Genomic DNA, 288,358 nt, shown 5'->3' on the forward strand with positions numbered 1-288,358 from the left:
CTGCCTAATTCCCCTGTAGCCACCAGCTTTCCACCTGATCGAGGTTAGGTGGACAGTCTCTCACATAACAGTCTCCTTCCAGGACCTATGATGTTTTGGTTGGTTCTATGTTCATAGCAACCGCCTTACTGACGGTCCGGACCAGAAGGGGGCGCCCCGCAGCGGGACTCCAGTACAGGAGGGTGAAGACGAGCTCCCACATACTGTGGTTGCCAGGTAGTAGGCCTCACCAGGCCTCCCTGGAGACTTAGCTCCCACATACTATGCGTTTCCACGGAATAACATATTGTGGTTTTTTTCAGATAGTAGGCTTCATCAGGTCTCTCTGAAGGCGAGCTCCCACATACTGTGGTTGCCAGGTAGTAGGCCTCACCAGGCCTCCCTGGAGATTTAGCTCCCACATTTTGTGCGGTCCACTAAATAGCACATTGTGGTTTTCAGATAGAAGGCTTCATCAGGTCTCTCTGAAGACGAGCTCCCACATACTGTGGTCGCCAGGTAGTAGGCCTCACCAGGCCTCCCTGGAGATTTAGCTCCCACATACTGTGCGTTTCCTAAAAAGCGAGCTCCCGCGATTTGTGGTTGTCAGGTAGTAGGCCTCACCAGGCCTCCCTGGAGTCGAGTGCTTTCAGTTTCCACTGAGGTGGTTATCTGGTAACAGATAGTAGGCCTGTCTAGGCCTCTCTGTAGGTGAACTCCCACATATTGTGGTTATCAGGTAGCAGGCTTCACAGGCCTCTCTGAATGTGAGCTCCCACATACTGTGGTTGTCAGGTAACCTTTCAGTACACACGCTAAGCCTGTGTACTTTCTCAAATCCACATGGTGGTCAGTGTGCACGTTAACGCTTTGCGCACTGTCTGAAATCCACGTAAAGTGGTAAGTGTGCACGCAAGACTCTGCGCACTTTCTGAAATCCACGTAAAGTGGTAAGTGTGCACGCAAGACTCTGTGCACTTTCTAAAATCCTGTATGGTAACGGTTACGCGCTCCGCTTCGTTCCCTTTCTTGGGATGATTCGCCCCGGTGTTCCTTGGGCTTCATCCAACCGGTGTGTACTTATTGTACACCCCAAGCCCCCTCAACTTGGGGGGGCTGTGTGGGCAATTCTCGGGTAGTTCAGCAGCGCTCCCCTTTTCTGAAAGGGTCACCTATGAGCATGCTGCTCAGAGCTCGGAGTCTTCCTCTCTTGGGAGACTGATTCCCGGTTCTTCAGAGCGCTCCAGTACCACATACTGTTTGAGACGCTCTGTGAGAGCAGGCATCCTGCTGAGGCAGGGGCTGAGGCCTCCAATTGCTCTGCTCCCGGGCCATTCTTCTACGAGCTGCTCTGACAGAGTTCCACGAGAGCCCCTCCTTAGAACAGTATTTGTAAATCCATGTTATGGTAAGTGTGCACGTGAAGTCTTTGCACACTTTCTGAAATCCACATTGTGGTAAGTTCGCACGCTAGTCTCTGCGTTCTTTCTAAAAACCCTAGATGGTAAGGGCTTCGCGCTGCTGCTTCGTGCCCTTTCTTGAGTTGGTTTAAGTCCCGTTCATCTTGGGCACCACTTCCCCATAGGTATCCTCGGATACCTATCTAGAACAGGGCGCCGCTACTAGAGTGCTGTGGGGACAGCCCTTTCGGCAAGTTTTGCGAAAGCTAGCAGTAGCCCCTGTGTGACAGGCAAAGACTTGGTAGAGGAAAGTGCCAGGCTCTTAGCCGTATCCCTTTAAAGGAATCTCTGTGATTCCAAGCCTTTAGCTCTACCCTGGGCCAGGGCCCTACAGGATAAGTTGGGTATGTAGCTTAGGCCTTTGGCCATAAGGGATAATGTCATAAGGCAGCCGTCAGACCATCCCAGGGGCGACTCCCGGTGAAGAGAAAAGCGGTAGAGTTGGTACTTAGTGTTTGCCATGATTCTGGTCTGCACTCCCCTCAGCATGGCGGCATGGGTATACTGTTCCCCATAGTGTCCCCTCAGAGGACGCAGTTCGAAGTTCCCTTGAAAGGGAACGTCTTAGGTTACGAATGTAACCATGGTTCCCTGAGAGGGAACGAGACACTGCGTCCTCTAGCTCCCTGCCATGCTTCGGACGCAAGCTTCACGAAGAAGATAAGTGACGGGTCCTACGGGCGCGTATTTATAGTCACGCTGGTAGTGACGTCAGAGGCTGTCGCCGGCCAACACGTTGGCGTTTTTCAAAGTATGCTTCAGACACGGGTCATGACGAGGTGTTCCCCATAGTGTCCCCTCAGAGGACGCAGTGTCTCGTTCCCTCTCAGGGAACCATGGTTACATTCGTAACCTGAGACGTTCTCTATAGGGCTTATGTTTTTTGGAACAAAGCAGGAATTACAGTCTGTCTGAAATGGGCTCGTGAAGGAATATTGTAACGGGGCTCAATTACATTAAGCATGTTCTTAAAACCTACGTTTTCCACTACAGAGTAAGGCGTTCGCTCACTCAGTATGCGCTGAAGGCTCGTTGCAAAATGGCTAATGCGTTTAACAGACCAGAAATAGAAGATCCTCCAATAACCAACAGGTCTGGTATTTCGGTGCACTTTGGATTCCCTGTAAGCTATAATGGTGATGATAGAATGAATGGTAAATAGTAAGGTCTCTTATCCGCGGCTATAACGTAAATGTAGCCTACCAAACGCCGTGGTGATGTCTTTTGCCCTGTTTGAATCCGTTGGAAATGTCTGTCTAAATGCTGTGGGGATAGTTTTCATGCGTGTGTTTCCCAGATACTGACACGCTAAGGTGATGTCGGCGTAAATGAGTTGACATGTTTCAAGTATTCCCGCTGGTGTTTTTATTTTTTTTTGTATTCCCGCTGGTGTAGGCTACCCTAGATGCAACATATCCTTGTTTTTTTATCCACCACTCTCTTGCCATCACCATTATAGCTTACAGGGAATCCAAAGTGCACCTAAAACACCAGACCTGTTGGTTATTGGAGGATCTTCTATTTCTGGTCTGTTAAACGCATTGGACATTTTGCAACGAGCCTTCAGCGTGTATTACTGAGTGAGCGAGCGCCTGACTGAGTAGCCTAACATAAACATATAGGTTGGTGTTTTTTTCTTCTTCGGGGGTGTCAGGGGCGTTGCCTGTTACGTCGTTTGGTTTATTGGGCTACCTTGTTGAACGCATATCATTATATTTCACAATTTTTTTATTTTCCAAATATAATTAATTAGTCCAACGAACCGTTCGGTCCATAATGCGTACCGCGTACCGAAACGAAAGCCTCGTACCGAACGGTTCAATACGAATACGCGTATCGTTACACCCCTAATACATATATATATGTGTGTGTGTGTGTGTGTGTGTGTGTAAGGGAAACAGGTCAATTTAGCTCAAAGAGAATCATTTAAGATTTTAAAGGGAATTTGAACAGAATCACTGTTTCACGGCTGATCACTGAGACGCCCTGCGATTCACTGAACGAGCCGTTTAACATCAAATCTGCGCTGGATATTAATATCCAAAGTATAGTGAAAACACTATCAATTAGCACAGTTACAAGATCGGCAGTTTAAGGCATTAACTTGTAAGCACAAAACACAAGATACTTCTCTTTTCAATATGAATATGGCTTTATTAGATAAATCTAAGACATATAAACTAATCTAACACATAAACGCACGCACTCACACATTCACACAAGTTGCAGGAAGATCAAAAGTTAGGGAAAGATGAGTTTAAGAGAATGGAAATGTGGAATCCCAAGTTTACAGCAATACATTAAATTGCATATACATGAACAACCATCAATCACTTAATTAGCCCTCGCATTGAGTTCCTCAATGAGGTTAAAATTATATCAGATACACCAGTAAAGGTCAGAGTCTGGAGGTAAAGTTACTTGCGTCTCCTGTGTAAAGGGAGTCCCCTTTGTTGTCGTTGAAAGGGGGTTTCCCGATGTCGCTGATTGGCTGGAAGTTCAGTAGTCGCTGAAGTGACGTCTTGGGCGCCCGTGGTTGGGCGTTGGCTGAAGACGCGGAGTTTTGTGGGCTGGTTGAAGTTGAATGGGCACTCGAGGTCAGACATCGGAGACTCGACGTCACAAAACTTAACTCAGAACACGAAACTCTCAATAGGAAAAGAAAAGAAGTAAAGTTTGGCTAGACTAGGTGGTGTTTCTTCTCATCGTGGCTAAGTAGCAGCAGGCGTGCAGGCCAACGCACGCTGGAACCGCGCTCAAAGAACATTGATGACTAAAAGCAAAGCTAGAAGCTAAAAGCTAAAAACAGGCATGACTAATAGCAGAAGCATAGCTAAAAACTAAAAGCAGACATGACTAATAGCAAAAGCTTAACGCAAGCTAAAAGCTAAAAGCCAAATTTTATAGTGTCCTGAGTATTTAAACTGGCCTGTTGGCCACACCTCAAATGTTGTCTTGGCCAATCAGATATTGTCTTGGCTCGGGGGTATCATAAATCATATGTTATCTTATCAAGCATGTGGTCCGAATTTTCCCGCTATTGAAGGGTATAATTTTGGACATGATTCCTAGAACAAGAATATGATACATTTGACAAATAACTGAAGGTCAGGACTTTTTCAAGATAACAGGTTCGAACACATACATACTAGACATGAATATGTATCCTTAAGCTATCCAATAGTTATTAAAATACATACACAATAAGTGATTATAACATGATAGTCAAATGTGTGGGTTACATATAAATGAATATGGAGTGAAGCGATGGACTGATATTCATTTATAAGTCTTTTTGAGTTCATTTTGGTCCATATATATGTAGAAAAGACAGTTTCTGTGCCATTCTCTTACATAGGGATGTTCTGTAGAGACCAGAGGTTCAAAGGCCCCCCTTAGGAATTTCAGTCTGGTTCTGCTAGGTGGGGGAAGTGTTTAAGGATATTGTGTATAACTCTCATGGGTTTACATGTGATGTCCGGCGTTGCATCTCTATTACTTGCCCCAAATTTGACAATCTCTTCTCCGAATTGAAATTGTAAATAATTGTTCTAGTGGTGTTAATGTTGAAAGCTGTTCCGTGAAAGAGTTAGTTGGTTATCTTGCTTGGGACTTGTGGCACAGAATGTTTTATGACTTCCTTTTGCCTTTCTGAGGAATTCGGCTCATGTTTCATCCACAGTCTTGATTGACTCTTTAATTTGTCTGGTTCGAGTCAGATCCGTTACATATATATATATATATATATATATATATATATATATATATATAGACTTGTTGGCCTTATTTAATGGAGGTGATCAGTTCGTGTCACTGCAGAGGTCGTATGGAAGCCCAGGTTTCTTTGATGGTGCCCTTAAGCTCATCTGCATTTTTATTTTTATTTTTTTACATTTTCTTGCTTCTCATTTTCCTCTTGACATTACACCATAGATTCTCTATGGGGTTCAGGTCTGGTGAGTTTGCTGGCCAGTCAAGTACACCAACACCATGGTCATGTAACCAACTTTTGGTGCTTTTGGCAGTGTGGGTTGGTGCCAAATCCTGCTGGAAAATGAAATCAGCTTCTTCAAAAAGCTGGTCAGCAGAAGGAAGCATGAAGTGCTCCAAACTTTATTGGTAAACGGGTGCAGTGACTTTGTTTTCAAAAAACACAATGTACTAACACCAGCAGATGAAATTGCACCCCAAATAGTCACAGACTGTGGAAACTCAACACCGGACTTCAAGCAACTTCTCCACCCTTCCTCCAGACTCCAGGACCTTGGTTTCCAAATGAAATACAAAACTTGAAGAGGACTTTGGACCACTGGACAACAGTCCAGTTTTTCTTCTCCTTCTCCTTTGTTTTGAGTTGATTAGCTGATTGCCATGTCACCATATTCTAATTTGTTGAGGATGTTATATGTGTTGTGAAGAGTATTTCCATATTGGTAAGGTTCCCGGATGTCATGTAGGCAGCAAGACAACAGACCTAATATTTCTGTTTTCTATGGCTGATGATTGTGGGTATTTTTCTCAGAAAACAACCCCTTCATCACATTCATATTTGCATGTTCTTTCACAGTCTCCTTTAAAAAAGGTGCATGGAAATAAATAAACTAAAAAATCCATAAGGATGAAGGCAACGCTAGACTGGAGGATCCTTAAGCTTCTCTCTTTCATGGCCGCTGATTGAAGACTGAAGAGAGGCTATTCTTGAAATCTCTAACCAGCCAATGACTTGCTGCTGAGATCTGAAGCAACGTCACAGTGATGTAAATGAATCCTGAAGTGCTTCATCCCATTTACCAGCCCAGCAGACTCTTGATAGCGCTCTGGTGCTCCTATTGTTGCTTTCCTAGCATTTATTTCTTCTCCTCCTTCCATTCTAGTAACTGTTGCTTTGGGACAATAATATGGAGGTATTTGTTTTTCAACTGCATCATCAAGCCTTTTTGTATCATCAAATTTGTTAAAATTAATACAACAAAGTGTTTATGACATGGAATATTTAAGCAATATCAGACAAGTAAGATGCTTGTGATTTGGCACAAACAGCAAAAGTGTGATACTGTTTTTTACCCAACTGTTTACTAAACATAAAATCAAGCAATTTTTGTTTCACACAAAAAAGTGAACATGTTTTATTTATTTATTTTTTTTTTTTTTACCAACTAAATTAACTCCAAACAAAATCAATCATTGTGATTAATGTGTTACCAAGCAACTTATTTTTAGGTACAGTGCAATAAGGCCTAAAATTTCCTGGAGAATTTCATCCATTAGCATTCACATTTACGACATCATGATGATTCTGGTTGGCTGATAGCACCAAAAGAATGAAGTTGAATACTTTGCTAGTAACATTCCTTAGCTGTGATGTCCAAGGCAGCAAATAGAAAAAAAGTTTACATTCAAGTTCATTTGATACTTTTAACTATTAATCAGGCACTAATAATACATCTCATTATGCAGTGAAATATTAACCATAAATATGTGATTGTAATTGATCTGCTTGTACAATCTTGATTTGGTTACAACTTCATTCACTCCAGCAGGAAACTGGACTATTTCATTGAGGAAGGAAGAACTGTCATTCTTCTGGTCACATTTCTTAACAGAAGTTTCAGTGATTACTCATTGCATTGCTTTAGCTATAGTTTAAATTATGTTTATTAAAGTATTCCGCATATGATTTTTGGATATGTTTTTGTTATTTGATTCCACCACTATATGTTATTTGATACACACCATTTATTTGATACAATATTTGACACAGTTAGCATTTTTGAACTTCTGGTTCCATTCACCCCTCCTTGAACTGCCACCTTAACGTGGTGGAGAGGTTTGAGTACCCGAATGACCCTAGGAGCTATGTTGTCCGGGGCTATATGCCCCTGGTAGGGTCTCCCAAGGCAAACAGGTCCTAGGCGACGGGTCAGACTAAGAGCGGTTCAGAAACCCCTTATGAGAAGACCAAATCAAAGGACCGTGACGTCGCCCGGTATGGCGCCTTGTGGCCGGGCCTCCCCCCACGGGGTCCGGCCGGGCTCAGCCCGAAGGAGTGACGTGGGGCCACCTTCCCGTGGGCTCACCACCTACAGGAGGGACTGTAAGGTGCCGGTGCTTAGAGAATCGGGCGGCAGTCGAAGGCGGGGGCCTCGACAGCCCGATCCCTGGACACGGAAACTAGCTCTAGGGACGTGGAACGTCACCTCACTGGCGGGGAAGAGATTGTGCGTAAGGTTGAGAGGTTCCGACTAGCGATAGTCGGGCTCACCTCTACGCACAGCTTGGGCTCTGGAACCACACTCCTCGAGAGAGGATGGACTCTTCACCACTCTGGAGTTGCCCATGGTGAGAGGCGGCGGGCTGGTGTGGGTTTGCTTATAGCCCCCCAGCTCAGCTGCCATGTGTTGGAGTTTACCCCGGTGAACGAGAGGGTCGCTTCCCTGTGCCTTCGGGTCGGAGATAGGTCTCTCACTGTCGTTTGTGCCTACGGGCCGAACGGCAGTGCAGAGTACCCAGCCTTCTTGGAGTCTCTGGGAGGGGTGCTGGAAAGTGCTCTGACTGGGGACTCCGTCGTTTTACTGGGGGACTTCAACGCCCACGTGGACAACGACAGTGACACCTGGAGGGGCGTGATTGGGAGGAACGGCCCCCCTGATCTGAACCCGAGCGGTGTTCAGTTATTGGACTTCTGTGCTAGTTACAGCTTGTCCATAACGAACACCATGTTCAAACATAAGGGTGTCCATCAGTACACGTGGCACCAGGACACCCTAGGCCGTAGGTCGATGATCGACTTTGGGGTCGTTTCATCTGACCTCCCGCCGTATGTCTTGGACACTCGGGTGAAGAGAGGGGCGGAGCTGTCAACCGATCACCACCTGGTGGTGAGCTGGATCCGATGGCGGGGGAGGAAGCTGGACAGACTCGGCAGACCCAAACGTACTGTGAGGGTCTGCTGGGAACGTTTGGCCGAGTCTCCTGTCAGAGAGATCTTCAACTCCCACCTCCGGCAGAGCTTCGACCGGATCCCGAGGGAGGCTGGAGATATTGAGTCCGAGTGGACCATGTTCTCCACCTCCATTGTCGAAGCGGCCGCTCGGAGCTGTGGCCGTAAGGTTTCCGGTGCCTGTCGAGGCGGCAATCCCCGAACCCGGTGGTGGACACTGGAAGTAAGGGATGCCGTCAAGCTGAAGATGGAGTCCTATCGGGCCTGGTTGGCTTGTGGGACTCCTGAGGCAGCTGACAGGTACCGGCAGGCCAAGCGGACTGCAGCCCGGGTGGTTGTGGAGGCAAAAACTCAGGCCTGGGAGGAGTTCGGTGAGGCCATGGAGAAGGACTATCGGTCGGCCTCAAAGAGATTCTGGCAAACCGTCCGGCGCCTCAGGAGAGGGAAGCAGTGCCCTACCAATGCTGTTTACAGTAGAGGTGGGGAGCTGTTGACCTCAACTGGGGATGTCGTTGGACGGTGGAAGGAATACTTCGAGGATCTCCTCAATCCCGCTGTCACGTCTTCCATTGAGGAAGCAGAGGCTGAGGGCTGAGATGTGGACTCGTCCATCACCCAAGCTGAAGTCACCGAGGTAGTCAAGAAACTCCTTGGTGGCAAGGCACCGGGGGTGGATGTGATCCGCCCTGAGTACCTCAAGTCTCTTGATGTTGTGGGGCTGTCTTGGCTGACACGCCTCTGCAGCATCGCGTGGCAGTCAGGGATGGTGCCTCTGGGATGGCAGACCGGGGTGGTGGTCCCTCTTTTTAAGAAGGGGGACCGGAGGGTGTGTTCCAACTACAGGGGGATCACACTTCTCGCCTCCCTGGGAAAGTCTATGCCAGGGTACTGGAGAGGAGAATCCGGCCGATAGTAGAACCTCGGATTCAGGAGGAACAGTGTGGTTTTCGTCCAGGCCGTGGAACACTGGACCAACTCTATACCCTCTACAGGGTGCTGGAGGGTTCATGGGAGTTTGCCCAACCAGTCCACATGTGCTTTGTGGATTTGGAGAAGGCATTCGACTGTGTCCCTCGCGGCGGCCTGTGGAGGGTGCTCCGGGAGTATGGGGTCCGGGGCCCTTTGCTAAGGGCTATCTGATCCCTGTACGACCGGAGCAGGAGCTTGGTTCGTATTGCCAGCAGTAAGTCAGACTTGTTCCCGGTGCGTGTTGGACTCTGGCAGGGCTGCCCTTTGTCGCCGGTTCTGTTCATGATTTTTATGGACAGAATTTCTAGTCCCGGCCCCGGATAAGCGGAAGAAGATGGATGGATGGATGGATGGTTCCATTCATTCAAGTCAGCCTAGCCTCATTGTGTTTATGCTCACACTATTCCAAACTATTATTTTTCAAACATTCCAACGTGTAGATTAAAAAAAAATGAATGAGTTGTTGGAAGGTTAGTGGTGGTATTAGTTTGTCTTTTATTTGTAAAGATTATCTTCGTGAACAAAATGTAAGAATCATAAACTTTTGTTGGTCACAGAGCTTATCTCTGAAATAATCCAGCCAATGGCAAAATCTTATTGGCTTTTTATGTAGGGAACCAGTGTAATGCTAACTTATGGGGCTAGCCGACAAAATTACATAATCACTGATGCTGCAAAAAAATCTGATCTATCTTTGAAATTTTTTGATCAAAATTTGTACAAACTGAAATATGTGAATATGGTAATCATAGGCTACATAGTGCAATAAAGCTGTTACTGCCTAATTCCTTTTTAAGTGTATAATTTATCAACATGTGTTTTATCATGTTTTTAAAATGGGGGAATAAGTGTTTGCTGATTTGAACTGCTTGTGCCCTAAGTGCATCACTTGGCTAGCTTATATTGTGTGCAAGTGCGTGTTTGTAGTGTGGGACTGGTCTGACCTGTCTGGAATGCTACCTTATGAGATCAAACCAGTGTGAAGCAGATTAATAACTGGCCGTTCTGTGGAGCTCTAAGTAACGTAGTAATCGGCAGGTGCTGACATCTTAAAAGCTCCTCTCCATTTTCAAATTGAAAAAGGAACATTTCATCTGCACAGGGATTTACCAGAATGTGAAACAAATTTATGCCATTATTTATATAACAATGGCCATTAAGCAAAGGTTCAACTAGCAGTAGAAACTCCTAGTAAAAACTAACAATATTTTGTTCCTGAAGTATTGCAACTTTAAATAAATACATATTTTGGAAATGGTGGAAAAGGTACAACAAATCAGTGGGAAATAGCATCGCTAAGAGTGTTGTAAGACACCACAACACCCTAAAAACCCAGAGCCAAAGATGTAGCTTAATAACTGACATTAAGAAATAGTACCAATACCTAACTTCTAAAGGTCTACTGTCCATCTGCCTTGTAGATGTGAACACTGAGCACATATTAGCTGTTTTCTGTTTACACATGACAATACAAGATCTTTAAAAGGATCACAACATGGAAAAGTTAATAATTCATTATTTAAAAGAAAGTTTTATTAAACATTTACTGGAACTTGAGCTTGTTTTGAAAGGGTTTAGCACTTTTTCACTGAAATCCTAAGAAGGAAACAGATTATTACACTTTACATTAGACTCAACAGCAAATTCGCAGCCTGCGTCTGAGAATAATAAAATCCAAAAATGGTCAGGGAAAACTAAATTATGGCTATGTTTGTAAAAGAAACCTCTGAGGGAAAAATGAATGAGCTAATAAAATATGACCTCTTTAAACTGAAGCAGACCCTCTGACATGAGATTTATGAAATACTTAAAACCCTTCTCGGGTGTTAAAGGAAGACAATTTAGCCTGCGATTCTGTTCTAAGAAAACAACAGTGTACAATCTTTCTAAAAATCTAACTGGGGGCTTTTTATATCAACGATTTCATAATTCACACCAAAAACAATGTTGTGATCTTTGGGCTTGGACCATAAAGCAGGGGCAGATACAAGCTTAACCTGAAGACAAGTCGTCTGCAGCAGCGTGAGTGACAAACCATTCCATGATAAAGCCCTTTCCATTTCGGCACTGGATGAGCTGTCAGGGCCTCTAGAAATATTCCATTCTGGATGAGGGTATCAGCGTGAGCAATACTCCTCTTTTAACGCTGATACCTGCCGGAGCCCTGCCCTTCTATCTGTGAACACACACTCTCTCCCGCCACCTCATACACACTCACACATACATAACCGCAAACACGTGAGATGTTTTATTTATGGCTTATAGCTAGGCCTCACTGTGATTCTTATCATTTAAATGAAGCAAAAAGGTTTTCCTATTTGTAATTTGTTACATTATCACGTGTTTCATAATGCAATCAGAGGCCAGTGTGGTGATGTGAAATATAACCATCACAGACACGAAGTTTGCAGTGCTGCTATTGACACCAGGGCCTCCCTTCACTGTCCACCATTACAGTGCAAAGAAAACTGATGAAAAGCCAATTTCCCCTTTATCACATTAACGCAGCCATGAGAGAGAAACATTTGTTCTACTCAAGTACACTAAAGATACAATTACCAGTCTCACATATACATGTTTTATATCAGCCTTCTTCCTCCTGTTGTGAGGATGGCAACAATATATTAAGACTAGCATGACAGTTTATTTAAGAAAAGAAAATTGTCTCTGTGGAGCTGGAGAAGTCAGAAATATATAAGACAATGTGTCAGTGCTTTTAATAAAGGTAATAACTCTCAAGGCTGTGCTTTACACAGAAAGCATATCTTGAGTTTTTTTCCCCAATGTTTACTGTGTCTGAACAGAACTGGATGTATTTTTACTAACTAGGTTCTCAATACAATGTAGTATCACTATAGTTTCTACAGTTATGGTGATGTGTCAGTAAAAAACGAGCATCCTTGCATAATGCTGAAGACCCTGTGACATCCAGGCAGACGATAAGGGGTGTTTTTGTACCTTAATAATCAAATACTATCTGGCTAGACATTTCTAAATAAATATTTATGTTCAAGCAGTGACTGTGCACTACAGAACAGGAAGCGCAATGGGTATGATTGTAAATTTGACATTTTAAACTGGGAAGTTAGCAAATGTTCATAAACCCCAGTGTCTGTAAGCATATGGAATAATTGTTTTACTGGAAGCTGTTTTTTTACAGTATCATTAATGGTTTTTATGCTGGGGTAATTGCTGATGCAGGGATATCTAGATATATGGTGAATTACAATCTTTTTACATCAAGATAATGATTTCATGTGGACTGTTTCTTGAAAACATGACATTTACAAGCAATTTACAAGTGCAAATGTTCCTAATTGATCCGGTTGTCATTAAGGATATTAATCAAGCATGCTCTCTCACCAGTGAGCGAGGAAGGTGCATTCAGTGCCGCTTCAATGCAAGAATGGAATGATTTTCCTGTTATTTCACTTTTTTCTCACTTGTTTCTGATTTTTAAAGTGCTGCAAACACAAGGAGAGCTACATCTATGGCTCATCTATGGATTAAAATGCTTAAACCCTTTGTGGAGCCTTAAAAAATGGTGAGGGTTAAGACAACCCACCACCATACATACACACAAAGGTAACTAAAGTATTCACTCAAAAAGTTTGCTAATACTAACTTTATAGAATAATTTATTTTTATATTATATAATTATTAAAAAAATATTCATAAAAATATAATAAAATAAAAAAATAAAGGTAATATCAGCATTCACTCCAAAAGGTTAATAATTCTAGAATTTGTTAAAAGAAGAAATAAAAATTTCTTATATAATGTAAAAATCATTAAGCATTTTAGTTATTCAAAATCATGAGATGTTTAAGCAGTTAAAATGTTGATATAACCTTTATGGAATTGAAAATCAGACCAAGTAAGTGAGCACATATATCATGCACTTGCAAGATTACAAGTCTCGAACAACCATCAAAGTGAAATAACCTATCCCACATTTCATGTAGGCTCTCATTATTTATTACCACCAAAGATGAAATATATAATTGAGCCAATATAGTGCACATGCAATGTTTTCTGTTTGATGAATTGCCGTTTATTTAGAAATGCCAGAAATGTTTTACATACCGGCACGTTTTAGCACCTGACTTATTGCCGTCGGGCTTTATTTATGTAGTGCGCTGAGTGCTGGTGTGTTCATATGACTTTGCTGTACACTTTTACAGATTGTTGATGCGGGGGCAGCGTGCCATGAGCTACCCATCCATCTCCTGACAGGCCTCAGATCCAGGACTGTACACTTCATTTTTTCCTCTACCCATCCTGCGCCTTTCACTAGCAATAAACACATGCTAACTAGGCAGAAGGGCAGCGGCAGCTAAACAAAGGAGACATAATCAGCTCCTCCACATCTGCAAAGAGCTGCGACCCCGCAGCTATGACAGATTACAGGACTCCGTTGCAGCCACACAATGCATTTGATCTGTCTGATCAGCGCGGACGATTTCCGGGATGGTTCTCGCCCCGTGGCCGTATGCCCGTCTGTCATTGTTACTCACGCCCGGTCTGAGAGACATAATATACAGTGAAATTGCTCATATTGACTTATGGCCATTACCAGTTTCGCAAGAAGCTCTGCCACTCAGCATTGCCCCTTTTGATTTATATCCATCTGCCGCTGATCTTCTCTGACTTTAATCTGAATAAAGACTCCAGAGAAAACTTGCCAAGGAAAGCCCATCTCTGGGCAAACGTTTAATTCTGTCTGACATTGATGTGCTGAAACACATATAAACGACTCGATGGACCAGATTAAACAATGCTCTGCACGTCATAGCTGAGGGTTCTCAAAAGGTTGATACAACACGTAATTTAAAACCAGTATATTCACAAGTACTGCAAGACGTGCCGCCCATGTCCTGTGGAAGTCAACTCCAAGAGCTTAAAGCTGCAAAGACTCTAATTTCCTGTCAACACTTTGGGGTGATTTATTCGCCACTCATGGCCTCCGGTGCCCGTGGACAGTGAGCTGGGGAAAGGTGGAAGCTCTCCTTGCCTCCATCCACCTTGTTTCACCTTCACTTGCGCTGCCAATCAGTCTCCATCACTCTGGGTGGCATGAGAAGCTCTGAAAGGTCAGCTGACCCACTGCCAGCTCCCCTGCCTGAGCCAGAGGGCAGCCTGATAGCAGCGCTGATGTCTCCTCTGCTAGAGATTTTTACTCCTGTGCTTCGGCAAAGCTTATTCACAGCACACCTTTATCTACAAAGATTAACATCTATTTGACATTCTTGATATTTGAAATTAGAATTTGAAATGTATACTGTTTATGTGAAAAGCAATGAACAATAGACGTGATTCTATTTGCAATTGCAGCTTAAAACAACTAGAAGTGCGGACTTGCAGTCTATTTGTGTTAAAAACTCTATTACTAAACATATACTGTGAAAGCGAGCTGCCTACAGGCTTTTATTATCCTGCATGATCTTTTTTTTTCTCACACAAATAGTTTGACTCCAGGCAGCCAGCTACCCTTCGCCAACCCCACCAACCCACCCCAGTTTTAGTGGTCCTTTGGCTCAAGGGGCCCTGGGCCACGGGCTGGCTGGCCTACTTATCTTTGGGTGGGGTGAAGATCACGCAGGGTGATGAGGCATGTGCACATTCAGGGTTAAGAGCTTGAGACTCGGCAGCTCTTGGCCAAAACAAATGTCCCTGGAGAACGAGCGTCTGCCACAGTGCAAGCCTCTGCGATCGAAATGGCACGGCCAAGGCCTAGACCCTTGTGGAAGCTCTAATTGTGCGTGAAAATTTTCATTAACTTGCGGGATTCTCACGAACTCTGAAGAGCCAAAGACAACATATAAACAGCCACAAGAGCAGAGTTTCAGATCGCTTCCCACAGGAGTTGCAGTGTTATAAACAATGCCGTTTAATAAATAAGAGGATAATGCTGAGTAAATGAAAGTAATTTTAGATATGATTTTGCTACTTTTTGCTTATTTCTGTTCTTTCAATTAAAATTGTGCCAAATTATATTAAGCAGTATTAAGGAGTGCATGTCTCAGAGCAACTTTGAAATGAATCAGCTGAGCCATCGATTCAAAGGATACACTTATGATTCACCTGTGATGTGTTTGTCTTTGGCTAGAATCAGTGTTTTTTACGTCTGAAATGCACTTCACAACTTTTTGTTTGGTTTTACCCCAATTCAGTTTGGAGCCAGTCTCCAGATTTGAGCTGGCAGACTTCATAGAAAATTGTGTAATGTATTATGGTCACAGACTATCAAACATATTTGATATTTTCAGGCAAATTAAGAACACATTGTCTTCATTTGTCAAGCGTCTCCTGGCATCAAGGCTCACATTTCTGCATGAGTTTGTTGAGGTCACAACAACTTTAAAGTATGGTAGTGTTAGATTCTCAGCCATTTAGTGATTGTTTCTAACGATGGCCAGTTTTCCTCTGTGACTATTTTCAAAGTCGGTAAGTGTATGATGCCTAACGTTTTAAGATCTGTTCAGATTTTAAAAGTCATGTAATGTAGTGAAGTGAATCCATCGATGAAATGATTCAGTGAATCACTCATAAGTCACTTGGTCGGCTTGTGAATGAATCAATGTTCGTTTTCAAAATAATGATTTCATTTAACAAGCACCCTCAGCCAAACAAATTCATGGATCAGAACTAACTATTGTATAAATACATGTTCAAGATTTTAGATTTTAGATTTTTTCATTAGTTTGAACTGCATGAAAACACATTGTCATTTCAGAAAATCTCAATATCACAGCAGCTTTTTAAACCCTGCTGTGTCTGTGACATGGACTCCACAAAAGGGAAAAGCTGTAGATGTGATAATGTCCACTTCACTAGCGAAGAACTGCATCAAAAGACTCCCAACCTTTATATGCGAGAACAAGAAGTTTTAAACATTCATAAGAGCGTGTTTTGTCACGACAGGCACCTGACACCCATTGATATGATAATTCAAATTTACGATGAGGAGCGGCTGTAATCACTGTTCCTCCTTGGCATTTCCATTTTCAACTTTCCCTCTTCGACGACCCTTTTTATGTGTCAAGACCTGTCGAGGCTCGTCAGCTACGCTGTGTTATGTTCACGGTTTTGAACTGGCATGCAAAGAGAGACAAAAAGAACACTGTTGTACTTTTCCTCCCTGCCAAGTTTTATGCCACTCAATAATAGCTTGATCTCAATTACAGCCCACAACTTCAGAGATACAAATTACCCACAATAAGCAGCGCAACAAACAACTGACAGGAGCCCACTGTCGCTCCTCATCGTCATCCGAGCGGGCAGCATAAAAGGCATTTCACTCTTCTCTAGCTTCTCCTCCTCTGTTGCTCTCACTCTCCTTTTAAAGTAATGACTACGGACAAGAACCTACAGATCAACTCCTCTTTTCTTTTTCCCTGAAGCCTTTCTAAATGCTGTAATGTTGTATTCCGTTTGAGTGTTGCTTTTTTCCTCTGCTCTCTTTATCTTAGAGTTTCTTTTGACTGTAGAGGTTTCCTCAACAGGCAACAGGAAGACAGCTACCTGACAGGGTGCTTAATTATTTGGCGGCCTGCATTTGACAAAACTATACTGGCAATCAGTGGAGGAGTTAAAGACAACATAAAATCCCAAACTGACCCAAAGGAAATGGAAAAGTAATGTGATAATGATTATAGTAAAATTCAAAGTGCACAGTCTTATTAGGCTTATATTTGCAAGAAAAAGGAAGGAGCAATGACACATGAGAGACATACAAAATGCAAAACTAATGTTAACAGTATGGGTCTGGATGATCAACTAGTCTAGTGCATTTCAACCAGGTGTAAGCTGCTTTATGGGAGAATTCAGAAAGATTGATTTTGCTTTTTACCCATTTAGATATTTATAAGAAACTGAAAAAAAGCACAAATGTCAAGGCATGACAAAACTTCTCCAGGCCCCAAAAATACCCTTAGACTCCAGAGGGTTAAACCTATGAAACAGAACAACATTTAAGGAGTATCAATATAATAAAATTAATTAATCCTATTTTAAATGATCACATGTATTTTATAGTTTATAGTTAAAAGTGTACAGCTTAACTTGTTCAATTAATTAATAAAAATTACAATTAATAAAGTTAGAATTTTTTATTTTGGGAGCACCTTCACATCTTCACTAGGCTGCAATAAGTGTTGAAAGAAATACATTTTATTTTGGTGTTGATAATTCAAGTTGGCCAAATAAGACAAAAAGGTTTGGGAAACACAAGACTATCACTGAGGTTGACAAGTTTATGCTGATTTTTTAGTACATTGTAATGAATTTACAGACTTCTCAGAAATGGATTTCTTAGCATATAACCCTTAAATAGGATTACCAGATGTAAATATAAGCATAAACAGGCTAGACAATCTTTTATTGCATAAACTATCATAATCTGTAAATCTCTATTTTTTTAGGGAGTATAATATAAATATTATCAGAATCAGAGTTATTTATACTCTGTGTTTAATTTCTGTCATTTAACTTATTAAAACATGTATACATCCCTAAAAAATGCATTTGGTGTCTGATCGTAATTCACCCAAAAGAATAACTACCTCACTAATTGTTCAAGTAACTAGTCTATTTAGAAAATATGTAATTTTACACTCAAAAGGTCTATCTGTCACTTTTATAAAGGGCAGATGCATAATGTATTAACATCACTGTTCCATAGTTACACACAATAAGTATTTTATGTTTAAACTTGTAATGTTTTTCATTATCATATTCAAGGGATAGTTCCGTACCTGTGAAAAAAGCTAGCCAGAAACCAGATACTTAGAGACTGTGTCCGTTATAGTCCTCAGCAAGTAGACCACCATGAAGAGTTAAGGCTGAAAATAGGCTAATTTTGTCCCAAGAATACAGTGGCCGGCCTGCAGTTTAAATTCCTAATGGGCACAGAAAATATATCTTATATAGTCCAAGTCAAGGCTGTCACAGGAAGGGAACATATTACCTCTGAATTTGTGGGAAGGATCTTATTATCATAATAATGTTTTCTGTCCCAGAAGTCAACCTGCTATTCATAATCTGACCGATTGCAATTTTAAAAGCCATAATAATCACTACTATTGTAAGGTAATACTCTCCACAGACAGAGCACTCTGTTTCCAGATGATGGCCAAGTTTATCCTCTGCTCCTTCTCCTTTCACTTCAGACACAGAGATACAGGCAACCATTTCCAAAGCTGAACAATGCCAGAGAGCCAGTCCTAATGGGACTGACTGGTACTTTGTCTTTGCAAAGGGCTCTGAAAGCCGAGAATGAAACATGACCCAGCAATTCCACAGTTTTGTGCTCTTCATATTTGCATTTGTGCACTGGATGCGGATCATTCTTTGAAAACCATGCAGAGGCACAAGCAGAATGCTTCTGACAGGAATGAAGCAAAAGCAACTGTCCTGGTGTGTTTGTGTGTGTGTTGATATGTATTCAGAGCAGGGTGTGTGAGGGGTTGACCTGCTCTCTACCCCCTTCCTGCCCTCACAGCTGCAGGAAAGCAGATGTTTACCACTGTAATTAATGCCTTCTATTCATGCATCTTGTCCAAAGTGGAAATCTGTTGTGACATGGGTTCAGCGAGAACCTGCTGTGGGTTCTCCAGACACAATATTAATATCAATATTTCCCAGCGCTTAATTACCTCAAATATGAATGGATGGTGATTTAGTGTTGCCAGGGCAACACTACATGACACCTGATCAAGCTTATTATATTATATGATTTCTTCCTTAGTGCTAGAAAAACTATTCATCCCTACTGGCACCTAAGTAGCCTATACTTTATTGTACAATATATATTCAAAAAAATTTTATCATATCAAACTGATTTACATTTGAAAAATCTCAAAAGTCATTTTAAAGAGAAGAAATTAAAATTGACCATTTACATCATGAGGCATTTTCTATTGCAACAGGAAGTTGAGTTGTAACATATACACAAGAGTTTGACCTTTTTTAAAAAAGTTTTTAAAAGAACATTTTTGTTCTCTATTTTAATCAAATTTTCTACTTTTAGTTTTTTATTAATAAATAGTCTTATTGAAGATAAACAAACTAAAATTTTCCACCATTTACTTTTCTTGTCTGTTAACATAACCAAACATTAAACGGTACCTGATGGATAAAATCAAGCCACTAAATATTCAGTTTGACTTTAGTTGGATTTTACATTATAAAGTTATGCTGTTTCATGTTGTGGTGAATAGTATGTGACACTTTTAAATGACCAGGGAAAGAATGAGAGAAATTAGAGAATAGAAACATGCTGCCTACCTGTAGAGCCATGAGTGTCCAGTGGCCCATACTAATGTGACATGCAGTCTTGATGCTTACGGAGAAGTTTTGATTGCTGTGAATGCCATAGTGGATCTGAATGTCATCCTTGGAGACTTTCACCAGCAGCACTAGTCGGCCCAAAGCGCTCTTTTCCATTAAAGTTCTGCACATTTATGACACTGCACCACAAACCAGTCTTAAGTTTCTGGGGTATATTTTAGGAATAGCCAAAAAGAAAAAAAGAAAAAAAAAGAAAAGAAAAAATACACATTGTATGGGTCAAAATTATAGATTTTTCTTTAATGCCGAAAATCATTAGGATATTAAGTGAAGATCATGTTCCATGAAGATATTTTGTAAATTTACTGTATATTATAACAAAACTTAATTTTGTATTAATAATATGCATTTCTAATAATTTGTTTGGACAACTTCAAAGGCGATTTTCTCAGTATTTAAATTTTTTTTGCATTTAGTTGTCTCTTAGCCAAATATTGTCCGATCCTAATAAACCATACATCAACGGAAAGCTTATTTATTCAGCTTCCAGATGATGTATAAATCTCAATTTCGAAAATTTGACACTTAAGACTAGTTTTGTGGTCCAAGGTCACATTTGAAAAATAAACATTAATGTTTTGTTGAGAGCAATTCAGGCACTCAAAACAAGCAACATAAAAGAATACCCAAAACTAAATTTTCAAAAAAATATAATTTGGAATTGCATAATGCATCTTTGTATAAAGCGCCTCATATTATTTCACATAGGAACAGTTAAAGACATTAGTAAGCAATCAATACACCTTCAAAATATCGGCTATGAAAATCCAACAACCTTCTTTTACTGGGAAATTTCTTTGTCATCTAAAATGAACATCACTCTGACATTTATGCATGTTGTATCAATATTTTCCATTTGGATTTTCTTGTTACTCGAAAAGACCCTCATACACTGTCATATGAAATACCATTACAGACGTTTTACAGGAAACGGCAACATTTACGAACACAGGCCACCGCATCCAATAAATCATAAAGCATTTGTACTCAGGTTGCGGCTGGCCCCGGAGTCAGAAACATCTCACCTACAGCCAAGCTTTTGCTGCCTGCTCCACTTGCAATTAGGCCAGGCTTCTCCAGGGAAGGCAACGTTTTAGTATTCAATAAGTCGACTAAGGCAAGTGTTCCAAAAAAGTATGTCTGAGCGTTGTATATTTTTATGTCATATTACCAAGGGGATTTTAGGCAGGTATTAAACACAGGCCAATTAATTCACTAAGAACAGAATAAACACGCAAGCCTGTTGCCTCTGCCTCGTGCCGCTTCAAGGAGAGAACGCGACGGATGAACCGCCTTGTCTGCACAGACTTGCTTATTTATTTTTCAACACTACACGCTTGTGGCTTTGGCTCTCTTTTCATACTCTGCACTTGATATAAAATGCTGAAACAGTTGTTCTTCTTCTACAGCCTCTCTGACTCCATCCTTTCATCCCATCACCCACTTTCAACTATATCATTTTCTGTGCTGTGGAAAAACAAAGTGGCCTTTGAGTTGATGTTTTTTTTGCCAGAGCTCAGGAAACACTGTGGCAATTTCATTTCATTGATCTAAAACTGGCCACAGCTGGTCTTACTGGAGCAAAGCAAACAGGGCTCAGAGCTTTTTCAACTTGGCAAGACTCCTCACAGAATGTGTTCCATGTACCAACACACTTTCAAAGTGGAGATACAACAGAGGAAATGTCGGAAAATGAGGTGAGGACAACCAACAACTGAGTGGGAATCAACTACACTTTAAAAGCTAGTTTGAATATAACCAGCTCTGGCATGGTGAGTGGCCGAGTTAATCCATATCGGGTTTAGATCATACAGCGGTGTTCTAACAAGTCAATCTTTTACTGGAACGAAGCAGGTATTGAAACTGATCTGGCTGATTGAGTAAAATATTCACTCTCTAAGTGACAGAAACACTTACACTGCCTCTCTGATCTTCTTAAGGGAAAATTCTGGATGTGTGTCTACTTACATTACAGTGTCTTGCTCGAGTTTCAGTCACACAGTTAGAGTAAATGAGCTCGCTGGGCCAAAACTTAGAGTCGACGGGGAAGCCGGACAACCTCTCGAGGTCGGAAAGAATAAGCTGGTGGAATCCACTTCTGTGCCTGGATGGTGGTCCTGTGCATTTACCCTTCCAGCACATGCCCACTCTTGTGGCGAGGACGTCTGTTTAGTCTGGCATAGAGGAGCTATACGAACAGATTTATATGCCCCAATGTTCTCAAGCCTGGGGAAGTTCCCTGAGGGGCAACCAGGCCGAGGGAGGCATAAAAGCCCAGGGTGTACAGTAATAACATAGCACCTTTGTGCCCAAGGAGCCAATTCGTTGTTGGTGGCGAGGTTGCCTCCTGATGTAGTGATCTTAAATAAGTAATGATGGTCATGCCGGTGGTGACATTTTTACAGTCCAGTGCCTTGGGTAAGGCAGCGCAGCTTAATGGCACAATGTCAAAGAGGAGGCCAAAGCCTTCACATGATAGCTAGGATTTGGGCCCGTCAAAAGTCCTGTAGAAAACGAAAGGGAGAAAGGAAGAGCAAAATCATATGTGAAAACATATTTATGAAAAATATTATACCCTGACACCCTTCCTAAGGGCTCTTAGGATTTCACTTGATGCAAGAAAAGCTTGACAATTACGTTTGCCAGTGCATCTGAATTGCACTGAGCATGGTTTTATGTCAGTAACATCCACCCTGAATTCAAGTGGCATTGCAAAAAGGAGAATTATAATAACCTCTCTAAAACGGTGAGCAGTGAAGACATAAAATGTATGCACTAGAGAGGTAAAAAAACAAACAGATCAGGTTTTTAAATCTAGAGTAACAGAGCTAAATTTTCGTCAACCTCGTTCATGTTAAAATAGCAGCGGGCTATTTGCCAACGTACATTCAACAGGTTACTGGATCCAAACTTATTGACTTATTGAAAAAGAGCAAGAAAAAGAAAACCTGTGGGAAATTTTGTCCTCTTCAATCATCTGCCAATTATACAAACACTTCCCCTTATGAAAATTAACCATGGTTTTACTACAAAAAAAAAAAAAATACATTTTTACTATACAGTATAAACTATGGTAAACACAAATTAACCATGGATTTGCTACGCTACCAATAGTTTTACCATGGTATTTGTAGTAAAACTGTGGTTATATAAATGTTAATCAATAAGCCAAAAAACATAGTTACTACACTTTTACTATAGTAACGTTTAAAACCATGGTTAATTTTCGAAAGGGTGAAGAAGTCAACGTTTTAAAGGAATTTCTGTGATAACTTTTTCCTTTAGTGAGAAGTGTCGTCTTTTTGTGCCACTATCTACCTACCTACCCATCAAATATATTTAAGACCTTATTGATTATAACTTATAAGTTGTAATATGTAAATATGTAATTCAGTGACAGTAGCTTTTTGTCATTTTCCCGTCAGACACTTAACGGAATGCTTTTGAGCGGCGGATTGTAAGTATGGTTTCCACCTCAGTACGCGACTTCTGTTCTGCGTTTATTTAGCGTAGCTGACAAACTTTTGTTGAAATGTTTTTTGAAAATGCTGTTGAAATAAATGCTACATACTTATATGTAGGAGAGCACATACTTTTAAGCAACATTTTATTCTGACTTTTTTTTTTAATTAGGTTGAATAAATTAAAAATGTATTCCATGAATAAAAGCACAGAGTGTTTTGATTTTGAACATCTTAATTAGTCTTCAGTAAATAAAGAAATATGCCACATTCAACTCATTTAATACAGACAAATATATAAATGAAATAGAAGCACATCAAAGATACATACGTAATACTGAAATCAATCTATATTCTTACCTCTGCGCATGATGCAGTCATGAGTGCCTGGCCACTCTGAGCAAAGAAGATTATGAGAGTTTGCCAACTGCTCCTCTCCAGAACTTGAGAGCATCTACTGAAATGCTGATAAATAGCATACATTCATATATCCACCACCAATAAAGCCAAAACACCTGTTGGCATCATTGATCGGTCGCTGGAGGAAGTTGTCAGTGTTACATTACGTCTCGATTTAACAAGTGGATCTCTTGGCTCAGGAACACCACTTGATGTAGCTAAGCAACCCAGCACAGAGTTGCACATTTAGGTGCTGGACTCCGGGAGGGGAATGCAGGACAAAGGATTAAAGAGAGGGGGGCTGAATGAATGCACTATCTAGGGATGTCTGAGTATTATTATGGTCCATGACGCAATGGCTCATACTGATGCCTGGGATGACATTACTTTGCCAAATGTCGCCTCCTACTTTCTGCATCTTAAAGGGATACTCCACCCCAAAATGAAAATGTTGTCATTAATCACTTACCCCCATGTGATCCAAACCTGTAAAAGCTTTGTTCGTCTTCGGAACACAATTTAAAATATTTTGAATGGAAGGCTTGTGACTGTCCTATAGACTGCCTACACTGTCAAAATCCAGAGAAGTATGAAAGACGTCGTCAGAATAATCCATCTGCCATCATTAGATTACGTTTCATACACGTTATGAAGCGACGAGAATACTGTTTGGAAGCAAATGTGAGGAGTGGGGTGGGGCTGAGAGGGATGTTAATGGGTATGGAGCGAGGCCGGTGGAGTGATTTGGAAATGAGCGACACCTGCTCCACTCACCGGTCTCGCATCCAACGGAGGACTGTGTAGGCAGTTTGAGTGATGTGGAGAGACCATGGACGTAGTGTCCATGACGTCACCCATAGGTTTGCGAAGAGTGTTTCTGAAGCCAAAAGTAGGTGGAGCCTGTTGTCGCCATCTTGGCAGCGGGTCACTGTGCGTCACTCCCGGATAATCGAAAATGGGCAAAAAGGTGGGAGCTGGTTGCTGAAACCACGCCCACCTAGCGAGACAGCGGTGATAGCAAGATGAACGAAGCATTTATGGGTTTGGAACGACATTTTGTTGGGGTGGAGTATCCCTTTAGGTCTACTTGATATGGGCCTAAATGAAACAACCCTTGCAAACGATTGCCCTGCATCTGCTTAAACTCTCAGACTGTAGCTATGTTTCCATCACCCTGTTTTTATGCGCATTTTGAAGTATCGCATCAGAAACGATCGGAAACAGCAAATTTCAAATAAAAATGTCTTAATTCGCAAAAAAAGTTTTTACGCTCACTTGAGGTGGTTTTTGACTTGAGAGAAAAAGGGCTAATGCGAATAAAGAGAGATGGAAACGAATTTGCCGAGTAAATTTCTCCATGCGAATCAAAAAAGCCATGTGACTGTGCTATGAGACAGCAAAACCTAACCAGTGGACCAGTCTCGTTCCTCAGCATCTGAAATGACATGTCATGATCATTTTAAAATGTCCAAGCAAAGTCTGTCATCGTATTTCTGTTTAATTGCCTCCTAGATTTGTTACTGCGTTCCCCAAACAGCAGCATCCACCTATGAAAGCAATGACTGCATTTATTTTGTTTCGTCTGCTCGCTCTGAGGCGCAAGTCATTTATCAAAGAGGCCTATGGAAATGATTATATTCAGGGGTTTCTACTACTTTTCTTAGTGATATAGGCTATATAACACGTCACGCTAGGTTCAAATAAAAAGTGCGTTGATTGCGCTGATATATATATATCAGTCAGCATGCCTATATGTATGTAGTGTTTTTACGTGGTGATGTATTATTGTTAAGTAATAGTAATAGGCTACTATTAAAAACAATGCCGTGAATTTGTTGACTGAATGAAAATCATAACACCTTGCGAGCTCAACCACTGTTCCCAAAAAGGATAAAAGTCCTTCCTTAACCACAAACATTTTTTTGCTGCTTGTAAACACGTCCTCATTTGTCAACAGTTCACATTGGTGAGAAAAATATATTATTGCAAAATATATTATGCAATAATTTAATTTGTATTTGTGCATCTGTGTTTTTTTTATGTCCATGTTTGTGTTCTTTTGTAGGACACAAAAATGGTGCAATGAAAAATGACGCAGACCTTATTTATTTGCATATTAAACATATTTAAAAAGTAAAAAGACACAATTTTAATGCAAGTAAAATTTAAGAACATAAAATTTTTCTTGTCATTGTAGGCTATTGTGCAAAATACAGTGCAAAAAACTCTGTCGCTGCACACACACATGCCACCTTACTAGTGACACAAATGCTAATTAAAAAGACAATTAAAACTTATAATGACATCCCAATGAACAAAACATCTAAATTATACAGTTAAGCAGTTTAATTGACCAGATGGCGAAGTAGAGCACTGTGTCAAAAGTTTCGAAGCATCAACGCAGTTTGTAGTGAAAGCCTCACTGCTTCAAAAGCCTGCCCGGCCTTCAGGGCCATGAATGCTCACATCTTAATATTCTGTCATGTTTATCGAAATAAAACTAATTAAAAAAATTCGACCTCACTTTATGATATTTACTGGTATTTAAATAGCATGTGTAGCCTAGTACATACTGAATGATAAGCGATCTTGCCACAGTTTCATCCAGATGCAGGTCGAAAACATCTATTGAATGCATTGGACCTACTAGTGTAAACAAATGTTGGGCTAGAGTCATTTGACATCCATTATAGCCTATGGACATTTTGATAAATTTAATAGATCACAAACCATACAAAAGAATAAAATATGATTCAAACAAAAGTCTCATGTTATTTGAAACTATTTATTATCTATACAAAATATATAAACAATTGCAATTACATTTGTAAACACAGACAGTCCTACCACTTTTAAATGAAGTGCTTCTAATGACCTTAAGCGGCTTAGCTCACTTTCCTAATAATCAATAAGCCCCATTAGCTGTGTCCAGCTGTAGAAAGACTTTCTCTTTAATGTGTTCGTCTGAGGAACAAAAGCTGATTTCTGCTGCTATTAAAACACATGCTGGACCTGTCTACTGTTTAAGAAATAGTCAACACAAATGTTTTTTAATTCTGTCATCATCTACTCACCCTCATGTCATTCCAAGCATGTATGAATTTCTTCTGCTGATAGATACTTTGAAGAATGTTGATAACCAAACCGTTTTGGTTTGCTTTATTGACTTCTGCTTTTTATTTTATTTTATTTTATTTTATTTTATTTTATTTTATTTTATTTTATTTTATTTTATTTTATTTTATTTTATTTTATTTTATTTTATTTTATTTTATTTTATTTTATTTTATTTTATTTTATTTTATTTGTGTAGATGTGTGTAGATGAACCCTTTAACACTCAATCCTAATGATTTTACATCCACTATGAGAAGTGTGGTAAAAAAATAAAATAAGGGTACTTTTAAAAAGAAAACACAAAAATATGCATTGCAATATCCTAAAAGCATATTTTGCAAATCTTGTTTATTCTCATGAGATTAAAATTTAGGATCAAAGCCAATTAAAGTATTTCCCAACACTGACTACTGTTTCATCATGTTTTCCACTTCCTCTGGACTGAAGTAGACATCAGGTTTGGATTTTAATCAAATTGATTTTCTTAAGCCTCCTGTCTTGCAGCCTCTGCTGCACACAAATGCTGAGAATGTTGAAATGAAGAGTGGTATTAGAATTAGCCTTAGCATTATCTTAGCTTTTGTTCACAGAGATAGCATGCAAATGAGGCTAACACTGCTATCCTCTGCATTCCAGTTTCTCAGGAGACGAAACCGGGCAGTTTAACCCAGCTGTGTGCCAGGACCCTTCCACTAATTAATGAAGCTCAACAACTACAAACACAACACATTGTAGTGTTTCTATTAGACTTGTCCTGTCTTTTTTCCCCCTCCACTTACATATATGATGCAAAATTAAAAATCCACACTGGACTGCATAATTCCACTGTTTCCCATATTGCCAAATTAACATAAACCAACATACAAATTATTACCATCCTCCATGGCTTACTAAAAGGAATCCACTGGCATGCACCTTTTGACTGTTAAACTGGCATATGGTTTGTTTTACAATAAAATATGGGACATGTTAATGCCATAAATTGTAATAAAGGCTGAAAGTCATATCTTGAGCTTTATGCTGCTGATATGCAGTTCTGTGGTATTTTCCCCCAGGGTTCCATAGTGAAATCCCTGTCCTGCTGAGATACATATGATTATATTAGCCTCTTACTCCCAGTGCAGGAAGAAAAACCTGCCACAGTTTGGCAAAGGGGTACAGATATCATTCCGGTTGTATTTTTCAGCACACCTAAGCAATTTGCTTGCTAAATCTGTGTTAAAAGTTGTTTTTGTGTAGCATTATTCTTTTATTACAGTGTTTTTATAGTTGTGTGGTACTCCACAGCTCTCTATTTTACTATATTTAAAGCCTTTGACACTGTTCTAGGTTTGAAGACATTCCAATTAAAATTATTAAATGTATTTATTTTAGCATGCCCTCAGCAAAAAAAAAAAAAAAAAACCTTTAAAGGTGCCATCTGTCATATCTGGCAAAAAAATCAAGTCATACTCCACATTCCATACCAGATGGGGGCAGTATGCCTCAATAAAGTGAATTGGTCTACTCTAGAGTAACAAACGAGAAACGGCAGTCTCTTTGCTCCGCCCCTACCTTCACAACAACCCTAGAGCATAGCTGAAGCCTATAAGACAGCGGTTCTCAATTGCAGTCCTCGCGCCCCACTGCTCTGCACATTTTGAACGTTTCTCTTAGCGCTTCAGACATTTGTTCTATTCGAACATAAATGCACTGCGAAGTGGACATCACAGGATATTCAGCCATGATTCCAGTTCGAAGTGAACGTAGCTATATGTTCCAATCAAAGTGCATTGAAGTGTGCAAGATGTGAATTTAAATTGTATTGATTACAGAGGTATATGATGTCACAGTTGTCCATGTTTAAAGACGCTGCACAGCACAAATCAGTGAATGAATGTTTCGATGTGAGGTAAACTTCAACAGATTTCCCCTGCTCAGAGAGTAGGGAGCAATGAACATTTGAAAAACAGTTCATGCACGGAGTTCATTTCTAACGAGCTGATTATCTGAATCAGGTGTGTTAACAGAGAAACGTGCAAAATATGCAGAGCAGTGGGGCGCGAGGACTGGAATTGAGAACCGCTGCTATAAGAGGACGTTTTGCCTCCAGAGGAACGTTGGGTGATGTCAAGTGATTTTGAAACATGACATCTTCAAGCTACTCCCCTTCACCTTTACCAGTGAATATCTTCATATTCGTTTTGTTCATATTACATTGAGTTGTATATACACATTATTTGAATTAAATTAATTTGACAGACATCATTCTGTCAACATCATTGGTCAACATCAGACAGCTGCCAACCAACGTAACCAGAGCTGCCAACTCTCAAGCATTCACCGTGAGACACACGCAGTTGACTCTTTTCACACGCTTTCATGCAACACATCAATTTTCTCACGTACAGAAAAACCACGAAGCAAAGAGGACACGGAGACCAACAGACTAGACAGAGCAGGTTACTTATGATATAAAAAATGGGTAAGTTATAGCTAGCTAATTATCAAACGCAGCTACGGTTAGCCATCGCTAACATTAGCACGTTTATAGAACAGCCTTCGATACATTTCTATGTTATAACTTCCCGAAAAAATTACACAAACATATAAAACAAACTTCTAGCGAAATACTAACAGCATCTAACTTACCAATCCAAAAGAAATGTTGCAAGTTCGGTGTCGAACCTCATTTCTTTCAGGTCCATCAGTTGTCTTCAGCGATTGAAAGCAGTGCCAATGTTTACTCTGGTTCGGCTCCTTTTCTTATCGGATTTGATTTGTGTTTCCGAGCGCGGTTGTTTCCCTGTAGCGGGTAGTGGTCTCTTGCCAAGGGCTTAAGTCATCCTTCCGCTCTCTTCCCTGAACTGAAATGAAGTAGTGGGCTGTACTTTCCACATGATTGACATCAGGTTCAGGTACGCCCACAAGCCGTGCGAGTTATTCGTGTATTGCAGGTTGGCTGGTGGTTATGTTGCCCGCATACCGCCTCCCATGGCCGAAACTGGTATTACGACACCTGTCGGGCCGGGGCTAGTAATGCTACTGCTAATTAAGGTTGATATCTCTGCAGCACTATAACTTGACATTTTTTTAATGACATCATCGCCCTTATTTCTTCTCATACTTTTGATGCGTGTAGGTCATTTTTTAAATATTTTTACCTAAATTTTTGCACATGGCACCTTTAAATATTAGAATAGCATTTCTTTTGTTCAGTTCAAAGTTACTTATGGTCAACAATTATTTATGGTTCAAAAGCAGTGAAAAAATGCACCCCCTTGTTTTGTTACATTGAGCTTTGTTAGGTTGACCCCATTTTGTTTTGTTTTGTTTTTTGTTTTTGTTTTGTTTTGTTTGCTATGACTGGAGTTTCAAAAACTTTCTCAAATACTTTTTTCATACTATATTGTCACATCTAAATCTAAATCGAAATACTATAATAATTGAGGACGTGTACCGAGATTGTAAACAAGTTGCAGAGTGAAGTAGGGGGAGCAGAAAATGTGGACGAAGTGCATTTCAAGACCGCTGTCGTGCTTGGAATCCCTGTTGCTGTCAGTGAAAAAGATGGACATAGAGGGACTGTTCCAGTGTATCATCTCTCAGATTGCTCCTCTCCTGTGTAGCGACATGGCTGTATATTGAGTTGTCAGATGTGACACTCCAGACACCCCATGCTGGCTCGGAGTAGGAACTGGAGATCACTGAGAAGTCAAGTCACAATGGGCTCTGGAGTGTTCGGGTGCCACACACACACATACACAGTCAGTCACTCAGCTCACTGCGCCACAGGGGGGTGAGATTTCAGCAGACACAAACCGAATGACAAGGAAATAAGGTAAAGTAGAGAAAATACAGAAGAAAATAAGAAATCTGTCAGAATTTAAGTTTATTATAAAAGTAAAAACAATAACAAAAATAATAATTTTACATTTTAAGTACAATATCTATATCTATATCTATTTTGCTTCCTCTAGGATTCACACCTTGAAATAGCTATTTAAATTCACACATTAGTTATTTATTGTGTTTTATGCTATTTTACGAAGGCCTCCCCTAAAGAGTTCTCAAGTGCTACTAATTCAAACCCAGATGACACCCCAAACTATTTATAAAAGTGCACTAACCGAATTAATGGTTCATCGAATGTAGAGTAAAACATTTAAGTGCAAATAAACGTGCAAGTGTGACCCGCTAATGCTCTCAATGAGCCCGATGCCATCTGATCCATTTTATCCCATGTATTAAGGAGATGGCGAACTTGCCTTTTACAGGGATGACAATTAATTGCTTTTGAGCAATCTACCAGTTACATTTAGTGTTGAGTAGTTCTAAAATTGAAAAAGGCTATTCTGCTGGAGATGAGTCATTATCTGCCTCAGTAGAATGGTGGAGACGTGGTGCGTGAAGAAACGAGTAAAAGAAGGGTTTAGATGGGAACTAACCCATTTTGCTAATAAGAGAAAGATGACTAATGAGATACTCATACTTCTTATAGTTTTACATAATGTCTTATAAGAATGTTTTTGTTTGTTTGTTTGTTTGTTTACATTGTTTATACACTGATTGTTTTTATAGTTGTGCTAATATACCTACATTACTGTGGTGAAAGGCAAACATTAAAAACATTGGCTGTGAAAGATGGGATCTAAAACAGTAAAGGGATAGTTCATCCAAAAATGAAAGTTATTTCAATATTTACACTCATGACTTTCATCTGTGGAACACAAAAGAAGATATTTTGTCAAATGTTTCAGGTACATATATGGACTAATGTCCATTCATTTGATTTATCAGTACAGTTATAGCATTTTTAAATATTAAAATCTTATAATTTAAAAAAAGAAAAAAGCATTAAAGCAAGGACGTCAAAAATCATACTTGAAATTATCTGGAAGTTAACTTTAAAACATTTGGTTAACCATTCCTTGAACTCTTTCTAAAGACCCAGGACTTCAGAGATCATCTGGTAGCTCCTTGCATCCAGGGTAAACAGGGTCTCAAGAGGGACAAGGCCAAAGCTGTCTTCTTTGCACATTGTCAGGAATCGGATCTACACACTTCCTTCTCTCTTTCTACACACACATATCAGGCCCAGTGATGTCTCTTGCAGAGACATAACCGGTGTCGAGGGAGCAGGAGACCCGTGAAAGGCCATTACCACAGTGTGGCCCAGGCCATCAGCAGACTAAGACCCAGGAGAGTGACCCTGCTCTCACACTGAGAAATAAATTGGGTGGACTCACTGACAAAAAGCCATCAGGGCCCAACTGCACACATTAGCACTTCACAGATGACGCTAAGCACACCCATGCCACCAGTCGAACTTTGTTCCCATGGCACGTCGGGGACACCACAAAACATACAGTAGTGCTCAAGAGAAGTTGGTCTTTATTGCATTTAACTCTTCAGAACCTGCAGCTAAAGCCAAACAAAAATGCGTTTGGTTAGACCGAGAGACTCCGTTGACAATCAACATCCTTATCGACTGGTTAAATGAGTTGTTAAAATGAGCTTAAGCAACCCAATTCTTAAACATTGTTACAACGTAATTTCATTTTGACCAAAGTATATGTTGCTTCACTCAACGAGCTATAAATGTGCTCATGCAAGTTCTGTGATCAGTCATGCATTATTTGTTCATCATATGTTACAAATAATTATAGTAATAACTGTAATTGTTTTTAGCATGCTAACATGTACTAGTTATTATCTAACACAGGAACTTACATCCTTCATACTGGTTCAACAAATCATTCATTGTATATGAAATAGATTTTATCTTGTCGTACAGACCTAAACTAAAGTTTTGAAAGTTAAAAAAGGTGTTATTTAAAATGAAGTGACAGGAATCACATTTAAATTTGATCAGTACACTCAAGGTGTTCCGCAAATCATTTACTTTGAATGGACTTTCTGTCATCAGTCAAACAGCCTTTATTTTTATTCATTTATTTTGCTTTGATCACATCTTATATGCAGCACCGATGGCCCATTAAAAATGCATGAACCCCTGACAATATACCTTGGCCACTCCTTTTTTTTAATGTCAGTTCATACGGTTACCAGCATTAAATGGATGTGAGCAGGACAGAGGTCATTTCAAACAGACTTATCAAGATCAGCAGTTTAACTAATATGTCTAGAATAGATCAATTAATCTAAAATGAGCTTAACTTTGAACTAAAGCTTTATGGGGAACATCAAAATTCCCAATTGGACTATAAGACACTTTCCCGCTCCGGTTCCAAATTGCACCGACGGGATGATCCATAAATTGACATAATGGAGAAATACAAATAGTCCGGCATATCCATGCATATACCTCGGTGACGCTTATACCGGGGCCCCCTCTGAGGGTCCAACCTCAGTGAAAACCCAATTACAGCAGCTCCACATTGCAGCCGCCTAACATGGAAGAGTGGAAGGAGTTAAAAGAGCCATTACAAATGCCATGGAGCACTTTTAGCGTCTCGCAAGGTTAATGATAACGGTACTTGGCAGCTGAAATGCTCAAGTAGCTTTTATTGTATCATAATAATGAATCAATGGCGTAAAGATAAAATAAAATAAATGAACTCCGAAGTCGATGAGTAAAATGTATGTGCCACAGCTCAAAAAATAAAATAAAAAAATAGTGTGTGTCGGGAGCGGGGGGTTTTGAGGGGGGCGGGGGGTTATCCTCCGCCAACGGGGCCCTCTTTAAGTAATATCTTATGATGTCATCTTGAAAAATATTTGCCTGCAGGTCACTGCTCTCTGTTTTAAAGCCTTAAAGCCTTAAACGCTTTTGCTACAGAACATTAAATGTCTCCACATATTGTATGATACATATTAGCAGCAGATGATTTTACAGACAATGCTATCTTACTTTATAGTGCTATATTTTCTTTCTTTTCAAGCCTATATACAGGAAAAGGCACAAAATATCCTTTGTATTTGTCTTCTTTGTCAAATGTATTATGCAGCATGGTGTAAAAACTGAGGTTTGCTATTGAGATATCCTAAGTACTTTCCTCTTGTTGGCGTTTGTATTTCCTGCTCCTCATTTGGCCCGCCGAGTCTTACAGAAGAGATGGACTGGACGTGGGCAGACCATGATGCTGTGCTGATGTTAGGAACATTGTCTTACATCAACGTGTCTGCTGTAAAGCCTCAGGGCATAGCGGCTGATTACCCTCTGAGTGGACATGCCTCAAACGCTGCATCAAGTTGTCAAGAACTTTCTGCTCATCCACCATTTTTCTTTCCCTTTCCGACGCAATAATATTGTAACCGCGACAGAATGAAGAGTGGCTGCGCGAAGATACCAGTGGAGGGGGCGGGGGGGGACAGAAAAAAAAGTCAAGTAGCCAAGCAGACCGCTCTATTGCCTGGATACCAGCATACTACTCATCAGCTATCATATTCTATAAGTGTTTTTTTTTCCTATAGGAAAAGCAGGATATGTATAAACACTACTTCCTCATACTGATTTGTATCCAAATGTTACTTATGTGCCTAGCATAAACAAATATATATATATATATATATATAGCCTATATATATATAGCCTATATATATATATATGTATATACAGTACAGACCAAAAGTTTGGACACACCTTCTCATTCAAAGAGTTTTCTTTATTTTCATGACTATGAAAATTGTAGATCCACACTGAAGGCATCAAAACTATGAATTAACACATGTGGAATTATATATGGAATTATATACATAACAAAAAAGTGTGAAACAACTGAAAATATGTCATATTCTAGGTTCTTCAAAGTAGCCACCTTTTGCTTTGATTACTGCTTTGCACACTCTTGGCATTCTCTTGATGAGCTTCAAGAGGTAGTCACCTGAAATGGTCTTCACACAGTCTTGGAGTTCCCAGAGGTGCTTAGCACTTGTTGGCCCTTTTGCCTTCAGTCTGCGGTCCAGCTCACCCCTAAACCATCTCGATTGGGTTCAGGTCCGGTGACTGTGGAGGCCAGGTCATCTGGCGCAGCACCCCATCACTCTCCTTCTTGGTCAAATAGCCCTTTGATGCCTTCAGTGTGACTCTACAATTTTCATAGTCATGAAAATAAAGAAAACTCTTTAAATGAAAAGGTGTGTCCAAACTTTTGGTCTGTACTGTATATTAATCTATTAATTTAAACTGAAAAAAATCATAAGTGCAATGTCTTGACAAGAGTGTGATTGAGAGTTTCTGATTTGTAAAAAGAGTTCATAAGTCATAATAACCAAAATGACACTAAAAGTACCCCCCCCCCTCTCTCTCTATTTCTGTTTGATTTCTATTGATGTATTTGAATACCTCATGCTCACCAAGGTTGGAATTATAGGATTTAAAAATACAGTAAAAGCAGTAATATTTAACCTATTAATATTTTAAAAGTTTGTTTTTTCCCATGTCTCTACATCGTTAAGAGCATTCAAAATAATAATAAAAAAAAAACTCAATTTCTTAAAAAAAAAAGAAAAAAAGACATGAATCATCATGCATAGGCAAAAACAATTGATTTTTAAAATCACCAATACATTTTTAGGTTTCAAGGTTTTTAGTTTTTTTTTTAAGCAAACTTTGTATAAAGATGATTCTCAACTATGTTTTTAACAGAATGATTCAATATACATTTTTTTTCTTTCTGCAAAATGTGTGTAAAATGTCCATAAAAAGGTTTTCTCATTATTTACAATGTATCTATAAACCAAATCTAATTTGCATATTAATATGTTTTTGGGGCAACATGTAATGAAAAAAAAGTGTAATAATGGGAGTAATTATTGACAAGATTTTCATAATAATATATAATATTTCATAGAATATTGAAATATATATTTTTTCCGTTCATTTGTTATGTATCTCTTAAAATATGTTAATAAATATGCATTTAGTGTATGAAATCAACATCCTGTTTCATAACATAGTCATATTTTGATTTGAAACCCCATAACACTTTCCTGAGATGTTGATTTATGACACACAATTAAAAAATTAGACAGACTGAAATGTTAATTACAAAATATTATACTTCCATAAGAGTGTCACTAAATTAATTTCAGACATTTCTAAAGACCAAGGAGAGGGAGTGGTCATGGTGAAACATCCAGTCATTTGGTATCTCTGAAAAGCTCCCTGAATGTGCTCTGTACAAGACATCCAGACTTGAAACTGTTGCATCTACAGTCTTAGAAAAATTCACAAAACTATAATGTCTCAATGTCTATTCACATATTCTTATTCTGTGACAACTTTATGTGATAGATGTTTTAATGTTGTGTACATTTTGGGACTTTTTAATAAAAAAAAACAAAAAGGTTCTATCTAGACAGTCGAATGGAATGCAACAACTTTGAAGCTTAATATCTCAAAGCTATTCGGAAAGCAGATAGAAGCTTATAATTCCAAGGGGATGAAATATTACTACAAGTTATTTCTATTGTGATACATTTTTAAATGTAGATTATTTCTGTGATGGCAAAAATGTACTTTCCGCAGTCATTACTCGAGTCTTCAATGTGAAATTATCCTTCAGAAATGTTTTGAAAACAATTCTTATTAATGTTGAAAATGGCTTAATCAGTTTAATATTTATATGAAAACTGTAAAAAAAAAGAAGTTTCATGATTATTGGATGAACCGCATTTAATTGAAATCTTTGTAAAATTATAAATGTCTTTACTGTACTTTTGATCAATTTAATACATCCTTACTAAATCAAATTATACATTTTAATATTAATTTAGTCTCGATTCTCATAATGTTTAACCCACAGCAAGCAGTCTACAGAGCACAAAAAATTATAATTAAACAGATGAATGAATGAATTAATAAATAAATCCACAATGTGTTAAGACTGAAAACATGTTCTCACACAGTAAAACAGCCCGAGTCAAAACTGGAAGCATGTTTAATATTGCTCTACTATTATCCTGAAAGGCATAATTGGAGTTACACATCTGAACTGATCGTAGTTACAGAATCATAGGTCTCTCTTTTTGCATTGAACAATATATACAAGGTAAAATAAATACATTTACACAAATGGACATATTGTTTGGAGCACACTGTAATGATGCACATCACAAAAATATACAGTTAATAGTTTTACTGATGTGGAGCACATCTAAAAACTACAGACATGATTCTCACTACAGGTTGTTTCAGCAACTCCTGGGTTGAAATATATCATTATCATACTGATCATAGAAGCTTCTCAAATGCTATTTTATTCTTTCCCCTTCCTCCTTCTGGATCTCGTCCTTTCCCACACCGGTTTCTGCACGAGACTGCCAGGAAGCCTAGATGCGTTTGGCAGACGCATCGATGCATGAATAAATACAACCAACACCTAGAACCTCTTAAACATTTAAAAATAGCAGTTGTTTTATATATCTGATCATCCTTAATCCTATTATCCTAGAATTTGCAAAATAGTCCAATAGATACAGCATTTGATCACTAATCGAATCACATTGTACAACAAATGTACGTCGTACCATCATATTGCTTTAAATAAGAAAATATCTCTAAAAAAAAGGTTGTAGTGGGTACGGATAAATTATACACTTTGATTTCAATGCTGAATAGATGAGTGTTAAAAGACACAGTAAAATTGTCTTTAAATGGTTCGAGAGATCTGGGTACCGTTTTGTCCAAAATTACACAGTACATGTCAAAAAAGTTTTATTTTTTTTATATTATTATTTTACTTTTTTATTTTGTGCACTAAAAGCAACTTTTAAACAAAATGCATATCTGAAAGACTGAGTGTAGATCAGAACCACTCGCTCTCGTTTTTTCGTGAAATCTTACAAAACTGAACAGAATTGGAAAGCTTGTCTAGTTTCATATCGCTTCGTTTCCATCGTGATCACCTCAGAGTAAAGACAACACGAAAAAGAAAACAAAAGCACAGAGAGAAAGCAGCACCTCTTCTGCCAGGAGTTCATCACGTGAAAATTGAAAGTGCCAACATCTTCTTAACAGCAAGACCCCCAAACCCCCCCTCCCCCCAAACCCATGTTTTGACCATATGATGAGTTGCCATGAGCGATAAGATCTAGAGTCACGTTACACTAACCTTTCCAAAGCACAATCTATTAAAAATTTTGAATAGCTAATGATAGATACAGTGTATTTATAGAACAAGGCTGAGAAAAAGCAACTAAAAACCCTCATTCCCAGTTTGCCTTAAAAAATGATCTGTTTTTTTCGTCTTTTTTCGTCATTTTTATTAAGCACACAAAGTCAAAGTGATAGTTTTGAAAACCGATCTTACACCAAAACAAACCAAAATGTTTCTTCCCTTTGCAACCTTAAAGAGTCAAGATATATACCAATGGAGTTCAGCATGAAGGCTTTATGTACAGCATTTTGTTAAAAGAGAAGGAAAATCAGAAAAAGAGGGGAAAGAAAGAAAGAAAGAAAGAAAGAAAGAAAGAAAGAAAGAAAGGTACTATTGCAAAGCATTTGTCATCGTAACCTATGATATACAGTGTTAGTCTACAAGATAGGAGTTACACAGATGGTCTCTTGTACATATAATGCACCTCCTTTTAAATATTCACTTATATATCAGCATAGATTATATTGATCGTTGATCGGCTGATCTAGTGGTAACTAGGAAGAGTCTTTTTTCAAAAGGTTATTTGAGAACCCATCATCTTGCTCCTGAGGATTCATACATCCAGTATTGTCTCTAATTTTATCCCGTCTCTAAAAAAAAATGAAACAAAACTAGAAAAGAAAAACCAGAGGAAACAGCGAGACCTGCGATCACCACGAGTAGTACACTACATCTTTTGCGTGTAACAGAGGAAAGGGGGAAAAAACAGAGATGTTTCAGAAAAAACACAGCAGACATGAAACACCAAGAAGCTGAACTACATTTTTTTGTTCGTTTTTCTTTTTTTTTCTTCTTCTTCTTTGATCTGTTCCAATAAAATGTCTTAGGTTAGATTTATAATCTGTTCATTTACAATATACAATGCTTAAGAATATTCAGAAAATACCCCATACTAATACTGACATATTTCTGATGAAGGCTGTGGATCGCTTGCTTTGATACTTGAGCCTCTCTGCTAAAAATGACGTCATGTGTACGTTATCTCTGCCGCTATTCCGCGTAAAAATCAGGACCGTTGTGAAACTAAACCTGCGATGCTTCTCCGTCTTCCCTAAGTGCTATTTTGCTTAACAAAGTTCAAATACTGCTTTAGAATGTATGAAAGAATGTCAATAGAATTTCGAGGCTGAAGTTAATATATATATATATATATATATGCATATATAATTGTCTTGAGATAATGGTTATGGTCCTTCTGGCCATATCATGTATGCAATCTATCATTTTATGACAAGCACAGACAGAAAAGCGAAAGCTTCTGGAAATTCATTTTCCCAAGTAAGTGTGGCACTAAGAAAAAAACAAACAAATTTGCATACATTTACACCTCCACTTTTTAAACATCTATTGCTTAGAGAAGATAGCAGGTTTTCGTCTTCATTGCGTAACACGGTGGTCGGTAGAAAAACATAACGTTCAATTATTAACATTATATGAAGAAACATTGTGTTTGATGACCATACCATATATATATACATCCTTCAGTACAGTAAAAATACACTCGAATAAAACATAATAAAATAAAAGTCTATAAATAAATGAGTCTGTTCCTTGACTTCTGCGATTCCTCTTTGCTCGGTATTGAATGAGAATAAAGCTTCGGCTATTCCCTGAAAAGATCGAAATGAAATCGGTAAAAGAGGCTAAACGTGTTTGGAAGACTTGAAAGAAAACGACGAGGGAGTGACACACGCATGATCAATCCGCATGGCTACGTAATGGTGAGGAGCAGCTTCTTCAAAGATGTGAAAATCTCCGTTTGGCTATCGCGTTGTTAAACTGCTCCGAGGACCTCTAATGTAATACTGCACATAGTCACTACGTCTCGCTCTTTTGGTAAAGAGGGTCGATCCCTAGATTCCTTCAGCGACATGAGACAGTTCGGGGAAAGTTTCACTTGCTGGTGTCCACCGGGTGGACCTCCATCCTTTGGCAGGGCTGGTCTTTTTCGGCTCCAGAATTTCTCTTTTGAAAATCAATCGAATGTCTCAATAGCACAAAAAAACTCAGCATCAGATTTTCGAGAAGAACAAGTCGACGGCTGGTTTCAAGTCCCACTGCTGAATAATGAAAGCAGTCGTATTTTTCTCAATAATCACATTTTAAATCATTCTTATATTTACGTATCACTGTCAGTAATTAGAAGTACCAGTACGGTTATGTTTTAGTTATTATTTGTTAAAGTTTATTGACAAAGGTTTCACAAACAGCGGCAGAGAGTTAGTAAGTGTCTGCCCGGTGAAGAGGGCGCAGTCATTGACGTACCCCTTCCAGCTCTCTGTCGGTATAACGGGGGGCCGGGGACGGAGTTACACCTTGGCCTCCAGCAGCTCCAGAAACAGTTTGTGCATGGGCACTTTGCCGTCCTGTTTGATGCTGTAGAAGTGCTGCACTGCCTTGGTGGACGTTTGCCGGAGCAGCGGTAGGGTCATGAGCAGCTTGCCGGCCCGGCGCGGGTCCTCCGCGTGCTGGCCCGCCTCGTAGTCCTGCAGGGCCTCATGCAACACGTCCTGGAGCTTCTGCACGGCTTCCACGTCCTCTATATGCATGGAATCTGGAAAAAAATACAGAACAATAATGAGTGGCTTAAGAAATAAACACAAATTCGGTACAATAAAACATGTGTATTGACATGACCCAAGGGAAAATCAGTTATGTTTTACAACTACTAAAATGTTAGCAATATATAACGATAAAAGACGCAAAATTACACATCTTTGCTGTTACTTCTGATCAGTTCAATGCATTTAAAAATAATAAATAAACATTTTAAACTGCAATTTTATAGAAATGGATCAATATATAACACATTTAATACAATATATATATATATATATATATATATATATATATATATATATATATATATATATATATATATATATATATATATATATATATATATATATATATATATATTAATAAATAATTATGTACAAATAAAATAGTATAGGACTGCAACAAGACAAAATGACACACATATATTATAGGTACAGAAGTTGCATTTAAATCAGAGGGAGCCCCCTTCAGTTTAAAATGGCATGACACTCCCAGATGCTAGGTCTGTACAGGACTTTTTTTTTTAATCCATTTGAGCCTGACGGAAACCTGAGGATGAAGTCCTGGCAAAAGGAAAGGGATTAAAAGAATGTGACTCATCCTTTTTTGCCAGCCCTAAGCTCATTCTCCAGTGATTAAAAGCACACTTGAGTGTTAAACGCTAACGCTGTCCTCGCCACGTGTTTACAAGCCTCTCTATGGGACTGATGAATGGCACGAGCGACAGAAACAGTGTTTGGAGGAGAGCTGATATGGCACTCGTCTAAGCGAGAGAAACAGAGGCTCGAGTCAGGAAACAATACCTCAGCCTGACTGGCATTGTCTGCCAGAAATGTCAAACAGGCCGCATTTGCATTCGCAACTTGTTAGTACAGCATTCACGCCTGTTCACCGCGACAGACATGCCTCTGAGAGCGCAATTAGTTTCAGGCAGCTACTATCTTTGCTGTTTACTGCTCCAGTGGCTAATATAGTTGCACTTTTCTAGCTAATCCAAGCCTCTTGCAAGTGCTCTGATGGTTTTATCACATCGCAGTGGTAAAGAAAGTGCTTTTTCTGACTTGCTCTTTATAGACTGTCTCTACCAACAGCATCGACCCGGTTTTCTACTGTGGCGTGTCAATTCGATCCCGTTCCCTCCGGATAAAATGTCCAAATGCACGCTGGCTTTTGGCAAAGATGTCACAATCAATGCATTGCCTCGAATCAATTGATACATACATGTAAAATAATAATTGTATGGTCAAGTATTGATAAAAGCAAGACCCTGTGAGGTTCCTCTATTAGTAGAGAGCACCGTCTGTCCTTTGGGTTGGCTAGCGGGGCAAACGTCAGGCCACTTTAGGCTACGCTTCGATATCCTAACCCTTCGGTGTCTAGAGCCCATCTAGAATTCAGACAGCAAGGTCTCGTCCATCAGTCACATGGGCTTTGGCTATCTGAAAAGTGACCTGTGATCCGACAGAAATCCCTGGCAGGAAAGTGCTTACCTGCACCTTTCACCACAAGCTGCTCTATCAATCTCAGCATCGCTGCTGGAGGCGTTCAGGAAAACACACACTTTTTGCACGCTATTTGTGGCTTAAAAGTGTGTCGCAACATTTACTATCAAAAAGACTCTTCGCTAGACTTAAATTTGTTATGATTTTCTAGAACGACCCTGGAATTGTGTCAATAAATGGCTGAATTCAAACTGTGGAGAAGATTCGAGAGGTCACTTGACTGACTTTTCTTTTTCTTTTTTACGTCCTTTAAAAAGAAACGCGCACCATGATGAGATCAACTGCAATGTACAGCTTTCAAATAAATAGGATAAAAATGTCACTCTGACAACAATTGCTTAAGCAATACTGTGTCTATTGAAGGACTGTGAAATATATCGGCTCTGAGCAGAAATACCCAGCAGCTCGGGGCTTTAGAAAATGGTGGAGTGTATCATTTTTTCAGCAGCTGTCTGAAACACTCTGCTCTCCTCCAAAAAAAGAAGTGACAAAATGGCTCACCTTTGAAATCGGACATGATGCATGTCTCTCCTGAGAGAAGAGTGCGGAGAGAAGCCGCAGAGAGAAAGTCTTGATAAATACGGAGAATGACACCCGAGAAGGTGAGAAAAAGCCAGGACTAAAGATAAGTTTATGCATCAGGCTACACTGTATTTATTTATTTTTTTAATTATTTAAATATGCTTGACAAGAAAATGCCTACTTCAAAAATTCACATGTAAGTCAGTGTGTTTCTTGTCGATTCTTTGTAATTGTGTGATTCAGAGTACTGGAAGTCTCATTGCGTATACTTCAGTAAAAACGGCATAAATGTTAACTGAAAACGACATGGGTATGAATAAATCCACCACTCATTGATCACTTTTACCTACTTTTGGCATGCTGATGTGGATGTCAACAAACCGAGATGAACCACTAATCGTCGAATCAATTAAAAAAGAATTTCTCAAAAGAGTCACGCACTCATTCGCTCTCTCAGGGGTGCACTTTGGGCAGAACGGCCCCCGGTGGCTGCGGGCCGGGGCCAAACTAGCGAGCCGTCATCCGCAAGCGAGCAAGAGCAATCTGCTTTTTCATTTTTCAGCATGGCCAGGCCCAGCCGGAGATTGATCGTCACATATGGCCCCAGAAAACAAACTGTCAATACCTTGAGCGCTGGAGAATTTGAACAAATAGCCGCCCTCCCATTCAAGCTGCTCATTGCGTCCCATTTAACAGATTTTATTGACAGTTTCCTTCTTGTAATTAAAAGGAAAACTACTGGCCAGCAACCAAGATAAAGTTCAAAGATGGGGTCAACACAAAGGGAGCCAGAGGGCCATGGTGCGACTGTCGATGGCGGACAACATCAGAGCCTGTTATTGACATGCAGGTGCATAGTGATGGGCTCCTTACTTAAGAGGCATCTGAGCAGAGACTTATGCTAATTCGGACAGGGGCCGCAGGCGTGCTTTTGAAGGATTTCAAAAGGGGTGGGGAGGGGTGGGAACATTGTTTAGTGTTTTGTTGTGTGTGCGCATGAATAGAGGAAGATAAAACATGCGTGATATTGAGATATCACTCCAACTGTAACTGAATAACTCTACCACTACATCTGTTGTTAAGATTCCCATAGGAGGAGATGAAATCAAAAGCAGGAGTTTAACTCTTTCCATGCTCATACATTATCAACAGCCCATTATATTAGGAGGGGTGATGAATAAACAAACACTGCTTTAATTGAGCTGATGACAGTCAATTCAAGAGGCTTCAAGTGCACTTGCTGTGAAGAAGAATTTCCCTAAAGGGACAATGAAAGTCTAAAATATAGTATTTAGTAAATCCATAAGGTAGTTTGTGATTTGCCTTAATTTGTGATTTTTTTCATTGTAAATTTGTTAAAAATGTGTTTTTAATGTTTTGTTGCCTTAACAACCCATAAGTTTCATAATTTGAATACATCTAATCAAATGTGACGTCTGTTCTGACTGGAATCTATAGCGTCTGTTCATTTTACCTGAGTTAGCCAGGGCTATAGCTTTCAGAGTGACGAACTCCTCCTTCTCCAGCTTCATGCTCTTGTACTTCTTCACCAGCTGAAGAATAGCGTTATTCAGGTCTAGCAGGCCAGCCAGCTTGGATTGGTCCTCATCCATGATGTAGTCTTCAGCGTAGACCAACTTGTCCTCAAAAGACAGCGAGCGGTAGACTACACGCAGGATCAGAATCTCCATCCATGCGCTCTGCAGAAGACTCATCTGGTCTGCCAGCGAGAGTGTGGAAAACCCTGAGAAAAAGTCAGAGAAAGAGCTCTATTCAACTCAACAACCAATGTTCAGCCTCAAATCAACATTCAACGGTGGTATATGATATAAAAGCTCAGTTGATTGTCAGAAGTTTCTGGTTGTGTTAGTGGGAAGAATTGACATTCTGGAGGTGTAATGCAGATGAAAACTCCAGTGGGAGCGAACTGAGGCACCTAGCACGAGCCTTGGCTCTCATCTCCTGCTGCGCTGCAGGCCAGGGGGCATCCTGAGGGAGGGTACTCCTTATCTTCCCCAACATGCAGCATGGATCAATTCTTCCCATCACACCAACTGAAAGACTAATTGCTTGCCTCAAACTCCTTCTCCTTCCTCCTCCCCCCACTCTGCACACACACATATTCCCCTCATTTTCCTGTCTTTTTTTGCTGAAAGTTAAGGAAATTGTAAAGTTCATGTTCATGAATGCCTTTCGAAACTGACTAACACGTGACTTTTGTCTGTCTGTAACAAAAGGAAGTCAACCCTCACGCTCAGTTTGGGGTGTGGGAAATATACTTAATATTGAGGTACCAGGATATACTTGGTACTTCAAGATGTTTCCTAATACTATAAGACTATATAAGTATAAAAGATTAATAAATGCAATGATTTTTTCCCCCTTGATTAATGCACACAATGTTTAGGGATCTTAAATTGAGGGTTAAAGCAATAATTTCTATGTACTGGCTTTGGACTGGGACAGATGACTACTACTGAAATAATAGTAACATCATCAATAAATAAATAAATAAGATAGATGATAATAATACTACTACTACTACTACGACTAATAATAATAATAATAATAATAATTATTATTATTATTATTATTATCAATCTCATTTAATTATTTTAAGAGTGAATCATTTTGGGGTATTGTCATAAGAATAATAAAACTGATTCCATAAATAATTTATTTATTTATATGTTTATTATTATTATTATTATTAAAATAACTCCTAAATAAACAAATGAACAAATAAAACAAAAGGCAGTTCAAATAAAGGCAAAAATTGCAAGCAACCAAAAGCTGATCTAACATAGCCTGCAAAGAGAAAACAATAACACAAAATCTAAATAAACTGCATAAGTGCTTGGGAGCCGTCCATCAGCTCTGAAGGTGAGGGACAGGCACAACAGCACCTGTTGGTGTTGGACCTTTTCGTCTCATCTCACTCGCTCTGCTGTTCCAAGAACAGATGAAGCGTCTCTCTTTGCGACAGCAAGGGGGCTAATCTGGGTGGCGGGGGAACATGAGGAAAGAGATGCTCACCAACATCTGTTGTGGAGAGATGCCTTCAGAGGAAGCAAGCAATTTCACTCATTTTTTATTTTCTTTTTAGAAATCTCTTTCTGTGAGTTAATCACTAATGGCAAGGAGCTCATTAGGTATAGGTTTCGGGCTATTGTTTATACCAACCGCTAATTTATTATCCCAAACTGTTAACATCTCTGATCTCATTAGAGGCAGACTAAGAGCTGGTGAGCAGTTGGTGCCTCTCCTGTCCTGCTGGTGCTAAAGTGCTCAATGCCAGTTGGCAGGGCCATCTTCTACTACTTAATAAAATCATCAAAAGGGATTAAGCCAAGAATTTCTTAAGGGGGTCCAATGTAAGTCCCCTGCATTCTTATAAAGACAGTGGCCTCAATGAAAGGTGGCATGGACTAAAAATAAGATCACACTCTGACTGGCCTACTGAGAGGTATGTGTAATCCTTTAATATTGCTGAGAATTTGGAAAAAATCCACTGACATAATTTAAAATATATATGTGAATCAGATTTTAGATGGTAAAACTCATTATAAATAAAAATAAGAAATCATATGCATACTTTCATCTATAAATAATGTGGTATTGAGTGTCTGATTGAATATCAAAAATCTTTTTCATGTTTAAATACACAGTAATATAAGCACAAGTTAGCCATTGGTAGATTCACTTTACGAAAAACAATAAATGCTGTGACGCTTTTGCTCTGATTCATCAACACAGACTCAACCAATGGTGTAAGTTTGGAGTCTGTTTGTCCAACCAATGGAGACAATATAATAATATAATAATTGTTGCACTTCCGGTTAGTAACACTAGTGGCACAGAAACATTTAAAAGATTATCATCATCATCAGTAGAGTTTATCATGAAAAGAAACAAATCACACTGAATAATGGATGACTGAAGACATGTATCAAGACAGATCGAGAGACACACAGAGAGAGACAGAGGGACAAAGAGAATGAGAGCACGAGGGACAAACAGAGAGACAAAATAAAGGCAGGGGGCGGGTGGGGAGGGGGTTCTGGAGCAGAGCGGCAGATGGACGGAGCCCATCGCCTAGAGCTCCCCCTGTGCCACTCCCAGCCCTCCCTCTCAGCCACTGCTGTTAGTAAATAATTAGATTTACACATTCCCCAATCTCCACACATCTCTCCGCAGAATAATTAAAAGCCGGATGATTAGTTTATTGAGTGGAAGGAAGAACTTTTTTTCCCTCTTTATTGAGGTCCATCAATGATTTTATCAGGGGCTCGTGCTTTTACGGTTGTCATGCCAGTGCAGGCATCCAATTTTTCTTATCTCCCTGATTAATACAAATGCTGTTTCAGGACGCATTAATTAACAGATACAAATCTACGTTCTCATGGCCGGATCGATAGAGAGAAGAAAAGAGCCATCAATGTGAATTTACTGCTGATGACGGAAAAGGTTCTGTATTGACATTTAAAGATGCATTTTTCCCCTTCTTTTCATCTGTTATTTCATTTCACAAAAGAGCTTGGTGGAGACAGTTCACCTTTGGATGCTTTGCTGCATGAGAAAAAAATCCAAAGAGCCGAATTAAAGTGTGTCACTGTCATTTCAGCTGTGGCAAATGTCTACAACCCTTTTCCCAAAGGACTTCCTGTAACAAGAGGAAGTTTATTGACTCAGTACAGACATGACACTAAACAAGGCACAACAAACTAATGTATATATATATATATATATATATATATATATATATATATATATATATATATATATATATATATATATATATTAGTTTGTTGTGCCTTGTTTAGTGTCATGTCTGTACTGTTTTAAATACAACTGTGAATGTGATTTCTTCAATATTTATAATAAATAATCCTTTTTAAACAGCTTGCTTTTTTATGTAAATGCTTAATCTTATTTTATTTACTTGTTTGTTTATTTCTCAATCAAATGCATTTATTTATTTACAAGCCATGTAACTCTGGATAAGAGGCTCTTTTATTTGACAGACACAAAGCAGACTGCCCCATCCTGATGACACACGAGCATTATCTGATCCAGCATTCAATCTCCAGTAACGTCCTCTCAATTTAACTCTCTTAGCCCGGAAACCAGCTTCAGAGCTCAGACTCCCTCTCTCTCTCCAGCAGCACTGAAGGGGTTTTGCCACTGGCACAATCTCTCTTCTTCTCTTTATCGCTCTCTTTTCTCTCAGTAAACTGATGTACTTTGTGCTAGACGGGGGAGGAAAGGCTAAGTATGTGGATCTGTGAAGGTTACACCAGAAGAAGGTATCTGATGGCTGAGGCCTTGTGAAACCTGCAGTGGCTTTTCAGAAGACATAAGCATTGGAGCAGTGCATAGCACAGGCTGACAGAAAGAGGCTGCGGTGCAGCCATGCGAAGTTAACCCCTGCCGGGCAGGACTGCTCACCACCAGGCCTCACAGCAACCACCGGCCGTCCGTCTGCCAAATCTATTCTGACTGCACGTTTACATACTGAGAGAGCCCACCGAGACAAACACACACACACACATATGCGGTCGTTCCTCCTCCTCGTCTTCCTCAAGGCAGACTTCACCTCAGCATCGCTGCATAGCCGTCATATAAACACAGGAGTGCTCAGCTCCTCTGTCTCACTCTAAGCAACACCCCTGCTTATTTTCTCATGGTTGCAGGGTAAATGAACACGCTTGAGCAATGAGAATCAGCGCTATTCTGCGTGCCGACCATGCTGGATGTTTATTTGATGCATCCTTGCTCCCTCCTGAGCTCCTGTGTGAGTATACACTCTATTTGCTTTCACACTTTGTCAAGACGATGATGACACAGTGACTAATCTACTTGCAAAAATAGTGCTGTGGAGAGCGAAGGTGAGACTTAGTAATATTAGAAGTCCAAGTTGTCATATCGCCTTAATGGAACTACATTTGATAATAAAACAACAACAAACTACAACAGATTTCAACGTATTAACATCTCACAGAATCAAGAAAAACAGCACGGTTGTGAGAGCGATATTGCTTTTATACTGTTCAGTTCAGTAAACTAAAATGTATATTGATTAACTTCCATTTTAAACTTAGAATATGAGCATTTACATTGTGTCGCTCTGGTCGGAAATGGAATCAAACTGTGTCTCAGAATAAAACATAGTATTGACTGGCATTTCTATCAGTGTTTTTGAATCATATTATTTTGTTGATAAAGACTTATTTAATTCCTGATATATTAACTATGAAACTGCTTAATTTCTTCTTTATGATTTGCCTTTTATAATATATTGGCCCGTTTTCAACAATGTTTTGATGTAAATGTATATTTCCATATTCAATTTAGTAATAATGTAGTTTTCATCCCTAGTTGTTTCATCTCTGTACTACGATATGTTGTACCAATAAACAGAGAAAAATAATTATTACATACATGCATAAATACATAAAGCAAACATATTTAGTATATTTGATTCACTAAAACGGACCCTTTGTAGCATTAATATCTAAATTAGCCATAAAAATGATATGTTTTTGGAATAAGTTCAGCTGATTGGTGATTACTGTAAGCTTACAGATAAGCCTGTGGTGAGGCTAATTATGCCAAAGGCCATGGTGAGACAGGAACAACCACCATGCCAGTCTCTGTCTGTCCATTTACTGCCCCATTGAGGCGCTGAGACGCTTCCCCCTTACCAGCTAAACCGTTCTTCTGCAAAACTCCTCCACCCAAACAAATATTAGCCTACAGAAGTATTGCACAAATCAAAAACAACATGAAAAGGCAAACAAGAGTGTTTTGTGTGTGTGTAAACAGTCGGGTCTTTAGTCTCCCTTCCCCCCTCAGAGAGGGGGGACACAGGGGAAGTGATGACAGGAGCCGCATACACACAAACTGCCGCAGCGCTCCTCTTTGCTTTTATCACCGGCCGCCTTTCATCTCCACAAAACAACACCATTCAGAGAGAGAAAGAGAGAGAAATCACACTTTTTAGGAGGGAAAACACATTAACACCGCCATAGCTGTCCACATCCATTTAGCGGCTAAGCAAATATTCACCTGTCAGTGTGAGGCACGCTGCCGTACAGCGTTTACCGTGATCACATGCGCACCGCTACGGTGTTAAACAGCTGCTGGCTTCTGCTCTACCATTCAATAGAGTTAAACAGAATTGAGTGATTTTCCCTCAGGCTATTCTTTGGGGGGAAAAAAATGAATGGTATTTTTTTTTTTGCCATTTATTATTTTGTTTCCGTACTGTGAGGAATTTAAGAAACTGAAAGCTATCAGCTGAAGGCTAATGGTGAAGAAAAGTGCAGCAAAGGTTATCAACTTTGCCATTAGACTATTAAAACCTACAAATCCTAACTAAATATAACCATGGTTTTATTTTAGTGAAAGTGTAGTAAATTACACTTTTTTCATAAAAAAATGTCTTAATACAAATCAACGGTTTTATTGTATGTAATATATTGCTACATATTACTCCCAAAGCTATATTTTAAAAAATCTTTCACTAAAATGTTTCAACTAGCCTGGCTTTCCTTTTCACTCTTATTTTTAAGCCCTTTTTGTTATATAATGTCACTTTTTACATTCCAATCAATTACCAAAACAAATCCTTCCTACATTTTTTTTCTTGTTAAATCTTCTGTTTCACTGTTGAACTCGTGTTAATTAAACTGCATTTTAAAAAGTGCAATACCACACAACTAAACAAAAATAGAATTTTATTTAAGTTGTCACATCTTCCTGCATACAATTTGGACATATCTGAATTGTTTGCTGTTGTTTTGCAGGATTTGCTTCACCCAACACAGAGGAGAGGCTGCATCGTCACGTTAGCACGACTTCTTGATTCTAATGCACTTAATTAGCAATCGGCAGACTCTTAATTGCATACATTAAGGCCGATTGGTGGAGGAGATTAATTCTAAATATACCCAGACAGCTGGTTAAGATAGCATGGATTACTGTTCAGACTATACTTTTCCACTTAATTGCGTATTGAAACGAGGCAGCAACAGGCACATGTGCCCTGGTGGCGGCCACGCAGAAGGGCGGCAGTTCCCCGGACTGTAATAAAGCGTCCATGGCTCCACAGATGGAGTGACATTAAGCACAGCGCCGAAAAGCCATTTCCAACAATGAAATATCAATATTTACATTTTAATTACACCTTTTTCTTATTTCTCCCCAGAGTCTCTTAAGGTTGGCGAATGTGGAGGTGCCTCTTAATGGTTTCGGGTGGAGATTGGTATTAATCTCGGGTCTGACGTGGATTAGGAGATTTTATTATTTTGAGAAAAGTTATGTTGAACTAATGAGATTATTAATGTGGTTAAAAGACTAAATAAACGTGTCTCCTTTTTCCTCTTTCTCATACACTGTAAAAAAAAACTATTGTGATTTTAATAGTAAAAGACTGTAAAAATGCTACAGTAAAAACCTTATAATTGTTTAACAGTAAGTTTCCATACTATACACGATGAATAAATTTAATTACATTTAATGTAATTTTATAGTAAAATACTGTTATTTTGTTTTTTGGTAGTGAAAAAGAAAAAAGTCATTGTATAATTTACAGTGAAATACCGTAAATTGACACTCCCAGAATTCCCTGCATGGCACTTCATTGAAATAACTATGTTTCTTCTCAGTCTTTTCTTATCAGTTGTGTACATTTGGGTTTTATCTTATATCTAATGTTGTTAAATTAATGTTTATTGCATTATTTCAGTATCATGTGTGTCACCATGATGGGGTTTAGTATTTGTGTGAATGACACTGTGCACTTTCTATATATATATATCAGTATATCTCCTCTCAGCTTATGGAAGAGCTGTTTGTGATGAGCTTTGATCCATCATGTGACTTTCTCATCCTGTTTTTGGTGGTTATCATTATTACGATGGTTCAAAACAGATATTAGAACTTCAGTATGCTGGTTTATTAACATTACATCAGTTAATGAAATACGGTATTTTATTGTGAATTTAAGTTAAATCTGTAAAACCTAAAATGTTGCTACCATGTTCCAGATTTTTTTTACTCATCCTGTAGTTCTTGTTTTTTATGCTGATGTTTGCAGAAACCACAGCAGGTTTGTCCTATTGCTATTAGAAGGTATTATTGTAGTTTGCACAGAGTTCTCCCCCTCACTCCTATGCCAGTCGGACGCCTTTGATGTGCACCTCCCCCCACGGGGGTCAGAGCGGCTCCCGCTGGCAGGGACCAACAAACGCAACCGTCATCATTCCATTAGGCCCAAAAGGATGTGTTAGGAAAGGCCATGAGATGCACGAGGCGAGGGCTTAAGTCTGAGCCTCAGACGCCCCCTTAGTTTGCCATAGCATATAGTCAGGAGCGTGAGAGAGAGTGTGTGTGTGAGTGTGTGTCTATGTGCGCACATGGGAGGGGTGCGGGGCAAATACTTATACGGATTCATTTGTTTTCCCATGCTGATCGATAAAACCCCTTACGAGGCTGTATTGACAAATCCTATCTCATCTGGATGTCGTGGAAAAAATAACACTAGAAAAAAATCTTTGATGATGCATTCTTCTCTAAAACATGGAATAACTGCGATTGCCGCAGCATATTATTTATATGCTTATCATTGGAGATTAAATTTTGGGTAAAAAATGTCCAGATCTTTCCGATAGAGGCCTGACTGCATGGATTAATTTCATATTGGAGGATTAGCGTCTCTCTCAAACATGATCCGGCCAGACAAACAGAAGCAGAGGAATGCCCTGCTTTTCCACAAACAGTCAATGATACACACAGACAGACAGGGAGTCTCGCGCTTAAAGCGCACCTTAATGCTTCCGAGACAAGACATTACCCCATTCCACGGCAATGAGCACCTTTTAATTTCTGCAAAAGCCACGGCTGAAAATCTTAATTAATTGTTCCATACTGCTTCAGGGTCATTATGCAATGTAATAAAGGCCGTGTAATTATGAAATTTTACAGCCATTACTGAGGCTGATAGCTCGTATTTCATCATCAGGCGGGCCGATGGCTTTCCAGGCACACGGCTCCAAGTGATGGACTGCACACAGATCTATCAGGCCCAAACAATAAGCTGGCCAGGCTGGCGTAATAGCTACCCACAGATGAAGCAACAGATAAAGATAAACTATAAATCCGTAGCACAAACCCAAATTCTGTTTAGCAGCCGGCGTGAGTGAGCGTTGAAGCCACGGTTTGATTATGCAATTGGAAATAAGGCAGTGATGCGTGTGAAGGAAGTAGCCGGGTGCTGGGAATCCGTAAATGTGCATTTGATTGGTGAGGGAGTGAGGTAGGATGGCGGTGTGTGCATTTTTTATTTTTATTTTACCCCATTGATTCTCATTGTGAATAAATTAATTCATATGGGTTTGGAACTGCAAGATTATGAACAAATGCAAGAATTTCTGTGTAAATTGTCCCTTTAACACACATGCACACACATGCACACACACACAAATTAAAATAGAGCGAAGGACGTGAGAGAACCTGCACTTTAAAGGATAGCTATTTTAGAACAGAGAGAATAATATATAGAGTAATGCATGAAAGCATCGATCATGATAAACACAAGGGCTTATTTGAGAAGGACATTTTATGTGCAAAATATGCAGGGAGGAAAGAATGAGGCGAAAAAGAATATGCTGATGCCAGTTTGCAAGACACAATGGCTCTTTGGCTTTGGAAGTACAGAAGAGGTTCTGTGGAGGGAAACTCTCTATACCTGAGGGACTGCAACAAAAGCAGCAGGGAAGGAAATTCAGAGAAGGGGAGAAAAAGGAAGGGAGAACATTTTGGACACACTGAAGGTAGCAGCAGACATTTAAATGTGAATTTTCATTCAAATATGAAATATGGTGATGAGGAGGACACTCAGATGTTGAGACATCCAAGAGAGTACTGTATTTGAAGCAGTACTGCTTTTTAATCTCTTAGAATATGGACTAGCTAAAAACTCATTCAGGATCAACACATGAGTCAATGACAAATAAGTGATCACAATAAAGAATAGGGAAAAGCTTATATAAATGATTAAAAACACATACAATTTCAAATAAATAATAAAACAATAAAATGTTGTATCATATATATTATCTTTTTATTATTAATTTTCTTATAATGTTTTATTCTTTTTAATAATGTTGAACTTCATACTAAAATTTCATATCATATTAAAAAGATGTCTACATTAAAAGAGTTAGGCTCAAATGATTGTGTTTATGTTCATACATTTGGACAAATAACTACAAAAGTAATTCAATTAGTGTCATGTTATTGACCCACTTGTACACTTGAGTTTCCTTCAGGTTTTCAGTAAATCTGCATTATGTGAAGCTCTGCTGATCTGTTCTGCTTTGCACTGTGTGAAGAAGACACTTTCTCTGTTTCAAACATACCCAATCACTTTATTCATAAGCAACACACTGGGCACGACCATATACTGGCCACGTTGCCTTGCCACCACATTAATAATAATTTACATCATGATTAGGCTGGTGTACAGGACCGAGGCAATATGTTGCACATCTTCAAAAGCCTCAGTTTAACTCCCAGCCTCGTTCCGATGTGTAGATTTGAGGTTATAATTCCTCAGAGCCAACCGACAGCTCAAATCCAATCCCATTTTCCTGCCTGCTTACTCTCTGATAGAGATGAGGCCCCCCTGAACTGATCGTTTCGGGTGGGTTTTCAGGGGAGTGCTGTTTCGAGCCTGTCTGAACTTTGCATGAACCTCTAGACTAAAAAACTAAATACAAAAAAAAATCATAATATGATGACAGGCCTGTTCTACCTACCAGCATATATGCTACTGGAGATGGGAGGATTGAAATAGAGTTTGATTTGTATAATTACGTCCATCTATCTTTATATTCCACTAGCATATCACAAATTGAAAATACTAAAAATTGACTGTTCATTCTGATGGTTAATGATTGGCGTAGACACAGCGATGATTTATTGGTTACTTACTGATGTGACACATTTGCATCTTATTAGATGGAGATTACTAGGAGGCCCTTTCAGATTGCAGGACGCAGCCCTTCACAAACCGCCTGATGGATTGATTTGATTTGCAAATGTAATCAAACTAATAAGAGGGAAAAATGAGCAATAATGCCTTGTTTTTTCAACGGGCAATCACACAGGGCCGCCCCCCGCTGGCTGTGGGGCAGACACAGGGCCTGATGGGTTGGTAAGAATGCAGTGCTGGTGAGAGGCCAGAAGGTTACTGTCACACCTATTCAGCTCTCTTACAGCCTTTATAAAGCAAATGTGTCCATTATAAAGACTGACACACAAGAGCACAGATAAACAAGGGCATAATGCAGAGCTTTGCATTTGTTTTCACATGACAAAGCATGATGCAAATCTGGCTTCTGTCAGGTGCATTTCCAACAGGCTGAGACAGGCGTGTTTACATGTGAGGTGTGGTGGAGGCTGGGTATTGTGTGTGACGGATGATTGCTCTATGATTCTATGATGCACAGTCAATTCGCAAAAAGGAGGAAATCAATGCTTAAATATGCTGAGCAATAATCACATGAATACATCCATCATGTGTTCCTAACATAATCAATTCCTGAATTTAAAATATATAATATCAAAATTATTAAAAAAAACTGGTTTAACTTGAAACCATGACAGAAATATTACTTAATGTAATGATACTACTACTACTAAAATTACTTTTATAACATTATTTTTAAAGGAATATTTACTTGAATAATTATTTAACAGATTTATTTAGTAGAAAAATGTAAATACACAACACAGTATTTATGGAAAAAAGAAAGAAAAATTATAATAAATGTTTTTTTTTTCTCAAATCAGTTAACTATAGATGCTTTTGATTATTAATATTTATTGAAACCATTAAAATGGAACCCAGAAAAATAGCAATGTTTTAAAGTTTTTCATTTTTGCTAAACTTTAAAACAGAAGAATTTGGGAAATAATTAAATAAATACAATTAAATGTGGGACTAAATAAAACAGATTTTAGAGGGCCCTATGTTGTATTTACCAAGATCTTTTCACAATCAAACACTGTCCTCAGACTAATGAGATTTTGGTTAATAAATATCCTCAGACATAGGTTAAGATGACAAAAACACACACCAAAAAGCTGGAGTGAGAGACCAGTGTACAGAAAAAGAAACACAATCCACATACTGACATGCACAAAAAGAACAAATCCGTGTGTAATGGGGTAAAAGTAGAGTCAGGCATCATTCAGACACCCGAGTCAATAATGTCAGAATGTAAAACAGACTGTAGGCAGCACATCAGTATGAAGTTATTACTTTTCTGTGGTTAATTTCAAAGTAGACTGTGAGCTGACACGGCCTTCCCCTTAACAGTACACCACAAACAAAACCTTGAGAAGAAAACGGCTCATTTCCACCAACTACCATCCTGTTTTGTCTATAATACCCAACTTACAGATTTATATCACTTGAAAATAATAATAAGAGACGCAGTTGAAGAGAGGTTATGTGATCATGACCTTTGAACTACGCTAAAACAGCAATATAAAACGCACAATCTCTCTGACACACATTTCTCCAAGCTTTGCTCTGTCTGTACAGCCCTTTTCTCTGAGTGTCAGACTTAATTTAGTGTGTCTCACTTTGCTGAATGTATCAGGAGTGAAACCCCTGCTAAAAGTGAAAATTTGATTTGCTAAAAGGAGCTTAGGGCATCTATTAATCAATATTTGCAGTGTGTCAGTCTGAGGGCGGTGACAGACAAGGCCTCATTTAGAGATTGGATGTAGTGGGGATATCGGGTGGGGGTTGGGGTGTCACAAATGGGTTTTCTCCTCTCATCCAGTGCAGGGAAGAGGAGGAGGGTCCCAAAAATCACATCTGGGAAAGCACTGGCAGGCACGCACATCAGCGAGGATGAATAAGCGGGCTTACTCCAGTTTGCAGATAATTATGTTTACATATGATTAGCTCTTCCTTCAGTGGGTTCACGAGCTTAATGAGACTAAACTAGCAAGCATGTTCAGTCAAAATGAGACTGGAATGAGAAAGAGGGACGGACTAAACTGAGAAAAAAAGGCAGAAATTGACACGACTGTGCATTTTAGTGAAACATCAAGTGACTTTTGAATATATAGTGCTACAGCAGAAGTTGTGAGCTAGCAGTATGAATTGAATGTGGTGATATAGATCATGACCACATACTGTGGAATGATGTCAAATCAGAGTGTCTTTCTATTATTTTACTGGTTGCACTCAAAAAAAAAAAAAGACAAAAGAAGAGAGAGCATGACTAGTGTAGTGTGATACATGAACAAATGACTCAGTTCTTTTAATGATTCAAACACACATACACACACACACACAAACTTGGATTTAAGCTATTAGATAAAAACAGATTTCTGTTTGTTTTAAATAATAAAAAAATAAAACGTTATCTTTGACTTTGTGGTATCTGACTGGCTCTCATAAAGTAAAATTTGTGTGCCAAAAAACAAGTTGATGTAATGTAATTTTTAAAATGCACCTTTAAACATTTGTGAAACTTAAATCACTATACTTATAGGTTCTGCATATAACAATATGTAGTTAATACAAATTTACATTTAAAAAAAAAAAAAAAATTATATTTTAATAATATATAAAAGCATTAAACCCTGAATTTAAAGATTTATAATATTAATATACAAATATAAATTCTATTTGAAAAATGTTTAAAAAGCATTAAACCATGAAATTAAATATTTAAAATATTAACAATACACAATAAATGTATACAATATACTATATAGAGTATACAATATATATTTCTCTATTTGGTACCATTTTATTGTTATTATCATTCATACTTATTTTAAAATAATTTAATAATTTATTGCTTTATTATTATCATTATTATCATTATTATTATTATTATTATACACATTATAATATATATATATATATATATATATATATATATATATATATATATATATATATATATATATATATATATATATATATATATATTATTATATATTATACACATGGTCATATATACACATAGGCCTAAGGAAACATATAAAACATAATAGGCCTACATAAAAAAGGAAACACTGGTGTGAAATGTGCATTATTCCAGCACTGTATTACAAAGCCAAGAGTGACCGTAAGACCTTTATCTCCATTGTGTTTTCCCATCCTGAAGATTAGGGGCTGGGAAAGGGCTCATGGAGAAAGCAAACCTATGCTTTAGATAAATCCCTCGCTCAGCTCCTGATTAAGACATCTCACCAGCTGCCCGACGCCTGAGACAGGGCGCGAGTTAAATAAAAAAGCATAAAAACTACAAAACACACATGTTGCATTGACGATGCAGCCTACAGGCAGTTGTGCACGCTTTGCCAGGGTAACTTTAATTGCTATTGTTCGTTTCCAGAAAAAGGCCACTAAGCCTGTACACACAGGTCAGCCAATAATGATGCCACCTCAATCACGTCTGCAGATTGCACTGAGTAAGCGCATCCTGCTTTCTTTTTTCCTAACAAGGTTTCTGGGCGAATATGCTAATCCCACTGTGTGTCTGTCCGACGAGCACGTAATCGTCTTATTATGCCCCGAGAAACCTCGCTGCGATATTTGAGTAGGAGTCGGGCTTCCACGACTCTCTCCTTCTCTTGAACCTATTACGAATGCACTGGCCCTGACAATTGAAGGAGCGAGTGAGAGGCCTGGTAGAGGGAGAGAGGGACAGGAAGGTGTGAGAGCGAGAGCGGGAAAAAAAGATGGAGCTGGGGGGAGGCAGAGGAATGAAGTGGAGTGTGGCAGTACCTCAGTATCTACATAAAAGAGATTAGAGTCGACAAGGTTCCATTTTACTGCTCAATCATATTGTGTTAGCACGCGCTTATCCGCGTGCCAGTGAAAATTGAAAGGGAAATAAAGAAAGAGAGAAAGTCCCTGAGATAGGACCAAGAATGGGAGAAGCCCGAGCAATTTCAGCCTGCATAAAGGGCCTGTAATAGTGATGGTCCTGTCATGTTAAAAAGCCAGTGCCGGTCCATGTGCTGGCCATTCTTGAAGCCCGCTCGTCAAGTCAAGTGCGACCGGCCACCATTGTGCACCACTTTGTTGCGATAAGGCATGTCACAACCGTATGACAGCACGTTTTCATTTATTTTTATAGCTCCTAGCTGGCGTGAGGTAACTAATTCTATTTACAGATTTTTTTTTTTAGACTTTACTGTTTTTTGCTCCCACTCTTTTCCACTACAAACATTTCTCTTTCAAATGCAAGAATAAAACTATTGCCCTAATACAGCAAGATTTTTTTTTATTGCTCCTCTAAATTCTATATATTTTTTTTTTTAGATTTTTACTTTTATTTAATTTGATCTATTTTTTCTTTCCATCTTTTTTCTTTTCCACTCTTACTGCACAGCTTAAATCCTAAAATGAATAATTGCGTCAATACAGCACTTTATTTTTTATTTTGACTAATTCTATTTCCTTTTTTTTTTCTCTGATGATTCTTCAGATTTTTTCTTTGCTGCTTCAAAGATTCTCTTTCCTCACACCCACACAGCTTAAATGTTAAAATAATTACAGCCTTAATACAGGACATTTTGTGGTTTTTCAGTCTTTCACTAATTCTATTTCCAGGTTTTTTTTTTTTTTTTGATTTTGCTTTTCTCGTCTTTCTCTCTAACAAAAATTGTCTTTCCTCTCCCCTGCACAGCTTTTAGTAAGCTTTCCTCAATACAGGATATTGTGTGTGTTTTTATGCTTTCTCTAATTTTATTAACACAGCTTTTTTTTGCCTTTATTTAAAAAAAGTCTTTCATTTCTGTCTTTTTCCACTACAAACATTCAATATAATGTCATATTTCCAATACAAATGCTAAAAAAGAATTACAGCCTCAATACACCTTTAATTCTAATTTACATTTTTTTTTTTTCTTCAGATCTTTTTTCAGCTATTGCGTTTATTTACAGAGCTATTTTGTTCCTGCCTACAAACATTAAATGTAATTTAATATTTCAAAATTACAAGCTAAATACATCACATTTTCACTTGTTTTTAGTCCTCCTGGCTGGCATGAAGGGACTCCAATTCTATTTACAGATAAAAGTACAGTTTTTTTTATTCTACTACAGACGTTTGCTCTTTCCTCTCCTCCCCTGCAGCTTAAATGCTCAAATAAAATTACAGCCGGAATACTTTAATCCCACAAATGAGATTCCTCACCCTAATCCACATTATGCCATTTTTTCTTCTCTACCCTCGTATTGAGTTAATATCACTTTCCAGATCCTTGCATCTCCCATAATGCCAGGCTTACAGGAATGGGCGACTCCAGGGTTTTGTTCAGGCACCCTTTCTCACAGTGTGTTTGTAAACCATATCAAATGTTTTCACGGCCTATACGAGCATGTAAATGATCAGAGGAGGGAGAAGGTGCGAAGCCTCTGCGCATTAAAAAAGCAATCAGAAAGGAGCAGCCGTGTCTGCGCCGCCGGCGGAGGGAGCTACCGCCGAGGCGTCTTTAACTCCATTCCGCAAAACACAGACTGCTTCATTATCCGCCAGCTCTCTGCAGCGGCAGCTCCAGTAATACTGAGTGATGTTTAAATTAGTTTACAATTTGCCTGCTCCTCGCCTAGGACAGATCGTAAGCGAAGGCGCTCAGAAATGTCAGTGGCGCTCCTAACCACTGTAACAAATTGTTGCCCATACGCTGCACACCTAATGACTTCAAATTAGCTTCTGTGCGAGAGGCTGACAGTTTGTTACGTCTGTTAGCAACATAGCCGCCGTATCATGAGCCATAAATTGGTTTGGACTCTCGGGGAGAATGGAGGCCTTCATCAATTTGATTAAAAAAAATTACTGTACCATAGAAACCGCAGAGACAAACCGGTTGAGAAAGAGAGAAATGCGCACATGGAGCTGTGGCGGAGTGGTTAGGGGAGGTTAACAGGAGGCCATTTACAGAGCCCTTTGTCATTGTGTGTCTTTCTGATTGTGTGAGGTTAAGGGGAAAAAATATCACTTTCAGGGGCAAAAAATGTCTGGAGTTAGAAGAGAACTTTATACTGAATCTCACACTTTTCTTTGGAAATTTTCATCGGGATACAGTGGCAATTGGAGCGCGAGGTGCAGGAGGAGATGAGAGCCGCAGGAATACCTGCTCCGGAGATGAGGGGGCTCCTTCCTCTTCAAACAGACACAGAATTGCCTGCTGAGGTCTAATCATACAATCATCTCTCTTCTGCTGAACAATCATTCATAGAATGTGAACTCTGACGCCAATCGAGAGACTCCTCAGTTTGCTTTCTGAGCAGACATGAACTAACATATGAACACTGTACAGAATTACAAAGCTATGAATGTGCAAATGTATACAAGAAGAGAAGCAGAAGTTTGTATACAGCCTGAGACATAAAAGATACTTCTTAGCTTTGAAAAATAAATGACTGGAAAATAATTCTGTTACTGTGCTATGAAACACTGAAGGCCTAAAATTATTACTATTTTTTTTTTCTAGTAATGCTGGCCAATAATAAGTGAATTGTGAAACTGAATTAATATTTTTCACCACAACTTGGATATTACTTTTTTTTTATTATTATAAACGTGTCAAGACAAATGGATTATTTCAACACTGATAACTTAGCATAAACTTTTTTTTAATAAAACTTTTTAGTTCTGAATAATGGCCAGTATATTCCACCATACTATACTAACTATAGTATATTATAAAATACCATAAATATAGTACATAAAATATATACTTCCCTTCAAGAGTTTGAGATTGAACTTTTTTATGTTTTTAAAAATAAGTAGTTTATGATTACCAATGGTGCATTTATTTAAGTAAAAACAGTAATATTTTAAAATATATATTTTTCTACAGTAACCCATCATTTATTTTAATATGGTTTACAATGTAATTCATACTTGTGATGTAAATTATCAAAAGCCACTTTTCCAGTTTTTAATGTTACAAGATTGTTCGTAAATCTTTTCAAATACGCTGATTTATTATTATCAGTGCTGAAAACAGCCTCCTAATATTATCGTGGAAATCTTTATGGATCACATTTTTCAGGAATTCTTAATAAATAGAATGTTAAGAATAACAGTATTTGTTTGAAATTGCTTTTTTTTTGTAACATTATAAATGGTTTACCATCAAATTTGATCTATTCAGTGCATCTTTACTGTAGTATTGATTTCTTAAAAAATATATATATTATACATTTAAAAAACGTATTGATCCAAACTATTAAAGAATAATATAATATAAGCATCATACAATGCTACACTACAGTATGCAGTCTGCTATACTATACTATGTACACAAATGTGCCACATTCCAGAAGCTCCAGCGGTGTGGCTTCCTGCACACAGGGAAAATCCCATTAAATCCACAGGGCAAGTCTGGGTCAATCTGGCATGGAGCAGCAGAAATAACCTCTTAATCCTGCATCTCGTGCCTGGCAGGAAATTGGCACTCTGATGAGCTTTAAGCCCATTTTATGGCTTGTGTGGCACTATTGCTCGGGGCCAGTATTAGCACAGTCATATCTACAGCACAAGGCCAACTACTACACAATTTCCTGTGCAGCAAATAAAGGTGTCAACATGTTTTGGTTAAAAGAGTGGTTTCTTCTCTTTAGTGAAAGTGGATGAATGAATCTCATAAAAGAACCTGCACATGTTCACATGTTGTGAAACTACTACTATGTCTCCTCCGTTAAGTAATCACTCTTACTATTGTCTGATTTGAGAGCTTTCTTTCTCTTTACCTCATTTTGCTCTCCCTCCATAGTCAGTCACCTATGGGAAGCTCTTTTCAAACACTGAGGGCTGAAGTGGGCAGCCACTGTCTGTGACCAGGGCAGTCTCAGATTAAATGCAAAAGAAGGGCTTTGTTAAGAAGATTACTGGAAACTCCTCATTCTGTCTTGTGGAGATGGGCAATAAGCAGCATTAGAGAGAGAGGAGGGGGGACACTTGTCTCAATCATGGTCAGTCATGCCATTATCGTTCATGGCTAATGTCAGGAATCCTTTCAACAAGGCTGCTGGCAGGAGAAAATGTCCCCCCTTCCACTCCTGCAGTCATTGCGCTAAACTAAAGAAGGATTTGAGCTAAAACTAAACAAATTGATCCTTGTCTGCTGTCACAGAGGGAGGAAAAATGCTGACCTAAGGAACGTGTCACTGGTGGACTGGGTGATGGCAAATACCCTTGATTGACAAGGCACAGCTTTGTTTAGAGTTCAGGAGAGTGTTTTGCACTTGCTGAGAACAGCAATTACTCAAACACTCTTTACAGTTTTTGTTCAGAATTCGCACATACAGTGAAGCACAGACGTCTGAGACTATGCTGAAATTATAGAATTAAAAATGTCATTTAAACCTGAAAATAAATAAAACGCTTTAGGATACTTTAACATGTAAAACAATCAAACATTATGATAAAATATTATATATAAAATAGAAAAAATATTATATAATAAATACTTTATGTATTTTATATTTCTATAAATACATAAAGAAAAATAAATAAGAACAATAAAATAAAATAAAAACATTTATGATACCGATCATTAGATTTTCTTAAAAAAAAAAAAGAAGCACAAAATCATGCTGGATAAAATGAATGGCAAACAAATTATAAAAAAGTTAACAATTTTCAATTTATTTTCATATTTTATTTAAACTGTAACATGCTATAATTATAATTTGTAATAAAAATATATTTTTATTATTACTTTTTTTTTTTTTTTTAATTAGAAATGAATAGTAGCATTCTCAGACTTGTGGGCACCACTGTCTATAAGGCTGCTTTTTTATTTTTTATAAATGTTCCATCATTTAAAAATATCCTTCAGATATTTAATATCCAATTTGACTTTTTAAACCTGTATAAAACATCTGGTTTGTGATTTTTCATCTAGACTGAATGTGTTACCCCCAGACCATTCAATCCATGGTTCCCACTGTGAGTTTGCCTGTAGTTGTGTGTAATTTCTACCTCTGGTCATGTCCTACCTGGGATATGCTTGGCCCAGCCAATGTTGACCACCAGTTCCCTGTCTGCCAGGTCGCAGAGCGTGGTCAGGGCTTTGATGTCGCTGTCGGGCACGGTGGGGTCAGGCATGGCGTAGATCTTCTCAGGCTCCGCCACCAGCAAGTGAGACACAATCTTGTTATCTGCAAGGCAGCCAAAGGGGACTGTATTTGAACACCGAGGGAAGAACAAAGAAACAGATTGGGATTATACCAGCAAGGTCATATAGTGTTTGGTTCAGTAGCAAAGAAAGCAATCAGATAACATGAAATATTGGCAGAGTTGTTTTCTCTGGGCGGAAAGATGGTGTTTGTGGTACTGAAAATGCTGTTTTTGGTGTAGGAATGAATGCCCGGTGCTTTTTATAATCTAAAATAAAAGTGTTTTTGGTTACTTGTTTATTGGTTAAGAGACAGTTTGATGGTGCAGAGCAGTGGTTCTTCACAAGTTTTGCTTTAAGAAAAAATAAAATAAATAAATAAAAATGACATATTATTTGTAATAATGGAATTTTATGCTGGCCAGATAAAATTAATCCAAAATAATGGAGTTTGAATGCTTGGTGAAAATAAAATAAAATAAAATAAAATAAAATAAAATAAAATAAAATAAAATAAAATAAAATAAAATAAAATAAAATAAAAAATAGTTGAGAACCACTGCTGCTTTTTTAATTTACATGCTTCTGATGATTTTCTCATTGTGGATTATGCTGTGAATTGCGCATATAAAGATTTTTGTTCGGGGTATTCTGTCAATCTAATGAGAGAAAGGACACACATTTCAGATTGGATTGCGTTAGTGAGGGAGATTGGAATAGGTAATTAGCGACACCCTTACAGTTAAATGAATTCATTTGTGGTTTAATCATCTATGTCAATGCAATATGATAGACAGACAGAACCCAAATACAGCACTGCAATTTCTGTGTGCTTGTCTGTGTGTTTGCAAGGCCCAGACTAATCACTTTGAGCCCAGTGCATCTGTGTTTGAGGTCTGGGGACAAAACGGATCACTAAATTAAAAAGCATTAACTTCTGGTGTGTGTGTGTGTGTTGGAGGAGGGTAAGAAATGGATCAATCAGCCCAGCCCTGCTACTCCAGGGAGTGGGGGAGCCTGTAAGTGCTATCTCTAGGTAAATCTTATTTAATGTTTCCCTAATTAGAATCAATGCAACCCAATTTCCAAACCCCATGCCTTTGTTATGTGCAAATAATCAATCAGGTAGGCTGGGACCATGTTTACTTCTCACTGTTTGTGAAAATAGAGAAAGAGATAGAAAGGAATGAGAGAAAAGATACGGAGAGCTCAGATAAAAGGCTCTATTAATGGGACACTGGACTAAAATACGAAAACCCTTTACAAAACTTAAACATTTGTCTGTACGCCCATGCAAGGGTGGACATATTCTAGATTACTGACTGATAAAAAGACATCAGTGCGGATTTATGTTGGATAAAAGATATTTAAATCCAAAACGGAATTCCGACCAAAGCATATTCCCTATAAGAAAAGTCTCAATCAGCTATTTCATATGTCAATATATATCAAATCAGCATAACAATGGTGGTATAAATGCAGATTCTTTAGCTCACAAAATGTGCACATAAAAAAATGCAATGCAAATTCTAGAGTTAACAAACTCAAATAAAAAATCTGACTGGCTCTTTTAACTGAAAAGTGAGAAGGGTGCCATATTGAGTGCTTTGTCCGGTTCATTTTCCAATGAGTGGTCCACTGCCTCCCCCTTATACTGTCTCCCAAAGTCCCCATCTTGCTAGCATACAATAGCAGAGAAAAAACGAAGTAATGAGAGTGGATGGGAGCTGGACATAGAGAATAAGCTTTAAAATAAGTTGCTTTGGGTGGCTGGAAATAAGCCTGAACCTGGAAGGAGGGATCAGTAGGATTAGGCAGAAGGTTATTCAGAGCACTGTATTCCTAAAATGATTTCTACCACTGTAATAATTAAGATTATTTCCACTCCTATAATGCATAAAAGCATATTGTATTCCAGGAGAATATGCTACCATTAAGTAAAAAGGCTTTAGGGACAAATCTGTTAAGCGCTGCCGTGCTGTCTCTTTGCAGAGCAGTCTGACAGCGCGGAAGCTCCGGTATTGTGGGTTTGATGTCTTTGCCAGATTGGATTTAATCCGGATTAGACCCCTCTCTCCCTCTCGCGCTCGTCGCTCTCCCCTAACACACACACATGCACAAACATCTTTGTCGATTGGCTCTGTCATATACTACATCTCTGTCTTTCTTGTCTTGTGTCCAATTTCCTGGTGCATTGGAAAGAAGGCAGGTCACTGTGAGGTGACATTGAGAAATCAGTGAAAGATTCTGTGTTTTATCTTTTTGTGGTTTGACAGATGCAAAAACCGCAAACTTGAAGGGATATTTCTACCAAAACAGAAAACTGTAATCAATTACTCAACCTTGTGTCGTTCTGAACCCGTATGACTTTTTAACAAATGGTTTAACTGATTCTCAAACGACTTTCTTTCTTATGCAGAGCACAAAATTGAAGAATTTCTTTCAATATATTTTTTAACCAATTTGGACCCTATTAACTTTTGAATTATGAAGGGGAAAGTAAGTCATGTTTGGAATGACGTAAGGATGAGGAAAATATAACAGAATTATTTTTTTTTTTGTATGAAACCTAAAATTGAATTTTTTTTTAAAGCAACCTTTGTACCAGTTTTATTTTTACATTTACGTGTTGTTTAAAAAAGTGCACATATTTGTATGAGAAAAACATTCTTGAGGATGAGAAAATCTAAGAAAAAAGACATTAAATGAATGCAATGTTCTTACATGGCTTTTTGGGTGGCAGAGCCAGTTGAGGGTTCAAATATGGGCTGTTTTCTGCATCTATCCGGCGTTTGTACTTCTGTCTTCCACCACGCACGCGATCCAGTCGAACGCCTGATAAAAAAGCAGAGATAAGAAAAAACAAAAACAGCATTTACTTTCTGCACATCATTCTAGCCTCTTCAATAAAGCAGTCAGATAACCTGCGCTGTCACTTTAAAAGCACTGCGAGGGGAGTGGGCCGCTGTGAGCCCGCCATAAACTGCACAGCAGCTGTCAGTGGCCATTTCAGGGATGTGGACAGGAGATGACCAGCTGCTGACAGACAGGGGCACACTCGCTCTCTCCATGTGACATCCGGACACGCACCTGCCCATCTCCCACTTGTGCTGCGTGTGCATCTTTGAGCACTCAGTTCACGGAAAAATAACAGGTAAACACCAGACAGCCATTTGTGTTTGCGTTAACACACATCCTCAAAAGTGTTGGTGAGAACAATTACAGCAAATAGCAAAGAGGTGTTCAAGTACTAAAGTACTCGCGTAAAGCACCTCATGGTGTCTTTAAAGGCGTCCCATTCTCCTTCATCATTCAAAGCTCCCATCGATATCACCCCCCAAAGAGTGCAAATAAAGTGTGGTGGTTGGCTAATTTATTGAGGCGCGACGGTTGTGAAAACATTCTGAATCCATCCATCGCGACCTGCGATTCTGATGAGTGCAAAGCCTTAAAGACCTGTCCCTGCTTTTAATTAATTGACATACAAAAGAGCCTTAATTTAATTATGCAAACCTCTCCAGGGGATGGGCGGTTTCCGTGGAAACCACTTAAAGGTGGCCCAGGAGCCGTTTCATGTTGCATGCTGGAGAGGAACGGAATGGACATGAAGGCCCAGTGGGCCAGCCCTCGTTTCACAATTAAAACACTGGAATTCTCGTTTATTTGAATGGCGCTCAATCGCCACCTCCGCTGGGCTTTCAGGGCCTGACACTATCTGAATAATTTAACAATGAGATGCACCTTTCTCATATTGAACAGCGCTGACTGAAATTTTGAAGTGCTGCTTATGGGTTTTACCTGATTACATTTTAACTCAATGTCAATGGAGATGCTGACATACAAAAACACAAGGGATTTCTCCCTAATATTTTGATCACTAGTTAGTTAAAATGGGTTTTTTTAATGGGCAAATAAAATGTACCTTTGGTCCACCAAACCCAACTATGGTCTACATATAATATAATATAATATAATATAATATAATATAATATAATATAATATAATATAATATAATATAATATAATATAATATAATATAATATAATATAATATAATATAATATAATATAATATAATATAATAATACAGCCTTTATGTAAAATAATCTAAAATATAATTAATTAATTAATTAATTAAACTAAATGGAATAATCTAATATAACATAATATTTTTAAATAAAATAAAATTAAAATAATAGAAGAAATTTATGTATAATCATATATATCTTGCCTATATCTTTATTTATTTATTTTTACTATCAATCTTGACTTGTATAGATCTGGGATGTGTACAATAAATGGAGATGCAACATAACCATGACATGAACTTGAAATCACACTGTGCAGACTCATAATTTCCACACTACAAGTTCATAATATTCAGTCATATTATATTATGTATTATGCTCATTATATAAATGCTTTTCCTTTATTATTATTATTGATTCCTTTCTAAATAAACAATTAATTCCTATTAAATAGCAACCACAGCTGTAATGTTTCCTCTTATAGATCAGTGTTTCACTATGACTGCACTACATGCAGGCGTATTTTGGGACGGAGTGATAATGAGTGTTAATTAACTTTGACCCTGGCTGGTTGTTGATTATGTGACATTGTACTCTGGGACAAAAGCAGATCTGTGACCCTATTTGCTCACATTTCCACGAAGGAACACACGTCCCACAGGCTTCGTTTTACATGAGAACAGCGGTCTTAAAAAGATGTCACATTGCTAGCATAGCCTCCTTGATGCCAGCGCCAGAAATATGCAACAACACACGACACTCACATGTTGACAGCCTCTCATCTTAACAAGATCAAGCCCCCCCTCCAGAAACTGGATCCTGCGCCAGCCCGGCTGCCTGGACTGCAGGGTTTATTCTGCTAATTCACTGCTACAGACACGCTTGTAATAGCATCACCTGCAGTCCGTGTGGCATCTTACATCTTTGTACTACTTCACAAAACCTGCATCTGCCATCCAAGTTAATGCAGGTCAGATACATAGCTCTTTTATTTGCCTGATTGGTTGACTTCTTCTACTGCAACTGATGTGCAAACATCTATTAAGTTTTGAGTCAGAGCTGCATCTTCATAGGCCTGCATTGTGCTGGAAATAGATGAGGAATTAATGCAGCACAACCCTGAAAGACGCCCTCTACGGTGGGATATTATTAGGAAAGCCTCCCTCGCTGCTGAAGGAGGATCGTTCAAGGATTTACACGCTCCGAAACAAACAACATTGGAATAAGTTACCCTTTGTTACTGATTTGCAGCCAGCTTTGTGGCTTCTCTTATATGGTTAAGATTAAGACGCGGCTATGGGATGCCGACCCAGGGGCGATCGTTACCCTCCACAAACGGCAAATGTGGCTTCACACCATTGGGATACATCTGTCTGCTGATAGACCTTCTATCGCCACATGACTGTAAAGCAAGCAGGCGCCTGGCTGCACATGGTGTGCCGCTGGGTCGGGTTTCACACAGATACAGATACAAAGAGCTGCCGATTGTTTGTTTGATGGTGTATCTATGGGCCCATGCAGAATGATCTTGATGTATAACATTGCTTCATGAGATGCACACCGCAAAAACCACTCTGAAGTTACAGTCTCAGAAAAGAGCAAATACACCTTACCACACAGTTAATGTGAATGTTATGGGTTTCCTTAAAAAAAAAAAAAGACAAGACGGGTTCATTTAAAGAGACAATTCACGCAAAATTTTTCATTTACATAATTTCACCCTCATGCCTTTCAGAATCGGTATCTGACTTTTTTTTTTCTTCAGTGGAAGACAAATGGAGATATTTATAGCAGACTGTCCAAGCTGCTCTTTTCCATACAATGAAAGTGATTGGTGATTTCATTTTCAGTCATTTCCAAACATAAAGCTGTAATATATCAAATTAATATTACATTTATGAAGCTTTATTTATTCTTTTTGCCCGTTGACTGCCCAGTCCCCACTTTCATTGTAATAAGAAGATAAGCGTGGACTTTCTTAAAATGTTTTATTTTGTGTTACACTATAAAAAATATACGGATGGCATGAGAGAAAGTGATGACAGAGCATTAACTCTAATTTTTAGGTAATATGTCCCTTTAAATAATAGGTTCCTTTAAATGATGGAAAATAATGCACTTGGCTAAATATTTTCACTACACTTTTCTCTTTCTCTCTCTCTTGTTAAATAATCTTTGCTATTGACAGCTCAATGCTTACTAATATTATTATTTATATGTTCTGAAACCTGATTAGCCTCATACATTAGCACTGAGCAGGACATGAAATGCAGAAATTTCACAGCAAATGCCTCAGATTTCATGCAGGCAGACAAAACAAGAGGAAATCGGGGAAAAAGAAGAATTAATTTCACACTGTTGTAAATCCCCAGTAGATTACAAGATTTTACTGTTTTAATTAAGATGACAAATAGACTAGTTGCTTCATGGTGGAATCCCTTTTTCCTCGTTTTAAATGATCCTACTATCCTCTCCGCACCTTCCCCCACGTTTTTATTAGGACCCACAGATGACCATAAACTTCTTACAAGGCTTGTTTTGAATTTCATAGGTGGCGTGGAATCCTGCAAGGCGTCTGCAGAAATTTACGGGGAAGTGTGAGAGAAACAATCAACCTGGCAGCAACGTGTGCCACTTTAAAAAAAGACTAATTAATCAAACGTGGCCAGAGAATTCTGATGTCTCGTACTTACATCATTATATTACACCTATTCTTGTTTAGCAGTCAACAGCATGCGTGCAGACACACTAAAGAGGCGAGGAGACTGTTGTTTTGGCCAAGGCTGATGGGGCAATGGAGAGTTAATACAGCGGCCAAATTTCACGCAGCTGACATGCATAAACACTACACCACTTCCACTTAACAAAGGCTCAAGTGTTCACAGGAACGTCAAACGTGTGCTGATAGCTCAGTTCTTTTTACAGGTGCTATGCATCACAAGAGTATAGCTTTCTCTCAGATGAATATATATATAAGGATCAAGCACTTAACTAGCTAACTCTGGCTACCAGAATAGATCTTCAATCAACAGTATGTCTAGAAGGAAAAAAACAAACCAAACCAAACCATTTGATTGATTTACTACTGCATTGCCGTGTAGTACAATGTCTCAGTTAGAAAACCCTGAATAGCTCACTTCCTGTTGCGAAAGTTGTTCAGCTCAGTGTACCCAGTTTCAGGCATGTTTCAGTCAATCTTGTACTCAAAATTTGTACTCACATTTGGCTCTTGATGGGTGTTAATTTTGGACCCTAGCGCTCTTCCTCTTCAAGAAAGCACATTTAATAGTCATTAGGCATTGACAGAAATGAACACCGGGTAAGAGTACCCGTCTACTAAGCTGCCAAACTCCATTAAATGCTAGAAGCACGGCCTAAGAATATCACAACCCTCCTTCATTCACATATTCTTGCAGGTTCACTTTAGTTAAATCCAGGGGGGACCAAGTTGTTTTTGTCAACGTGAGCCTTCAGTCAGCTTTCCTATTTCACTGAAGCTCACATCCTCCAGTCTTTTCTATTAATGCTTTGAGCTTTTATGTGGAAATAACTGTGACCTATGGCAAAGGGCAAAACCAAGTGTGTCCCATGTGCTTAGGCCACCCCAGCAAGCGGGACACCCCATTCTGAGAAAAAGAGCAAATCCCAATTGCAATCAGCCGAGTTTACACACAAAATGCAAATGGGCCTCGGACAAATAAACATGGGCGAGCAACAGGAGCGCTGGTTGCCAGATCCCCTGAGATCTACAGGAATGAATTATTAAATCTTCACCGGGACGATGCCAGAGAGAGCGCAAGAAGAGGAGAGAGGGGGTAGACACACACTGTTAACTGAATCTTCCTCTTAATCCAATGAGAATTTATTTTCTTTGCCGCTGTAAATGTTGGTTGCTAAGCTGTGGGACAAGTGCACTCTGTGGTGCCATTCATGCATAAAATGTGGATTTCTATTTGATTTTCTGATGTTTAAGCCTGTTAAATTCCCCCCCGCTCCTCTGGCACAATCGCCTCCCCTTGAGTTCCTCCATAACGTAATTACACTGAAGAGCAAATATTGACAGCATTTGTCTTGAGCTTTGAAATGTTCAAATTCCCAAACAGAAAAACCAAAAAACAAACAAACTCAGAATAACGTCTAGGTTCTGCATTTTGATTGGCCGGCTACTGAAATTAAACATAGAAGGTGGTACTTTGAATTCTGGAATATCAGAAGCGATGCTTTGAATTTTTGATGGAGAAAGATTTCCGCTCATGCTCGGCTTAGCCCTTGACAAGGATTTGCATCCTTTGAAAATGTGCTGACCACCAGCAAGTAAACAGACGTGACCACCTTGACAAACAAGTCAGGTTTGGTGTGAGTGAGAGCGTGTGTCTTTGTCTGTTCTGAAAAAGGGTTATGAGCAGTTTGTTTCGATTAGACAGAGGGCACAAATAAACACATTCTAAAAAGAAAAAAGTCACCGATCCTTCCAAAACCTATACTTACAACAAGTCAAACCAACAGAAATATTATGAAAGAACTGAATCTTAAATGCATTTCCACTATTTTTATTTGTTAAAACAATTCTTGTTTCTCCATTTTTGTTTGCCTTTGAACAGCTAAATGATAATCTTTTTAATAGATGCCAAAATGTATATAAATGCATAAATAATAATAATTATAACAATTTATAGAATAGTATTATATAATAGTTAATTGTGTATATAAATATAATATATATTTATAAATAATAATATATTGCACCAACTAGGTTAAGATCAACTTAAAATTTTAACCTAAGTTTACTAATATATTTGCTCCTGAAAAAGTTGAAAACTCTAATAAATATTTTTTTTCGGAATTATTATATATTTATAATTAGATAAAACATATTATATACATATTACTATAATATAACCTCCTATTATGGTTAGTCTTTATTTTCATGTAATTTCATTTCAGCTGCCTTTTTTGTTTATGGTCCTGAAATCAAATATTTTATACAATATTATTTAAATTAATGTGTTTTTTTTTCAGTTTTAATATGAATATCCCTAAGACCTTTACATAACTTAACCGAATGACACAAGTGTACACATGTAATTGTTAATGCACAATTAAAACAAGATATTCTATTTGAGACAGTTTAATATAATTTTATGGAAATGTAGATATCTAGATGCACAAAATCACAGGATAAGGCCACCAATGCGCCGCATCTCTCTCACTCGTTCATTTTGGGCCAATATTCGATCCTATAGTACCTGAAAGAGACCCTCCTCCATTACCGCCCACCCCTCTGCACACACCTCTCACTTAATAAAGAGCTATCCGAACAAGCTCATTTATTTTCCAGAAAATTAACTCACTTTCAGTCCTGATTAATGATTTTAATCTAAATGAATCAAATTAAAAATTTAAAATTATATTTCCAAAGCCCACAAAAAGCGGGGAAAAAAAGACAAGGAGAAAAGACCATTCCCACTTAACAAATGAGCCTTCAAATATTAAAAGAGGAGCAGGAGTGGGTGATCCTAATGAAATGTGTCCGGTGCTTGGCTGCCTCTCCCTTCACACAGGCACATCCAGAGCCAGAGAAAAAGAAGATGCACAGAGAAAATAAAGAGATAGGAGAGAGGGAGCCCCACTCATTATCCGCACAAAATCCGGAGAGAATTACTGAGCTATCTACTTACTTTAATTATTGTGTCATGCCCTGTACATTCTCAACACTGCTTAAAACGAGAATGAGAGAGAAGCAAACTGCAGGTGCCCTGGTCATGCGACTGCAGTGGGCCGAAGCTAGTGAGTGGGCATTGACTGATGCAGACAAATTTAGTGTGATATTTCGGCACAGAAACTCCAGTTGTGGCTGGCTGCGTCTCTTTCTGGCCTTTGTTACTAACCTGCCAAATGCATGGCTGACTTAATAGACAAAGTGATGAAGGGCGATCATTTTGGGGCGGAGGAATATTGCTGACTGCCAATATTGGAATCACTTCTGATTGGATCACCATCGGATTTCCCACTTCAAAACAGCCACGTACATTGGAGAGAGAGAAGGGGGATTGGCGTCTAGGTCAAATTGACATGTTTGTGCTTGCTTTGCGAGGGGAAAAAAACACAACCAGAGCGATGGGAAAGGTGTCTGTGAGTGGAACGGTGTCACTTGTGTAAAGCGATTATTGGTTATCGAGTCATGGCTGTTCAGAGGCGAACACAATTTTTTTATGACCCATCTTTCATCCAGGATCCACAGTATAAAGGACACTGAAATTTTAGGGGGGTGCTGAGCGCTGATGGAATGTCATCCAAATGATTGAAATGTTGAAATTCATAATTGGAAACACAGTGCTATCTTATGGCCCTCTACCTCCACACACACACACACACACACACACACACACACGTATGGCAGGCTCCTTCACAGCAGCAGAGGCATGTGTGAGGTTGGGCACGGCAGTGGTTTTTATGGTAATTGAGGCAGTTATATGAGGTAGATGTGGACAGAGCCTTTCTTCGGCTGAGACTTAAAGAGAAATAAGCGTGTGTTATCTTCCTGCCGGCAGAGCCGCCCTATTGTTGATTCAATAATACAAGACGGCTCTTATCAGGGCTTGGGGTGACTGATTGGCAGGCCGATATGTTTAGACAATGTGCCGTGTTCAAACTGAATTTACCCAGGCCTCTGGTCTGCCCAGGAGCAAGCAGAGCAGAGCGAATTAACACCACACAATGGACTGAGACTCTTTCAACATCTCTACATGCCCCCCTTGGCCTAGGTCTTTTTCTGGACTAAAACCCATGACGTCTACCGCCATGTATGATGATTTATATAACATTAATGGTAATAATAAGAATAAATTACTATAGTTATAACAACACAATAGTAATAATAATAATAATGTATCATATAAATTGTATGAAAGCAATAAAAAAAATATGTGAATGAATACACAGAACTAAATATTAATAATCAGTAAAATTAAATAAATAATCAATTGCTTTGAAAATGTTTAAAGAGTAAAATAAAAAGTATTTAATAAAAATCTACTAAATAAATCTACTAAAATATAAATGATTTAAATTAGAAAATTAAGCCCTAATATCATCTGTTTCTTCTATCTGCCAATACCAATAAAACCAATAATAATAATTATAATAATAATAATAATGAAGGAATATGTGAAAATCAGAGGAAAAAATTAAAGCACATAAAGGTAAATAAATAAATGCACAAGGCACTGCAATGATAAATTTAACTTTAGTTACACAAAATAAAGTTAGCTTCAGAGTTAGCTGAAAAACTGTTGTTAATTTGTTTCATTATTTTATGCAAGTTAATCATAGATATGTTTAATTCAAATAGGATTTTAAATTTAAATTTAAATAGGATTTAAATGATAAAGTATGCCTGTGAAACACAAATTTGCCTGAGACAACTATTTCCATCTGAACAGGGCTTTGGAGAAAAATGCATCATTTTAAAACCAAGGAGCAAAATTGTGTTTACATCTGAGGTCTCCATTTAATCCAAAGAGACACCCAATGGTGGGCAGAAGCCAAGGCAGAATGATGTGTTAACAGCACACTGGTGTGTAGGGGTGAGATATCGGCCAGGGGAGGTGGTAACCAGCATTGAGGGATCAAAAGGAGCGATTTTTGCCTTCATCTGGCCTGATGGTGGAGTAAATGGGAACAGATCAGCGCTGCGGTCTGTGGGCAGGTGGCTGTCGGCCGTCGTTCGTCTCCCAGCCATTAAATTGCTGGCAAGATGGAGGGCCTTCCTTTCCTGTAGCCACACTTACAGATCAAACAGTGACAAATGAGATGTAACTGCACTTGTAAAGCAAGGCTACAATCTGTCAAAGTACAATATCAGTTGTGATCTGACGTGGCAACCACGTTGTCTATTCCTGACGTTGCATCTTGCTTGGATTCACCTACAAAATATCAAATTTTCTTTCTTTCCCTCTCTTTTATTCCACAATCTTTTATAGATAATCAGTGATGCTGATAGTTGCTAACATACTACTTAGCTTTTTGTGTTAATAAAAGCATTTAAACATAAAATCTTAAAACTATTTAAATTGGGAAAAAATAAACCTTGATATCATGTACTTTCTATATCTATCTATAATATCTATAATACTATCTACTATCTATAATAACAATAATAATAATGATGATATACTTTATATAAATATTATAAATATTGTACAAAAAGTCCTGAAATTACCTGCTTCTACTATCATACTTATAATAATAGAATACAATTGTTAATAATAATAATAATAATAATAATAATAATAATAATAATAAACAAAAATAAAATTTTGATTAAAATATTATAAATATTTAAGATATTTAAATGGGGCAAAAATCTTAAATGATCTGCTTTTACTATCAGACTAATATTAAAATATTATAACTGTATTTAATAATAATAATAATAATAATAATAATAATAATAATAATAATAATAATAATAATAATAATGAAATGTATATCTACACATTTTTCAAAAATAAAATAAAATAAAATAAAATAAATTTCAATCCGTCAGCCAAATATGACAGACTGATACACAAATGGAAAGATGGATGGATGGATGGATGGATGGACAGCTGGATAGACTCTGTTCTAAAGCTCCATTGTCTGTATTTGTGTGGGATAGGCTTGGTTATTACCTGAGGAAAATCATTGCTGAGGAAAAAACTACTTAGTGAGCTGTATGACTGCATTAACAAGGCCTCTCTCTGCCTGAACAATTCCTCGCCTCTAAATGATCTAATTAAAGTCTCATCAGTCGTGTGTCTCGGGCCGAGCCCTCCGCTGCTGCATTCAGACACTTTCACAAGGAACGGCGTTCCCTGCTGTGCTAGCGCTCCCCTCGGCCTTACTGATCACATGGAGGGCTTCTGATACATCATGATAACAGACAGTGGGTGGAAGACTTGTAGAGGTTTGGATGTTGAGCAGGGGTATACGATGGGGGAAGAGGTTAAAAAATTAACCCTTAGGGGTTGAACAGTAATAGATATGAAAATGAGTTAACTGTTGGGACCACAAACCACGCAGGTACACTTTCAACACATTCCTTATACACATACGCAATGAATCATCCAAAAAAGGAGGCTGTCTCTTTCAAAAATGTGTAAACATTTATAAGCTTTCAACATGACCGGAACAGACAAATTTTCATGGCAGGTTATCGTCTATCAGGAGCTGTGAGATAGATACGCTATGTGTCACTATGGAAGGGCGTGAGTGCTGTAAGGCAGTGGGTGATGGTGGCCGTCTGATGGCAGAGATTGCATTAGAGCAGAGCACAGGATGGTGCTGGGGGCTGGGCCATGCTGGTTAATATGGGGCAGTGGGGAAACTGATGGTGTTGTAGGAAGGCCTGCAGGTTGCTTCAGGTCGGTCGGTGGGAGATGAGTGGGTAATTGCCACTTCACCATGCACAGTGTGTTCATTCAACCCTTCAAACGACAGTAAAAGCATCTCAGCCTATTCCGCTTTATTTTTTCCCACAATACATAATTGGGACTCAAAATGATAATGTAGTATATGTCATATTATCAAAACCTAAATATGACATAATACATTAACAGACAAGAAACACACACACACACACACACACACATATATATATATATATATATATATATATATATATATATATATATATATATATATATATATATATATATATATATATGTATAAATTATAATTTATTTTTTAAATGTACACTTAAGATGAACTCTCTTATTATTTGACCATGCAAATAATAATAATAATAATTATTATTATTATAATAAATCATAACAATACAAATAATAAATTAAAAAAAGCATGCAATGGTCTCAGACATTGGGTCCCCACTATATGCACTGCATATTTAGGTTTTGAAAAACATGATAAAATAAAAAATAAATAAATAGTGTGTTATCTCTCTCCTTCCACCTCACCACTCTGAAGATATTGTTCTACATGCGTCAAATTCACCTCATCAGCACTTATTAAAAAATCCGTACAATTAGGCCTTGTGCCATCTAATTAGCCCAAAGCAATTTAAAGACAATGAGTAAATGAAATGCTTTGCAATCAGCTCACATCAATTTTCCATTGCACATAGTGAGGGGCTGCATTAACTTATCACACATGATCATGGCAGTGTCTTTTAAACGAAGACATGAATACTCACAATAAACACACAAAGAAAAAATCCTTTGTTGACTGTCTGTGTGCTATTTGTGTGTGTGTGTGTTTTAGGTGAAGTAGACACAGGGACTGTAAGTGTGGTGTGGGTTTACGGCTGAGTGATGGGGGTATGACCCACTGAAATACACTCTTCTAAAGAAACTTCATCTGTCAGTCATATCAGTGCTTTAACAGCTCAGTGCCGGACAGCCTGGTGTACCAGGAGAGGATAATACTCCGTTTGTAATCGTGTTTGTAAGTGTGTTTGTGTGCACAGCAGAGAATCGTGAGACCAGTGCTTTTCCTGATTCAAGACATGTATGTTGTGTAGAGACCTTTACCACTAGAAGCTAAAAAAACACAATCTTTCTTGCGTGTTGGTAGCATAATAGCTAAATATGTGGTCTGCTATCACATAATCTGCAGGTTCAGTTCTTCACTTTGAAGAAAACGACCTGTTAAATGGAAACCACACAGACAACAGAAAATAAAAGCATCATAAAAAACATGCCTAACAACGGCCAGATCTGTGGGGATATCGCTGATAGATTAACACCCTGCATCAAACTAAGCAGGTCATTTCTACACTATTTTTGGATGAGAAATTAACAGATGCGTACTGATGTGCCTGGTGGTAACAAACTTCTGGAAAGAAATGCATTTATAATACTTTGTTTCAATGCCTGTGACCTATTTTACAGCAAATTACACAATTGCTTTTGTACATACTGACACTCATGCTAATTAGACTTGCGCTGTTGTTGTCTTTCGCTTATAAAGAAACAGATGTGGCGGCAAAAGTGTCATCCTGAATTTGTTGCCATTTGAATTGCTGCTGCCATTCATATATTCCTATTATCAAGCCTCTAAAAGCCCCTCAGGGCTCATACCATACCAGGTCTGTCGCTAAACCATCTTCCCTGCCCTTCACCTCTATGTTCTCCTGCTCAACCGCTCCAATCCACAAGGACTAACAGAATATGGCGAAATGGATAACACATGCCTCGAGTATGTGTGTGTGTGTGAGGTGTCAGTTCCCAATAAGTGAAGATAATCAGGACAGAGAAGATGATGCTCTCCGCCTTGCGAGGGTAAACGGGTGAGATTGGGCCATAGCGATGCTACTGGCCTGCTTCCTGACATAAAGAAATAAGGACGTTCTCGCCACACCAGCTGTGCGGGCATCAGGACCCTGCCAAATTACAGACCCTGCCCTGCAACCAAATCAGCCTGGCCGGCTGGAAAAGCACAGTCTGTGGGCTCAGCATGGTCTGTCTATGCAAAAAAAAAAAAAAAAAAAAACTGCCGTCTGCAAGCAGTGGCGCAGGACCAGAGAAGCCAAGAGCCCAGTCTGACTTGTGCCTTCATGCACAAGTGAAGCCCAGTAAGGAAATTGGTCACAAATTGTGCAGCCCAGTAAGGAAATTGGTCACAAATTACCAAAACAAAGCAGTCGGAGAGAGCCAGCGCAGGCAAATTTCGGCCTGCGGCCATGGCCTACTGCACTGTACAGAGTGCTGATTGAGCCACATCATTCAAAACAACATGTTACTGTTGCATTGTTATGACAGTCAGGCAGCTGCATGATTGGTGCGGTTGCAAGAGCCCATATAGAGCCATTAAAAGGTCAGAAGGTGCTGGACAAGGCATCTGCATGAGCGGCCCAACAATGGCGTTCTCTTGGATTTTGGGAGGTGGGCTGCAATCGCTTGTGATGAGGCACACGCTGAATTCTGGAAGCGCTCCAGTACATGGACACTTAAGTAACACCTAATGTATGAACTTAATTGCACTAGAAACAAAATAGAGAGGCATCTGAAAGCACATTACACCAGAGATTTTTGTAGAAATAACTATTTATTCTAGTGATGTCAAACGATTAATCGCTATTTGATCACATCCAAAGTAAAACTTTTTGTTTACATAATATATGTGTGTGTACTATGTTTATTTATTATGTGTATATAAATACATACACATACACATACAGAATATATATATATATTCTGTATATTCAGTACAGAACAAAATTTGGACACATCTTCTCATTCAAAGAGTTTTCTTTATTTTCATGACTATGAAAATTGTAGAGTCACACTGAAGGCATCAAAGGGCTATTTGACCAAGAAGGAGAGTGATGGGGTGCTGCGCCAGATGACCTGGCCTCCACAGTCACTGGACCTGAACCCAATCGAGATGGTTTAGGGGTGAGCTGGACTGCAGACTGAAGGCAAAAGGGCCAACAAGTGCTAAGCATCTCTCGGGGAACTCCTTCAAGACTGTTGGAAGACCATTTCAGGTGACTACCTCTTGAAGCTCATCAAGAGAATGCCAAGAGTGTGCAAAGCAGTAATCAAAGCAAAAGGTGGCTACTTTGAAGAACCTAGAATATGACATATTTTCAGTTGTTTCACACTTTTTTGTTATGTATATAATTCCTATATAATATGTGTTATACACGTGTTAATTCATAGTTTTGATGCCTTCAGTGTGAATCTACAATTTTCATAATCATGAAAATAAAGAAAACTCTTTGAATGAGAAGGTGTGTCCAAACTTTTGGTCTGTACTATATATATATATATATATATATTTTTTTTTTTATATATTTACATATATATAATTTATTTATTTATTTATATTATTAAATATTACGGAGGTTAAAGCAAAAAGAAAAATCCTGAGGCTGAACTTTTTTTCTGGGGACAGGGCAGGCAGCACATACAATGACTGTGGCAACTTTAACATTTGAAAGGATACTATGGCAAAGTTATTGCTTTCTTTATTCAAACTGATTTTATTTTTCATGAATATATGGTTGACCTGAAGAATGAAAGCTGTATCATAAACTTGGAAAATTATGAGGTATATCACCGCTTATCGACACTAGGGGTGTGACAATACACTTAGCTCACCAGAGCTCACAAGACAAAATACATATATTTGGTTCACTACAACAAGACAATATTTTAATACTATTTTTAAGAATTTTTTAAATGACAAAATATTTGTCTTTTAATTACAAAAAGTTAAATGCAGTTGTATTTAGAACTTATCAAGGGAAAGTAATCTACTGATTATTTTGACAACTGAGTAATCTGATATTTTTTTTAGTAAAAAAAAAGACCTAAGTAAAAACAAGGCTTTAGTATGACTATTTATATATAAACTAACAATGAGGCAATAATTGGCTCAAATAAAATGACACTGTTAAAATACATAATGCCTATTATGACCATAACCAACTTAAGTACATTATGTATTACAAATACCTGCAGAGAGCATTTCACTTTACAGTGTGATTAAACAACGTTTAAATCCATTTAATTTTAATATTTGGCCACATACCGAAACATTTATTTTGAAATTGTGATGCACAATACATGGCATATTTAGTCAAAGGTTTTATAAATGATTTACATAAAAAATCTAGTGGGATAATGCACACTGATTTTCCAGAAGAATGTTAAGCAATTCAAATTCAAATCATATACAGAGGAAGAGTTTAGCCCCTTTCACACAGTAAATTACTGGTAAGTTACCATTAATAGATCATGTGTGAACAGGACCTTTCCAAAAATCCTGGTAAATGTGTTCTGGCAATCATATAGTTTTATGGAGATGACATAATTACTCAGCTGTTTACAAGCTCTGCTGCTTTTTAAGCAGTTTTTCTATGTAAATATGTGCTGGATGGACATCTTTAACCATTTTTATTCGACTTCTACATTCATCAGGGCTGAGACTCCTCAACTGGATACTATTATGCGCGTCTCATGTTTATAAGAGTAAACCATTCTGATTGGCTAGTAATGTTAGTTTGGTTGAGAGTGAAAGGTGTGCTCCTCTCATACCACTGGTAGGTGAACTCATGGACACGAAAGTGATACAATCAATAAGATTTTTTATTAATGTAGGACTAGTTTTTTCTTTTTCGGATCACAGGAGATCCGACACAGTGCCGGAGAACTTTAAGGCCTGATATGATATGATATGATATGATATGATATGATATTATATTATATTATATTATATTATATTATATTATATTATATTATATTATATTATATTAATTATATTATATTATATTATATTAACATAAACAAAAACTTTTATTTTGGATGCGATTAATCGCGATTAATCGTTTGAAATCACTAATTTATTTATTCTAGGGATGCACTGAAATTCAAATTCTAAGGATTATTATAATAATTTCAATATTATGGATCATAACTGATAAATGGACAATACAGTTTTTTCCCTTAACTAAATTAAAATAAAAAATCTAAATACATTAAAACAAAAAATTATAAAAAATAAAACACAAATAAAACATAAAAAATTGTCTCAATTTTAAATAAATATTGCATAATCTGATAACACCTGACGTGTTTTTGAAAATTTCGTTTTGAAAATTTCTTGAAAAATATACTATATTTATTTTTTTCAATAAATGACACTAAGCTTGATATTTCATCTAATGCTAAAGTATTCACACCTTAAGTGTGGCTACATTGTCCAAGTCCTTTTTGTGGCCACTGTATGTATTCATCACCTAATTATAATGAATATGTGCCGTGGATGTGCCAAGCAGCTGCCTTCTGGGAAAAATCATTATTTATTAAAGTGTCAGCAAAGTGTCCCTGGTGCTCTGTATGGAAAACAAAAGAGCACAGACCTCCAGCTGTCCTTCTGCCCACAAGTGGTTGTGGCAGACTGGGTAATGCACGAGTGGAGGAGGATGGGAAGAGTCCTCCAAAGTCAGCAGCATGTAAAATCTTCCCCCTCCTGGCTGGGGTCCAAACACACAACACTCATTCTGCCTCCGATTCAGCGCAGGGACTTCCACCAATCCTCTGTGGGTTACTCGAATGCCTAAAGATGTCATTTAGTTGAGGATGGCGAGCAACCAGGGAGTGCAAGAACAGAGGGATTGGAGGGGAGGGAAGAGCAGTGGCAGGGGAGAACCGAGGAAGGAGCCGAGGAGGGATTTGCGCTACTGTGCCTTCTGTTGCTGCTGGAGAGGAGGTGGAAAAGGCACAACGATGACCTTTCTGTCGCTGCACGAAAAAAAAAGAGAAACCTCTCAGCAATTAAGAGGAGTTAATGCCCTAATTATGTGTGTCGTTTTAGGCAGCGCCAGAGGGGATCTCCTAAATAGTAAGAGAGGGTCGGGGGAAGGAGAGGAGGGCAAGATGAGGGGGATGGAGGGTAACTAACCCAGCTGTTTCATTCCCAGACCCAACCTGGAAGGGTGTGCTATAGCCAGTAGTTTAGGTTTTTAAGCAGGTGTGGCAGATAGGACAGTCACTCGGCTCCTTGATGACCCACAAGGGTATGTTTCAGGTGAAGCAACATGCTTTCAACCCCTGAAGGAAGGTGTGTGCTGTGATACACATCACTAGCACTATCAAGCAAGACCTGCCAGTCAGTTATAACACTATAATGAGGCTGTCATGATATTCAAATGGCTCCGTTCTGAAGAGCGTGACTGTCTGCGGAGCACACTTTCTACTTCACAATAGAGAGGCAAAAGTCTTCTTTTGAGTGACATTTCATACTTAGAAGTTAGACCAAAACCGGATGTGTTTTAGTATAACAGTGTAAGTTATATAAATATTTTATATAATTAAATTACGTAGGCATTTGGGAAACCCAAAATGGCATTGCTGAGAAAACCTAATTTTGGAAGTTTTATTATTTAAGAGTTCAATGGTATATCATCAGTGCTGTTCACAATGATTTTTCTGTCTGGTTGGTTTGCCACATATCTAGCAGTATATTGGTGGCTTGCGATAAGATGGACAACAGTTTGTTCTTTAATGAGGAGAAGGGTCGGACCTCGAACTGAAGGTGTAGCACAATCGCACACTGGAAGAAAAACAAACCAGCTGTGAGAAAGAGTTGCCATGCTGACATTTAAAAGCACGCACAGAGACACTATCTAGGAATAAAGTAGGGCAAACTACAGTGAGAGAGAGAGAGACTGCATAATGATATCACCCCCCTGAGAGCTCTCTTTAAGATGCTGGCTCTCTATTTTGGGGAGGCAAGAGTGGGGGAACGTGGTGGGTGGAGGGTGGTCTCAGACGGGTCCTCTCCTCAGGCTCTAAATGAATGGCGGCGTTGCATAATCCAACGAGCCTCGCCCGCTGACAGCACAATGATTTATGCCCCCCGTCAGAGGAAGAGAGGGGCGAGAGAGCGAAAGGCAGCCGAGGAAGGGACAGAGTTTGAGAGAATGAATGAGAGAGAGAGAAAGAAAAAAGGAACTAAGGAAAGCAAAAAAGACAAAACAGAAATGAATGGATAAAACTGAAATGCGGTGGAAGGTAGAAAAATAGAAATGAGGAAGAAGGAGGTGAGACAGATGCACTCGACAAGACTCCTGTCAAGCCAATAGTCCTTTCTCCGTCTCATTCACTCTCTCCATCTTTTTCACTTTGGGCGACTTAAGTCAGACAGCTTAACATTTCTTAAGTTAACATTTCTAGCAATAAACGAATTGTTAAAGATTTTATTATTTAGTTATAGTTTTCCATTTAACTTGGAGGGGATGAACTGGTTTTGCATCAAAACCTAGATTTTAAATCAAAGAGATGACCAAACACAGTAACAAAATTGTTTACCTCACAAAAACTATTTTAAAACATCGCTAAAATCAATAATTTAAAAGCATAATTAATAATAATCACAACAATAATTATATAATAAAAAAGAAAAATCTATATCAGCAGAAAATAACTGGCCACTCAAAACAGGATGAATGAATGACATGCAAACTATCCGATTTGGCACACAAACAAATCTGCATCAAAATACTCCTTTGACATCAACAAGAAAGAAGAACCAATATTTGGGTCACAATCTACCAGTTAAAAACTTACAGAATAAATAATGTGCGAAAATAAGATTTTTTTTTTTTGCAGAGGTGTTATCTAACCAATGTGATCATTGGCTTTGGCATGTTCTGTGTCAGTCATGATAATGGTGACAGTGGCCAGCAAGTTACTGTATATATTTCACTGAAGGGTTTGCAGCACAGAAGCAGAGGAATTTTAAGCGGGATTTGATGCGATGAGGCAGGCTTTTGAGTTTTAAATTGCTCTCTTGCTCTGACTAAAAGCAGAACGCACTCTATATGTATGAGTATGTATGTCAGTGTGTATGTGTGTGAGACAGAAAGAAAGAGAGAGAGACGTTTAGCCTACTCATATCTACAGGCAGGTCTGGCTATTTTGCTTCCATGGCTGCTCATGTCCCCAGAGAGATGCGGTGGGGAGAGCCACTGCTGTCAGAATCCAAACTCCAGCATTCGTTAGGACAGCCGCTATCTATAACACAGCACAATAATTGGGCGAGCTCTAATTGCCTTCTTCAGGAATTAGATGTTACATATTCAGAAGGTGCATCCCATCACTGCTAACCTGTGTCTGCAGTCTTCTTATTTTCTCTCTCTCTTATCCGCTTTCTGGGTTTAAGATGAAAGCAAATAAAATGTACCACATTTAAAACAGATTCTATGACAGAAGACAGAAGTATCACGCCAAAAATCCAGGAGAAAGAGAGGTATGAGGTAGATTAAGTACCTCTCCATGTGGAGAAGGTCATCAATCTGTGTGTTCAGACATGAGGCTGAGAATTTAGCCTCATCATAATCATCACACATATGCACATTTTCCCTTAGCTTGAGAACGCAAGGTTTAGCTGAGTGAAGACCATGTAGATATTTATGGGTGTGTGTACATACATTAGCGTCCTAGTGTATATGTTCTTGTGAATAAGTGCTTTTTCTGAGTGTAAGTGTGTGTGATCAGCGCTGCATCCATCAGTGAGTGTTTCTGTGAGTGTGTGAACTGCATCTCTCTAAGTGTTGTGTAATAAGCACTCTCCAGTCCTGATGTACGGCTCTCGTTCCCCTCACGCTGCGTACCGCTGTGTGCTTTAGCTCGAGCATGTTAGGGCTGATTCCCGGCCGCGGTCTCAGGCCAGTGCTCCATAAGGCCCCGTCGCTGTCTCTCTGACTGTCTGTGGATATAATTTTACAGTTGGGTGGCTGGAGGTAGCGACGCGGCAGGCGGATGGCCCCCAGGGTCAAACAGAGACGTAGCTGGAGGCAGCAATTTCCTTGCAGCTACAACACGCATGTGCCTGCAAGGTGAGCACCTGAGTGTGAGTGTGTGCTTTTATTGAGAGGCTTTGCTTGTGCTTGTGCATATGCATGACCGGAGTATGTGAGTACAATGTGGGGGTGTTAAGCTGCAGGTGAGAGTTGCGGTGTGAGAGGTGGACAGATATCTAGGTGGTTGGTTCGACTAGCCCTGCAGGGGTTTGGCTCTGTATGCCGAAGGATTTTATAACTTTGGATGCCTGGTGTACAGAACTCTAAGTGTATGTTGTGGATGTGTGTGTGTGTGGATCCTTTCTTTATCAGGATAACTTATCCCATCCCCACCTCCATGTCTCCCAGGGGTGACAGGGCTAATTTCAGACAGATCTTCCCCTTAAGCAAGCTGTTGGCTATGGGTAACATCGCATACCCCTCCCCCAAAACCCTCCAACACCAAACAGTGCCTCTGCACGGACGCTGACACATCGGCTTAACCCGTACCTCACCAAAGTTAGCCAGCCACGGTTAACGCTTGCTGACAGCTAACACACACACACACACACACATAGATGACTGATCTGGATTTAATCTGATCCCAGAGTTTTGCTCTAAATAAATGAAAACAACAAAACCTAAGAAAAAAGTTACATATTTTATATGAATAGCCATGACAGTAAATTGTATTTGTAAGCATGTCTAAAGCAAACCTAAAAATATGCTAAAGTAATGTTCAAAAGCTAATAAAGCTAGTAAAATCAACAACAAAAAAAGATAGTTTACAGAACATTGAGAGACCTTAGGCATTCAACAAAACCAATAGTAAAAATTTCATATGAATACTAAGGTTACATTTTTGTGTATTTGTATTTATTTTGCTTTTGTATTTGTAATTTGTACTTTAGCTAGTGTAATGCTTAAAATAAGCTAATAAAGTGATGTAACAAAGTAAATAAAAAAATAAAAAAAGAATATATATATATATATATATATATATATATATTTTTTTTTTTTTTTTTTTTTTACACAGAATATATATGCATGGTCATAAGGTTGAAGTGTCATTGTATGCATGTCTAAAAAAAAAAAGCTGAGAAAATGACAAACTGGAAATAATTCAAAAGTAGGGACTGTCATCTAACCGACTAAAAAAAAAGCTACTTTACAAAAAAAGAGTAAAAAGCAAAAACAAAAACAATGATTATACATTGCTGAACTGATTTGCATGTTTTTTCCATTCTTTGTGTGTAAAGTGAACATGTTGTTGAAAAATAAGAAAATTGATGCATCAATTTTTCAAATGACCCTTATTCATATGTAGAGGGGGACCTCTGTATTAAATTCAAGCACTTTACAACAAATGGTTGTGCCATTGGGTGCCATTTTGATATATGTGTGTTTGGGTGGCTAGCAGCAAGAACAAAAGGCTGCTATTTGTCTGGGTGCTCATGGGAGAAGATGCCATATCAAACATGCAACTGCATCCCTCAGACCTTTCTGAAAACAGGCCTCTACTTATCAATTACCTACCTGTCAGCGACACCGGCCGTGTAGGCAAATGTCCCTGCACAGGGCAACAATAGCGTTGAATGAGATTGCCATTTATGTGTGTGTGTGTGTGTGCGAGAAAAAGATGGATAACATGAAAAATAAACATTTCACACAGGCAAAATACGCACACTCTTACACTCAACACAAACAAATGTGGACCTGTGGGGCATTTGTGCCTGCTGTTGCTCTCCAGCTGCGTTGTTTTGGTATAATGTGAGCTGACCACTCAGGTCCGCAGAAGGAAGGCTGGCCGCAGGGTTTGTGTGTGTGTGTCTGGTCTCGTGTCTCAGTGAATAAGGTGCAGTCTACCTGATCTTGACTTAAAGGGGCATAGCGTTGTGTACACACACATCTGTGAGCCTATAAGTGCCGTCACCTGCGCCTCTAAGAGGTCCAGTTCTGTGAGTGACAGAAGCATAGCCTACCTCTCATCCTCCCTCAAGTCTTCCCTCTCCCACCTATGATGGCTATTCTTTCAGAGGCAGACAAAACACTTCCTGTCCACCTGAATGAAAAGTGAGGAAATAAGCTGCCGTGCCGCATTTCTGCTGCTGAAGATATCAGAAAAGACTTTTTTCCTGTGTGAAGGTTAAAGGCTAGTTCAGGCAGCTCCTCTGTAAACTTTTAACATCAAAGGCGGGAAAGCCTGGAGAGCCAGAGCCTGTGTTTCCACAGGAGAGCGGTGGTTTGAAAATAAATGCTTATCCATTTGGCAGACCTCTGAGAAAATGCCTCACAGGCCAGCTCTCTAAATAATAACCAGTCTTGTTAGTTAGAACTGGGCCTGGAGGCCAAGGCAAAAGATGGTGTTTGGCTGACCGTGAGTGGCCTTCGGGGCATGAGGCCAACCGGCCCTTCAGTTTCAACCTTGACTTCATTCTAGACCTGTTCTACTTTATTTTCCCCCTTATGGAAACCTCTGCATTTCCTCAGAATGGTAGACAGAGTAAGAAATACAGTTGGACAATGGATAAAATGTTCATTATCTCCCCTCGCCAAGCATTTTTTTATTACTCTCACCTTCTCGCATCATGCCGACGGTCAGACACTTCATGAAGCGGCAGGCTTGGCAGGACTTCCTTCTACGTTTGGTGATCTCACATTCATTGGTGGCGGGACAGCTGTACTCAATGTTTCCTGTGGCAAGGCATGTAGAGAGAAGGAACAGAGAGTGTTTAATGATTGCCAACAAAACCTTATTCCTATAGCAATTCAGCAAAAAAAAGCATACAATATAATATTTCATCTTATATTTATACACATTTAAAAGTTTGAGGTTGGTAACACACAAGCAAATATATTGTTAAATGTTAAAATATTCTTTATATTACCATTATAAATGGCTTCACTGTGTATTTCAACAAATACAATACTGTAAGTGCAAGTCCAACCTCAATTTGTCAGTTCAAAATAGAGACTGAAATACAGCAATCACTTCTCATCAAGTCTACATATGTGTTGTATGAATGAGAGTGCAAAAGGTCATGCGGGAGAGCACCACTGGCTCTCCTCAGAGGTCATGTGTCACAGAGCTGTGTGAAGCTGCATAGGCAGGCAGACAGGCAGGCCAGATTTTACTAAACCTAAACAAAGACCTGCAGGTCACAATTCACCTCTGTGTGAACTTCCAATCACCTGGTGACCACTAACATGGCTCCTCATCCTACCAATCCCCCACATCAACACACACATAGAGCCACAAGTTTGCTACTACGATTCCTGGAGACTATTACAATGTGTTATTTGAGCATTATGATGCTATGAGAGTGGAAAACGCAATGATATATGCTTGTTATTGCAACAGCATGCAAATAGAAGCCTGATGAGTTATCTGGCACACAATAAAAATATTTAAATAGGTTTTTTTTGGCTGTAATATAAGAATTACTTGCCAGATATAGTCATTTAATTTGTTGTAACTATCAATGTATGGAGATAATTTGTGCAATAGAATAACCGTTAGAACAGAAATTGGTCGACTCACAGTTCTTGGGCTGAAACAGACTCTCTCACATGCACTCATGCAATTAAAATAGGGCCCGTCTGGGACCTCCACACTGATGAAATATTTCAGAGTTAATCAGACTTTGTAAACACTGATTTGTATTGACTTCTCTTCTGTGAACTGATGTTTCCTCATTAAAAAGCAGATTAGCAGCCCGAGCAGGGGGGCTAAATGCTCAAGACTGCTAATTCAACAGGAAACAGTATTTAAAGTATGCATGTCCATTAAACTGAGCTCCAATATTCATTAGTCAGGTAATCTCCACAATCCATCAGGGTCTTCGGATTGGGAGGAATGCAATGTGGATGTGTGTGAAGATGCAAGTTGATTATCATGAGGGCTAAGGCCGGTTGAGTGGTCTTAACCAGCTGGGAATGTTTCGAGGGGGGAAAAATCCTTGCCAATCTAATATAGGTGCTTTCCTACCAGTAGTTGAATGCCAATGGCTTGAGCGCTGTGTCCAGGTTATCAACACAGTGGAAAGGAGGCTGTATGTGTGTGTGTTCGCTGACAGGATAGAGTGATGTGATTTGAGTTAGGTGGCAGTCGATTAGTGCAATGTCCATTGTCTATCACTCAAGCGGCTGCCGAGAGGTTTCAAACAAGATATAAAATGTGCCTAGCGCTTCCTTCCACTGCCTGTCTTCATACTAAACACTACACTTCCATCATTCATCAGTTGCAGTCAATTGCCAATTAAGCTCAATACAAGAACATGGCAACAACGTGACCTTGGGCTGACCTTATGCTACGGCTATGAAGTAGGAAATGGATTTGGGAATGTTCTGGGTTTCCTGAGGTTGCATTCTTGGTGTTCCCCTCCCATACTTTGCATGCCGCCTGGCTACGAGTGGCTCAATTGGGAGGTGATAGATGCAGGTTGTCAGGTGGCATTGGAGGAGTGCCACCGGAATGCCAGCTGCCAGTGATTTGAGTGGCCATGGCGCCCATGCTGCCGCCTGTCCCTATGCCCCCAGCCGAACCATGGTCCTGACACCTATGCATCCCTTAACTCCCCAAACCTGCTCCTTCCCTCAAAAATCAGCCAGTATGGAAGTCAATAAATGTCCAGCTGGATGGGATGTTTTTGGAAATCACCAAGAGTTTTATTGTCTAATGGGATGAAACATACCGATATGTCAAATTCCCATCTTCTGGAATGTTTTCAGGCCGAGCATAATATTTGACCCATTTATTCAGCACCTACTTTGTTCCTCAGAGCTTCACTGCCACTACTAAAAAACTAGCAGATGGGTAACTTCCCAGTATATTCAATTACCTCTAAGCTCTTCTTTGAAATAACTGTTCAAGCTTGTTATTCTAAGGAAATAAGACAGGAAATGTTTATCTCTTTGCAGCAAATACCATAATAAGCCAGAGCATTACCACCCTCTGGCTTTACACGTCTACTGGAAGGAAAGCTGCTTAGGTGGAGTAAAGCCAGCAGATGTTGGATATATGGGATTGCTTTGTGCTGATTCTAGGTATTTCACTCTCTAACCCCTTGGCCTGCCACCTGAACCTAGCTGAAGTTCTAGCTGAGAGAGGGTAAAAGCCAACCTTGAATGGTCCTCTTGAAAAAGGCCTTGCAGGCCTCGCAGGAGGCGACACCGTAATGGTAGCCGGAGGCGATGTCCCCGCACACCAGACACAGGCGCTTGGGCATGGAGTTCAGCATGTACTCGCATTTAATCTGTGAGTCCTCTGTGATGGTGCTGGAGCAGTCCTCGTAACGCTTTGCTCCGGCTCCGCTGGGACCCAGAGCACCGGTTGGGCCATAAAGAGTGGGTGAGTCCAGACCGTTCTGATGGCCGTTCATGGTGGAGCTGTAGCTACCGCTGGCGTCTGAGGAACCGCCGGGGCTGTGGTGATTTACGCTGTCCGTCAGTGAGGCAGGGCTGGAAGGTTCCGTCTTTATGTAGGAGGGGCAACTCGACTCAATGTGGCGGTCCTTGCTGGACATTCTGCAGAGCAGCCTACATGGACCAAACATAATGAGACAAACACCAAAGTGTTAGTGAACATGACGACAGTAGTGTGGAAACCAAGAAAATGACTGTCTGAGAACTTATATGCTCCTATTCTGGTAAATTCAGGCTATTTTTTTTTAGCAGGGGATACTTGTATCACCAATACCAAGCCATTGAGAAAAAAAGAAAAAAAAAGAAACATACAACCCCCAACAACTCTCCATTTTGCACATGGATCCGCCTGCGCCTTAGCCTGAGAGAACAGAAGATTCAGCAGCTAAAAAAAACCCTGATTGTGAATTCAGAATTCTAGTTTCTTAGCATGTTAATGACTTCTCTGAGAGGAAACATAAGAGGAGAGGCATATGAGAGCCAGTGTGCCACGGTCCCTTGGGTCTCACTAAAGTGTCTGAGTGGTTGTATATCTACAAGGCTGTAAAGAGGAGAGCTAACATCGCTACTCTAGCATAGCGTGCAGCCAATTGAGTTCTAAAGAAATGTGCCACAACCAACTCAGACATGTCCTAATAGTTTTAAATATATAAATAATTTCTGACAGTTTATATGCACATTTATATGCACGCTTTTTTATGCATTTGCCATTATTAAATTTTTGTTTATGAACTTATTGGAGTCAGGTTCTACTTAATTATAATGTTCAGAATTATCTTTTGCATATATGCACTAATATTTTTTGCATTTCATATTGGTCTGAGTTAAAATTTATATTGAAGAATATATATATATATATATATATATATATATATATATATTCTTCAATATAAATTTTAACTCAGACCATTCAGATTCATTTGATTTCATTGACAGAGCAAATAATTTATTTACTGTCAAGTTACAAAGCATGAGTCAAATCCTGTCTTTTCTCCTGGACCAAAATTGTCTATCACCACTGAAAAGTGCTAAAGGCCTTTTTTTGTGAATGTGGATCAAGAGGTGGGATCCGGTGATCAAATGCACCATGACAGATGAACGTCTGCAGGGCGGAAGAGAGAGGGACAGTAGGGAAAGCTCAGCGCCATCACTCACTTTCCAGTCAATATCAACTTGTTCTACATGACTCTAATCAGTGCGGAGGCGCAAAGCAGTTCCATCATCCTCGCCCATGGCCAGTCACCATCTCACACACACACACACACACACACACACACACACGCTCACACGCATCGACTGACAGAAAACAAAAAAATCAGCTAGACAGACACAAACATTCAGTATCAATCCAGTAACACAAACAGACACCCACATAGTCAAAAGCAGAGACTCTTCAAAGCCAAACAAAAGAGCAGGCTGACCAATCCAACACCCCCACCCAGCCCATATCGCTCGATACCGCCAACACATTTAGTTGAGCCACCCCTCCACCCATATAGCCCTGGGAGAGAGGCCTATTAATGAGTGCTGTAATTAATAGATATCTCTGCTCTGTCTTACAGGAGGCTTCAAGGCCTGCAAGAGTGGATTAACCGTTTCCCCTGTCAACACTCCAGAAGACCCTGAGCTGGGTCCTGCAGGGTGTAGTGGGGGTGGAGAGCGGCACTTCACCAAACTGTGTCAATTAGCTGCACATCAGTATCTACATTTAGCAAAATGTGATTGTTCAGGGACTGTTTGTTTCTCTGAAATTCTCAAAGGTTTTGGGGGTTGTGATTTCACATAGACTGAGTGTGAGGTCACGCTCAAACAAGCTCTCTATTTTCCCTTAACTGCATTAGCGTTAAGGTGTGTGAAAAGTGAGAAGATGGCAGAGGAACAAAGTCTTAATAAAGACAGAAAGAAAATCACAGAGGATTTATACAGACAGCACATCAGGACCATTTTAACATGGAGATGGAGGGGGACAAATAAAAGAGGCAGTCTGGAAGACCACACAAAGGTCTTTTTAATTAAGGAAGCCCGCTTCTAAATGAGGGCTCTAAAATCTGGTCAGCTTGTAAAAGATGACTTCTTCTTAGGCCCATAAAGCAAGAGAGCAAGAGAGAGTGTGAGAGTGAATGAGGGAAATCTTTAAAGAAACCAGACCACTTTAATATTCAAAGGAATTTTACAGAAACAGATCAAACCACATATATTGAAAAAATATATATATTTTGGATTCTAGGAATGTAACACATGAGAAAACATTTTAAGCACAGCCAGTATTTAGCTGGCTAACACGTGAGGATTTTGCAAGGATGATTAATAATTAAGTATATAAAATTAAAATAAATAAAATAAAACACAAATGTTTTTATTATGTTTAAATAAAATGTATGCATTTTTACAAAAAAACAAAACAAACAAATAAAAACTTTTACTAAAGACCAGTGAAAATATTGGCAGGCCAATAACAAATGAGAACTAGCCCAGTTAATTTTTTTTGTAATATGAACCAATTGTAAATACAGTGAATTAATGGATCATTAAATAAGTATAATAATAATAATAATAATAATAATAATAATAATAATAATAATAATAATAATAATAATAATAATAAATGTTTTATAGTACTAAAATTATTAACTGAGGTAACTCAATGAAAAAAATAAAATAAAGACAAAAAGTTGCACTACTGAAATCTTAAGAATAGGTGAACATATAGCTATTAATACATTTTGGTGTAAAAGCTCAAAATGAGCTGAGTCACAGCACCTGTTTCCTTGTATTGCAGTGAGAGGCAATCAATTATGAAAAAGCTCCTGTTACACTTCTACTGATCCACCACCGACACACACGCACACACTCATACTCGCAGACAGGTGTCCTGGGGTGTGCGGAGGGCCACAAAGGTATTCTAGAACATTCCAGTAATGTCAAGGATGCATGTTGTGTATTTATACACAGTGTAAAGCCGGTTAAAATCAGTGAAAACACAAGCACTGACTGTTTACACTCGCAACATATCCACTCATTCTATTTTGGGTAACAGAGACAAACTGTTTTTTGTGGGGCAGCTGAGAAACCCGCCTCCTGTCCTGAGAGACACAGAGAGTGTGAAGTCAAAACGACGGGTAACAAAAGAGGAAAGGGCCAGCATTGTAAGAGCCCCTCGTGCTTTACAGCGCCGCTCTTAAGGCTCTCAACAGGAGACACCATGCTCTATAACTTTGACTGAAAGTTATTAGCGTTCTCTTTCTCTTGCTCTCTTTCTCCTGCTCTTTGAAATTCTATGACTCTATTAATCCAAACCTGCAATATTCACAACTCTCTATAAATTCAATTGTCAGATGGGGTATTTTTATTCTAGGCTGCACTTGAATCCAAAATTAGAGGCAGTAAAATTCACATTAACTCTAAGAGAAATGGAATTCTAAAGCCTATATTTTAGAAGAAAAGAAAGCCCTTTCCGACAGAGAAGAGACTATTTGAGAGGTAATGATTTTATCTGTTTTCACCATTGCCTGGCGCCAAGCTTCAATCCCACAGTGTGCCATTAACAAAAGGAGTTCTTATGCTGAAAAGCAGTGGAATTTAGTCTTAGGCTTATGAATGGAAATAATAATGGTCAAGTGGAAGGGTAGAAAAAAGACAGGCGATAGTCAGGCGAGAGACAAGATGAAGAAAAGAAAAAAAAAAGCACAATACATAATCGGTTGTTCTTTATTGTTAGGGACATTATTGTGATTCAATATTATAAATAGTGCCTGAAATTGCTAATATTTCGTAAATTATACTTAACGCTGTCATTATGATAAGGTTCTAGTTATAAGCGTATTGGGATCTTTTAAACAAACAAACAGCATTTGTTTTTTTTTATTTTTTACTGAATTGGTTTGCTGTGAATTCTGCTGGTTTATATAAGCTGGCTAAATGGAAACTGGATTGAAATCATTAAGAAAAATATTTCATATTTTTTTCAGAAATGTATACCTCTTATGCAGTTGCATTATAGCTACTATCTATTATTGCAAATTAAAAACTAATCAATATGCAAATAATGAAAAAAAAATAAACATAATAAAAATTACATTAGAAGAATGTTTCTGATGTTGAAAATTAAATACATTTTAAATAGCTGGTCAAATCAGGCCAGCAGAATAGCTGTTCAGGCCTGGTTTCTATCGTGATTACCAACGACTTAACTTTCTCTAATCACGAGCAATAATCATTCCGTTTTAGTAATGAGAAAAACTTGAAAGAAAAGTCACATCCAGTCATTTCTGAGAGAGTAGCACAAAACGTCTGAGTTGTGCAGTCAATGTACAAAGTACAGAAGTGTATTCCTGATCTTATCCGGACTTCAAATATTTAAGCCGTTTATTTGTTGAAAGTTAAAATTCAGAGTGGATCTGCAACCAAAGAGATTATTGTTTTCTTTTTGTTTTCCTCTAGCTGTCGACTCTCTTATTTTATGTGCTCAGGCAAGGTGTCACAAATCAGCAGGAAAACAATTTTGGAAAACACAGCCACTTGGCAATGACAAGGTGTCATTAGGCTGTTTGATCCAGTGCTCTGACAACTATAGAGGCAAACATATAATCATTGCATTAAGGTGCAGCCACTCAAGAGTCTTTCTCTCTCTCTCTCTCTCTCTCTCTCTCTCTCTCTCTCTCTTTGCCGGAAGCAGTAAGTCTGTGTGATCATGGATAGCTGGAGGCAGCACAGTCTGCTAAATGCTGAAACAAAACTGCCCATGAGAGTTATTGACTGTTTAGATGCATATAGCACTGGATGTGTAAAAAAAAAAAAAAAAAAAATTCTGGGAATGCATTTGTAAATCTTTATTTTTTTTTTATTTATTTAAACCTATTTGTTTTAAGATTTTCTATAAAGAAAAAAATTAAGACAAAATGCAAAAGAAAAACATACTATAATTAAGTAAGAACGTAAAAGTGTGACATACCAAATAAAAATTCTGAAATGTATTAAAAATATTTAAATTCTACATTTTATGCTGATTATATATATATATATATATATATACACTAAAAATAATAATTAGAAAAAATAAATAAATGCATTTTTTTCTTCTGTTTTTGTACCCCAAAGTATTCCATTCTTTTAAATAACTACTTATACAAAATATTTAAAAATGCATTGCTAAACATTTGTTTCATTCTTAGAGTGAGTTAAAGATGCATTTGCCCTAGAAAGCTGTAGGATATTCAATTAAACCTTATTAAACAGGAATTGAACTGCCTTGTACTGATGGGATACTGATTACACTTGTTCCGGCATGAAAAATACAGACATGCCAAACAGGTTGCCTTTTCCGGCTGTATGGCCAGATCAATTGTTATAACATTACTGGGTTGGAAAGTAGTAATTCACTTCATTGTCGATGGACGCCTGCAAAATAACACCTCTGATTACATACAATCAATGTGATAATGGCAAAAACACATTTATACAATGGAGCGAGCTGCCGTAAAAATGCCAGCGGCAGGCCAGTGGAGACGAGGAGCTAATGCTCGGCTGTGTCATAAATACTACAGGACAACCAATAGCCCTTAGCAAAGCTCCTAATACAATATACTAAATGCAAAGAGATAAGAATGTGTATTTGCAAATTAAAAACTTTAAATAATTTGTTGGCTATATATATATATATATATATATATATATATATATATATATATATATACATATATGCGTTTAAGATGTCCAAACTTGATAAGTTTTGTGTGTGTGTGTGTGTGTGTGTGTGTGTGTGTGTGTGTGTGTGTGTGTGTGTGTGTGCGCGCGCACATGTGTGTGTGTGTGTGTGTGACAGACCCTTGCAAACTCGTAGATGAAAATCTTGATGATTTAGGTCATTTTCTTGTGCGGGCAGATAAGTGTTCTGCTTTATCAGGTAAGATGTCCCTCTCAACAGCACAAACAACACACACACACACACACACACGTTTGTTTCTGTGAATTGTGGGGACTTTCCATAGACTTCTATTACTTTTATACTGACCAAACAATATTTTTTATCCCCTAACCCTAAACCTACCTCTTACAGAAAACCTGTTTTTGCATTGTTACACTTTCAGAGAAACATAATTTACTATTTTTCATTATTTTTATATATACCGCAGGGTGGTCCCAGCAATGTCAAAAATATCAGGTTTTACTATCCTTGTGGGGACATTTGGTCCCCACAATATAACATAAACAAGTATACACACACATACACTTACACACACAAATACACTTACATGCATATAAATGTAAAAAATAAATTAGGTATAAATATAAAAGTTTAGCAAAAACTGTCAGTCTAGCCGAATCGCTGTCAATGTAAGAGGTCAAACTAGTGTTTAAAAAAAAAAAGGGATTTGTGAAGTTTGACGTGATCATTATTTTATTATCTGACGTTATTGTGGGTAGGAGCGAACGTCTGCTTCTTTGGCAGTGACAGGCCCTAAAGAACAGGGCACAGCAAACAAGCTTTGGCATTTTTCAATAAGCAATATGCCTAAAATCACTGCTTTACCGCAGTTGGTGCGCAGCACCCATCTATTCAACCCCAACAGGACATGAGAGCAGATAAGCGAGGATGAGCCGCAGTCTCAAAGAAATGAAATTGCACGTAAATATAATAAAAAATAACTGGAGTTAAAAAAATGGAGATTAAAAACACATTCTATTAAACAGATGGTTAAAGAGGATTTTATTCTGGGAAATATGACAAGCGTGTAAGAGATGTGCTGAGAGTGAGAAAAAGAGGGAGGGAGAGAGAGAAATGGTGGTTGTTTTTTGGTGAGTGAACCGGTGAAAGCCATGTCCTTAACCAGATCAGATTCTTGAAATTGGCTGTCAAGGCAGGATTGTCCTGAGTTATAGCTGTCTATCACCCCCGCTCGCATGGAGACGCGGCGAGCTGCTGTTACCTTCCCCTGCCGCAAAGCATCTTAAATTTTCAACACCACCATCTGTTACAAAATCTAATTCACATTCCACCCATAATCGGGTTTACCTCTGTAATACCCGTTCTGCCACTCTCTCTCTCTCTCTCTCTCTCTCTCTCTCTCTGCACGGAGCCTGTCCCCAACCCTGAACGAAACACCATCCACACTTTCATTAAGGTGAAAGAAGAGGCACAAATAGTCAAATCATTTTTCAGCATTTTTGATGCTTTGATGGCAAAGATGTTAACATCATTCTACCTTCAATGACAGAACTAGCACAGCTATGCTGTTTCTTTCATTATAGTTGACTAAGTCAATAGTAATTTACTATATATTTACTATTTTACTATATATAAACACACACACCAAGTAATATACATAATAAACCCCAAAATAATACATTTTAGAATTTATGTAATATACGTCATATATTAATACATATATTAATATATATGAATTAATAAACTTTTAAAATAAAATAGGAGCAATGATAAATGCACTATATTTATATTAAGAACTGCTAACATGAACATTTAAATTCAAGAATATCATAAATAGTGTGATGTATCATCAGGAATATAATAAATAACTAAAACTAAATCTGAATTAAAAAAATTTAACCATAAAAAATGGTTTTACTTGAAATAAACTAAAATGTTAACATAAAATGTTAACTAATATATATATATATAGTTGCCAAAGCAACATTTCTCATTATTTTAACTAATTTAATTTAACTTTATGCAATAAAATAACTAGAACTAAAACTGAAATATAAAAAAGATTAAAAATAAATAAAACTGCAACAATATCTTAATTCTACTATAATAACACTGATATGAATATTTTGCCGTCATTAATCAAATTCAAAGATAATAATAATAGAAAATGTGATAAAATCTGATTAAAAAAAAGATGTTTAAGATACTTTTTTTCAGTTTATATGACTTTTATTCACTTGTGAAACATAATTTCAGTAAACTCAACATCTATCTACTTCTAACAAGTAGCCCCAGCCCATCACATTCGGCCCTGAGACTCCTGAAAGATTTTAAGACTAATAATCCTCCAATTATAAACCTGCGATTCAATCCAATCTCCACCCCGCACTGCACCCAAAAGCCCTTTGTTTCCCATCTGCGTTTAAAGCAATCTAGTTTATTACACAACCCGCTAAATTTACAGTAAGAAGCCGCTCCCTCGACAAATGAATAATTTTCCGAATATTTGATTATATAAATAAAACAGTGCCTCTAGAGGCCGAGGAGCTAAATCAGTTGATTCTGTTTATCTGGGAAATGGCTTGCATCTGGTTAACAGCTCACCAGCAGATGGAGAGGTTTTTCCCCTGACCCCAGGACCAGGCTTCTGTCTCTCTCACTCCGCTCTGAAATGAGACTTATCAGAGGAAGGTGTGTGCATGTGTGCGAGGAAGTGTTGAAGGTGGGTGTTCGTCTGTTTCAGTAAAGGGATTTATTTATCCGAGCAGACTTCCACGAGCGTTCAAAGTTCTCCTGGTTCCCAAAGATCCCCTGCACTAGTCTATTAATACATGATTTCCCACAAATCTGTGTGAATCTTATGCTGGCACTGATTGAACTGTAAACAGTGCGTGTAAGATGTGCGCTCGCAAGCATTCATGTGTGTATATCTTTGTGTGACTAACCTCAAATCTTTTGGTGTGTGTGTGAATGTGTTTGACATGTATGTTAGCATTAGCTTCAATCCTGAATTTACACCACTGATGCACATCTAGCCCTTCAAAACGAATAAACACAAGAGTTCAAACTGTTCTGCGACCAATGTGGATGTTCAGGGTGAGAGCCATGACCTCCAGCTCCCAGCATGCTTTGTATTAGGCCCATGGCGTGACACTGTATTGCCTGGCAGGGCCTGTCTATCGAGAGCCACAAGCTCCGACTACGCCAGTAACGTGATCCTGATTGGCTTAGAGTGGAGAAGACTTCTTGCATGCGAATGGAGCCTAATTGGTTTGACCCAGACTAACCTGTCCCAAATCCAATTCATGTAATACATTTGAGGGCCCCCATCAAAGCACATTCACCTTCATTAAAACGTTTGGCAACATCTCCAAAAAATCCTGCCCTAGGACACACACCTAACTTAACTCCAAAAACAAGAAAGTTGAGTGTTCAAAGCAACATAAAACCATTTGTACAATGCTTTTAATACTATTTCTAATTAAGTACGTTTAAACACATCAGAAATAATTCACTCATTTACAGTGTTAACTTACATTCCATATTTTATTTTCTTGCAAAAAAAAAAAAATAACTAAACAAAAATAACAATAATAAATACATAAATAAATAAAAAATACAAATGTTACTGAAAATTTATATAACCAAGAAAATAAAATGTACCATTTGAAAATAAATCAAAGATGTGAAGGCACTTTTCTCTCTGACCCTTCCATAACCTCTAAAGTAATAACCATAAATGACCTGAAATTACAACAGTCAAACAAAGACATTTTACAGAAGATGGTCTGAGAGAGAGAGAGAGAGAGAGAGAGAGAGAGAGAGAGAGAGAAGGGCCTGGTGAGGACTCTTAACTGGTCACATCTGGCTGTATTTTATACGCAAATCAGCCCCCACTAAATCTAGATAAAACTCACTGACTCGTGATCGGAGCAATGATCTTCATACATCTAAATTTATATGCTAATCGGAATCCTTGAAGCATTTAACACATTCCTCTGCATCTGGAGGGGGCGACAACCGGCAACCTCTCTAACCTATACCCATAAACTCAACATAAACTTTCCCTATCCACATCTATACTCTATCTATCTATCTATCTATCTATCTATCTATCTATCTATCTATCTATCTATCTATCTATCTATCTATCTATCTATCTATCTATCTATCTATCTATCTATCTATCTACAGTATCTATCGCTTGAGGCAGAAACAGACATACAAATGTCCCTCCACCAACACACAACATGTAATGATCTAGTTACTTTTTTGTACATTTATAAGCCCAGGGAACAGCTTAGGACCAGGTTTACAGCACACAATGGGTACAGCATGCAAAAGTTACGTCCTGCAAGTTGACGACACACACAAACACTGGATGAACTAGACTAAGACCAGACTTGAATGAAGCAAGCATGGATAAATAATAGCTGGGCAGGCAAAACACAAGCAAACATTCAAACAAATAATAAAATAATAATCACCAGAACTGATTTTGGCTTTTGATGACACTATTTTTGGTCCTTTCCTTACCTTTGGTTATATAGAGCATGTGCATCACGCATGTGACTGGCCTCGATGTCGTATTGCTGTTGTGTTCTCCAAGCGCCGCATTTGGCGTACTTATCTTCGCTATTAACTTGGGCCTTTGATAAATTCATTCTACAACAAAAGGGAGAGCAAGAAAAGGAATAAAAACGAGGGTCAGTGAGATGGACTGAGGAATTCTGATAAAGAACCATTGAGCCATTAACTGCTGACAGACAGTGACGCAGCTCGGCACTCTTTGAGAGAAAATATTCCTTCTTTCCTGTAACTGTGCATCTCCGCTGAGGATCGGAAGAGGGTAAAGACGGGCTCTTTTGTTCATGCCAGGCATTTACTGAAACAGGCCTTGGCGTTTTTAATGCACAGACTCATCATTCTACCGGCCGCAGATTTAACAAGTCTGAGGTGTCGGCAGATAAAAGAAAGAATCAGGGAGATCAACACATGCCCGTGGCCCCTGTACACATAAGGGCAGGAGAGCCCGTGGCTTTACGGGACCCTCTGATTCAGAGGGGGCAGAACTGGTTGAGAAATGATCATATAAACGAACAAGGAATGTTTTGCCGTATGCCAGTTTATTTGCTTGTCATCGGGCATTTCAAGGACCAAGATAGAAGTCCTTATTAATCAAATCTTGCTTTTAACAAACTCACAGCTGCAGGTAATCACATAAAGAAATTCACATAGAAAACATTCAAAGACACCTCAGACGAAAACAAAATACTGATTCAGGAGTGTCTGTTTGCGGACTTACTGGATGTAAATAACCCTCGGCTGTGTGTTAGTCTTTATACAAACTTATGGAAATTAATTGAGGCCACAAAAAGCATCTAAGAAAAACACCTGCACACTTTAACACACACTTAAAGTTCTCGGCTTAAACAACGAGCCCTCCATCAGAGATGAAATGATCATTTTATGATGATTCCAAACTGTGGATTTTGTACAATTAAAGTAAAGCACTGGAGAGCAAAGGAAGTGAAGTGGTACGAGCCACAGGCAGTGCGGCTGAGTGTGTGAGTCTGCCACACTCTCTAATTAACAGAGGAGGCCCCTAATTCTCCTTCTCCGTTCCAACTCAGCAAACACGTTCAATGTCATTAGAGCCGCACAACCCCCAACTGTCCCCACACTCGGACTGATGAAACTAATCACTCAACTAATGCTGTGCTTCAGCGGCTGTCTGAGAGAACGCAGCCATGAAGATCTGTCTTCCCGTCTTTCTCTTTCTCAGGCTCTTGTTTTCGTTTCTGTCGATCCGCCTCTTCTATCTATCTGCGATCAAGTTTAGGCATTTCTCTTTGAATGTCCAATTGAATTTATTTTGCGTTTCTAAATTATTTTGTGCTTTCAGCTTCAAGTGTAAGGTTTCAAAATGTTACTTTGCATTGTAGTTTTATCATTTTTTTTATTTAGAGGCCTAATCAATTTCTCAAAATCGAGGACATGAAATCCATATAAAAATTTAGGGAGCATTAGTGTGTTTTGAATAAAATTAGATATTGTCAGATCATTTTGTTGCAATCATTGCTAATTTGAGAGTTAATTCTAGAGTGTGTGTTTACCTCACAAACAGTGGGCAGAACAGCATGTGCTGTGCGAGTGTGTGTGAGGCTGGTGAGCCAGTCAGAGCTTAGTGGAAAAAAGCAACACACACACACGTAATGTGTTGGCTTTAGTTCTGGGCGAGTGAGCAGTGGAATCGATAAGCTCCAGCATCACACACGCCACACGGCCTGATACACTCCTGTTTCTCTCAACTCTCTTTAACCTGACTTTACACACAAACACACTACTGCACTCCCAGTGCTAGCAGCATTAAATATCTGTCATTAACCACTGGGATGCTTTCTAAAGCAGTGTGCAGTATATATATATATATTTTTTTTTTTCATTCCTGTCTGATATGTAGACAGGCCATGCTGTATATAACAGGATGCATCATTAACAAGAAAAGAGGATGAAAATTACATCAAAAGCCAATAAACTCTTTGACTTTAGTGGCACAATATTAAACATCTGGAAAAGAAATCAGAAAGGAAGGTTTGCATGTAAACAAGGACATTAACACAGCAGTAAATACATTTTCTAAGCATGTTTATATGCATTTCAAGCATATAAAATCTCTTTATTTAAGATCACCTTAAATGCTTGAATCAAAATAAACAACACAACACATAAAAAACATGCACAGTAAGACATGCACGTGCACACGGACATATACAAACACACGTTTATCTCAGTCATTCACTAAACACTTCCAGAAAACAGAAGATCTATTTCATCTTGAATGCTAAAGTACGGCTGATATTTCAGAGCAGCATTTGTGACAGAGCTATGCAAATAACATGGTAATTGTGGCCTGAGTATGTACAGTAAAATAGTTTATGCAAATATAGGGAAATTAATTAGGGCAGGATTGCTGGATTGTTGAGCACAGTCAAAATGTTTCCTTTAATTTGTACATTTTTACAGCACATCACATTAATCATTTACTCACTTCTTTATTTCATTTAAGGCTACATAATTTTATGAAATAACGAAAGAAATGAAAGAAAAGAAATGAGAAAAAACCTATATAATTTTATAAGAAAGACTGAAAAGAAATTAGGAAAAAACATACAAATAAATAATAATAATATAAATAATATAAAAACACACTCAAATAAATAAATAAATACACAACAAAATCATGTGGTGGTGCCTAAATGACAAAGTCTGATCATCCCCATAAAGCCACAATGAAAATAAATAAATATTATACTAACACTGAATACTATGATATGATTTAATTTAATTGATATATTACAATTGCCTTTTAATTTTTACTACTCTAATAATAATAATAATAACAATTATTCTCATTAATTAAATGTATTACTATTATTATTACTATTATTTGTATTATTATCATTATTATAAAAACAATAAAAACAAAAAGGTCTTAATAAAAAAAAATGTAAAAATAAAAAAGTTGGTCAAACAATAAAACAAAAGTAACAGTTAAAACTAAGTGTCACTTCAGATCAGTGGGAGAAACAGGCGCTTCTAGAGGAGAGAATGAATCTATAGGGATCTACCTGAGCCCATTTCACGCTACTGTCAAAACGCCTAAGTACTGCATCCATGCGGACAAGGATTAACACGCAGGACAATGAGCTGAATTAAGCCAAGTGTGTGTGTGTGTGTGTGTGTGTGTGTGTCTGTGTTGCGGCCATGCTCTGCGACTCACTCATGTGTTTCTATTCCATCTGTGAATAGTGGGGGTCTGATTGATTAGACAGGTGCCATTCTTCCTTATGCAGGAACGGCCGCCCCATGCACGGTAAATGCCATGCCTATATCTCTCTGTCTCTCTTTCTCTCACTCCTTCCTGACAGCTCACACGACTGGTTACTCATACCCTGTTAATTACCCAGTCCTCCAACCAGCTAAAACATTCATAGATGATAAACATACACACCTTTACACATGCAGAGACGCTTATAAACACAAAACACAAAAATAGACTTGCATCTAACTCCTTAATAATAGGTTTAGCTGTTAGTGCTATCATGTCACAGACACCACCGGTGGCGGCTTAAAACCCTGTCAGGGTTTCTTGTTATTGTACGTTGACGAGCACGTGATTTAACCTTTGGGGGTTGAAGGCTGAAGAACAGGACAGGTGGAATTAAACGCAGGCCTCGCACGCAGGGGCAGCACAGGCAGCGTGGCCGGCCACGCGGCAGATGGACTGTCAGCTTTAATATGACGGAGCGCGTGCGGCCGCTCCAGCCTGGAAGCACGCGGATCTCTACGGGAATTCAGCCGTTCGCCCACACAACAGGGGCTGGGAGCAGACGAGAGCGGAGCTATGAAGTGCAAATACACCCGTCTGACACATCACACAGATATGCACAGGTCTACTCTTACATGCCGCAAAGCACGCCAAAAAAATAGTTTTGCTATCTGCAGATACATGTGATGCAACCCCGAGTTCAAACAGTGCTATAGGCTGCAGTCAGGTACATCTGTACCCTGTCTGGAAAAATTACCGCACATAAGCAGATTTGTTCAAAGCCTCCCATCAGGATCGCTTTGATAATCTACAGCAGAGCAGAAATAACACTCGTTTGAATTAACTCAAAGTCAAGAAATTTTGCATTCTACATGAAAAAGAAACAATAGCTTCTGTTTGCCTAAGCGTTTCCACGGGGAAGTGTTTAAACAGGTTTTAAAACGTCATGTTAAGGAAACACAGCGAGATAATGTACATAAAAGTGCTGAAGAGAATGACATACACAGGCTTGATTTAGCGGCATTTGAATTTTAAATGCTGTACGTTTCTGCAAGGATTTCATCATTCTGGTTTATTTGAGGGAGAAAACTGTCCTGAAGGTGTGCGGACTGATATTAATACATATGTCTGTGACCCTATAGAAGCTCAAAGGTGTTTTACAAAGAATCGGGTGAATAAAATAGATTTTCATCTAAATGTTTTGAATAACTAACTTTGTTGAAATATTTTGACTGACTTAATTTAATTTGATGTAAAACAATAGAAATATTAAATTATTCAAGTATCCGAACAGTGCGGAAATTCAACGGTTTAAAAAGTCCAGAACAGCCTCCAGAAACGTTCCACAGCTGACTGCAAGGAGTCAGGCCTTACATGGTAAGTATCATACTGATCTCAACACACACACACACACACACACACACGTGATGTATGACAGGAGAAATATTTCACTGTCATCCGTCACCCAGCTGGGCGATTCATTTCCCTTTCTCTGTTACGAGACCACCACAATTTCACAATTTCATTGAAGACCAATGAAGCTAAAAGAGATTCAAAAATCAGTACGGATTCACACCAGTAGAACTGGAATAACTTTACCACCTCAAAGCTCTAACATCCTGTACTCTCGCACTTGTTCAAATGTTCTTGTGAATACACACATAACCACAAACAAATGTAAATGCCAGTTATATAATTTTTATAAAACAAAAAGGTAATCCCGATTTTCATTTTATATTCTAATTATTTACTTCACAGTGCTAATCTGCTTCTAAAACTATTTAACATTAATATATTTTTAAAGTACAAAACCAGCACACAAAAGACACATTCATTTGTTGTAATGCATCTTATAATGCATGTAATGCATGAGAAATAACTAAACAGGAAGGGAAAACAGATTCAGAAAAGCTATATCCGCATGCCGAGAGACAAACGGTGAGTCTGCTGGGAGCCGTGGCTAAAAGCACTATTTTTACACCCTTATCTAGTCCTCGTGGACCCTCCTGCTTCTGGAGTGACCACACTCCCTTATTGACCTGCTGTAACTGTATCCTACAGGCTCTCAGCCGGCCCGCGCCTGCTCTGCCTCTCTCTAGCTGGCCGAATCATCCGCAAAATAAGGACAGAAGCAAACGGGAAACCATGGTCTAAAAATTGCTGAGAATAAAGCACATTCTGGTGTAATCGCTAATGCTGGTGGGTCATTTTTTTTTTTTTTTTTTACGCAATCGAGTGAGTCTCAGCTGGCGTGGGCCCTGTTAAAACCCTTATTCAACTTCTCGTAAAAATCGCCGCAGTGCGTTCAGAAAATCCTGATGGATTGATGCATAAATCACACAAATTGACAACTGCATCATCAACCTCTCGCGCTCACGGCCGGCCGTGTGTTTTCATGTGCGCGGCACCTGCGTGCGACCGTTTCACACGAGTGTGTGCGTCCGTCCAACGGGCCACTTATTGCGCTTTTTAACAAAAGAGCAAAAATATAGCTTCCCTTTTTTTCTTACGGCCCCCCCTCCGGCCTCTCTTTTCTCCTGAATGACAGGCCGCTGGAGGGGCTGGGAGGGAGGGGGCTCTCTTTTAACTGGAGTTAATTACCCTTGGAATGCCTCAGACCCCTTCAAATAAGGGGAAGTGGCAATGCTCTGTCTCCAATAAGCAGGACAGCGTAAAGACAAAGAGTGTCCAGACAGTAATCGACAAGGGGCCACGGAAAGAGAAAGACATGCAGGACGAACCAAGACACCTCTCACACAGGGGAATGGGATGGAGCCAAATCAAGACTGAACGGCAACAAAGGCCTCCTAGCACACACACACACACACACTGCACACATGGAAGAATAAATAAATCTGCACTGTGCATATTGACATCATTTGACAGATGAATTAAGTAAATGATTTTATAAGGAGATTAAATGGAATTTAATTTACACAATCTCTCTTTATTCCTGCTGATCCCAGCCTCTGGGGTTTCATTCGCCTCTCGCAAAAGAGAGAGAGAGAGAGAGAGAGAGAGAGAGAAGGGAGTACGAATGGGTGTAGAGAAAACGCAAAATCAAGTTTTCTTCAAGGGCTACAGGGGGGTTTGGGTGTTTTAAAATCATCTGCAAAAGCGACAAAAGGTTGACCATGCATGAGTGAACGCTCAGGCACCTTCTGCACGATTCTGCGCTGAACTATTCAGCCCACTGCAGAGTCCAGCAGTGATTTTACACATGACACCCGCGCTTCCAGTGGACATTCACACTCCATTGCCTTTAAAAAGCTGACTGCTTGCTTCTGGTCAAATAAAAAAATGTCAAGCATTAAGCTTTGATGTCATTTTCTTCCTATCCCTTTTGCTTAAATATAGTTTTTTTTTATTATACACATTCATTCTAGAAATTTTGAGGAAAAATGTAAATCAGTAAAAGAAAAATGCATGTAATTTTAAGATCTTTTGGGAAGCTGCATGAATTTCGTCACGTAAATATGGAAGTATTTTAAAATGTCCTCATTCATTCGTTCAACAAAACTGAAAACACGCTGAACAATCAAAGTTGTACACCACATATGTAAAAAAAAAAAAAAAAGTAATAAATTTTTTTTTTTTATAAATATGTATAATTATAAAACAAATTTTAAATTCATTTAAAAAAATCTGTTTTTGTTTGTTTTTTAAATAAACTGCTTTTAAATCTTTTGTTTTATATATAGAACAAACATTTAGATATCCTAAATAACTTGACAACTAAAATCTAGATAATAAGGATATGAATAATAATAATAATAATAAAAACATTCCCATCATAATTAAAATAATCCAAAAAGACATACAGACAGCGTGTCCTCCAACCGTGAATGTAAATATTAAAATGAGCGTGCAGATGCAAATGTACATGCAGACGGTGAAAGTCTCTAATTATGATAATAACTAAACCAGCACTTGTTGTTATTATCATCATTAATATACTAATTAGAATCTCAGTAGTCAATTTGTGTTAAAATAAAGATCAAACAGCGAGCAAGCGCCAAATGGCTAAAAGACTGTGAGGAACCGACACTCTTATCTCCAAATTTCCTTTCATGAGTCTGAATAATCCAGTCAGTCTTATGATCCTGTGCAGGGTGTGTGCCAACACATCCACGCCACTGCCGTCATTCCATCAGAATAAAATATTTTAAACCTCCATCACTAAATGATTTCACTTTCACAACTATGTTATCATGGATTCTTCAGGTGTGTTTATAAATGGCTTTCAGGCTGAAGTTGAGCTGCTCGTGTGTTGTATTTTGCAGGACGGTGACTAAAGGTTTAGGAGACCAGGATGGTTACCTGTTTGTGATCTTTCTGACCCTTCTCAGTCTCTTTTTTTTTCTTTTCTCTATAATGTAGGTGTTGTCAGTTCACAACCCGTTTTTCTTTTCAGTATTCATATGCAGCAGAAAGCAGAGATTAATAGTTGGGTTGTTTCTTTAATCAAACTTGTATGTGCACTTGTTCTACTACATCACTCTTTTGAGAGACTCAAAAAGCATCTTGCTACATAATGCATAATGTTTTACAAATAGACATAATCGGTTTTTAATTTGTTTTATTAAATTATTTTTTCAAGAACCCCTGTGTTATTTTAATTATATTTCTCATTATTATCTCAATATTACATTTTTAGCTGTTTTCTCACATGATTTTATAATTAAACAAAATAGCAGGTATTTAGAACAGAATGAAAGTCTGCCAGTGCAGAATCTGACATCTAAATCAGTGTATTCATGTTTCCTCGATCTGCACCGACAGAAGTGAACGGGACAGAGATAAATATGAAGCTAAAGAGCTGTTCTCTCTGCCGGCTCCTGGACGGTCCTCTCGTGCCCTGCACACTCAATCCCTCCCTCTCTCTCTCTCTCTCTCTCTGAGCCAGCACACCGTCTTTAATACATTTAGCGGGCCACATGCTGTGCGACCGGTCTGCGATTCAAGCCACCTAAGACCGTTTTCTCCTGTCTATCCCCTGGCTTTCGTCTTTCTCTCCTCCCTCAGCACTCTCTCTCTCATGTTGTGTTCTGCCATACACTCCTAATGATTTACACAAAACACACTCTGTCCTGTCAAAGCGGACACAGATTGCTGTAATAGTGGATAAGCCGTCAGCTACCGGCACAACGTACGTCCACACACACACTCGGCTCCAGACGCTACCTGACAGCTAAAAACAACCTTGACAAGGAGGACCACGGTGACCACATGCACACATAAACACACGAACACACCAGGACAGGAACTACATGGACAAAACAAACAGTCTAGCCGGACACACAATTAGAAGTAGAAGAAATGAAATTGTACCTACTGTTGTTCGGAGTGCAGGGAAAAACACTCAGGGAGCGAAAGTTCTACCGAATCCATGTGAGCTCTGCGATCATCATTTGAGCAAACCTCTTCTATAAATTAAAGTTTTCTCTCTCTCTCTCTCTCTCTCTCTCTCTTTCTATCTGGCTTCTCTGTTTCCGCTCCTCTCTCTCTCTCTTTGTGTACCTCCTCCTCCTCTCTCTCCCTTCCGTGACTGAGCAGTGCAATTAACAGGACCGTTCTCCCGGTGACAGCCTATAGGCACAGCCAGTTGGGACCAAAAGCTCTTGCACTCTTCTAATCAAGGACTTAAAGCCACGATTGCTGCTCATTAATATGAAGCAGGGCTTTGCATATGAAGTCCCCCCGGCCCTCCCGGATGCCAGATTGGTGGCTTCCCAGCCAATTGGAGTGAGACTGGGCAGTGTCTGCGCCCACAGAGAGACGGAGCGGGGAGAGATGGGAGGGAAGACAAAGAGTGAGTGAGCGAGTGAGAGAGAGAGAGAAAGGGAGAGAAGGAGGGAGGGGGAGTGGTGTAATGAGCGGGAAAGTGGGGGTGAGAGAGGGTTTAAAGAAGCAGCCCGCGTCTCTCCCTCAGCAATGCTTATCGGCTCTCGCTGTCAAGTGCTCAGATAAAACCGCTCACTTTGTTGATACAAAACATTATGAATGAAGGCGCTTGCTGTTCGCTTTGCATCCGCCTCTGTTTGCACGCTCATTCGTTTCCTTTGTCCACCTGCACGGGGAACATTAAAAAAAATATGTTTTAAACAAATATTGTTTGCTTTGCAATGCTTGCGAATGTTGTCGTGCACTTTAGGTGAGTGGAAATAGTGGTGAAACAGAGCTGAAAAACTGTTGCAATCCACAACATCATAACAGCAGCCCATCACAGCAAATGTGGAAGTGAGGGAGTGGACACATGCTACCGTGACCACATCACTGACAGATACAGCGAGAAAAGGCTGAGGAAAGATCAAAGGCACCCCTTTGTTCTAGAATGATTGAGCCACATTTGTGGGGCATCCAGGCTGGCGGCGTGCACCGTTCGCAAGTACGTGTGTATGTTTACGCGCATGTCACAGGCTCGCTGCATTTCCAGCAGCAGCAGGGAAGATATTGCTGGCATCTCAGCACACCGCAATTCCCCACTGATAAGAAAATTCAGGAGCCGCACCGGCCTACAAACCATTGTGCTTGCCGCACCACGCCGCCACGGAAATTGCATCTGACCGTCTTTCATATTCCAAACTTGCAGGGATTTTGGAGGCAGACGTCTCTTTAAAATGCCGGTCTTGGGTCTCTGAAACTGAACTAAACCTGTTCACCGGATCTCACATACGAACCCAGGTTTCTTTGATTGATTTTTACTTAAATGTTTTAATAGTGTTAATAAACATGAAGCCATATAACCATTTTGTTTTAACAGTCCTTAAAAAAATTACAATGCAGCCAAACATTTTTTTTTTTTTTACATAACAATAGCACTACTCCTACTTCTAAATTAATGAATTTAAAAATATATTAGTTCGGTCTTTGTCATAACTTAAAACCACATTTAGGAAAACATTTAAAAAAAGAAAACCCTCCATATTTGTATATATATGTACATATATGTTTATATTAAATCTAGAAAAAAATAATGTTTTATAAATCTAAAATAAATAAATTAATTAATGAATGAATGAACAAATAATGATAATAATAATAATAATAATAATAATAATAATAATTGACGAAGTGGTCAAACTGACCTTAATTGATAAATAAATAATACTAATAATACTACTAATAATATAGTATGATTATATAAAATTTCAGACCTGTCATCGTATTTTAATAACTTATTTAAAAATTTCACAAAATATCTTTTTTTTTTTTTTTTAAATAACAAATTTGTACGAACAGCTATTAATGCTCAGGTAGGCAGCAGGTACGTTGTGTAGAGTAAGATATATTGAATGAGAGATGCACATCAACAATAAAGAGGCGCAGATCAATGCAACGCACACATCACTGAAAACTAATATCTTTCGGGGAAATTAGATCTACTTCTAAACTGCACAAAGAAAGAAAAAGCTTGATATGGCACATATAGAAACGACTGAGTGAAATTCAGGCTTTTCCTTTTGAATAACAGATGGGCAGAAAAAAGAAAAGCAAATGCCTTTGAACGATCAGAATCGTGCAACTTTCTTTCCAAATAAGTGTAAAAGACTGCCAGAAGATTATCTTTATTACATGGGAGTGTGTTGCCATTGCTGAAGGACACTCTGGGTCTAACAAAGGAGTTTTGAAATAACACTCTACTGTTTCCGACCAACCAACACACACACACATGCTCACACTTGGAAAGTTACATTTGCTTAATTTATTCATCTGTCTGCTTTTAAACAATGTACAGTCTCTGCAATCTTTGCAACACAAAAAACAAGGCCCATGATTAAAAAATACTAAAGCAGGGGTTTCAAAGCACCGCCTGGAAACGACAGGCAGACGACTGCCATTTGAAACTGTTTTAATTGCATTATGACAAACGGAAATGAAGAGGATGAGGGGAACGGGAACCGCCATAATGTTTGAACGCAGATAGGAGGGATACCTGTGTTCACTCAGGTCCCATGAGACCAACAAACATACCTCATATTAAGATCCACGCAGATCAAATGCAGAGTGTGGAGCTAACAGACTGCACTAATACTTGAGGAACTAAGATGCACACTGAGACTGTTCAAATGAAAAAGAGAAAATGAGTTAGATGGACACATTGACATGTATGGTCTTGCATGAAAAGCATCTAAAGAAAGAGGTTAAAGTGAATCAAACACGAAAGCTCAAAATTAAAGTTTTTTTTTTTTTTTTTTTTTTTTTTTTTTTTTACTGACGACATGCTTTTTTTTCATTTAGGTTTCACAGCAGGGGTGTTGTGTCCGGATGTATTGATTCAATTACAGTGGCCTGCCCGCCTTTGACAGACCCCCCTTTAGGTCACATTTCCATATCTGTGCTGAATGGGTGGCTGTGACCCCCAAACACTGGCCACGTGGGGCTGGAAAGACCCAAAACATCACTCCAAACTTCTGTCAGTCAGTAAATCTGACTGCGATAGCAACATGCTAACAACATTAAGTTTAAGCATAACAACAATGCATTCTTAGCAGCTCAAAGTTATTCAGAATCGAGCCTGGCTTCGCTACTACAAGCTGTCATTAACAACCTTTAATCCCTGCTGCACCGCTGAATACATTTGAACTTAAGTATGCACGACTAGTCTGTGCTGATTGCAGCGGCTGTCGATACATGTCAATAGCTGCCCATCTTTTTCATTAGCAGTTTTAGCACAGCGCTTCTGCCTCTACTGTTCAGACGGTTTGTGTTTTACAACGAGCTGCGTCTCGTTTTCAAACCGAATCCCGTTCTGCCACAAGAGACGGACGAGCATTCAATTCACAAGCCGGCAGATTGAAAGACGAGCTCTGAGATGTAAAAACAAAACGCATTAGGCGCTAGCAAGGACGGGTATGCAAAGTCTTAAAATGGATTTGAAAAGACTCCAGTCAGGCTTTTGTAAGCGTTTGTGTGTGAGTACGTGGGCGTGAGAGCGTGCATGTGTTTTTTATTTGTGTGTGTGAAATGTTAAAGACAGGGATGACCCTTTTGGTCACTGGCTGTTGACATGTGGCTAAGAATTATCAGGGCTAGCTTGGCTGAGCATCAATCACGCCAGTCAATAGGGGAGGGCAAGTTCACTTAGGTCACATGTCAGCCGACCAGCCGCCGAGCATACAGTCAATGCGGCTGCCACTGGAGTTGTTTAAAATCAACTTGTCAAAAATTGGGCTGTAATAAATTCAAGAGGCAGGATGCTTATTTGTAGCCACTCGGGTCAGCACGGGGCATCTCAGAGTGAAAGCTCTCAGGCTGAGCAGAGAAGCGTATTACAAACAATAACGCTGCATAAATGTGGTGCTGTTGTTTCTATATTCATAATGTCATTTAAAAATAGAGCAATTTAATAGGTAATTGAATAAAATAATTAAAGAGTTCTACTAAAAATGCTGTGTGTATGTGTGTACACACACACACACACATATTTTTATAAATATGTGTGTGTGTGTGTGTGTGTGTGTAAATTTACATATTAAAATAAGTAATTATTTTTAATACTATATTACAATGTATGTGTGTAAATAAGTAAGTATAAGTAAATTATATAATGAAAGATATTACATATAAGTTTGGGAAAACATTTTTTTTGTGATTTATTCTGCCTGACTGATAGTGTATTTTGTGCATTAGACAATCTAAAATGCAAAGCAACTTAAGGACAACTTACACACGTGTACACTTGCATTCATTCCTAAATATATACTGTTATCAAGCAAAGCTTCAAAGTGAACAAATCATTTTCTTACATCTGCTTCTCCTTCCTCAAATTCCTAAATGCAAAGGCCATCGCAAGAGAAAGTAGACTGAAAAGTGTGTGTGTGTGTTTGTGCCTGTCATATGAGAGTGCTGCAGTGCTCTTGTATTGCGTCTTGATGGGGACACAAAGGCAGGTTGGTAGCCGTGTGCCGGGACAGCCCTTCAGTCTGCAGTTCAGCAGTGGTCAACAGAGGGAGCTACTGGCTGTGCGGTGGTCAGTGTGAGTGTGTGAGAGTGTGTGCGGTCTGTCTGATGAGCAGAAAGCTCATCTTTGTGTACGTGTGTTTGTCCTCTGCTGTTTTACCCCATCGCTGTCACAGAATGGATATATTTATGCCTGCCACTGTGGTCTGAGTTGCCTTGTCATACATGAAGGAATATTTAAGAACTCTTATGATGGGAAAATAGGAATTTGAATACATAATGACACTATGGAATATTACTTTCTTAGGATTCTATTAATTGTACTAATATTAAATTCAAACAATAAATAAAAATGTTACATTTTACATTTATACAGATTTTGTAAGTGAAACACAAAATAATCTCACGTTAAATGTGTAATAATCTGTATTAAATTAAAACAGATGGCAAAATTTTTAGATACCGTGTTTACAGATAAACCGGTTTCATTCCTGTTGAGACCATAAATAAACATATTAATAGATAGAGTATAAGAATTTATTTTAGCTATTTGCTATCAAGTATTTCTTCATATATTTTAAGAAATGAAATACCAAGAAATCTAATTAATGCATATTTATGCAACTGAAATGACAGATTTCACTAACCTGTAAGTCTTTTATTTCTTATTATTTACATACCATCCACTGTTTTTTTTTCAGTATGAATTTAATTTCAACAAATTAACTAAAAAAGTTATATGCCGTTTAATGTGAGACTAGATAGTCAAAACCTTTTCACTCCATCCATACTTAAACACACATACAAATATATATGCAATTGAAAATTCCAGGGTGCCAAAAGGACGTTTTAAACAACTGCTATGGTACCACTTTCAAAAGACTTGGGTGGGTGAGTAAAACCGCTCTATGAAACCACTGTTATGAAGGGGAAAACGACACAAGGTTACTATGGTAGCGAATGAATGAATAGCTAAGTAATCTAATGGTCTATCAGCAGGTACAATTGTCACATGAAGGAAAGTGCCAATTTCAAAGCCCCCCTGCTTGGCAGGGTGATAACAGGCTAGCGGGGGCTCCAGGGACAGCGCGAGCCCGGTGTGCAGCATTTGCTAACCTCTCTTTGATACGGCCACGTTTTCCACCCTCTTCTCCCTCGTCTTGAATCTCTTTAGCAGTCCGACACCCTGAATAAACCGCCAAGGGTCTCCTATCTTCAAGAAAACCAGAGCTGTAGTGAAGAATAGAAAATTATTGGTGTTAGAATGAGAGCTTATCTATCTTTAAACACAGTTTATTCTTTTTTTATCGAAATATCCACTTATTTTGATTATTTATAAACCATATATACTAAAAATAAGTCCACAAATTACATTAAATAAATCAATCCCATATCCAGAACACAGATACCCAGACCTCTGATATGCGATACACATTAGCACATTAAAGTACCTTTTAAGTGCAGGTATTTGCAGTTCAGCGTGTCTGAAAAGGATCAAGACCCGTCTTATCCTTATCTGTGGTTACAATTAATACACCTTCATTTATTTCCCAGGCCTACTGGGAACAAGTTTACTTTCAAACACATGACCAGCCTTTAACTGATATACTCTGAGCAGATGTAGAGACAAAACTGCACATGAAACGCTTGTCATTCCTGCACACAATTTTTTTCACTGTAAGATAAGCTTGAGTAAACATGAGCACAAAATACTGCTGTCTCAGAGCTTTACGTGGGTATCGTGCACCTGCATGAACCTCGCTGTTTTCCTGCCACTGATTGTCTATATAAAGCTGTTTTAAATATCTTTAATTTAAAGTAAAAAATAAATAAATAAAAAATAGAAATACATATTTATTGATACACACACATATATATAAAGTTAGTGCTAAATAAAAAATAAATAAATAAATGATTAAAATGATGGTTAGACTCATTAAATATTGAAAGTGTCCCTGCTCTGCCAGGATGTGGCCTTGGCCTCTCAGGCCCTGTTCTGAATGGAGAGCTGCCATCACTTCAGCATGGCCTGTTTAACCACATCACTCTCATCTTGTACCACTCATGCTCTTCATGTCACACTGCAGCCCGGTTTTATTGTCCAAAATATTTCAAATGTATTGACAGGTAATGCGTTGATTGAGTTTGTCATTGCTATGCAGTGTTATTCTGAAGCGACAATATGAATAGAATATAAAGTGCCAATGTTACACATCATCTGGGTTTAAAATAAATAAAAAATTCATTTCTGCACCACTACTGAGAGCAAAGATAATAGGTAAAACACTGATTGTATAGACCTAACTGCTGAAATACCTTGTTCTCTATATAGCAATTCCTATGTCATGCTATAGAGGCAGAGAAATTACATATTTTCTTTCATATCTACCAATGGTTGGTGATATAAAACAAATTTGTCTCACAGGTCAAAATTCTATATTTCATATTATTTTATCAAAAACAGTCTATTAATTTCACCCTTTTCAAATTTTGTGCCAAACATTTTATTTGGAGCACAAAACATTACCGTTGTCCATATGGCTTGTGCACTTCATTCAAAGTCATACAACAGCTTAGTGTGAAGAACAGACTGAAATTGAAAATCACATTTTATTAATGTGTGTACGCATTAAAACATTGTGCCTTAAGACATGTCTTGCCAGGTTTGATGTCAAATAGGGGTGTCACGATATCAGATATTTTACTACATGATTATCGTGGCCTATATTGTGATACAGATAAGTTTTCTATAGAAAACTTGAAATAAAAAAACAAATAAAAACATAAAATAAATATTGACCAGGGAATCACACCATTGAATTAAATAAAGTTTACCATCTCTCAGAGAATGGCTCATCTCCTCACGAAAGAGAGAAACATGCACTAAAACGGGTTGCTGAAAACAGAGCTGATTTTGACAAGGTAAAAAGGGTGTTGTTTTACACTACCATTGAGAAATTTTAACCAAAGTTTTGCCGCGTTTCCACTGCTTTACCCAGGAACTAGGGACTTTGGCCTGGTACTCGGTGTGTTTCCACTGCAGGAACAAGGAACTAAATAAAGTTCTGGGTAAAAAAATGCCCCTCAGAAAGTCCCTGCTGGCGAGGTGTTACTTTTTCAAAGTTCCAGAACTTTCGGGGGCGAGAATCGGGAGTTCACGCAGCATTGGTTGGGTTCAACCACCATTTATTCGGATCATTTTCAAAATATTACTGTTATTGTGTCATGAAATGTAATTTTACAAGTATTTCAGGCAAGAATATAGTTGTTTAAAACTCAAATCTGTGGTTTATTTATAAAGACAGCGCCTATTTAAAAATGTGTTTCGCCGATCTCAGAGACGGTCAGCTCCACGCAATCAGCAAGAGCTCAGTCCTCATGTATGCACCTAGAGCACTCTCAACTCGGCTAGACCTTCTGATATGTGCCGCTGGCTCTGATGTCTCTTTAGTGGTTAAACATAACATATAATTCATTTTGGGTAAATCTAACAGGTTATCTTTGGTCTGTATTCAATTTATCTATATGTTAAAATGAAAATAAAAAAGGCAAATTTATATAATATCTAGTTTCATTGTAATGACTGTATATACACATTTCCCTGAACTAAGTACATTTCTGCAGCTGTTATTATGCTTAAATGAAAACGAAAGGAGGCAGTGATATTTAATATCCCATTTCGTTTTATTGTAAATATACAGAGGGGAAAATTTCAAAGCGCGCTGACTAAAGTTATCCAGTACGCTGCTGTTTGCAGATTTACCGGATTTGCGTCGTCGCGGACATCACACTCCTGAGACGAATGCACAAAGTCCGCACTACCGAGGATGCACGTCCAAAATCAGCGTACTTTGTATTGAGAAACGCGCGCAGACCTACGTCACCAGTCTATTTGCCTAATTTTCCCGGTACTTTACACCATGGTGGAAACGCAGAAAGCAACAGGTCTGGGGGGAAAAAATTTCCTGGGAAAAAAAGTTCCTGGTACAAATGTTCCGGGTATTTCAGTGGAAACGCGGCATATGTTATAGACTTTTTATTACGACCGCAAAGAAACAAGAATCTGATGACCCCTTCAATGCTCCCTAATGGCACTGGATTACGTCATAATAGCGCATGTGTACTATTCATTTTTAAATATCGCCAATACCATTATATTGTGACACCCCTAATTAACACGATAATGGTATGTGACCCCTAGACAACAAAACCAGTCATAAGGGTCTTTATATATATATATATATATATATATATATATATATATATATATATATATATATATATATATATATATATATATATATGTGTGTGTATATATACACATGCATATGGCAGCTGAATAAATAAGCTTCCCATTGATGTATATGGTTTGTTAGAATAGGACAATATTTGGCTAAGATACAACTATTTGAAAATCTGGAATCTGAGGGCACAATCAATCAAAAAATCTAAATATTGAGAAAATCACATTTAAAGTCATCCAAATGAAGTCCTTAGCAATTAAATTTTACATTTATGCATTTAGCAGACGCTTTTATCCAAAGCGACTTAACAGTGCATTCAGGCTATCAATTTTTACCTATCATGTGTTCCCGGAGAATCGAACCACAACCTTGCGCTTGACAGCGCAGTGCTCTACCAATTGAGCTTCAGGAACACTGAGCAATGCATATTACTATACAAAAATGTTGTTTAAATATATTTTTACGGTAGGAAATTAAAAAAAAATATCTTCATGAAACATGATCTTTACTCAATATCCTAATGATTTTTGGCATTAAAAAAAAAAAAAAGTTCTGACCCATACAATGTATTGTTGGATACTGCTTCAAATATACCCATGCTACTTATGACTTTGGTTTTGTGGTCCAGGGTCACATATTTCATTATTTAAACATCACGATTACTGTCAATACCTGTATATCGCGATACCCCTAAACATAACTGGTCCTCGCTCATCTCCTGACCATATACACATTTGACTGTTTTGAAATGGACACATGCATTTTACTTACATTTTTGTCTGTTTATCACACAAAACTTTCATAATATGATTACTGTACTTTTTTCTTTCTGGAGCTTGACAATAAAAAATCACTGTGCTGGCATTCTGCTAAACTTCTCCTTGTATGTTATACAAAAATGCCATACAGGTTTGGAACGACATGAGGATGATTAGTAAATGATGACAGAATGTTCATGTTCAGATAAACAAACCCTCTAATTCAAACTCATTTGCAACTTCTCCATCCTAATTCATGTTTGCGTAATCTTAACGTCCAAGATAGCATTTAATCACACAAGAAACACCCGTCACTCTTCCTGTCATTACAAAGCATGTGACTGCCCAATTTTCCAGCCCTGTCTGCTCCTCTCAGTCCTTTCTCAGCTCAAGACAGCATTCCCCCTCAGTCCATACAGAGCCTGTGCTTCTGCCCGCAGCTGTTCCTCAAAGCTACAGGGCTTTAGAGAAGATCTCACTCTCCGTTAACACAAGGATCTGCCCTTTGGAGGAAAGGCAGCCACACTTGCTGGCCTTTGCACATTGGCCCGCAGGGCGTCCTTCTCCATTAGGGTAGGTCACAGGGATTCACACAGAGAGAGGGAAAGTAGAGACAGGTGTGGATACACTGACCAGGGATTAATAGCTAATTAACACCACTAAATATGGTTTACATTTGCAGCATGCTACAGTTGATGATGCAGTAGATTGCTTCCATCAGCACCCCAAAGCTTGCACAGTTCTTTGTTCAGTATGGAAACAAACTTATTTATTAGTTTAATTAGTTTGCATTACAACTGTTGATTTTATCTGAGAAATACTTCTATAATCATAAAATTAATCACAGCTAATTATTTTGTACTACTGATTGCAGAAGTAACCAAATATTGGATTTTGGATGGTAAGTAAAGGTATATGAAAGAGGAATATGTGCTAAAATACAACATACATAAATGGAAATGCAGTCTAAACTGCTCAAATAAAAGTTATTTTTACAAATATTTAAAAAATCTCAATAATAAAAAAATGGAAATAATACAGTATATCAACACCCTAATGAGCAACTTTAAAGGATAAGAATCTATACAATATATAAAAAGTTACAAGTTAAATTAGCAACAGACACATTTTAAGTATGGCCTACTTCAGATATCACACTTGGCCAGTTACTCTCTGCTTATCTCTCAAAACCCATGTAAATGACTCCAACCTCAGAGTCACTGGCTGCTGATTCAGCTGAGCTTCATTATTATCACAGTACATATCATTAAGAGTCATGAGCTAATGGCAATATCGGTTTCACCACAAATAATCCCATTAATTATGACGGAATTGAAATTTTCCTTTGCTAAACCTCATGCCCACTCAAAATTTAGTCTTTTTCAAATACAAATATAGAACACTTTTTGTTATTTTGGAGATTGCTAGCCATTCCTTATTCATTTTCATTATTTTAAAAAGAGTGGCTGGGATATTTGTCCTTTCAGATCATACAGGTTTGGTATGACAGGGTGAGTAAATTATAACAATTTGAATGTTTATGTGAACTCATCTCCTAATCAAACAGAAATGAACTTGATAGCAATCAAGTCTGGAAGACCATTACTTTATTTATATTATAATCCACAACATACAATATTAAGCATCACTATTAATCACTATTAATGCTAAATTCAAACAAAATAACTAGGGGGAAAGTGCAAGAAGCATCACACACACACACACACACACACACACCCTCATAAAAGTCCCTCCTGTATGGCAGTAGTAATTGACTTCTCAGAGAGAGCTAGTGGGCGGATTCAATCCAGACTATAGCCACATCTTCATACTGCTTCACCAGGACCAGACTGCATGGGAGAGAATTCTTAATGAGGGCCCCCAACGCCCTGCGGGAACCCCATCTCTGTCTCTCTCGCTCTCACACACACACAGTCTCACTCCATAACAGGGTCCTGTTTCTACACCGACCTGCACTAAACACTCTGACAAAAGGGCTTGGATGTGCTATTGCTCTGGAGTACTGGGACCCCCCACGTACTGAACCGCCAGCTCTTTTGGTGGGATTCTACAGCATGAACACACTTTGTCAAAAACACAGAAATATATATAAATAAATCAAACACCTGGAGAGCAGGGAAGCACAAAGCTTGAAAACAGAGAGACGACTGAGGCTAGACAAAGGGGAAGAGAGAGAAACGCATGAGGGAGTGCGTGGGACTGTATTTGTTAAGTTTTTTTTTCTTCAAAGCATTGCTCATTTTAATAAAGGAGACACCCCAGTCTCTCCAAGTGCCGCAGATAAAAGAAATCATTTAGTGGCTTAAAAGACTATTAATGTGAAGAGCCACACTTGTCTCTTTCTCTCTCTCCTCTCCTCGGAGGAAATGTCATTGAGCCTGTTGCATCACAATAGCATGGAGTGAAAAATCTTGCATGATGGAATCTGAGACATGTTGTTTCTTTGCGTACATATTTACACTGACAGATGTCACAAAGTATAAATATTACCTTACATGTATGCAGTTACATGGTCAAGGCAGGAATAGTTTGTTGGACAGTCCAAGTAATGCCATGTTATGAAAAAATAAAAATAAATAAGTGAAAGTCGTGACATTTGCCAAGTATGGTAGACCATACTCAGAATTGGTGCTCTGCATTTAACCCATCCAAGTGCACACACACACACACACACACAGCAGTGAGAAGTGAACACACCGTGAACACACACCTGGAGCAGTGGGCAGCTATATATCCAGCGCCCGGGGAGCATCTGGGGGTTCAGTGCCTTGCTCAAGGGCACTTCAGCCATGGGTATTGAGGGTGGAAGAGAGCACTGTTCATTCATCCCCCCCAACTCCTGTCAGCACCGAGACTCGAACCGGCAACCTTCTGGTAACTAGTCCAGTGCTCTAACTATTAGGCCACAGCTGCCCAAAAAAAAAATAGTAAGAAGTAGAATTTTTTTTTACGTTTTTTAAAGTAAAATGCAACAAGTAATGAAGGGATCTATGACACTAAAATGAAAATTCTGGCATCGTTTACTCACCCTCAAGTGGTTTCAAATCTATCCCAAAATCTTTCCTCTGTGGAACACAAAAAGAGTGTTTCAACATTTGAAGCACCGAGACATTCTTCAAAATATCTTCTTTTGTGTCTCACAGAAAAAATACAGTCATGCAGGATTAGAATGAGGATGAGCAAATGATAACGTAACATTTATTTGTATTTTTTGAGAGAGAGCTGTCCCTTTAAATATGTACAAAAGGACTGTGCACTGTTTGCATGCTTGATTTTGGGCTTACAGTTGAAAACTGCAGCAGAAGACTCATCTTCATTGCAGTAAACACACAATCCTGGCCTCTCTGGGTTGTGTTTCTGTGTATGTGTCTCAGAGAGTCCACCCATCACCCCTTTGGTGCAGGCGATGGAGTGTGACGGCTCGTTAAAGAAAAACAAAGCCCCTCACCTTCCTTTATCACTAATATGCACCTGGAGAGCTGCCGTGCTTTATGATAAACTCGCACGGCCAAACACACACTCACACAAACACAACTGTGTTTACACACCTACCCAGAATGCACTGGGAGTGCAGCCTTGTTCCAGGGGCCACTGTAAACAACTAAAGTCAATCTGTTTGTGCTAGTTTACTGCCACAGCTCAACTCCTCTGCTCACAAACAGTTTTCCGCCAGCGATGCCGGTGACTTATGGGTGCGATGAGTTTTCTTCCATTTCTCTCTTTAGAATAGTAAATCAAGACCGCATAGTATTGTGGAAAACCTGTTATGTCGCATTGAAACTGAACGAAAATTTGAATGTTTTAAAAGATAAATTCATGATTTATTTGTGACTACTTACAGCAATGCTCTGAGTCACCTGGGTACACATATCGACATAAACCCTGACCTCACAGGAAAGTGTTCTTCTGCCACACCTCCATAAAGTGCTCCACAGATCCAGTTATGTCCTCTCAATCGAAACTAATACCATTTCCTCCCCCCTCATCCACTCCTTTACCACAAACCCCCCTTCACCAGGTTTGATAACAAATATTCCCTCACCTAAATTAGAAATGTGAAGTAATTATACCGGCGGCCCTCCTACGGGTTATTCATAAGAGTCGACGGTCGTAAGAGAGCTTTCTTTATATAAATAGGTTACTTCAGAGGGTGACTTTAATTATGTTGGTTTCAAACAGAACATGAGTGCGGTATTCCGGCGGGATTAAGCGTCTCTGGCTCTTTGTTAACTGAGCACAAATGTATGCCAGCAAGGAGCATCTGCACAAGATCTCCGCTAAATTTATTCAGCGCACCTACGCTGGTGAATAATTCCACTAATAATAAAGATTGTGAGAAACAAGAGGGGGAAAAGGAAATCTACATTCAAGAGAAAAAAAAGAAGAAAGTGTGTGTAGTTTTCAAGGACAACTTAAAAAAAAAAACAAGTTTAATCTGTTTTGCATGGGAAATAGGTATTCTTGTGTTTTGTTCTGTGTGTGTAAGTGTGTGTGCTGCACAGTGTTTGTTCCACTGGTGTTCAAAGAACCAATGGTCTATTACTAGGCTGTAGTGGTCCTTTTTTTACCAGTCTAAATGCTTATAAGGGAGTACTAGGAGATCTGCAAAACATATGAGGAAAAGCATATTTGTTAAATGTAAAATTTTTAGGGTTGTCAAAGTTAACACACTGAGCTGACCGCATTTTTATTTTCTAAATGTAACACATTGAATAATTGACAAAAAATAAATAGAAATCAAGAGACCATGAGATTAATTATTAAATCAGTTAAGAGACTTAATTTTTAAAAGTAAGAAAAAAGACAGACAAACACACCTATATGTGTTTGAATGATGAATTTGAATCAAAAAGTTCAACTACACAAAATTGTAAAAAAAAAAAAAAAAAAAGTGAACCTTCAAAAGTGTGAACACCCATAAACAATAACTTGTGGCAGCAGAACCAATAAATTTTTAGTGTTTTAATATCCAGCAATATATAAATAATAAGAAACAGCATTATGAGACTTTGCATTTATCATATCACACTTCAATTTAAAATATTTGTTCAAATAAATGACAAAATTACACAAATCTATTTATCTATCCATCTATCTATGAAAATACACACACAGTGTTGGTCATCTTACTTGAAAAAAGTAATTAGTTACAGTTACAAATTACTTCTCCCAAAATGTAATTGAGTTAGTAACTCAGTTACCACATTGTAAAAGTAATAAGTTACTCAGCAAAGTAACTGGGACGTTATTTTTTTATGTTCTATAATGCTATTACGTCCTATAACATCTTTAATATATAAGATGTTTATATTAACTGATTGAAGAATAAAAACACTAAGTATTTTAGAAGATGTTGTATTTATTTGAACTCAATAGATTGCAGCCTGCCATATGATATGCATGGAAATAATAACATATAAAAAATAAATATTGAAAATAAAATTCTAGTAAAAAATTAAGACAAACAAATTTAAACTTGGGTAAAAAGAAACAAAGGGAAACCTGGCCATTAGTGCAAATCTCTGTAACTGTATATTAGGCCTAAAGTTACTGCACAATAGACAGAACAGTATCCAATTCTTATGGTGCGTGTATATGTATATGTATATATTGCATGTATATATATATACACACACAGTATATATAGACATAGAGAGACAGAGAGAGAGAGAGACAGACAGAGAGAGAGAGAGTAAGAGTGATCTGAAAATCTGATTAGTAGTAACCGTTTTCTAAGAGGCTAAGAGCAACAAAACCATCTACATTTCTCAAGCAGTAATATCACAATATCAGTGAGGCAGCGCTTCAGCATGGCTCTAATGTTTCACAATCATACACAAACAATATCCGTCTGTTTGACTGCGGCAGAATTTATAGCCACCCCATTGATTGCTTTTGCCGGACATGATGGCTGTAAATTTCAGACCGTTTGGTAAATGCGGGCAGTTAGAAGTCTACAAGTAATTATTTCATGGTTGCTGATTGAAACATAATTTCAATATGGCCTTCTGAAAATGACAGCATTCCCAAAGTCCTCCGTTTTAATTTGGAGGTGATACTAATTAGGGGGAGCATTATAGGGCTTTTTATGTGATCTCTCCAACTAGCCCCAAATAATTAAAATGTCAGCGGAAATAAATATGCATAAACAGCTCGTAATTTCAGAAATATTGTCCCACGTCGTTCATGGCTTGTGGGAAAAGAAGCACTCTCAAATTATTTATGCTTTTCAGGGAAGTTTATATAACAGTTCACAGAAGTTAACTATCTAAAACGGTTAAAATAAACTGAACCGCTAAGCATGAATAGTGATCCTCATTATTGAAATCTGAAAGATGGAGGTTATTGAAAGTTTATTTTAAGTTTTAAAATTTAAGCTGATTTTTTTTTTAATTTTACAATAAAATACTATCAAAATACATTCAAATTTAACGTTTAATTCAACATATCACTGACAATTTCTTTCAAATTGTTTATGAAATTTACTTGCAGTGAAGTGAAAATAGTTTCTACACCAATTTAGTTTTTTTCCCTATGCACTATTCTAATTATATTATTCTTATGTAAAACTCTTGATATATATCACTCAGATATTGATAGTAAATAGAAAAAAAATATGACAAAGAAATGGCAAGTAACATTACATTAAATGTGAAATTTTTGAAGTAGAACAACTAAAATAATGTTTTCTCATAAAACACACAGTCATGTTTGTCTTATTTACAACTTGAAAAAACATTCCTTTTTTTACAGTGATAATATAATAATAAAAAAATAGAGTGTGTGGGTGTGTGTGTGTATATTTGTGTTATCTGTATTAAATTTAAAATAGGTTCAGTCTAAAAAAGTATATATAAAAGGCACAACGTAAAGCTACACTAAAGGGACACATGGGACAGCTTAATCAAGGCAAGTCACAGAAGCTATTGATGAATGATTTCAATTAAAAGGCTATGTGCTCATATGCCATAAATACACTATTGTAATCAGAGCCTGTACAAAAGATAGACACATCTTTAATCTCAGACAATTCCACCAAGGGAGCACAGGCATCACACACAATGCTTGTGCTGATATGAAGCCTAAGTTGTGTACCACTGAGAAAAATGCAAAACAACAACAACAAATGTGCAGCTCTGGTATAAGATTTTATATTGTCACGATTGCACTACCTTTTTGTTAAGAGAGGTATTTGGGGCGGCTTGGGCTTCGTACGCTAGACCTGTAAAAGGCCTTTGGGGTTCTGTGTTAATTGTTTCATGTAAACCACATTTTGTACTACAAGCAACACAGGCTGACATGCTGGTGCTCAGGTCAACCCTGCACACAGATATGAACGATTGCAATAAAATATTAATGGAATATGCAAAGCAGCCAGGGAAATCACCACCAGTTTGGCTGAGGGAGCAAGACAGGTCTGTGAAATAAAAGGCATAGAAGATAAGAGTGATGTTACTTACATGAAACACTAAATAATGACTCTACAACTGGCTTCTATATCAGTCCAGTGCTCACAAATGAGACAAAATGTACACAACCTGTGAAAAAAAACAGACTGGCCCACATAAAGAAAGAGTAAGAGATGAGTCCTGACCTTGTCAACTAATGTCTAGCATAGATCCGGTTACCAGCCATGCAACTCTCAGCTCTTTCCCAGTACAGGAGTAAAAAGGTATAGAGAAAGGTACAGAGATGAAAAATAAGTGTGTTATTGCCAGCAATATTTTCTAAATCACAGTGAAATGGGTCAATCACAAAAAAAAAATGTTTATGCTAGATGGGATGAAAATTATTCAAACTGAAGTTTGAAGTACTTAGAAATGTAGCCTACTCTTTGTTCTCATGCTGGTTTCATAACGTTTTGAAAGGTAAGTTTCACGAAAAGTCAAATTTCAAGTCAAAAATAAATAAATAAAATAAAATGTTGTCATGTAACATCAAGTTAAAATTATTGACATATTTATTTTACAACTTAAATGCATCTAAGTGTACACATTCATTATTTTCCAGAAAGTTAAAATATATTTTTTCAAGATTTTTATTTTTTTATTTTTTTTAATATCATGAATAATTAATTCATAAATATCGTTACATTTTAGGGAGTAACCTCAAATGAAATTTTACAACCTTTGCTAACCTTGTCTTGTTATAAAAATATCAAACTATGTGATATTTTAAGGACTTAAACTACATTTTTATGAACTTTATTTTCATCCTTTTAATGAGCATTTTTCATTGCGATATCACAAGTTATATGTACACAGCAGCATCTTTTGTAACACCATAACACCAATAAAAGGTACTAGAAGCTTTAAACTGTCACAAATTGTGATTCTAAGATCATTAAGAACATTCACTTAAATGTGCAAATTCAGCATTATATCCATGACATGTAGATCAAATAGATGAAAAGTGTCTCTATTCTTAGCAGTTATCTTCCTCCGTCCTCTTAGTTCAGAGGGAAAGTCTATGCATATATAGGCACGGGGCCCAACTCCACTTTCATCTCCAGGCACAGGACTGGAGACGGGCATATCTGCTGTTGCCAGGAGCAACATTTGGTTCACTTAGAGAGCCCGGTGCCTCCTGCTTTCTCTCCATTTCAGATAAAGCCACTCAGCTAGATTTCCCCTCAGAGATATGGGCAGCCACAACTTGGCCTTCAGAGAAGCAATGCATCAGCCAACAATGAGCAGCTACAGATATGACCAAACAACAGACGTCACGATTTAGACACAATGGAAAATTGGCTGAGACACATTAGAATTCAGGTTAAAGCACAGTGTGCAATATGTGCATGTATGCAGAAAGGTCCTCCATGTCAAGATGGCGATCGTGTTTAGGTTTGGGTTCATTTTCTTTAAATACTCAAATCAAATTATTATTTATTACATTCAGTGTGTTCAGCATTTGTTAAACATCAGCGTTCTGCTTAACTATTGAATGGCAATGAATCTACAGCATCATAATAAAAAATAAACTATATTTTATTAAGTTATTTAATGTGATGAAAAAGACAGAAATCTTTTTATAGAAACAAATGGTATTTTAAATGAATCTGTGGATGAAAATAATTAAACAGATAAGTCAAATGTGTGGTTCTTGACATGAATTAATCTCTATAACAAATGACTGAATCAGTGAAAGCTCCTCTTGACTTGCTCATTGTATCTTAATGATTCACTGAATCAGTCAGAAAAGTTCTGGTCATAGCCTACCTACTGAATCAGACTAATATTTCAATGAACAAATCAACTCACTGAATCTGTCATAGCAGTCTTGACTTATTCATTCAATCATTTGTGTCACCATTTAAATATTATGCAATTTTAAGTTAATATTTACTAAGCATGCAGTTTGAATTTGTATGGGGCCATCTCAAACACAACCCAATTATAAATCAGACAGAGAACAAAAATGAGCATAACAGTCCCTCTTCAACAGTTGACTTAAATCTTTCTGTCTCTATTCGAGCCTGATTCTATGTAGGGCAGCTAAGAAATGCTCCCTGTGATACTGAGTGTAAAATTATACCTAAGTGTTCAGAGTGAAGGCTTTTTTCTCTCTTTCTGCTAACATGATGTGTTAAGCATGGTAGTGTGAGGAGAGATAAAGCACTTCCTTGTTCGTTTTCATGCGCTGCCTTAAGTAGATCTCTGGGGAAGCTTCAGGCCTCAGAGGAGGCAGCAGGTATGAGACTCCTCTGCTTCACACACATCCAAACGTGCCTCAGTTCTTTACATCTCACATAACATGCATATCCCCTCTCAAGAATAGACAAATATATAGCACTGGGAACACAGAGTGAAGTGTTTTTTTTTTTTCTTCAAGAATATTCCCTGTCATTACCATCAACTGTTGTGGACAAAAGGTAAGAAAAAAATACAACACTAAAATATTTTTTATATATTATATTATACTTTATCCTAATAATGTTGGGGTGTAACTGCTACTATCTTAACTAGTAGCACCACTGCAAAGCTGATTGTATAATATTTAAATGCACTTGCCACTTTACAGCTTGCATATGAGGCATTGAGAATATTTTTTTATTTTTTTTATTTTAATGAATCAGTTCTTTGAGATGGTTTATTTAAACTAATAGTTTTGGGGAGATGAACTAAAAATGTCTAGTCCCTGCATAGATGTCTGTACAAAGTTTTGCCATTTTATTGGGTTTTTGTATTATTATTAATATTATTATTATTATTATTATTGCAATAAATTTATAGTATATACAATTCAGTAAATGACATGGTGATTTTAGTTTTATGAAAAAAAAATCAGCTTCAAGTTATTTAATTAGTTACTTCACAAACAATGTATGTAGCCAATAATATTACATGTATTTTTACTACATTTACTGGAAAGATTTTTAGTAATAGTTCACTCAAAACCATGAGTGGAACATGCAACTTTTTAAAAAAATAATAATTTGATAGCTTTGTGTGAAGTAGGGGTGCCGCGATATACCGGTACTGACGATAACTGTCTTGATATTCAATTCATGAAATATTGACATTGCGTTAATTTAGGGTGTGACGATATATAGGTATTGGTAATAACCATGATATTTAAAATAAACAGGACACTTATCCTAACATGACACGCAAATAACCTACTCCATCGCAAGTACCTGGTTGACCTCCCAGGTGGCAGTATTGTGCCTTAACTATTAACGTTCATTATCAGCTTGGATTTGCGCAGCTTGTCAGCTTGTACCAGAGATGCACATTAATCATAGGCCGATATATATCGTGCACCCCTACATTGAATTGGAGATTTTACATTAACCTGTTAACAGCAGTTTCCTGTTCATATATTTAAATAAAAGGGTGATACTGCATTTTCCTTACTCATCTAATTTTTGAATTTGTATTTGCAATCAAGTCATGCCCAATACTGCCTTTAAGTAGTAATTGATTTCTTTGTTCAAATCTATTATACGATTAAAACTGATCTAGAAAAACTGAGCGACCACATTAAACTCTGTAAAAATGTAAAAATGTAAAAATGGTCGCAGTGCCATTCACTTAATGCTTCATCTGTGTCATTCTAGGTACACTAGGCACATTAATACTGAATTAGAAGCGCGTTAACTGCTTGACTTCATTTGGCACCTGCGCAACTATAGGTTAAAGAGATTAAAATACAGGTATGTAAATTAACTAGGTTAAAGTATCAGTTTTGTGGTTAATATTTATTCATTATACTATTGAACTTAACTGTATTTTCTCTCTTGTTATTTCATAGGGAGCTTCAAAGAAGACAGAGAAAGCCAGAGTCTCAGGTCAACTGTGACCTGAAGAAGAAGTAAAAATGCATGTTCCCTGTGTTTATCAGTATCCTTATATTCACTGGGTAAAAATACAAACTAAATAAAAGAAAAAATTAATTTGGCTAATTATCTAAGGTTTCTATAGGTATTGCGATATATCGATATTGTGAATTCTTTTGGACACAATAACCGTGGGGTGAAAATTCTAGTATTGCTCTACTGTGAAGAATAAAATGAAATTTAAGCTGTTATTGACTGAACACCACAGCCATAGTCACCATTTGCATTCACTGTATGGAACAGATCAGCTGTGGCATTCTGTTATAAACAATTATTTTTGCATTCTAAAAAAGAAATGAAAGTGTGACGAGTGGGGCGGGGCCGAGAGACGTGGGAACAGAAGCGAGGCCTGTGGAGTGATTGGGAATGAGCGACACCTGCTCGACCCACCGGTCTCGAGTCCCACGGAGGAGATGGAGGGACATAAAACCGGAGCGACGAAAGTGACGGACGAGAGAGGACCAGGCCTGGGTTTTAGTTTGTGTTTGCTTTTCATTTGTGCGCGTCAGTCGTCCGTGAGGGGCTGACGCGCTGTTTTGTCTTTATTTTGATTATTAAAATACCATTTGATTGTCCGCCGGTTCCCGCCTTCTTCTTCCCGATGATTATGGAGATTTTATTTTTACAGAAAGTAATGTAAATAAATATAGGTATAAGTGCATTGTAAAAAAATAAAAATAAAAACACAAAAATAAAAACACACTTACAATCAGGAATTTAAGACCATTACACAGGCTAAACCTTAGCAAATACATGAATGTACTTTATATAGAAGGCTTACAATCAGTAACCCTTCTGACACGCATGTACTCATGAGGCAAAATCAATGATGTGTCCAAAACTATAACTGAAACTCCCAAACTGCTTCAGTAGCAATACGCTGTTGACGAAACCTGCAGCACAGCAAAAACCTCCCCTGCTGTCCACAGCCTTTTTGCATCTTTTATATGAGGAAACTACAGTATGTGTAATTCCAATGCAGGGAGAGATTTGTGAATATGCAGCGGTTCCTAGATAAGATGGACCGTCCTTTGGAAGAGTCGTGATGTTCGGCGCCTCCTCACATCTTTAGTCTTATATCAGGTGCATCCCCACATCCCAGGCTAAATACGCCATTAGCGCTGATCAGTGGGTAAGATAATCCAGGTTATAAATATGAGGCTAGGTGAGAGTGCCTTTGGGCTAATGCTATATGAATAAGACATGGCCTATATTTTTGTCCTAGGCATAGACATGGTTTATGGGACATAGCCCACATTGTGAAATCCAATCAAAGGCACAGTCACAGAACCCTGCGTTCATTGGAGCTCCAACCTGCGCTGACTTACAGCCACGGCGCTATGCGGAGACTCCAGCAGCGCGCGGGGGAAAGAAAGAAAGAAAAATGACACCATATGTACGAAGAAACAGCATTTTAAAAGACCACCCTCATGCTGCACAACAAAGACTAACACTCTGCAATTAGTCTAATTAATGTAAAACAATGGGCCGCATGGCCACTTATCAAATTGATTGTTCTCCCTATCGAAGGGGGAGTGCAGTAGGCCTGGCCTTGTAAAGGGCGACTAATTTCGGGAGATGATTGGAGTTGTCACGTTGCTGCGGGCCAATTACCTCCTGACTCCGGTCACGGACGGCAGACGAGGTAATTAGCATGCGTTTAAGAGGCGCACTTACCGCCCATATTCTAATTAGCTGCGTGTTGCCATTATATGGAAAGTGAGGGTGGACATCTCCAGAACTTTAGAGATTCGGAGTGGGGTTTGAGGGACAACAGTCCGTCCCCTCTGATCATAATGAGGGTTTTTTTTTCTCAGCCCATCTCAAGCAGCTTAAAGGAGCCACTTTTCTCAGAGCCTTATAAACTGTCTTCCTCTCATCTGTAGCCGCCGCAAATCCATCATTAATCCTTTCAATTAATTTATTCTGGCGGGCTTCTCTCAAGCTTTAGCCCTCGTGATTTCACATTATTACAGAAACCACAAGCCGCTGTAGAGAACGGTGAAGCACTTCTCAGTGATGCTCATATAGTCACCAAATATGTACAGTAATGGGATGCAATTTTAAAATATAAATAAATAAAGCGAGGGTGGCATTTGCTGGAATGATAGTGCGTGTCCTGCGGGATGTGAAGAAGTCACATTGTTTCTTGTGCGGCTGACCCTTGAGAGAGGATTCGCCTGCTGCCTTTATCCTCCACATTCTCTTAATGGCCGTTTTACACTTTTAATTAATTCCATTTGACACCATTAAGACTCCTCATATACATGTTAATTGCAATAGGGGGGATGGCGGGAGGAGGAGGGGTAGAGTAGTTTTTGGTAGAGCACTGCTCTCTTCCTCTCATCTAAGCCTAAAATACATTTTGAGTAGGAATTAAATGATTGACTAAAGTATTTAGCTCAAAACTAGAAGAGGATACAAATCTAAAGGTTATTTGCTGTTGCTACAGTGCTACTGTGTCATCTTATTCTCACTTTAAGATATGTTCTTCATTAGGGTAACATATGTTCTGTCCATCAAACTGACAAGAGCAAGAGCGCCGGGCTGAATTAAACACCTTTTACATTGTCGGTAAACACTGTTTAGAGAGCGAATGACTAATGAAGATTGTATTTTATCGTCTTTTGAAAGCAAGTTTAACTAACTAACTAACTAACCCCAACTAACACCAACATTTCAGTTGGCTGATGGATTTAAAATGCTACAAAATACAAACAGTACTTTCATTATGGCAAAAAATCATCTACAGGGTGAAATCATTGATCCAACAAAAACTAATAACTAACTGCTGGAAGTTGGTGTTGTTGGACATGCGTAAACTAACCTTTCAGTGGATTTGCTCTACAATTGTAACTAAACATAAATTATTTTATTTCAATTTTGATTTAAATTTATTATTTATTTTATGCAAAGTATGCCATTATTCTGAACACTGTCCTCTTTTTATGTCTGTGGTGGCTACAGTCCTGCAGAAAATGTTATATATTTTTTTATTTTTATTTTACATTATTATTTTTTTCTTCAAAAGGTTCTAAAACTTTTACATTTGGTCACCCCTAATCTTGAATATTTAGTTACTTATTTATTATTATTATTAAAACAATGTCAGTACTGTTTTTTTTTCTTTAAAAAAATGAGATTTAAAACATGCTATATTCTCTCTTTTGTATTCTATTCAATTCTATTCTGTTCTACTCTTCTCTGTTGTATTATATGCTACTCTATTCCAATTTTATTTATTTGATTTCTTTATTGAGATCTATTGCTATCTATTCCAATCTACACTCTGCTACTCAATTCTTGCATTGAGATTCAAAAATAGATAGCCTATGAAGTTGTCTAGCTACTCTGTTCTATTTTTTCTCTATTCTGTTCTATTCTAATCCATTCTGTTTTACTCCATGCTATTATGTTATTATTATTATTATTATTATTATTATTATTATTATGATGATGATGATATATTAGGATGCAACAATTATTTTCATAAAAATTATTTCATTTTCAGCCTTATCCACTCTGAAAATGGAAATTAAGTTTATTAAATAATGTGCAGCTCTAATTAATTGCCTCTACATGTAATTCAGTATAATGGTTTTTATGTGGATTGTAGTATGTGCCTGTATATGTATTTGGTTTTCGCTGGTGTGGTCAAAGACAAATTTCAACCATGGTTAACAATAAAGATGTATTATTGTATTGTATATGATGGCAGCCTCATTATCAGTTTTATTATCAGTTATTGCACTGACTACACTGATGAAAGGGTCTTAGATGAAGAATACTGTTAAACGGTATCACACACAGTGCACACCTACATCCTGATCTTTCTGTAAACACTGCATTATTTCCCACTCTACACTTCTTTTTAACGTGAACACGCTGTGCTCTTCTACGCAATGCTTTCACTGACAACTCCTCATTCAGTGCTGCTGTAATACAGCGGTTCCAAGCGACAGGCCGACATGTCTCAGCAGAAGTGAGATTTAAAAAGGGAACGACTGAGAGACACCGAGATGGAGGAGATGGCGAGTGGAGGCTGACAGGAGAGGCAGGAGCCAGTGCACTTGGAGGAGCTGTCTAACAAGGTGCTGAGCACAGAAACCCAAGGGAGTCTCTGCTCTCTTACCCCTCAAGATTAGACACCGGCAGTCAAGCAGGACATGGGAACAATGCAAAGGGTCGCTGGGGAGATGGAGGTCCCCGAAAACAAGTCAGTCCGCATGTCACTCTCTCTCTCGTTCTCTCAGTAGTAGCACATCTCTAAACATCCCCTTATGTCAGGACAAATTGCTCAAGCTTCAAATCTTATTCTTTGGATCCTGAAAAGGCAATAGAGAATTAATATATGGCAGGGGGATGGATGGAGGGAGGGAGAGAGAGAGAGGGAAATAAAGACACATAATAACAGAACCAGAGTAGGACAGCAAAAAATATATAAATGAAGACCAAATACAATGTTGAGAAAAGGGTGACTAGTAATAAGCAAAAACACTGCACCAAGTTAACAATAAATTTTATATTATGTATACAGCAATTATACTTTTTCAAAATCACATTCAAACCTTTTTTCACCAAATGCACTAATTTAGATTTATTTTGTTTTAATAATAAATTATGCATATTTACGTTTTACTTTTTTATGCAGAAATGTGCTTGTATATAATCGGGCATCTGCCACTTTGCTCTCATATTGGTCAACCACTACTAAACTCCTCTGAACACCCTAGCAACCACATAGCAACATGCTAAAAACCATTCAGAACACTTCAAACACCCTGGCAGCTCACTCACAACAGTGCAACATTGCTGCGATTGTATTTTAGATGGGCAAGCACCACGCACATTCTCAGAATTACATCTCCATTACACACCTCCATGTTACCCCAAAATAGAAAAAGAAAATGGTTCATTCCTAATGCATGACTCAACCAAAGGCTTTATAATGTGGCTCAACCAAAGACATTACAATCCTTTCCCACTGACACCAGTTGAGGAAATTCAGATGGCTACTTTTGCCTGACCACTCAGCCATCACTGGTATTTGCACCACTGGCCACACAGCACACGCTCCAGCTGCCATAGTTCATCTTCTATGGGTGGAAAAAAATGTCTTGTGGTCACCTATATGCCACTGTTGACAACTGTAAGACATTGTACTTTTGGGGTTTTGCAAGTGAATCATTGCCCTTTAGTTATAGGAGCTTGTGTTAACTGACTGTTCAGTTTGAGAGTGCTGTTTTGACAGAGGTGGGACTTAATATCTGTCTTACTCTTTCTGTCTGACCTTACTTTCCCCATGATCACTCTTTCCTTCAAAGCCATTAGGGTCCGATTTCGCTCACCTTATATAGGAAGACGCTGCCCTTGAAAAATACATGGAGTCCTTAAGCCAATGTAGACTCACCACCTAGAGTGCTTTAAAAGGATGTACACACACACACACACACACACACACACACACGCACGTGCACACAGACACACACAATGCATTTGCAAATATTCAAGACTAAGGCTACATCTTTGAAGAAGAAAATAATGCCAGTTGTTTATCACATAAATATATCTTATGCAGTCTTATACAGGGGCTTACATATTCTTATATTCAGGAGTATGGTACACAAGTCATTTGTACCCTAAGTGTCATTTTTAAAGATATTTTAATTAAATTTAACACAAAAAAAAAAAAAAAAAAAAAAAAAAAAAAATATATATATATATATATATATATATATATATATATATATATATATATATATATATATATATATATATATATATATATATATATATATATATATATGTATTAAAACAAAGTACAAATGTAAAGTAAAATATACAATAATAAACAGACAGTATAAGTTAAAATTTTATATACTTATTTTAAAAATAAAAAAGACAAATTCATGTATTAATACTTTTAAAGGAAAAAAAATAATTTCTGGTTGAACTATTCCTTTAAAAATATCATGAAGTATTTCCGACCCTTACTGACTGTTCTAACCACAATATTTGCTAAAAGCAAGTGAGGGAAAAGTAAATTTTTTCCATTTGTATTTTACAGAACAAAGTCATACACAAAGACACAAATTGTATTTCATTGAATTCAACTTAATTTAATAATAATTTTATTATTATTTTTAAATTATATTATTATATTATTTTGATTAAGAGTAGTGTTAGTATATAAAATGTAAATATTTATATTTACTTTCACCTCACAGACCTTTACCCTATCTGACCTTTGAGCAGCCAAATCTTCTTTGTAAGTTGGCCTCACACAACATGCTAAAGCTCTATGTACTGTACATCCACTTTTAAAAAGGATTATCACAAACACACTTGCCATGCCAGTTCCTGTAGGGTTAACTTGTATATTTCTACACAACACTACCCTGATCCATATCTGAACTCACTCCTCGTCTCCGTTTTTGAGACATTCAGTATGCTTCAGAAGTATGTGCAGATGCATCCCGGACCCCAGGGATCATTCTAGGCTCTTCCACAGGGGGTAAGAGACTTCCCTAATCATCTCAGAGATTACAAACATAGACAAAGGCCGAGGCAGATCTCCTGTCTCGCAGCACGGATGCACCAGCAACATGGATTTAAGGTGCTGCACACACGCAAGGCTATAGGAAAACTAGCTCATCGGCATTCATTACTCTAAACTAGATCTGTGCACCCGGAAAACTGGTTGTAAATTGGCTTCAGGTCTGAGGGAGGCAGACGAATACCGTGCCGTACCCATAATCCATGGCTCAAGTGGCACACCCACACATCTCCCCCAGACTACATGGGCCACAGAAACCGATCTCTCTGCCACATCAATATATTTCAACTCAAGCACCGAGGAGCAACAGGGAGATCAGCAGAATGGGGCGAAATAATAGAATATTCATCCCTCTAATCCATATTCAATTCTTCTGTCTCTCCTCTTTCCGTCTCTCATTTTCCCCCCTCTCTCCTCGGCCATGCATATGAGGTTTGGGTGTATATCTCATTTAAATGAGTCTTCTGTCACTCCTTTCCTCCCTCTTCCTACGTTAAACATGCACGTTCTCTTTCTCTCCCGCTACACCACCCTGACAGGACGAGGGCTTTCTCCTACTTCAGTAAAAGAGAGACGGAGAACCGTGTGGGTCAAAACCAGGCAATAAATAGACAGACATTTAAGAAATGCAAAATGTTACCCCAAAACAAGACTGCAGATGAGGCAGTGATGGTGAAGCGAACAACGGGCATCTTCATCTGAAAAGATCCCATGGATGAATGAGGTCTGCTCAGCTGTACATTTGATAAAACTTGGAGGAAAGGAGACACCTCACAGCTCTCCTCTGAAATTAGGAATATCAGGTTCTGGGCTTCTTAATGCTCTATTGTGTACTAAAGCAAGATAGTGTGGATATGTGATATTACCTACTGTTCAAACAGTGCAGAAGGAGAGAAAAGAACTTCAGTCAGTGTGGGAAATTGGCAAGTACAGTCATCATCACAAAATGACAAGGTGATCAGGGCCCCAAAACAGAGCTGGGGAATTATTTTGTGATGATGACCTGTTGACTGTGCACTCTTATAAAAGTGACCGAAAATAAAAGTGCATGAAATGTTAATGAGATTCAGTTGTTTTATAATTTTACCTGTATATTATCTTAAAACTTCAGCTTATAACATGTACAAAACATTCGGGTCAGCAATAAGACAAACACTGCAAAAATATTACCGTAATATACTGAAGGCCAGCTGAGGTCATTTCCACTACAGTGGATACTGGCCACAGTTGAGCTTCAGTGAAACAAGAGAGTTAGTCCTTGGTGTGATATGAGAGTCAAGAAAGTAGCACCAGTTTCAGATACCCAGATGAGCGGTCAGAGAGTTGCCATAGACAATGGTGAACATTAGGAAATATTGAACCGCTGAATTTGCTTTGATTGACCAATCAAAATTAAGTATTCCAGAGAGCTGTGTATTAGATAACACTTTACAATTAAAGGTCAATTTGTTAATGTTAATGTTGGTAATATTTGTTAATAAAAAATACAGTAAAAACTGTAATATTATGAAATATTATTACAAATTAAAATAACTTTTTTATTTTAATAATTATTCAAATGTAATTTATTTTGTGATGGCAAAACTGAATTTTCAGCAGCCAGTATTTCAGTCTTCAGTGTCACATGAACCTTCAAAAATCACTCTAATATGCATAATTACAATAACTTTTTTATTAATATCAATGCTGAAAATAGTTGTGCTGCTGACGTTCAATAGAACTGCATTTATTTGAAATAAAATTTTGGGTTATATTATAAATCACTTTAGTTACTTTTGATCAAATTAATGTATCCCTTTCTTAATGAAAGTATACATTTCTTAAAAAAAACGTAATTTACCGCACTGTAAATTAGTACATTTGGATAAAAATGTTGTTCACTGTGAGTTTGTCATACCTGATGTATTGATAAAACTTATTGTAAAGTGTTATTTTATTTCTACAGAATGACTTTTGAGTAATCAGTTTAATCACACAAAGAATTTTATTGGCGAAATGCTTCATTGTGTACAGAGAGTGGACTTGTACTCTGGCCCTTCTCCATGTCCATGTTGTCCTGTAAACACCAAGAATGAGACAGCAACTAATCAACATGCCCCCCTCCTCTACTTTCTCATTCTCAGTAGGTAACATCCCCCCACCACTCCTGGTCTCCATCTATCTATCCGACTAACTATTCCTCTATCATCCTCAGATTACAGGATAAATGAACGGAGCCATTACTGCTGTGCGCTAACAGGCCCTTCAAGTGCACGGTGACAAATATGGATACATTTCAGGACCACTGAAGCCACGGAGGAATAATTTTGTAGATTTCATCAAGAGTTCTAATTATGTTCCTGTCAAGTCCAGAACGCAGCAATCCATAACTGAGGAAAGCACTCATAGACGATCCGCCACACGGGCGTAATTTATGCCCCGCAGAAAAAGATGTGGAGCCTTTTGTGTATCAGCATGCACAACACCTCCTGACTAACAAGAGAAGATGGAGGAAAAGAGGAGGAAGTTGAGTGAGTGATTGGAGGAATGGGGGGCCACTTTGTGGCCACATTAAAGGGGTCTCATCTATTACACTGATTTTTTTCCCCTCAAATATTTCCTGTAACAAAGGATTTGTTTTTCAGTGTGGGACTTTGAGAAGTCTTCATCTCTTCAGTCGAGAAGATAACAGCAGAAGGATTGATCTGACAGGCCAGTGGAGCTTAAGCTATTACTGAAGCAGCCACCATCTGCTTTTGTCAGTGCAAAGAAACTGAAGAAACCAAAGCAAGCACAAAGGTTGACAAAAATCGACAAAGGGAAGGAAAATGTAGAGGAAAAAGGGTTGAGGGGGCACTGAGGAGAGAGGGAGGTCACGGGACTGCTCAAGGTCTCTCCAGTTGCCCAACTACACCCTAAGGTCTGCCTTGATTAATGGTGTCAATTCTGCAGAAAAGAATAAAGAGGGAGTGGGCATTGTTGTGTGTTTAATGCAAGCAATGATAGTTATTCTACAAAGAGCTACCATAATGGCAATAACTGTTGAGAGAAATCAAGTTTGGACAGGTAAAGCAGTCAGTCTCCAGGTAAAGTTCAGTCTTAAAGTTCAAACAAAGGTAAACGGATGCACTCTTGAATGTTACAGACAAAAATAGGGTCACAATTTAATATATATATTTTTTTAACGATTCATAATTATTTCCAAAATTGTGTTGAGGTCATAAATGTATATAATAAAAAGGTAACTAATTTGGACTTTTGACTTGGGCTAGTAGCAACCAGAATACAACCAGCTAGCAATCACCCAGAAAACCAGCATAGACAAGCAACATTCATATTTACTCAATAAAATGTAAAACTGATCCTGAAACACAAGTATTTTGCAAAGTTGCAATTCTGTACAAATAAGTATTATGTTATTTATAAGGAAAAAGCATGATTTGTTAAAAATAAAATAAAAAGGAACCTTGAACTTGCACCCCTAAAGCCAATCGTTTGTGGTGCATGAGCAGGTAATATGGCCAACTGAGATTATATGAAAACATACAAATTAGATTATACAAGTTCTCATGAATTTGTCACCAGTTTGTCAAATAAAATCAAATTATTATAGTATATGTTTGTATCTGAACGTTGTGTGTATGCTGGTCCTCTAGTCCACAGTGGTGGTTAGGGTCTATCTATTTATAAGCTGATGACATGTCCTGTATCAGGGGACCCCATTAGATGATAGAGGGAAAAGGCCCTCCACTTCACCCCGCCACTTCACCCCCAAAAGGAAGAGTGGGGTTGTTTACACCTCCAACTCAGGATGGATGAGTCTCAATTGAGTCTCTGTTTCCTAGTATAAATCTGAGAGAATCTTTATGCATACAACAAAGATGGCAGATTTGGCTGTTTAGTTGAATGTTCTTTGTCCTCATCTCTTCTTGTCCACCTACCTACACAATGTGATGACTTTCTTTTTACATTTGGCATATTTGACAAGCATATCATCAGTAGATCAAGCCTTTCCATTTCAAGAAAAGTTGTTCATAACCAGTTTTTTTTTTTTTTTTTTGCATCACAATCAAAATATAACTGATTACATATTGACCCATGTACATGATGTGACATCTGCCTTATTTGCTTGTGGGTTCCATAGAAGTTTTTGAGTCAATCACCTGAGCCATAAATGCCATGTGACTAAATCTGAACAACATGAAACCTTAAATCATATAAGTGCACTTCAGGTAAAATAAAAAAAGGTAAAAATTAAGGATGCACCGGTTGACCAGCCATAAATCGGAACCGGCCGGTTTTTGCTTAAAATTTTTGGTCTTTTTTCGGCCGATTTTTCCGGAAGTGGGCCCGCGTGCACAGAATACATTGCAATCGTTCGCTATGTCATTTGTGTGGAAGTATTTCGAAACCTGTGCGCAGGACACGGGCAGCTGTTCAGCACTGGAAATGCAGAGCTACATGTCTGAGGCACAGAATAGCAGGAAGCGATCAGCCGTTGGTGTATTGGCGCACAAATAAGAGTCCCTTTCCTGCGTGCACTAAAGCTGCGCGAGCGTATACTGTACCGGTCCGCGCCCTGAACACGAGTAGACCATGAAGAGATGTTCAGCTCAACTTCTCACGTGTTGGATGAGAAACGAAACGGACTAAACTGTGACAAAACTGAATTTTTTTTTCGTAAATTAGAACTTCAGTTCTGCATTAGGATGATTATTTTTATTTTACCTTAAAATTACATCGACTTAATTTGATTTAGAAATCACCTGCTGTAGCACACTGAAAAAGTGTTTCATTCATCCAATAAAAACATTTTAGGGTAATGATTCATATCTATATTTTTTTACTTGAGACAATAAGTTTTTTATTTATTTATTTAATTTATTTTTTATTGGCTCAAATAAAAAAATATAGATGTGAATCATTACCCTAATGTTTTTTTTTTAATTGGATGAATGGAACATTTTGTATCTTTGTTTTATTTGCATCAACATTATTTGATTTTAACATTTTGGAATAATGTATTTATATAGCATACTTTTATTTAGTCTCACTGGTAAAGACCTTTTTTTTTATTTAAAACCAAATTTAAAAACTAAAACAAATACTGAATGCTGATTATTGAATGTGTGTTGATTGTGTTGTTTGGATTGTAGAACTATGCAGTTGTTGACTTTAATTTCACATGGTTACAGTTCATCTTTTCATTTAAGGCCAGTTCTCTGTAGTTTCAACCCAATTCCAAAACAAAAGCTAAATGCTGATGTCTGTACCATCTATGTTTGTATTGAATGTAGTCTACTTACTGTGCAGTTACTGCCATTAATTTCAGATGGTTACGGTTATTTTTTTCAATAGCCAAAAGCCAGTTTGGCCTATTAAATACCAAATAAACATCTTGTTCATGCACACTTTCCTTCTTTCTTGTTTGTTGCTTAAAGATTTTTAAAAAATCGGAAATCGGAATCGGTCAGTTCGCTTGTAAAAAAATCAGTATCCGAATCGGCCATGAAAAATCATGATCGTGCATCCCTAGTAAACATGTTATAAAACTGTGTAATATGCCCTTTAAATACAACGTTGTTTATTAGGATAGTGGGTGTTTTGCATTATGGTATACATGCTAGGAGCACTTTGAGTATTTTAGATCTTAGTTTAACCTCCATGACATTGCTGGAGTCTTTCTCCTCCCACTAACAGCCCATTCAGATGGGTGGAGAAGAGAGGCTTGTTTTGATATTCCAAATTGAACCTCGGACTAAATTTATGGTTCCAACATTTCTTGAGACAATTGTGAGATTTAATAAAGGGAGGTAAATATGCTTTCTCTCTCTCTTTTCTCTCTCAATGTCCTCATAAACACACACACACATACTCTCACAAATACCCACACAGAGCAAACTGGGTGCTCTGATTGAATTGGATCATTTATCAGAGCACAAATATTGTAGGCAGGCTGATGATGACAGAAGCAATCGCAGACTGCTCTCTGTGAGTTCAGCTGTTTTGTTGCTGGTTTCATTGGCTAGCGGGCAGCCCTCTTCCAGCACAATGAACCTCTCCATGTTTGGTTAACAGGAGAAATTGGATTTGATTTTAGAAGGAGCTGTTACAATGTCAGTCAAACAGAAACAGCGAGTCCATGTTCGTAAGTAAAGGCGATCAACATTAAGTGATTGTAATATTATAAATGTAAATACAACTTCACAACTGTGTATGTTTGCATGTATAGATATATATAAATAGTTTTGGTCCATATTGAAATGATAGCATCACGCAGTTGCTGCAGATTTGTTGGCTGCATATTCATGATGCAAATCTCCCTTTCTACCACATCCCAAAGCTGCTCTACTGGATTGAGATCTGGTGACTGTGGAGGCCATTTAAGTAAAGTGAATTCATTGTCATGTTCAAGAAACCAGTCTGAGATGATTTGAGCTTTGTGACATGGTGCATTATCCTGTTCGAGCTAGCCATCAGAAGATGGGTACACTGTAGTCATAAAGGGATGGACATGGTCAGCAACAATACTCAGGTAAGCTGTGGCGTTTAAACTATGTTCATTTGGTACTAAGGGGCCCATAGTGTGTAAAAAAAAAAAATATCCCCCACACCATTACACCACTACCACCAGCCTGAACCGTTGAGACAACGCAGGATGGATCCATGCTTTCATGTTCTTTACATCAAATTCTGACCCTACCATCTGAATATCATAGCAGAAACTGAGACTCATCAGACCAGGCAACTTTTCCCAATCTTCTATTGTCCAATTTTGTTGAGCCTGTGCGAATTGTAGCCTCCATTTCCTGTTCTTAGCTGACATGAGCGGCACCCTGTGTGGTCTTCTGCTGATGTGCACAACACATCAGGGTTCGATGTGTTGTGCATTCAGAGATGGAATACTCCATATGGTTGTAACAAGAGGTTATTTGAGTTACTGTTCCCTTTCTATAATCTGTAACCAGTCTGCTCATTCTCCTCTGACCTCTGACATAAACAAGGCATTTTTGCTGGACATAACTGGGTATTTTCTCTTTTTCGGACCATTCTCTGTAAACTCTAGAGAAGGTTGTGCGTGAAAATTCCAGTAGCTCACCAGTTTTTGACATACTCAGACCAGCCCGTCTGGAACCAACAACTAGTCCACATTCAAAGTCACTTAAAGTCACCTTTCTAAGTCACCTTTCTTCCCCTTTCTTCCCTTTCTTATATATATAAATATACAGATTAAAATCTATTTTTAACATGAAATTTTGATGACAAAATTGAGTTATTTATCTGAAAATTTAATTGCCATTTAGTGATGCAACACGGCAAAATTAAAATGGTTGCGTGCATTGTTTTGACAATAATGAATTAGAAAAATAGGTTAAATCAGTCAAGAAGAAAAATATAATATAAATAATTTTAAGAAACTGGCAATGCTAGACAAACCAAGTTGTGTGACTGTTCAATTTATTTGAATTGCAATTCATATTATTCCTCTTCCTTTTATTTTGCCTAACCTGCATGTTGTGGTCAATTCAAATTCACACTCACAAAATAAATGGGAATCACTTCTTAAATTCAGAATTTTGCACAACAATGGTGTTTGCACAAACTCTTGTGTAAACCAGAGCCAGACAGTGAGGCGTTGCATTGCTGTCAACCTCTTTCTCTCATCTTCAGTGACAAGACCTCTCCATCTACTTTTCCCCCTCCTTTCTTCCGCACCAACCTCCTTCTTCGGTCTCGGCTCAGTCAAGCACAACTAAGCCAGCGTGGAGGCACAATGAGGCCATTTACAGTAATCATTTCTTTTCACACTTGCTGATGCTCTTAAAAGGTGCAAGGGATCGTGAACTACCTCTACCCGACTCCACATGACAATATCCTGTCCAATTAGAGGCGACGACCACAGAGGCAAACACAAGGCCAGAGTCTGGTTGGTTGGGATAAACTAACCAATCACTGTGCATATCCTTATCTATCTGAGAATTTATGGTCCATCTGTGACTTAATATTGTGAGGCAGCTTAAACTGTGTATATTTAGTTAATTCCTACATGTCTATTTTTTGCATTTTTTTAATTTTCTTTTTCTTTTTCTTTTAATTTACTGTAATACAGTATATGCAGGAGGGCTAAAGATGTAAGGTGACTTCAAAATAAATTAAATAATAAATAAAAACGTAAGATTCCTACATCTATTTATACATATATTTCATTATGCCATCCAGCTGTTTTTTAACTAAACAACTTCCCTTTGCATTAATAAACCTATGTTTTCAGCGAGGATGAGAGTTCACACTGCACAGTGCACAAACCATTATGTCATGGCTTTGACAAACTGTGCATATTTTAATATAATAAATCTTTTAATCAGTCAGCAATGTACTTACAAAAACATCCTATTGAGCTGAAGCAAAAACAACCTCCTCATCCTCCTCCTCCCTTCCTCACAAAAGATTTCACCTCTCCAATTGATCAATTTTAGCTCTCTAAGAGGGAACTATCACTCAAATAGACAACCTGGGGATACTACATATAAATATACATAAGAAATTAATAAAGCACCAGGGATTGTTTTGATACAGTGGCCAAAGACCCTAATGAGAAGAACCACTTAGGCACATTGAGGTCAGCACAGGTAGCGAGTGCAGAGCCCTGCTCAGGTTAGCTGACTCAAAGTCAGGCTTACATAATCTGAGCTCCAAAACTCCGATCACACTCTGATGATCCAATTAAAGGGAGGAGACTATGCAATCAGGCCGGCCGCAGGCTAGCTAACAGACGCAGAGGCGCTAACATCAATTTCTTAAGTGCTTCTAAAGGATTACGAATGCGAGGCTCTGCCTTAGGGTGGAAACATCTAACCCGTTCCTCCATGCCACATTACTGTAATTGGGTAGTGAAATTACTGCAGGAGGGGCCTCAAAGGGAGGTTTCCACTGAGGGGAGAATGTGTGAGGTTTTGAGCACATGCCAGAGAGTCGGAGAGTGTTCTGAAGTGAACATGTTGAGTAGATACTAGAAGTCCATGATTAACTTAAGATAAATTGACAGTAGTTGTGGCATAAAGTTGATTACCACAAACATTAATTTCCACTTGTTCGTCCTTGGTTACATTACAGTGAGGTACTTACACTGGAAATGAATGGGGCTGATTTGTAAACATCATTTTTAAATGTCACCTGAATGGGGCCAATTTCCAAATGTAAATTTTCTGTGTAAATACTGGCTTATATCCAATTTTACTTTGCCACCAGGACAAAGACATGCCATAAACCCTGAAACATCTGTAAAAATGGTTATTGAAACAATTTTACATATCAAGTGCACAATCAGTAACTTATCAATCAATAATGTAAGTGCTTTAAAAATAACAATAATAATTAAGTTTCAAATTTCTGCTTTTAAATCCTCCAAAAATTGTCACTATTCATATCCATTGTAAGCACCTCAGTGTAGCCTTGATTTGTTTTCCCTTTAAATTATCTTGCAGCATAATTAGAATGCTCTAGACTGAGCTTAACTTGTACTGAATCCGAAATTTTCTCTTAATAAAGCTTAAGGGCCAGTTTTACGTAACAGGGCAAATTAGTGCAAAAGAACAATTACAAAAGAGCGCTGGTGGGTGTGGAAATTTCTGCAGGTGATTTACCAACAACGCGCAAATTAAAGAACATGGAAGCGTTATTTACATAACGACCAACGCAATATACCAAGCGCAGCACAAATTAGAGCAGTCACAAATAAAGAATAAAGAAATAGTATGTTGAAAAGAACTGGAGGTCAGAAAATACTAGAAGTTGCAAGAAGTTTGATAGTGTCATGATCTGGTCATTGAAGCTCATCATCCACAACACAGACTCTCACACGACAAAGTACACCCTTGACTACATTTCCCATGCTCCATTGCACCAATCACATTCACCTGAAAACAGTCACACCATGCACCTGAGACCAACCACACACACACAGCACAATCATCAGACAAGCTTTATAAGCATTGGACTTCCCTTCACACACTGCCGAGTACTGTTCTGCACATATCCCTCTCCTAGTGATAGCTGCGATTCAGTGTTAGTTTTCATAGTATTGTTTCAGTTTCTAGTTTTCATTGTTTAGTCTTTCTCTTGCCTTGCCCTATTACTCGTGTTTTGACCCTTTTGCTCGGGATACTGGATTACCCCTCTTGCTTAGCCCTCTGGATATTGTTTGCTCATCGAAGACCCACACTTGCCCTAGGATTATTCTTGTGTCTTGCCCTCTATATACCTGCTTGCCAATGTTTGACCCATGCCTGTTATGACCATGTCTCTGTCCAATAAAAGCTTGCGTATGGATCCTTACCTCTCATCGGCTGCCCCGTTACAGATAGACCTGGTATTGCGTGACTCCTAGTTAAGGGTTCCAAGTCGTCTTTCATTTCCTGAAGAAAATTAAAAATAACATGGCTTGGCAAACGATATTGTTGTGTTCTTCTTGCATTCCAAATAAATTACGTGTGGGAAAAAAATCCTCTCACTTCTACCATGCACTCTCTCATCTATACGGTGCCTCCAATAGCAACAAACTGCAGCCATTTCAAGCACAAAATAGTTTAAGACATGTTTTTTGGGGGGCGTTAAATAATTGCAATAATGCGCAAACATTAGCAAAACTCTTTGTGTTATTCATTTGAATACTTTCCTCCCATAAATTTTGCATCTGAAAGGAAAACTCCTAGAAATGCATATTAAATAAGGTCAGGTGAAAAAATAACTGTGTCCACACCTTTTCAGAGCTAATTATTCACTGAGCATTTTTTGTAAAACCTAAGAGTACTATTTTAACGCCAAAAGACAGTTTGCGCTGGTGCAAGTTATTAGTAAAACTGGCCCTGTGTAAATTATTGACTGCTAGCATCAACAACAACAAAAAAAAAATATTGAAAAGTTACAAATGTTTTTTTTTTTTTTTAAACACTTCGACTGCTGAGCAGTGACAAGTTTTCTCTTAACCAGGTTGTGCACTTGCTAACTGTTTTATATTCACTTTGAATAATAAGATGTGCCAGTTGGTGACGCATTCACAAAGCCAAAAATGCTGCGTAATATGTGCTTCATAACGCATATTCACAGAAAAAGTATTAGCATACACTCTGCATGATAATACAATTAAATTGAACCAACTTCTCAATAATACAATTGCTTGTTCAGGCTATTACAGTGAATACTGAACTGGTGCCGTTAGGTTTTATTCAACCACTACAATAGCTCTCAAACAGAGCATAATTATAAAATTGTCAATTTGACATATTCTTCCAAAAAGCCAATAAAGCTTATCTAAACAGTGAAATTGCCACTTCAGATGTAGTCAATTTGTGCAACCAAAGAACAGCACTGGAGAGTTGTTCTCCATATTCAGACAAGCCAAAACTGTGCGTTTTTCCTCTATTTCCCTAATCTCACTCTAATCTGCTGAACTGATAAAGGCCAGACACCTGACTCCATCAAGAGTGTGTTATCAGGGGTGTGAAAGGGCACACAAACACTCACATGCCACAAAAAAGCTTGTTTGAATATTACAAAGGGCAGAAAACCCCCGCTTTATCAACATGCATCTACATTAATAATACTGATTAAGGAGTAACTGAAAGGATAGACCCCACATTCTGGCCGCAAGCACCCTTTTTATTGAGTCTGCTAATACAGGAAGTGTTTGTTTAAAGAGCATATTATCTTCAATAAAGCATTAGGAAGGAACTAATATTTATTCCTTATCAAAGAGAATTTCCAGGGCTTTTAGCTTTAATTATCGGCAGATCTCTTACGCACAAAGGGCCGATAACAAAGGCGTTTCTTTGCCACTTTGTTGTGGAGTGGCAATTAGAATGGAAAGCCTCAGGCCACTCTTACTGCGAGAGAGTGTGTGTGTGTGTGTGTACATGTGTGTCTAGGTGGGACGTCAGATTCGCACAGGCTAACCCATGACAAGTGGAGCTGTTTTATAATTGAGGTCCCTTTGCCTTGAGCACAGTGTTTGTTAGGACCGTATCTGATACTGGGCTTTGAATTAGGCTGACGGTGGGGATGATGAGCTGCAGAAAAGGATGGAGCGCAAGCTGAGGACGTTTAAAAAAAAGCATTCAGTGTTACACTGACTGAACAGAACATTATATTCCAGCTTTAGTGCTGTACCATGTTCTTTGCATTTCTATATCCAGGACAGAAAGTGGTTCACAAAATGTCACATCACTTTAAAAGCAGAGCAACTGAATGAATGGCCTCCAAGATAGATTTCAGTCAAGATGCACAATATTTTTTTTCTTCATATGATATGTTCTACTTTTATATAGTTGACTTTTTTTTGTGTCTTCTTTATTTTTATTTTTCATTTATTTTTTATGAACGGCAATCAGCAAAGAACTAACAATTATTGCTACATGTGTGACTGCATCATATAATTACTATTAATTAATAATATTGATAGTTCATCATCTAGCTGACTACGTCTTGTATTATTATTATTATTTTTATTTTTCTAAAATCCTGTCAAACGTGCACAAACTACTAGCTACTACTAAATATTGTAGAAACATAATTTTCTGTAAAGTTGCTTTGTAACGATTTGTATTGTAAAAAGCGCTATACAAATAAACTTGAATTGAATTGAATTGAAATGTGATTGCTATGAAAATATTTATATAAAAATTAAAAACATATTTTTTGCCCTCATTTCCAGTCTTATGGTGCAACAAATTATTAAAAGCACATATATTCTATGCAGTCTCAATTATCATGAAATTGTAAAAGCTGAATGAATAAATAAGTAATAAACAAACAAACAAATGAATGAATGTTGTTGAAAATAGTTTTAGTTTGAGCATGTCACATCACAAAACATGTCAATTTTTACTAGACCCAAAACAATGACAACTATATGTAGTCTTAATTATAAGAAATCATGAAAACTACAACAATAATAATAATTTAATTTATAATAATAATAACAATAATAATAATAATAATAATAATAATGTGATTAATTGAAATGTTCTAACAAGGACACATATTATTAAAATAATAATAATAGTAGTAGTTGTAGTAGTAATAATAAATTATTAATGCCCATTTTATATTTAAATTAATAAATATTAAATGGTCTAACAATAACAAACTGTTAAAATGATAACAACAACAACAACGACGATGACAATAATAATAATAAAATGATGAAGCAAACATGCAATACACCAACTTATAAATCTAACAATGACACAAATCCTTAAAATAATAAATAAATTAATTAATTAATTAATAGGAAATAATGAAAGCTGCAGCAACAATAATAATAATATAAACAAAGTAATAATAATAATAATAATAATAATAATAATAGTAATAATAATGAACCGATATTTAATACATTAATAAATATTAAATTATCTTACAATATTATTATTATTATTATTATTATTATTATTATTATTATTATTAATATTAATAATAATAATAATAATAATAATAATAATAATAAATGCAGTTAACAAATAGTTTTGGTAACAGCATGTCACATTGCAAGACAACTAAAACAAGGTCTGTCCAAAAATGATATCATGCCAACTACCAATTTGTTTTCTGTAATGAAGGTGCTTTTAACATATTTAACATATATGTTGACTAGATTTTCCTGGAGGAAGGTATTAAACCCTAAACATCTTCCCTAAGTAAGAGGTGGCCATCTTTATAGCACAGAGACCCATGATGTCATACTGTATTCACCGCCAATAAAACCAAACAGAAAAGGCTGTAGAGAGTATTTCTACAATAAAGTGCCTGCAAATATATGTGAACCATCCTGCGGGTGCTTTAGTAAAATCTACTAAAGCACCACTGGCTATAAATTGCTGAGGTAAGCTTTAACCTGGCCAACCACCTAGATGAACTTTAAGTGTCCATTATTTGCGACTATGGTAACTTCAAAATGACTAAACCAAGATAAATCACTTTGGTGAAAACAAACTATTTTTCTCGACTCCAGCCCTAAGGCATAAAAGTGAAACTAAATGAACCTTTGAAACTGCATCTCAGGGGATAGTCACTATAAGAAAAAAAAAATCCCTCTATAAGATTTTTTAAGTGCTGCAATTATTGACAAGGACTATATCGCCTACACTTCTTTTTCTTTTTTCACCCCTTTCCTCCTCTGATCAGGACGGGAAAAAAAGCACGAAACCCCATGAGACATCAGCAGCTGTCAGGTCCTTTAACAGCTGCTATGAAGTAGTTTACAGCAGAGCATTTGCCACTATCCCCAGACCCAGTTAAGAGGCCTTCTTAAAATCGGCTCAACAAAAAACAGCACACACATACACACACGGACACACACTCATACATTAATCAAGAAGGCCCGCGCTCGCATTCGCCGCAATACATCAATTACCATGCTTTTTAAACAAATTCCGCCTCTACGACAGACACCTTATTAGGACTCGGACTGGAAGTGCAGGAGAAAGAGTAAAAGTCTATTAACGCGGACTATGCCGCCGCTATTGTCGGCAGGTCCACAAACAAATTCAAACTCTGCATTACAATGAACAAGAATAGAGGGAAGGGATTGAGGGGGGAAGGGAGAGAGATGGCGGGCGGTTGAAAATCCTTGTAACGACTTCCAGCTTGCTAATTTCACAAGCTAATAATAAAAAAGGACATTGCTATGCACGGGCCGCCCTCCATCTACCCTGCTCGCCGTGTCTCACCAGAGAGCTGCTGCCATTGTTCACATGAAAGACAATTAGACCCAGGAACATCAAACCTAAAAATGACAATCTGCTAACCAGCCCTGGGTATTGAAGGCATTCTCCTCTCCATTTTCTGGACTGATAGACAACAATCCTCTGAAGGCCTCTTTTTAGTGAGGAGGAAGAAAAGCAAAAGCTGGGAGGAAAAAAGCGGGCTCTTCTCACTGATTTATGCATCTCTATTCAGAATTTATTAACCTGACTGCTGCCAATTGAAGCTCTGCCACTCTTATAGCCCCGAGCCTCGAATTCCTGACACGTCTAAAGAAATACACCAATAATAGCAGGCACGTATTTCCATACAGAAAAAAAGGAAAGGAAGAAGAAAGAAAGAAGGTGGGCATGACAGAAGGAGTGTGTTCGTGTGTGTATGCGCGTGCAGTTGGGAATAGGGTTGCGCGATTGCAACAAGTCCCCTGATCATCCCTCCTCCTGTTCCGGTTGGACGGTGAGGGTCGGGTTACCAGAGCTCTCAGCAAAGAACCCAAACCACACTGTTGGCTTTTTCCTCCCCTTCCTCTAGAGCATCAGTCATAATAGCTCTTCTACTCATGTCACTAGGGATGCCAAAATATTGAACCAGCGACTTCTGCAAAACAAAGAACGCTCTTAATAGACAGCCCTGAGACTGATCAGGGAGCTCATACTTAAAATTTTGCGTCATTATAAAGGGGGAGACAACGAGAGACCCTCATTTGCAAAGATGCCACAGGGCCATCCTGAGCCATCAGAGTTAAGGTTCGCAGAGGAACCAAACTGGGGCTGGGACGGGCTCACTGGAGGTCCAGGAATAGAGTCGATCGATAGGTTTGACTGAAAGAATGCACATTCTCCAGGGTAAAGATTGAGTGGGGTTGAGATCTGATCCCCGGCTGCCGTGAATGGGGCTGGAAACTGGATTCCAACGTGGGGAGATGCTCGAGCTATGCTAAGATGGTGAGGTAATGTGGCAAAGAATAGACACACGGTGGGAAAAAAACACAATCGTGGGACTGAAAATATAAACTCTTACCAGTTTCACCATGGCATCAGTCATTGTGCCATTCACATTGTTTTAGAGATGCCCTACTGTATACAACTATTGACAAAGTGAAGGTACAAAAACAAAGAGAAAACGACAACAAAATGAAATTAGAGAATGACTGATACTGGTCTCTGATACTAAATCGATAAGTTAGGCAACAAATAAACATCCTCAGATCACTGATGAAATGAAACTCTGACTGTCAATAGATTCAGTAAATTTTTGTAAATAAATTAAACTTAATTTTGTAATTTATTTTGCCAATGTGTTGTTGCATTCAGTTTATTTTTAAGAAAAAAATTCATTATTATTAATTAGTGCTGTGAAACGATTAATCACATCCAAATTAAAAAAAAATGTATGTAATATATGAGTGTCTACTGTGTATATTTATTATGTTTATTTAAATACGCACACGTATATATTTTTTGAAAAATATATATTTTGGAAAATATATACATGTATTTACAAGAATATACTTACATTTGTATAATTTAATATACCTATAAAACATATTTTTCTTAAATATATACATGCATGTGAGTGTATTTATACATACATTATAAATATACACAGTACACACATATATTATGTAAACGAAAACTTTTATTTTGGATGCTTTGTATTTTGAATGATTAATTATATTGAATTGTGTTTTAGGGATGAAGGAAATGCCCATAACCTTAATGAAAAAGTAGCAATATGAATCAATGTGCCAGTCTTTATTTCAGTTTTGGGTTTGCTATCAACTCAAAGCTGTCACATGCAGTTGCAAAGGTTATTACTTCACCTAAATCAGCCTAGAACATGGAGGAGGGATAGCCCAAAACACAACAAACACCCTGAGTGCGACCACCATTTGATAATACATTTACTTTCAGGGTTCGCTCATGCCGTTTGGCCTGCTTATTGGTTTTTGAGCATCCCGCTCAGATTCTGGATGGAAACCCATATTGATCAGGCCTACAGTCGATGCCCATCAGAAGGAAACAGACTAGGCCATTAGAGTAGCAGTCAATGGCCAGGGCCTGCAAGGGGTAACTTTAGCACAGCCTCAGAGGCACATTGACGAGAATCTAATCCCCCTCTAAGTGCCGCTATGATACTGCCATGCACTTTCTCAAACGCTTCCCATAGCATCGTGTCAGGGATTTTTTGTTTTTGGCCGGGCACTGATAACAGGCATGAAGAGAGTCAAATAAAGCCATCACGCAGCACTATAGGGCCTTTAGGTTGCTATTGCCATTAATCACTAGCGTAGTGGCTAACTACATCATGTTGTTCCATGTAAGTGTGATACAATACTATAGCGGTGTATTACATATGTCGAGTGGCTTGAATCAATCGCAGTGAATAGTAAAGGAAGTACAGGGATTGTTTCATTAGGTCAAAAAGACATGGAGAGCTACTTTCAGTTACTTTCGATTCTTCTTTCAATAACAAACTCTGACAATAATGCTATCATAAATTAATTCGATTTAGCTCAAATCATTCTTATAAAAATGCTCATGAAAAAAGAGATCAGCTGGGTTGCACACAACTTATGTGAGTTTTGTTTTGTTGACCTTAACTTTTGGCACTGGTGGTTAATAAACAGAACTGCATGTGCCTTGTGAAAGAAAATCACATTCCTACCTGAAACAGAAACTGAAAAAGTCTGAATATAAAAACTTATAAATGTATCATAGTGATTCAGAATACGCCAAAACTTATATAAATGTTGTAAATTTTGAATACAAAAAAAAGTTACGGACTGCAGCTTTAAGACACACTTTGTTTTCTCGCTTATGTTAAATAATGAGTGCTTCTTACTTTTTGGACAGACATACACTACAACAATTTACACAAGCCATATGGAAATTATTGTTCAAAAGTTTGTATTAATAAGGCAGTATTTATAAGGTTGTATCAAAATTACAGTAAAAAAAATAATTTGGTGAAATATTCTGTCAATTTATCATACCTATTTTCTATTTTACTATATTTTAAAATGTAATTTATTCCTTTGATGTCAAAAGTTGGATTTTTCAGCAGGCTCCAATCTTCAGTACCATTAGATTCATGATTAATTATGATTTTCAAATAAAATTAAGGTTTATGATAACTTCCAAAACCTGCAATAGAGCCATCAAATGTCCTTTTATTTTCTTTCTCCATGTCATTAACACTAAAATCTATGATTAGCACAAAATTAAAGCGAATTAACAGACAAAAAGAACAAAAGCATCTAGTCAAGCAAGAGCTGGGCTAAGCGAGGCTGGTGGTACTCAGAGTCACAGTGGCGGCGGGAAGCCTGCGGGGAAGCTGCTGGTCAACTGGTCTGAAGCTGAGCTGAGCATGCTAATTAGTGCTGAGCAGAGGAATGAGCGTGCATTAGCTATGCGACTAATCAATGGGAAAAATCACTGAGCAAACTATACAGCCATTTATTTTTAGTCCCTCGTAACCTCCATTCGCTGCTCTCATTAGCGACTTGGTCTTAGAGGAGTGTGTGTCCAAAAGAAAAAAAAGAATAATTCTCTCTCTCAACAACATGCTAGTCCTGAATTGCCAACTACGGAGTATATTAGATATATAATAATGATGCGGCTCAACATATGAATCAATTAGGTGATGCTTGGTGAAAGGGCATGATCTTATGCTGATTCATTGACCTTTCACAGCTTGAAAACTCTCCCAAAAGAATGTATGGGTTGAATCAACAGCTCAGTAGTCCACCAGCTCATTTAATCTCCCAGAAGTCCCAGTATTGACAAAAAAATGCAAGATTGTTCAATTTATTCAGTTTATTCAAGTCTTCAATTTAATGATGTAATTCTCAAATCCCCAATTGCTGCCTTTTAGGTTAAATAGGGTGAATGATATCAGCAGAACTGAAGTCTCGCTTGCCTGTTTTTCCTTACAAGATGTTTCTGTGGCATGTTTGCCATTACAGGACCCCATGAAATTTGAATAAAACCAATGATCAGTGAAAAACAGTAGTGGACTTTTAACAGTCAGTAAACAAATTTCCTTTGTGTGATTTGTTTGTGGCCTCTCTCTCTCTAACTCTCTTTCTCTCTCTCCTTTCCTCCCTTATCTGCTGCACTTTTGGGAATAGCAGAAATTAAGCAAAGAAAACTTGGCTTTACTTATCATATTGTGCTCAGGAATTCCTATAAGGAATAGGGGATAAAATAATTTGAATGCAAATGCTGAACTTTGAGCCACGAACATTGTTTGGCACCATCAAGCCACTGTCAGCAAAGGGGATATGATATTTGTTGGGATTTTCACAGCACAAACAGGGCAACACGTTTCTCTATCCAACTAGCACCACCGTTTAACTAGCTCAGCCTGAAAGAGAGATCACATGTCGCCCTGTGGGATTTTGTTTACAATGCAATTCTCCTATTCCTTCCTGAATTCACAGACTGCAGAAACGGAGCAGTGACTATGGCAAACAGGCATAAGCCTATGGAGGCCACAACCACAGCTAAATGCTGTAATACGCTATTAAATGTTTAATCTCAACTGGGGCTGAGGAGACACTCTCTGCGGAAGATACAGTGAGACATCAATGGCTTCCCACACAAACACAAACACACACATACTTAAACTCCTACTGCAAGCAGCAGTGACTGATTTCCACAAAAAGAAATGGGACTGTCGGGTCACAACAGACCCTGTGATTTCAGTAAACTGGCAGGCACGGAAATTAAGAGATTGTGTACAATTTGTATGATGAGTACTGTACAATATTTTTATATAAATTTCAAGAATTTTATATTCATTTTGTATAAAGTTAAATATATTTGTATTAGTGCTGTCGAACAATAAATCGCAACCAAATAAAAGTCTTTGGTTCACAAAATATATCTGTGTGTACTGTGTATATTTATTATATATATATATATATATATATATATATATATGTATATACATAGTGTATATACATAGTGTATATTTAAAAAATATATAAATGTATCATCATGTCTATATTTATATTCATATAATTTATATTATATATAAATATATTTAATATATTAACATAACATATTTGTGTATACATGCATGCGTGTGTATTTATATATACATAATAAATATACATAGTACACACATATTATGTAAACAAAAACTATTATTGTGGATCATATTCACGATTAATCGCTTGACAGCACTAATTTTTATATGTATCTATATGTATATATGTTTTTTTTATACTTCAGTGACACATGATCCTTCAGAAATCAATCAAATCGTATTAAGAGCAAACTTTTGAACAGTAGTTTATAAACAATTTTTAGTCAACCAAATATTTTAGAGGAAAAAGTATATTAACTGTCATGTTCAGCAGGCCACAGTGCTAGCAACATAAGCATCATGGGTTAAATCCTTTGATAAGGCATAAACTGACTGTATACATTCCTTTGGATGCAAAAGTCTGCCAAAAAAAAGTAATAATAATAATAATAACAATAATAATAATAAATGCAGATTTCCAAAATAAATAATCTTTATTTATTCATTTATTTACTTACTTTTATAGGACATTATAATCATGTTTAATATATATATATATATATATATATATATATATATATATATAAACTGTTATAGTGAGAAACCTTAATACAACACATCTTAGTGAAAACAGCAACATATTTTCAATGAACTAAGGCGCCAGAGAGACAACGAGAAAGTATCAAATCAAAGACATTGTTGATCGTCTGCCATGATATCAATACTGAAACCTTGAAAACCTCTGCACCGAAGTGGAGGAGACAAAAGCGTCTCTGTGCGAGTAGCTGGGGGAGGCAGGAAAGGAGGGAGGAAGGTGGAAGGTAAAGTAACTCAGAAAGGAAAATAAAGCCCCCCCTCCAGCACACAGCCCCCTCACTGGTGATTAATCAACCGACACACAGCCTGATGCACATTAACCAGATAATTAATAATTTCTTAGGGGATGCCAGCTTGGCAAGTGTTTTATCAACCTGCTGAAGGAGGGAGGGGGTGGAGAAAGAGGCCTACAGAACCCTGGGATCATCATTATCATCTGGCATGAATATTCATTAGGATTTGAACCCACAACCCACTGGTAATGAGTCCAGAGCTGCACACGCTAATCCTCACTTATAGGCGCCGCAGCATCATCACCTGTGCAGAGATGTCAGAGGAAGGGGAAAGAGCAGGTGACACACACACACACACATACAACTTGTGCTATTGCTCCATACAGTATATATATTTTTTTCCATCTTAAATGCTATACAATTAAATGTGTACTTACATAAAGTGACTTCATAAAATCCAAAATTCTCCCAAAGCAAAGTTATACTTGTGCTCATCCACTTTCGTCGTTGCACATTTGCTGCTAGATGTGTGAAAATTTTATGCAAACCTCAAAAGCGAACACTGCAGAATTCCCCACAATGCACCCACTCAGCTCCAGCTGAAATGTAAGTGCGAGACCAAACATGTGCCCCGTTCGTCTCTATTCTGTTGTGTATCAGGCTTCACACCCTCTCTAAAGCTGCATCAAGTGGTCCATGTGATGCCATTCCCCTGGTACTGTGGGCCAAAACTAACTCACCTCGCTAAACTCTCTTCCTAACATAATTTTATTTGAAAAAGTCAGTTTTTAACTTTCTTTACAAGTTTCATTTTGCTGGAGTGTAAGCTGATTACGGTTGCAGTTTAATTCTTAAACCTAGTTTTAAAAAACAGCACACACAGAGCGAGAGCTTTAAACAAGGGAATAACCTCTGTGGAGCTGATTTTCATGTGAATATATTCCAAGCAATCCACAGGAGTGGAGCAGGCAGCCCTAGACACATTTGGGTACCTGTTTCCCCTCACATTCATCCTTAGAAGAAAACATCAAAAGGCTTTCAGGAAAATTGAGAGTGACAGCTCCTTCATTTGTATTCTCCATGACATTACAGATCTAAACTGTAGTCTTAAGGCTTTTTTAACTGTTTGTCAGGGGAGGCCCATTGTTCTCTCTCTCTTAGATCTCGGCTTCTGAGGCTCCTGACTTTCTGCATACTTGCCGTTAACTTTGATGGATCGTTTTGCTTCATGTCGCATTGCAAACACTGGCAGGGCCCACTGTCAAAATTTTCCAAATCTGGGAAAACAGAAATAGGACTTGCTTTCCCATCGAACTGATGCATATTTAGAGATAAGTGGAGAACAGGCAGCTTTAGCATGAACTGAAACTTGCAGTTGGCACAAACATTTTATTGGATAAACAAAAATACTACCCAGAAATCACAAAACATGTAGGAAATAAATACATGTGTGTATATGTATGATTATTGTGATTTTTCAAACAAATTGAATTTATTTCTATATATATATATATATATTAATCTTTGTTTATCTTAGTTTATAAAAACACAGCTGTTCATTGTTTGGCAATGTTACTTTACAGTGCATTAGCTATGTCATAACATTTTGATCTGTACAAAAAAATTACATCTGCTTAATATCAATGAAAAATAAAGTGCTTGCAGGATTTCTAAAGAAAACAAAACAATTTTAAAACAATTAAATGAATCCAGATGTTGAACATTCTCAGAACTTTTTCTACTTGGATTGAACAAGTTTTTCAGTTTGTATTTATGTTCCACGTGGAATCAGCGAGACCGCGACGCGAGCATCGCCACAACCGCACAGAAAAAATCCACCACGAAAGAAAGCTGCATCCGTCCCCTGCGCAAAGGCTCTTCTGGGACGTGGCAAGCAGTAGAAATTATATTTTCACTACTTTAATTGTCTTAATTATAATGGTCTTACAATGTGGTTTGCACCGCGCTCTTTCGCTACTTGATCTTTTTACTTTGGTGCATAAATCTGTTAAAAGTGCCGTATGTAAGTTTTTGACTCTACTAAAGCATAAAAATACCATAATATGTTTGCAGATATTTTAGAAACATGCTAAGTTAACATACTTGTTTAGCTGAAAAACAATACTACAATCAGTTATTCTCCTTAGAAAATGTGAGTTCTGGGCTGGAATGTTGGTCTCTGTTTTGGTTTCTGAAACCCGCCCACTGCCAGTTGTGTACCCAGTCGTATTCCAGCACCCCTGGTAGCCAGTTGGCGGAAAACACAGCATATTTAATTTAATTCATCATCAAGTGCACTAGTTCCTGTTGGTGTCGTTAATCTGGCAACCTGCGTGTACATCAAGTCTGAGGATGAAGGGCGGGGTGAAAAAAACCCTCTCCAATATTTAGAATTTGGACTGCAATACCTAGTTAAACCACTCGGTGTCAATCCAACATACAGCACCTTAAAATTACTTAGTATAAAAAATGTCATGATCCACACTCACGAGAACAGTCTTACATTTTTATTTTATTTTGCATACATTACTGATGGGAAAAGAAAATCATTGAAAATTTTAAAATAAAACTAAAAAAGAAGACTGTTCTTGTGAGTGCGGATCATGATCTTTTATACTGGATTATAAAGGTCACATCAATGTGAGCAGCGGATAAATGCCAATATAAGTGGTCAGCATGTTTTACAAGCTTTGACAAACAGGACTCAGTAATTAAGCGCTAAAATAATTCAATCTGATTTTGTACCAAAAAACTGCTTTGAAACACCTCCCCCCACAAAAAAAATGGCAAACATATCTAATTACCTCACAATAATAAGATCCTCTGGCTATCGCAATCTCTAAAACATGACAGAGGAGAGCAGGCATGCGGCTCAGCTAACAGGGTTACGGCTGCTCTGCTTATAAACCCGGCTGCTTTGAAGTCCAACCCAACATTATATAGGGTGTCACTGTTTATTATAGATAACTAATGCTCTAAGTCTTTATTTGCTGCTATTTATTGGCGTTTTATAGAGGGGGGTCACTGGAGAGATGCTGGCTGGCTTGTCTGCCCGGTTCTTTAATCACCGTCAGTAGGTAAAATCGTCTGTGACAACTAATCCAAAAAGCAGATTATATTTATTTTGGCTACAGTGGCTAGTAATTCGTTAAAATCAACAAAGCCTTTCCATTAGCCCCCCGCTGTTGTCCTCAAAACAGACATTCTGTTAGTCCCAAAAGCACAGAGCAACACACACACACACACACAACTCGCATGCCTCAGATAGACAAGAGGATGAGAAAAAAGAGAAATATTGTGGGAAAAAAGGGGGAGGGGTGTGTAAGGGTAAAACTGCAGAAAGACATCTATACCAATGGAGACAGGAAGCTCAGATAGAGAGAGGATGGGTAAAACAGGCGGAGAGAAAGAGAGTGTTGCAGCCCAGACCCTGCACTGCCCTTTCTGTTTATTCCTCTGTGTATCACGCTAAACTCCCCAGACAGCACACATACAACTCAAACTGCCTCTGCATTTGGCTTCCCTCTTCTATTTCTCATTCCTCTATGGAAAGATAACAAGAAATAGTGTAAAATAAAAATAAAAAAAAACATCTGAGATTTTAAGATTCCTGCTAAACGCATACCCTGAAACCTAGCAGACAAATCAAACAAATCCTGCTTTCCAATTTTTGGGGGGCAGATCAGTGTTTCCCACAATCCTGAAATTACATTTTTGTGTTAGCCAGTGGCAAAAGGATTTCTTGAATATTTCTATTAATGAATTTAAGTAAATTATTACATGAAATAATTGATCAGTCGGTTTCTATTCATACTACTAATGATGTCTCTATGAAATAGTTTTTTGCCCTAATATTTAACAGTTATACAGCCAATAATTACAGTATAATTTAGAGCCATCAATTTTAACATTTATTAGACTAAAAAAAATATCAACTTGTAATTTAAGTTTACTTAAAACAATAAAATAATAAAATAAACAGAAATTGAATAAAGTTATCAAACACTAATTTTTTTATTAAATTAATCCTTAAAGCTACAAAAGTTATTGATGTCCCCTTTTCTATTGTTCTTTGATTAACAGTCATCACAGCGGCTGGTTATTAGGTTATTTGGCTGCTATGACTTTAAGAGATGCCACTGCTGAACTGATGTGGATCTAACACACATGCGCGTAGTTTCATTTGCGCTTTAATATGAAAAGATTCAGGCTACAGCACCCACCGCCATATTTGTGCATGCAATTGAAGAGTACGAACTACGAATAATGGCTGACAGGAAAGGAAAACTTGTTTTTTACTCACATATGGCCAAAATCTCATCTGACCACAGCTCACTGATGTTCTACTGAAGCTCTCTCATCACCTTGGCCGCTGGTTTGATTATGACATTGGATCTGTGCAGTGTGCGTCTGAAAGTTTTCCATTTGGTGTGGTCATAAAGACGTTCTGCTTATAAATAAACACAATTCTTGTTAGTAAGGCCGGTTATGTATTTAGCATTAAATCTCCATCACGTGCGTGCTTTCACGTAGACCAGAATTTACTAAACAGAGCCATTGCTCACTGACAAGCTGCGCAAAACCACTGCTGCTCCATGTGAAAGCACGCACGTGATGGAGATTTACTGCTGATTACAGAACCGGCTTGTGGCGAGTGGGGCGGGGCCGAGGGACGTGGGAACAAGGAGGGAGGCCGGCAATGATTGGGAAATCAGTGGCACCTGCGACCCACTGCCGGTCTCGAGTCCCACGTAGGAGATGGAAGGATATAAAACTGGAGCGACGACAGTGAAGGACGAGAGAGGACCAGGCCTGGGCTTTTAGTTGTGTTTTTATTTTGTGCGCGTCAGTCGCCGTGAGGGGCTGATGCGCTGTTTTGTGTTTATTTTTGTAATTAAAATGTTTTTGATTGTCCGCCGGTTCCCGCCTCCTTCTTCCGGATGAATAGGAAGTTTTAATCCCTTACAGTGGTGCCGAAGCCCGGGAGAAGGAGGGACGTGCTGCTGAAGATCCCTCGCCGCTGTGGGGAATCCGCGGTGCCATAGAGCTGGCGAGGAGGATGCCGCCATGGACGCTCGAGGCGGTGGACTGGAGCGAGTTGCCAGGGACGGGCGAGCTCGCTGCCGACCGCCCGCTATCTGGGGGGGCGGCTGCCGTCCGTGAGGGAGCGGAGGAGTCGGCGCTGTTCGCCAGAGAGCCGGAGCCTGCTGCCGTCTGCCTGAACGGGGAGGAGCAGGGAACGGGGGACTCCTGCCGGCTGCCCAAAACCGGAGGAGCCGTCGCCGTCCACCGGGCGGCGGAGGAGTGTCATGCCGTCCGCCGAGGGCCGTCCAGTGCCACCGCCAGGCACCGCGGAGGAGATCGCCCAGCCGGTGGAGGGCCGAGCAGCAGTGCGTCTGGGAACCGGAATTTTTTATTTTTATTTTTTTCCTCTCTCTCGTCTCTGTCGCTCCTCCTTCCGTCTCCTTTTCTCTCGCCTCGTCTGTCCTACCCCCAGGTTCCCGCAAGTCCCCGTGAGCGGTCCCCCCCGGAGGGAGTGCGCAGTCTCGAGGGTACCCCCCCGGCCTGCGAGGGGCGATGGGGGTATGTGGCGAGTGGGGCGGGGCCGAGGGACGTGGGAACAAGGAGGGAGGCCGGCAATGATTGGGAAATCAGTGGCACCTGCGACCCACTGCCGGTCTCGAGTCCCACGTAGGAGATGGAAGGATATAAAACTGGAGCGACGACAGTGAAGGACGAGAGAGGACCAGGCCTGGGCTTTTAGTTGTGTTTTTATTTTGTGCGCGTCAGTCGCCGTGAGGGGCTGATGCGCTGTTTTGTGTTTATTTTTGTAATTAAAATGTTTTTGATTGTCCGCCGATTCCCGCCTCCTTCTTCCGGATGAATAAGAAGTTTTTATCCATTACACGGCTTTACTGACAAGATGCGAATAAAATATCGCATTCGATTTATCATTCAGCCCTAATGTTAAAACACTTGGGATATAATACATTATAAGGGTATTCTTAAGGCATCATAAAAAAAAGTATAAAATGTTGCATCGTCTCATGAATATTCATAAGAACGGTTTTAATATATTATAATATTTACATATTTGTGGTTATAGCTTTTAAGAGTATGATGATTCATAACACAATGAACAAATTACATCCACTTTTACAATGGATTATATTTCTCATAGTTATAATGTATTATAAGTCTCATATCTTGCCATTTTTCTTATTCTACTTTACTTAAAGTGGCTTAAAGTTTTTATTGTAATATCAGTTTGATTATTTTGATGGTACCCTTTAGTCTCCTGTTGATAAGTAACTCTGCAACTACGTGTCAACTAGCGGCCATTTGAGTATTAGTATGTCTGCTACTGTAAACATATGCTAACACTTTATTTTGATGGTCAACCAACAGCTAAACTGATATAAGTGCCTTTGCAAGTACATCATCTTACTCTACCATACTAGATTCTACCATTCTTGAGCTTACTAATACTCTAATGAGAGTTAGTTGGCATGTAGTTGATTGATTAAGGGTACCATCAAAATAAAATGTAACTGTGACGAGTGGGGCGGGGCCGAGGGACATGGGAGCGAGGCCGGGGGAGTGATTGGAGATGAACTACACCTGTTCGACCCACCGGTCTCGAGGCCCATGGAGGAGATGGAAGGATATAAAACTGGAGCGACGACAGTGAAGGACGAGAGAGGACCAGGCCTGGGCTTTTAGTTGTGTTTTGGGTTTTATTTGCGCGCACCAGTCGTCCGTGAGGGGCTGATGCGCTGTTTTGTGTTTATTTTGCTTTATTAAAATGTATTTTGATTATCCGCCGGTTCCCGCCTCCTTCTTGCCGAAGATTAGCAAGGTTTAAATCATTACAGTGGTGCCGAAGCCCGGGAGAAGGAGGGACGCGCTCCTGAAGATCCCTCGCCGCTGTGGTGAATCCGCGGTGCCATCGAGCTGGCGAGGAGTGTGCCGCCATGGACGCTCGAGGCGGTGGGCTGGAGCGAGTTGCTGGGGACGGGCGAGCTCGCTACCGGCCGCCCACGATGTGGAGAGACGGCTGCCGTCCGTGAGGGAGCGGAGGAGTCGGCGCCGTTCGCCAAGTGGCCGGAGCCTGCTGCCATCCGCCGGAACGGGGAGGAGCAGGGAACGGGGGACTCCTGCCGGCTGCCCAAAACCGGAGGAGCCGTCGCCGTCCACCGGGCGGCGGAGGAGTGTCGTGCCGTCCGCCGAGGGCCGTCCAGTGCCACCGCCAGGCACCGCGGAGGAGATCGCCCAGCTGGTGGAGGGACGAGCAGCGGTGCGTCTGGGAACCGGAATTTTTTTTTTTTTTTCTCTCTCCCCTCTCTCGTCTCTGTCGCTCCTCCTTCCATCTCCTTTTCTCTCGCCTCGTCTGTCCTACCCCCAGGTTCCCGCAGGTCCCCGTGAGCGGCCCCCACGGAGGGAGGGGGGGGGGAGTAGAGCGCAGTCTCGGGAGTACCCCCCGGCCTGCGAGGGGCGATGGGGGTATGTGACGAGTGGGGCGGGGCCGAGGGACATGGGAGCGAGGCCGGGGGAGTGATTGGAGATGAACTACACCTGTTCGACCCACCGGTCTCGAGGCCCATGGAGGAGATGGAAGGATATAAAACTGGAGCGACGACAGTGAAGGACGAGAGAGGACTAGGCCTGGGCTTTTAGTTGTGTTTTGGGTTTTATTTGCGCGCACCAGTCGTCCGTGAGGGGCTGGTGCGCTGTTTTTGTGTTTATTTTGTTATTAAAATGTTTTTGATTGTCCGCCGGTTCCCGCCTCCTTCTTCCGGATGAATATGAAGGTTAAATCATTACAGTAACCATATAAAACATTGTATTTTTTAAGTTGGAGTATTAAGCACACATCAATTAATTAACATTAGGTCCACAGGAATCACTCAATGTGTGGACCTTATGTCATCCTTTCCGACAGTGAATCTAAAAGTTAATCTGATATTAATCTGAACCACTAGGAAAATTAGTAACTATATTCACTTTTATTTATTATAATTGATTATATTTTTCCCTATGCTGGCATACATTATTTCCTGTTTACCCAAGTATTAATTAACTAATTAATTATTCAGTTGATTTTAACTTTTTTTTTTACAAAGACACTGATCATATTTTCCCCTCCACTGGCATTTACTCATGTAAGTAAATGATTGATAAAAGACAGATTTAATGAATGAATGATTAATCCATTGATAAAGAAATAAACGTTTATACAGGGAAATATATATATATGTATTTATTTTATTTTTATTTTTTTATTTTTCTCCATTGTGTGAAAAACACTTATAGCTGTTAAATATTTATTTTGATCTGTTAAATTATTAGGAATACATAAGTAAACAGCTGTCATGTAAGTTAACAGACATGCATTAAACAAACATCTTTATTAGACATTTAACCCCTTACCAGTCACCCCCCATTTTTGGCATGGAGACAGAAATGACGTACCCAAAATAAAAAAGTTTCTGCTCATGATTCCAGATCAAGTAAGAGAGTGATGTTTAACGTGCTGTGAAAGTGAAACAATAATAAACTGGGACCGTTGGCGATGTTTGCAAGTAAAGGGGTTAAGGTTAAACAACACCAGTGCTTCTCAAAGACGCCCAAAACATTAACCATAATTATTTTAGTCCACGCATAAACCATCTGAAGATTTAAGTGTTCTAGACACTAAAAACTAAAATAATACCCGCCTATGCTTTTTTTTTTATTGGTGGTTTTGTTTATGTCCCCCATTTCTACCATCCCCTTGTTGTCATAAAAAAGCCATGAATGCTGGACATGACAGCTGAACATGTGAGTGTGTGTGGGAGCAGGATGAGGCCCCGGGGCTTTGGGGGTAGAACAGGGCGAGTAGGGGAACTGGTGAGGCGTGATCAAACAGGGCCAGCAAGTTAATTCCCCACCATGACTGCTGTGGAGACAGAGCGTGTGTGTGTGTGTGTGTGTGTGTGTGTGTGTGAGTGTGTGTGTGTGTGTGTGTGTGTGTGTGTGTGTGTGTGTGTGTGTGTGTGTGTGTGTGTGTGTGTGTGTGTGTGTGTGTGTGTTGAAGCAAATTGTATACTCGTACAGTGATGCAGCACACACACGCAGAAAATCAAGTGCAAGTGCCAGACACAAACTATAGTGTTAGTGTCAAAGACTCTATCACGCTCTCTCTGAACCAAATCCAAACGTTGGCTGCGCAGTGTGTCAATCAATATGTATATTTTCAGAGGCCCTGCAATGGATTACAGAACTGCATTTGGTACAGTGACACAGTGTGTACGTAGTCACATCAAGCATAAAAAAAATCTTTGGAATATATTAGAATTAATGTCAAAAACAGAACTTAAAATAAATGCTCAAACACAACACTCCAATTTTGAACACAGAAGAGCACATGCAGTTTGCATTCAGCAGATATTCTCCAAAATGCTGCTACAGTGATGCGGAGAGACACAGAGGAGACAAATTGTTGGATAAAATTGTTATTTTTGTTTTCTTCTTAATACAAAAAGTATTCTCGTTGCTTCATTACGTTAGAGTTGAACCACTGAAGGCAGATGGACTATTCCGACAATGTCTTTCATTCTTTACTGGACCTTGAGAGTGTAATTTATTTGACAGTCAATGGGACAGTCACAAGGCTCTGAGTTTTCAACCAAAATATCTTGAATTGTGTTCCGAAGACGAACAAAGCATTAATTACTTACCACGGGGGTAAGTAATTAATGACAAAACTATCATTTTGGGGTGGAGTATCCTATTAAATTATGGCAAATAAAGGGCCCTATGAAATCTGTTTTTCCATATTCCATTTTTTTTTTCATTTAAATTTTTCTGTATTCCTTTTAAATTTTTCTAGACTCTGTTTTAATGATAAAATTATATTTTTATGAATCAAAAAGAGTTTCTAATTAATTGAAATCATGAAACGTACAATATCAAAAAGCAATTAAAAAAAAATTATGGCCATATGAAATGTTTCTTTTTTTCTCAAATTCAGTTTTATTTTTACTAAATTCTGTTTTCCATTAATTTTCTGGATTCCATTTTAAAGGGGTCATGACAAGGATTTAATTTTTTTTTTTTTTTAAGTTTACTTATAACGTTAATTTTTTTTTGCACAAAAATAAACAAATACATGTGTGGAACAATGATTATTTTCAACCCTCATTCTGAACCTCCTTCTGAAACAGGCTGTTTTTAAGAGGTGGGTCCTTAAAGGCTTCTCAGTAATCGGCCACTTTTATGATTGGCTAACATCATTGCATAGTAACAGTATCAACTATCATCTATTTCATGTGAGTTTTGAACACATGATCAAAATAAAATTGTCATTTCCAAATAAAGCATTATTGTATCATTTACGTTTGATGCAGCTGCAGTCATCTAGTAAGGCTTCATCTTTCCACAAATGTGACCCTGGGCAACAAAACCATTCATAAGGGTAAATTTCTCGAAATTGAGATGTATACATCACATGAAAGCTGAAAAAGTTGTCCAAATGAAGTTCTCAGCAATGCATATTACTAATAAAAAATTAGGTTTTGATATATTTATGGTAGAAAATTTACAAAATATCTTCATGGAACATGATCTTTACTTAAAATCCTAATGATTTTTGGCATAAAAGAAAAAAAAAACGATAATTGTGACCCATATAGTGTTAATTTCGTCAGACGAGACGAGACGAAATATGTTCGTCAACAACCTTTTTTTTCATGACTAAGACGAGACGATGACAAGACTGCACCACTGTCCAAAAACACTGACTAAGACTAAATTAACATGCATTATTGTTGACGAAAAAAGACGAGACGAAAATGTTTTGCATAAAATAAAAACTAAGATAAAATCTCTCTTCATTTTCGTCTACATTCGTCTCTGCTTTTTCATCAACTGTTACGCCTTTAAAAATTCAGAATGAGTTTGCGGCTTCGCGCTGTTGCTCAAGTTACAGGTCTCATACTCCTGTTGCTGCCAGCCTGTGGCTGCAACACGAAACTGCTGAACACACAACACCTGAAGCGAACAAGAGTGACGAGCGCCGACGACATGCTATGTCGAAGGAAGAGGCTCGATATTTGTGTGTTATAGTTAGCAGCGGTCTGTTATCAAGAAATAAAATAGTGTGTGCGTAAAAAGAATTTGTCCACACGCCGCTCAAAAAATACAAAATAAAAAAAAATTCCTGAGCGCAAGTCCACCGTCTAGGCAGGCTTTTTGTGTAAAATTATATTTCCTGTTGCTGCGCAAGCTCTTTTATTGTATATGACAGCTTATGTCCCGATGACCGGTCTTTGCATTAAGATTAAAAGCAGTATCAATAAAGTAAAAAATTGTGATCAGGTTAATCATTTGTGAACGTGTCTCCTAAATCAGAATTTGAAAACCAGACACATTTAACATTTGCATCCAACAAAAATCATTCAACAAGTGTATTTTGTCAGGTAATTATGACATTTAACCAATGTTTGAGATATGTGAAACACTTTTTTTTACTGAAATGTTTATCAGTAATAATGTGTTATTTAAAAAAAAACACTAAAAATTTTTGACTAAAACTAGACTAAAATTAAAAGACTTTTAGTCGACTAAGATACCTTGAGTTTTCTTTTGACTAAAACTAGACTAAAATGACGAGACTTTTAGTCGACTAAAACTTGACTGACAAAAAAAGATATGTGAATGACTAAATATGACTAAAACTAACAAGGACATTTGGCACAAGACTAAGACTAAGACTAAATTAAAAATAGGTGACAAAATTAACACTAGACCCATACAATGTTTTTTGTTTTTTTTGGCTATTGCTAAAAATATACCCCAGCGACTTAACTCTCTGAGGTCTTAAGGGGGTTTTGGGGGCCTGGAGAAGTTTTGACATGCCTTGACTTTTGTGCTTTTTCAGTTGCTTATAAACATATACATGGCTAAAGTCTGAACACACTGTATTCAGTACAAACTGGGCTACAATAATATATAAATAGCATGTATGTACATGATTATGTTTTTGAGAAAACAACATTTATGCGTGGTCAGGGAAAAACAAAAATTTTGAAGTCACTTAAAAATAAGGTCAAAAAACACATACAGAACATTTGTTCACAAGACTGGCATTTGTTCCTGAAGCATGCAGCCTACAATTTTTACTTCAAAATGATGTGAAAATCATCTTGTTTACTCATTCACAGAAAAGATTGATTTAAATTTTCTAAGACACTTTTTGTTTCGAAAGGGCATATGCGAGTACGCATCAACTATCATAAATATTGTTGTGATTTACACCTGAGAAAACAAAGACCCACATAATGAGCTGCATAATGAGCCTAACAGTCAGGTGTGTGACTGAGAGGGAAGATTTACAAGAAAGAATGTGAGGACAAAATAAATGTATATATTTTTATGTTTGTAGTTTATTTACAATATATTTAATTATCCCACAAAATAATTTGAGATTCACTTGCAAGCACAGTTAAACAGTTTATTAGGAACAATCAAAGCTGACTTTCAAAGCTGAATTATTAGCATCATTACTCCAGTCACACAATCCTTCAGAAATCCTTCTAATATTCAGATTTTCTAATTAAAAAAACATTTATGGTTAATATTATTATTATTATTATTAATGTTGAAAAGAGCTGAGAATATTTTTTTAGGATGTTTTTTTTTTTGATGAATTGAAAAAACTGCATTGTTTGTAACATTTATCGTATTAATTATTTTTATTTATCATCATGTGTGTGCTAAATAAAAGTTTTAATTTCTGTATATACTGACTCCAAGCTTTTGAATGGTTTTGTGGTCCAGGGTCACAAATGTTTCTTTGTTAACTCTCCATGACACTGTGCCTCGTTTACAAAAAAATGCTCCGATCGCCCCTCTGACACGATCCGTGAAGCCATTAAAAATAAACTATCCACTTGTTCTTTATGATGCGATCCTCCTGATATCTATACAAAGATGCAACCGAGCTGTTTAAACCAAAAGCATCAAAGCAAACTTTCTTTTATTCCATTTGGCCTATGGATGACAGTCACAAGCATGTGGGTAACTGTAATTTCTGTTAGCTTTTGAAGTGGCGCGACACTCGCATTCAGCATAATTTAATGTCAAGCCGTTAGTGGCTGAACGCCAGTGGGCAGTTTCTCATGTCATGACCCCTTTAATGGTTTCATTAAATATTAATATTCAAAAGCATCTCTAATTAACCGATTCTAGAAAAAAAAACCTAATTTATTATTATTTAATTTTATTTCTTGTCTTCCAAAAATACGGTGTTGTGTGTTTACATTTTTCTGCTGAATAGATTCTGGTAAACAATTTTTGTGGTAAATATTAATTTAATAATATGTTTTAATAATAATTTTACACGCATCACAGTATTGCAGGGGGCGTAACATTTCTCTCACATGCTTGAAGCATTCGGCCAATCACAAAGCATTGGATAAATAGCCTATAAATAGCCCTATAAATAGCTGCACTAATGGGACACTAATTTGTGCTGAAATATTTGCATAAATAGTCACTTTGTCACATTTTAGGAGTACAGCTAGCCTCAATGTTAACAAACGTTGACTAACACCACGAATCTCCCAATTAGATGTCATGGGGTCTTAAAGGAGAGCTGTAACAGTCAAACCAGTTTCTACTGGCTGAAGAGGAGCATACCTCTCTAAAGGTGGTCTAACTTTTAGGCAATCAGCAAAGGGACTCACACTGACGACATTTGCCAGCGTTCAGAAGATTCCCAGCTAACCGGTTAGCCAATCAGCTGGGTACTGGAGGCCAGGTTGGTGTTGGTGAGACGGGTGCAAGAGGACGCTAATTGGTAGCCAGGGTCAGCGGGGTTGAGACCCAGAGAGAGAAAAAGGGACAACACTGGGGCTGACAGGTCTCTTTAACAGCTAATCTGCTGGGATTGCTTGGATGAGTGTGCGTACGCATCCATAAGAAGGGCTTAAATGGGCTCACACCCTGAGGGAGGGTATAAAATAAATAAAAAGTATGTGAAGAGGTGCAGAACAGTCACCTAAGACAGTGCTCTTTGACACTGCCTGTCTTCCTCCTCCATTAGGCTGCAACCGAGGCCCCTGTGGTAAAAGTACTCCCACACCACAATACTTTTATCTTCCGAAACGTTATCCCTGCATGTTAATCGTTTAATATTGTATTTTCATGCAGCCATAAACTGCAGACGCCGTTCCTTTAGGAAGTTGTGCAAAGGATCTCGGTTTTCCTGTCCTGAGAATTTAGTACAAGAGCCGAGGTGAGTGGGTCCTATATATTACACACAGTCCAGAGAGAAGAACCCAACAACAGTTCACATCAGGCCTCTCTGTTTACAGCATGACAAAATGAAATGGAAGAGATTTTACATCAGTTTTGGTAAAGAATGCTTGATGTCAGACAGAAATCTAGTGGAATTAAAGATTAGGCTTTAGTTGAGTGAATGTCGTATCAAATTAGACAAATGAAACTTAGGCAATGAGTGATGGGAGTACAGTCTGTTCAATGGGCCTCAGTCATGAAACACAAAAAGAAATGTGATTTGCTTTAACTGTTCTCCGTCAATCTTTTGCAAATTGTTGATAAATATATCTTATGTAAATGTCACCTTGATGCAAAAATGTGTTCGTAAAAATATCCTTTCGGAAAATTGCTGCACGGTCTGCTTTTTTTTTTGGGGGGGGGGGGGGGGGGGTAAATTTATAGTGCAACTATAAATAGGGGTAAATTTATAGTGCAACTATAGATAGCTGCACTGATTCTTGCATCAACTGGTGCATTTGTGTGAAAATTAGTTTGTAAAGCCTATGTAAATTGCGTGACAATTTCAAAATGTCACAATTTCTTCAAAAGACATTAGCTTTTTTGCGTCAATCTTGCTGATTACATTCTTTTGATCCAACAATTTATGTTAGAATACTTTACAAACAATTTACCACACAAATGGCCATACTGTCAAATCACACAACATGATCAGAATGATCCACATAGAAATGCATTTTTATTCAGACATTCTAGTTCTTGTACTTTCATGAATTAGATTTTTCTTCAGCTGAATAAGGTCTTAACCCCTTACCAGTCACCCCCATTTTCGACATGACGTACCCAAAATAAAAAGGTTTCTGCTTATGAGTCTTTCTGACTAGATACATAATCAACATATGATCACAAAGCTGACACTTCAAAGTTTACTGTTTAAGAATCAGAATTACTCAGACTGTTATTATAATAGAGATATATAAACTCAAACATGAAAACAAAAATAAAAATATTAAAAACATATTTTTTAAATGTATTAAAAAAAATTATGTAGGATATGAGTTTAGAAACATGGTGTCGCTAAAGCCACAAGTCTACTAATGCTTCATTTGAAATTTATTAATATAATCGGTAAAACTGTGAATTTTATGAAATATTTTTTAAGGCCATGTCATTTGTGTTTTTAGAGAAGGCTAATCAAATTGATTTATGGCACTTGTCATCTTCTGTAAGCTCTCATGTAAAGCTGTCCTGTGTGCTATTATCCCATGTCTGGACTGGCAGACTCCCAAATTCATGATTCTATTGTTCTCGCGAAACACTTCGTACAGTTGTACGAACAACCCAATGAAACCTAAAAACAATTATTTAACAAAATTGGCAATTTAACAAAATTTGAAAAACTAAAAACTAAATCGAAAATCATTTTTTTTTCAATGTGATTTGCACATAAATGTCCCTCAGTCAGGTGTGAGCAGAACATGCAAAAATATAGAGATAGAATGAATTTACCAGTTTAGTTAAGAATTGCCATGAGACTGTGCTAGTGATTTTAGTGATTTTATTTCAGAATATTAATGTTCTTGGCATCATCAGATTGCTTTTTAATTCTAATTTCTGAACTTTTCCAAACAGAGAAACACAAAAATAATAGTAATAATCAAAATAGAAATAAATGATGAATAGGTGTGGAGATAAGCGATGCAGAATGTGAGCATCAACAATGGACTAGCATGACATTACACACCATTAAAGCTAAAATACACCGAAATGAAGAGCACAGAGTAATTAAGTTTGCTTGACCACAGACACCCTCATCATTTATGCTTTTTTGCATTTGAGCCTTTTTCCCACCATTTTCCAAGCAGCTATGTGGAGGGCCATAAGCTCGAATAGGCGAGGTGTAACGTGTGCCTGTCTCCCGTGGTGTTTGGCATGAGTTCATGTATGTGTGAGTGGCATTAATACCATAAAGACGCACAGCACTTAACCCCTGAACAGCCCGGGTGCACCTCTAACGTGGCGGAGAAAAGCGCCATCACTTACACACGCAAATGACATCGTCAAAGCCAGAGCTCAAGCCAGCTCACCCTTTACTCGCATACACACACACTCTCTCTCTCAATCTTCATATTTAGTCAAGCCAGTGAATATTTTGAGATTTCGGCCATGTCTGGGAGAGAAGCAAGAAACATCAATTATTTAGAGGAGGTAACCCGATGCTTCCTCTGTTGAGGCAAATCTGCAGGCCGGTCCCCTGAGACAATAAAAAATGAATTAGGGAGAATTTATTAGTGTGTGTCTGAGTAAAACACTGGGCCTCAATGCTACAGTCTACTGCCTGCCTGCATTGGCAGATATCAGTCAACACAAGCCACGTAGCTTGAAAATGAAAAAACAGAATCACAGTCTTTGGGGGTGCCTTAAAAAAGGCTCATCAATAAAACAGGCCTTTTTATATGTGCATTTTTGAAGGCTGTTTCATGGCATGTTTGTTCACACTCCGGCTGGGATTTGTAGGGAGCACAGCTGTGCATTCATCCTAAAAACAATATCCCTCCTCAAAAGAGTTTATGCAGCATGGAGGAGAGAATGGGGGGGGGGGGGGGGTTAAAACCAGAAAAACAAATGAAAGCAGGCTGGCAGTCTTGCCCAGCTGTAAGATGACCCAAACGGCTGAGGGAAATAGAGTGAGGCTTCTTTGAAATCTGCGGATAGACAAACTATATAGAGAAAAGCATATTCAAAAATAAACCAAAGCCTATTAGCTCTGAAACATCTAAAATACAATGAGCAAAGTGGATGAAAAAACTACACTTTGTGGCAGTTTACAAAAATATAGGTATGAATTAGAGTTGTCCATTTTGCCACACCCTCTTCTGAATCCTATATCAGACGAAAATTTTCACCAGGTTTGACGCGTGTGCAAAGTTTCATGACTTTTTGAGCATGAGCCCTCAAAAATGCGATTCATTTTGGAGAAGCGGAAGAATAATAAGAAACAGAGCAGATACAATAGGGTCCTCACACCATCGGTGCTCGGGTTCTAAAAAAGCAGATACAAGAGGGTCCTCGCACCATCGGTGCTCGGGCCCTAATTAAAGCTGCAAGCAGCGATGAACGGGAAAAGTCTGGAGTGAACCATCATATGAACAATACTCAAAAGTTGCCTGTAAATTTCACATTTAATTAATAAAAAAAAAAAAAAAAAAAAAAATGTAAAAATTTTTGAAGCAGAAAGTCTTTAAAACAAAGATTGGAGTTCTGTTTTACTTTAAAACTTATTCTATTATTTTATATTATGATATATATATATATATATATATATATATATATATATATATATATATATATATATATATATATACACTAAATAATATATTATAATATGATAATAATAATGCACGGTAGACTGATATTAGAATAAATCAGTCAATAAAATTAATCAATCAGTACAAATCCAGCGTGTTTTTCTTCAAAGTGGGGTAAACTGTATTAAGGATTACAGCAATACAAACAAGCAAAGAAGAAAATAAACCTTCAAATGCTTAATATTTTCAATCCCACCGCAATCTATCCTTGATGAATATTAAAGAGCACAGTGTTCAGACAAAGCCCAGAGACTTGAGAAAAGACTTTTCACTCATCTAACAAGTAAAACTCATCCCATTCTGGAGATAAATGAATAAATATATAAATAAATAAAAAAGGGATATTAAAAATGGCTGGTTGCTGACCCTCCACCTGGCAATTGTATTCCAACTGCTGTAATCTAGAATGGGAAACAGGAGACATGTCTGGGATTGCAGCAGATATGCATATTTAACAGGGCAAGGCTTGATAAATAACCCACTTAGAAAACTCCTGACAGCCCGACTGAGACATTAGCAATGACCAGAGGAGACACGGTGCACAGGGACAGCGCTCTCGCATGTATTCGTGCATGCGTGCGTTTTTGGTGAGGGGAGGGGGGTTCCCCTTTTAGCTCTGTGACGAGGAGGGCAAAGCATTCGATGCACGTACCAATTACTCTTCCATCTCACCCTCGCTAAAGGCAAGGCAATGCAATCTTCACATTATAATCAAAACCATATGACAAAGCTGGGGCCATTAGAGAACAATTTCAAGTGTTTCGCAGCAAGACAGTGATTTTAGAATTGCACTTACATATGCTGAGTGCTTACCTCTGCGTGAATGCACCTGCTAGACGGCTCAAGCTTCCCTTCCCTACCAAGCGAAGAAGTGAGCAAGAAAAAAAAAGATGAAGAGAGGGAGAGGGCTGCGACAAAGAAAACAACTTAACAGCCAAGGATAGAGGTGTAATTTGAGTTTATCTGTGTGGACAGATAATGACAGTTTGAACTCCATTTAGAGGTAGCGAGGCTCCAAACCTGTACTTTAGTCTGCTTCAAACACAGTTCCCTTCACACCTCTTCTGCTGACGGCGGAAAAAAGAACCAAACATGAAAGTCTAATGTTTACAGATTATATTCTGACCACTGGTGCGTGTAGTGATTCTGACCTGGTCCTTCTTAAAAAAGGAGGAATTTTGTGACAGATTGTTGGTAAGTGGCTGTATTTTGCCCAAGTATGTTCCAATAGCAATTTGAATACTTTTATTCCGGCCAAAACCTAAAATAAGGATTACGATGTAAAGAAAAACTACCAGTTTAAACAAAGTCCAATCTTTCAACAATAAATAGAATACTTCAAATATAATATCCAACACTACACTCCAAAAAATAAATAAAAAAAGTGTGGAAACAGTTTTGTTTAAACATAAATGTGTGTTGGAAGTGTATGTAAACATCCATCCGATAATGATACATTAAATGAGAATGTTCTGAGATTCCTGTCAGAATGACGTAGTTCTGCACAAGCCCCTCCCAGGATAGTTGATTGACAAGGCTGTCTTACCTTAAGATCCGCCCTGTGTGAACTGCCATCAGTCCACCATTGTGTCGACTCCGGTGCAGGCGAAGACAAGAATGTCTCCGATTAAGGAATTGATATGGTGGCCAAGAGAGCTCAACACGTTGCAACTTCAGAAAATACATGCAAATAGAAAAAGCACCAGCAAATCAAGAAAACATCTTCATCAGTTTGACAATAGGTGCTGCAAATACTCACAATGCAAACAAATAAAGAAACGCCTAATTTTCTTTTTATTTTCAGCACGTCTTTTTTAGTTAGGTTGTGTTGTGAGTACTGTATTTGCAGTGTGTTTCTTTATTTGGTTTTGTTGTGAGTATTTGCAGCATGCTTGTTGTCAAATTTATGAAGTTGTTATCTTAGTTTGCAGGTGCTTTTTTTCTATCTGCAGCATGTTGAGCTCTCTTAGCCGCCGTAGATTGAGGTGTTTTGTTGTTGGATGTAATAATGAACATAGCAGTCGTCATTTACTCCCTACATCTGAGCCACTGAAGATGCAGAGGATTAACATTACTTTCGTTTTGAAGGGAATGTGCCGATCCCTGATCTACCTAAATGCATCTATGTTCATGTGAATCATTCATGATCGAGCTTTATCTACAGAAGTGAGTAAAAGGATTTTTATGAATCTTTGCAAATCACCTTTCCTAATATGTGCAAGTAATAGTAAGAAAGTTTCCCGGCTAAAGTAAACAGTACTGCTCGTCACCCCACAGGAGAGAGGGGCGGGGTCAACAGAGCTTATTAGCATTTAAAGCAAAAAGGACTAGAATGGCTTGCTAAAAACAGAGCTCATATTGACAGTGTAAAAAAAAGGTGTTTTTTAAGCTACCATTGAGAAATCTTATATCAAATATGCATCCAATGACCCCCTTAAAGTAGAAAGAATGGAACAAAAGGCAGAACTAGAATTTTCTTGTCAAGTGCACTCATTTAATCTTTATTTTATTTACAAATTTACAGCATTTGTAGGGTGAATTTTTTATATATAATAAAAATAAAGATAAATTAAAGACAATTTATAAATTAAAAATGTAATTAAATTAAAGTAATACTTTAATTATTCTTTTTTTTATTTAATAAAATATAAATAATTAATTAATATTAATGAGACAAGTAGGCTTTGTGCAAAATGGAATATAATATAATATAATATAATATAATATAATATAATATAATATAATATAATATAATATAATATAATATAATATAATATAATATAATATAATCAAAACTTACTTTATCCTACTCATTGCTTAATAGATGCAAACCAAAAGAAAAGATTATCTATAGATTGCAGGTCTGGGATCAAATTTGTAGCCGCACTACAAATATGTATTAAAAAAATTAATTTATTGTTTATCAATAAAATTTTATAGTAGTATTTCAGTTTTGCTTGGCAACTGTAAACTGCACAATGACAGAAATGAATGTGTGTGGAACATTGAATCCGTTTATTTATAACATTAATGAAGCTGTCTTTTGAAATACCTAGTTGTGACAGAGCAGTCTATAGATTTCTGCTAAACAGAGCAGAATTTTTTCAGGGTTGACATATCTAATGACACATTACTGTACATATCTCAATGATGAAATCACTGCATGGGCAACAAAATGTTTTGAGGAGCACTGATCTGTGCCATGTGAATTTCTACACTTGTATATAGTGAATGACAGAGGTTTATTTGTTTCCTTTCTGTTCTATTTTCCATCTTTCCCCCTCCTTGGCAGTTTCGGAGCTCCAAGTCATTTTTCCACTTGAATGAGCTGGCTCATGACATTGTTTTATAAAACATGTCAGATCACTCCTCCAGTGGCCTTTTCTCATCTCTGAGAGGGGCCTTCCTCTGTAAGTGATTTCAACAAGAAATACTGACCCCTGCCCATAACACCTTCCATTAAAATAAGAGCAAAGGAAACCCTTTAATATCCGTGTGCCTCTAGTGCAGCTCTCCACAAAGAAAGTGAGATAGGTGAGTTGTGTGACCTCACTATCTGATCCAGAGAGGATTCGCTCTCTTTCTCTCAATCAGTCAGGGGTTACATCACAGTAAGAGGCTCTTTAACAGTAGAAAGCAGCTGTGGCTGGTCTCTGTGCCTTTCTTTTGCAGTGAGCTCCATTTCACTTAACAGGTTACACAATATACTCATTTTACAGGCACATCATTTGCACCCTGATGAGTGCAAAACCATGACCGAGGGTGGGGTCTTTGTGGCGACATAGTCACCTCTTTAACAGGAAGCCATGCTTAACAGCTTTCTTTTGGAGAGAAAGATCTCTGCCAATAGAGAACTGCCACATCCTTTGAGTCTAGCAAAATAGGCATAATATTATGACAAATGAACTCTTAATTGTAAACTAATGTGTTGTGCTCAATGGAACTACTATACCTAGTACTAATTAACTAATTTTGGCATCCGAAAACAAATTTTCGGTTTCAGATAAAAAAAATTCGGAGGGCCTGAACATTGATGTTTAAGTATAATTTTTCCAATGGTGCATTTTGATGGTCAGTGTCCATTTTATGTACTGATTTCTCATTTTAATCAATCTTCATTTTGATAAACCAAGATTTTTTAGTCAATGATATTTTCAGTTGATGCATGAACCAAACTGTCCTGTCAAAGCAATTCTGCTATTTTTCAACAGGAAACAAGAAGTTTGATGGAAATGGGATCTAAGATACTCATAAAAATGAAAGACAAAAAATGATGTATATAAAACATAATGTATATAAAAAAGTGAAATCCTTAGAGACAAGGATAAAGGTATCTGAGGTTAGCACATAGGGACAGCAACCTCCACAATATGTGCCTCATTGGATCCCTAATGTCTTTGCTTTTTGAAAACATTTAAATTATACGTTTAAACACCTCAGGCTAGGTTAAAAAAAAATCTAATTGTTTGGATGGTTATGTAAGTGTCTTGAATAACAATAGCTGTATTCCTGTAGGAGTTCTGCAGTCTCGTTTTCTACTTTCCTTCCATATTATTGTGTAACTTTGCATTTTGTTAGCCTAAGTTTAGAAACGGGTCCAAAATGCTGACTCTGGCTTCCGCAAGAAAAGCACCTTATCAGGGAGTGCTCTAACGTGAAGTTGCTATCTAGAATAGGAATCTTACAGCTTAAACACTGGAGTGGAAAAATTTTTTCATGAACAAGAATATCTCTATTGTAAAATATACATTTTTTAGGCCTATAAGCAAAAATTCTAAGTGGGAAGACAGCATGGCAAACTCAAGGATAGCACTGACTTGTCAAGCTTGTTTCAAAGAATCTCAAATAATATTTGCTACTGTCTTAAGTGTTTTAGACATTCTTTAGCACTTGACCTCATTCTTTGATACAGTAGATACAGCAGCTTTGGTGTCACTGTCAAACCTGCAGCTCTAAATACCAGTGAGTCCTCCACTCCTCCATCTACTAATTTTCCTCTCTCTCTCTCTCGCTCAACAGAGCTCTACAAATGGACCCTCGTGACCCTGAATTAATCCCAAAGTAATTGAACTTACTCAAATTCCCACAGGCATGCGGCCGCCGTGTGAAAGCACTTGATGTTTCTTTGTGGAGTGGCTTAATTGGGTTTTCATGACTCCGTCAGAAACTGAAACCTTTCTCTTCTTCGTCTTTACTTTCAATCTCTACACACAGACTGGTTTCTTGTCCCCCATTTGCATTCAGGATGAAGAACAAGGGCTAAAACAGAAGACAAAGTGGCAACAAACAAAGGTAGACAGGTTTTCGGAAGGATCTCACATATGAAAAGACACATTGAGCGTGTTTCTCCGTGATCATTACCCATGAGCTTATACAGCAGGGTTGCTGCGATTTTGCCAAGTAGGACTTTGCCAGGTAATGTAGGACAAATTCCAATTTGGATCTTTGGATGGTCCTGGAACAATATTCATGTAAAACAAACAAAACCTTAACCCTAACCATGAACTTCAGAGGGCAGGTTATAGGTTGATAAGATTTGTCCATGCCCCTAACCCCAGTCTTATTCATTAGTCTTAGTCCATTAGGCTTTTTAACTAGCTTCACCGGCAAAATTCCCTTAGTCAAACAGATTCAAAAAGGCCATGCTGGTTGGCAAGATTCACCAACTAAGGTGATGCTGATTCACCAGCAAGACCACCACCAGTCCAGCTTAAACCAGGAAATTCATGCTGGTCTAAGCTGGGTTGTTCCGGGATTGGCATCTATAACAGATCACAGACAGGCAGACCTGCTTAACCCTTTCACGTACAAATTTGCACTCGACAACTCAGCAGGCGTAATGACAGACCGGACTCCTCGTGCACTCCGTATGTGCCGTCAAGTCCAAGACACCTCCATGTGCTTTTGAATGAACCTCTACAGAAGGCGAAACAAGACTCTGCGTCTGTGTCAATGATGGTCCATCTCTGACTCCGAGACTGCCACCAGGTAGAAAGTGCAACAATACTGTGCTGATCCCAAGCCGAACCCTTACCTTATTCTAGAGTTCAGTGGCTACAAGAGAAACTGTAAAACTGTTTTCGGATCAGTGGTACGAGGCAACACCCAGTCCCAATAGGGAGCTCATTTCACACACCAGACGGACTCTCAACAGGTGAAGCCTGTGCTCTCCGTGGCTAATTTACAAGTGTGCAGCAGGGCTGAAAGTGATGCGCCTTCACAGAGGAGGAAAACTTTGTTCATTAACTCAGCGTATGTAAATATTCAAAGAGTTATGTAGAGTGCGCTATGGCAAACTCTCGAGAAGGAATTTCCTCAGGCTTAATGTTCTCTCAACTGAGCACCTAACAAATTACATTGTGTTTCCTAATTTTGTAATTAGTATTCATATTTTCATGTTGCCTATGTTTAAGAAATCATTACGTTCGAGCAAAAAAAAAGCATGTTGTTCTTTGTGCTGTGCCCTGTAGAGATAAACGGGGTACAGAATGCTGTTGAAGAAGGCATTTGTAATTACACAAGGATACCAAATTTTGCTATCCTATATTTGCTATATTTAAAAGTGTCCTTGTTACAGTGTAATTATACAATTAAGTACGGAGTAATATTAGTTAACTACATGAACTTACTCTATGGTAAAGGTTAGGATTATGGTTTGGCTTAGGGTTACTTGCATGTAATTTTGCATATTTAAGTGTTATTATAATAGTAAATACATGTAACATATGTAACAAGCACACTTTAAAATAAAGTGTTACCTTACATGTTATTAGGAATTAAGATTTAACTTAAATTTAAGTGGATTTCTTTTACATCAAATAATAAAGAAATTAAAAAATTTGTAAAAGTTGGTTGTATGAAAGCTTTCAGGCTCTCCAAAAACACCAGAAGCCATGGCGAATGGTTGACAGAGAGGCAGACAACGGAGTATGGCCTGGTTCCCCATGCTGATCTGAGCGTCGTGGTGAGGTGTGAATGGGGTGCTCCCCTGTCTGTGCTGCTCTGCTGCTGCAGGCGGCTCTCAGCGGCCCCATCTGTCCCCCATTGCAGCACTAAATCAGGGACACAGTAAGACACGCTGCCATGGGCCTCCACGTGACCCACTAGACATACAGAAATATACACACCATGTGTCTGGTGATCCACAGAACTGTATTTTGTGTATAAACAGTATTTCAACAATGCTCATGAAGTGATTATGCTGAATATAGTAATGTATTTAAAGCAATAATTCACCAAAAAACTATTTACAGACTTAAATTCTTATGTTATTCCAAATTATGATTTACTTTATCTTGTGAATCACAAAATGAGAATTTTTAAAATATACATGTATATTCACTCTCATGAAATGTATATGACTTTCTTTTTTCAAAAGAACACAACACTGCGAGTTCAATGAAAGTATATGGGACATTTAAAGTTGATGCTTCAAAAACCACACAAAGTGAACATGACAGTTATCGATCCAACCTGAAGTAAAACGATTGTGTATTAAAAAAACAACAACAACACATTTTTTTACTATAAACAATCACTTTTCAGCCAACTGTGATACCGAACCAAATCAGCCCATTTAACATATGAATCATTCACACATTTTTTTTTTTACAAAACAAGTTACATTCCAGTCTGTTTCTCACATACAACTACTGGTTGACTAAAGAAAAATTATAATGTAGCACATTGATCATAAAGATCACTTTGGTTGGTGCTCTTGCATGTTTTTGATTGTAACTCAATGGAAAAGAACATGTAAAACATTGCTAATCATCTTTTGCACTTCACAAACGCAAGAAAGTAATTTGGTGGACTACTGCTTTAAAGACAACTCACAAGAATTACTTTTTCCAAGCAGCACCAAACTGCTGCTAACATCACTCAATCAACAGATGCCATTAAAATCAATAGATTTAAACTGTCTACGTGAACTTATAGGTGTTCTCTGTAGTTATGGAAAACATGTAATCAAAGTATACTAATGAAGACAGCAACTCTGCAGAAAACATACAATTATCCCCTACCCGACCAGCAGATCTGTAAACGTGATTAAAATTGTCCAAAATTAGTCAAATCAGAAATGTGGGTCGGCACTATAATTTTGGAAAATGTTATAAGGAAATAATTCAAATGGAAAAAAGAGGACCAGGGAAGTAAGCATATAAAAATGAACACATTTAGAATGTGTGCCAGAATTTGTGTATGAAAGCTGTATGTCCTCATCAGCAGGAACAAAATTCACAGATTTTATGCTAAAGTAGGTTTTGCTTACATTTTCTTTACTGCTAACGCTGAATGAAAGCCAACTGCTTTCTTGAAACTTCAAACATGGAAGCTACCCCAAAAGACCAATATGATGCATTAGAATAAAAAGTGTGTAGTTCTCTCTCACTCTTTCCATTCATGTCTCTCTCTACTTTAGAGAGAACACTGAATATTCATGACTGCAACTCAAAACACAGGTGACATGCTTGACTTCTGTTATACGGCTAACCTAAACAAAAGAGAGCCTGCTGCGTTTTCTTTTGAAGGAGGTGGGTTTGAATGCATGTGAATGCTCCCGAGAGACCGCTTTGCTTTTTGTAAGGAGCGTTAAACCAACATGCTAATGATCCGAGAGGTGGGAAAAGCAAGAAAGATGGCCATTCCCTCACTTCTCCCAGCGAGAGCTTGCAGTTTTTTCTTTAAACTCTGGATTTAGCCTGGATTTGTCTAGATTTTTGCATCAACACAAGCAAGCAGATGAACCATTAGAATATCAAATGAAAAAGGACTTAGAATTAGATTACATAAACTGCAAAATATAAGAAAAGAGTGCCATTCCTTTGCAGCACCTAAAGAGTGTCTGAAAATTATTATAGGCAGGATTTTGTTGCTGTGAGAAACACAGAAGTGTTTCCAAGACAACAAAACGATGGGGTCTGGTCTCTTGGGCTGTAGGTGGATGGAAAAGTGCACCTTACTGTATTTATTTGCAGGTGAAGAGGATCCCAGCGTTTACCAAAGGGCCAGTGGGTCATGGAGCAGGTCATGAGGGTGTGCAACCCTGGGAACGCTGCTGGAGACCCGGGTCAGGCACTAAGAAGATGAGGGGTGATTAATGCAGAAAGACCAGACCTGAACGTGACCCCAAGAGTGGATCCCCGACCTTAAAACTGCAGCTTTGTTCCCCATATAGAAGAATATAAAGATTCGCAGACATACCTAAACTCAACACAAATCTGTGTCTTTCATTGAAACACACGTTGACCTGCAATTGTTTTCATAAAGTATTTCTGTAGCTCGGGAGCTAAAGGATCTAAAGATAAAGAAGCTAAAGGTTGAATGCCGATTCACAATTTTTGTTAACTATATACTCATAATTTGTTGGTCATTTAATAGAATAGTATATCAGTATTCTTATAGATGTGTTTTGATGCATTCAGACTACATTCAGTAAATGTAGCATCTAGCTAATGCCTAAAGCATAGTATAATAATAGTAATAATACAAATAATAATAGTAAACAATAGCATGAGCATAATTTTGGCTGGTAGTATCAGTTTTGTCCAACCAATAGTAGACAGTAGACAGAAAAAAATGTTTTGGAAAATCTGTTTGAAAAATTACCTTTAAAATTGTAATTTTAACTACCTTTCTGTTTACCTTGACAAGTTTTTCTAATAAGTTTAAAATAACAATAATACTACATTCTTTTGTACATACATTACTTTGCAATACATTCTGATTTATGCCAAGTAAGCCTGCAAGGAAGTATAAGCTTGCTCTGATGAGACTTTTGATGACACTTCCACCTTTCTGCTCAGTGAGGAGGAAAGATAGGTATGACTACACTTCCTAAAGAAAGAGAGAGAGGGCCAGGGGAAGCTTGCTGACCCAGAGGAGAGATTTACGGCAGTAATCCTGTAGATACCGACGTCCCTTGGGCTCTCGGACCTTAGCCTTGTGAATAACGCTGGCTCTGTGGACATCTTCATTACTGAGTGCAGTGCAGGTTAAAATCCTGTTACACAGTACTCCCAAAAACAACTTCTCACTCTCACTAAGAAAGTGACTACAGCAAAGAGCTGGCGGGAACTGTATGTCTGCGAAGAACTGGCTACAGAAAAATACAGCATAAATGAGATACAAAGACATACAAAGTCTTCAACAAAGCATGACTTCTTCATTTACAATTATGCATTTAGCAGACACTTTTATCCAAAAGCAGTGCATTCAGGCTATAAATTTTTTTTTACAATATGTGTGTTCCTTGGGAATTGAACCCACAACCTTTTGCACTGCTGACAAAATGTTCTAGCACTTAGCCACAGGAGCCCTTCACAATCTCAGATTACTTATACTAAAGAAACATTTCAGTTCAGCTATCTCATTTGTGGTTTCCTCATCCTAAAAATTCAAATTTAATCACTTAAATTGAGTGTAGTTAAAACGGAGAGGAAAAAAAAAATATTCTTATCCATTAATCTATGTGAAATGTACGACTTGTCTCTGTGGAGATGTCAAGCATCGTCGATACAGCAGAAAAATGAAATGAGCGATCTTACACTGACGTGGTCTCATGGGTGCTGTTTACACGTTCCACTGCTCTCCAATATTCATATCTTTCCTTTTACAGTTTAACAAGAAGCCATTAACTAACACTTATTAAAATAAAACAGTAAATAGTGTTACATTACCAAAACACCGTTGTTTGTTGTCACTGCTGTTGGTTACTTTTTTATTACTTTTATGTCTATTCTACCAATACACTGAAGCACTAATTAATTTCCTCTGACAGACACAGAAACAAAACCTAGCTAAATAAATAGACTGATTAAATAGAGCATAAATGACAGGTATGCACAAAGACAATAGAAATGGGATTCTTTCTTAGACTGCAGATGTTTACACAAGGTTATAATTTGTAATGGAATTTAGGTTACTTTATTTTACTGTAATTGCTACTGATATGTTACATAACTCCAAAGTGTCTCTACATAATCTCTACACAGACCTAATGATAAATTTCAATTGGGAAGTTCAAAAAAGCTGATTTATATTTGCTCATTAGTTTAACAAAAACTACAAATATATTGGCATCAAATTATTATCTGACCATATTGAATACAAACTACTAAAATAGGGCAAAAGAGCATGAACATGTAGATTACCTTTGCCAACATAATCTAATGCTCATTTGCTATTACATTGTTTACTCTTAAATCATTTAACTCTCAAGTAATTACAAACCTGTATCAGTTTCTTTCTAATGTTGAAGAATGTTGGTAACCACTAGTGGCAGCCATTGACTTCCATAAAAATACCATGGACGTCAATGGCTACTAACAACAGTTTGGTTACCAAGACTATTCAAAATATATTAATTTGTGTTCAACATAAGAAAGAAAATCATACAGGTTTGGAATTACCTGAGGATGCGTAAATAGCTATGTTTCCATCCAAAGATTTGAATTAAGCTTATGCGCAAAACTGGAATATCAAATTAAACATGTGAATAAAGCACCGTTTCCATCCAATAAGTCAAAGAGAACAAAATCGTGACTTTCTGGTAAACTGTGGCACTAAATATCACTAAGAATATAGGAGAAGCCACTGAATATAATCATTTTCATATATGATGTAAATTACTTGCACATCAGAGAGCGCAGAAGTAACACAATAAATGCTGTCAGTGCTTTCGGAGGTGGATGCCAGCTATTTGGGGACTTTCCTCAGGCATTTCAGATTGACCAAAACAACATATAGATGCTGTGAACAAGATTGATCCGCTGGTTAGTCAAGTTATCCTGTCACATGACTTTTTCAATGCACAGGGTGGAATTTATTCGGTAAATGTTTTTCCATCATCGTTTATTTTTTCTTATCGAATAAAAAGTTTATCCTACTCAGTTGTGAACATATGTTCCCTTTCGAGGGAACTTCGAACTGCGTCCTCTAGGGGCTGCTTTGGGGAACACCTCGTCGTGACTCGTGTCTGAAGCATACATTGAAAAAACACCAACTTGTTGGCCGGCGACAGCCTCCGACGTCACTACTGGCGTGACTATAAATAAGCACCGGGAGAGCACGTCACTATCTTCTTCATCTTCACTGACTATTTTGTTTGAAGCGTGCATCTGAAAGAACCGGTAAGGGCGATCTTTCTCTATTTATCATGGCGACAACTAGCAAGCGTTTAGACAATGTGTGCAGCCGTGTCGGCGTTATTTGACACCCGATGACACACGCGATCTTTGCGTCATTTGTTTGGGTGAAGAGCACACACGCAATGTCTTTGAGGAGGCAATCTGCGTGCATTGTGAGCGTTTTTTCAATGGAAAAAGCTCCGCTCTCGTTCGTCTCTCTTCTGAAAGAAAAGGGGAAAAAAGGCAGCCATCTGCTTCCCGCGGTTCAGGATGTGTCCACGCCGAGGCGTGGAAGAGAATGAGCTCGTGAGAATACAGGTGGATCTGTCTGAATGGTTTAAAGAGGGACTTTCCCTTTCGCGTTCGTAAAAAAAAAAAAAAAAAAGAAAGAAGGGTGGCGGACGAGCGAGAGCCTCGGGAAGATGATGTTATATCTTTAACACTTTCTGATACTGAGGTTAGTGCTCTGCTGGGTTTTTACCCAGGAAAAGCAGGAGATATTTGAGGATGGTGAAAAAGCTGAGCCTTCTCAATGCTCCTGCCCTGCGTATGTAGAGCTGTTGGAGGTTATTGAGCGAAAAGTACCTTGTGACCATAACCCTCCAGCTCAGGTGAGCCTTTTATTTCTGCATGATCTCCATACAGAGATTAAAAAGAAATGAAAGATGCCATTTTCTTCTCACATCCATCAGTTTCAGCATGAAAGTAATCTGCTGACATCGAGGTGATGCGCGAAAGCGGCTATGAGGGAATGCCTCCTGTAGAAAGAGCAAAAATTTTTATAAATAATTTTTATCTATGAAAAAAAATTTCTTTCTGCAGGGGAAACATCCTCTCTTAATCTCCCTCCTTGCCATTTAAGCCCCTTCAGAAAATCATCTCGCTTAAATGGCAAGGCATACGCAGTAGCAGGTCAGGCTGTGGCTTTATTACACACAATGCTGGTGCTTCAAGCATCAGACTGATCTGCTAAGAGACCTGGATAGAGGCAGGGGCCTTTTTCTGATCAGGTAGCCGAGCTGTGCCGCACCATGCATCTCTCTCCGTGCTACCAAGCAGGCCGCCTCTGCCATGGGCAGGACTATGGCGGCCATGGTGGCAGCGGAGAGACATCTGTGGATGAACCTGGCAGACATCGGGAGGAAAGAAAATGCTTTCTTCTCGATGCTCAGGTTTAGCCTTCTGAGCTTTTCGTTATTTCCGTTGAGACGGCGAGAAGTTCAGGGAGACGAAGGCGCACTCTGCTGCTTTCAGATCCTTCGTTCCACGAAGGTCCAGGTCTGAGCCTGAACAACATAGGGGTCCTGGCCTGTCCCGATCTGAGGATCAAAGACAGGCACAGAAGGCTAGTGTTGCAACTCGCGCTCCTCCCCCACCTGCGGGCAGGGGTTAGAGGAATCGTGGGTCAAGAGGAGGTAAGCAGAACCTTAGGGGTATGATCTAGACGAGGCAACGTTCTCGTCCGAATCAGAGTGATACCGAGGTATCTACTCGTTCCCTTTGGGGATTTTTAACCCTCTGGAGTCTAAGAGGTTATCAGGAAAAAATAGCCTCATAACGCGTATATGCGTTAATCGACTTCAGAGGGTTAACTTCTGCTTTTATCCTCCCCTTCCTAATTCCCCTGTAACCACCAGCTCTCCACCTGATCGAGGTTAGCTGGAAACCTCTCACATAACAGTCTCCTATGCTGGACCTATAATGTTTTTATTGTTCTATGTTCATAGCAACCACCTGACTGATGGTCCAGACTAAAAGGAGGCCACCCTTGAGCGGGGCTCCAGCGCAGGAGGGTGGGTGAGTAAATGTAACCCTCTCTGTATATACTTATGTGTATTTAATTGCTGGTGGTTACGTGTCTACTAATAACTCTGTGAGTTTCCTTTTGCAGTGCTCAGTTACAGTGTTTACTAAACACTCGCCAGCACCAGCCATCCGGCTTCATGTTCCGGTATTAGGCGGCTAAGATCACAGGTTTCTGAGGGAGCCTCCTTGATCATCAGGCCTGGCACAGCAAGTTTGCACGCAAGCATTCTGCGTTCTTTCTAAAATCCTATACGGTGAGGGCTTCGCGCGGTTGCTTCGTGCCCTTTCTTGAGTTGGTAAAAGTCCCATTCATCTTGGGCACCACTCCACCTATGTATCCTTGGATACCTATCTAAACAGGGTGTTGCTACTAGAGAACTGTCGAGACAGCTCTTTCAGCAAGCTTATGCATAAGCTAGCGGTAGCCCCTGTGTGACAGGCAAGACTTGGTAGAAATACTAGGTTCTTAGCCGTATCCCTTTAAAGGAATCTTTCCTGATTCCAAGCCTTCAGCTCTACCCTTGGCCGAGGCCCTAACAATTAAGTTGGGTATGTAGCTTAGGCCTTTTGGCCGTAAGGGGTACTGTCACAGACAGCCGTCTAACGTCCCAGGGGCAACTCCCATGGAAATGGTAGAGTTGGTACTTAGTGCTTGCCATGATTCTGGCCTGCACTCCCCTCAGCATGGCGGCGTGGGTATACTGTTCCCCAAAGCGGCCCCTAGAGGACGCAGTTCGAAGTTCCCTCGAAAGGGAATTGTCTCAGGTTACGTATTTAACCATAGTTCCCTGAGTAGGGAACGAGACACTGCGTCCTCTAGCTCCCTGCCATGCTTCGGACGCAAGCTTCAGATGAAGAAGATAGTGACGTGCTCTCCCGGTGCTTATTTATAGTCGCGTAATTACGTACCACGTCAGAGTTCCTCCTGCCTGCTTTACCATCTATCTCTCAGATCATCTCAGGTGGAGACATTTACCGGCCCTATTGTGTAGGGAAATGGCAAAAGGGAGGGAGTCAGAGAAAGCTGGATGTAAGCACTTCTGCTTTCCCCTGCACTACTGCTGATGTGAGAAAGATATCAGCGGGCAAGAGACAGAGAGAAAGTGGGAAAGAGAGCTGGAGCATCTCTTTTCAAGACAGTGGTGGCAGAAAATGACAGTGCTCCTCCGGGGCTCTTGGGTAATCTTTGCCTTATGTATCATCATGTTCCATCGCAAGAGACATCTGCCAAATGGCTCACCGTTTGCAAAACTTACAACGTGTGCAAAAATACCCAAATCGTCTGCATTAGAGCTGTGCGGTATAAAAAGTAACATTCCCCCAAGAGATGCAGAGAACTAAATCCTGTCGATGGCAGCCGGCTATCACACAGAAAGCAAAGCAGAGGCATGAGAAACTCTCCAGCCATCACATGAAATCAACAGAGTCATCACAACTATGAGATAAACATCTTCACTACCGCACATTACTGAAACCCTCATGCTGGCAGCTCCATCGTGGGAATTTAAAGATAATTCACACACATTTGTTACCCATCCAACAATAAAATGTGATGTTGTTATTTCATATACTGTATCAGGAGAAATACTGGTTGATTTCATTTAAAGGGACAGTTCACCCAAAAGAGAACATTATGTCATCATTTACTCACCCTCATGCCGTTCCAAACCTGTTTGACTTTGCTGGGACATAATAAGAAATCTCAAAGGGGTCTAATTTAGTGTGTATGAATGAAAAGAGTTTTAAAAAATAACTTTTTGTGTCCGACGAAAGTATAAGTCATACAGGTTTGGAATGGCATGAAGATGAGTAAAAGATTTTTGCAAATATTTTTGGATGAACTTTGTTGACTGCATACAAAAGTGGCATTTCAACTTATTAGTGGGTTTTTATTTTATTCAATTTTAATTTTAATGCAATTTTATTTTTAGTTGTTTGATAATAAAGTTGCACGATCATTGGATAGCACTTATGAGGTGGAAATGGGGTTACATTCCCCACACTCTGTCCTTAACCTCAGAGAGAGAGTGCGAAAGCAAGGGATGGAGAGAGCGAAAACAAAGGAATGAAAAGTCAAAGAGCAAGGGAAAAAGGGAGACTCATACATCTCGGTAAAACAACATGATTCATGAAAATGTCATGCTGACAGGGCTCAAACTGAGAGCCAACAGTTTGCACTCCCAAAATACCTCTTCTGACTAATGCCACTGCAGGATACACACACACACATAAATGCATATACTGTATATAATGCAGGTGTACTTCCAACACACATATTTGCTGTGAGGATTAGAAAATAGCGACCTTCAAACCTTTAAACAGAACAGACTCATTCTGAGCAACACTGGACAACTCATGCTGGAGAAGACCAGACGATAGTAGCGACATTTATCATTAACAACAGTGTGATGCACTGCTATTCCGGTTCATATTGATCTCACAGTGTAAAGAAAACTGGAGGATTGTAAGATGCAAATGACAGCATATTTAAAGATTCATCTTGTTCTTCTACATGTAACCCTTTCTGAGCATGTCTTGATGCTCTTTTTCCATGACCCCTATTTATTAATAACGATACATTTAACAATTTGTATTAAGGATCAAGCCATTCAATTTGATCAATTATATAATCATAGTGAAATTTCAATTAAGGACACTGCAAAATCTAGACTAGTCCATGTTTAGCTAAGTAACACAAATTAAAAAAATCAAATAACAAAACAAAACAATAAAACATTTCATTCATGGGGATGAAACTAGCACAGAAACTAGCCTCTTTGTGAAGCCTCTTATTAAATGGATGACAACTTTTCTATAGTCTCTTAAGGCTGGAATACATGATTTTTGCCCCAATTTTTCACCGATTTACAGTCTGGCGAAGTTGATGCTAGTTGCCAAAGGTCAAAGCCAGTCTGTAGATTTGAGTAGACTGATTCCACAGAAAATCACGTAGAGTATGATGATCACAGACTCGGAGGAGATCAAACATGTTTGATATTTTCTGCCGATTTTAGAACACACATTGTTTACTTTTTTCACTATGATCATAATGAATTTAAAGTCTGCTAGTGTGTGATCCTCAGTCGTTTAATGTATGATGTCCAGTTCTCCTTTGTGACTATTTACAAAGTCTATAAGTGTATAATGCCTTGTGTTTTAAAAATCTGTTCACATTTAAGAAAAGCCCATAGTAAAATCCGTACAGGTTTATGTCAAAATAACACTTTAACTAATGTAGGTAAGAGTAAATTACATAAATGGCCATTGCATTCATAAGATCAACAGGATCAAGTGTGATTTGTTATAAGGCAGCAGCGCTGTATAAATGCGTCTGTCTCTGGCTCAGCGCCAGCCAAAGCATGAACGGAGATTTGAATTTAGGAGCCGATGCTGTGCCGTACTGAGCGATCTAATCACACCGGGGTGATCGTTTCAAACATAGAAAATATTATTCGGCTATTTTTGTCTTTTGGAAGCTGCATTTAAAATCCACTTGGCTCAGAAATCTTTTTTCACTCACTTTGAACGGACATGAATTTAGTGATAATGTCAGTTCAGAAAGAAAACATTATAGAGCCTAATTATAAATTTATAATGTTTTTATTGAATTGTAATCATGTTCAATACAAATTCCGTCCCATTAAACATATTTTATTAGCCTACATAACACCCATGTCTGGCTGTTGCCTAAAAATATGGTTTTATGATTTTTGTTAATACCTTTGGCTGCTTTAGCCTTACCCTGGAGTTGGTTCACCCTCCGCCAATGACCTCGCTTTAGTTTCATATGGATTACATAATCAGATAATATTGGTTTTCGAAAGTTTTAATATTAGTTTTCGAAAGTTTTAAATTCATAAAAAGCAGGCACAGGCTTTCTATAGACATATTTCTCATGTCTTTGTGTCAAATTTCACTGAGTTTGTGACGTGTAGAAAGTTGCTCACGGTGACCTAGACAGCAGAAAGTGTACCCTGTTTGTTTTTTTATTTTTATTTTGCAAAAGCACAATTTTTTGTTGTTATTGTCAGTGTACACAAATAAAAGTAGGGCCTTTTTAGATTCGATTGATTTTAGTTTTATCTGTATCCTAGTATTTAAGGTTTTTCTGTGAATCAGGAAAAAATGAAAGTGATCGAGCTGGCACGCAGAGGGTTAAAGCAAACCAAGAACACTTAGAAAAGATGTTTACTACAAAGCTGTCATTAATAATGAAACAATTAGGCCTTTAACTTGTATTTAATTCAACAAAAAATATTATGTCTGCAGACATACAATTTTAAAAATAATTGCAGTCACAGAAAACATGTGAAACTCTATTTAATTTGACTTCATAACTGAGAGAACAGGTAAAACTACATCAGAGGGTGAATAAACAAGGCTCATATGCATATCACTGCCAGAGCTCGTTGTGCATTTGTGAGACGAGTGATTCAGTTTGCTATAAATATGTCTGCCCTTTCCACTCGGCCAGCACGATGGATTAGCAGCTTTCCATCTCCAACACCACGTGCACACACAAAAAGTTTGGTCCCTAGCTTTCCTCTGTATTTTTCCCCCATTATATACCCTTGCTGTGAACTGCTGTATATGTGAAAGATGGATAGTGAGAGAGATGCAGTTAGGGACAGCCTGAAGCACACAGAGCTCCAGTATCACTCTGATTCACTCGTTTCCCTCACTCTTTTTCTGCCTGATGGAACGAGAGAGTGAGCGCTCCGGAGTTGGGGTGCACCAAGAGGCTTTTTAATCTGTTACCGAATGAAAGTGTGCCAGATCACAGAGTGGCTGATGTCACTCGGGATGCTGTGGTGCTCGCGCTGCACTCTGCTGTCTTATCTATGGCACTGGGGCCACAGAAGCCTGTTTGGAGACTGCTGCACATGTGCTCTACTTCTGTTTCAATGTCTTAAATCATTGCATTTCCCTGTTGCATATTTTATTTCGGCATATTTGCTAAATAGATATAATCTGAAGTGTTGCGAGGATTAGAAACTAGTAAAGCGTCATATATAGTAAACTGTAGCCATGCAGCATACACAAATTTGGTATGGCAACCACAGTTTCACCATAATACCATAATAATTACTCTACAGTTATTGTTGATAAATGCAGTTATTTTTAAATACATATCACAAAGGTGTACTATGAACATTTTTGGTGTAAAAATTAACAATTGATCAAACAAGCAAGCAAGCAAACTAATGAATATTACGTATTTTTCGGACTATAAGTCGCACCTGAGTATAAGTCGCATCAGTCCAAAAAGACATCATGATGAGGAAAAAAAACATATATAAGTCGCACTGGACTATAAGTCGCATTCATTTAGAACCAAGAACCAAGAGAAAAAAATTACCGTCTACAGCCGCGAGAGGGCGCTCTATGCTGCTCAGTGTAGACTACAGGAGCACTGAGCAGTATAGAGCGCCCTCTCGCGGCTGTAGACGGTAATGTTTTCTGTTGGTTCATTTCTCTCGGTTCATGTCAAATTAATTTTGATAAATAAGTCGCACCTGACTATAAGTCGCAGGACCAGCCAAACTATGAAAAAAGTGCGACTTATAGTCCGGAAAATACGGTATATTGTAATACTTTATGTCTTACAAATAAACAAATATCTAATGCTCCTCAAGATTGTTTTTATTTGCTCAAAAATACAATAATTTGTATACTTTTTTTCAGGATTGTTTGATGAATACAAAATGAACAGTTTTTTTCTCTTTTTAAACAGAAAACTCTTAAAACAAAAAATATATATTTTACCGTCACCTTTGATAAATTTAATCTGTACTTCCTGAATAAAATCTATCTATCTCTCCCGAGACTATGTGTTTATATAATAAGTGTGTGTACTGTGTATATTTATATGTATAAATACTTACACTTACAAGTATATATTTAAGAAATAATATATATATATATATATATATATATAATATAAATCATCTTTAAATATCAGCATACATAGATATGAACAGGCCAAAGAAATAAATAGTACCTTTGAAAAATATGCTTATTATATACAGTACACACAAAATGAAGAAAACAGGTTAATTTCACCATGATGACATCACATGGCCCTCCGAATTCCCTACTACCTGACTGCATAAATCCAATTTGTCAGTGCCTTAATATGACTAAACTATGGTACAACACTTAACAACAAATGGAATTAGCAGTATACGAAAAATTAGCCTCTAGAAGCTAAGCGTCTTCTGAGTTTCTGCACACATACAATTTCATGAAACATCTTGTCACTCAACTTCATCAATCTACACACAACGCATGGTGAAGTCACTGCCATCCCTTGGCTTCAAATTCACCCCATGCCTATAGCCTTATTCATATTTCAGCATGAATCATGCTGGGATGTTGTGCTAGCATGAAAGGGTCATCAGACCCAGGGCTGTTATGAGCAAAAGAATTCAGGTCAGCTAGATGTTAACCATTCTGGCAGGAGCCATCCACGGTGTACAACATCATAAAATAAAGAAGTCTTTTATTAATATTTTATTTCCATTTTTTCAGTAGCGTTAGCAGCTACTGGCATTCATATATGAAGAGCGAATTTCCTCCTCTAGTTTGGGACAAACTAATCGAAATCTTTGGCACAAGTCACTGAAACGCTGACTTTCCATTGCAAAGCGCGAAGAGCATCGCAGGCATGTTGCAGCTCCCAAATGCAATAAGATGAGTGTATTAGCTATTATTGGATGTAAACATTAGTAACCTCAGAACGGACTGGAAAAAGGCATGACTCCCCCACACAGCGGCCTGTTTTTAGCCATCTGTCCATGCACTGCAAGTGTATATTTATATGTAAATACATGTGATGAGGATGCTCTTGTTTCAATGAAAATACTCAAGTTGTGATGTGATTCGAAGACTTGTGGGCAGGAACGAATCAACAGCATGGAGCTGAGCACTGTGCTCGGCAGCACATAGCAAGAGGGCCAAAGGAAAATATGACACAGCATGGCACAGCTGGGTCATTTAATGAATTAATGGAGGAATGTCTTTGCACTGCACCCGCGATTAAAAATAAGCCTTCAACATGAAATCAGATGCTGAAGGATCAGAGTAAGAAGGTGGCATTGGTCATATTTTTAGGAGGACAGATGATGAGGAAAGCCAGATTGAGGGACCTCTTGAGAACATTTCTTAAGCAGCTGATGGGCTCCTCAAGCCAGATTTCTTATATCTGCACTGGGTCAGAAGCGAAGTGCCGTGGTCCACTTCTCTGATGAGGAACTAGGGGGCTGCTCTAACCTCAAAGCAATCTGCTTCTCTTAAGAAGCTCGATGGTGTAGTTACAGATGTGGAAATGGTGATCTAAAGTTGCGTAGGCCAGATGTACCCAGTCCTGCTCCTGGTGGACTAACATTCTTTATAGTTTAGCTCCAATCTGTTCCAAATGCACCTGTCTGGAAGATTCAAAGCTGTGTGTTTGAAATAGCACACAGCCTAGGCAGCTACTGTATTTGATTAGAAATGAAAACTCTGTGATTAAAAAAAAAGTACATTCTGTGAACATAGTATGAAAGTGTGTAGTGTAAAATATATCATGTGACCTACAGAGTCAGCTGTATCTCTTTATAGCAATTCACAACTGCTATCCAGTGGCCTAATTGGATAGTAAAGCAACCAGATGCGCACTTCATATTCAGGTACAGGGCTAGTAATCCTCAAGACCTTAATATTATTGTACTGTATGTTTATGTGTGATTATGTTTCAGATTTGTAGGTTGCCTTTTTAAAATAAAAATAAAAATCAACAGATGAATATTAGCCAATGGGGCTGACTCTGGCTAATTTACATTATTCTACTGTTGATTATTTAGTAATGTTCCAAGTTGGTAAGTAAATATATAAACATTATCTGGTAGTGCTGGGCGGTATACCGGTTCATACCGAAAATCGGTGTATATTTTCGTTACGACATTAATTTTTAATATACCTCCATACCGATGTATTTAATTACTCAACGTTCGGATAGAACGTTTCGCTGCACACGGCCACGCGACACTGTTTCAGACTGACCCTTTACAATGTTTCACTTATAAGCAGCGACTGCGAGGAGTGGTGAGGGTAAACACAGCATGGCTCTGGTGTTACGTTACAGGAAAGATGGATGCTGCAGAACTAGTAGAACATGACACAGAAGAACTTGTGCCAAAAAGAGGAGCCGGGTCTGTTGTTTGGATGTTTTTTGGTTTCCAAAAATCAGACGTCGACCAAACAACCATTTTATGCAAGTGTTGTCGGACTAAAATTGTCGCCAAAGGCGGCAATACGAGAAATTTGCTCCAGCACCTTAGCCGCAAGCACGTCTTGGAATATCAAGAATGTATGAAATTAAAGTCGGCGGACTCAGCGCCCTCCACATCAGCAGGTAACATGGGGAAAGCAAAAGAAAAGTCGAGTCACTTGTGGCCAACACCCAACAAGGTCAACAAAACCTAAAAGAAGCATACCTCAGTCCGGAACATCTGTGAAACGGATCGGTTTCGCCTCATCCCCTATAAGGCTCAAATGAAGCCCCCCGGACTCCAACTACCTTCGTCATACAGATGACACACTGTCACTCTGGGATTACATGGAGATAAAACACAGCTCCCTCAAATCTCTGGGGCTCTCCCACAATTTTCACAAGTACTCTTTTTAGGAAGAGCAAAATAGTGAATCACTTCAATGCAGCTACAGAAAAAAAAACATGTGATTAAAGCGCAAAAACAACCTGGACGAAGGTGCAGAGGCAGATAGGACAGGCACTGGGTAGGAAACAGGCTTCCAAGATTTGAGCTCATGGCTTCAAAGGACACGCAGTGCAGCACAGAAAGAACACAGCAGGACCAATCTTAGGCTAGAACAAAAAGAGCCACACTCCTACAGTGCCAATTCATTTCTCCTTATGAAACTGTTTAAGTTGGAGGGCTTTTCTTCTGGGAGGCTCTCAGCCAGAAGAGCCTGGCGCTATATTAATTTCATTCCTTTACCTTTTGCAACCCGGAGACCTCTGACCTGCCTTACCTGTATAAATAGAAAGAACTAATTTACTAGCGAGAAAGCGCTAAGGGGCAAACATGTCCTGGGTAATGAAGTGTTCAGCTTGTGCATGATTAACCAGCTGGTGGGGGTGGGGCAGAAACCACAGGCCATGAAATAAGGGGTAAAATTGATTAGCAATTTTCATTTACACAGCTAAACAAAAGCTGCTTTGCATATCAGCCTGGTTAGTTTATGCTGAAAATACTGTGAGTGAAGCTAAGCTAACAGATCTAACTTTTTAGGGTTATGCTCCTGAACGTAGCGAAAAAATAAAAAATACAGGAGCTATTTTAAAAGAGGTGGTCATGCAGGCACACTGTACCAGGTGCAATGCTTTCTGTTAGTGGTCCAGTTCTAAATCTAGACCGGTGAACAACATGCCCAGAATGTTAAAGACACAATATCATTTGATCCTCCTATTGTTGCACAGCAATTGTGCACCACTTTCAAAGGCTATTTCAGTAATCATTGAGATGTTTTATGATTATGCAAATCTCTCTAGGTCAATGCATTAAGAGCTGTACCAGGTAATATTAACGACAACATGTACTTTAATTAAATGTTGATTTTGATACACATAGAATTAACCCATTACAGCCACAACTAACTGTCAGGATTAAACTGGGAGTTCTGAAATCTAAAACTTTAAAACAATGTTATGGGTTGGGTATCATTTAAGGTAAATGAGACTATTTAAAATAAAATAAAATAACATATTCTGATGTTTTTTTCTTCTTCTTCTTTTCATTTACAAAATTTTGAGTTTTACAAATTGTATCCAAAATATTTCTAAAATAACTTTTAAAAAGTATATTCACTATCCAATGGAAATGACCATTTTAAAATTCCCTGGTACATTATTTCCATGATTCTATGACTGTGGGACCCCTGCAGCTCAACATGTTTCTGTGTGTAAAAGAACTTTATAAGTGCTTTTTTTTTAGTGAAAGCAAGCTTTACATTTATGTTAAATGGTTTGTGTTAAATTCCCTAGAATGACCATATGCTTCCATTTTAAATACATAAGTACACAGTTCGATTTTACAGATGCTGCTGTTAATAGACAAGCATCAACAAAACATTTAACAAAACACTTCTTTAGAAACATTTTCAATGACTTTGCCATCTACAAGTACTGTATACATACACAGTTACCTGAAAGCCACAAAACTAACGAGTAAAATTAAAGCACCACATTAGCAGTTTAAGTTTTACTCCTTTTTTGTGGCAACTGTGTGTTTGCCTGTGGCCTGGTCATCTTCTCATAGAGAATGAACTATGATAGCTTCATTCAGACATTCATTTTACCGCCTTCCTCTTATACTGAATCTCTCACTGAATATATTAATGTTATGAGTACTGCAACTGCATTATGATATATGATACTTTTAAGTAAGATTTTACATAACCAGTCCATCATAATATCGTAATCGTGTATCATACACACCAAAATACAATGAATATACATATTGGTTGCATACGGTAGTATTAAACTACAGTTCAAGTTTGGGTAATTACTTTTTTTTTTTTTTAAGAAATTAATACTTTTATTCAGCAAGGATGCATTTAAATGTATCAAAAATGACAGCAAAGACATGTATGTAGAAAAAAAAGATTCCTTTTTCAAATGCTGTGAGGAACATTCCATTTGCATTTTGATTCTCAAAAGAATACAGATCCACTACCTCATTCTTTCATAAATCCTAGTCCAGAAACAGCTTACACTTATTCAGCTTTTCCCTATAAATGCAGTGTATAATGATAAAAAACTAAAGTTGGCTCTGCACATGAAAAAGTAGGGCCTCGCAGCACCTGACAAATAGTAAATGCAGCAGAAAAAAAAACTTCTATCCAATACACTGTACACAATTCCAAATTTAATTTTCTGCAAGATTACACACAATAATTACTAGCTTTATAAACCCCATAACTAATGGCTTCCAATTAGAGGATCTATAGGTATCGATCTGTCAAGAATTTGAGAGTAGCTTTAACACAAAGCTCTTAGTCTTAAAGAAAACACTGGAGCCATCCACCAAGAATGAGGTGAGAGAATATGGAAAGGAATGACCGGTCTGATGGGTCTTTTTATTTTTTTCTTACAAGTAACATTAAGACTGCAGATGCCGAAAGCAACAACACAATAAATTCATCTCATTTCACCGTTGTCTAGATCGCTTGAGACTCTTTATGAATGCTAGACCAGGAGTATTTCTCCACGGCCTTCAGATTTATGGCATCTATCTACCACATTGTTTCACTTGCTTGTTAATTATTCAAAAGGTGAAGGATACTTTAGAGTGTGGCCTCCACTAATAAACCATAGAAGATTAATTTCCTGCAGGAAGCCACATTTCAAACTGGCCTCACACAAGGCTGAAAGTTACAAACACCATCACACCTTAACAGCACAACATACTCTGGACTAAAAATGCCTTCCCTGATTATCTAGAGTCAAAAATGACTTGAAAACATCAAACTAAAAGATAAAAGACATAATAATTTGGGTTTAAAAGGTCAATACAAAATATGTGCACATCTCACATATTAAATAAATAAATAAATGCCTCATACCTCATAACTTATTTGGACAGGATTATCTTGGCCATGGTGTTCATGGCAGTGTGTGTGAGGTAATACACAATTCTTAATTCAGACTGTTAATCCTCAGGATTTACAATCTAAATACCTCTTTTCAAGATAATGAATTGACGCATATGCGAACGAGTAACCGCATGTTATGTGGATCCCCAACTTCATAAGGAATCAGAAGACCTCAGTGTTCAGAAATTAATGCACAGGCTACTCTGGCAACTCCAGAGTCAAATCCTGCTGAACTAAAAGTGACATGCTGTGTACCATGCCCCAGAATACATTGGGAAGAGGGTGAGCTTGTAAACTTGACGGATACATTATGACAGTGGAATACTAATCAGAAGATCATCTTTTCTCAAAGTCTACAGGATTTCGGAGGCCTTTTGCACTGCAAAGCAAACCAAGGATTAGCATTCAATAGATATTTTACAGGAACAGTATGTAAACTCAAGAATTTAACCATATTAAACATTTTATATGCATCTTTTCATATATAATATACAGTATACATATAGTATAGTTCAAAAGTTTGAAAAAAGTCTCTTATGCTTACTAAGGCTGCATTTGTTTGAACAAAAATACAATAAAAACATTACTATTGTGAAACATTTTATTTCTACTTTAATATATTTCAAAATAAAATTTCTTCCTGTGATGGCAAAGCTGAATTTTCAACAGCCATTGGAAATAATATTATTTCAGAAATAAAAAGTGTACAAAACTACACAATACTGCCATTTCTAACACTACTGGAAAGGCAAAAATGTTACGGCTTATATAATACCTAATATTTAAATTCTATATATTTTGCCTAAAAATAAAAAATTTAAATTTAAAAAAGTGAATTTATGCATCACAACATTATAATCAACCCAATGAAACAGTGATATTCAATTAGCATTTGTAAAAAAAAATTGTAAGTTTGCCCACTTACAAAGAAATAAAGGGTCTGTCATTTTTATGATAGGTTTAATTTAATGGATAGAGACAGAATACCAAACAAAAAAATCACATTATATAAAGGTTTGAGACTGATTTGCATTTCAGTGAGTGGAATAAGTATTTGATCCCCTACCAACCAGCAAGAATTCTGGCTCCCAAAGATTGGTTATGTGCCCATGTGGAACACAGATTAGTCCTGTATCTTTAAGAAGTTACTCCTAATGTCAGTTTGTTAGGTGTAAGACACCTGTCCACACAATCTGTATCTTCCATTCCAACTTCTCTCCATTGTCAAAGGATGTCAGAGACAAGATTGTAGATCTGCACGAGGCTAGAATGAGCTACAACACCATCAGCAAGAAGCTTGGTGTGAAGGAAATAACTGTTGGTGCATTGGGTCTAGAGCTCCGTGCAAGATCTCGCCTCATGGGGTAAGGATGATCATGAGAAAGGTGAGGGATCAGCCCTGAACTACAAGGAAGGAACTTGTTAATGATCTTAAGGCAGTTGGGACCACAGTCACCTAGTAAAACATTGGTAACACACTACGCCACAATGGACTGAAATCCTGCAGTGCCCGCAAGGTCCCCCTGCTCAAGAAGCCACATGTACAAGCCTGTTTAAAGTTTGCCAGTGAACATCTAAATGATTCAGAGAAGGCATGGGAGAACATGCTGTGGTCAGATGAGACCAAATTTGAGCTCTTTGGCATTAACTCAACTAGCCATGTTTGGAGGGAGAGAAATGCTGACAATGACCCTAAGAACACCATCCCTACAGTCAAGCACGGAGGAGACAACATTATGCTTTGGGGATGTTTTTCTGCTAAAGGGACAAGACAACTTCACCGCATTGAGGGGAAAGTGGACGGGGCCATGTACTGTAAAACCTTAGATGAGAAACCTCCTTTCCTTAGCCAGAACACTGAAGATGGTCATTGCTAAGTCTTCAATGATTACAATGACCCAAAACATACCACCAAAGTAACAAAGGAGTGGCTCAAGAAGTAGCCCATTAAGTTTATGGAGTGGCCTAGCCAGTCTCCAGACCTCAATCCTATAGAAAATCTGTGGAGGGAGCTGAAACTTTGAGTTGCCAAACAACAGCCAAGAAACCTTAAGGAATTAGAGAGAATATGTAATAATAATAATAATAATAATAATTCATTACATTTATATAGCGCTTTTCTAGGCACTCAAAGCATTTTACATAGTAAGGGGGTATCTCCTCATCCACCACCAGTGTGCAGCATCCACCTGGATGATGCGACGGCAGCCATATTGCACCAGAACGCCCACCACACACCAGCTTATTGGTGGAGAGGAGAGAGAGTGATGAAGCCAATCAGCAGATATGGGGATTGTTAGGAGGCCATGATGGTCAGAGGCCAATGGGCGAATTTAGCCAGGATGCCGAGGTCACACCTCCTGGGATTTTTAATGACCACAGAGAGTCAGGACCTCGGTTTAACGTCTCATCCGAAGGACGGTGCTCGTTGACAATATAGTGTCCCCATCACTACACTGGGGCGATAGGACCCACAGAGACCTCAGGGTGAGCACCCCCTGCTGGTTCCAGCAGCAACCTAGTTTTCACAGGAGGTCTCCCATCCAGGTACTGACCAGGCTCAGCCCTGCTTAGCTTCAGTGGGAAACCGGTCTTGGGCTCCAGGGTGATATGGCTGCCGGCCATATCAACAGGAGTGGATCAAAATTGCTCCTAAGATGTGTGCAAACCTGGTGACCAACTACAAAAAACAACTTACCTCTGTGCTTGCAAACAAGGGTTTATGCACCAATGCTAAGTCAAGGCTTGAGGATCAAACTGATATGGTACCGATATATTGTGCATCTCAAGCAAATACCTGTACATCTGCACAACAATGACCTTTTTTTCACTGTTTTCTATTTCTGACGTTCACAACCATGACTGCTAGATAATACAAAAAAAATGTCCAGTATACAGACAGTACATCTGTAGTTTTCATTGCAAACATTCAGCAATGCTGTGTCAGTCATCACTGGTGTGGGTATTAATAGACGATCCACATTCAGAAAGCTCCGGGTATCAATTAGGGAGTGATGCATACACAGCAAACAGGGTGCAAGTGATCAGAAAAGCCTCTTTAGCTGGTGTCAAACTTTCCATATTGGTAAGTATGTGGGAATTATTGACTGGCTGACCTGGATTGGCTAGCAAAGCAGTCACAGAGTTACAACAAGATCCCTCATGCTCTACATAAATACAGTGGGATTGAAACAAACGCTCATTTGCATTTCTGTATTGTGTCTTCAAACTCACAGCCATGATTTCCAAGACACATAATTTTAAGCGATACTTCCAGTGTTTACAAATGAAATCATGGCCTACAAGCAGGTAGTCCTTGTACGAACGTAACCCAGTGTTGTTTGTCCTATTATAACACCGCTTAAAACAACTGAATCATGACAGGCTACAATATTATGATAAGTGCTTCAGTTCGCAGTGAAACAGAGATTACCCGGCTTTGTACTACAACGTAGCGTAAGCTTCACAGAACAAGTTTGGCAGGCTTTTTCAGAGACATAAGGCATTTTATGTTTCCCCTAATCCCCTGTCAAAAGCATTAAGCATTTAAAGAACCAAGCGCCACATATCCAGAACCACCGTGGCTCAGTCCAGCTTGGCGGGTCAACACAGAGCAGCAGGTCTCCCATGCACCCCGCTGTCCCTCCCCATCAGAGGTGTGCCTTACTTACGCTGGATCCTGGCTTCCCTCAAAGAGTTCTCTGGTGCAGTTTTTCAAGGACAAGGACGTCTGCCCGCCGGCTGCCTCTCGCTTTTCCTCCCCTTTCCCAGTGCAGCGACCACAAACACACACAAAAAAGCCTGCTTGCTTTCCCTCAGCTAGCCTGAATCAGGGGCTGTGTGTTTCTCTCAAAATCATTAAGCAGGACCCTAGCTTGGCAAGTGAGGGTTAGAAAGAGGAGGGAGGAAAGAGAGAGAGCAAGAGAAGGAGAGAGAGAGAAAAGAGGCTGCTGGGCAAGCTGACCGGCTCGTTCTCTCTCGCTTGTGTACTAGTACACAGCGCCGGCTGATCTCCTATTGCAAGCCGGCAGAAAAGAGCTGCTTTACTGAAAAGCAGAAGCATCACATTTCAAGGAAGTGGGAGCCTGGATCTCCGGACTAGGGAGCTAACTGTCACCAGCCAGGAGCCTCTGGGATCTGTGGTCCCTGATGTATGCCTGTCTCACGTGAAAAATGTTGATTGTTAAACCTCCCCAAAACCAGACTTCTATAAACAAACAAACAGCTATTTCAAGAGGGTTCACATTTCTGGAAATACACTCAAGCACTTTCTGCTCACTTCTCAATACGATATGAGCCGAGATCATTGGAACTCTCGAATTAAACAGCAGCATACTGTAGGATGACACCTGGCTGTGTTTGAGTAATATCTGCATCTACTGCTACATAATGCATTTAAGCTTGCAACGCATTTAAAACCTGGGCTGTTGGAGAAAAACAGTGCATATACTTTGACATTTAAAAGCTAATTCTGTCATCATTTATTCATCCCTGTGGTAGAAAACCTGTATGACTATCTTGCTACTGTAGAACATAAAAGGAGATGTTCTGAAGCATGTTCACGCTGTTCTTTCCATTCAGCAAAAACTTACAGTTAGCATAGGCTGCAAAGGCTGTGCATCACAACACATAAAGTTTTAATATGTGCAAACATTAAATTGATTTGAGAGCTAATGCAGAATATCACAGCTGATGTTTCTCAGAAGTCTGCATGGCATCAATATATTTTATATTTGCAGGAGTCAAATTGACAACTATATATATATATATATATATATATATATATATATATATATATATATATATATATGAAGAGTTCAGATGCAAAAGCCTCTAAGTACGTCTGACGTTTTTCTTTAAAATAAGCATTTCTTTCTAGCTACTATGTATAGGTTTCTATGCAAGTACCAAGTACTGAACGGGTTGATGCTGGGATTTAGCGCATTTGAAGTGAAAGTAGGCCTACTTGATGAACATATTCTATGTGTGGAGAGCATTCACTCATTTATCTCATTATCATTATCAAATTTTTTGCCAAGATGGCTTTTAGAGGCTTTTGTATTGGAATTTTATTTTGTATTGTATCTTATAAATGTATTGTATCTAATGGTTAGAGAGTCGGACTCACAATCGAAAGGTTGTGAGTTCGAGTCTCGGGCTGGCAGGATTTGCAGGTGGGGGGAGTGCATGTACAGTTCTCTCTCCACCTTCGAAACCATGACTCAGGTGCCCTTGAGCAAGGCACTGAACCCCCAACTGCTCCCCGGGCGCCGCAGCATAAATGGCTGCCCACTGCTCTGGGTGTGTGTTCACAGTGTGTGTGTTCACTGCTCTGTGTGTGTGCACTATGGAGGGGTTAAAAGAAGAGCACGAATTCCGAGTATGGGTCACCATACTTGGCTGAATGTCACGTCACTTTCAAAATCTCTGAGGAATGTTTCCAGCACCTTGTTGAATCTATGCCACGAAGAATTAAAGGCAGTTCTGAAGGCAAAAGGGGGTCCAACCCAGTACTAGCAAGGTGTACCTAATAAAGTGGCCTGTGTGTGTTTAAATATATATATATATAAATTTATTATTAAAGGTCGATATATATATATATATATATATATATATATATATATATATATATATATATATATATATATATATATATATATATATATATATATTTATATATATATATATATATATTTTTTTTTTATTAAAGGTCGACCGATATTGGATTTTGCCAATACCGATAGCAAGGTTGGACTACACTGGCACGTGACTCCTCACTCTCAATAGCTCTATAAATGAAGCATACAGACTTTATTAGAGCCACATCAAAGGTTTCGATGAAAATGCTCAATATACAATTAATTATGTACATTAACAATGATTCGAGGCGAATATAATGGTGCTCTAAGGCACGTCAGTATTTTCTATCTGAAGTGTCTCGCTCTGTTCAGCGTGCAGTGTCACGTGTCTAAACACACAGCACGTGCTGTCAGTGATTTCAGCCTCTAGAGGCCGCTCTCGCACTGTATAATGAAAACAGAGCCTTCTCAGCCGCTCCAGCAACAGACCCAACCCGGGAAGCTATCAGCCGCTCCAGCAAGGGACGAAACGCGGAAAACTATCGGTATGGATTTTTGGCTGATAACCGATTGTTACAGCAATCAACTAACGGTGCCGATTAATCGGCAAAACCGATAAATCGGTCAACCTCTAATTTATATATATATATATATATATATATATATATATATACAGACACACACAAAAATAAGTGTGACCCAAAACAGATGTGGTAGCTTAAGCTGGTTAAAAAAACAACTCAATCTCAGGAGAAAACATATTTATTTTACAAATTGTCAGTTACATATGAATTCGTAGGTGGTGGTAGAGATTTTGCACTATCGTCTCTTTCACGGATTCACTCACTGTGCTGTTATTACATCTTGTCATTTCAAAGCTTTTATAAGTACTGTGGTTTAAAAACAAGTTACTGTAAACTATTTGAAAAAAATACACAAAAAGCAACAAAAATTGGTATATGTACGTACTGTCTGTGAGACGGTTTGAGTACAAAGTGCAAGATTAATGAATTTCCTTTCTGGCGGTTTATATGTCTTGTACGTTCAAATACTCACACTTTTGTGTCTAAATGCCCATCTTTGTGAGTATGCTAATTAGGCCTCACCCTAATAGTCGACCAGAGGAGGCTTGATTGACCAAATATTTTATTAGTCGCTTAGTCTCAGAAAAAAAAAACTTGAACTTGAATGTGAAACTCAGTGTATATCTTTGCCTTACAGACATTAAAAATATATCTATAGAGAGTGAAATGTCTATTTTCAAATGAACCAATTCAAATGGAAAACAAATTCTCAGATTATGCCGAAAACAAAGAAAGCTATAGTTTATCAAATTATTAAAATGTTAATGGAGTCTCCTTACTGTTTTTCCTGACCCATTCATAATCATTACTTCTGCCAGTGCACTGTGGCCAGCTTTATGTGTGTGCTTGAGCACTTATTAGGCTATGTAGGCAATTAAAAGCTCATTATCATGATTTAAATTGTTTGTTAATAAACATGCGATTAGTCAACTTACACTTAAAATGAACGACTACTAGTCGACCATAAAAATACTTAGTCGAGTGCACCCTTAATGCCAATCATTTAGGGCTGCTCCGATCACGATCGGCCGATCGTTAATGCGCATCTCGTCAGTAAAGGTGGGCGTACGCGGTGCGAATTCGGATGGTCGGAAGATCGTATGTCCACGCACACGGCACGAGTGAGTTTATCTGAAAATCGTACGGACGAGATGATATACGACACGATTTTACAACCTGCGAATTCCAGAAGCAATTGCACGAATTTGATAGACGCGTTCGACTTGAAGCACCGCTGCATGCACAGAAGGATCACTGTATGACATTAAAGTACCGCGAGAGCGATAAGAGAGCACACATATCCAATGCATTCGAATCGCTCTCGCGGTACTTTGATGTCATACAGGTAATCATTCTGTGCAGCGCTGCTTCAAGTCGAACGCGCCTAATATAACTGCTCTCCCTCTCTCATAACTGCATATAAAATACTGATACGAGCCGTGACTGTTTAATACACGTAACTTACAGGTTATTTTTCAGCGATAAGAAACCGGGACGTTTGGTCACCCTATGTGTGTGTGTTCTTGTATATGGTTTATAAATATCTGAAATAGGTATTACAATGTAAACATGGTTTGTGAGGACAATTCCTGTGCCCTCGTAAACCAAATGGCTTTAAAAAAATACCATACTGCGTTTAATAGAAATTTTAAACATGCATTTTCCATGATGGGTAGAGGTAGTGTATGGGGATATACAGTATAGAATACCGTTACGTCTATGGAGAGTCCCTGTAAACTACATATGCGTGTGTGTGAGAGAGAGAGCGAGCGAGAGAGAGAGAGAAAGAGAGAGAGAGAGAGAGAGAGAACTAAAAAGGCATTGGAACACGTTGCTAGAAACATCACACAGCGCTCACTGTTCATGTCAGACTTCAACGAGTTTATCCTCCTGGTCAATAGACCACAATCGTGGCGCTGCCGTCTTCGCCTTTCTTCTTCTGTGGTTTTCCTAGTTCGTGATTGGTCAACTTCAAATAAATCAACAAATCGGCTCGTTCAACCGCACACATGTCACGAATTCAAACCGATAGCTCACAAACTTTTAAGACATGTTTAAAAATGACCAGGAGGTCGGGAAGTGCTCGTAAGCCACTCTGCTCGGCTCGTAATTCATCGCAAATTTAACCAAAAATATTAAAAATTGAGGGATAATCTATTGCTGCTCTTAACTGAACACACCTATATTTAACTTTCACAGGGAAGACTATGCATTTTATAGACCTACATAAAATACAATTTAAGTAGTATTTCTTATTTCCAGTGCTTAAAGTTTTTCATGTAGGTCTATTTTATTTGAGTTTTTGTTCTATTGTAGTCAGTCCCATTGCTTGTAATTAGTTTCTTTGTTCTTATTTTAACACTGACTGGCAAAACATATTTTAATAGATATTGTTACTGTGAAAAAAAATTACTCAAATCAACATATAAGAATCTGGTCAAATCGCCTACCCCTATGAATTTGCATAACTTGATCTGTGTAAAAATAACACAGTGAGGTGTTAACAGATTAAACAAAGATGTCCAAGTGAGTTTGTTCAAATTCACCACCAGTTTGCCAGAGCATAAAGTAACAGTGTTGTGTCAAGCACCATCACACGATGGAATGACAGCAAAATAACAACAGAATAATTTAACTGTACATAAACAAAATAATGTCAGTTGTCTAAGTATTATCTTAATAAAAAAAAAATTTAATTATAAAAGTTTATTAACAATCAATCATCGCACACCTGCAGGCTATAGATAGGTGTGTAGGAGAAAAAGACTATAAAAGACCAAACACCAAAATACAAAAGTATCAAAAACAGTTTACTATTGACAATGGTTCAGGCTCATGTATATTCAAACATACAGTTGCAAGCTCAATCAAATTAAAACTTCAATAATAAACTGGTTTTTATACTTTTGCAAGTATTGGTAGTTCTCCTAAGCACCTATCTATTGCCTGCAGTGGTGCAATGATTGATTGTTAATGGACTTCCTTAATTTATAAAAGTTTAAAATATTTATATATATTTAATATATTAATATTAATATATATTATTATTAATATTATAAATATTTAATAGTTACACTTTATGAGGCATAAGTGGTGTGCACATATTTGTAAACTATCGGTATGGTCTACAAATCTCTAGGTGCAATAGAAATTTGTGGAATACAAAGGGCAAAATTGAGGCTAGTTACAAATATGCGAGTACATTTTACAAGCTGAGTGCTGATTGCCAATTGTTGGCACAGCTTATCATATCTCAAAAAATACACAACTATTCCTACAAGGCGCTATGGGGGCTCTGCAAAATACAGTACCTTAGAGGTACAGTGATAGCCCACATATTGAGTGTTGGTGAAGTGGGATCAGGCCCCTTTGTAAATAAACAAATATCAACAGGGACATATGAGGCATCAGAGCAGCTCGAGATGTGTTACTGATTTATATTGGCTGAAACTGCAGCTCTCGGCTCATGTTATATCCTGGTGGGTGTCCCATCAAAAACAATAACACATCCAGCGTGCTTTTCGCCTGACACACTACCATGTGCTCGCTAGAAAAAGTCGCTCTGCCACAGAATTTAGCAATTTCTCAAGCTTACGGAATGAATCGATCTCATGGCGGCCGCGTCGCTGTGTCTCCATCTCAATGTTAGCCTACTAATCATTTCAAGGACAAAGCGCTCCACGCGCTCCAATGCGCAGTATTCCTATCGACACGGGCTGAAGTTACGAATACAGGGAGGGTTGACAATCTTGAAATCGCGTGGATCTGATTACATGCGCACTTCGTTCGCAACATCTTTCTGACTTTCTCGAGTTGATGCTGTGGGTGAATTTATTCATCTCAGAATCTCGCTCGTCACTAAAATGAAACCAAAACGAGAGTGAAATTGAGCACGTGAAGGTGTTCCATGCTTTTTATGGCAACCGAATGTCATTTTGATGCAGAAGGGGATGATTAAAAGATTCATATGAATATATGTAGGCGTGTTGAAGATAGAAAGCGTCCGTTACCTTGGGTGGCGCGTGTCCAGGTAAGAACTGCTTCTTAAAGAGACAGCGCCTGCTTTTTAAACTCCTGTCCAATCAGCTGCGGCGTACGCTTCACTCGTGAGTCCACCGTCTATAACGGGACGTTTTCATACTGCAGATAGGGGTCTTATGGTAATTTTCTGGTTAATATATCTGCTCAGTTTTACAAATACACACATATGTGGAGTTAAAGCACTACAGAAAAGCTAGAGAAGCATATATTTCAAAATGTATTAAAGGTTGGGTACACAAGTCTATTGAAGGCACTTTTTATCTATTTATTTTTTCTTTTTTCTTTAAACCCTCATTGTGGCAGTGTAACAGCCCTGACGAATTCAACACTGGTTGCTTATTCCTGTAGTTACACTGAAGTATTAGGGTTTGTTTGTTTGTTTGTTAGTTTGTTTAACTTTTTTTATGGTTTCTCAGGCAAATCTGGACTTCAGAAATTTAACAAACGTAGTACTGTAGGTTATAAGGGTATTGTTCATCTCTTGTGTATCATGAAAAAGCAACATATTTGGCCATAATTTGACATACAGCATTTTGCATGCTATATAGTAGTGGACTTCTTTCAGATTATTTTTAAATGGTTGTGGAACATATTTATATTGTATAAAAACAGGGGATTGTTTTTAGCAATTATCAGGTATGCAAATTAAAAAGAGATTAAGAATCTTATTTCAATGCAATTTTTTCATATTGCATTTATGAAGATATTTTCAAAACACAACTTTGGTAAATCTTTACTTAATGATGTATAATGCATTATAAAGGTATTCATCTTATAATGTATTATATATTATATAAGTAACTGTAACCTGTAAGCATTTTAACTGTAAAGTTAAAATGCTTAACAATGTTATCAAATTTCTTGTTACATCCGAAACGTCTAGTCATGCTTTTTAATGAAATATACTTTCTAAAAGTGAAAGAATGAACAGTTACAGTATGCAAAAAATGTGGTTACAATTGTTCATAAGATCATACAATGCATTGCTAGGGATAATTAATGCATTGAAAATAGTTTCATAATGCATTATATATAAAGTATTAACTTGTTTTCTTTTTAGCAACCCTGGAAATCTGAATGACACAGTACCAGTGTGAAGAGTTGAAGGAGATCGTTCCCCAATTAAAGAGAACAATCAATCAGCTCCAAGACACAAACAGAGGACTAACATGCAACCAAATCCCCAAATCCTGCTGATGCAGAGGAAAAGTTTCATATCTCAGATGCAGCCTGCCCCTGTAACTTCCACTGCACATTTCAAAAGAGAACAAGATGCCAAAGGTCACATCCCAACCTCAGTCTCCAATGCTCATTGGAACGCTAGGGTAATAATAAGCAAGAGACATTGTGTAACAATGCTTCATTGCTGCCATACTGGCCATGCAGTTATTTCGATACAGTGCAGGGGCAAAGAGAGGGGAGAGGAGAGGCAGGCAACAGCAGACTGACGCCAGCATGAGATGACGGATATAGCTCGGATGTATTGTTTTGGATCGTGCGCGGGACTGGAGGTGAGAGTAGCCTGAGTGTTACCGACCCGGTCTGTCCATCCCTCAAGTGTCCCGGCATGTATTTCTCCACTGGGGGGAAACGCAAACCTCCCTCTGAACCCCACGATTAACAGCCCTCGTATTTTTTGCCCCCTTAAACCGTGTCTCTTCAGTCACATGGTATCCGTGTCGTCTTTGTTTATGCAGTAATGATATCGTCTGCAATATCACTTGTGCTAGACCAGGTTATTTATGTCCCCACGCTAATAATTCAGTTGGTGGGAATAAATGTATTTCAATGACCTAAACCATGAATCTTAATCCAATAATATGCCTCTGATTGAATTTATGACGTATTTATTAAACTTAAGACTAATTAGTTCTGGGCCATAAATTCTGTATATCACTCAGGTGACTAGTCTTCAATGCTGACCGAGTAAGTGTCTCCAAAGTATCGTCCTTTAGAAATAAATGAATTTAGAAATAATAGCGTCCTCATGCATGTACTGGAAAGTCATTTTGCTGTGGTGTTTTGCAAGATAAAAATTTGTACATGAAAAAAAATACAAAAGGTATAACCCAAACGTTTGATTTCAGACATTTACAGACAATTAAAAGGTTTTTAGCTGTGATTTAGGTTTTATTTAGGACTTGTATTAGTGTAACCCAAAGAATTCAGGCTGATTCGGACATATCAAATAATATTTCTGACTTAAATAAAGACTAATTTACACATTATCAAATTAAACATTTTAGGTTCTTTGATCAAATATAACTATAATATAATAAATATGAATGTAACTTTTTACAGAGTATTTTGCTCTTTTTTTGGCATGCATCACTTTTTTGTACCTTAACTGCATGTACTATGTTTGTAAAACTAATTAAAATATTATTTTATCTAAAAAACAATTAATGCTATTTTGAGTTATTTTGTTCAATAACAACATGTAAAAAACTGGCTCAGTAAATTTTTAGAAATATCTAAGTTCAGCTAGTTGTTGATAGCCTGCACAGTTAGTCATATACATTAAGGTATTTTAGATTTAATTTAATTTATTTCCCTTAAATCTTATAGACTTGCTGCACAGCTTCAAAAGTGGCAGAACTGAATTTTGAGGATTCCAGTAAGACTCCAGCACCCTGGACAGCTCCACATACAAGACAATGCAATACACTGCAAAGCAAAGCAAAGCTTGTCTTATCACTCTCTATTTTTAAAAATGTGGCCTGATCTCATTGTGTGAAAACAACAATTAATTCTCGTCATTTTTTCATGTGTGATTAATTCCACCTTGCAAATTATATATAAAAAAGCATATGATATGGAGGCTAATAATACAGCCATTTTTATTATTATACAGTACATACAGCTGAATGCAGATTAATGAAACATTGCAATTCAGTTATCCTCCTGAATATTTAATCACCTACAAAGAAAAAGTATTAAACTTGTGCCTTTCAGATTTTATAGGCATATAATTGCTCAAACTAATTATATGATATGAAACCTATATGCAGATTCACGTACTGGCATTTTTAATCCCTAATTTGTGTATTAAATAACGGCATCACTTTTTGCACTCTTTTATTCACCATATTTAATATACACCGCGTGCATGGCCTTGTATATGTGTTTTGCTCAAAAATAGAGTCTCTTTGCTGCCACCTAATGTATATCCGTCCCAAAGCTTCTCCTGATCCAAGCTGGAAGCGCCTCATATGGGCACACGCGACAGGGCTTTAAACAAGCACAGGATTGTGGAGATCTGCTCATTTAATCTGCTGTCTATCAGTCTAATCATATCATCAGCATTCTCTCGTGCACAAATACTACAGCGGCCTTTGATCCGATGTGTCTTTTCTCACTGATGCTTCACTTTAATGTTAATTAAATCAAGATTAAAGGCACCTCGGAGATAATTCAACAACGCCAATATAAATCTATAAATCTTTAGGAGCTCTTGTCGTGCTCGCGCTCCTTCGATTAATGCCACATTACACAAAGCTATTGTATTTTTCTCTTTGAAGTGACCTATAAATGCAACATTTGTGTAAAGTATATTATGTCTGGTTAACAGTTTTTGGTTTATATGTTTGGAGCTGCTTAAATTTTGTATAGTATGAAGCTCGTGTGTGTGTGTGTGTGTGTGTGTGAGGGGGAGAGAGTTGCTCGCTTGTGCGCGTGCGCATTTGAATAAATATTGAGGAGAGGGCGTAGTGTCGTAACATTTACTTGTAACGCTTTTTCCACGGTATCTCGACTTGATATAATATCCTCATACTTTGCTGCTACAAATTTAGGTCATTTAGAAATCGTTGAATTTGTCAAGTTCAAAGAGTGCTGTTTTACACCCTACTCACTGTAGCCTAACGCTAGAAAATGTTAATGATCTGCATACTGCGATAATCCAATTCAGTTATTATGGCATCTTCTACCACCACTCTACTCTTAATTCAAAATGGTTAACATACAATCAATATTTTTATTCAAAACTCAAATAGAACACATAGAACTATAAAAGAAACAAATAATTTGCATGTTAATGACTAACGACTGAGGCAAATGTGGCCTAACATAGGCTACTGATATTTCTATGATATTTAAACATGTAGATGAAAAGCTTGTTTTATGTTATATTAAATAAGAGAACCTGCTGGTTTAGAAGACACCAGCTCTGCCATTTAACATTAAGTTACACTTTATACCTCAAACTTTTTGGTCCTTTAAATAATTTATGTATTTTTACAAAAAGTCTTGTAATGTCACCCCATGATGATAGTGCTAGTGATTTCACCCCTGTGGCTAATTTCTAATTGGTTGAATTGATGACGTTACAACTCACTCCGTGTTACATCACAGCATCTCTGGTTTCCTCTGATGTAGCCTATAATACTTTTACATTACATATAATGTTTTCATTATTTATATATTTTAATAAATGTGGCCTGCTAGAGTTGTATTTAATCTAAATGCATTTGATTGTATTATTTTGACGAGACAAGAGTGTATCAGTAACTAAGCACTGAGAGTTCATCTATAATCATGTCAAAAACTGTCCTCATGCAGTCGGATTCGCGCGCTTTATCAGTGTGGAGAGCTATGCAGAGGCGCGCGATGAGCGGTGGCCATTGATATGCAAATATAATTAAGTCAAGTTACACATACAGATAAAAGTAACATATGACGCTCGGTTTCATCGCAATCTATAAACGGAATTATGTTGGTACTCACATGGTCACTGGGTGTCACTTAAACTGGCGGATAATTGGATGGAGCGCGCGGCGTATTTTCTTTTCTCTCCTATGTGTAGTCAGTGCAGGTGTCGATCACTATTCAGCTTCAAACGCCACGGCGCCCTTTACGATGCCTTCGGGTTGTTGTGTACACTTGGCTATAAATAGGTAACTTTTTAGATGAAAACGGCTAACAAATGAGAAGGGAAGGCGTAATTTTGCGCAGGAGCTCCCTCGCTCAACAAGATCTTCTCCCGGAATCTGCCATGTAAATTTTAACAGATTATTAGATGAAATTCTTCAAATTCGGCTGATTTCGTCAATGAATCAAAATAAAGCGGAGAAACACATGCCTGACAGACTGTGTCGGTTGTATGTCTTTTACTTTTTTTCTCTCTCTCTCTTAAGGACCAACATACAATTTCACTACAAATGCTGCAATTTTAGAGACAAGAATGCCAAAAAGTTTGTTTATACTTTTCACTCTTATTACAAGGACAAAAACTTCATTCAAATTCAATGAATATATCATTCAAATATTTTAAAAAAAAATCATCTTAACTGTGAAGTATCGGTGTGTTTCAGATAGGGCAGAAAAAAGTTTACCCGATGTCTGTGAACTGTCAGTGTAACTGAAATTAAACTATTTTAGAAAGAACAACATTTTTAGAACATCAAACTTATTACGCACAACGATAAAACAACATTGCTAAACAACGTCTTAATGAAAATAAATATATTGAATAGATTTTTGTGTACATTAAACTACAATCAAAGCAACCAGTATTTATCACTAACTTGTTAAAAATCTGTAAACATCAAATCGAGACGGTCAGCTTGCTTACACCTTACCCTCTCTGCGTATTAACGCCTTTATATTGCCTTTGATATATTGTCGCAGTGCAGGTTGACTGTTTCATATTCATATCTAATCTCATGGCCCATAAACTAATAACATAAAGACGTTTCGAATTAATCCATTCGATGACAAGAGACAGACAAAAGGCAAGCGGATGTTTGCGTCATGATTTATAGAGTTCAACCTATAGGCTTTCCTTTTTTTTTATCTGTGTGTGTGTGTGTGTGTGTGTAACGTCCATTTATGTAATACTTCCCTTTTTGGTTAAGCTGTTCTTGTTCTGTAACCTATGTATATGTGTGCACACTAAGCCTCAATTTAAAGACATGTTTTCAACTCTTGATTAACATTAAACTTAATTAGAAGTCATTTTGTACAGGAGCATGATTGGCGAGAGCATCAAGCGCAGATGAAGAGGCTGCACGTGCCCGTCAGAGAGAGGACATGAGACGCACTTAGGAGCGCGAGGTGCTGCGTTTTCAGATCATTTTGGTTTGCAGAAGAAAACATTTAAATAGCTTCTTCTGCGTGAAATAATAGCATGCACGGCTGATACTTCTTCTCCCGTATCTTTTTTTAACTCGTTGATTTTGCTAATATGAAAAAAATTAACAGTCTGGCACTTGGAAAACGTTCGCAAAACTTTTCAGCTGAAGTTTTTTTTTATTATTATTATTATTTATTTTATTTTATTAATTTTTATTTATTTATTTTTTACATAGAAACGAATGCTTTGTTCGTTGAGAGGTCTCCGATTAATTTCATGACAATTCATATTTCAGAAATGTGTGTGCAGTCATGCTTTCAGATGTAGGCCTCCACTAGCCCCTGACTGCTGTCCATGGTCCTGATCTGCTCTCTTTCATTCTTTAGGTGTCTTTATAAGCATAGTTCCCTGTTATATAATATGCTAAAAGCAACTATGTCAAATGAGCAGGATCATTTAAAACAATGCAAATGCTGAAAATTTGCACTATGCAGCTAGTGGACAATTCGCTATCCCATGAGGCCACGGGAGCAGAGTAGTCCTCAGATTTGAATGGCTCTTTTAAAGTGTACCTGCTGTACAGGTACTTTCCTTGTGGTTAAATTGGACTTTTAACAATAGCAGAGTAATTTATTTTTGCAGTTGGTGTTAGTACGTCATAGGTCAAGGAACATGGGTCGAAGGTCAATACCAGTATGCCAGATGTAATATTACACACCTGCATACCACAAAATCACACTTCAGTACTGAATTCTTTGTCCTTCTTTCTTGTATTGAAGGATGTTCAAATATAAAACAAGACTTCAGTTTGTGACTGTATGTCTAAGACTGTATGTCATCACTATCCTCTATTTCCATATTGGACAAATAAAGTGGATGTTTTTTTTTACAGTTAATTACAGATGCATAATCAAGAAAACATTTGATTGTATTTATAAATGTTTTTGTATTTTAAATTATACCCAACAAAATTTATTTCAGGCCTGCAGACTTCTCAGAGAATCTCTGTACATGGCCTTATGGAGGAATGCTATTTTTGTTTGAACATTTTGTAGCAGCAGAAAATGAAATGAAAGGTGTTAGATATCTAGCTCATCGTTGCGTAATATAAGACACTGCTGAAGCTCACAGCTTGAAAATGGATCGGATTGCTCTGCATTTAGGCATTAATTGATGTGTAACCCCAACCCTGTAGAAACCCGATAGGTTTCCTATTATTACGTAAAGGGAATGCCATTTGCTTTATATCAATTCTCTGATTTCCTCCTCAAACATGCACTTATTATGAATTCCAATAGAAGTGAATTCCTTAGAAGAATTGTGTGGTAGGTAGGTAGATAGACTCTCATCCCAAAACTTTTGATGAATAATCTCACATTTGAGACATTTAGGCAGTCCAAACAGTTTGAGGTTAACTGATAAAATTAATATTTTTATCTTATTTTTAGTTATTTATTTATTTTTTGTGTCCATTTGTTAATGAGGGATTTGTGGACACAACAGTGTTTTGGTTTGTGGAGTAAAAATTCATATTAGATAGACAGGCAACTTGATTTTTTTTTTTTTTTTTGCAAAATTTGAGTTTGTGTAATTAATTGGTTTGGTTAAATATGGAGAACATATTTAACCAAAGCGCCCAATGGAATGCAAATATCTGAAGCTATGATGACTGCAAAAACAACACACTCCACATTTGCCCTGTCGTCTCTGTGAAACATCTACATTTGAAGTGTAGTTGGTCCCCTCAGCAGCCTGCATTCAGTTTACTGGACTACCAAACATGCAAGTGCAACTTTTAGCCCAAGAGAGCTGCTAACCATTAGCTCTCTATCCAGATAGCATATTTTAAACAAATGAGTTTTGCCATTAGCAGCGAACACACAGTGATAGCACTGTCTGCCCGCTCTGACAAAATAAAATATAAGAGTGGTGCAGTCTCTCAATGAAAAGTCGTCATCACAGCTGGTCTTCCTGACAGCACTTGTGAATCATCCTTACATATCTTGTTTAAGGTCAGTTCGGAGGCGGATATCTCATTCCACATTAACACTCTCAGCAATAAGACAATTTGTGAACACGAGCCCAGATGCCGAAGTCTGTCTCCTCCAGCTCGTACCTCCCTCCAGTGCCAGCTCTCTTCTCTCAGGTAATTGCACTATTCTGACACTGTCAAGAGAGCAGCAACATGCCTCATCATAGGAACTATTTGCATTCTGTGGCGTGATCGTTTATGGCAAGCGTCCTGGTTAACTTCCTCTCTCTTTGTTAAATACGACTCGGATGTGACACCTTCAACCCTGTCGGCCCCTCCTTTGCTGCCATTAACAAACCCACCGAGGTGTCAAACAAGATAAGAAAAATGAAAGAGACTGCCCCCTTTTCTCTTAATAATCCTTAAATCTCCACAAATATCCTCGGATGCCTCACCACACCTCCAGCGACGCGGGGCGTGTTGTGTTCTCTATTTATTTACCATCCCACAACCGGCGCACAAAGACTAATGGATAAAAAGTGACAAGCTATCAGGAGAATCTGAATGCATAAGTGATTCAGGGCATAAATTAATATGATTATGCAGCAAGGCAAGGGGCATGTCTGCCAAGCAGCGGAGAAGCGTAGGGGGGATGAAACATGGCTCCCATCTTCTGGGCTGTTAGGCATCAATATGTTACGAACTTCGCCTTTCTTCGTTTCAAGCTCTTTATACAGGACATGCCTTGGTGATGAGAGTCTTCTTCCTCATCTGAGATGTCATAACAAGGTGCTGGTAGAGCACGTTCCTGCTGACCAGGGCTTGTTCAAAGACATAATGGGGTTGTTCACTGTCAAAATTCTCAAAGTTTGATCTGTGCAGGTGAATTCCAGTTGAAACTGAAAGAAATGACAGGATGACATGAATGACATGAGATGGCAGCATGTATCATGTCCAAGAACCGGTAATACCATGGTACATTCTCAAAAATTTTTGGTACCATGGCACCTATATTTGATAACATCAGTGCAAACAATCTTCTAAATATACTAACCTTTACAATTTAGTAAAATATAAATACATAAAAACAAGTCTGCAGTTATATGTTAAACAATCTTCATCTAATAAATAAACAAACAGAATGTAGTAGCAAGTTTCTAATGTAAAAAAAAAACATACTAAATAAAAAAAAAATTAAACAAAATAATAATAATAATTACAAAGAAAAAAAAGAATCCAGCAATAAATTCTTAATATCAAACAAACATCTAGTATTATGAAAAAAATAATGTAGTAAAAGTCTAGCATCAAACAAACACGATCTACTAAATTAAAGAAAAAAGAAAGTAAAAAAGAACACCATAAATTCCTAATATCAAAAATGGTCTACTACTTGAAAAATAAAGAAATAAACTACTAAAGAAACAAAAACAAACATCTAGTATTATGAAAACAATAAATGAATGAATGTAGAAACTAAAGCTAGTAAAAAACAAACATCATAGACTACTAGAGAAAAAAAAACACAGAACACAAATAAATTACACATAAATTCCTAAAATAAAAAAACATGGTCTATTACTAGTAAAATAAATAAATAGAAAGCAGATGGAAATAGAAAACGAACAGAAAACAGTAATACAATTTTAATATCAGATGAACATCATCTACCAGTATTATAGATAAATAAATAAACAATCAATCGAGTGATGAATGCCTAGCATCAAACAAACATTCTAATAGAAAACAGAAACAATTATAGAAACAAACAAACATATAATTCCTAACAAACAAACATGATGTACTATTAGAGAAAAGGATAAAATAAAATGCAGTAATAAATGCCTAATATCATCCTCACCAGAGCCTAAAAAGGTAGCCTGAAAAACAAGCCCGAGCATCTAGACCTGAATCTTGCCTTTACCTTGAAAGCAGCCGTGTTTTGAAGTCGTATCTCTTGTTTGCTGTTTCATGTGTATGGAACATGAAGGCTTTTAAGTGAGAGCAAACGTATTAGATTTTGTAATTACTAGGGCACCAAGCTGTGACTCAAATTATGATTCACAGCAACAGATGTGCTCCAAGTTGCTGCATAAATATATTTGCAATGCAACCCAGACAGTGATGTTTGTTAGTTATCATGCCAGTAGATCTTACTGGACATTTATCGAAGAGTTGAATATTTTGTTTTCAAACATCTTCCTTTAATAAATGATGGGGATCGTTTAAAACCAAGTCACCGCCAATGACTGGGAGGATCATCTGCTTTTCCAGAGGTGCTGGCCAATGGTTTCTGAGTAGGCAAAGTGAAGAGAAGCACAGTGCTGACAGCGTCCCCAATGTGGCTTACGCACCATTATGACTGGTCATACGATACCAGGAACCTGCTCAGACACAGCCTGTGCTGAGGTCAGGCCGCAGATCTTCCTAATCTGAGGACTGTCAACATGGAGCCACTGGCTAGGTGGCTGTTTGTCCTCAAGGTCCATTTGAGAAGAAAACGCAAGGACCTAAATAAAGAGGTCCATGTGCCAAAAGGAAGCCTTTGCCAAAAAGCACAGATGCTGTGAATGGTTGGTACTTAAATCAATGCTATTTATATGAGCGTGACATACGTAAGAAAATAAGCAGAGTGTGTCTGCTAAGTAGATGCTATGCCATGTGCCAGATCTCTGTCTGGCTCTCACATGTGTACACAAACAAAAACAAGTCGTTACTATGTCTTTACACCACAAGAAGCTGCATTTGAAGCTGCATGTATACCACAAAAAGGTACCTTCACAATTGCACATGAATTAAACTGTAGTAATAATGTTATGAAATTATAGCTTCTAATTATTCACACAGAAAAATCCAACCATCATTGAGGATATGAAATAAAAATACAAATATGCATTAATAAAATTATTACGTTTTATAGAATTTATGCATTTATTAAACATCTACAATTTAATTTTCACAGAAACAAAGCATGAGAACTGAGTTTGATACTATTATAAATCTATTAGGTTACAGAAGTAAAATGGACCGAAAAAAAAAAGTATTGTTATTTACTCAAAAAAAAAAAAGTGCTTCATGCAGTACATATGTAACATGTAAAGAAAAAAAATATATGACTGAATCAACCTGAAAATATTAGGTCACATAAACAAAGTTATTTTAAAGGTCAGATCAAGAATAATTAACTCCTTGTGGGTATCAACTCCACTGTATTTGTCTCAGTTGGATCACAGCTGTGCAGATAGGACTTAAAAATCTAAGTCATGGTGAACTCCAACCTTGTAATGAGAACCAGTAAGGAACCCAGATAAAACAGGACTGCTGTCCTCTCCACTCATTCTACCTGTTATCATATCCCAGGAGTTGACATGGCACAGTGTGCAGCCAGGTTTGAAACATGACACCCTCATCGAACCCCTGGAGTCCCGTGGGAGCCCCTCAGACAGACTTACTCAAGCTTCAGAGATGAAAATCAATAAACAATCTGAAGTTCTCAGAAAACATTTGTTTCTGGAGTTTAATGCATATACAAGCTCAGTGTATCCAGAGATTTGAAGATTTAAGCGTTTGCTCTCCATCTCTTATTTTCCCTTTTAAATGTTTACATTTAATAATATGTAAGCCTGCGTAAGCTTGAATTTTTTCCTTTGAAACATGAAAACAACACACCAGAGAGACAATAAAAATGTGTGAAACTGCTTAGAGTAATGCTCAATAATTTCTTGATACTTCCAGGGCATGAGAATACATACTTGCAGGACAGAAGAATATATATTTTCCATTCTTGCAACATTCATTCCATGATGTTGTTCTCATATACCAGCCATCAATACAGTAGGAATGGATTGATTCATTCGTATTGGTACTAATATTCTGAAAAACAGATTGCAAATCTGATGTTGCTTCTATACTTCTATACAACAGTTTTTAAAAAACAATAAGTTAATAATGAGTAATATTGCAGGTTACTTTGTCTAAATTTGCTCTGCCAGTGTTCCAAATAGAGGTAGGTTTGTTTGTTTTCCTGAATAAAACAATGTTTAGGATTGAATCGGTTGAATGGATGATTCTATGACTCACTCATCAAGACAATCACTTGTTCGTCAATGAATCCTAATTTTAAATGAATGACTTGAATGAATGATTCAGTGACCTATTCATAAAGATGGTGGACTTGCATGACGATGTAAGACAGTATAGTAAAATTATTTTTGTAAATAATGCACAATATATAAACACACACACACACACACAACGGTAAAAGAGAAGAGAAAAAAGCCACAAACATGACTTAGATTTGTCAAGTTACTAAAGTCTTCAATTACACCTTCTTAAATTAAATTAATTTGAGTCCAAATCATCTGAACTATGCTTCAAAATTTTCAGATAAAAATATACGAGAAAAAAAATGATGCTTCAGAGAAATATAACTGAGAACTCCACTTGGTTCCAGAGCTATGAAGGAGCAACCTCTGAGGAATAAAAATGGTCCTCTGGGCATTCTCAGTGAGCACATTTGGCATAGGTATGTATTTCAGCCATGTAGTTACTCTTGGTAGAAGTCAATCAAATAAGATGAAATATGACAGCAATCATTCTGATGTGAATGAAAAGAACAATATCATAGGATGCTTCAAGAATGAATCCAGCATAAACAGAAGGTCACAAAGGTCAAAAATACAACCTCTTCCTTGTAAAACATAAAGGATGGTGGCACATAATTGGCAAAGAAGATTGACAGGGGCGGCCAGAGCATATAGCTAAAAGGAGCATCTCATCAATGATTTAGAATTTGTGGCTTGTGGTCCACAGGTCATGTTTCGACTTGTTCAAAGTGTCTCTTAGTATTTGGCTAAATGGCAACCAGCATTATTTTCTCCCTTTACATCTCATTTGAGGAGCTCCAGGAGAGACACAACCAGAGAACATAACTGAGATTCAATAGACTAGCTGGATGACCAGCTAGTCAACAACCGAATCGAAACAGTGACAGGCAATAAGCAGGATTTCTCGCCTTACTCCGGGAATTTCAAAAAGCGCAGGGGAGGGGACGCACATTTGCAGCCCTCCCTGAGGGGTGTCATCTGTCTGAACTTCTTAGCTTTAAATACAAGGGGCTCCAACTGTCTGTCCACATTGGTCTCAGCTGTGGGGATGGAGAGGGGCCAGTGACCGGCCACGTCCATGATGGATGCACACTGACAGACCTAACTGCACTGTTGGTGCATACACGTCACCATACCTCTCTGTGACATCAGCACAAAAACAGTCTGCAGGCTGCTTCCTCACCGGCACTTCACAGTCCAGCGCTCAAAAAGCCACAGCACACACACATAAGGAGCACGGACCGCCCCCTGCCCATAACACTAATGAACAAGGGCTCTCCAACAGATCTAACACCAGGCCACCGGTCATGTTCTGGGCCACAAAGTTTGTAAACTTAGCTTGAAGTCACAATTAATGTTGTTGGGGCACTTTAGCCTATGTTCAGAGGGAGAATATGTACAATGTCTAAAAATAAGATGCCTAGGGAGGGAGATCTCACTCTTGACTCACAGTAAAACAACCACACAAAAAGTTACAGAAGAATTTTAGGGTAAAAAAGGCAGAGCAAAATAAAAGTTTTTGCAATTTAAAGGCATTAAATTTAACCTAATATGAATTATTAGTGGAAATTATTTCCTTTTTATAATAAAAAAATCTATATATAATAGAAACAGTATATATATATATATATTTCACAATATTACAGTTTTTTTCTGTATTTTTGATCAAATAAATGCAGGCTCGATGAGCAGAAGAAACTTCTTTCAAAAACATTAAAAATAGTAATGTTTCCAAACTTTTGGTCTGTACTATATATATATATATATATATATATATATATTTTTTTTTTTTTTTTTAATATCGATACATAATTATAGACTGAACAGAAGTCAATCTAATCTTGAAATAAAAACACACTCCAAAAATGATCAAGAATTATCTTATAATTACCTTATCATTTTGGAAATACACCACATTATAGAAGAAAAGCATTGTGCGGCTTCTCATCTTCCGTAGGTATTGGTTTACAACAGGGAGTTGTGTACAGGAAAACGGTTGTGATTTCATCATCAAAACACATCCTGTTCTATTTAATTACATAAGTTATGTTAATGAAGATGTAAAGCATTGTTGGGCGACCCCAGTGAAACCCCTCTCTCATTTCATATTAACCTACTACATGCTCTAAAAAATGTCTGGCAAAATGTTGTAAAGCAGCAACACTCTCCTGGTAACACAGTTAACACAATGTAGATGAGATTAATTGGGAGGCTATCGAGCCACTGTGATTCTCCGTCCATTATCACATAATGAGAAAAGCCAGGTAAAGTGGATTTCGACAACTACTAAGTGCTAAGAGCAAATCCTGTTACACGCTGTGTTAATGAGTGGTTTCCTCCGAACAGAGAAACACTTACTGCACTACAACTAAATAGCTCATGGATCTAGCATAGATTAACAGCTCAGTAAGAACAATTTACCTCATGTTGACAGACAGCCACTTAGCGGATTTGCAGAAAAATAAAGACTGCCAAGAAAAAAACACAAACAAACAATTAAGCCCATCACTGAACATTACAAGTAACAATATGTGCAATCCTCTCTTTTTTGACTTCATGTAAGAACATGTATCTTCATATGTCAGTGGAGCTGTTGGCAGTAGTTCTTCTGGAGGAGAGACTATTGATTTTGCGTATTGGCTGCAGGCAAGTCCGTGAGGAACAAATTAAAGAGTCAGAGGTGCGGAGTCAGTAATTGCTGGAGCGGTCATGCCTTTTCACTCCCACAGTGTGTATTTCAGAGAATGAGTGCTCAGTAAAACAAACCCCTGGACACACAGGATAATGAGCTGCAGAATTAAATCCGCAAGACACATCTACAACATCTACATCTATGGCTGCATTGAGAAACACAGGCAAATCATTGCAAGGCTATAATTAGTTTTCTTTATTTGCTGTTATGTAGTGAGATGTCATTTCAGGTACTTGTCATTCTGGTATGAGAATGTTATATCTTATAACAGATTAGTTTGTGCAAATATGGGATTTTTCAGGAAAACAAAGATGAGACTTTAGTGTGTGTGCAGCAGTTATGGTGAAGTGTAAACTCTTAAAGGAATAATTCACAAAAAAAAATTTGTCATGATATACTCATGCATGAAGGTGAGCAAATAATGACAGATTAGATTTTTTTTAGGTGAAATGTTCATTAAAAAAGTTATTTTAATAATAATAATAATAAAATTGGCCATTTATAATAAAAATGGCTTTCAAAAAAGCAGAATAAATTAATACATCTGCATTTAATTAATATATGCGTTTAGGTTCAACTTCACAAGTTTCCATAACATTTTGTAGGTAACACATTATTTTACAATGTTCTTTGTTACACGTTATATGTTATGGAAGCATATGGGTAGCGAAATTCAATTTGCAATGTAATATGCAAAATGACAATGCAATATGTAAAATGGCAATGCATTTCTGTATTTACATTTACATTTTCCAAAACATTTGTGCAACGTTTGGTGCAAAATGAAAATGAAAATTAAATTACATAATTTTCATTTGGCATTTCATACACCAGTTTTAATATGTAAAATGAATACTAATTTTAACGCTTTATAAGTTGCAAAATTAAAATGAAAATGTATTACAGAAATGATTAGATATGTATAACATGTTCAAGCAAAAACTGTGGCAAAATGATCATTTAAATGCTATTTTTCTTAAATGCATTAACACTCACAGTCAAGACACTTACGATTGCATTTTCATTCAATGTCCCGCAATGAATGTAGCAAAATTCAATGTGCACATTGAAAATGCATTCTGAGCCGATCACGTGTCCGCCCCCTCGCGCCATGTCAATCACTGCGTGAACAAGGCGGGGTTGCAGAAGGTCAAGAGACTCAAATCTCAAGAAGAGAATTCAAGTGAGAGAACATGGACAAGACCGTTGGTCCGTGTACGTTTTGATCATTTCGGTTTATGGCTTCAATATTTCATTCGCACTTGTGGGCGGAGCTGAAACGCTGCTTTCATCTGATTGGTCGAATCGCTCCACCTTCAGCACAGTCTTTTAATTCTTTCAGGCAGAATAAGAGTCAGTGCGAGTGAAGCACTGTAATGTCTGAAAACACCGCTCACTGTTAATTAGCATAATATTTGAATCAGATGATGCTGGCCACATAATTCGTGCTGCTGCGACTTGCAAGAGACCTCGTTAAATTATTTCTAGGTTATAGTATTGTATAAATATTGTCCCACTGATAAAAACAATGCAAATAGTTCTGTCTCCTTGGATAACAGTGAAGTTGAAATAAATATAGTTAAATTTATGAAATAAAATTAAATAGGATTTTTTGGGAAGGTAAGTCTGGCCAGTTATACAGCAACACGAGTCAGACGAGTCTGAAGATCTGAGCTGAATTTGGTGAAACATTAAAGTTCTAGTCTGTGTCAATTACTCTCATAATAAATAATAATAATAATGTTACCCGTATTTTTCGGTATAAGTTGCATCAGTCCAAAAATACGTCATGACGAAGAAAAAAACATATATAAGTCGCATTTATTCAGAACCAAGAGAAAACATTACCGTCTACAGCCGCGAGAGGGCGCTCTGGGGTAGGCTACAGGAGCACTGAGCAGCATAGAGCTAATTTTACTATTTTTATTTCAGAAATGTAACAATATTAATTTTTACAATTATTTATTAATGTCACACACACATACCTAGTGCCTTATGACTTAAAAGATGAGAGTGGTAAATGTTACAGACATGGAACTGTTCGGTCTATTATTGATTTTTATTTCCACTTCACTTTTTTCCAAAGAGACTGAACTATTTGCACTGTATTTATCAGTGGGACAATATTCATACAATACTACAACCTAGAAATAATTTGCAGGTCTCAGCAGCACGAATTATGTGCCCAGCATCATCTGATTCAAACATTATGCTAATTAACAGTGAGTGGTGGTTTCAGACATTACAGTGCTTCACTCGCACTGACTCTTATTCTGCCTGAAAGAATGAAAAGACCGAGTTGAAGGTGGAGCGATTCGACCAATCAGATGAAAGCAGCGTTTCAGCTCCGCCCACCAGTGCGAATGAAATTTTAAAGCCATAAACTGAAATGATCAAAACGTACACGGACCAACGGTCTTGTCCATGTTCTCTCACTTGAATCCTCTTCTTGAGATTTGAGTCTCTGACCTTCTGCAAGCCCCGCCTTATTCACGCAGTGATTGACATGGCGCGAGGGGGCAGAGACGTGATCAGCTCGGAATGCATTTTCAGTGTGCACATTGAATTTTGCTACATTCATTGCGGGACACTGAATGAAAATGCAATCGTAAGTGTCTTGACTGTGAGTGTTAATGCATTTAAGAAAAATAGCATTCAAATTATAATTTTGCCACAGTTTTTGCTTGAACATGTTATACATATCTAATCATTTCTGTAGTACATTTTCATTTTAATTTTGCAACTTATAAAGCATTAAAATTAGTTTTCATTTTACATATTAAAACTGGTGTATGAAATGGCAAATGAAAATTATGTAATTTAATTTTCATTTTCATTTCGCACCAAACGTTGCACAAATGTATTGGAAAATGTAAATGTAAATACAGAAATGCATTGTCATTTTACATATTGCATTGTCATTTTGCACATTACATTCCAAATTGAATATCGCTACCCATATGCTTCCATACTATGTATTTACTGTAGAATAAAATATGCATAATTACATGCAATAAACCCTAAGTCTAACCCTATAGAAAGTACATGATGTTAATTAATATTCCTCAGTATTTAAATATACAATTACACTGATTCCTGGACTTTCTTGTGATACAATATTTCTCTAGGAAATTAAGAATACAATTTATTAGATGCTGTGCTCAATCTCCAACATGTTGTCACTCTTTCAATCGCTTGTAATAACATATTGTCTGTAAGGGCCTCTAGGATGTGATTGCCTGGCATGTTCCAACCTCCCCTCATTTTCTTCCCCCAGTCTCGCTGGACCCTATTAATACAGCATTTGTCGACAGATTAAATTTTCAACATGCACAGGCAAACTGAAGTTGGTCACTATCTAATGACAGGCAGGGTTGGAAGAGCCTCTTTCAAAAATCCATACCTGCCTCACCTCCATCCAGAACCTATTGACAGTTGTCACTCTGGATGCAATATCACATAAACATTTTCTGATTTCTATCTCTGGTTTCCATAGCGGAGGCAAAATCCTGTTAACTTCTGACACGGTCATCTCCCAAACACCAGTACAGGCCTGTCTGAACTGATTGCAACGGCACTAACAAACTGTGTATGGGGGGGAAGGATGTGTATTTGAGAACAGAGGAAACGAAAAAAGACTGGGAAAGTTATTAAAAAAAAAAAAAAAAGAAGGACAAAATCAGAAAATGAAGCCAGTCTCATACTCACATTACCCACAAACAAAAATGTGTTTGCAAAAGATTAAAGAACCCCTCTACCCAAAAATAAAAGATGAAAACTTTCAATAAATTTTTTTATTTCAATTAAAAAATTATATTCAAAGAAAGTGTGTGTGTGTGTGGGGGGGGGGGGGGGGGGTTCAATAATTGCCTTCAAAAGGGTAAAGGGTATAGCATAAGCATATTATTTAATTTAACATAATATAACATTAAATTAAATTCATATTAAATTAATGAATTTAGCAGACGCTTTTATCCAAAGCTACTTACAGTGCAATCAGGCTAACATTTTTTACCTAACATGTACAATATACATTTCATTTTATAAATTGATTATATATTATACAAATATAAATACGTATTTTTAATAATTTATATTATACTATATTATATTTATAATGAATAGCATGTTTATAACATAACAAAAATTACCAGCAGATATTTCAGGTAAGGTTAGCAGCACGTGCACTAACCAACAAGAAATTATGCAAATGTCTGCTATGTTTACTATGTTATACCGTATACTATAGCATTGAAAATTAGGGAGTGGTGTGGATGAATACAAAGCAAAAAGAGTGCACTGTAAGATACAGAACACACCAATGGAAGTGTAAAATTCAACTGTTTGTCAAATGAAAAGCAGAGAAGATCAAATGTTTACATGTTTTAAATGAACTTTCACCCTTTGTAGTTACTCTTAATTTCTCTGCACATAAAATGTGGTATGGAGATCAAGCAGTGTGATGCGTAACCTCCTGCCAACATTTATACACACACACACACACACACACACACACATACACACACACAGGCCTTGAGCAGCCTCCCTTGTAGCCATGCTGGAGTGGAGCCCTGACCTGGCAGGGCGTGGAGTTGGGGCTGAAACAAAGCAGCTCCCCAAAAGCCTGACCTCTAATTAATACTCTTGGCAAAGTGGCCCTTCACAAGACATTACAGTGATACATGTGTTCTCTGCAGAGCTCCTCCGGCCACCGGCGCACAGGGCTCATCTCCTGCCCTCCCTGTGGGGCAATGGGGGGTGGGCGCAGGTCTGGGACCAGGCACTGCCCACCGCCTGCTGTCACAGTCCATCTCTGTCTGCACACATGGCGATAGAAGTGTGGAATGATGGACTGAAAAGGCAGACAGGCAGCCAGAGGAGAGAGGCAGTAACAAGCTGCTTGGTAGTGCTTAAAATGGGTTATAACACTCATGGGGATTTTACTTAAACTGGATAAGTCATTGTGTATGAAAACGCTCTCTCTTCCAGAGAAAGTTGATTTTTCCGTTTGAATTCATGTCATGTGACAAGATTGGAACACTGTCGGGATAAGAGCTGAAATGTGGGGGGAATTTCATATCTATCTATCTATCTATCTATCTATCTATCTATCTATCTATCTATCTATCTATCTATCTATCTATCTATCTATCTATCTATCTATCTATCTATCTATCTAGCTATCTATCTAGCTAGCTAGCTAGCTATCGTTATACTTGTTGATTTGAATTCTAACCAAACTGAGTTGTTGTTCTTTTTCCTAGATTAGCAAATTACTAGAAAATACACACGTTGAAGTGGGATATTGTAAATGGGGATATGTTTTGCACTACTAAATTATATATATATATATATATATATATATATATATATATATATATATATATATATATATATATATATATAATACAACAATGATTACTGTATTTAAATAATTAAATAAATGCATACTGTACATACACATATACATAAAACATTTGGTTTAGACAATAAACACAGCTACATAAATTGCAAGAGAGAAATATCTCTAAACATCTATCTCGACATTCAAGGGAATATCCCAGATGTGAAGACAGAGGTAAAAAAAAAAAAAAGAGCAACTGTTTGCGGGCACTGAGGCAGTCCCAGGGAGGTGTGACCAGCAGGAAAGACACGAGGATGCCAGGACACTTGAACCTGTCTGAAGCCATTGCTGCTGCAGGCTCCTGATTGATCTTGATGGAGATTGGTTGCTCAGGCAAGGAAAACTGAGGGTTTCCTGCCCCTCTACATCTCTGTCATCTTTAACTTTTTCTGATGAGGGCAGCTTTTGCAAGACAAAGTGTGTGTGAGTGTGGATGGTTGTGCAATGCCACAAATGCTGAAAGGAATATGAGATGCTATACTACTAGCTTCAGATACATCACAGGGTAATAATACAGTCTTAAGTTACTGAAAGAAAATACGAGTGGCACAATCTCATTGATACAATGGCAGGGTGTTCATGTAGAGTAAGTTACCAGGTTGTTGGAAAATGGTTGCTAGGGTGTTCTAGGCAGAGTACCTAAATGAAATGACATCTAAATGAAATATGTACAAATAAATAAATAAATAAAAATAAAAATAAAACTTGGTATAACAGGGAAAACGTGAAACTAAAATAAAGTACAGTTTCATGACTACAACACTACTGAGCTTTTTTTTTTAAATATATTTCTTGATACATATTATTTTATAAATATTTCCAGCATGCAGGTCAATAAATTGCATTATTGCAAACATGAAACTCCGTCCAAATATTAATAACACTAGACTGTGCTGAGAAATGTAAAATTGCCTTTGGAGCAATAACTTAGGTCAAAAATAAATAAATAAACTAAAATATGAATAAAAAAATAAAAAATATAGAAAAGCAATGGGAATTAAACTGCATTTTAAATTTACTTTTAATTCTTTATTTTATGTTTATTACATTGATTTTAAAAAAAAAAATGTCAATTGTGTCTCTATAGAATAAAAACTGAGAGAGGTTATGTGCCAAATAAATGTTATAGTTTTAAATGATTCCAGCTGGCCAGGTTGGCCATCCTAAAATACTACAAATTTACATAAAACTGAATAACTAGCCTTTTCATAGCAGAGGGGAATGGGTTCATTAGAAAGCACACATGCTTGACTCTTCCCTCGGCTCTGAGGGCACTGGGACATAGCGATCAAGGGAGACGGGCCTCTTTCCGCTCACTTATTGATTGTTTCCTGGTGATGCACCTATGGAATCCAATCTGAGGAAGATTTTTCACTGGCGCAGTCCTGTGTCAAGAGCTCCTTTCCTAAAATAGGCTGGCTGAACTAAACTTAGTAGCAAACACAGGCTAACCACAGTGAAATGATCAGATATCAACACTGATTTGTGGGTAAGCAAATAAAAGGAAGCAACATGAATATGAAAACAGTTCCGTTCAGTTAAACTATATTATACTATAATTAAATTACACCTCACATTTGGTTTGTTTTAATGCTATTATCATCGAAGAAAACACTATGCAAGATGCTCAAGCTTTGAGATTCTGGCTTTGCTAAGCATTTGCAAAAATGAATTCCAGCGGCCCTGGTCATGTGGCGATAAATAAAGACTCTATCATGCTCTCTGCATGAGATTCATTTTTCCTCTTGGATTAAGCTTAATAAACCTAAACTCCATGATGTCTCAATGACTAAAAACACACCAGGATAGAAATGCATATGATGATTCATGTGGTGGTGATGAGGCAACATCTGTTTGGTCAAAGAAGTGCTTTCACTGCCATTGTCTTAACCACTGGCTAAGCCTGGCAATTTTGTTCTCTGAACAAGAAGTTTACATTTTGGAAAGAGAACTGCACATTTCATATACATCTTCTCTCATATCTGCCAAAGGCACATTATCAGTAAACCATGCGGTCCGCTGCAGGTCAGCTGAGCCGTGCTTTCCCACAGGTGAGATCCCTGCTGTGTTTGGGTTCTCCCAGAGTGATTTTTCTGGGGACGATGAGGACAGAGGACATTATGGGGGCTGGATAATCCCATAAAGAGCAGTGATTGGCCAGAATGGGGGTTAAAACACAGCTGGATGGGAAACAGACCAGCAAGGGTCTAAATTGTCACTGGAATAGCAGGATTAGGGAGTCAGGAAGATTTTCCTAAGATGTTTTTCCATAACTGAGAATCATGTGCAGAAGCAAGGGAAGCCTAGTCTCACAAACAAGGATGATACCACTACAGATTAACAAGCGATATAGTGGTAACTCAATCAAAAAGTGCAAGCTAATGTGAAAGGTTGTATACATAACATTGACAAAAAAAGTAGGGAAGAAGCAATAATGAAAAAGTAAAAGTTTAAAAGAACAGTGTTTATTCAAAATAGAAATTTTGTCTTACAAAAAACACCACTATTCAAGTTTGGGGTCAATAAATGTTTGCAATTTTTTTTTAAAAGAAATTAATACTTTTATTCAGCAAGGATGTGTTAGATAAAAAAAAATATTTTTTTCAAAAGACAGCTTTTTCAAAAGCTACTACTTAACAACTACTTAAAATAGAAAATACATCTAGATACTGAGTTGGGTGTTTCAAACACATAAAAAATGTCTTACAATCTTCATAAACTTGAAAAATCCACTAATTATTAACTTGTAAACACAACATTCATTCCCAACGGACTAATCAAAAGCCATGTAACCTATTGTAGATCACCGATCTGTGTGTAAGTGGGAACTAAGCATGATAGCCATTGTCTTTAGCAGTAGTAATGTACCTACTCATAGGACACATGAGGCATTTATAATTACCGAGGCCTCTGCCCCTCCCCACACCACTTGTGAGTTCAGTGGTGACAGCGGCAGTGTCTCAACACTCGTTTGGCATCAGTATTCCTGACATGAACGTGGCTGCAACCCCAGTAAGCCCAGGCCTCCTAATTAGTGCCAATTGGTGTTGATGTCTCCGGGCTCTCCCTCTCTTCCCGTCACAGAAGCGCACACCCTGTGCTCGGCCTGTAAGCAGAACTAGCAACAGCGGCCCAGTCTCCTCAAATCTCATGTGAAAGACAGAGCTGGAGGAGCCAACGAGACCCTGCAGCCACACCGAGGCCACGGGAAGTGCACGACAGCCAGGCCATGGCCTATTTTTAATTCTGTGAAAGAGTTTTTTTTTTGTGCTTGCCTGTTCACCTCAGCTTCAGGTCAAGGTGAAATGTTGCCCTCTGCTAAGATCTTCAGGCCTAAGGGAGAGACTGTGAACAGTCCACATGAAAATGACAGTGAAACAGAAAGAGATCTAAATGAAATGCTAATTCTTGTTAAATTTCAGTCTGTCACCTGTCATTCATTCATTCCTGGGCGATAACAGGAAGATAAAGCAAAAGTCAAATTACAAAGAACAGCTATTGTGATGCCCAGTGAAAATGGCGGGCAAAGTTTAATACTGTCCAGACAAGGACAAATCGTACAGGCTATTTCAACACAGAGCCACTGCCATAACTCAAGACCCCCAAACTCACACACTGAATTATAGCCGTGTCAAACTAGTGAGGAGTGGAAATGTCTGTTTTAAAGTCTTGCATGCTGTGAGGTGTTTATTTATAAAACTTTCCTCCATTTAAATCAGTATTGTCCTGAATGATATGGATGCATAAACGACAGAATGATTTATAGGGAATATTGATAAATAATGTAGAAACGTTGGCAGGTGGGTGAAGGCCTTGTCCAGGGGCACTCGCTTCAATTCCTGATTTAAATGTACAGCAACCCATTGCTTGACAACAAAAAGTAACTAATACGATACCGCAGAGTTAACAAGGTCGTCTGTAACAGCAACAAGCTGTCAAAAAAAATTATATTTGACTGTGTGCGACAAATCATGTGCCTTTAGGTAAATATATACAGTATATATTTATTAAATAAGTCAAAAATAAGATCTAGTAAATAAAAGATTGTAAAGTCAGTTGGCACCTTAGTGATGTTTTGGTTGTGCAGAATAGATGTTCCACTAATATCCATACAAACTATTGTGTCAGTATTACTACCTTAAAATATAGTAACATACTCTTAGCAGTATTTGGCTCTCTGGGTGTCCATCTCCGGCACTAAATCACAGCTTCGCTCATTGTCACCTGTCAGACACAACAATATAGTAGTGTATGATTTGTGAGCTTGAATCCAACACTGCACAACACATTCCACACAAGGAGGTCAGGAGTAATTAAAGGAGTCGGCAGGTTCAAGGAGGAGTGACTAGCCTCACTAGGACCATCCACTCTCAAGGTATTTCTGCATACATTAATATTCAGCCAAGATAAAGGACAGTAAACAGATCCAAAGCCTGCTGATTTATGTCCTATAACACACATACCTCAGTCAAAGACACAAAAGTAGTCTACCTAAATGACTTAACAACAGAGACAGTAAAAGATATGAAAAAAGCAAGCATTAGAGATATTATATTTGTTTGTTCAATTGAACTGAATACATGTATATGTCTTTAAGTTTTCACAAAAATGTGATGCAAAGGACTAAAAGGGATAGTTCACTCAGAAATTAAGATTCTGTTATTATTTACTCACATTCATGTCGTTCCAAAACCGTAAGTTCTATGATTATCTTTGGAACACAAATTAAGATATTTTTAAAGAAATCCGAGAGCTTTCTGACTTTCCATAGACAACGCAACTGATAGGTTCAAGGCCCACAAGGGTAGCAAGGTTATCATTAAAATAGTCCATGTGACATCAGTGGTTAAACCGTAACTTTATGGAGCTATGGGAATACTTTTTGTGCACAAAGAAAACAGAAGTCTCATGTGCAGTGGTACCCTCGTGAATGTGAATTGAATTGTGGCAGAAGAGAAGAAATTGTTGAACAAAGTCATTATTTTTGTTTTCTTTGCACACAAAAAGTATTCACATAGCTTCTGCAGGGTCAGATGAACAAAGGTCTTAAAGGGTTAGTTCGCCCAATTTGCTAAATTATGTCACTAATAACCCTCATTTTGTTCCAAACCTGTGAGACCTCCGTTTATTTTTGGAACACAGTTTAAGATATTTTAGATTTAGTCCGAGAGCTCTTAGTCCCTTCATTGAAGCTGTGTGTACAGTATACTCTCCATGTCCAGAAAGGTAAGAGAAACATCATCAAAGTAGTCCATGTGACATCAGAGGGTCAGTTAGAATTTTTTGAAGCATCGAAAATACATTTTGGTCCAAAAATAGCAAAAACTACGACTTTATTTAGCATTGTCTTCTCTTCCGTGTCTGTTGTAAGACAGTTCAAAACAAAGCAGTTTGTCATATCCGTTTCGCAAACGAATCATTTGATGTAACCGGATCTTTTTAAAACAGTTCACCAAATTGAACTGAATCGTTTTAAACTGTTCGCGTATCCAAAACGCATTAATCCACAATTTTTTTATGTGGCTGACACTTCCTCTGAGTTCAAACAACCCGGAGTAATTCATTTACTCAAAAGTACACTGACTGAACTGCTGTGAAGAGAGAACTGAAGATGGACACAGAGCCGAGCCAGATAATGACTCGTTCACGAGTCAAGAACCGTTTTTGTCAGACGTGTCAGATTCGAGAACCGAGGAGCTGATGATACTGCACATGTGTGATTCAGCGTGAAGCAGACTGACACACAGAGCGTCTGAACTGAACTGAACTGATTCTTTTGGTGATTGATTCTGAACTGATTCTGTGCTAATGTTATGAGCCCAGGTAAACCGAAGGCTTGCAGTCATCGCCAATGACGCCATTATGTCGAGCGCAAAAGAACCGGTGAACCGTTTTCTTCAACCGGTTTATTGAATCGAACTGTCAGAAAGAACTACTGATGTTTCGAAAACCAATGCAACCGGTTCTTGACTCGTGAACGAGTCATTATCTGGCTCGGCTCGGTGTTCATCTCTCTCTTCACAGCAGTTCAGTCAGTGTACTGTTTGAGTACATGAATTACTCCGGGATATTGGTTAGTTTTGACTCAGAGGGAGTGTCAGCCACATTAAACAAGTTAACAGCTTAAGTCATTTGTGGATTAATGCGTATTGGAGACACGAACCGTTTAAATTGATTCAGTTCGATTTGGTGAACTGGTTCAAAAAGATCCGGTTACAGCGAATGATTCGTTCGCGAAACCGGATATGACAAACTGCTTTGTTTTGAACTGTCTTACAACAGACACGGAAAAGAAAACAATGCTGAATAAAGTCGTAGTTTTTGCTATTTTTGAAACGAAATGTATTTTCGATGCTTCAAAAAAATCTAACTGACCCTCTGATGTCACATGGACTACTTTGATGATGTTTTTCTTACCTTTCTGGACATGGACAGTATACCATACACACAGTTTCAATGGAGGGACTGAGAGCTCTCGGACTAAATCTAAAATATCTTAAACTGTGTTCCGAAGATAAATGGAGGTCTTACTGGTTTGGAACGACATGAGGGTGAGTTATTAATGACATAATTTTCATTTTTGGGTGAACTATCCCTTTAAGCCTTCTAAAAATGGCAAGATTTTGTCAATCCAATAAGATCATTGCAAATCTTTGCCGTCTTTGAACCTCTCTCACTGTGTGACATAAGACCAGCAATTAGGAGTCACAATCACAGGAATTGTCACGATTTTTCACGATGCCAATCTTTCATCTGGGACAGTCGAAAATGGTGCAGTGGGTCTCGGGCTTTATGGGTTCAGCGTCAGTGGTTAGTCAGTCCAAGGGGATCTCGTCATTCAAACACAAAACACTCCAATGTGCAATACTGTACATTTTCAGGGAGATGATTTTGTTTGTAATAAGTAATTTTTACATTGACATAATTGTTAAGGGGGAAAGACATTGTAGCTATGTGTACACATCATAAGTTTAACTTTCATTTCATGAACCGTACAGATTGGTGTTTCCTTCATTCACCTGACCCAAACATATGTTTGGAAGATAGAACGTTTATAATCAAATGAAATTTTCAGTTCCTGTTGACTTCCACTATATTTTTTTGTCCATGCAATGTAAGTGTAATGGAAACTAAATTGAGACTAAGGAGACAATTTGCTCAAGTTTAGGAATAGGAATGTTGTCCCATTCTTGTCTAATACAAGCTTCTAGTTGCTAAACTGTTTTAGGTCTTTGTTGCATCTTCCTCTTTATGATGCCCCAAATGTTTTCTATGGGTAAAAGATCTGGACTGCAGGCTGGTCATTTCAGTACCCTGATCCTTATACGTAGCCATGATGATGTAATTGATGCAGTATGTGGTCTGGCATTGTCATGTTGGAAAATGCAAGGTCTTCCCTGAAAGAGACGACGTCTGGATAGGAGCATATGTTGTTCTAGAACTTGGATATACGTTTCAGCATTGATGGTGCCTTTCCAGATGTGTAAGCTGCCCATGCCACACGCACTCATGCAACCCCATACTATCAGAGATGCAGGCTTCTGAACTGAGCGCTGATAACAACTTGGTTGTCCTTGTCCTCTTTAGTCTGGATGACATGGCATCCCAGTTTTCCAAAAAGAACTTAAAATTTTGATTCGTCTGACCACAGAACAGTTTTCCACTTTGCCACAGTCCATTTTAAATGAGCCTTGGCCCAGAGAAAACGCCTGCGCTTCTGGATCATGTGTAGATATGGCTTCTTTTTTGACCTATAGATTTTTAGCCGCCAACAGTGAATGGCACGGTGGATTGTGTTCACTGACAATGTTTTCTGGAAGTATTCCTGAGCCCATGTTGTGATTTCCATTACAGTAGCATTCCTGTATGTGATGCAGTGCCGTCTAAGGGCCCAAAGATCACGGGCATCCAGTATTGTTTTCCGGCCTTGACCCTTACACACAGAGATTGTTCCAGATTCTCTGATTCTTTGGATGATATTATGCACTGTAGATGATGATAACTTGAAACTCCTTTCTGATATTGCTCCACTATTTTTCACCACAGCATTGGTGGAATTGGTGATCCTCTGCCCATCTTGACTTCTGAGAGACACTGCCACTCTGAGAGGCTCTTTTTATACCCAATCATGTTGCCAGTTGAGTTAATAAGTTGAAAATTGAGCCTCCAGCTGTTTCTTATATGTGCATTTAACATTTCCAGCCTCTTATTGCTACCTGTCCCAACTTTTTTGGAATCCAAAAAACTTTCATGAAATCCAAAATGAGCCAATATTTGGCATGACATTTCAAAATGTCTCACTTTCAACATTTGATATGTTATCCATATTCTATTGTGAATAAAATATAAGTTTGAGATTTGTAAATTATTCCATTCCTTTTTTACTCTCAATTTGTACAGTGTCCCAACTTTTTTGAATCGGGTTTGTATATATATATATATATATATATATATATATATATATATATATATATATATATATATATAGAAATCACTTGTAAAAACACTTTTAGATCTTTATCTTACTAGATTAGTGATATATGCAGCATTTTCTGCATTCATGTGTGCATTCACACTCAGATCAAACAGTGAAGGACAACATTCAAGTTTCATGGTACCACAACTCCAAATCTAGCAGGATTTTGGCCCCGAACCACTACAGTTTACATTTCCTCTATCCTATGTACCCTTCTCGTCCTCTTCAAAGGATGCATTCATGAATGACCACACAATGTGTTCCCACACCCCTGATTCTCACATGGCTCATGTTTTGCCCCTTCACTGTGAGCTGTGTTGCAACATAAAACCACTACATTAATATCGCTTCTCCCACCGCAGCTTTACTGCTTGTCTAAAACCTGCTAATCTTTAAATGTGCGCACTGTTAACATCTGCTGCTGCTTTATGAGTCCCAACACGACACACAAAAAGAGGAGAAACGCATAGGAACTGGATTTAATAGCGTAGTTAACAGTAATGGTGGTATCTGGTGACAAACACAGCAGAAAAAAAACCTAGCAGGAACTCTGTGTGTGTGTGTGTGTGTGTGTGTGTGTGTGTGTGTGTGTGTGTGTGTGTGTGTGTGTGTGTGTGTGTGTGTGTGTGTGTGTGTGTGTGTTCTCATTTATATCCCATTGTACTCCATGCGACAAGCATTCAGAATGATAACTAGCACTCAGCGGAGGGATGTTAACAACTCATACACACAGCAGACATCACAAATGAGCTTGTTTGAATATTCAGAGAGAATTTTGATGTAACTGGGTGCTAGAAGCAATGCCAGAGAACAACACAGTCTCTTTCTCTTTAATTTAGAAGTTCATTACAGTCACAAATTCATACCGCCAGTCGCTCTCACCAACTGCTACACTGATTTATTTCATTCACTACGTTATGTAGCTACACTGTGTTATAATTATTCAGCCACTGAGACGATTGTAATAGAGGAGGAGTGACGAAAATGTGTGCGAGACTGGCCTTGTGGATTCACACACACGCTCACAGTAAGGCCGTGAACTGTGTGGAGGAAGATGGACGATGCGGTGATACACCAGGAACATCACCCCCAAACTAAGCTGCAGGGGTGGGCAAAAAAATCTGGCAGCACATTAGTGGTCATGTCAGTGCCACTGCCATCAGAGACACCTGGCACGGGCCGGACCAATGCCAGGAGGGAAAAGCGTGGTGACGTTGTGACTGATAGGACAGGCGTGTTGGAAACAGCTGAGATTCAAAGACAAAGTCAAAACCCTCCCGCGACACAACAGAGCCGCCCCCACTCCTGTCTGTAGGGAAATTGAAACAAAGCAGCGATACAATGACAGACAGATGGGAGCCTAGTAACACACTCTTGTGTATTTAGAATGAGGTGGTGGAAATGTTTATAATGGGATATTTATAGTGCAAAGCACTAGTGTTGTATACAGTATACATCCACACTGATGTCTGATACTCTTGACCTTTGATATCTCCATACGGTAGACTTCCATCGCAGGTGTATTACAGTAAAAGCTTCTAAATACTGATGACTGAGTCTGTGGCAATCGACAGTCTGCCAATGATACTGTCTATAGATAATAAAATGAAAATAATCTGGAAAATTCCTTTAATGGATACCTGAAGAAAAAAAAACACGAAAACACTTGGTAATCTCACATGACTCTTAGATATCTCAAACTATTCAAATTTGCCAAGATGCCAAATTTTTCCTTCAAATTATTCAAATATCAAATGATTTCTGCCATGCTAAATAAATTCATTAATACATTTTTTTTCTTCTATATTTCTGTATATTACCGTTTGTTAAATTCAGTGCCACTTTGGTTGCTTTAACTATGTACTTACATTTAAATGAATAATTTTATACAATGTACTTATTGTGTTCATACATGTTTTTAATTTGTACTTATATTTTTAAAAATACCTGCGTGTAATTACATCATAATAAATTTATGTAATTACATATTTAATTACACTGTTGACCCATCGTAAACCTACCCATAACACCTTATCCTAACTTTATCTGTATCGTACCTCAATAGAAGCAGATGTGTTTTGCAATACAATATGAACACAATAAGCACATTGTAAGTTAAGGCAAGTTCTTGTCTTCTCTGGGTATCAAACTGGTGTTTCAAGTGCCATGCTATAAGCTACAGGGAAATCATTTTAGCTGAATTATTTATTACACAAACATGCAAAGGCCAAAGGAGTTTCAAATCTGTGGGGCTTAGTGATAATATACATATATAGGATACACCAGTATATTAAAAAACATCATACAACAAATAACTACACTACTGTTCAAAACCAAGGGGTTGATAAGATTTTGTATTATATTTGAAAGAAGTATTGTATTCTCCATTTATTTGACCAAAAATACTGTAAAAACAGTGACATTGTGAAATATCAGTAGAATTTCATATAAACATTTTCCACTGTTATATATTTTTAAATGTTATATATTTAATGAATTTTTAGCAGCCCTTTCTCCAGGCTTCAGTGTAACATGATCCTTCAGAAATCTTTCTATTATGCCTATTTTGTGCTCAAGAAACAAATGATCTATTTTGAAAACAGTTGTTCTGCTTAATATTTTTGTGAAATATTTATACTTTGATAAAGTTCAATAAAACAGCATTTATTTGAAATAGAAATATTTTGCATCACTGTAAATGGCTTTACTGTAACTTTAGATCAAATTAATGCATCTTTGATGAATAAAAGTATTAATCGCCTTCGAAGGTAGTGTAGATGGCAAGCCTACTACTGCGACAATACAGATGTACATTAAGAAAGTGAGACGTGTTCTTAAAGAAACAATAGGAAGCCATGTGATGCAGAATAGGATAGTATAATCTATAAATAGGGGGTGGGTGTGCTGGGAGAGACAGGTGTGGGAGGGCAGAGAGGAAACTGCTGTAAAGTGGTCATAAGGAGATGCTAGGGGGAAAAACTCTGCTGTGTGTGTCATAGGGAGAGGCTAGGGTGGATGTCTAATGTATGAGAGTGTGTGTGTGTGTCACATCTGGGTCTGTTCTCGCTACACTCCTTCAACCTGTCCTACTTTCTCCGACTCTAAGGATGGAGGTCTGGCCTCTCACATATAGAAGTGTGCGTTTATGTGTGTGTGAGAATAAGAGGGGAATAAGAAATGGGGGGGGTTTCTTCGGAGAGCAATCTGGCCTGATTCCTCATGTAGTCCCAGCGGTCTCCACCATATGGCGGGACACGGAGCTCAGTGGTGGTATGAGAACCTCAGCCTCTAGCCAGTGACTCGTATACCTTGCATATACACTCATACGCACAGAAAACACATGACTCACACATGCATACTGAGAACTAGACATTTGCCACCCATGCATGGGATACATTTGGTGAGGGGTGTGCACAAATGCAAAAAAACTCCACTTAATTTAAATGAGCTTTGTTGCTGAACAAGCTACAGGGATCTAGCTGGAATAAAAATAAAAAAGTAATAATTATAAAAAAATAATAATAAACCTAGAACTTATTTAAAAGATAATAAAAAATACTTTTGCCTGATATTATATTGAGATATCTCTGTTAACATAAACTGTTTATGTGCTGTTTTGTTGTCTTTTTTAAATATATATATATATATATATATATATATATATATATTATAGACAAAAAGATGCAATGTAATAAAGCAGTCCATTCACATAGGACAATGGACCGAGACCACTCAGGTGGGCCACATAAACTGATATATATAACCAGGAATGGGAAAATTATGAATTAATACAATACCCTGCAGATCTTCACTTCTCAGACATCAGCTCAGACTGAGCAATCATGGCAAAGTAGATTCTCTCTAAGGAGCGACACTCCACTTTGGCCTTGAGGAATACCACATCCCATAATCCATCCATCCAGGTCATCCATCCATCCATCCATCCATCCATCCTTCCATCCATCCATGCACACATGGTCTGCACCAGACCAGGCCTCAGCCCTTCTGGGATACGCAGGAAGCTGGTGTGGACAGGGCTGATTTGGGGTGGGTGTCATATGTTTGCAAGGCTGATGGCAGCAACAGCTGTGGCATTGAGAGGCTGGCGTCTGGGGCTCGGCTGCCAGCACGGCGGGGACACTCGCGTCTGCCAAGGCTCCGCGCCGCTCGCTGCCACCACCGGCCGCCATGATTAATGAAGAAATGTCAGCACTGTAATTTTTTCTAATGTGCTCCAGAAGGAAAAAAAGGACCCTTCTTGTTACTTGTGAAGCCCTGTGTGTGTTTATGCAGGAGCGAGTGTGGGATAAGCGGGAGGAACGAAAGAATAAAAGAGTTTGTAGGTGCGTGGCAGACGAAAGTAAGCTCTTTTTTTCTGTAATGTTTGACACAGACACAACACAATCAGCGGCCTCAAAATACAACACAGATGTTGACTGCGAAACGGCATCTTAATTACCATACAAACTGCTCTACTTGAGCGAGGCGTTTAAAACACCCTCATGAGGAAGTTCACTCAAGCAATTCCACAGATTACGCCTAATGAACAATATTTCTCCGCTCCTATTTAGTGCTCATTAAAATGTAAAAGGCTTTCATTCCCAAACATCCCTGCCATAAATATTACCCTCCATTGAGCGAGTTGTGCAAAGTGGGCCAAATAACAGGCCTGAGAAGTGCTAGCTAGTTTATTTTCTCAGTCTATTGGATGAATTATATTTGCTTTGTTTAAAATAAAACATGCAACAAAAAAAATCTAAAGCTCAAAGTAGCCTGCAATGTTACAGTGCAGATGAGAAAAGGGTTGGATGGAAATGGATCAAAAAAATTATGAAAGATTTTCCAGCAATCAAATAAAGGGATAAAGTTAAGATATATAAAAATATACAGTCGTGGCCAAAATTATTAGAACAACTGACAGATCTGAAAAATACTAACTTTTTTCGCCTCCACAACATGATTTAATTTCAACAAATATTCACTTTTGCCTTTTTATATTTGGTACGTTTGCAGCAATTACAGCAGCACATTTCTTTGGCTTATCTCTTTGTGTCAATATATTTCATGAGAACTTCAACACTATTGTTATCCCATGCTTTCTGCAACTCAAGCCAAAGGCTTTCATTTGAATGTACCATAGATCTGTCCAGTTTTGTTTTTTTTTCAACTCGCCCCAAATTTGCTCGATGGGGTTGAGGTCTGGACTTTGAGGGGGCCTTCCATCGCAGGTAGTTCCAGCAATAGTTTGTTTTATGGGTGTGTGGCCAATTCAACAAAAACAAGTAAAACCTCTTAAATATGCCAAGTGTCTAATAAGTTTGGCCACTACTGTATAATAAACAGTATACAGATAAAACACAGTATTTAAATACCTTCCACTGAGCAAGTCATGCAAAGTGGGACAAATAACAGGCCTGAGAAGGCTAGATGGTTTATCATCTCAGCCTATCAAATTAATTATTTTGTTAAAGATTTCCCAGCAATAAAATAAAATTAAATTAAATAAAAACAATATCAAAGTCATAGTATTTAAAAACCCTCCACTGTGCAAAATGTGCAAAGTGGGACAAATAACTGGCCTGAGAAGTGCTAGCCAGACTATTGAATGAATTATCCTTGTTTTGAATGTACGACTCAAAGCAGCCCACGGCATGCTATAGAAGATGAGAAAAGGATGGAAAAAAAGAAGGAGGTGGAAAAAGATCCAAAAAAGGATTACTTAAAGATTTTCCAGCCAAACAGCAATCTATATACAACTAAAAGACAATCAATTGCTCCTTCTCGCCAGGCTTAAATTAAAGGATTATCAATCTTCTAATTAAGTAAACAAGTCATTGGTTCGCTAATTCATACATCATCGATATCTCAGTTCTACAAGTTTTTACCATTAATTAAGTTAATTAACAGTTTGAGAATACAGATTTTTTTTTAAAGCTCAATTTTATGTTGGGTGATTTGATGCTAGTATAAGCATTGATCACATGAAAAAAATGCATGATGATAATGAAAATGATCATCAGTTGTTTGTATATTTTATGTGTTCAATGCTGTATAAATCCACCAAAAATTATAAGAGGAAAGCCTTGACATACAGCTGTCACAGAACCGCCCAACAGGAAACTGCGGTTACGTTGCGTCACACCCACTGAAAATTTGAGTTTATTGGCATTTGCGTAAGAGATCTCTCACCCCATGCTGTGACTGCCAGGCCACTGCCATCTGCTCAGCCCAGCCAGTCTCACAGAGGAAGCACTAGATTATGCCACCATAGGTAATCCCACTACCCATAATTCCCAGCACCTCAGGGTCAGCCCCTGCCAGCTTGCTGGGCCTCAGCATCGAGATGACAGTGGGAGACGAACACAGGAGACTTTAGGAGCATCTTTCAAACATGACAGAAACATGCTCACATTGACATGATGAGAAATGGCACATTTTTGGTATTTGCTTAAATGTGTTGTTTACGCCACATGATCAATATATATAGCACATCATGTGTGACTTGAATAACTAATTATTCTTATAATTAGTGTTACTGAATAATTAACCACAGAAAATGTGCATTTTTATCAGAATCTAGATAATTTAGAGTTACAAATTACAGAGCAGATGTTAGGTCTTCATTCACTTCCATTATATTAAAAATGGTGTATATTCTTTAAAAATGAACACAAATAATGAAAGTTACATGGGTTTGAAATGATTTTAGGGTGAATGTATCATTTTCATTTTTGCTTGAACTATTGCCTTATGTTATTCAATTAAGCATTTTGACATATAAGCTTTGAAAAACATTTACCTTTTTTAAATCACTGGCAGGAGCAGCACTTTGGCTCCAGTAGGGAAATAATAAGATGAGGAAATCTGTCAGAAAGGATGACCAGAGAGTGAAATCCCATCTTGGTTGTTTTCCGCATGCTATTTTTGATTTGTTTGTTTCACGGTGTTGAATCAATGGTCCTGTCAGGAGTGGTCAGGCCATATTGCTGTGGATAAACACATGAGAGCGAATACAAGGCCTGTGCCCACACACACGCAAACACAAACACACAAACAACTTGAAAGCAGAACGCTCTAAAAACACTTTGCTTCACACACTGGGCTCCGCAGCAGACAAGCTGTCAAAAGAATAATGATAATTTACGGACAGGAGAACAAAGCAAATAATCATCATCTTAAATGGAGCATGAGGAGTGCGTATGGTTGAGAGTAGCCCCCTCTTTCTGTCTACACACTCCCGCACACAGAGCAACCTTGACATGCACACAATTAACAGATGTGAATACATGCATGCAGAAGAGATGCAACTGCAGAACTGCACAAAAGTTGTACATTATAATGCCACAACAACAAACAAATCCAAAACACTAATCACTTTAGACCAAAAGTTGGGTAGGATCTAGTTAGCTGGCTAGCTATGTAGTTGTAATAAATATGTATACAAAACAATAGATGGAGAGCAGACAATTTATTTACTCAGTGCATTGTAAGGACTTCAGAAAGGATGTTACTTTTAATTGCATATTTAAATTTGATGCAAATAAAAATAGACTGTGAAGAAGAGAGTCTCTTTTGATCGCTAAAAACATTCTCCAAAAAACATGGCATTTATACCAAAGTAATGCAAAAATAAATAAATAAATAAAAACAACATTAAATCATTAGAAAATGCTCTTTATTTTTATTTATTTTTTTTTTTTTTGAGGACAAAAGGTATTGTCTTAGCTTCATAAAATTACAGTTGAATGTGATTGCGTTGCTGTCTATGCAGGATCAGAAAGCTCTCGGATTTCAACGAAAAATATCTTCATTTGTGTTCTGAAGATGAACAAAGGTCTTATGGGATTGGAACGACATGAGGGTGAGTAATTTATGACAGAATTTTACTTTTTGGGTGAACTATGCATTTAAATGCCATGATTTTTATGGATTTATTTTATCATCTCTATATGAACTTTTTGATGAGTTAAAGTTTCAGTTGCATGGACTTTTAATGAGGAAAATCTCTCAGGTCTCAATAAAATCAATCAATTTGTTTTTCAAAGATTGCTGAAACATTTAAATTATTATTCAAATATTAGATTACTGTACATATTTTGGTTTGGGTAAACTGTCACTTTAGGGAATATATGTTTATTAAGTAACACTGTTTTTATTTATTAATGAATTTACTTTTAGCATTGCAGAATTATGACAATCATAAGACACGTGGGTAAATGTATTATTTATATTAAAAAATCTACAAAATGCTAAAGCACCACTGATTAAAAATATCTAAACAAAAAAGTAATTTTCTCCATAAATCAATAAAAACCCATCAATCTAACAATCAAACTTGTCTGGAATCCAGTGTCTGCGATTCTAATCCTGTTCAATGTCAAGCGTCATCTCCTCCGGATAGCCTAGCATCCGCTTACAACACGCCAGCAGATCTCATTAGCATGCCAGACAACGAGACGAAGTGACAATAGATCACTTCTTCATTACAATGACTCTAATTAATGATGTTAAAAGCTTAAATTAAAAAAAGGGAAAAGGAAAATATCTACCTTTTCAGTGACTGCAGCTTACCCACAATGCCTGCACAGAAGTTTAATAGTTTAAACTTTGAGCTAATAGTTCAAATTAATTTCCAGTGTTCCTGTCTGAATGGTACAGTCTATGGGCAATACGTGAGCGCGATGAGTACAAGTCCACTAACAGGATTTGGGCGAGTGGAGACATGCTTTACATAGGCTTCATTCGGTTAAACTTTCAGTAATCTCACTAGGTCCTTACATTGTCGTATTGTTTCTCGTATTGTGTCAAAATATGCTCGCAGTGGATTCAACATAAGAGAGCCAATCACATTTAGCTTCTTTGAAAGCTGTGCCTTTTTGAGCTCCGCAGAACACACGAGGAGGGTGAAATTGTCTTTGCCGAGGCTAAGATGAAATTCATCGCAAGGCCATCAGCACTTAATACTCATCTGCGACTTTTGGAACACAGGCTTTCCGGGAAATGATGAATCGGGCTGTTGTGTGCTTGTAATAACCCCGCCAAATGCAAATGAGTGCTGAAGGAGCCGTAAGACAAAAGACACATTAACACAGAACTCCATCCCAATCCGACAAAGAGTTCTGGCTGGCACAATTCACACAATTCAAGTAAGATAAATCCGCAGCATTTTCTCTCTGCTCTTTAGAATTGTCTCTAGAATTCTGAAATGCACATTACTGCGACCTTCAAGCACCCTTCCGCCGAGCTCCTTATGGATCAGACTTCAATACCCTACAGAATGTAAAGTGAATCCAATGTTTTAGCAGTCTTAAAAGATGGTTTAAGTACATCTAACATGGTATGAAGTCAGGTTTGTACATATACCGTCATATCACAGCCTGATCTCATTTGTATTTGTATGCACTTCCACTTTTATTATGTTTGGATATATACTCTGAAATATACTTGTGAAAGTATTTACACATGTACAACCTTGTCTTTTTGTCATATTTGTTTTGTGTGTGTGTTTGTATATAAAAAGATAAAATTTGACAACTTGACAAAAATTTATGACGGATTAAAAATATGAATGCTAAATTTGGCAAGCTGCAATCATTCACAAGTCATATGAAAGCAAATGATATTTGGCGACATATTTATAAAACAGGGCAAATTAGCGTGAGACCGCAATTCCAAGACATTGCCGATGGGCATGGAAATTTCTGAGAGTGATTTACTGACAATGCGCAAATTAAAGAACACAGACACAACATTTAATTTACATATTGACCAATGCAATATACCAAGCGCAGTGCAAATTAGCAAAGTCGCAAATAAGCAGAGTCGATGCTCATCAGATGCGGGTGATCTACTTATGACGCAAGCATAGAATAGTTTAGGACTATAATTTTTTGGGTGCTAAATAATGGTGCCAAAAAACAGTAATTTGACAAGCACAAACATAAATCACGTTGCGTGATTCATTTTAATACTCTCCTCCCATTCATTTTGCTTCTGAAAGGGAAACTCCTACAAAGGCATATTCAATAAAAGTCAGATGTCAAAATAAGAGTGTCTATACCTTTTCAGTGCTAATTCTTCACTGTGTGTCTTAAGTAAATCCAGACAGTACTATTTTAACGCCAAAATACGGTTTGCGCTGGCACAAGCTGTTAGTAAATCTAGCCCTTAATGTCAATGATCCTTTTGACTATGGATGTGGGTGATTTTCTGCCCCCAATGCATTAACTTGCAGTTTTGGTCCTACCTAAAGCTATCATATGGCTTTAGAATTTAACGCACAAATAAAATTGTCTATGTTTGTGATAATTCAGTGGTGTTTTTTTCTATCCAATGGCAAAAAAAAGAAGTAAATATATACCATTTTGAAATGAGTTGAACACAACTGAAATTACACAAAAAAAACAGAATGAATCAGTTACAGTACTTGTTAATATAAATGTAATATTCCAAAACCTAAAAGGAATTCAGAAAGATTTGTTCATCTCTAAATATCTTAAATGTGAAATTATAATATTTAAAAGGCTGTCAATGTTACTAGTGTATGTTTCAGTGTCTATGCAAATGTACAGTACATTAATAAGTATTTATGCTAGAACTAACCTCTGTGTACATACAAATACTTGTGATTACTAATAAAATCAAAGTGCATGACAAGTGAAGAGCAGCTCTAATAACAGTTAATTCAGTCCATGGTTTCATCACATCCGTAAAGCATTACATGGCTCAGTGAGGCTAACAACTGATGAGCTAAACATGTCTCAAGAACGTGTCTTTGTCCTTTGTATCCTTTCATAATGTGACAGTGCAATTTGAAGCTATAACCTCATGTTAATGCACTGCCCTCAGCATTTGAGTTTTATCTATAACATGTTACAGTGCATTCAACCCCAAGACAAACTGGGACATCAATAAGAGCTTCTACCAAGGGCACGAACTCATGTGCTGTCCAATCGATACACAGGGAGACTGTAAATACTATTAGAGACAGTTAGCTCTTTTAGTACAACTCATTACCCCAATATGCTCGTGAAACCTTTGTAAAATTAAAGCAATTATGTTCAGGGATATAAAAAGGCACCATCGAGGAGGTTTGTGAATTCTTTTTTCTGAGTTGTTTTTCAGCCAATAAGAATGACCCTTTTGGCTTCAAATAATCAGACAGAGGGCAATAAATAAGCAAATTGTGATTTGCTTTTAAGATAATCATAATCTCTGGAATCCAATTCTGTATCCTATTTACTCCGAGTGTGGCTACTCAAAATTAAAATGAGTCTATCAGCCGGGAGTATCATAAATGGGTATTTATCAGGATTAGAGGATTTTGAAGCCCATCTGAACACGTTCTCTCTCTCTCCCTCTCGCTATGCTGCCCACCCCCTACTTTTCTTTTGGACGCTGTGCAATTACCATGCCAGAGTACCAAAAGTGACATGTTTGAAGAACAGATAAAAAGACATAAATTGGGTGGTAATGGCGATATTTCCTCAGCTTTAGAAAAACCCATTTATTCTCTCTCAACAAATCAAGGCACTGTCATTCCCCCACTCATCTCCGCAGCCAGAGGGGCCTGCCACAATTTCTTTGCTGTAAGTGAATGGCGGAATGCAGATTAGGCCCTGCGCTAACTAGCGCTCTCGGGGCTCACCGGTATCTGCTTCCTGTGCTTTCTCCATTTTTAAATCAGCCGTAATGGGGGCAGGACCTCTGGAGCACTAAAAAGAGGGAACTGACATACTGGACAAACTGTGAATTTTCCCAAAGAGGTGGCGATATTGCACATCTGTCACTGCTGTGTAGACAATTACCAATGGCAGGACAAAAGAGAGAGAGACAGAGAGAGAGAGACAGGATAGGATACCTAAGCTAAACAAGAAGGGTTGGCTCTCAGAGCTGGAGGCCTTTGTCACTGAGTATTGAATCCTGCGTCCTTAATTGTTCATTCATTTATCCAGTATTGTTTATGTTGGCACAGTAATTAAAGGCAATCATGCCGTTTACCCCATACCTTTACTAATGAATAATCATGCGGTTTACCCCATGTACGTGTGCTAATGAATAAATGAAGCACTAGGAGATTCAGGATAACAAATTAAAGGCTTCCTATATGTCCAATTTCACTATCAACAGCATTCTAAAATGGATGTTCTAAGCTTTTTCAGTGATTATTCAGCTTTTAAAATATTGTCAGGGCCAAGATAAAATATCAATTTCTTCCCAAGAGATATCCACCCAAAAAAATGACTCATTGAAATAAATAAATAAAAATACTGTTTTAGTCTTTAAGTTTAAATCAATGTATTAATTGCTATTTCTTTGTAATATTTCTAGCATTTGTTATGTATGTAAGTTTACAATGTAAGTAAATCCTAAAAAATGTTTTGTGTTATATAGTGTAATGGTGTAATAATTGCAGTGTAATAACAGAATAATTAAAATCACTAATTATTAGATTAATAATTATATTTATGTATATTGCACACAAAAAATCACTCTGGTTGGCACTATCAAAAAACCACAAAAAGGATTTAATTTTTTTTTACAGGAACTATAGCCTATTAACAAAACATATATTTTACAAATATCACAACTGAAACAGCATGGATGTTCTTTTGACATCGTACAAACACCTATATCCATGAACTTTTAAGTCAAAATCTGTCTGTGACCTCACAAAGAGGTTTCATTATGTACTTCAATTCAAGCCACTGTGCTACTTTCCCATGCATTATAATTAACCCAAAAACTACAGTACGTTCATGTGATGCCAATGCTGATTAACTGAATGCGCAGAAATCTGTGTTAAGGTGTAACGCTGATGTAAAGTGCTTTCGAGTGAACCCCAGGTTGAGGTGAGAGGCGAGGGAAATCTGCTATTCTATATGTCAGGTGTGTGGAGTCAATGAGGCTTGACTATGCTGGGCACCAGCAGGACTTTTCATGGTCCAGTTGTTAGTTGCATATCAGTTACAGCAAATCAGTAAAATAAATGAGTTGTTAAAAGCTCAAGTTACGCCAGAATGCCAAACCTCCCCAGGCTAATTCTTACAGTTGTCCTTCTAACATCATATGCATGTGCTTTTTGTTGCTGTAAGAACATTTTTAAAATATCACATTGTCAACAATACTTGGTGCCGGCTCTCTGTTTTAATCTTATCATAACAGATGATCTGACTGAATACCACACAACAGTTGGTACTAACTGTATCTTTTTTTTAAGTGTTCGTAAGAGCCATTTCATTTTGTTGAGTGCTCATAAACTATCAGATCAATACAGATTTTTTTCTGATAATTTCATGGCACTTATCACTACTGCTAAATGAAGCCATTAGTGACCTACAGTCATTAATTTTGTAGTGTTTCATCTGTTGAAAGTTAGAATAAGGGTTTGCGTGCACTGACCCCAGATTAACAAGGTATGGACATGTTGACATACTACATTAGAATCACACAGTAAAGATACATTTAATTTCAGTTGTAGTTTTAGAAATTTTTGTACTTTAACATATTTATTTCAGTTATTTGCCAAGGCAATATTTCTAATTTATTTATTTTATATTTTTTTACATTTTAGCTACATAATGCGTATGTAATTTCTCTACCACCCTCTCTCTCTATATATAGGTTATATAATTAATAAAATACTACAAAGAAAAAAAAAATCTACGTTTTCAGAATTGCATTTGCATCCGGAGTAATACTTAACAGGAGCATGGGTGTAAAAAAAGAATAAATCAGCTTACATAAGTCATGACACTGTCATGGTTTAAACACAGCTAATTAAAGTTTTTCCTGATCAGGCTCCATGAGTGACACTGTGATTAATAGCGGTAAATAATGGGAGATGAGGCCGTGATTCTCCCTCCGCACACCTGTGTGCTGGGTGCCATATTGCAAGACTGACTTTAGAAGCCCGACATCTGGTGCCTGGCTCCTCTCGCTCCTAATATTTAAAGATGAGGAGCTGAAGCCAAGTCACCCTTTCAGTATCACCCACAAATGTGTGTGCGCATCTGGTATGTCTACAGTATTCCTGCAGAAAATAAACAATGACATACATACATACTGTATGTTATTTTAGAATATAATTATTTATCAGGAAAAAAAATTGTCTGGCATATAAGGTCACAGCTATGAAACTATAAATGGCAAAACAGGTTGGCAAGAGAAAAAGAGACAGAACGGATAGTGAAGGGATAATCTAAAATGAAAGCTAAAGCACTGTAAGTCCTTTAATTCATTTAATGGTGTTCAGTACAGGCTGTGATCATGTTTCAATTTCGGATCAGATGGCCCAGATTGCATAACAGCATCCACTATGGCTTGTGAGGAATACAGGTCCTCTTTAATGGCATATATAAGAGGCTTATAGCATTAAAAAAGAGGAACTGTTTTATTCCATTTCCATTTGCCTTTTAACCCATTCCACCCATTGTTTAAAATGACAGTTCACCCAAAAATTTTAATTCTGTCATTTATTATTCACCCTCATGCCGTTCCAAACCTGTAAGACCTTTGTTCATTTTCGGATTATTAAATTAATATATTTTTGATGAAACCTAAGGTCTTTCTGACCCTGCATAGACAGCAATGTAACTACAATTTACAAGGCCCAGAAAGGTAGATGGACATTGTTAAAATAGTCCATGAGACATCAGTGGCAAAGAAAACAAAAATAATGACTTTATTCAACAATTTCTTCTCTTCCGTGTTAGTCAACACTCGTTCACAACTGTACCACGATTCATGCTTGCAGAAAAATGTTATGACATCAAATGTGTTGCAATTGCCAAACAACCATTAAAAGGATACTCAAACCGAAATTGAAAATTTTGTCATGAATCACTTAGAATAGCGTACACAGCTGACAATGTCTTTCATACTTTTCTGGACCTTGACAGTGTAATTTACTTCCCAGTCAATGGGACTGTGACGACCCTGAGTCTTCAGATCCTATTGGATGGAGTGTGACAGTTCCTGATTGGTCTTCTGTTAATTGCTAATTAGTACCATTATATAAGTGTGTTACCTATTGACTAAGGGAGGCACTCTGTGGGATTGTTTCTCTGGAGTGGCTCTGGGTTTCAACATGTAAGAGCTTGTTGATTATGTTCCCCTTTGCAATTCTTATGTCATGTAGTTAAAGTTTTGTTGTGAGATTTATTTTCCTTGTTTTCTATTATTACCCTAGACTTATGTTTATTATTATCATTAATTGCTGTTGTATTAGTTTAATACAATAAAAGTAGTTGCATCGATATCCTCTGTTTGATCACTCTTTTATGTTGCGGCTTTAAAACGAGCAGGTCGTAATAGGGACAGTTACAAGTTTTTCATCCAAAAGATCTTAAATTGTGTTCCGAAGACAAAGCTTTTACGGATTTGGAACAACATGTGGGTTTTTAAGTGATTAATGACAAAATTTTCATTTTTGGGTGGAGTAACCCTTTAAAACTTTGGCACCATGCCCTTTAGAAACATCTGAGGGTGGTGTTGAGTTTTGGGGATTTTGAATATGTGACATGCTTGTTTCAAAAGGTTAAGATATTTAGTGCTTTGGGTCTAGCAAAGGATCATCCAACACTGACCTGATGCTGAGGTGGCGTGACAGAAGAATGACAGGGTAATCACCATCAGGACTTTCTCCAGCTCTGGAAAATGCAAAAGAACATCTAAATAATTAATTGAGTGTGACTGGGAAGAAGAATGTGATTCTTTCTGAGGCAGCACAGAGACTGAAGCCCAAAATGAATTATTGGCTAGTTTGTATAGACAAAAAAGGGGTAGTGGTGCAGGAGTGATACATTCATGAAGACCACAACAATATTTGTTATTATTCAAGGTGTCCCCAGTCAGAAGCATTAAAGTGTAACATCAGCCATAACATTTTTTTATTTTTTTATTTATTAACATCACATTTCCAATTTGTCCAGTGGGAAGAGTTCTTGTAATCTTCTGGCATCTTAAATGCTTTTCTTCTCCTTGAATCCCTCAGGGCAAAACTTTTCTTGTACTTCCTGTTGTGTCTTCTCCTTGTTTTGCAGGGCACTTCCTGCCTGCAGAGGAAGTTAATCAGCTCTTTAGCCTCTCAGCAGCCATTCTGTAGCTGCCCCTGAGCTCTGGAGAGGGGTCAGGCCATCCAGTCAAGACCCCCTTTGATAAAGCTTTGTATTCGGGGCGATTGGTGAAGATAACACAGCATGCTAGAACATACCCAAGTGCTGGTAGGCAAAGAATGTCCTTGTCTGGTCAATCTCAGAGGGCAATCACCAGAACCCATGGGGTCCAATCTGATCTTGATCTTAGGGCTCACTATATGTCCAAAGCTTGGGGTGTACCATTTGTGGCATGCTCAAAAAATACTCCTGTATCTGCACCAGCTGAGCAGCAATCAGAAATGGCCAAAGGTCACGAGGCCACCTATGTATGTGGTAATATCTAACAATCCACTATAATCATCTGGATTCCAACAATCCGTGCTACAGTATAAATGGATTAAGAAATCCAGATTTAGTTCAATAATGCGCTACAATTTCATGTGCAGTTGAGAAAATGTTAACATTCTAGGTCCACAACACATCAGACTGAAAGATACTGCTACTTCCACCACTTTGAGATATGTATATTTAAATTTTTTTACCTAATGTACACCTAAACTTCTGTCAAGGAAAACCACTGTTTAGGTAGCTTTGTTTTTATAAGCTATTGTTTAAATTTTCAATCAGCAAGATTTTTTTTTATCATCAATCCAATTACATCTATTCCAAAACATATGCTCTTTTAAAGATATGCTGAGGTATAAACAACAACCTCTTAGTTTAAAACAAATGCATCAAAAGTGAGATTTCAGCATCGATATTTTGTATGAAGAAGGGCATGTTTCTAAACAATGGCGACATTTATTTTGAATTGGGAAGATTGCTAATTTTCAAGACTGCCAGTAATAACAAACAAGTCAACCAAGACTGAAGCTCCCATCTTGTAAGCTGAGCGAGCGCTCAGATGAGAGGGTAGAAAGGAGCGGCGATAGGATTTGAAAGGCGTTACACTTGAGTGCCTCCATGATTTGCATTTAGTGACTGAGACACATAAATGGCGCTGGGCTGTACGTCCAATTGTTTGTGGTCAAGCGGCGCAGCGTCGGTAATTAGGATGCTTTCCAACACCTCAGGGTCAGACCAGACTTTCTGTGACCGATCACAAACAATTCAGCACACAATTCAGATTTTAAACCCTCAAAATATTCATAATAAATACGGCGGTGATAAGGGAATGGTGTAATTTGAAAATATGCAGTGTTTTATTGCGACGTAGCGAGCAAGGGATGGGGAGGAGTGAGGAACTCGCCAATGAGTAATTTTTCTTTTCTTTCTTTTTTTTACAACATTATAAATTTGACGGGGGAGAATATGGAAGGGAAAATGCTTTTAGTGTGTGATTTATATGAGTGTGATGGGAGAATCATAGATCACCACAGCAAGTCGACAGGCGCTGATGGGCCATATGAAGAGCACTAATGCCGTCAGAACAAAATGTAACCAATCTTTGGACGCCCTCAACCATGCAATATGCCTAATAGAAACTCCAAAACTATCAGGCTGTCAGGGGCTTGCTGCGGAAAAGGGCCTGGCTCAGGAGATGCTAGATGGGAGGCAAGTGGTATAAATTTACTTGTTGTGGACCCTCCACCCTCCACACACACACACACACACACACACACACAAACACAGTTTGATACAGGTAAAGAAATCCTCCATGTAAAAGGTGTAAAAGGTGCTTTTAGTACCAGGCAAAATACAAAATAAAATAACATACCATAAATGAGCAACAAAACAACATAAAATATGTACATAACTCTAAAACTACACTATGACATGGTCACTGTGACAGTGAGGCATAAAACAAGTTGAAGCCAGCAATCATGTGTTTATCTATATTTCTGTTAAAACGTTTGTGGTATCAAGTATTAAATTGATCAAAAGTGACAGTAAAGACGTCTGAATTGTTACCAAAGGAGAACAAAAAATCAGTTTCAGATTAATTCTTTTGAACTTTCTTTTCATCAAAACAATCCTGAAAAAAAAACCTTTTGACATTTACAATATTTTTTTCAGTATATTTTATTCAGTATCATCAAGGTGGAGTGTTTGTAAATACTCTTCATCTACATAAAAATAAAGCATTCATTTTCATGATATTGTGTTTTATGAAAATACAATAGCATTTATTTTTCAGAAAACCTGAATGTTCAGTATTAGTAATTAAAATCAATTAAATTAATTAATTACGTCATTGACAGTAATTAATATATACACATTAAAAAAATGATTGGTTAAATATCAACAAACCCAGAGATTGGGTTGTTTTCAACCAACTGTTGGGCTAAATGTTTAACCCAAATGCTGGGTCAAAACAACTCAATTGCTGGGTATGTCTATATTTAACCCATCGCTGGGTTGTATTTAACCCAGCATTTTTTAGAGAATACATACAATAGTGTCTGTTTCTGTTGTTATTTTCTATGTTTCTGTTCTCTTTCCACTATAGCTCAAATTGACTAAACCTACGGACATGGCATCATGACAAACACACCAAAACACACCCCTCATCCCTTCACACACACACACACACACACACAAACAAGGTTAGGCCTTTAATCACCTCTGTGCGCTCTGACTCTAATGTCCTAATGGAGAGTCACAGCGCACCTCAATGTATTTATCATAAAAGCCAGTGCAAGTGTGAAAGCCTAAATAGTCTGACCTCTCTATCTCTCACCTATCCCCCCTCCCTCTATTCCTGCACTCCCCTGGTGAAAACATGTAATTCTACTTCCATTAAACAGAATATGCAGCCCATCATGTTGGGGAGCGAGAGGGGCACGAGTTCAGTTCCTCCACATTCACTGCATAGGTGCATCTCACGCGGTCCATTTTAAAGCAAGGAGGTAAAGACAACCCTGTAGGTAAGGTGACAAGCCTCAGCTTATTATTACTTTTATTTCGTTTTTTTTTTTTCCGATACATACATTTTTATTTTTATTTAATTTAATTTACAAAAAAAAATTAAGGGGGGGGGTGTTCATGAGCTAAATTAGTTGTCTATAATTGCCTGTATATTGAAATATGGATAGGAAAATGCTGTAATAAAAAATATGGTGCATATGGACTACAATCAAAAGAGATGGAGCATAAAATTATTGGGAAAGAGAAGAGGGAGGGGTGGGATCAGGTTCATACCTGTGCTTTTCACATTAGCTATTTCAGATTAATGTTAATTTCTATACATACTAATACATACATTTCTTTTTTCAACATTTCAAGTTGAATATATTTATTTTAGTTGATGTATCATGAATGAACATTAACAATGAAACAGAACATAGTGTGTATTTGTATACATTTGTATAAATAAACTAACTTTTACCTAACTGAATACATTCTGTAGAAAAAAAAAAAATAATAATAATTACCTAATGTTAACAAATGTAACTTTTTTTTTACCAAAAATATTCATACAAATACTTTTCAACTACCTTTTTTATAGTGAAAAAAATGTTAGAACATTATGAGGATAATATATATAAAGGAAAAAAAATGGTTTTATATTATAGATAAATAAATTTATGTATTTTTTACTAACATGCATTTGAACTCTAATTTAATAATATATCCATCCATAAAATTTAAACTGTAAAAAACAACAACACTAAGTACTTTTTAGCACTACATATATGACCATCTGCAAGTGAACAATTCAAATTTGAATACAGAGAGGTGTATCTGAAGTCTGTATTACCCATGAATCACATACTCTAACAATTAGGCCAGGTTGTGAAGACACTGAATAAACAGTGCATTTATTGAAATCTACCAATAAGGAAAAGACATGCATCGGCCCATATGCAAACACATCTGGCTCCTGGTAGCCTTTTCTCTCTGCATTCCTTCCAGTTTGTTAACCTTCGTGCTGCAAGCTAGAGCATCTGAACGGGGCAGAGACACCTCACATGAGATATCTGCTACTGAAAAAAAAGTCTGCATAGCCCAAGAGCCTGGCTCCTGATGCAGTGGTGACAGCTATATGTGTCAACAGCGATCAAGAGTGAAGCGTAGACAACAGGTACTCTCTTTCTCTGTTTCTCTCTCTCTTGTCAGTCAGTGGATCAGCAGCAGCGGCTAGCACGTACCTCCCGGCCCGCACCGGCCCGAAGGCGGCCTGCCGCCACCAGGCCGCCCGAAATGGGCAGATGTGACTATGGTTCCTGGCATTTGGCAAGACCGCTCAGTGTCAAGCAGACGAGGATGGGGCCGGACAGAGCATCAGCTGTAGTGCCAGCGCAGGGGGCCCTGGCAGTGTCATATGTAACATAAAGGGGGGCCGAGAACCCTATCTCTCTTTGCCTCCTTCCTCGACTCTCCCTCTGCAATCACAAGCCAGCAGCACCCACTGTCACAAGCCATCACCACCCCACAGGGAAAACTGCAAGTGCACAGCACAGAGTCAGGAGAGGAGAGGATCGGGCGCTCGCGCTAGTAAGCTAAGTGGCCGCAAAAGGCGCCGTCACATGCGATATTACATGCATCCTCTTGAGGTTTTTTTTCGCCTGCAATTTTCAACATTGCCTAGTCGAAAACAGTAGAGCTTGCCAAAGCCAGATAAACAAACAAACTTGCGCAGGAAGACAAAACAGCATTTAGAAGAAAAGAAAAGGGCAAGAGGATGATAACCCGTGGCCAGATCGGCACAAGGGGAAATTGCTGAAGACATCTGCAAGATGTAAGTCTTGGCCTCAGCTTGAAAGGACAAATAGAAAATAAAACTGTGCTGAAGCAATGGCAAAACGTTGCAGAAACTGAAAAGTAATGCTGTGTGTGTGGTGCACGACGGAACAACACAGTGATACAGTGTGTGAAAAAGCTGTCATGTGACAGTGAGCAGTCTGTGTCAGGAGCGTGACGTTTCGCGGTGTGACAGTTGTCTAGTTTCATCGGTGTGGCTGGTGGGAGAGGGGTGGCCCTGCAGACACGCTCAGACTAACAGAGCAAAGTTTCTTTCTTTCGCCTGTTGTCTGAGTTTCAGTGCATTAATCTTCATTAGGCTGCGACTGGCACCGCACTGAAAGCATCGAACCCTCGATTGTGCTACTCAAGCCCTTGTTGTGTGTAACACAACAAATGTCACCACGAATGAACCATTAGCTCACAACAGCTGCCAGTCATCACCTCAAAAATTACTACAGTCCCATACACTACAAATTTATATTTAGATTGATTATAGCCTGACATTCATTGGCCTTTGGGGTCTAACTGATTCCTACACCATAAAAAAAGATTTTTTTGAAGTTGTAAATAAAGCAAAGATTATTGGAGTATGTGTTACAAAGAAATACTATTTCAATTTTTCTAAATTTCATTTTTAATTCACTGTTACTTGCCGTTTCTTTGTATTACTTTTACTAGCAATTCCTGAGTGAAAATTTATTTTACACCAATTTCTTTTTTAAATATCTGATTGCTGATATAATAATGTCAATCATTTTTGTTTTAAACGTGTAAATACTGTACCTGTTCCTTGATGTAAGAAATACACCTGTATGTTAAGTTTGCATGCAACCTAAGGCTACACAAATCATAAAAAAAAACTATTATTATTATTATTATTATTAAAACCAAGTTAGTGCATTTTCATGATTTTATTTATTTTATTTCATGACATCATTTTCTATTATGAAATTATCTGACATCAACCAAATTTGTCAAACACCTCTTTTCGTTTGTTGTGTCAAACAAATGAAAGAAACCCTTATCGACAGATGATAAAGCAGTGATTGTAAAGGGTAAGCTATATCAAGTTGCTCTTGAAGATAAATAACAGCTGAATAATTTGCTATGTTGGGCCAGAGTGATAAAAGGAAGTGATTTGTATCCACTGATGAACATCAGGAAAGACTATAGAGTTGTAAATGAAACAATCCCTCAATGACCAGCACTTGTCTTACCTTTATATGAGCATAAGTCATGCAGCCAAAGGAATTCGACACTTCACACAGGTTTGTAGTCAGTGTGGTTTACTTCATTGTAGAAAAGCAAATCAATCATATAGATGGTCCTATTTGAGTGCAAAATAGAAATTTAAATGTGTCTGAATCTAAGTAAAATTATTTTTGTTTATTTATTTTAAGAAGTATTTGAGTCACTTTACCTGATTTGAGATCAGTTTCTACTGTAATTGCACCCCAAAGCCAGTTATTTCCTAGACATTTGAGCACCATCAGCATTTTGCCCCAGTGCTGATTTCATTGAGGACAGTATATTTCATGATTGACAGTCACACAATTCAGTTCAAACACTGCTGAGCCAGGACAGGATCAACAATGGTGACCAACCCTACAGAGAAAAACAGTGCAGACTATGATGCTGATGGAGATGAAGGGAGCGAGGGATGAGAGGCAGAAAAGTAGAAGAGGAAAGAGGTTTTACCTGCTGGCAGTTTTTAATGAGCACTTCACTTCTCATGGCCAACCAACCACGCTCACACATACATACAACAACACATGCCTTATTCATTTAGCAAACCATCTAGACTAATGCAATATATCCTATTGTGCCACATTAAAAACTGATTCAAAATCAAATGGATTCAAGTTAAAGGACATATTTCAGAATTAACAGACAAATTTCAGACATGATGCACTTAAATTATTTTCCTTATGATCTCTAACACTTTTACTTACAGTTTGTCTCCTGCTTTTCTGATTTTTGAGTTTCAGAAGAAAGAAAAAGAAACGATCACCCAGTAAAGTCAGTGTCTCATGATCCTCAAACTCATATTTCGGTAATACTCTTGAAAATGAATAGTCAAGTCAGCAGATTTCATCTGGAACTTTCAAACCATTTTATCTATCTTCTGGGTTCTCACTGTTTGCTCTGCATTAACAATATAGTCAAAACTAAGCCCAAGCAACTCAAAACTCATCTGTGTTTAATACAGTACAATGAACTTTCACTATTCCACTATCTCCACTTTTGTCTAATGTCAGTATTATCTTCAAGGAAATAGTGTTATTAAAACTTGCGGCTGACTCTTTTAACTAGACACCTAATTCTATCTCCCTCTCAAATGTGGGAATCTATTTTCAAGATTCATTTGTCTCTCTTTTGCTCTATTAATGATGGTGTCAGTGCATATCAAAATTCCATAATGAAGATTCACAGCATTTTCTCTCTTATACTAATACCTTATCAAAGTTGAATCTCTTTCTGGAAAATCAATTCTCTTTCATATCATTAAGTTCTTCTCTGGCATGATTACATGCCTGCTGCTACTGCTTAGCAAAAGGCAGTGGGATAAAAAAAAACAAAGCATTATAATCCATTTATTCAATGGGATACTGCTTCATAGTCTGGGAAATATCTGATATCAATATTTGCCATGATGGTATCCATTGCCTTGATGGTGCAACACATTAAGCAAAAAAAAAAGGCAAAAAAGGAGAGGGTGAAATGAAAACAGAGGCTCTGATTAAACTTTAGATTTAAGCATTCTGGGCATCATCCACTTGAAAATGAACATATCATCTGAGGAGAAGAGAGACAACTAAGCGCCTAATTCAATTAAAAGTGTAAAAAAGGGTCCAAAATTGACTCAGGAGGCAATCGTTTCAGGTAAAAATCAAATGAAAAAAATCAATTAAAAAAATGTAATTGAACAGCGCATCCAAAAATGTAACTTTGCTGAAAATTTACTCACCCTCAGGCCATCCAAGATTTAGATGGTTTTGTTTTTCATCCTGTGTAGTGAATGGGTGCAGTCAGAAAGTTCTTCGTCTAATTAAAACATAATAATTCACACATAATCCACACATAATCCACACAAAACTCCAGTCCATCAATGAATGTCTTGTAAAGCAAAAATCAGCATGTTTTCTAAGAAACAAATTTATCATTTTTACATTTTTACCTTCAAACCATTGTTTCAGACTAAAATGAGCATTGCTTTCTCCAGTAAAAATCAGGCGAGAAATATGCAGAGAATAACCTTTTTATGAAATAGTAAAAAAGTGAAAACAGTCCAAAATATCAAAACAACAGTTCTAAATCTATGTGATGTGAATACATTTTTGGAATTTCTTTTATTATTTTTGGGTGAACTATTCCTACAAATCAAATTATACAATTATAAAATTAGCCATTAACATCAATTTTACATGAATTGTCATAATTATAGTCTGACCCTCACTGAAATTTTGACTTATTAGTTAATCAAGAACTAAAAATAAAATATAATCTACAATATTTCATTTTCTCAATTTAACCAATATTAGTACTGTAGGTGTTGCAAAAAAGTTCACTTCGGATCCATCTTTGTGCTAAAAATAGCACAAGGGTAACGTTGAGAATAATTATCAATGTTAATAATGCCCAGCAATAATAATGAGACTCTTGAGCAAGTAAGTAAAAAAAAAAAGAATAATTCCAAGGGGTGACAAAAAGGGGTTGGATAAGAGAAAGGGAGAGAGAGTGAGGAGAGAGAAGCACAGAGACAGAATAAATGCATAATAAAGGGAGAATGCGGAGGGAGAAGTGCATCTGACTGGAAGGAGGGTGGTGATGTATGCGTGGCTGTCAGCGGGGGGAAGATGCAGTGCGCTCTTCCTCAGGGAGGCTATCTCCCTCCCACCGTGTGCCGAATGTACACACACCAGTAATGAAGTGGTCCACTGGCAGACAGCACAAACACGCACATGCACACAAACTCTTATCATCTTGGCCTCCCACAACCTCCTGCTAGGTCCAAATTACACACCGGCACCCAGACGGCATTCGTATTTAATCATAATGTAACCTAATTGCACAAGAGACCGACTGTATAGTAATTTGTTATTGTTGTTATGTGCCATTCTGCACTGAGTGATTTAAGTGCGTCAAACCCACAACTTATTGAAATCACCGTCAAGCACCGGGAGGCAACTCGATGTGGAGATAAAGAGCGTGTGAGCCCTGTGAGAACGGGAGAGGAGGCGAATGTGTGTAATCCACGAGCGAGAGTGTGGAAAGGCAAATGATTCATGGAATAAGCATTAAAAAAAGTGAGAAAAAATGAGGTAGGAAGAGAAATCGATGTAAATGGGTCCCTGAGGACCGTGGGTTATAAGGATTACTTCTGTGAATATACCAATCTATACAACAGGCCAATGAAAATTTGTCAGATGTAGTGTTTGGGATTGTGCAAGTGTTTCTCACATTGTGTGCTGTGCGTATGCGCCCCTGGCCTGCAGACTGTTGAAGTGTGCAGACACGCAAGTGTGTTGTATTGATTTGCATACTGTATTCTGATAATGTGTATATATGTGAGTTGTATCTGTCTCTTCCAAATTTTTGCCAGACAATGTACAGTATGACTCAGTGGAAATCTTATGAGCTTTTTATGGCTTTTATTCCCTGCTATTTATACAATAGCATTAAGGTCCTCCATTCTACTGTTGAAATGTTATGTATGATTTTTTTTAAAGAAATGAAAACTTTTGTGAAGCAAGGATGCATTAAATTAACAGTTGAAAAAGGTGATTTTTTTTACAGCGAAATGGGAAACTTTTGTAACATTAGAAATGTTAAAAGATTATATATTTACATACATATAAACAGGTGCATCTAAAAAAAAAAAAAAAAAAGAATATCCATTACATGTAGTTTTTTGTTTTAATTTTGATGATTAGAGCTTACAGCTCATGAAAGTCAATAATCCAGTATCTCAAAATATTAAAATATTAGTCATTTGAGTTTCCCTAAATGACCATCCCACAATAATGGGGAAGGCTCCTGACTTTGCAATGGTCCAGAAGACGATCATTGACACTGTCCACAATGAGTGTTAATCACAGGTCATTGCAGAAACTAGGTGGCTGTTCAGAGAGTTCTGTATCAAAGCATATTAAATCCAAAGTTGACTGGATGGAAGAAATTGGGTAGGAAAACGTGCACAAACAACAGGGATGACCGCAAACTTGAGAATACTGTCAAAAAAATTATTCAAACACTTGGGAGAGCTTCGCAAGGAGTGGACTGAAGCTGGAATCAGTGCATCAAGAGTCACCATGCTCAGACATCTTCAGGAAAAGGGCTATCTACCTACTTCTGAAACAGAAAGAATGTCAGAAGCATCTTACCTGGGGTAAGGAGAAAACGAACTAGACTGTTCCTCAGTGGTCTAAACTCCTCTTTTCAGATAAAAGTAAATTTTGCATTTCGTTTGGAAATCAAGGTCTGGAGACTGGAGGAAGAATGGAGAGGCACAGAATCCAAGCTCCTTGAAGTCCAGTGTGAAATTTCCAAAGTAAGTGATGACTTGGGGTGTCGTGACGTCTGCTGGTGTTGATCCATTGAGTTTTATCAAGTTTAAAGTCAATGCAACCGTCTACCAGGATTTTGGAGCACTTTATGTTTACATCTGCTGACAAGCTTTATGGAGATGAAGATTTCCTTTTCTAGCAGGACTTTAGCACCTGCCTACAGTGCCAAAACCACTTCCAAGTGGTTTGCTGACCATGATATTACTGTGCTTGATTGGCCAGCCAACACACCTGACCTGAACCCCATATGGAATAATCTAGAACAGGGATAGGCAATGTCGGTCCTGGAGTGCCGATGTCCTGCAGAGTTTAGCTCCAGGACAGACGTTGCCTATCCCTGATCTAAAATATATATAGGTATCACTTTTTGAAATAAGTTACAAAAAGATGAAATTTTCACAATATTCAATTTTTTTTTTTTGATGCACCTGTATATACAGTACTGTTCAAAATTGTGGGATCAGTAAGACTTGTAATTTTTTTTAAAGAAGTCTCTTATGCTCATCAAGGCTGCATTTATTTGATCAAATATACAGAAAAACGCATTACAACACAAAATAATTGTTTCTATTTTAATATACTTTAAAATATAATTTATTTCTTTGATGTAAAACTGAATTTCCATCAGCCATTACTCCAGTCTTAAGTGTCACTTCAGAAATCATTCTAGTATGCTGATTTATTATTAAAATATTAGCTACAGTTGTGCTGCCAATTTCTTTGGAAACTGTGATATTTTTTTCAGGATTCTTTGATGAATAAATAGTTTAAAAGATCAGAATTTATTCAAAATATAAATCTTTTCTAACAATATAAATCTTTGCTATCACTTCTTAGCAGTTTAACACATTGTTGCTGAATAAAAGTTTCAATTTCTTTCAAAAAAAGAAAGAATAAAAATTTACTGACCGAAACTTTTAAAAGGTAGTGTATATTAATATTGCTATTTTAAATAAATGCTGTTCTTTTTAACTTTTAATTAATCAAAGAATCTTGAAAAAAGTATCACAGGTTCCAAAAAAAATATTAAGCAGCACAACAGTTTCCAGCACTGATAATAAATCAGCATATTAGAATGATTTCTGAGGGATCATAAGACTGAAGAATGGAGTAATGGTAAAATCAGCTTTGACATATTTTTTTTAAAGAAATATTACATTAAAAAAAAAATATATATATATATATATATATATATATATATACAGTACAGACCAAAAGTTTGGACACACCTTCTCATTCAAAGACTGAAGGCATCAAGGGCTATTTGACCAAGAAGGAGAGTGATGGGGTGCTGCGCCAGATGACCTGGCCTCCACAGTCACCGGACCTGAACCCAATCGAGATGGTTTAGGGGTGAGCTGGACTGCAGACTGAAGGCAAAAGGGCCAACAAGTGCTAAGCATCTCTCGGGGAACTCCTTCAAGAATGTTGGAAGACCATTTCAGGTGACTACCTCTTGAAGCTCATCAAGAGAATGCCAAGAGTGTGCAAAGCAGTAATCAAAGCAAAAGGTGGCTACTTTGAAGAACCTAGAATATGACATATTTTCAGTTGTTTCACACTTTTTTGTTATGTATATAATTCCAAATATAATTCCACATGTGTTAATTCATAGTTTTGATGCCTTCAGTGTGAATCTACAATTTTCATAGTCATGAAAATAAAGAAAACTCTTTGAATGAGAAGGTGTGTCCAAACTTTTGGTCTGTACTGTATATATACAGTTATTTTTAAACTGTAATATTTCAGAATATTGCTGTTCTTACTGTACTTTTAATTAAATCAGGCTTAGTAAGCATAAGAAAGTTCTTTAAAAAACACTTTTGAAAGGCAGTGTATATGTTACTGTCCCCTTAATAGTTGACAAAATTAACTTTTAGAAAATATGCACATTTAAAAATATAAGAATTTCCCCATTCAGAAATATCACCTTCAAATAACAAGGCAGTAAATTATTATAAAACAAAAGAGACAAGCCATTCTAAAGGTCACACCCAAACTTCTTGTTTCAATGGGAAATGTATCACAAGTTGCTGAACAATTCATACAATGTTTAACAGTCGGATATACTCACTGCTAATCACTGTATGTGGAGTATGTATGTCCATGGAGTATACGGACACATGTCTATGTTAGTGTTCATGTCTGCTTCAGTTTGGGCTGGCTATAAACATGTGTATGTGTGCATGTGTGGACTTTAATCTGGCTGCTATCTCAGTGGCAGGTTGAAAATGGGTCTACGGCGTACCACTGGAGCTCTGTAATCCATTCTCAACAGTGAAGCATGGAGGCAGAGAAGCCTGCACCCATTGTCATGCTGAGTTACATGGACTCATGATCACATTATCTGGCCCTGGACCCCACTGATTCATTCAGTTTACAGTATTCTCTGTTCACAGCCAACTTATTTCCTTTAGCCCGGCCTGCCGACAACCTCCTCTACGCCGTATTAATCTTATTTATGGACTTATCGTAGCACAAATATCACAATACTACTCTGCGCTGGGCTCTCTCCCCTCGCACTGCTCGAAAATAAACATGAGGTTGATGGAAGCTGAGGCTATTCTTGAAAATAAAATTGGTTGTTTACTACCTGTGGGTTTAAGAAAGTAGTCTTTTGAGAAGTGGGAGTAACAGAGTGGAAAAGATGTGTGTTGCTGACTGAAGCTAATACACAATAGAGGCTTAATAATGTGTAGATTTACAATTCATGTGAAAATTGTTTTGCATTATTAAATTATTTTTCAAAATCTGTAATTTTATCTTAATGCTACATTAAGTTCTACAATAGTGTAAGCACTCTGTGTTTGTTTATCTCAACCGGTAAAATAATAGCAACAGTGGCTTAACCAGTGGTGTGAATTTGGGGTAGAGCTATATGTTTGACTGACCAATGGCAGTGTGTGCATGAAACCTATTTGAAGCAATTACTGTGTCCCAAATGACGCACTATACACTTATACAGTATGTACTTATGCACTATGTACTCAACCATGTAGCCGATGAATTTTACAAGGTTATTTTTTGATTAATAATCATAGTCTGATAGCCCCGCCCCCTTTGCAACGTAATTAAAGCTGCGACAGTTGAGTGCATGAAGTGTCCAACATTCCATACTTATTTTTTTCGCTTATTTTAGTTAATCATCCAGGTATTTAAAGTGCACTTTTACTTTGTTGAATTTTTAGTGTGAACGCACTACACACACTGTTTTTACTACAAACCGTCATAGAATCGTGCATTAATATGCAATTTGGGATGCACCTAATAATAAATTTTTTTTTGCATTTCTTCAACTTTAAGTGTTTTTTTATTTACACTTATTTTTTAATATTAAATTACAGAAAATGAAGAGGAAACTATTATTTAAAGTAATTGAAACCCATATTCACAGTGGGATTACGGCCAATCACATCATTGTAACATTACAGGTCAGCTGAGTGGCACAGAGCGTCTGATCATCCTCACTCTGCGAACCCGAGAGCTTGGGTTTATGGTGCGTATGATTATTGGAATGTCATTATGATACTGTATACAGAATTATGACACAGCCTCAGGGACCGATTACAGGAAAAGATTCATTTCGAAGCTTGGAATTTCCTCAACCTTCAGAGAGAGAGAGCGTGCAAAGAGTGAGATCGAGAGAAAGAAAAAGGGCTGAAGAGTGATTAGATTTATTTCCTTATATGCCTTCATCAGTGAGATATTTCCTTTACTTACTGCCAGTTGAATAAAGCATGCAGTATGAGACAGCGTGATGCACGAAAGCAGCACATATGTCTTCATTTCTGAGGCTTTATTTCCTCTCTCTGTCCTGACGGTTTTCAAAGCTGTGGACTATATTGATTTGGCTTCCCTTTCCCCTGGTAAAGACAGAATAGTGAATGAATGTGCATTAGGAGGGTGAGGGGAGGTGGAAGGATTAGGATGATTTCATTAGTCCTCCGTGGTGGATTGGGTCGTGAATCCTGGGCTTAGGCTGACAGAAACACTTCCCTTTTTTAATTTCTCAGGCGGATCACGGCATACCGCACGCTTCTGTATGACAGGATGAGCTGCTGAGTTGATCTGGGAGAAGAAACCGGCACTGTGCGTATTACACCAGAACTATCTTGTTTTTAAAGCATAAGTACATATGGTTAGTACATTTATAAAAATTCTTATAATTTGATCATTAAACCTTTTTTTTTTCAGTATACAAGCCTAAAGCTTAAAAAAATGCATTTTTAGAACATAAAATTTCCATTTTGATTAAATAAGATTCACAGGACTATGATATCACGGCATAAAAAGGATAAAAAGCTATAAGTGATGAATCTATAACATGTCACTCTTAGGTGATTTTAGAGCCGCGTGATGGCAGGGTAACATGGTGTACTTCAGCAAAACGACACCTGTATTTACTGCCTTTCCACTCTCCCTTGTAATCCACATACCTCGCATTCATCATCGGACGATCAATTGTCCAAACTCCAGTTAATATTTTTTCATGGATAAATCATTTATAAGCTTTTACGAGCAACTGACTGATGATTTTTAGCATCGGATCAGCCCAGAAAGCTTGTCAAATGTGAATAAAAGACTAGATGCGTATTTACATTGTTAAAAATACAAAATAAGATTATTGCATTTTTTTTTTATGTAAAGGAAAAAAAACAAAGATTTATTAATTATCAAACAGTTACATTTTTAATTACTTTGTTTGAGAAAAAAAAATAAAATGCATATTGAACTACAACATAATTCAGAGCTCTTTTAAAGGAAATGCTTTATGTATGCATAGCATATTAATGACTGTGTGTGTGAACCTTTGATTGTGGGTATGTGTGTGTGCTGGTGAAAGCAGTCTGATCTGTGTGTATCGTCTGAATGTCAGCTGTATGATATGCTGTGAGTGGCCTCTGCTGGCTAACTGAGGGCAACATGAGTCACAGAGCAGCAACCCTGCAATCATACATACACACACACACTCTGTTTTTCATTCACTGTAGCAAGACATTGTTGTATTTGACTTCACTGAAACAAAAGACTGCTAATATGAGGGGCAGGAGGCTGGGAGGTTGAGTAGGGTACAATGTAATATCTAACATCCACCCCCGAATTGCCCCTGGCTGTCACATGCTATTACACACGCTCGAACCAATCCACATTTCTGTACATGCCCCTCCATAGAATTAGTAAAGAGTAATGCAACAACCTGACATAGCTTATTAAACCCTCAACAGCTAGATTTGTACAAGTGCTGCTGTTGTTTAAAGTGATCTGAAGTTCGGCTTCAACAAGACAACAAGACTTGTGTGGTCTACGTGGATTTCATAAGAGCAGCTCGTTTTGAATGGCGACATGAATATACTGGATAGATATATTGATGTGAAAGAATGGCGGCATAAACAGAGGGGGTCCTCAGGGGAGCTTTTTGGCAAAAATAATCAATAGCACAGCGCAGTAGGAAGATTTATCAGAGACTCAGTTTTGACTCTTTCCATGTATTTTGCGAGGCATTACAAAAATGTACCGCTTTCAGTGTTTTAATAGGGACTGGTTCATTGCCGCAGAGGACTTTAAACAATCGCAATCATCTCAATGTCAAAGTGAGAAGCTAGTCCTCAATAACAAAAGGCAAAGCGTCTCCCAAACTGAATGTGTCGAAATATTTATTGAAAATCTTTTTTTTTGTAATTTAAGTAATATTTAACTGCAGAGTTAAATCACTCACCTCCATCACAACAAAACTATATAATATAATATAATCTCAATAAATATGATAATTGTTTAGTATTTTTTAAATTTGAACAGTATACTTAATAATTTAAATCTAATAATAAATGCAATCTGGTTGGGGGTCAAATACATATTTTTGTTGCAATTTTTAGGTGATTACTTAAAATATGTTATATATTTTTTAAAATATGTTTTATATATATATATATATTACAAAAAAAGATTCTACTTATAGTCTTAATTCTCTTGTTCCACTTAAAACAAACAGAATGAATTGTCCTATTTTTCTGTAAATATCAGAAAAATACATGGTAATAAAATAAGTTGTCAAATAATTTATAATTATTACTATTAACAGTCAGCAAAAGTTCAATTGATGAAACTAAAAAGAATTATATCATTCAGTCCTCTGTTTAAGTAATAATAATAATAATAACAATTCTAATTAAATTTTTTTTTTACAATCAGTATATTCACCATTTATATAAAAATTGAAAAGTAGACCAAGTGCTGAGGTGACAATGTAATGACCTCATATGTATGCACTCATGTGACAAAAACAGACATCCACGTCAGTGTGCGTCGGAGGGTAGGGGATTTCCAGTGTCATTTGCAAAGTAAAGCTTTGATGCTGTTTATAAATGTAGGGAGGATGGGTCAGAAAACCACTGCTATGCTGTCTGTGAAGGTTACGGCTCCAGCTCGTCAGAGAGGAAGACATCAGTAACATGTCTCATTCATTAACTAAACACAAGCAGAAAGTGTCTCAGTGAGACAGACATTACAGCATGTGTCTAATAAGTGCAAGTGTTTTACATAGACGCACATCAAATATGATATGACTGAAGCCAACCAAAATAATAATTCCCCATTAACAGAATATTAAGTAAATTAGTGTAATGCTTATTTGTAGTAGTTTTAATTGTAATTGAGCACAATTAAAAATTTGAGGTGGCTATAGGGTTTTTTATTTATTAAAAGTATCAAATGAAATAGATTTTTTTTTATGTCAAACTATAAAATAGTATCTAAGGTAAAATGTATTTTGCTTTTAGGTATTTTTAAATACCTTAGTGATTTATGTCATTAACACTATTTTAGTTCATAGTAAAATGCATGAAGACATAAAGATTATCAAAAACAATTCCATTCAAGAGTTTCTTAAAAATAAAAAAAATTCCCTTAAAAAATGCATTTTGCTCAATTTCATTTCAGGGACGCAAGGACCTTTCACTTGCTGGCAAAGATCAGTCATTATATTCAGTATGATGAGGCTTCAGTAATGTCAGGAAATGTTGTGATAACATAAATATGTCACAGACATGAGCCAGTATGAAGCTATTTTTATTCTACATACACAGAACATGCAATCCTTGAAATGGTTAGTGTCCAGTCACACATTAAACACTCCCCTCTCGTACCATTGTCAGAGACATCAGCCATGTAAACGGCGGCAAATTACCAGTCAGAGTTACAGTGATAAATATAACTTCTTAATTAGCAGTGTGTGTTAACAAATGCTGTAGTTTGTGTATTTCGCTGCTAGACTCCTTTTCCTTTTTATGCTCTAATGGATATTCATATAAAAATCATTTTTCATTTTCTGTTTAGGCACATATTTTAAAGTCTTAACAACTAATAACGGAAACTTTGTCGTGCTTTATAAGGTAAGTTGTCACAGTGGAACCTTCAGGGCTTTTCAGCTAATTTGAATAAGCAATTAATAAAGCAAAATGATTTGTGGAACATAAATAACAATATATAAAACAAAAATATCACATTACAATCAATAGATTGAAATACAATAAGTAGTACTGTAAATTTAAAATGTGACAACTTGCCCCCTACCTGACATAAAAAATAATTCTTGTCTAAGAACACAATTCAAATCTACTTTAATTTAATTTTGCTTAGTCTAAAGTGGTCTTGTCTGAATGCATGCCAGTGTATGTCAAGGTGTTCACTTCTTATTAAGCAACCGATAAAAAATATTATAATAGTGGAATTTAGTTTAGTTCACAGAAATGAATCTAAGAAAAAAAAAATATCTAGGCGTTTGAAATGAATATACAAAACCACTGCTAGAGAAAATGCACATATTTACGAAATTGGATTTCTGACTGAAAAGCCCATAGTTACTGATAATTAGCCTTGGTGTGTTCTTGTATGATTTAATTTGCAAATGAAATTACATATATAATATTAATATGTATTAACTATGTATTGTCCTGGAGTAGACAAAAATTAAAAAAGGAATTGCAAAACTTAAAGAAGAAAGAAGGGAATCAAAATCTTCAAGAGAGACAGAGAGATTGTATGTGTGTGAGTGTGATAGAAAAAGAGAAAGAGAGAGAGAGAGAGAGAGAGAGAGAGAGAGCAGCAACAATGCTGAGAACATAACATTCAAGAGGGAGTTTGGGGCCGGACAGTGATGAAAAGTCCATATGTTACAGTGCCACCATAAATTATGTGGAAACGTATGGTAAGGCCACCAAAGGGGCCTCCAAAAATAGGCCACAGAACAGCCTTTGACTGGGTGGAAATAAATTGCCTAAATTTCACTTCATGATATCTGCAGCTCCTGACACCCCTGTTTATACAGCAATCAGAGTCCAGAGAGAGAGAGAGAGAGAGAGAGAGAGAGAGAGAGAGAGAGAGAGAGAGGTGAGGAGAGAGAGGGGCCATGGTTAGGTCCTGCTTCCTCACCCTCTCGCCCATCTGCATCAGTTCAGCACCTCTCAGGGAGCTAAAGATTTATCACCACACACAATACAAAGAGGAGAGGGGATTCACAGGGTCTGGGTCCAGGACTCACAGGTCACTGATGAGCCATGTACAGGAGTGTTTTATTAGAGAGTTTATTACTCACAGGAAGTATTGACTCCAGGCATTTGTGATCAGTTAGCGTTAACTATATAAGAGATTAATTTTAAAAAAAAACTGCCAGCACAAATGGCAGATTGTCTTCATTGTATTCAATATATATATAATTGATTTTGGTTAATACTTTTATATGATTTATTGTTCACAAATTACACAGCTTATCATTCATAAATTTTATTTATTATTTAAAAAAATGGTGAACATATCCTGTACTGTGTATATAAATAAAACAGATTTTGACATTTTTAATAAATCATATACAGTGGTGGCCAAAATAATTAAAAGACTAGTATTTTCACCAGCTTAAAAAAAATGGTTTTAAGTCAGTTATTTCTATCTTTTGCTGTAGTGTGTTGTTAGGAAATATCAGTTTACATTTCCAAACATTCATTTTGTCATTAATTGTAATAATCCAGTGAGATTTTTGTTTGCGCAAGGAGTCTGACAACAGCCAGTGCTCCACACAGAGATCTGATCTCATAATCATCCAGTCTATCTGGAATAACATGAAGAAACAGGACAAACTGAGACACATGAAATCCAGAAGAACTGTTGCGACGTCTCCAAGATGCTTCAAGAGACCTACCTGCAAAGCTACAGTACTGTTAAAAGTTTTAGACACTTGTGTAAAAATGCTGTAAAATGAGGATGCTGTCAAAAATAATGCCATAAATAGATTTTCTTTATCAATTAATTTATATTAACTAAATTAAATCAACATTTGGTGTGACCATCCATTGCATTTAAAGCAGCCTTTAGTCTAGTTGCACTTGCATATCGTTTTTCAGGTAGCTTTGCAGGTAGGTCTCTTGAAGCATCTTGGAGACATGGCAAAATGAATGTTTGGAAATGTAAACTGATATTTTCTACTGACACACTACAGCAAAAGATACTAGTATTCTAATCATTTTGGCAACCACTGTAAATATAATTGTTATGAAGCATAATAAATTATATATTTTTATTATTAAAGTATTTTTTATCAGAATGTTTCCACAAACATTTTTACAAAAGAAATAAATAAATGTAAAAAAACATTCTATTACTGATTATAATAAATGAAGTATCGTGTGACACTGAAAACAGGATAAACTATTCTTAAAAACACGCACACACACACACACACACACACACACACACACGCATATATATATATATATATATATATATATATATATATATATATATATATATATATATAACAGTTAGTTTAAAATGTAATAATAATAATAATGAGAAAAAGAATTCACAGTATTACTGTATTTTTGATCAAGAGGAGTCAAGGTTTAATGGTTTGCATACAGTACATGCTTTGAGAATGTAAGATCGGCTTGTTGCGATCTTGTTTCCTCCCCTCTCCCCAACATTTCCTGTCCTCCTCCTACTATGCTTAAGGCAAAATGCCAAAAATTAAGTGGTATCTAGGCCTAAAAATAAAATATATAAATTAAAAGGAAATAAAAGAAAAATCCATTAATCGAAGTCAAAAGGACAAAATGACGTTCCCTGGTCTTGATGACATCATTGTGCTGATATGCTAAGAATAACCAGTATACACAGCCTGGTCCTTTCTCACCAAGACTGGACGTCCGAAACCTACCTGAGGTGACAGACAGCTTGAGAAGAGGGTAGAAAGAAGCGGGGTGAGAATCCCATTTGCAGCATGCCAGATGGGACTGGCTGGATGCTCTACTGCAAACAACACATCTTTCTTTTGGGCCTGCATGTCCGGCTCACCTTAGCGTGGGGCCTGGCAGGTAATGATGAATCTTGAAAGCCTGGCGTAAGTGGGTGACACTGGCTGCCTTGTTATAACTGCCAGTCTTCTCCCTGCTCCTGTCATTATTACACGCTGAAGATTTATTTGAGTTTGGTGTTGTGCGCTGGATGCCAACCATTTGCAATTCATCACCAGCCCTACAGAAGCAGCCGGACGCGGCCAGTAGTCGGGGCTGTAATTGCCAGCGGCAACTGCTGGCGGAAATGATGAGGGGTCAGAGGAAGGGTCAAGCCCCTGTCCCGGCCGGCCCTGCTCACCAGGGGGACTGTTCGTCTCATGCATCCATGAACTTCTGAACACACACATACATAAAAATGTACCAAGGACTCAAAATGTTTCTCAAAATAGAGACATGAGCATTGTCACCCCCATGCCAGCACAAAAAAAAGAAAAAGAAAAAAAAAGAAAAGTTAAATCCAAAGCACCTTTCACTTTTTTACTCGGGGAAGAATACAAAATAAATAAGCATTTAGAATTACTTTTTTCTCTATTTGCAATTTAAACAAATTTGAAAATTTGTCTAGCCACCTGGATCCAGTTTTCATTCTTCAGTTTATGACACCAATGATGTTTCTTTGCTGTGACATCCCAAGACACTGATTTGTATGCTTTAAGTTAATTTTTATTTTGATATTTCTTCCTTGCCTAATGAGAACACTTCATTTTTATTTCATTTATTTATTTATTTTCTTTTTGCTTCATGTCCTATTTTTCTTTGCAATCAACTAACAAAGCAAAAAACAACTACAACAGAAATAAAGCAGCACCTTTGCATCCCGACAGCAGATGCTGTCCTCGCAAATATATTTATTTACCCTATAAATCATCACAATTAAACATCATAAGTAGGCCATCATAATTAATTGGTCTAGTGAGAGTTGGCGTGACAGGCAGGCACCGTCGGTGGGGAAACTGAAGCGGCTTCACCCACATGGCTCCATCCATCTCCACACTCTGTGCCGCAGCTAAAGACAATGACACAGAAAGCAGCCAGCGAGTGGTGGAAACAGACCGCCTGTCATCACGAGTACCGAACCACTCTTAGGAACTATCATCTCTAAAACAGCGCAATCCATACTGTCATATTGAAATGTCTAGTTACATAACATAAGAAAAGCATAACAGAAAGCCATGAATCTTGTTTTTGATTAGCCTGGGAAATGAGTTCATTCATTAAAGGGCAGCATGACCCCTCTGGAATGTGATGCTTATGCAAAAATACTCAATTACAATTATTTTTACTCATTTAACATTTTTACTTGCCACTTATTGTTATTTCTCAACTATAACATTACTATACAGAACATTACTATAATAATATAGTTGTGCTTATGTTTACATACGTCAGAGAATATGTAAGAATTTTTAGCATTTGTAAAATTAAATAAAGATGTAATAAATGATGTAAGGTAAAAAAAAAAAAAAAAGAAGAAAATCTCAAATAGGTAAAAATATATAATCATTTTTAAAATGAGAAAATATTAAATTGTTTACTGCCCTGATAAAGCTGACAAACAGATACTTACATATTCCAAGACAAAACACTTTATCCTGTTTAAACACACATTGTACCACTGGTTATTAATAATATATTTAGCCTTCTTGAACATCAACATGTCACTACAGTACCATTCATAAAATTTACGGTCAGTAAGATTTTTCTTTTAAAGAGATGTTTACTATTATTGAGCATTAGGCAAGAATGCATTAAAGTGACAAAAAAAAAGCCATTTACAAAATATTTCTATTAGAAATACAAGTTATTAAAAAAGTAATTTTAAATTGCACTAATATTTCACTATATTACTATTAGTGTAGAATTGCTAATGTATTAATGATCAAATAAAAGCTTTGATTAGCATAAGACAAAAGCATTTTTACAAATCTTACCAACCTCAAACTTTTGAACAGTCGAGTACATTCTACAGTAACTGTGGAGAGGAACTCAAATGGGCAGAGCATGCTAGGAAACCGAAGAACTTACATGACCTGGAGACATCACTGCTTAAGACAAACCTGGAACTCATGCACAACTATCACAAAAGACTACAGTGACTGATGCTCATAGAAGGCAATGAGACCAAAGGGTGTAGAAACTTTTGCACTGGAGAATTTGTGTAAAAGTCCTAAATATGATAATATAACATAATTAAGTGACATAAAAAAAGCATGATTTCTACAATTTTGTAGCAAAACAGACGACACAATCCTCAGGAGTATTTCCCAAGTTCACACACAGACAGACAGATCACGGCTGTCCTTCAAAGGCTTCTATCTTGCCTTTCCATGCTAATGAATTCTCTGTGCTCTGCCTCTGTGTCTCACACACACACACAAACACACACACTCTCACATAAACCCACATGCCAGAATACTCCATGCTACTTTCAATCTCTGGCATCTCATTGTGCCCTTATCCCTTAGATGTCCTCTCCTTCTTTCCGTCCTCTCATTGTGTCTCTGATTAAATCCTATACCTCTACACCCGCACACACACCTTCCACACACTCCTCCTTTCCACTTTCTCCGAACGGCATGGGCAGCACATTGTTTCCCCATGCTTAGAAGAAGTTGTGTTTCAAGCAATAAATCTCCCGCACAGTTAGGAGAAGGTCACCAAGGCCTGGATGCAAAACATAATGAGAGTGAGTACAAGGTAAAAGTTGTCTCTTCCTAAGAGCAAAGGTGCTCTCGGTAAAAGCCGAACTGAGACTGTCTTTTAGAGGGAGAAAGGAGAGGTCACCTTTATCTGGAAGAATGGATGACCTGTGATATCCATCTTTTGATCGGGGGGGAAACAGGTGTGATTGCGTTGTGAATTATTTAAAAGACATTCCAAGAAGGATCTGTTCCAGCGTGAGCGCTAATGCAAACAAGACAAGAGCTTTAGAAAGCCATTTTCATTCCGCTTCGATCAAAAAACTGTTTGTACTGCATGTGCAAAACACCGTTTGCCCGCACACATGGACTACGCATGAACGATGTCCTCGAAAATGACACCAAAGTACAGCGATGGAAGCAGCGTTCAAAAGTGAACCTAAAATTTCACATAAGCGTTTGAGAAACTCCGGCTGGATTTACATTTAGACAAGAGTGAAAATTTGCAAACGTCCCATTTTAATGTAAGTGATGTCTACAGCCGAGGAGAGGCTGAGAGATTTATTGGCTTAATTTGCTGACCTCTAGCATGTGGATCTTGAGGGCAGGGCAGCCGCCGATGCAAGTGTGTCTGCGAGGAGCGACGAAAGGGGGAGGGGGGTTCAAGGTCAGCTCGTTTTAGCTGGGTCAAGTTCAGCCTGCCTCCACTGCCTCCCTTATGCATTCAATTACACAGTCACCTGACACTAAATTAGCATGACAACCTAATTTACCTTTTCACCCCATTTGAGTCTATGTTCTTCGCTCGCTCTTCTTCTCAACAACTTTGAAAATCTGATCGAGAGATACTGAAAGAGACAAGCAGACAGACTAACAGACAAAAAAAGAGACAAAGAATGAAAAAGGGATCGCTTGGTCAGCACAAGTTCCTCCTTAAGCCCACTGACTCAAGACCAATAATATTTTCAAAATGTCTGACTATATTAATTATTGAGGAATTGGAAAATGGCCTCAATCAGGTTCTTAAGTCCATACTCAATCCCATTAAGCTCCATCAGTGCAGGGGCGCTGGAGGTACGGTGTTCAGTAATGAGTGGAACCTTCACGCCTGCAGGCTGACCTAATGAAGTGCTGCATACTTAGAACAGCTCCGCACCGCAAGAGCACATGAAACAAAAGACAGGCAACCATAAAAAGCAACAGTAAAAAGGGAAATTAATCCCAGTCTGTGGAGCCTGTTCTCATCACTGACCTTGTTACCGCACATGGTTGGATGTGGCCTTGTGTTGAGGTGGTGGGTAGTGAGTAGATGTATCATAATATGAGATGGCTGCTGAACACGGAGGTTTGAGATGCTAGACATGTAAAATCAGGGAAGAAATGGACAGAAACTGGAAAAATGCAGGTAGTAGTGTGGAACTTGCTGTATTGGAGAGCCTCACTCTCCTAATTGTTTTTCCTACATCAAGGGTTTTCAGACTTTTTGATACCAAAGACACCCTGACATTATGATAACTTTTTAAGTCAACCGCTTCCTAATACATGAAGACATCTATACATTTAATGTATTAAGACCCATTTATATTGTGCAAAATATGAAATAAATGTGTGACATTATAAAAGACAACCTAACCAAAAAAAAAAAGACTGAAAAATAAACGATTAAAACACAATCTGTACTCTGTAATCTGTAGTTAAATTGATATGTGATTTCATGTTGTTACTCTCGTTTGTATATTATTGTTAATAAATGAAAAAAATCTGTAAACTGATATATGCAATACAATTCTACTTTTATTTTGTATTTATTTAATTGCTTTTTTATTTAAAACAAATAGTAAAATATTCCAGAGCTGCAGGCAATGCAGAATTACTGGAGCTATGTATAGTAAAGCTTTTCTGAGTGAAAACACAAACACACACACACACACACACACACACATACACAAAAAACAGGACTTCACTTGATTTCAGCTGTTTCTCCTAAAGTAGATGCCAAAACACCAAAATATTACAATACGCTTTTGACTCGCATCCTAAAATATAAAGGCATCTATATAATGTCACACACAAAGACCCAGTTACATTATTCTAAAAATAAATGAATACAATATGAAGTTATATCATACAGAAAACTTCCCTCAAAATAAGCAACTGGAGTTTTAATATCATTGTACTACAAAGAAATTATTAAAATGGGGTCTGTACAATCTGGATCTAATTTCTCATATTCTTTCTTTCTTTTTTACTGAAATATTCACAAAATGTAGTCCCCTGGTTCCCAGATCCTAGTTTGAACCCTGTCATAAAGTAGATGACATGTAATGAGATGTAAGATGTAAGTAGATGAGAGTAAATAGAAGGCAAAAAGAGACTTTTACTGTAGTCTCCTGCTTCATACATTTTATTAATTAGAAAAAGATTCTCAATAATGTCAATAATGTCTTTCCAGTACTTTCCTTCTTTCCAGTTCTTTTCCTGTAGCAAATTGCTTGAGCAATGAACATGCATTTTATAGCTCTAAACTTTTTTTATAGATCTAATTTGTACATAGTTGGATAAATTCATTTCTTCTATGCAATTTCAGGAGAAACTTTAAAAAAATGATGCTTATATGGAACATTTGAAAAAAAAAATGTTATGAAAATCTTGGAGCAATACCATTTTAGTTTAGGTATCTACTGCAAACCAGATTAACAAAAATCATAATCCTATGGATCCTAATGATTGATTCCAAAACTTATGCAATGACTAACTATACGACACCAACTGAGAAAATAGTAAATGTGGGAGAAAATGTGTACCAAAGGAGCTGAACAAATATGGAAGGTTTAGGTCATTTGTTAAAATAGACTTGTTCTATAGAGAAATATAAAATCTGCTTCCCAGAGGACAGTGTTTTCAGTACACAACGTGAACCATTTCCAGTCACAAACAGACTGCCTCTTGCCCTTCACAGTTCTCACAAGGTAACTGCACTCTCATGAGCCTAGTTGTGGCTCTGCTATATCAGGACGGTACAGTGTACATCATCCTCCGAAACCTAGCCCCACGCGAAGAAACAATCAATTGTGTGTTCTTCTGAGTTCTCTCCTGCACTCTTTCTTTCAGTCGAAACTTGCCTCTCAAGTGTGTGCGAGCACAAACCGTCCTCCCTCATTGATCAGAAATTCAATTCAAAAGTCTATAAATAAAAATAAATGAACGGTAGTCACCCGGTCCCTCCCAGAAGGTGCCAGCTGTATGGAAATCAAATCTATAATCCTTCAAGTACCGACAGGAACGCATCCAATAATGGCCTGGGCCAAATAATTCACATGCAAGAATTGAATGTCGCAGAATTAAATGAATTTTGTAATAATAGAACGAGCGCCTTAGCTTGAAAGCACGCTCGCAATTTCTCATACATGACTAGTTTAAGAAGAAAGATGGAACAAGAGAGGGATAGTGGAGAGAGCGCGAGGGGAGGAAAAAAAGATGGCTAAATCTAAATTAAGATGTTAGATGTGTAGGTTCCAATAGGACCTTGACATAACTGTTGACCTACTCATGACACGATCACAGTGGCGAGGATTTGGAATTCTATTAGTATTACCAATGGAAAAAAGTCAAGGAGTCATCAGGAAAGCAAATCTATAGCCTCTACTCTACCAGACAATTACTGTTGTTAAAGTAGAATTAGATGGGTATTGACAATGAGAGGAGGAATAGGATTAGGCTGACAGGGCCACTGCACTGAGGTGAGAGAGAGATAGAGCTGTTTCAGCTGAAGGATGTGTCAGAAACTTCATCTTACTGGTACATGTCTCACTTTTGATTATGTTTGCTTCATTTTGGGAACAATTTGTAGATGTTCGTTTTGGCATATATTTTATATATGAGATCATCTCTGATTTTCATAAGGAGATACTATTTTGAAAATAGTCTGTGATGAGTCAAACCTTGATTAGCACAAATAAAGTTGTTCGGTCATGATGTTCAACTGAAACAAAATGTGAGTTAAAGTGTTTGACATCGGATAAAAGCTGTCCTTATTTAGTCCTTGTTTGAAATCAAACAACAGTTTTAAAAAGTGAGAGAAAATATATTTGTTACAGAGTATTTCTATTAAAAAAGCTGTGATTTTGAATTGTAGATATAAGTTACACATAATATAAATAGAAAACAGGTATTTTAAACTGCAATAATACATCCCACATGGAAAGAACCTATATGTGGATATATACGCATATATGAAACCTATATGCAGTGTATATGCACATATATGCTGCATATATGCACATATATGATAATATATATGCTGCATATATGCGCAAATATGCTGCATATATGCGGATATATACTGCATATATGCTGCATATATGCCATATATATACTGCATATATGCGTGCATATATGTGCATATACAGGAAATATAGGTCTCCTGTATTGCTTCTTCATATCCACATATAAGCCCTATACATACAAGATATGTTTCCTATATAGTTAATGGCAGGATCTGGTCATTTTGTAGCTCATATCCCATTTTTGACTGTCATACATGATGCCTAGCCAATATTTTCTATTATCAAGGCAAAAACTAAAAATTACCGAAAAAAATTATGCAAGAACCTATGTATGTGCGAACATGTGAAATTGGTATCACATGTAATTGGCATGTTATGGAATTTAACTATGGCAATATATTAAAATGATATACAGATCCGGACAGTAACGGAGTACTTTTACTTGAGTACAGTACTTTTAATTTTGAGGGATCTTTACTTTACTCGAGTATCATTTTTGGGGAGTACTCATGACTTTACTCAAGTACATTTGAGAGGCAAATATTGTACTCTTTATTCCGCTACATTTCTATCCATAACCGTAAGTACCCATTACTTCTTCGGCCCCGTCCACACAGAGACGGAACCCTGATCTTTTTTTCCCTCGTCTCAAGAAATATCCGCGTCCACACGAAACCGATGTAGTATACTGTACATGCCAGACCAGCATGTGGCGCTGTAATTCTGCCACAGAGATACACTTAAAACGGAGAAGAAGACATGGATTTGCTGCGCGTGGTACACAAACAAACATGGAACAATACATTTATTAATCCGTGTTAATGTTAGCGTTCAGTGTTTGTTCATGTTTTTGTTGCTGTTACGTGATGTAGTGGTGTTTGACTAGGGGTGAGACGTGGGCTGATGACGCCATATTTTTAGAAAATGTACGGATTTGCCATCGAGAAGAAATGCAAAGGCGGCGTTTTCAAATATATCCACTCCGGGACCCGATTTCAAAACATCGATTTCACTCTTCCAAAATGCCAGATCCGTGTGGACGAAAACGGCTATCCGCAAAAAAATTTGTGCGTCGAAAAAAAAGAGGAAAAAATAAAAATCTCTATCAAACGTCATTGGATAGTGCAGGAAGGAAGAGGAGGAGGAGGCGGCGGAGGAGGAGGATGATGAGGCGCGTCATGACAGACCTATATATATGTACATATATATGTGTGCATATATGTGCATATATGTACATATAATATAAGAAAATGGCCAATTTTGTATATGTCACATATATTAAAAACATATATCAAAACCTATATTGAAACATATATGTTTATATAGGTTTTTTCCATGTGGGATATATTTCACAATATTACTATTTTAACTGTTTTTGATCAAATAAACACAGCATAAGAGACTTCTTTAAATCTTTTTAAGTCATGTTAAACATATACACAGTATTTTACTCACACATACACACACACACACAAAATCAAATAAACAAACAATTTTGCATTTCAGGAATACAAATTAAATATAGCAGTTCCGCTGATCTAATTCACCAAGTTCAGGGTCAGTCAGTTAATTGTTATTCAGCAGTAGTAAAGTAGTAGTACCCATATAGATAATTACTATAAATAAAAAAATAAGTGGAAGTGGTGATAGTGATAGTGATAGATTTCCATAGCAGAATGCAAATGGCCACTGAGAAAGAAGCAAACAGCTTGAGGATTACAGAGGTGCTAATGAGCATTGCACAACAGGGGTGTCGGGTCGGAAATAAATAGTTATACAATAAAAAATAATATAAAAACCAAGTGCAGAGATACTATAGAACAATTCTCAGATGAAATATATCCATCAGTACAAAGCATATCCAGTGATGTCAGTTGCTGATATGATATTGTAAATGAAAGTGTTGTGTTTAAACTTGTGACAAGTTAACTCCGATCTAATAGAGAGAGAATGAACAAGAGCAAGAGCGAGAGAGAGGGCCCCACTCTCCCCATCCCGCAGATCTTTACTTCTTATTGGAAAACTAGCTGCAGTTAATATTGACACAGCAAGGTGCGAATCAATACATTGAGAATGAGCAATACATTTTAATTTCAAACTGCTCAAACTTCAGCAGCAAATCCATGCAGTTAAGCTGTTGTGGGAGTGGGTGAGAGGGGGCAAGGGAGAGGGTGGATGAGATAGAAATTCGCTGTAGATCAGATCCTGGATCAGCCTCCTCCAGCGTGACATTTCCTGTCAGCTGATATAGACTGGCTGAAGTGACTTTTTAACCTGCAGTTCAGCTCAGAGTCACACAAGCCTGTTTAGCACCACTCTCTGTGCTGGCTCACTGAGACATGTCCATTATATTTAAAATAATTATTCAGAGATTAAATATATGCTGAAATCTTAAGCTAATAGCTTTAGAATGCATGTCAACATAATCTGTAAAATATACATTACTAGTTTTGGGTAAGTAAGATTTTTTTTTTTTTTTTCACAATATTACTGTTTTACTATATGTTTGATCAAATAAATGCAGTCTTAGTGTGCATAAGAGACTTCTTTCAAAATCACGAAAAAAAAATTATTTTGGTCCAAAAATAAATATTTAATACAGTTTTATATGTCTTGGATTAACCACACTGAAAATCATTTTTGAGTGAATTATGTTGCTACAGTAAATGCACAGATATGTCCTGGTTATCACAGGTGTTAAATGTTAAAACATTAAATGTTTTACTGAAGTGGCCTGTTGCCACACCTCTCTGCCATTGAAGCTAAATGACATTGAGGCTGAGCAATGTGAAGAACGGCTTCACACTCACAGAGTGTACACGGGCATGCACAAAAATACACTGCAGAATAATCTATGTCTCCTCCTTGCTATCGATAACAGTTTAACTACATCACAGCGGACAGCTTGTGTCTCTTTATCAGCAGTTCCTCTCTCGCTCCGCATGCAGGACATCACTGGCTGTGAGTTTCAGAATCTACCTCTATATCATTATTTTCCTGAAAAGAGAGATGATGATAAAGCATTACACGCCCCATGCCTGGATAAAAGAACACAGCTGTATTGCTGAGGTTCTAAAATAAAAAAGTATTTTCTTCCATTAAATGCAGGCTGACTTAAAACATCCTCTGCTTTCATGTATTATACTAATAGCCATACTAACATTCAGCGTTGGATAATGAAACACAGTCATTATGTGCATTATTCACAAGCAATTAGCGGTGTTTATGTATCATTTATGAGCATGTCATGAGCAACATGAAAGCGATTAAGACTTATTAGTTTTTTGTATACTGCAATTTGTTTAAAGATCTTATACGTTATACTTTAAAGGCAGATATGCAGATGTGTATGCAAGAAAGGGTGATCTATAAGCTTACAATAGCAATAAATCTAATATTTTTCATTCCAATTTGATGCAAGGGCTGGGATTTCATAAACTGAACATAAATAAAGAAACAAATGTTCAAGTCTGCAGCATCAAGGCTCATTCGGTGTTACGTTCAAGTCAAGTTTGCTAATGTGGTCGGTGGGACTGACAGCAGGGGCCTCCAGGCAGTCACTCAAGGGTCAGTGTGGCTTTCTCTGCTTTAGAGGGGCCAGGCAGAAGAGCTATGCACTTAATCACACCCAGAAGACTGGTCATTATTGCAGTCAGCCAGGGTGAATTACCATATCAAAGCCTGACAGACAAGAGAACAGAATGATTGGCACATTATGATGACAGCTAATGTCGAAGAAAGAGGACAACCTTATCACACATACTGTAAAACAGCAAAGAAACGGGAGAATTCAGAAAGGAATTGTTTTTTCTTTTTTTTTTTATGTGTGTGTAGCTTAGGAGGCCTACTGATCACAGGAAAAACAAGTTAAACCATTACATTTTCAAATATTAAAAATCCATACCACCATTTTCCAATAAATTAAAAATGAAACACTAAAATAAAAAGATTTTATTTGCAATAAGTGCATTTAGGCATTTATAATGGACAATTTAGAAAATAGATATTTATTATATTTTGAGCTCTACACTGTAGAAAACTTAATTAACAGTATTACTAAACAGTGCTATTAACAGTGTTATTAAATTATTAGTGTTTATAATAATTAACTTTAGGTGTGTGTTAGCTAATGACAAAGACCATCACAATTTTAAAATGCAGATACGAGCATGAAAATATTCAGTATTTAGCGATACCTACCAACCAACCGATAAATAAATAATGCCTGCTATCCAATATGATACTGATATACTGTATATTGTGCATTTCTTTATTTCGTTTAACTTCATAAGCAATGAAAATTGTCATGCAGGACTAATTCTTAAGTGATGTGTTTACAGCCTTTAAGATTTTAAAACTACACTAAATGTTGTTTTCTAGGT

At 37.9% G+C, this 288,358-nt stretch overlaps 1 protein-coding gene across 8 annotated transcripts; it reads right to left on the minus strand.

Moving 5' to 3' along the window:
* Positions 1-38,533: 38,533 nt before the first annotated feature.
* On the minus strand, positions 38,534-205,238 carry esrrga (estrogen-related receptor gamma a). 8 transcript variants are annotated; one of them, XM_059520500.1, is made up of 9 exons: positions 205,103-205,237; positions 115,791-115,904; positions 101,477-101,605; positions 90,974-91,389; positions 88,429-88,545; positions 66,261-66,371; positions 63,418-63,600; positions 43,834-44,103; positions 38,534-40,330 (listed from the first exon to the last, which is right to left on the minus strand). In XM_059520500.1, the coding sequence occupies exons 3-9, from the start codon at positions 101,602-101,604 to the stop codon at positions 40,086-40,088; spliced, it is 1,470 nt and encodes a 489-aa protein (XP_059376483.1). In that variant the 5' UTR covers position 101,605; positions 115,791-115,904; positions 205,103-205,237; the 3' UTR covers positions 38,534-40,085. The 8 variants fall into 8 exon arrangements, with proteins under 8 accessions (XP_059376483.1, XP_059376484.1, XP_059376478.1 ...); XM_059520501.1 differs by lacking the exon at positions 101,477-101,605 and having other exon boundaries at positions 205,103-205,238; XM_059520495.1 differs by lacking the exons at positions 115,791-115,904; positions 205,103-205,237 and adding an exon at positions 110,107-110,388 and having other exon boundaries at positions 63,418-63,579.
* Positions 205,239-288,358: the final 83,120 nt, after the last annotated feature.

This window comes from Carassius carassius, chromosome 32 (assembly GCF_963082965.1).
Source record: "Carassius carassius chromosome 32, fCarCar2.1, whole genome shotgun sequence".
Lineage (NCBI taxonomy): Eukaryota > Metazoa > Chordata > Actinopteri > Cypriniformes > Cyprinidae > Carassius > Carassius carassius.

Excerpts from the sequence above, each read along its gene's own strand:
- esrrga (XM_059520494.1), bottom strand. The coding sequence starts at position 110,162 with ATGGATTCGGTAGAACTTTCGCTCCCTGAGTGTTTTTCCCTGCACTCC. Across the intron at positions 66,372-88,428 it reads CGTCGGCATGATGCGAGAAG|GCGTTCGACTGGATCGCGTG; the intron begins GTGAGAGTAATA and ends CTTTTTTATCAG. Across the intron at positions 40,331-43,833 it reads TATAGCCCTGGCTAACTCAG|ATTCCATGCATATAGAGGAC; the intron begins GTAAAATGAACA and ends ATTTTTTTCCAG.